The 288,358-nt window shown below is 37.8% G+C and overlaps 7 protein-coding genes, 1 non-coding gene and 1 pseudogene across 13 annotated transcripts; 1 reads left to right on the plus strand and 8 right to left on the minus strand.

The window, feature by feature from the left end:
- Window positions 1-6,444: 6,444 nt before the first annotated feature.
- LOC127442784 (cell adhesion molecule 3-like) lies at window positions 6,445-110,430 on the minus strand. Of its 2 annotated transcripts, XM_051700971.1 has the most exons (12): window positions 110,259-110,430; window positions 107,816-107,978; window positions 36,059-36,208; window positions 32,458-32,610; window positions 31,207-31,344; window positions 30,914-31,084; window positions 25,651-25,741; window positions 19,840-20,012; window positions 19,194-19,571; window positions 17,594-17,614; window positions 13,708-13,833; window positions 6,445-9,481 (listed from the first exon to the last, which is right to left on the minus strand). In XM_051700971.1, the coding sequence occupies exons 2-12, from the start codon at window positions 107,898-107,900 to the stop codon at window positions 9,363-9,365; spliced, it is 1,605 nt and encodes a 534-aa protein (XP_051556931.1). In that variant the 5' UTR covers window positions 107,901-107,978; window positions 110,259-110,430; the 3' UTR covers window positions 6,445-9,362. The 2 variants fall into 2 exon arrangements, with proteins under 2 accessions (XP_051556931.1, XP_051556930.1); XM_051700970.1 differs by lacking the exons at window positions 17,594-17,614; window positions 19,194-19,571.
- A 3,864-nt stretch (window positions 110,431-114,294) lies between these two features.
- Window positions 114,295-114,368, minus strand: trnar-ucu (transfer RNA arginine (anticodon UCU)). Its single transcript has one exon. It is a non-coding gene; the product is annotated as a tRNA-Arg (tRNA).
- Window positions 114,369-115,900: 1,532 nt separating this feature from the next.
- On the minus strand, window positions 115,901-122,505 carry LOC127442742 (succinate dehydrogenase cytochrome b560 subunit, mitochondrial-like). Its single transcript, XM_051700918.1, has 5 exons — window positions 122,348-122,505; window positions 118,574-118,656; window positions 117,669-117,749; window positions 117,391-117,539; window positions 115,901-116,005 (listed from the first exon to the last, which is right to left on the minus strand). The coding sequence occupies exons 1-5, from the start codon at window positions 122,503-122,505 to the stop codon at window positions 115,901-115,903; spliced, it is 576 nt and encodes a 191-aa protein (XP_051556878.1).
- Window positions 122,506-129,225: 6,720 nt separating this feature from the next.
- LOC127442775 (sodium/potassium-transporting ATPase subunit alpha-2-like) lies at window positions 129,226-159,115 on the minus strand. The gene is made up of 24 exons (XM_051700953.1): window positions 159,044-159,115; window positions 157,709-157,804; window positions 156,849-156,908; window positions 155,333-155,536; window positions 154,043-154,156; window positions 153,062-153,196; window positions 152,773-152,890; window positions 152,296-152,564; window positions 149,387-149,585; window positions 148,902-149,011; window positions 148,053-148,187; window positions 147,788-147,867; window positions 147,464-147,573; window positions 147,204-147,379; window positions 146,102-146,238; window positions 145,824-145,974; window positions 145,205-145,373; window positions 142,616-142,770; window positions 142,248-142,371; window positions 141,817-141,962; window positions 131,231-131,361; window positions 131,007-131,108; window positions 130,783-130,874; window positions 129,226-130,552 (listed from the first exon to the last, which is right to left on the minus strand). The coding sequence occupies exons 1-24, from the start codon at window positions 159,053-159,055 to the stop codon at window positions 130,524-130,526; spliced, it is 3,054 nt and encodes a 1,017-aa protein (XP_051556913.1). The 5' UTR covers window positions 159,056-159,115; the 3' UTR covers window positions 129,226-130,523.
- Window positions 159,116-163,516: 4,401 nt separating this feature from the next.
- LOC127442787 (myelin protein P0-like) lies at window positions 163,517-179,094 on the minus strand. 4 transcript variants are annotated; one of them, XM_051700976.1, is made up of 6 exons: window positions 178,941-179,094; window positions 177,899-178,062; window positions 175,965-176,178; window positions 173,846-173,975; window positions 173,450-173,498; window positions 163,517-165,927 (listed from the first exon to the last, which is right to left on the minus strand). In XM_051700976.1, the coding sequence occupies exons 1-6, from the start codon at window positions 178,984-178,986 to the stop codon at window positions 165,910-165,912; spliced, it is 621 nt and encodes a 206-aa protein (XP_051556936.1). In that variant the 5' UTR covers window positions 178,987-179,094; the 3' UTR covers window positions 163,517-165,909. The 4 variants fall into 4 exon arrangements, with proteins under 4 accessions (XP_051556936.1, XP_051556937.1, XP_051556934.1 ...); XM_051700977.1 differs by having other exon boundaries at window positions 163,517-166,039; XM_051700974.1 differs by having other exon boundaries at window positions 163,517-167,730.
- Window positions 179,095-196,001: 16,907 nt separating this feature from the next.
- LOC127442776 (DNA ligase 1-like) lies at window positions 196,002-225,225 on the minus strand. Its single transcript, XM_051700954.1, has 27 exons — window positions 225,087-225,225; window positions 224,447-224,509; window positions 222,875-223,046; window positions 220,615-220,768; window positions 220,050-220,178; window positions 219,640-219,948; window positions 213,336-213,441; window positions 213,113-213,208; window positions 212,911-212,967; window positions 212,668-212,726; window positions 212,042-212,155; window positions 211,783-211,949; window positions 210,579-210,655; window positions 210,226-210,317; window positions 209,896-209,995; window positions 209,061-209,146; window positions 208,852-208,967; window positions 208,565-208,660; window positions 203,970-204,080; window positions 203,664-203,735; window positions 203,359-203,503; window positions 200,777-200,859; window positions 198,800-198,952; window positions 198,530-198,583; window positions 198,296-198,439; window positions 197,939-198,031; window positions 196,002-196,514 (listed from the first exon to the last, which is right to left on the minus strand). The coding sequence occupies exons 1-27, from the start codon at window positions 225,101-225,103 to the stop codon at window positions 196,440-196,442; spliced, it is 2,940 nt and encodes a 979-aa protein (XP_051556914.1). The 5' UTR covers window positions 225,104-225,225; the 3' UTR covers window positions 196,002-196,439.
- Window positions 225,226-229,616: 4,391 nt separating this feature from the next.
- LOC127442788 (prolyl 4-hydroxylase subunit alpha-1-like) lies at window positions 229,617-235,722 on the plus strand (annotated as a pseudogene).
- A 2,592-nt stretch (window positions 235,723-238,314) lies between these two features.
- On the minus strand, window positions 238,315-241,688 carry LOC127442743 (ETS domain-containing transcription factor ERF-like). The gene is made up of 5 exons (XM_051700919.1): window positions 241,631-241,688; window positions 239,251-239,482; window positions 238,966-239,080; window positions 238,778-238,847; window positions 238,315-238,508 (listed from the first exon to the last, which is right to left on the minus strand). Exons 1-5 carry the CDS (start codon window positions 241,686-241,688, stop codon window positions 238,315-238,317), a joined length of 669 nt encoding a protein of 222 aa, XP_051556879.1.
- A 2,326-nt stretch (window positions 241,689-244,014) lies between these two features.
- Window positions 244,015-260,725, minus strand: LOC127442785 (type I phosphatidylinositol 4,5-bisphosphate 4-phosphatase-A). Of its 2 annotated transcripts, XM_051700973.1 has the most exons (8): window positions 260,353-260,725; window positions 259,025-259,218; window positions 254,069-254,175; window positions 253,073-253,178; window positions 252,793-252,845; window positions 252,412-252,502; window positions 247,286-247,450; window positions 244,015-244,378 (listed from the first exon to the last, which is right to left on the minus strand). In XM_051700973.1, the coding sequence occupies exons 1-7, from the start codon at window positions 260,468-260,470 to the stop codon at window positions 247,334-247,336; spliced, it is 786 nt and encodes a 261-aa protein (XP_051556933.1). In that variant the 5' UTR covers window positions 260,471-260,725; the 3' UTR covers window positions 244,015-244,378; window positions 247,286-247,333. The 2 variants fall into 2 exon arrangements, with proteins under 2 accessions (XP_051556933.1, XP_051556932.1); XM_051700972.1 differs by lacking the exons at window positions 244,015-244,378; window positions 247,286-247,450 and adding an exon at window positions 247,554-249,096 and having other exon boundaries at window positions 260,353-260,711.
- Between the last annotated feature and the right edge of the window lie 27,633 nt (window positions 260,726-288,358).

Here is a 288,358-nt window from a genome sequence, read left to right on the forward strand (position 1 = left end):
CAGGGGCAAGTTGTCACCAGGGCTATATTTTAGTAGCCTAACCATAACATTAGTGTGTTGGTTTAAAACACCTGTTCAAAATGCAAATTAAATGACCATTCAAGTGTTCAATTCAAGTTAAGCTCAATTGACAGCATTTGTGGTATAATATTGATTAATTCCCTCCTTTTCTTTAAAAATAAAATAAAATCTGGGTTCCAGTGTGACACTTACAATGAAAGTGAATGGGGCCAATCCTCTCCACAGATGGGCACTGGATCACACCCCCACCTCCACATACCTGCACCACCCGACTCAGGCCGGGGAACCATCCGGCCTGCCACCGACTCACCCTCGGGACTCACTTGGGACATGGGAGTCAAGGAGATTTGCCAATATCCCTTCTTTAAATCCAGTGTCAAATAAAAGTGAGGCCATACCTAACCGATCGAGCAGTTTGTCAATGTGAGGCATTGGGTACGTGTTGAATTTAGACACCGCATTAACTTTTCTATAGTCCACACAAAACCGGACCGTCCCGTCAGACTTCGGTACCAAAACCACCGGGCTGGCCCAGTCACTGTGGGACTCCTTAATCACACCCATATCGAGCATGGCCGTGAGTTCCTCCCGGACCACTTTTTTTTAATGTTCCGGTAACCGATTGAGGTGGGAACGCACCACCATTCCTGGAGTCGTCTTAATGTGGTGTTCTATGAGGTTCGTACGACCCTCTCTGGGATGACACAAAGCTTTAAATGGTCTAGATCCACAGTACTTAAGTGACCTTCTGACACGCTATATTCCATCACGTTCATTACAATCACAAAATTCTGGCTTGTTAATAATTCAAAGAATATCAAAATCCACAAAAGGAGGTAGATCCTTTTCATATTTGGCTCCTAAACTATGGACTAGTCTCCCTAACACTGTTTGGGATGCAGACAAACTCACTCAGTTTAAGTCTAGACTATAGACTCATCTATTTAGCCAGGCATACACCTAAATTATCCTTCAACTCTCAATTAGACTGCTTTAGTTAGGTCTGCCGGAAACAGAAACATCCATCAAGATCAATAACTCTGCATAAAATGTAATGGTATCTACGCTAAAATTATTCGATTTGTTTCCATGTCGGTTACCAGAGCCTGTCAGATCCAGCTCCAGTCCTGCTTGGTGTCAGACTCCACTGCTACGTGCCACTGAGATATGACAACAAATTACAGCCAGTGCTAGCCCAATATCACTTCAATTTTTTGACTTCAGAGGATGAACTGATGCCAACTCCAACTGTACGACATCGGATACTTCATATGCCACTGCCTGAACCTTGGATTTAGGATGGACCCCACCGAACCTCACCGAAATGAGCTGCAGGTTGAACTGCGATGCACCTTATCATTTATCTCTGCCTGCATCACCTTTGTCTATTGATGGACTATACTCTTGAAATGGAATAGATAGACTATCATTTAATTGTCAACAAATGTCTTCATCAGCCAACTAACAAAGGGCAATGCATCTATGTGAACTTCTGCAGTTAATCCAGGATGGACTTCAAAGGCATTAGTCATTAATCTCAAAGTTCATAAAAAAATGTATTTTTAAAACACTGGACTTTAAAGGTGCACTCAGTAATTTTTTGAACATGACATCATAGGCTTACAGTGACACCTAGCGGTGTGGATGCAGCATCATTCAAAGGAACATTTTTCAGTTACCAATGTCATTATAGAAATTCACTATTCAGAGTCAGCCATGATTCATTTAATCCATGAGTGAAAATGTCCAATAACATTATTGTTAATAAGAATAAGCGAGTAGTATTTGGCTGGTCATGTGATCCTAACATGTCAGTGCCCATGAGGGGACCCTCTCCATTTAGATTAAAACAGCTTTTATAAGGTTACTGATATGACTGAAGTCTTTATCTCATGTGAGTGCTCATGATTATATATATATATATATATATATATATATCTATATCTATATATATATATTTAAAAATTACAATACATTTCTTTAAAAGTAAAACTTTTTTAAATGAGGAAAAAATTACTGAGTGCACCTTCAACGCTTACTTAATTTACAAATTTAAAACCATGACTTGCACTGCGCACAAATAACTAATTATTTGGCATTATATTCATGTTGTTTAGCCAGAGGGGAACTGGCCCCCACAGTGAGCCTGGTTTCTCCCAAGGTTATTTTTCTCCATTAACCACCATCTTATGGAGTTTTGTGTTCCTTGCCACAGTCGACTTTGGCTTGCTCACTGGGGTTCTAAATACAATTATTATTTAATTATTTAATTTCTATACACATTTTACAATCATATTTAATCAAACTACACAATGATCACTGTAAGACATTATAGATATTACAGTTTCATTTTTTTTTTTTTTGTTAATGCATGTTTTCCTGTAAAGCTGCTTTGAAACGATGTGTGTTGGGAAAAGCGCTATACAAATAAAAATGACTTGACTTGACCGTTGCCAAAGCCATGGGTACCACCTATCTCCACGGTTTTAGGAGATTCAGTCTTTGTGTACGAACTTCCAAACCATATTTTTAAGGATCTGATTAAATCGCTCGACCAGGCCATCCGTCTGAGGATGGTAAACACAGGTGCGGATCGACTTAATCCCCAGTAGTTTGTAAAGTTTGTGGAGTGTATGTGACATAAATGAGGTGGCTTTATCAGTTAGTATCTCTTTCAGAATCCCAACTCTGGAGATAGTTTTAAAGAGTGCCTTTAAAGAGTGTTGCGCAGGGGCACAGCTTCAGGGTATCGCGTTGCATAATCCACCAAGACTAATACAAAGCGATGCCCCTGCCGACGAGTTCCATGCCAATTCTTTCGAAGGGGACCTTGATCGACAGAAGAGGGCGCAATGCCGCTGGTGGTAGGTAGATTCACCAACTGTCATTCGCGACATGCAACACACCACCTGTGTACATCACCGTGAATGCCCGGCCAATAAAAATGGGCCATGAGACAGTTCAGTGACTTATCTTGCCCTAAATGTCCCGCCATTATAATGAGCTGCCTGGAAGACCATTTCCCAGCGGCTTTTCAGAATTAACAACTGGGTTGTATCTGCTTTTGATTGAGCGTCCTGTGTTATTCGATACAACCTATCTTTAATAATTGAAAAGTATGGATAGGAGAGCGCAACACTGGGCTGAAGCTTTTGACCATCAATTACTCTCACTTGGTCAAAGGCGTGCCTGAGAGACTCATCTCTTGTCTGCTCCAGAGGGAAATCCTCCATGGGGTTTTCCTGGAGGACTGGAGGGGTAGAGCCCTCACTTTCCTCTGGGTTTCCCTGATGTGGAGCTGATGTCAATGGCTCAGGCAATGGCACCCCAGCTAGTGCTGCATAAATCCAACACCAAATTACAGTATTGCAGGACCCATCTGCACACATTCCCCTTAATAACGTCTGAAATGCTGGCCAATTCATACCCAAAATCAGCAGATGGGTGAGGCAGGGACTAACCGCCACCTCTATTCTATGTTTTTGTCCCTGGAATTGAACAGTAACAGGCACTAAAGAGTATTCGTGTATATCCCCATGCACACACCTCACCTTCACTCGGCGTGCTGTACCCAAAGCCTCACCTTGAACCCAGCTTTGGTGAATTGAAGTCTGATTACAACCCAAATCCACCAAGGCTTGGTTCAAGGTGAGGATTTGTGTACAGCACGCCAGGTGAAGGTGAGGTGTGTGCATGGAGATATACACAAATATGCTTTAGTGCCTCTTTATGTACCCCCTTAGATACTCACTGGTATATGGTATGTTCCTGCTCGAGCAGTGGCGGCTTGTGACATGTCAGGAACCCAGACCCACAGCCCCACATCCATCACCAAGCATTGATCCTGAATGTGTCCCAGTTCCCCACAGCACCAGCACACCAGCCCAGACCTTACCTCCACACCTGTGGCCCTGGATTTACCAACCTGGCGGGGAGCCGGCATCAGGAGAATGACCCCCCGTCGCCGGGGGGTAGGGATAGGAACAGTATGGGATGGGCAAGGGGAAGAGAGAGATGGAGAGAGATAAGGATTTACCATCTCCCGGTTATGCCTCCAAGTGGTCCTCTGCCAGCTGGACGGTCTCCTCCAGTGACGCTGGATGGTGGCACTGGACCCACTCCGCCATTTCCCTTCGGCAGACGGTCGACGAACTGCTTCAGCACCACCAGGTTGACAACTCCATCGGCGCCATGGTCCTCAGCCAGCAACCACCTCTGACAGGTGTCACGGAGCTGTTGGGTGCAGGCAAACGGGTGGCCAGACTCACCGAATGTCAGCGCCCAGAAGCGCTGACGGAGCTGTTCTGGGTTACTGCCAACCTGTTGCAGGACGGCTCGTTTCAGGTTCGAGTACTCCAGCAGACTCGCGACAGGTAGCTGTAGTGCTGCAAGCTGAGCCTCCTCCGACAACAGCGGCAACAGACAGACTGACCACTGTGCTCGGCACCAACCCGACACCTACACAATATGCTCGAACAGTTTTCTAAAGGCTTCACGGAAGTCCTGTGGTCCTATTTTCGCCAGCGTGATCTGAGGCACAGCAGACGTGGTCAGGGTCGCTGCTGGAGTACCCCCTGTGGCAGCAAGCTCCGGATCACCTGTCAATCCTCTGCCTGGGCTTGCTTCAGGGCCTGGAACTGTTGTTCAGTTCCGACCGCAGCTCCAGGAGGGCATGATGTTGCATCTGGTGGATGCCAGCGAGGGTTTTGACTATCTCGGTCAGCGGTGAGGACTCCATGACAGCGATGTTCCTCATTTAGTTTCGGCACCACTGTAGCAAATCCCTTAGTTCTATGGAATGAGGAAGCGGGAGACGGTGTACTTCATTCCAAAATACAGTCTTTATTCAACACAAAATCTTTGCTTTTCAGCAGAACCCTGCCGCCGTCTCCTCCCCTTTTATCTCCGTGTTACAGCTCACTGGGACTACAAACAGGTGTTAGCACAGGTGTAAATCCTTAACCACTCAGCTTTCCCGGACCGTACTCTCTACAGACTGGCGCTCGATCACACCCCCGCATCCACAATCACTTACTAACCTTTTCTGTGTAAAGTTATAGCCAATTTTACTACTTCGTTGCCATGATGATGTAATGTAAACAAACTCTAAAACGACTGTAAAAATGATGATTTAAACAATCTTACAGCTCAAATAATACATGAGTTGTATCATGAGAGTTAAAGTAAGTGCTTTTATAAAATTATAAGCTTCACATTTCTGCCTTTAAACCCTCCAAAAATTGGCCCCATTCACTTCCATTATAAGTGCCTCACTGTAACCTTGATTTTTTCTTTTTTTAAAGAACGCTGACAACCACCCCTGGAGTCGCAAGTGCAAATCCAGGGTGTGCTGAGTGACTCCAGCCAGGTCTCCTAAGCAACCAAATTGGCCTGGTTGCTAGGGAGGGTAGAGTCACATGGGGTAACCTCCTCTAGGTCGCAATTAGTGGTTCTCGCTCTCAATGGGGCATGTGGTAAATTGTGCATGGATTGCGGAGAGTAGCATGAGTGGAGACCGCCACCCAGATTGAGGTGAGTAACCACGCCACCACGAGGACCTACTAAGTAGTGGGAATTGGGCATTCCAAATTGGGGAGAAAAAGGGATAAAATGAAAAAAAAAAAAAGAGGGACGAGTCTAAATTATTTTTGTTGTAATCTACATTATGTTACAAATGGCACTGAACAGAGTACCCATTACTAGCTCTTTGAGCCATTGGAATCGTTGTGATGTCATATGGGAACCTGATTTACTGGGTGGACTCAATTTATCATGACACCGGAATTAGCATAATCACAGAAGTGAGCTCGATTTTATTTGCATATACGTAGCGCGGGAATTGAAGATAAGATTTATATCCATTTGGTGGAGACACACTGATGTGGCCAAGTGTAAATGGAATGAGCTTTTTCAATCTGATAGCTGTCCGATCAGTAAAAATGCATAAAGTGGCTAAGTGTAAATAGGCCCTTACATTACTATAAAAGACACACTGTCAACTTAGTAAAAAGTAAATGTTTTGCAAATCAAATTTTAATAATTAATTTTGTTAAAAAGTTTGAAAACCCCTGGCCTAACACATTTTAAATACAGATATGTTGAGGAAGATTTTTTTTATTTTATTATTATCATATTTAAAAGAAAGACATTCTTCTCAGATCATTGTCAATAAACAACAGGTTGCCATTGTAAAAGCTATAGGAATTCTATCTTTGTCCCTGAGCAATATAGCTCAGGCCAGAGCTCTTTTTATTGATTTGAGAGATGTGGCTTTGCAGTACACTTAAAAATGTTTTGACCAAATCAACCTGACTACATTACAGCAATAAAGTTATTTTAAAAGGATCAGATCAGAACTACCAGTGATGATAATAATAGAACTAATAAAAATAATAACAACAAGAAACATAATAACCACAGAAATAAGGTTAACCCAAATGTATATTTATTTTGAAGTTAACAAGGGATTTTTTTTTTTAACAAAAAGCGAATACTGTCTAAACAGACCATCAAACAAATGGAACCAACAATGATGATGACCTCAGAGTTTAGTCCCATTTAGATGACATCATCGGCCATAATACAAACCAACATACATGACAGAATAGCTCCACATGATATGAATACTTATGCAAAAGGAAGACTTGTCATTCAAAAATTAATCTAACATAACTCCATTAAACTAAATAATACTTTTAGTGTTTCCTGCATCTGTTTGGTGGGCCGGCGTGAGGGTCTTCCACACACACAGACACATGGATGCATACATTCGTGTGCCAGTGTCTGTGCTCAGTTAAGTGCATGTTAAAACATTTTCAAGGCAACACTAATTACATGAACTTGTTTAAAAAAAAAAAATTACAATTATCAAACAAAACAAAACAAAACAAAAAAAAAGACATGGAAACTATTATCTGCACCTTTCAGTCTAAGACATCTACTCATACAAAATTAAGAAAAAAAACAAAAAACAGAATGGAACATAAGATTACAAACAACAGTATACACATCTACAGCAGAATAAAAGTAAACAACATAATTTAAAAAAATATTTATCACTAACTGGAAGTTCTACTGCTTGAAAAGGACAGAGAGAGAGAGTGAAAGCTGTGTGGGGCATTAACGCCATCTTGTGGCAGACGATTGTAACTGCTTATCTTAGAAATTCATTGTCTGCGGGCATTAATGAGGTATGTGGAGGGAGTCTAAAGGCAGAGGACGGGTTTTGGTTTTAATTGGTCAGTTGCCTCTTATTGGTGACCTATACACGTTCTAAATGATTGTTGCAATGGCAATCAACCCTGACACCCACGCAAACAAAAACATGTTGACCTAAAACGCATGGCGAACAGAACTTTCATATATTGTGCAGAATCAGATGTAGAATTGTAATGTCTGCTTCACTTGGCCATTTCCATGTCTACTTGATTTCCTAATAAGCAAATATTCCTCTGCTTCTTAGTCACATTTCTAAAGAAACAATCCTCTCCTCTTGTAAATATAGTTTTATTTTTGGTCAGATAGGAGGAAAACGGGATGGGGAAATATCAGATTCAAATGTGAGTTGCTCACATGAGCACCATAGCTCAATATGTTACATGTGCACTAACCACTAGGCCACAGCTCCCTCTCCTTCAAGTAAATAACTTTACAAAAGGAATGAGTGATAGAGAGACCAGAGGCACCTGATTAAGAAACAGCCAGCTGGATCTCCTCCATGCTGTCTAATTTATACATGACAGATTAAATACTTCAAATTTGTCATTAAACATGAATGACTCATTGATTTTTAATACCAGATAAGTTTGCCTCTGTTTAATGCATGATGTAAGCAACTCAAGCCTACTCCAAAACCACAATGGCCTATGGCCATTGATGGTACAAATCTGGAAAAATCTAGATCTTTAGGGGCAGAGAGGAGCAGCAGCGAAGAACAAAAGAGACAGAAAATACAGAAAAGACATGCAAATATGGAGGGCTGATCAGACAGACAGAGAGAGAGAGAGAGAGAGAGAGAGAGAGAGAGATGAAGAGCAGTAGTCTGGTTTGTTTTACCCTGCTTTTCTGAATTATCTGCTACTGAAGAACAAAACCGATTCCTTCCTGAAGGTGGTGTGAGTGAGCTAATCACTGGAACTGATACAAGGAAAATCAGTGCATTCTAATAACAAAGGTGGAACCTCATAATAATAATAATACTAATACTAATAATAATATCTTCCCAGGCTGATGAGCTGATGACACTAGACTGTTGCACCAATAGTAAACACCAGAAATTAACTTGAAGAGAACATAATTCATACAAATATTACTTAAGTTTTCATAACACCATGTTTTTTTTTTCTATAGTCCAGATCATTTTTTTTTATAACTCGGCATTTCCACGCATGTAAGAAAACCAGGCAGGCTCAGAGAGTATATACCGCAATATCAGACAGTGAAGTTAGAGAAACAGAGGAGAGAGAGAGAGAGAGGGAGAGAGAGAGAGAGAGAGAGAGAGAGAGAGAGAGAGGGAAGGTATATTTACAGCACACTGAGTAAAACCGATGCTATATAATCATATATATATTTATAATTTTATATTGGGGTACAATATAAAATGACTGCAGGGCTGCTGTTTTTGCCTGGTTATTCTGTTAGTAGTGTAATACTGTAGTTTGCATGTATTTAGTATTTTAGGTGTGTGTGTGCATGAGTGTGTATAGTGGCAAGTGAGTGTATTATAGCATAACATTGGGGTGATATGTGAGTGTGTGCATGTTTGAGTCTGTCTGTGATATTGCAGGGTAGAATTGCTTGATTCGATTTTGTCTTTGATTTTAGTCGCTTGTTTTTCATGGTGTGTGTTTCAGCGGTTTTGGGTGCAGAAAGTTCATGCATGTATGTCACTGTTTGCATGTGCCACAGTGCTTGTGTGTTTGATCTGGACCGTTTGAAGGGAATCATTGGAGTTGAGCGAGGAGTGGTCACTGTCATATTGCCTTTGTGAATCTTTATTTTATTGTTTTAGGTTTGTCTTGTGTGTTTGCTCATGTGTGATTATGGTAATGCAGGCATGGCGAGTGTGTGTGTGTGTGTGTGTGTGTGTGAGAGAGAGAGAGAGAGAGAGAGAGAGAGAGAGAGAGAGAGCGAGAGAGAGAGAAAAAATTAGCCCACACGTCAGTGCATAACTCTCACTTCCCTGTCTTTCGTGTTGAAGCTTATTTGAGGTTCTTCAGTTCCAACAGGTCAACACTTTGTTTTGTTTTTTTCCTCTCACATATTCCCTCTTTCTTCTGCCATCCCCATCAGGCTGAGTGAACTGAAGCATGTGAAAGGAGAGGGTACAGAGGGATGGATCTCTAGATGAAGTACTCTTTCTTGTCGTCTACCCCGGAGTGGCCACCCTCAGCGTTAATGATGGCTGTGTCTGCATCAGGAGCGTCATCAGAACCTTTCGCCTCATGGGTCAGGTATGTACCTGAGAAAGAGAAAGAGAGTTGGTTGAGTAGTCCATTTATAATGTTAGTCAAGTTTTTGCACCAACAGACCTTATTCAAGGCAGCGCCTTCTTTTATTTATGATGGGAATGACAACGAGGCTTCAATGGGTTGTACAGTTGTTTAAAGTGTTTTTGGATAGTTCCACTGACAAAACATTAAAAAAATTATCTTTCCAAGAAATGTCAGCAGACACAAGAGAGCAGACACGCACTGTGAATGGCTTCACTCAGCCAGGTTTCTGTCACCTTATTTTAATTCTATTTTTATTGTTATTTGTTACTGTTTTATTGTTATTATTTGTCTCGTCATTATCTGTTTTGTGTATTAATGCTTTGGCAATATTGTATGTAAACACAATCATGCCAATAAAGTACTTTAAAATTGAAACTGAAATTGAGAAAAAAAAAAAACTCCAGAACACGAGTTTTGGAAAATTTGATGTGATCTAGGAGCATTTTGATAGCTTTTTTTTTTTATTTATTTTTTTTACAGTGCATGCCAAGAGATAGTAAGTCCATCCCTCACAGCCTTTTCATTCCAGTCAAAAATCAATGATGGCACTACTGTGAATAAGGTCTATAACATTCATAATTTCATTTTCTGGACTTCCATGATTCTATCTCTGACGCTTAAAATTAAGCAGGCCATTACTTGACGTTGTGCCTTTAAGACTGCTATGTTAACACCCTCTTCACATGTGAATTGAGATACAGCGCTTTGCTATATTGCTAATATGAGTGCAGGCTTGCTTCGGGTCCAATTTAGTTTGCACTGCCACATCCTTCAATAGCAGCCTTGTTGTAGAGTCTACATGACACTGTGACATGGTGAAATGTAACACTCAAACTATTAAAATCAGACCGAAATGATCAGGGACCTTGTTAAAAATACACTTCAACCGCTCATTTCTAATCTTTGGAAGGATATGCAGTGTCAGGTGCTGCACACAGCCAGGAACAGCACAATGTCTGGCAATAATTCTTATAGTGTTTAGGAATAATATTATCTATTCTACTACCTCCTCATGACCTTAATGTGACTGGACTGGCCACATTTCTGAACTCCAAATGTGTAAATTTTGGCAGTCTTATGTTAATGAATTTGGGGTTTTGACATCAGAAATCCAATGATTTCAGAACAAACTGTTTTTACAGTTTAGTTTCAATTAGAGATGCGCCGATAAGAACATTTTTGGCTGATACCAATTTTACCAAAAACCTATAGGCTGATACCGTTATTTTCCCACTTACCTTATTTTGTCATCAGAAGCTTTTTTACTGTTCTAAAAATAAATAATTTCCATTGAACATGGATTGGATCTGTTGAACGCATGACAGGCCAACATTTTTAAAAGAGCCTAAATGAAAGATACAAAAAATAACTAAATATGACAACATGCTTATTGAAATGAAAAAAAAAAAAAAAAGGTTATTTTGTGCTTCTGTTTTTGCAGTTCAAAACAACAGAACATTTGACATGTATATGTATATGATTGAACATTATATATTCATACTATGCATATGTTGGGCAATTCCATGGGAATGTCAACCACATTATGGGAAAATAAAACGTTTTTACCAAAGGAACAAACCCCTATTTTAAATTCTGTATTATTTTAATATAATGGATAATGGATAATGCCATCCAGACCGCTAGAGGGTGCCGCTTGCTTACATAGTGCTGACTGGAGTGCTGAATGCAGACTATCCCTGTGTCCGAAACTGGGTACTGTCAGTATGTACTGTATTTGATGAAGGACGAACTTCTTGGCCGGTAAAACAGTATCTTCTTTAGGTATGCATGAGATACGTATGAAAAGATTTCGGACATACTTCATCAGGGTACGTGGGTATTGACCCGTGACATGAATATATGACGTACGAACAACAATCGCGGAAATAATCCACTCTGATTTTTTTAAACAAGCACAATTTAAGCACAAGGATCAACTTTCTTGGTATAAATAGCACTTACAGTTGAGAAGAGCTGTCCGACTCGCGGTCTCCCACCGTTCTTTTAAATTCAGCGTTTTGAATGTGACGTCGCTTCAGCTCATGAGGGATTATGGGATCGTTAAAAGGAATATTCTGAGTTCAATACAAGATAAGCTCAATCAACAGCATTTGTGGTATAATGTTGATTACCAAAAAAAAAAAATTGGACTCGTCCATAATTTTCTTAAAAAAAAAAAGAAAGCAAAAATCAAGGTTACAGTGAAGCACTTACATTGGAAGTGAATGGGCCAATGTTTGGATGGTTTAAAAGGCAGAAACGTGAAGCTTATAATTTTATAAAAGCATTTACATTCATTCTTCTGTTAAAACCCATGTATTATTTGAGCTGTAAAATTTTTTAAATTGTAATTTTTACAGTCATTTTACGGTTTAAGGGTTTGTTTACACTACATCATCATGGGAACAAAGTTGTAAAATTGGCTATAACTTTACACAGAAAAGGTTAGTATGTGATTTTATCACAGTATAATCATGTTAACATGCATATTGTTTATGTCTTGTGACTTGTGAGTTTTTAACATTCAAAAATTGGCCTCCATTCACATTCATTGTAAGCGCCTCACTGTCACTGGCATACTGTTTTTGGCGTACTATATAGTGGGGAAGTATGGATATACGGATGCAGCGTATATTTTCAAAAGCAGCCTTTTACGGTTTAGTAAAAGCACAAGGCCATTTTGTGATTTCAGTCTTAATTCAATCAATCATTGAGCATTCTCAGAAGTCATAGTCTGCTGGTTTCAAGCGTTTTGGGTGGTTTTCCTCATCATATAGCCTATAGGTAAGTGCTTTCACAACTGTCACGTCTTCAATGCCATTTTTCCTTATTAATGTGAGAACGAGAAAGAATAAAAAAATAAATATCACATGTTCGCAGTTAGGAGTGCCAACCCTTCTACATATTGTGGCTATTATTATTTCTGAATTTTGCATTTGAATTCACAGAGTTTTTACAAAGTGTGTTAATAATCAATTATAAATAAACCATAGGTTATTTTATTTCATGCTTATAACCAGTGTGCTGATGGCTTTAATTTGGTCAATAATTGGCCATAAATTGGTGCATCCCTAGATTCAATAATAGTTTGACTGGGGAGGATGTTTTGAGTTCTGAAAGTTACAGTGTGTTTTCACAGTACATCATATAGTAAACTTTTAGTTAAAAAAAAAAATCGATTCATCATGATATGACTTCTTTAAAGCCCTATATATTTTTCATAACTCTAAAACCAGGCTCTTTTTTTCCAGATGAAGAGTTTCTGACAGCTTTTCTTGAGTTCTACGCCATAAGTCATAGACAGATACAGAGGGTGTGCTGCAGCACAACTCTCATAATCCATTTACAGCATGTCCCTGTGTGGGCACAGTAACACAGTCTGACTGAGTTAGTGTTGACTGCTTGTACTCTTCAAAATGGTTATTTTAAAGGGGACATTTATGATGTCAGATATATGTAGAGGTTAAACTCTTTAATAAGTGGATTTCAGAGGGGGGAAATGCTACAAAAGTGTAGAGTATGTACTCTTAACATCCAATTTACTGCCTACACAACATCAATTAAAAAACACTTTGTCATTATTGTTTGATGTGCATGTACATTTGATGTGCATGTGACATGACTGGCCTTTTGGAATCAATGTACAGAGCGTATTGTGAAGTTTATTAAGATGTAATATCAAGGAAGTAGCTTAGAATACACACCTTTCTTTTTTCCCTGTACTACAGAATGAGCAGCTATTTATATTTTCATTTTTTAAATTTTCCCCAGCCCATTTCTCTTTTCCAATTCTTCATGCTTTTTCTAGCTGCACCATTCTAGCTCCTGTGAGACAAGTGGTTCATTTACAAGTATGATATCCCAGTCCACAATGAGATCACGGGTTGAGTGTCTAAAATGTGTTTGTTGAAGAAAAAAACAATCTATAAAAAAGATTAAAAAAATAAATAAAATAAAAATAATTAACAGGCTAATTTTTAAAAAGCTTCAGATGAGGCAGGATGCTGCCAAACTCTCCGACAAGACTCTCAACACAGCCCTAGAAGGTTATACTGAAGTCCTCCAGATGTCCCAGGTGTGTGTATGTGTGTGTGATCTCTTTGTGTCTGAACAGAACTGTGTGTGTGTGTGTGTGAGAAAGAGAGACAGGAATTCCTTTGTTTCTGATTGGGATGGAGTGTACGTGTTATACCTTTGTGTCTGATTAGGTATCTGCCGAGGACGATGAGGAGACAAAGCATGATGAAGACAATGACAGCGACCACTCCACCAATCACAGCATGGTCTACTCCTGAGGAGGTGGACATCGCTGTGGGGTCTGAGAAATGGACAGATAAGACAGTCAAAGCTGTACAGAGAGGACGAACATTATTCAAAATCAGAATAAAAACAGAAAACACACGTCCTAATATTAATGACCAGGCAAAATCAGAGAAGGATTTGAGAGAGACTTCAGTTGAAATTCAGAAGAATAAAAAGATTTGTGTATGTACTATTAGGGTGGGAATCTTTAAGCACCTGACCTAACATTTTGATCCAAATTGTGATTCAGGGAGTCATGATGCAACTGCAAAACAATCTTTGAAACATCTTCATTCAACAATGGTGTAGCACTGCAAATATTTTGCAATAAAATATGCGGTAAAGACCTAGTGATCTGCTTTGTTCTTTCAGAAGTAAGTGGAAGCTTTTATACTATCTTTAAGAACAGGGTGTTGTAGCTCCAGCTCCGATGGAAATGTGCAGTATGATTTTGGATGTTAGTCATGTTACAAAAATGCTTCGATTTAAAGCCTATTTACACCAAAAGAAACACAACAAATCAGCACGAATTGCACCACCCCCCCCCCCATGCAAAAAAACAAAACAACAAAACAACTGTGCTTAACTATTAACACAAAGCGTGACGGAAATTGTTGTCTGGCTGTGGGAAAAATGTGCATACCTAAATTCAAGGGAATCGCATTCACATGCTTTTTTCATAAACAAAACTATTAATAATTAATTTAAAATTCTAATATTTTTTATTGCAGAATTACTTGAAAAAGCATTGTGATGCAACTGTGAATCGATTTTTCCATTCGGCTCTAATGCACAGCACTGATTATCTTAAGAAACAACTTCAAGCCTTTTCTCCCCGGTAAGAGCACACTTGACATTTTCAAGCAAACAAACTGAACTAAGGTATCTCATGAGAGATGATCACCGCTGATTGTTTTTCTTTTCTTTCTCACTCAAATGTTGTACCAAAAATAATGAACAGGTCTTGTTTCCTATAATCTCGCAAAAAAATATTTTTAGAATGTACAAAGAACTGCAAATTACTACACAGTGTCATTTTCAATCTAGTGCGAAGCCCCAAGAGCAGCTGACCTCTGTGTTTGAAAGGAACCACATGAATAATCAACAGCAAGATTTCAGTGAAGAGTCCATCATAATCTTCAGTGACTTTGCCTGGACTCAGAGAGCATGAACGACATTCATCACTCCCACCCACGGCACAAGCTCTGTCTCCCTCTTAAACAATACTCCATCAAAACAAGACAAGTTAACAGTCACCCTGATGCTCACACGCTTCAGGAGAATAAAAAAAAAATGATAGATGAGAGTATAGAGGATGAAGGAGGACAAACAAAGTGAGTGGTGAGTGACACGACAAGAAGCCCTGAGAGCAAGAGAGTTAAAAGTGAAACAGACAGAAAAGGAGAGGAGGACAAAAAAAGAGGAAAGACAAAGAGTCCAAGAAAACACTGAGGAAAAAAAGAGTTGAAGTCTTTGATAGGGGCCATCACTGGAGTTAAATATGTGTGTTTAATATTAATATTCGAAGTAAGACTTTTGAAAAACCGAGATATTAATATCTCAGTGGTGAGTATTGTTAACATTATATTCAGTCAGGAATATTACACATAAAAGTCCTTATATCAGACTTATTTAAGATGAAAAATAATGGTACTGTCTGTGTAGTCCATAAACATTTTGCTTCAGACAGTTTCTAATCAGATTTAAAGGAATACTTCACCTAAAAATGAATATTCTCTCATCATCAACTTACTTTCATGCCATCCCATATGTGTATGACTTTCCTTCTTCTGCAGAACATATAATACAAGTTAATGGTGACCAAAATTTTGAAGCTTCAAAAAAACACACAAAGTAAACTTAAAAGTAATCCATGACTGCGGTGTTTTAATCTATTTCTTCTTAAGCGATCTAATTGATTTTAGTTGAGAACATACCAAAATATTATTATTTTTTTAAACTATAAATCTTGATATTAGCAGTCTTCTTGGCGATCATGATTTCAAGCTCGATTACACTTCCTATCGCTTGATGCATGCACAGGGCGCTAGATGCCACTAGGAAGTGTAATCGAGCTCTGAAATCATAAACGTCAAGGAGACTGCTGACGTCAATATATATAGTAAAAAAAGGACTTATATTTTGGTCTGTTCTCCCCCAAAACCGATTGGATCACTTCAGAAGACACTGATTTAAAACACTGGAGTTATATGGATTACTTTTATGCTGCTTTTATGTGCTTCTTGGAGATTCAAAATTTTGGTCACCTTTCGCTTGCATTGTATGAAACTACAGCTGAGATATTCTTCTAAAAATCTTAGTTTGTGTTCTGCAGCAGAAAGAAAGTCTTACACAACAGGGACAGCATGAGGATGAGTAAATAATAAGAGACTTCAATTTTAGGTGTATTACCCTTTAGGTGTTTACAAACCATAAGAGGAGGCTTCATTGAGGTGTATGACTGTCACTGTTCTATGAGTTCTGTATTAATCATAAAGGCATTGTGGCATGATTGTATTGATGTCTTGTGCTAAAATCTTGATGTTTATAATGCTTTAAGGCAGAGTGTTTATGTCTGGCCAAACATACTGGCAGACTTGACATTAAGTCACCAATTTTTTTACCAAGTACCGCTGTTTATTGGCCGTTTTCATACTAGAGCTTTTGGTGCAGAACGGAGGCATTTGACGTCAAAGTTCATGGCGTTTTGTTGGTGTACAAGCTGCTTTTCCAAATTCAAGTGCACATCAAGCAATCACACTTCCCTTTAAAACAAGGGTCTGGGGTATGGTTCATGGTGACTCCAGTACAGTTCGCAATTGGTTTGAAAGCAATCCGGCCTAACTTGCAGCTGTGACTTATAATTTGCTTAATATATACTGTAATGCATTCCTTGTTGCCACTTTTCACTGCAAAAATTGCTTTTGGTGACAGCTTGCATTTTTTGTGCAATGCGTCCATGGCAGACAGAATGCAACTTTGGAACCTTCTCCCAAGTCATTATGTATCGATATTTATATATATAGCAATACTTTTTCCCATGATATTTTGATGTACTGTATCATGTCATACTGTATGTATCGTAAATCAGAAGGCAGTTAGTAATACCCAGTCCTAGTAGAACTTGGGTTCGTACCAAGCAATTGCTCACACTTGCAGCATTTTTTATAATGACACAAAAAGGCTTCTCTTCCTTTACCAAGGGGGTCTGAAAATAACCAGATTGATGAAGTGGACAGCTCTTTTTGATACAAGACCAATTTCCATGTCCAAACGCCTCATGGCTGATGATGTACAGTAACTTCATTTTCTTTTTCCAAAAGGCTATAGACAGTTGGACCTACCCTGTAGCAAGAAATTGAGTTGTACTTCCAAGACATCGATACAATAATATATCTCATTCCCATGGTTTTTCTAAGCATGATTGTTTTTAAATTGGCTGAAAAATGCAGTTTTCAGTGTCAACCTAATTGAATTCTAAGCTTTCAATGAACCAAAAAATTTGAGCTGATATCAATGTTTTCAGTGTAATACCAAATGCTTTGCCTTCATTAACAATGTTGCTGCTCAATTAACTATCTTCATAATGACAGATCAATTCTGTAGCTGAAACAAACGCCCACATCGTAATAAAGTTAGACCCCTGAGACAATCAGACAAACAGACAGATGGAGGAGAGATAGAAGAGATACATTCAGAGAGGTCCTAAAATGGAAAAACAGAAAGATAGGATGATACAGAAAGAGAGAAAGAAAGAGTAAGTGTGTAGACAATACCTGCAGCATTCTCTCCGGCTTCTTCTCAAGAGAATGAAGGGATGAATGGATGGATGAATGGATAGATGAATGGATGAGGGCCACATTAGTGTGGGAGCATGAGATGTGAAGCAAGAGTGCAAAAAGAGAAGGAACAAAGAGAAATGATGAAAGAGATGAACGTGTGCAAGCATGTATGTTTTTTGGTGCTCGCTCAACAGAACCAAATAAATAAGTATCTCTGAAGAGTATTAAGGAGGATTTTGTTAGTGAAATAATAAAATAATCGAAGCAAATGTTGGCTTGAGGGGAGGCGTGGTGTGAGATTGTGTTTCTGGATAATCAGAGGCTTTGCCGTGAGATGTGCCGGGTTAAATCCTGCATTACAGTCAAAGCTGACAGCAGATGCTGCTCAACATGTTTCTATTATACAGCACTGAAGATCTCAGTATACATCTCTATCTCTCTCATACTGTTCGCACACACAACTTGTTCAGTTATAAACTGACATATTCAAGCTGATCTACAGACTAGGAACAGGCATTTTGGTCATTTTGTCTTCTTGACCTCTCGACAGATAAATCCACTACACAGCTACACTATTTTTAATTGCTGCTCTATGGACATTACTATGCTGCAGTTTAATGCGGCAGCAGGTGTCTTTGGCCATTGCTGTTTTTCAGTGTCTCTCGTAACAAGCTTCTTGTATTTAAGTTAAACACCCCCTATTGAGTGTTGAGTGCTGTTGCTGCATAGTCACAGTATACAATGCAAAAGCAAACTGCTGTTTGACGATTCGGGCCGTACAGTACTGCTGAAAATGAAATTAACAGTAAAGCCCTATTTTAGCTCATTTGTATACCAGTCGTTGTTCCTAGGGTGGTCGCTAAACCAAAATTTCATGAATCTCAATAACAATTTCGATACCACAGCAAAAACAATTTGCTGTTGAATATTTCAAAAGTTTAATTAAGTTTAAAAACTTTAAAAACTTTTATTTTAATATAAATGGCCTAATAAATTCCAACAATGGCATATGGCATTCAAGTATTAATATTATAGTATTCAAGAGAAGCAAACAGTAATAAAATGAAGAACAAAGACACAAGTTATAAACAATAGAACAAATAAAAACAAAAACAAAGATAGAAATGAAATAAGAGTAAAAAAAAAAGAGTAAATATTGTTGACAAATTATACAGATGTGTAATTTGTCAACATTATGAACACTTTTGAACAGCACACTATATAGTAAATGTGAACTCATTTAAGCAAAGTAAAGTCAAACCCATGGGTGGGGTCAATGAGCATCAACAGGTTAACTGACTTTTTTTTCAAGTATCAACTTGGTACCAAAGTTCCAGTACTTTTGACATCCCTAGTTGTTACTGGATTTTGATCAGTGAGAAAAATTTAAAACAAGTTTAAAGTCAAGTCACGCAATTAATTTGTTTTCAAGATCGATCATTGCTGTAATTTCAGAGTACTCATGCCCATCCCTACAAAACACACACACACACACACACAGAAACCTGTAACTTTGATCAGATTCATTACAGTGTAATGCCACAGTTGCATGTTAAAACTGTAATTAAGTTTGTACATATGCACAATGAATTACCTGTAAAGGTGTACACTCCATTCAGCTTGTAGAAAGATGAAGGAGTGACAGGAGGTGATGAGGGGGGTGACAAAGGTGTGCGAGCAGGAACAGAGGAGGGCGGAAGAGAGAGATCAGGGAAGAGAGCATTGGATAGGGAGGTGGTGGGAATTTCAGGAGAAGGAGGGAGAGAGGGAGAGATAGTGGGTGAAGGAGCGAGCGTGGAAGAGATAGATTGAGTAGATACAGTAGGTACAGAAGTGGAAGAGGAGAAAGGAGGAAGAGTTTTACCCTCAGTAGAGGGTGAAACAGAGGGATGAGGAGGAGATGTAGGAGTAAGAGAGGATGAAGGGAGAAAAGGAGGAGAGGTGAGGAGGAGGAGTTCTGGATCTCTCTGGTCTTGGGAGATAAAGGGAGAGAAACGACAACAGAGAATGATAGAGAGGAAGGATGGAGAGATGGATGATGGATGTGAAGAAAAGTGGAAGAGAAAATACAGAGGGTGTCATGCAAAAAGAGAAACAGAAAAAAGGAAAGTAAAATCAGAAAAAAAGGTGAAGTGAAAGTAATGTAAAACAGTAACAGAAATAATGATGATGAAAACAGAAAAACAAACACCTTTTCTATCCATTCTTCCCTCCTCCCTCTCTTGTCTCTTGATAAGTACCTTGCACCAGGAGGGTGTAGGATCCATCCCCCCTGTCGATCCCATTATCAGCCAGGCACCGATAAATGCCATTATCCGACTTGTTGAGGGATTTGAAGCGCAAGAACGCACCGTCCACCTTCACCAGTGGGTGGAGCTCTCCGTCTTTCTTTTCCCACTCGAATGCAGTCGGTCTGTTAGTGAGAGAGAGAGAGAGAGAGAGAGAGAGAGATTACAAAACATATACAGCGTTTTGAAATTTAACATCAAAAGCAAAGCTGAAAAGAGTCCTTTAATTGAGCAGATTGAAGGGTTTTGCTATTTGGCACACCATCAAAAGAACTAAACACATCACAGAGGGATGCACAGAGGGAGAACGTTCTGAACACAGCAGAACTTAATCACTTGTGAAGTGAACTGAACCAAACTCAAGTCAATCAGAGAGGAAGTCAACCATGTGACCACCAATTTAACAAACCACCAGTGATGTGACACTCCTCACCCACAGGTCACATTATTCACAAACAGAAAGGTCAATTTCCAGAAACAGAATCCAGAAACATGCTTTTTTTCTCTTATTTAATTGCTGTCAGGTTGAACGCCCCTCAAAGTTGCAGTGTGTCATTTCTGTGGGTTTCGGAATAAAAAATCTGATCTCCATAGGCAAATTTACTTTTAACGATAGCATATAAACCTTTAAAGACAGACCTAAGGTGCATCCCAAACCACACACTTCTGCACTATTCTAAGCCATTTTGTAGTGTAAGTAGTGCGAGTAGTATGTTTACACAGAAAATGCAACAAAAATAAGTGTACTACGAGTATCCAGATGATGTACTTCTTCAACTGTTGAAACGGAGTGTGGAATGTTGGACACTTCATGCACTCAGCGCTTGTGGCTTGACGTATGTAGCAGAAGGGTCGAGTTACCTGGTTGCGGTGCTGGTCTGACAAACATTTTTATAACGTAAATAATGGAGAATGTGGCAACTAGTGAAAATTCAGTGAAGACAGCACCTTACAAATGTGAGTTGATTTACCATCACCCTACACTGTGTGAATATCTTCATTATTTTAGATGTAAGTATTAAACTGAGTGGCAACACATCACATGCGTTTAAAAAGCCTCTTCCATTAGCTGCTAAACGGCGAATGCTTCCGTGTAGTGAAAAATCCGTTAAGTGTTCCATTTGGGACGATACTACACTTTGAAAATTCATACACTACATGGCTGAGTGCATAGTATATAGTGTGTCATTTCAGACACAGCTCAACAGTGAGCTCAGAGGTTGTTAATCAATGGTATATGCTTCTGCTGAAGCCATCAGTCTGCATTATTTCAACTTTATTTTTAAAAAATCATGTTTAAATGCGCAATTTAAACATGATCCTGAAGGGAAATGATCCACACATCAGAGAATCGCGGACAACAAAGTGCGCCAAACAAGCTCTGCAGCAATCACTTACTCCCATTAAGCACTGTGAATTACACAGTTGAGTCGGCCTCCCTACACTCTCACGCTACTTACTGTATATATTTGCATATACAGTATCTAAATATTTTGCTATATATATTGTTTCTATAAACTACTTAAAATCAATAGTTTTATATTTTCCCATAATTTTTAGTTCAACTACATTATTTGCAATGTTTCAGAAGATTGTAGTTCATGCCCTCATGAAAGACATTAAGTACACAACAACCTTTATTTATTTATTGATTTTTTTATCCCATTTTCTCCCCAGTGTGGAATGCCGAATTCCCAATGCACTCCAAGTCCTCGTGGTGGCATAGTGACCTCAATCCAGGTGGTGGAGGACGAACCTCAGTTGCCTCCACGTCTGAGACCGTCAATCCGCGCATCTTATCACGTGACTAGAGCGCGCTACCGCGGAGACCTAGTGCGTGTGGAGGCTCACGCTATTCTACGAGGCATCCACGCACAACTCACCACGCGCCCTACCGAGAGCGAGAACCACACTATAGCGACCACGAGGAGGTTAACCCAACGTGACTCTACCCACCCTAGCAACCGAGCCAACTGGTTGCTTAGGAAGCCTGACTGGAGTCACTCAGCATGCCCTGGATTCGAACTTGCGACTCCAGGTGTGGTAGTTAGCATCTTTACTTGCTGAGCTACCCAGGCCCCCCCTTTATTTATTTTTTTATTATTTAAAAAAAATTTGTTTATACTTTTTTGCTTAAAATCAAAATTTCCAATGTTGTGGTTCTGGCTGCTCAAACAAACAGATTGCAATTCTGTTTGGTGTTGCTAGAAGAAAATGCACAGAAATTACATTGTTGCTTTAATTTAAATTGCTGGAAGTCACAGTATTGTGGATTTCTAGCAAGCATTCCTAATCGACTGCTGTGTTCAACTGCATCATGTGAGCTCATCTGTCTGCAGTCTTATTGGTAGTCGCTGCATGGTGTCACTGCTGATTTGACTGCCAATCAAAAAATAGCCCTGAGGTCAACGAACGGCTTTCAGAGTTTTACAACAGTGTATTACCATTTATGGATACCACAGAAATGAATGGATACCTGTCGCAAAATTGTCTCTGACTTCTCTTATAAAACAGCATTTTTATTGTGGTAAACTTCACATATATTTCACTCCAAAAGGATTTAGCGTAAAACATGTTGAAGATTAGCAGACAGGCTGTCATTCATTAAGTGATAAGCTGTTTCCTAACAAAAGCAGTTTATTCAGCATACTGAAGCATCTACTCTGTTGACTTCCATTCAAAAGAAAAAAAAGAAGAGAAGAGAAGTACTTTTTGTACCACTGTCTCCTTAAGATGATTCGCTTATGTTTTTCCGCTTTGGATAAAAGCGTCTGCCAAATGAATAAATGTAAATGTAAGAGAAGAAAAAAGCATCCTCCTGTCTCCTTGCCGGTGTCATGATAAATTGAGTCCACCCGGTAAATTGAGTCCCCATATGACATCACAACAATTCCATTGGCTCAAAAAGCTAGTAATGGGAACTCTATTCAGTGCCTGATTAAAAATCGTACAAATTCACTTTATGGTATATGCAGTTTTAACTATGTAATACGACATTTAATGTCTTTTAAATCATATGTTACACATAATAATATATCACTTATAGATTGTGAAATTAAAGATGTTTATTAGATTTTTTTGTGTTTTTTAGTTAGCCTAGATGACATGCTATCACAATAACATGTTTTTTTTTTATAATAATTAATTTTCTTTATTTATCACACATTATACATTTGCACATATACAGTGAAATTCTTCTTTTTCACATATCCCAGCTAGGCTAGGGTCAGAGTGCAGGGTCAACCATGATACGGCGCCCCTGGAGCAGATAGGGTCAAGGGCCTTGCTCAAGGGCCCAACAGTGGCATCTTGGCGGTGCTGGGGCTTGATCCCCCGACCTTCTGATCAGTAACCCAGAGCCTTAACCGCTGAGCCACCACTGCCCCTCCTTTTTGCTCAGGCATTACAAACAGTTACCCCCATGGGGACTCGATTTACCGGGCGGACTCAATTTATCATGACACCGGGATCCCGCACATTAAAACATTTTTTTTGGGCTAATCTTAAAAGGAGGGGCTCTGCCTCTTCAGTTTCTATCATAACCAGCCGCTCCAAGCGATGCACGGCATGCAACAAAACATATTGTCTGTTGTTTAGTTTCTATTGCATCACGCTGGATGGCTCCACCCATGGCATAATCTCAATGCTCCAAAATCCTGCTCCACATAGCTGTTTATTAAACATCAAAAATGTTCTGATTGGCTCTGATTTTGGTTTCACAGAAGACAGAAAAACAGAAATACTGCTAAAAGGAATAGTTCACCCAAAAATGAAAATTAGGCCATCCAAGATGTATCTGAGTTTCTTTCTTCATCAAAACAGAATTTAAGAGTTTTAGATTTCATTTCAGGCCTCCTCCTCTAAACAATGCAAGTGAATGTGCTCCATTTTTTGACGGTCCAAAATGCATATTTAGGGTGCATCAAAATAATCCACACGACTCCAGTCGACAAATAAAGTTCTTCTGAACGCAAACGATTGATTATTTTTAGAAACAAAATATTACTTATATACTTTTTAATTATAAATGTTTGCTTTGGTACGTTTCTGTGACGTGCGCTCATGAGAGGGATGACATAAGCTCATTGGTAAGGTCACGCGTCATGTGGAGGAGTCGTCAGGAAGCGCTTCTTTGTTTACATTTTTTTTATTATTATTTGGAAACTATTTTTTATTTTATTTTATATTGTTTTGAAATTGTTTTGGATTGTCTTGGTCTGTGCTCTGTGCAAGTTTCTACTGTAAACAATGACACACTTCCTGACTCCTCCACGTGACGCGTGACCTTACCAACGAGCTTACGTCATCCCTCTCATGAGCGCATGTCACAGAGATTTACCGAAGCGAACATTTGTAGTTAAAAAGTATATAAATATTGTTTTGTTTCTAAAAATAATCAATCATTTGGGTTCAGAAGAAATGTATTTGTTGACTGGAGTCGTATGGATTATTTTGATGCACCCTAAATATGCATTTTGGACCGTCAAAAAATGGAGTACATTCACTTGCATTGTTTAGAGGAGGAGGCCTGAAATGAAATCCTAATAATCTTAAATTCTGTTTTGATGAAGAAAGAAACTCAGATACATCTTGGATGGCCTGAGGGTGAGTAAATTATAAGCAAATTTTCATTTTTGGGTGAAATATTCCTTTAACTCTTCATGTCATGTCGCCCCTGGTTAGGACATGGTTACACTTATTGAATACATCACAACGAGAATAATCTGATATAGGAGTGAGAAAGTGACTGACAGTTGGGACTGACTGTTTCACATTCATTTATACACAATACAGTATATACAGCAAATCTGTTTGCATTAGGACAAGATAATGAAGAATTATAGTGAGGTATTAGAAAAGGAAAAGGAACAGATAAAGAGTAACAGGGACTGTTAGGGAAAGAGAGATGAGTGACAGACAGGTTTCTAAATGTGGTGAAATAGTCCATTCTGTCGCGCTAATGGATATCAGTGGCCATAATAAGCTATAATGCAATCCTGCACCAGCAGAGGATGATATTCAATTACATTAACTTCACTCTCAGTACCCAGGGTGAAATATTTATGTGATAAAACCAGGCTTAAGTAGCCAAAAATGTAATAAATATATCTAAAATAATAATGTTTTATCCTTCAGCTCCAGAAAGGGAGTGTTTTTGAACTTACTGACATCATAGTAGGCCTGTACTTAAAACAGCTCTATCTAATAATATCTCTGATCTCTCTTTCTCTATCGCTCTCTCTATATCTCATGTAACATATACACAAATATATCTCTGATACTGTCAAACAGAAGTGTGTGTGTGTGTGTGTAAAAGAGAGAAGGGAGATCAATAGGCTGACCATTTTCAGCTTTATACATAAAGCATGAATGTCAAGGATGGAAATAAGATGTAAAAGATAAATAATAATGTGTGTGTGTGTGTGTGTGTGTGTGTGTGTGTGGGCGGGTTTGGGTGGTTTACGAAGTAAAATGTTTAGGTTACAAACTGGTAATTACAAGGGTATTATGCTATAATTGTGGTTTATGAGGACATTTCTAGTGTCCCCATAATTCAAATAGCTTAAAAAAAAAAAAAAATACAAAATGATGTTTTTTCGAAAATGTAAAAATACAGAAAGTTTTTGTGAGGGTTAGGTTTAGGGTTAGGGGATAGAATCTATAGTATGTACAGTATAAAAATCATTATGTGTATGGAGAGTCCTCATAAGGATAGCCGCACCAACGTGTGTGTGTGTGTGTGTGTGTGTGTGTGTGTCTTACTCTGGGTTTCCGTTTCCCACACACTGCAAGTAAAACTTCTCCCCTTCTCTGGGCAGGTCACTCTCAGGCTGAATCCACACACTTGGAGAAACTGCAAAACAAACACGCACGCACGCACACACATTTAGAGTGTTTTTTCTCTACTGTATGTTTACGGTGCTTTTGTCTTCAGGCATCTAAAGTGGCATTTAGGTGTATTTATACAGACTATTTAATGCTGCTCAGAGGTGGCATAAATGCATTTACACAGCAATTACACTTGCATTTGCATTATGAGACTAATGTTTCAAATATAAAATTATGAATATACAAATATGAAGCTAATGAAAATACGAAATCATACTTTTAAAAATGAAAACTAAATTATGAAATATATGCTCTATAATGACAACAAAAACAGTTTATGGCTGCTCTGATGCTGCATTTCAATGACACAGAACCAAAGCACCATCAGAACTGCCTTTGATACTAGGGACTGAAGTGGGTCAGAGCAGGCATAATTTTGACTGGCTTTTATGCAGCAATATGTCTTCACACATAATTTTGAGCAGGCAAAGAGCAGCCTTAACTCAGCTGTGTAAACACGCCTTATTATACACAATAGCATAGTAATTTTATGTCATGGTAACAATATACATCATATCATATCATTCAACAGACATCTTTGCTTCAAAGCTCAACAATATACAGTTGTGCTAAAAAGTTTGCATACCCTGGCAGAAATTGTGAAATTTTGGCATTGATGTTGACAATATGACTGATCATGCAAAAAAACTGTCTTTTATTTAAGGATAGTGATCATATGAAGCCATTTATTATCACATAGTTGTTTGGCTCCTTTTTAAATCATAATGATAACAGAAATCACCCAAATGGCCCTTGAATGTTTGGCCTTGTTACAGACACACAAGGTGACACACACAGGTTTAAATGGCAATTAAAGGTTAATTTCCCACACCTGTGGCTTTTTAAATTGCAATTAGTGTCTGTGTATAAATAGTCAATGAGTTTGTTAGCTCTCACGTGGATGCACTTAGCAGGCTAGATACTGAGCCATGGGGAGCAGAAAAGAACTGTCAAAAGACCTGCGTAATAAGGTAATGGAAATTTATAAAGATGGAAAAGGATATAAAAAGATATCCAAAGCCTTGAAAATGCCCGTCAGTACTGTTCAATCACTTATTAAGAAGTGGAAAATTCAGGGATCTCTTGATACCAAGCCAAGGTCAGGTAGACCAAGAAAGATTTCAGCCACAACTGCCAGAAGAATTGTTCAGGATACAAAGAAAACCCCACAGGTAGCCTCAGGAGAAATACAGGCTGCTCTGGAAAAAGACGGTGTGGTTGTTTCAAGGAGCACAATATGACGATACTTGAACAAAAATGAGCTGCATGGTCGTGTTGCCAGAAAGAAGCCTTTACTGCACCAATGCCACAAAAAAGCTTGGTTACAATATGCCCGACAACACCTTGACATGCCTCACAGCTTCTGGCACACTGTAATTTGAAGTGACGAGATCAAAATAGAACTTTATGGTCACAACCATAAGCGCTATGTTTGGAGAGGGGTCAACAAGGCCTATAGTAAAAAGAATACCATCCCCACTGTGAAGCATGTTGGTGGCTCACTGATGTTTTGGGGGTGTGTGAGCTCCAAAAGGATGGGGAATCTTGTGAAAATTGATGGAAAGATGAATGCAGCATGTTATCAGAAAATACTGGCAGACAATTTGCATTCTTCTGCACGAAAGCTGCGCATGGGACGCTCTTGGACTTTCCAGCATGACAATGACCCTAAGCACAAGGCCAAGTTGACCCTCCAGTGGTTACAGCAGAAAAAGGTGAAGGTTCTGGAGTGGCCATCCCTGACCTTAATATAATCAAGCCACTCTGGGAAGATCTCAAACGTGCGGTTCATGCAAGACAACCAAAGACTTTGCATGACCTGGAGGCATTTTGTCAAGACGAATAGGCAATATACAACCTGCAAGAATTTGGTGCCTCATAGACAACTATTACAAAAGACTGCACACTAGTGCAAAAGATTGATGCTAAAGGGGGCAATACACAGTATTAAGAACTAAGGGTTTGCAGACTTTTGAACAGGGGTCATTTAATTTTTTTCTTTGTTGCCATGTTTTGTTTTATGATTGTGCCATTCTGTTATAACCTACAGTTGAATATGAATCCCATAAGAAATAAAAGAAATGTGTTTTGCCTGCTCACTCATGTTTTTTATAAAAATGGTACATATATTACCAATTCTTCAAGGGTATGCAAACTTTTGAGCACAACTGTATATATATATATATATATATATATATATACACACACACACACACACACACACACACACACACACACATACATATATATATATATATATATATATATATATATATATATATATATATACACACACACACTACCGGTCAAAAGTTTTGAAACACTTACTCATTCTTTATTATAATTTTTTTTCACATAGAATAATAGTAAATTCATCAAAACTATGGAATAACATAAATGGAACTATGGGAATTATGTTGTGACTAAACAAAATCCAAAATAAATCAAAACTGTGTTATATTTTAGCATCTTCAAAGTAGTCACCCTTTGCCTAGAATTTGCAGACATGAACTCTTGACATTTTCTCAACCAACTTCTTGAGGCATCACCCTGGGATTCTTTTTTTCCATCTATGTTGGGCACTTATTGGCTGCTTTTCTTTATTATTTGGTCCAAGTCATCAATTTCAAAAACTTTTTTTTTATTATTAAATTTTAGTTTTATAATTAAATCAATTAATATGGTGGCACAATTATATTTTTGTCTACAAAACTAATTTCAAATATTTAAGCATACGCCTTCAGATCAAAAGATTTTTAAGATCATGAGAAACATTTCAGTCAAGTGTTTCAAAACTTTTGACTGGTAGCGTATATATATAAAATATAAATTAATAACTTTATATTAATAATGTAATAATTGTAATTATTAACTATTAGGTAATCCCTATTTATTTTTTGTAAAGCTGTAAATAGATTTTTTTTTTAAATCAAATTAATCACATGACATGCCAATTAATTAATCAAATTAATTGCTTATATCAATGATTGCTGAAAAAGCCCATAAATAAAGATAATTCAATATATAATAAATATTTATAAATATAATATATAATAAATATAGTTTCAGATCATTTAATGGCATTACATCACTGTGGCAGACAAGTAAATCATTGATTAGACAATCCAAAAAGTGGCTTTAGAAATCAACATATTGTTTGGTTTATTTCCATATCACTGAACCTAAACCTATCGCTGGTATCAGTCCACAGAAATCGGTTTTGCAAATGAGTTCATCAATCTGTCTGCAGTAGACAGAGCTATTCTCACAGGACACATTCTGTACACATGCACCAGACGGAAGCTTTAGTGGTTGTCACGTTTCACTAGTTTCCAGCATCTCTAGCCATATAAACCATGCTTTTAGAATGCTGTGTCAAGTTAAATGAGGTTTTAAACGTTAAAAATTGCATCACGGGACCCCTGCATGCTGGTCCGTCTAGCTGTCTGTTGCCATACCCTTTATTCTGAAACGGGGACTAAATTGTTACAATCTTGCATTTTCTTCTTGGTTCGGTTCGCTTTCAAAAGGCAGCATTTCAAAACGGACCAAAACTATGTCAATAAAAGTCACATGTGTGCAAGATGTCCCCTTATTGGTCACTATGTTTGTTTGCTATTCCAGGAATAAGTTCATCCATTGATATACCGGTTAAAATTATATGACTGTAAAAAATTTGTCAAATATTACAAATTTTGGAGAATTTTCAAGCATCGCCAGTTAGAGATTGTGCTCCAAATACCCTTATCCATCACCCTTATCCATTATTTTTTATCTGTCATTAGTTGCTTTTGCATTATTTCTCCATTTAAACGTGCCTGTTCTCACAGATCTCTCTCTCTCTCTCTCTCTCTCGCACGTACACACACAAATAGCAGAGTAAAGCTGAGTAAAAAAAAATAATTATTTGTCAAAATAAATTGTTATTTGCCATTCTACCAGTGTTCTGCCGCTATCCAAAAGAGAGAAACAACTGTACTAAAATTACCTCAGGAATTATATAGCTCCTATTTTAAACATGCAATTATATGTAATACAGTATAGTTGCCAAAAGGCTATATCCATGTTTTGATGATGAGTTACAGAGAAGTACTGATCATCAGATGTCTTCTCCAAAGATCCCTCAGTTGTTCATGGTTTTTATAGGGATATTGTTTGATTCGTTGGTCCGTTGGGTCAGTTTGCATTCTCACAACAAGCGAACCGCTCAAGAGTTCATTTGCAATTGGTCCGAGACCAACTCGTTCAGGCGGTCTTGGACCAACTGTTTTGGTGCGGATCCGAGTGCGATTGCCGTGTTCATATATGCCTAAACGAACCAAACCAAGGAAAACGAGCCAGGTTCCGAAAAACAAATGCTCCAAACGAGCAAGGTGTGAAAACGGCGACTCTCAAAAAATGTGGAGGTGGCGCCTCAAGCTTGAATTGCTCCGTTGGTAGGAAAATTCCTTATTACAGTGGTGTGATTAATTGAATTAATTTTCTAATGCAATATTTTTAATATAAATGATCTGAATTAATGTGTTCAGTCGACAGCCTTAATTTTTGATAATCCAGAGAATTACAGCAAATACTTCACAAATGAAAGGTATTTCATCTTATTTGATTATTTGGTCCTTTTATTTGGAACTTAATGGACACAAACCAAAAGATGCGATAAATTTATAACAAGTGCACTATAAGTCTGGCAGCTTCAAATTTAATAACACTTTGAGTTAAAAGAAAATTCTAAATATACAGTAACTGGATGATCTGAAGTTCAAATTCATTGTAAAATAGCCAATATATGCACACACGTAATTGTGTGACATTAACTGAATTCTAAAATTAATGTGGCAAGTTGCGATATTGCTTGGCAACCTTATATACTGTACCTATTGTAAACCAAATCTCTTCCATTATAATCAACAAGCTGTCTACCTGTAAACACTCATCTGCGACACAGTTTGGTGAGTAGACTAAAGTTTTTTGCTCTTGATTTTTTAAAATCGCATAATATACCGCAGAATGAAGAGTATAGTAGAATCACTAAAATTGGATACATTTTTACCGTCTCACTGTACATAACATCACACTTTCCAGCTCTACACAACCGCAGGATGAAATATGCCTTTTTTGGCACATGTTTGTGTCTTACACAAGACGCTGAGTGGCTGCTCTGTCTGCTTGTCTCCAATGGCGATGGATGGGTGATCGACCGCACAGGCGATCAGGGCGTTGTTATCATTTCTGGTGACAGAGAGGGTGAGCTCGCTGGTTACTGTGTAGGTCGGTTCATCAGGGTTGGATTCCACTACATCAGGACGGCCTACACACACACACACACACACACACACACACACACACACACACACACTCATTAAACACTGTTACTACTGAAGAATAAGGATTTTTGACCTGCTCTCTGTGTATATGTAGGTACACATTTACCTTGTAGCTCTTCATGATCGCGGTACCAGCGTAGTTTAGCAGGAGGTTTGCTGCCTGAACTCGTACAGGTGAGAGTAACTTTGCTGCCCTCCTGAACAGCATCTTCAAAGCCTGTTATCACTGGCTTACTTGGAACACCTGTGAGAGAGGGAGACAGAGAAAGAGAGAGAAACATAAAGAAAGAGGTAGAAGTCAAATATAAACAACAAACATTTTCAGATGTGATCTGAGGGGAACTGTATAAATAAAAGTAAACAAATAACACATTTGCTCCCTAAGGTCACTATCAACAACAACTAACTACTTAGTAGGCCTACACGGAATTTGCACCCGCAGAGATCCACAAAATGCTTTGCATTCATTCCTTCACATTCACACTGGACTGTCATCCACAAATTCTAACCCCCCCCCCCCAGGTGCTCATTTATATAATAATTCCACTGATTTAATATCACTTTTATTTGCCAACAAAAGTCTAGTCCTCTCAGCTTCATTTAGCACATTTTACCATATATAAATTAATTGCGCAGAATACTGAAAAAGTGCAGATTCCGTGTGGACCTAGTCACATCAAACATGCTTACCAGTAACGCCAGGTGCTTTTTAAAAGAGGGGAAGCACAGATGTCAGAAATCAATTGCAAAAAAAACCAACAAAAAAAACCACTTGAATATTTTTTTTTTTATGTCTGCAATATGGCTCCCAGAACAGAACTATTGATATATTTACAATGTTTACAAATGCCAAAGGCAAAAGACAAAAATTAGAAATGCTAAACCAAATACTGCAACAACAGACTGCTGTTACACTGCCACTTTGACTGAATGACAGCAATGTTTTAAGTTTCAAATGCTGTCAGTCAAGTACATCAGCATTTCAATAATTGGCCCTTCGTTGCAAAAATACATTAATAGACAATAGACCTCCAGTCAAGCACGGCGTCCAGATGGGACACAAAATGACATTTTTAAAGCCTGTCATCCAATGAAAGTTTGATCCATTAAAAACAAATGTACAGGTATCTGCCAAAAAGTCCTGTGTGATATTTTTATCTGTAATATATTGAAATACATTTGTGAAGCAAAGAAGGAAGTGAGTGAATAAAAAAGGGAATATGAAAATGTAGGGAACAGAAAATGTAATTTCTGCATTTAAAATGAAATTTTAGGGGAAGTTGTGAAACCATTGTGGTCTAAAGCATTCACTACTGATACCTACAACCCTGACTGACAATGAAACACACATACATACCAAGTACAGTAACGGTGGCCCGTGCAATCCGTACAGGCATGGTAAAGATGGAACAGGTGTAATCTCCATCATCTGACAGCTGAACATCTGCAATGCTGATTATCAGCTCTGTGGCTGTGGACTTTACCAACTGGATACGGTTATCTTTAAGTGCTGTAAAAGGGACGGCAGATAAGAGGGATGCAAAAAAAAAAAAAGAAATTAAAAAAATACAAGGACCATATTCTGCAATTTAGTAGATTTAATTTTTTTCCCCTGAAAACCAATGATAACAACAGCTTCTTGCACCAAAACCAGTTGTAAAGTCCACACGTAAAATTCCACATTTCCTCAATAGTACTTACTGTAGATTTTTCAAATTCTTATCTCCTCATGCATTTATACATCTAAACCCTACATTTTACAATGATGTACTGCACGATCTTTGTGTTATTCTCAGTAATATTTTCTTAGTATCTTGATCCCCATGTTGTGCTGATACTCTTGCTGCTATTGTTGTTATCAATGTTGTTGTTATTGTATCCATTTTGTACCTATGTTTCTGCTGTTATTGCTTTCATTGTTACAAGCTCACCGAGAAAAATTCCAGACAACTATGTTGGTATGGCAATAAAGTACTGAATCTAAAGTAAGACCTATAAACAGGCTGTTTTTGCTACTTTAAAGGGATAGTTCACCCCAAAAATTAAAATTCTGTCATCATATACTCACCCTTGTGTTGTTCTAAACCCTTATGACTTCCTTTCTAACATGGAACACAAAATGAATGTTAGCCTCAGTCACTATTTACTTTCATTGTATGGAAAAAAGATGCAATGAAAGTGAATAGTGACTAAGACTAATATTCTCCCTAACATCTACTTTTTGTGTCCCACAGAAGTCTTACAGGTCTGGAATGACATGAGGGTGATTAAATGAAAGAAATGTCATTTTTGGGTGACTTATTCCTTTAAGACTTCTATAAGTTAATGACCTCTGTTATGTAATGACCAAAGTTGCTTAATATGTAAACATGGGTGACCATATATTAATGTGCTCATGGTTTTGACATCATAATAGTGAAAATATCTGAAATAACTGTTTTTAGAGATTGGTTTTCATTAATGGTCATTTTGGACTGGGAAGGGAACTTTGTAATAATAAAAGTTAAGAGTATGTCTACATGGTACACCCAATTATTTTATTTCAAAAGAGGAAACCAAATTCTGTGTTCCACGATATTGTCCCTTTAAGTTGGGGCATAGCAACAAATTTAAGCAGGGGGAGCATATAGGATTACCTCTGGCTGTGATGCAAAAATGTTTTTAGCTGGCTGCGTAAAACAATGACTTTGGTAATTCTACTATGGCTAGTTTACCTGCCTATCAGCAATTGAGTTAGGAGTACTGGGTGAAAGTTACATTGCCTAATTAATACTTATAAGCCAAGCTGATCATGTTTATAAGGAGCCCCCTCTCCCCAGTTTTCAGATTGTCCCCTGCCATTTAGATACAATATTAAAACAATTACAGCAAAAGCCTAAAAAAGATAACATGTCTCTTATGCAGATTTACAGTTAATGTGTGTGTGTGTGTGTGTGTGTGTGTGTGTGTGTGAGAGAGAGAGAGAGAGAGAGAGAGAGAGAGAGAGAGGGAGAGAGAGCGAGAGCGTATTTTTGTGTGTGCTGTGTCTTCATGGTTTATCAGTAAATGAAGGGCACTAATTTGTCTTCATCAGCTACTGTTCCTCTGTCCTCCATCCTGCTCTTTCATGCACAAACTCCTCTGTCATTCCTCTCTTTATCTTTCTCTTTGCTAATCCACCCATCCTACTCCACATTAATCTGTTCTTTATCTCACTACACACTTTTGTGCATCTTTGCCTCTTTTCTCTCTCTTTTCTATCTGTGACTGTATTTCTCCTCTCCCTGTTTGTAAAGCACCCTGCTGCCTTCTCGTTCAGCAGACTTTCTCCACCGTTCTCTATTTCTCATCTTCTTGTGTTTTCACCCTTTAATCAGGTCACCCCCCTAATCTATGTCTGTCTTTCTTTTTCCATCACCTTGCTTTCCGTGATCAAAGAGCCACCTGTTTGTTTGTAGGGTGATATTAATGTTTTAGGAAGGTGTTTGTCTTTTTTTTTTTTTTTTTTTTTTTTGTATTTGGAGTTGGGGAGTGAGAGCAGGGGCGGGTTTAGGCATGGGTGACATGGGCAGCCGCCGGGGCGGAATCTTGCTGGGGGTGGCACGGGGCACCCACATTTTTGGAGCTTGACAGCATCACATTCACTTCATTATACAGAAAAGAGCAGCCAGGACATTCAGTAAAACAACTCCTTTTTATGGATAGGTGGATCATATCAAACCAGACTTTGTATCAAAAATATCATTTAGGGCTGGTTATTGATACAGATTTTCCAATTTGATTTGATTCACAAGCTCTCGATTCGATTCCGATTCATATGGGTTTATTTTAGTTATAATGTCCATTTTGCTTACATATTAAATAAATTATCTCCCAACAAATGCTGTTAATTATACAGGCGACCTTCTAACTAGGTACAATATGAAAACATTAATTTTACTTATTACATTTTATTAGTTTTTCATTATTTTTGTCCCATTTTAGCTTTTTAAAAATGAACAAATCAATGTATTTCATCAATAAATATGATATTATATTGCATATATTATATTTTGTTACATGTTTATTGTTTAATTGCATAATTTGTACTACTTAAAGGTATTTACATTGATTTGTTGAACACATGCTAAAAACAGTACTGTCTCTTTAAGGAAACACTGCATTTCTGTAAACAGGGTCTTTAAATTAGAGCACGTTAACAAGAGAGACTCTAGTGGCTTTATCTCATCTGTGTTATGCCTGATAAGATATAAATGTTTGTTTCTACCCACCTCTAAGATCAATCACCAAAGTGGTGAACTGGTGATTTTATTATTTATTTATAAGCTTTGTAGTGGAAAGAAATGAAATATGTTAGCAAATATTTGTGCAGGATAGGAAATATTCTAGGCATTATTTCTGAACATGAGCGGAAATGCTAAAAAGCGCAAGCAGTCACAGACAGCACTCTTCTCTGATCATTTACTCTCAGTGCTCATTCAAACAGAACAGAGCAGATAATGACAAAGAGACACAGAAACATCATCTGGAGTTATTTCACACTAAATATGGCGAAGCTAAATTTGACATTTATTATAAGAGGTTTGAGGTACGTTAATTTAAACTAAAGGTTTTAAAAGATTGATTGTGTTCTGTAATAACTATTAATAAACAAAAAACAAAAACAGAAGTATGATCATTTTTGGGTTATTCCTAGTATTTATTTTAAATATAGTGTTAAATAGTTAAAATGAACAGTTTTATCATCAGATTCCATTTAATAAAGGTATAGGTATCAATATCAGTGAGATTGACCTTGATTGTGCTTGGTATGGGATTGAAATGAAAATAATTGGTATCGCCCATCCCTACTCCTTTTGTGTTCCACAGAAGAAAGAATGTCATACAAGTTTAGAATGCCATGAGGGTGAATAAATGATCACAGACATTTCATTTTTGAGCAAACTGTTACTTTAAAAGTAGTAAAAGTTCAAAGTCACCTCTCTTCTCTCCGAAGTACAGGGTCTGCTGTGCCGTGTTTGACCACTGGAGGGAGGAGTTATCGTTTTCCTTCACGCTGCAGGTCAGAGTAACTGTTCCTCCCACTGCCACTGTCTCATCTTGGGTCACTGGCTGGAAATGCATCTCATCTGGTCAACAAGAAAGAGACAAATGAGAAGATATTAGAGTCATAGAGAAAGAGAAACAGGTTGGCATCAAAAAAGAGAGAGAGCCATATTGTAGGTGTAAATTAGATCCCTCGCCCACATCATCATAGCATAACTTGAGCATAAAACATGTAAAGCACTACAGGCATCAGACAGATGACAAGTCAACTCATTATTTGGAAAAATGTATCTGTGTAACTGCGTGTGTGTTTAAAGGCCAGATGTAATGCCAATGTGAGTCTATCAGTATGATAATTCTGCCCAGGGCAGCCCACGCTCCAATTTGCCCAATAATTACCACTTAGACTATAATCGATGACCTTTTTAATGCTGACCAGAGCTGGATGAACTCTGGGCTAACACCGTCTGAATTCCAGGCTAATGGCGAGACGGAGAGCTAATGTTTACTGAATGCGGGGCCAATGTTGGCTTGATGTTGGTCAAACTCTGGATTCAAAGAGATTAAACATTGGGCAAAAGTTGGCAGCACTTTGGACATATGCTGGCTGAATGCTAGGCAAACATTGCTAATTGCTGGGCTAATGTTGGCTGAATGCTGAGTTAATCTTGGCCCATTGATGATTTCACGTTGCTATACCACTGGCCTAATGATTGTCTAATACTTATGCTTTTGTTGATCCCACTATTGGCTTGATTCAGGCTAAATGCTGACCTAATTCTAGCCTGATGCTTTGCTAGTGCTGGGATTAACCTGCTCAATCTCAGGCCAAAAGCCGGCTTTCCCCAGGCAGATTTGTAGGCCAAACACAGGTGTGCCGGGCAGCCGTGAAGCTGGGCCGAACTCAGCCTTATTAGCCTAAAAGGCTTTAACGAGACACTGTTTTTAAAAAGAGTGAGAGCAGGAGGGATGAGAAGCCAAGTCTCAGCATCACAAAACATCTGGCTATTTGTGTGTGTATGTATCTGTGTTAAAACCTTATCAACAGTAGAATTAGAGTTATCTCTCTAAACCCAACGAACCTATGTCAACAGATAATAGACTAAAATTAGCCTTTAGCTTTGGTGCACGCAATGCTGGCTACTTATTGGTAACCAATTAGTGTGGTGTTAGCAGTTAATAAGTGATTAGTGGGGCAGATCCACGCTCTCTGTGCAGTGGACAACTGCTGCAGGGGGCACTTACTGAGACTCTCAAAATGGCATCTGATCCATTTAACTGGTTATGTCAGGACAATGACTCAACTCCAAATCATTGAGTGGATTGAGTGTACAGTAGAGAGTGTGGGAATGCATCTTTGTGTTAGGGCTGCACAATTCCTTGAAATAAAATGTTATGACGATAAGGGCTGCTGCGATTTGTTTAAATAAATTAATAATCTGCATGCGTTGCACGCTTCAAAGTAAAGCTGCGGCACTGTGTTGATACACGTACTCAGAGTAAGTATGTTTGTAGCGGCATCAGATTGCTTTAGTTCGCAATATTTGGTGGCTTCACACGAAATCATTCTCTGGAAGTGCTCTGAGTTTAGCTCTCTTTGTTTACAGTGTGCACCATGCTCACAAATGAGAACACAAAGCACACAAGATTTATTTTATTTTGATGTTTCATTCAGGTTTGCAGCGTTTCACAGCGTTTCACCATATGTTTAATGAAAAACATATAAAAACTGTTGTCAACTACAGACAGAAATGTAAAGATCTTCCTTTATTTTGCACAATTCTTTGAATGACAAACTGATCAAAATATTTTTGGGCCAAATCATTCAGCCCTAGTTTGTGTGTACATACTTCATACAACAAGATCTCATCAGTCTCATTTGACCAGTTAAACTCAACATGAAATGACATTGACAACCCATTTTATTTTGGTAATAGGACATAATTCTGAGTGAGACAGGATATTTTATAAGAATAAAATTTAGGTTTTGATTTGTCCAAATTTTCCATTGGACATCAAGTGGTGACCCAAAATAGTACCAACATTGTTTATCATACAAAAGAAAAGAAAAATGTTCTAAAAACGTTTTCAACATTTTCAAAAAGGTTTTAATAAAGTCTGGGTCAGGGCTGTGTCGATACAACCATTTATTGATATATTGCAATACTTTTTCTCACAATATCATATACTGTAGGGTTAAAGGGTTAAACTTTCGACTCCTGTGACAAAACAACATGGCACAGATTTCAGCTGAGTTTGTCTTTGGGAGAAACGGCAATAAAACTACTTCTATCAGAAAGACTCAAGATTATTAGAATACAAACGAAAAGATCATTAAAACACAGAAGTATGCGAACAACGAGAGACAGCTGGCTGGCTTTTAAAGTGGAGCTGTATTGTGATTGGATGAGATGCCTGATAGATGAATCCCAAGGAGAACTATGCTCACGCTTAAATATCTGGTAAGAAACCTCATTAAGTCTTTACATTAATACCTGTAAAAATAGTCCATAGTTTAATCCGATATGCCATTTTTAAAATGTCATTGATTTATCACGAAACGGCACGCAGTTAAACACAAACTATAGACTAATTTTCCTTAAAATATCCTATATTCACTGTGCATTATCACATTGGGAATCAATGGATGCATCCAAAAGCTGGAAAATTTTGCTTTCAGAGGCTGTATATGGAGTTAGGATGAAAATAAAGTGCATTTCAAACTGTTCTGAGACCAGTGCAGACAGACAGCCAACTGGAGGTAAAGTCATTTGCTAATTATATGGGAGCAAGGGAGTATCCTTTGGCTTTACTATGCAGCCAAGTGCAGCCAAGTTTTATTTTGACATTGCTAGCAGTGATTGGATGATGCTGGACATTACTTTGAATCAAAATTAATTATGCTAATTTCTGATGTATTGTCTGTATGTCTCAAAAACTTGAATAACCACCACTCCTGGAAACATAATAAACAATTTGCTAATAAAAATAATCTGACTTTCTATAGCTTGGTATTATTTATTTTTCTCCCCTTTTCTCCCCAATTTGGAATACCCAATTCCCAATGCACTCTAAGTCCTCGCAGTGGCGTAGTGACTTGCCTCAACCAGGGTGGCGGAGGACAAATATCAGTTGCCTCCGCGCCTGAGACCGTCAATCCGCGCATCTTATCACGTGGCTTGTTGAGCGCGTTACCGCGGAGACATGGAGCGTGTGGAGGCTTCACGCTATTCTCCGCGGCATCCACACACAACTCACCATGCGCCCCACCGAGAGCGAGAACCACATTATGGTGTAATGGTGTATTAATAGCTTGGTATTATTTAACATTTTGCCACTTAGTCCCACTGTCATATGTTGCCATCAATTTTTAGGAAAACTATTTGGTCTAAAAAATGTTTTTTTTTGCACGAGACGTCACACAGGTCACATAAACAACAACACAGAGACTGTTTCACCTAGATATCATATAGAGACTGTGTCTGTTCTTCGAACTACCAAACACAAACCCCTCACTAAATCATTTAGAATTTTTTTTATTAAGGTCAAACTTGAAAAAAATAACCTATAAAATAACTATCTCTCAACTTCGGATGGTCATGATCCAGGTGGTGAACCTGCGAGCACTGCTCCAGGAGGAGGCAGACCCAGCCCTGTCGTTGCTGTATCCAGTGCGCGCTTTACGCATCTATTTGGATCGCACGCAGAGCTTTAGGATCTCTGAGCAGCTCTTTGTCTGCTTTGGTGCACAGCGGAAAGGAAGCGCTGTCTCCAAGCAGAGGATCGCCCACTGGCTCATTGACGCCATAACTATGGCATATCACGCCCAGGACATGCCGCCCCCGGTAGGGCTACGAGCCTCTCTAACAGACATTTGCATGAGCAGCAGGCTGGGCAACACCCAACACCTTTGCAAGGTTCTACAACCTCCGGGTGGAACCGGTTTCGTCCCAGGTAGTGGCATGCAATACAAGCAGATAAGCCCGGGATAGCCGGCCGTGTGTATCACTTGCACATAGCACCTTCCACCTCCTTTTGAGCTGAATATGTGCGCCATTAATTCCCAGTAGTGTTCACAAGTTTTGTTTCCTGGTTGACTTCCTCTGAGCCCTGTGGCAGTCGAGTTTTCGGAGAGACTCGCTGCCAGCCCAGCACACATGCTAACTAAGAGTCCTGTTCTGGGGTAGGTGCTCTGCATGTGGCGGTTCCCTGTAAGGCTAACCCCATGCGATGTATATCTTCCGCCAATTTGTTTCCCTGTTGGCAAACTGCATCTTCCTTGGGCAGAGCCCCTCTGCCCCAGTCTCCATGTTTGTAGTAACTCCTCCCCAAATGGGTAGGATCTACCTTGAAGACTCTCCACATGGTTGGAAAGACCATGTGACGTATTCTTCCATTTAAATATCCCCCTCTCTCTTTGGGCGAGGTGTGGTCTCTGCGGTGTCCTGGCGACCCAGTCGGATAATCCCCCTTCTTTTTTAGGGGTGGAAAAAGAGAAGGGGAAAAGAGGCCACGACTGGGATGGCCTGTCTCTATCTTTTGGGTAGTCAACTTGTCCCAAAAGGGCCATTCGACACTCATAACCATGTTGGGGGAGGTTATGTGTCGACCTGGTGTGCTGGCTATGAGGCACACAGTAGTCTGCCCACCACACACCACCAGTTCACGTAACACAGTTCAGCCAGTTGCGGCGTTTCGTATAGGGACCCCTAGTGTCACTACATCGACATGTTGAGTGAGTGACAGATAGGGAATGTCATGATTACTTGTGTAACCTCCGTTCCCTGATGGAGGGAACGAGACGTTGTGTCCCTCCTGCCACAACGCTGAACTACCCGCTAAAATGGCTGGACCTTATATCGGCTCCTCATCATAAAACCTGAATGAGTGGTTGCATACCAGCTCCTTTTATACCCGTATATCCGGGGGAGTGGCATGCAAATACCACTCGCCAATTTTCATTGGCCTTTTATCAAAGACCAGAGGTGTCTCGGGCTCCCAAGAGTGACCCCTAGTGTCACTACATAGACACAATGTCTCATTCCCTCCATCAGGGAACGGAGGATACACAAGTAACCATGACGTTATATGAAGTTGATGTTGATACTATAGAAATTCTGCCGCAGAGCAATGACATCTCAGATCATTACCTCATCTCTTGTTTGCTGCGATAAGCTAATGCCACTCAATCTAGACCACGCTATCATTCAGGTAGAGCTATTCTTTCGACCACTAAAGACAGCTTCACTAATAATCTTCCAGAATTGTCTCACATACTCAGTAAGCCAAAAAGTCTAGAAGAACTTGATGTAATAACAGAAAATACAAATATAGAGTTCTCTAGCACTCTTGATAGTGTCGCCCCCAGAAAATGAAAGAAAAAAGCCCCACACCATGGTACAATGATCACACTCATGCTCTCTAGAGAGCAGCTCGGGAAATGGAGCGCAAGTGGAAGAATACAAAATTAGAGGTATTTCACGGTTCATGGAAGGATAGTGTCTGTAGCTACAGGCTGGCACTAAAAGCTGCCAGATCAGCATATTTTAGCAAACTCATAGAAAATAACCACAACAATTCTAGGTGTTTATTCAGTACTGTGGCTAAACTGGTTAGTAATAAAGCCTCGACTGAACCAGATATTCTGTCACAGCACAGTAGTAATGACTTCATGAATTTCTTTACTGATAAAATAGAACTCAGCAGAAATAAAATTGGAATTATTCAATCAACTGTCACAGCACCTCAGAAAACAGTGTCTCATAATTTTCCTCACAAGCAACTTCAATCCTTCGCTGTCATAGTTTAGGAAGAGCTAACAAAACATATAAAAAAAATCAAAAGCCACAGCATGTATATTAGGTCCAATACCAACTAAATTCTTAAAAGAGGTATTCCCTGTAATCTCAGAACCTCTTCTTAATATTATTAACTCCTCGCTATCCTTAGGACATGTCTCAAGAAACTTTAAAATGGCAGTTATCAAACCGCTTATTAAGAAGCTACAGCTTGGTCCTGGGGAACTGGCTAATTATAGATCGATTTCAAATCTCCCATTTATATCGAAGATACTAGAAAAGGTATATGGTATATATTAACAATTTCAGTCAGGATTTAGGCCCCATCACAGTACAGAGACTTGCTCTTATCATCGGATCATGGCTGCATTTCTCTTCTAGTGCTTTTAGATCTTAGTGCTGCCTTCGACACCATAGATCACAACATTCTCTTGAATAGGCTGGAGAATTATGTTGGCATTAGTGGACTTGCATTTTCATGGTTTAGGTTCTATTTAGCAGACTGCTACCACTTTGTATGTGTAAACGAGGAATTGCAAATTAAACAAAAGTTAAGTATGGAATGCCACAGGGATCAGTTTTAGGGCCTCTGCTTTTCTCCTTATATATGCTTCCCCTGAGAGATATTATCAGGAATCATGGAATAAGATTCCACTCTTATGCCGACGATACCCAACTTTTATGTCTTCTAAACCCCAATAATTTCATAATTAGCAGAGTGTATCAATGAAATCAAAGACTGGATGGCCAGAAATTTCCTTCAACTCAATTTTCGAAAAACAGAGGTACTAATTATTGGACCAGAAACCTCTAAAAATAAGCCACCAATATCTAATTTGACTCTCGATGGATGTACTGTTACGCCGTCTTCTACAGCAAAAAACTTGGGTGTTATGTTTGATACCAATCTGTCCTTTGAAAATCACATTTCCAATGTTTGTAGAACAGCATTCTTCCACCTCAGAAATATTGCTAAGTTACGACACATGCTCTCTGTTGCTGATGCCGAAAAACTAATTCATGCGTTCATGACCTCAAGACTAGATTAATGTAATGCATTACTGGGAGGATTTACTGCAAGTTCAATAAATAAACTTAGAGAATACACAAACACAGAACTGATTTAAACACACCCAGATGGTGTCATTCTTCATTACATCTTTCTCTCTCTCTCACTCTCTCTCTCTCTCTCTCTCTCTGCCTTTCTCTAGGTGTTTCTCACTCACACACACATAAATGTGTGAGGGCATAAAACTCACACAGCATATATTTAAAGCAACATAGCTTACACCCTCCTTACACAGAAGAGAGAGAGAAATGGAGGGAAAATTAAAACGGAGAGGATGGCTGCTGAAAAGAGACAAAAGTGGAAGATTACAGATAAAAAGATGAACACAGTGAAAGAGTGACAAAGAAAACAAAAAGGGGGGAATAAACAGAGGGAAATAAAAGAGAGAGAGGGAGAGAGAGAATGAGTGTTTGTATGTGGGAGATAACACAGGCTGAAGCGAAATAAATACTGTCCAAAAACAGACAGTGAAAAATGCCCCCTTCTTCTCTCCATTTTCCTCTTCTTCCTTTCTCATCTCTCTCCATCTGTGCTTCACTTATTCTTTCCTTTTCCTTCTCCTTCCATCTGTCTCTCTCTCTGTCTCTCCATATTTTCCCTCTAGTATTCTGTCACCTCTATGCCCTCTTCTTTCCATCTCTCTGCCTTTGTTACGGTCTCTCTGGTGCTTTCCTCGCATATGTAGATGTCTATTTTTCAGCCTGATTAATGTGTGATTGGCATTAAAGATCCTACTGGTTCTTCCCTGATGCCCAGTTGTGTGTGTGTGTGTGTGTACAGCAGTTGGTGTAGATGTAGTCATTGTTTGATCGGTCAGACTGTGTACATTTATACGATTTTTTGAATATTTGGTTTGATCTTCCAACTGCTGGAACACATTTGCTTAACTGTAGTCTGCAAGTGTGTAGGATGAAATATTGGTTCACAGAGTTTAATGGGTGTTTACAGAGTTACAGAGGTTTATGGTTTGAGTCTCAATCTTAAGCTTAAAATTAAGCTTGACTTTGCTTCTGATTTTAAGGCTTTGTTCACACGGCACATAAATCTGATTTGATTTTCTAATCTGATCATTAGGGCTGTCCGCAACGTAATTTTGTAATTGATGAAATCTAAACCATTTGTTCAGACAGTAAAGTAAATATCTGATATATCTACATCGGTTGCCATAGAAATGAATAAAAGCATCAGCATGATGCCAAGAGAGTATCTTCTACAACAAATTAGAGTAGCAGGCATTGTGGAAAGAGAGAGGACAGAAAATTGAAAATTTTGCCCATGATCATGTTCATTCATGATATCTCGCTAGTCAAGAATGATGTGCTTCATTAACTCATGAAGCGCATCAGACAGCGTAGTACCAAAAGTATTAATGTATATAAACATTCATGCATATGCTGTGTTTGAAACTTTCAATACCATTCAATACATAGGGAAAGACATCTGTGAGCATAATTGAGTGAATTTGTACACAGCTATAGACACTACTGCACTATGTACATGAAGCTATTCAAATGATAATGCGCAATAGTTGCTTTTGGATAGGCAATAATCAATGACAATGGTTTGTTGATAATTTTTGTTCCCCCTTGGGTGGCTTTTGAGGGTTCTTCAGTATGAGCGCAGCCTCTGGAGGGGAAATATCAATATAAATCACTGACACCTTGTGGGGTTTTGCCTAATCTATATCTGTCGTAATTGACAATATTCATACCTATTTTTATCCTTACTTGAATATTTTTAAGCATCTTGAATATGAATGATTATTTTGATTAGATAATGCTAGTAAAGTACATGGAAACACGCCCTGTCAGCACATACATCGCGTTTCATATCTGGTGAATGGTAACAATTAAAAACGCCATCTGATGAAATATATATAAAACCCTTCATCTGGCTATATATCCAAACTTATTTTGGTGAATGCTTATGGCACTGTAATGTAAAAATCTCTGTCACCATTTATGGTCTAATGCACAAATAATATGGAATTTAAAAAAAGAAAGATATATATATATATAAACATTAATGAAATTTTATTTATATAACCTTTATTGAATGTAGAGTTTGTGTTTATTTTTTACTGAAGGTGTTCCCAGAGAAAAGGAAAAAGTAATAAAACCAGATTACCGGAATACCAGACATTTATAGGACAATTCAATGCCCCAACAAATTCCAACAAACAAGAGTTTTTGGGCTTTGATGGATCAGTGTGTTCTGATGGATAGCTACTTATTCACCATCGGGCCGAACTTTTCTCGTTGCAAAACCATGCCAATCTGGGCCAGTTGGCATGTTGAAGGATTCTTTTCCAGTGTGGTGCTTGAATGTACACTGCCTGGCCAAAAAACAAAAAAAACAAATTGCATACACTAATATTTCTTTGGACCGCCTTTAGCTTTGATTACGGCACGCATTCGTTGTGGCATTGTTTCGACAACCTTATGCAATGTCACAACATTTATTTCCATCCAGAGCTGCATTAATTTTTGGCCGAGATCGAACCACTGTGTAAAGTCTTCTCCAGCACATCCCAAAGACTTTCAATGGGGTTAAGGTCAGGACTCTGTGGTGGCCAATTCATGTAAGTAAATGATTCCTCATGCTCCCTGAACCACTCTTTCACAGTGGGCACTATGCATGATGGGTGCATAGCTTCATGTGCTTCCCTTCTTACCCTGATGTGCCCATCACTATGGAATAGGGGAAATCTGAACTCATCAGACCACATGGCTTTTTTCCATTGCTCCACAGTCCAATCTTTAAGCTCCCTAGCAAACTGAAGTCGTTTTTTCCAATTAGCCTCACTAACAAGTGGCTTTCTTATGGCCACACAGCTGTTTAGTCTCAGTCCTGTAAGTTCTCGTTGCATTGTGCATGTGGAAATAGAAGCCTAAGTGATAATTCTTGCAGAGGACTTGTAATAGCATTACATCATTCATTCATTCAATTCCGGCATCTCATCTAATCATTATCACTAGCCTGTGCCTTATAAGGTCCCACAGTGGTCTCACTGCTTGTATGCCGTGTTGCTTTCACTCGTATATGAACAAAACACACAAGCATAGAACATGCTATGCATTTGCTTTCAAGCAACAGTCACTCAACATTTGTATTATACATCATTTGGCTACTCACCCTGATGCTCACGCTCCCGATTTCAGCCAACAAGATACGCAAGTTTTCTGTTTATTCTTCTTTTGATGGAACAATTGCAAACAAATAGCTGGTGGCGTTTGGGGTGTAGGCATTCTGCCGGCATGTTCCTCTATTCACTGTTCATCATATTCATTATCTGCATCAACAATCGCTTTTCAAGCGACAATGTTAATTTTGCAGCGATTTTTCACATTACAAGAGTATTCGATCTTCACGTTAAGTGTAAGAAAGATTGTGTGTCCTAGAGCCATTCGGCCGTGTCACGCAGTTTACATTTGTTTATATCAGCGTTTTATGCCCGAGAATATCCCAGTAATGGGGAATCAGGTGAAAATACTCATAAATCATGCATGTTGATTATGCACAACTACTGTCAGTGTACTTGGCTGATTATCTTCATTAAGTTCAGCTGATGCTTTTCGTTTTCTGCTAGACACTCGTTGCTCCTATCGCACCTTAAATCACAAATTCTTGATTTGATTTTCTTCAGATGCCTACAATCACATCTCCTTTAAAGGGCAGTATCATTGTTGCTGTGTAACTTCTGACACCTAGTGGTAGGCTATGGTGCTAAAAGCTCAGTATGCTTGGGCATTGTCATACAATTTTATGTAGTTGCAGTGATTCATGTTTCCTTTTCTTTTGTTTTCTCGGGCCAAATTGTATTCCGTTTTCACTCACTCACATGTGAAAGAGAAACGCAATCATCTCAAATGCATGCCTTTGCTTTCCGAGCAAAAGCGCTTTGTTGTCCCTCATTTGTTCCTCAACTTAATGTTCATGCAGCTGGTCTCCATCAGCAACATATGCAAGTTTCATTTATTTTCTTTTGGTGGAACAATATTCTTATCCATAGTTGCCGTTAGGGTTTCAGGCTTTTCTTTTATTAATGTTTCACTATTGACCGTCCATTATATTATTCATACTGCATCCAGTAATCGCTTTTCAAGCAGCAATGTCAATGATAACTTTTACAAGTGTAGTCGGTGCTCACCGATCTTCATGTTGTTCCGCAGATATGCTTTGTAAGAATGTTTACTATCGCATTCTCTCTTAAACAGAAGGATCAATCGTTGCTGCTTGCTACTAAAATCTAGCGGTAGGCAACTGCACATCAACATAACTGAATCAGGAATCTTGGCACAGAATGCATAATTGCTGCCAATCAGAATATTTTAAATCAAATGGGAAGTACCAACCATGTATTGCAGTTATCCAGTGTTATCCTTTTAATAAAGGGGTCATTTCAACGTACTAGTGTAGGTATTTGCATTGTTGGTTAAACTGCCCTAATAATGTCTGAATTATATGATTGTCTTTACTAATCTACATTTATGTATTCAGCATATTACAGCTTGCCACAGCTTCGCATGGGTGCACTGTTTGCTGAGACACATTGCAAGCATTGCCATCCATTCTTCAGGTAGTAGTTCGCATAAACACATTGCAAGCATTGCTACCCATTCCATGGGCAGTCTGTTTCACAGACACATTGTGTTTCAAAAATGCATCACAAGGCAATGCCACCCATTTCATGGGCAGTCCGTCTGCACAGACACATCGGAAGCTATGCCATTTCACAAAGCACATTGCAAGCATTGCCATCCATTCTTCAGGTAGTAGTTCGCATAAACGCATTGCAAGCATTGCTACCCATTTCATGGGCAGTCTGTTTCACAGACACATTGCAAACATTTTCACCCATTCCATGGGCAGTCTGTTTCACAGCCATATTATTGTGTTTCAGAAATGCATCACAAGGCAACGCCACCCATTTCATGGGCAGTCTGTGTCACGGACACGTCACGAAGCAATGTCACCCATTCCATGGGAAGTCTGTCTGCACAGACACATCGGAAGCTATGCCACTTCAAAAAGCTAGTCATCTTTCTGCAGGGTATGGCAATATTACATGCCATTTGTAAAGGTTTCATGTTTGCTAGTCATATAAGGTTATATTCATGGTATTACTAATATTTCTGCTTCTTTCAGGTTCCTTTGCCTGAGACCTGGTCATCTAAGTTGAACTATTAGTTTAGTTCTCCTTTTGTGATGATATATTGTAAATTTTAATTAGGTTCTAATTTCCATCATTGCCTTCCGGCAGGTTCTGATAGTTCGAGCGAGAATCCTGACGCTGAACCGTAGGACGGGGCTTACGCCAAAGGAATCTAATCTATGATGTTATCCCATACTATCGAGTTCTCTGAGAGAAATGCTCTTACTTCCACTATTAAACATAGTGTAAGTTCTACTGTAGATTTTTTACGATGTGACTTCACCAAGCATTTTAGTGATCTCTGATCATGATCATTCAAGATTTTTTTCCGATCACATTTCTTCCGCGAAGCTGATGGTTCACCACTATCCTTCCAGGTTTTAATAATGCGTTGGACAGTTCTTAACCTAATTCCAGTGATTTCAGCAATCTCCTTAGTTGTTTTCTTTGCCTGATGCAGGCCAATAATTTGCCCCTTCTGAAACACAGTAACATCTTTTTCATGACCACGGATACGTCTTCCGACATGGTTGTTTAAGAAATGAGAAGCTACACACTGCATCAGTTAGGGTTAAAACAATTGTTGCCAGCTGAAACATATGAATTACTGCAATAATGATCCAATCATAGGCTCTTAAGTATCTGCTTATTTAAATCCAAACTGTGACTTTTTTTTTGGCAAGGCAGTGTACATAACAAACACATCAGTTGGCGATGGCGTGAGAGGTAAACATTGGAGCTAGTAAGCTATGGATGGTGATCGCATATTCCATTGTGGGAATTCAGGTGGATTGTGGGATTGACAGTGGCGTGGAGCAAGCTGTTCCCTAGCATTGTAAGCGGCAATGAGAGGATTTCTTCCACGCCAGTGGAAACGCAGCATGAGCCCAAAGTATACTTCGGTCAGACCGGAACCTCTTACAGCACGCATGACACAAATTTAGTCATCAGCAGAGTTCTCGAGCACTGAAAACGCGCAGCCCCATTTTTCTAACCGCACATCTTCAAAAGCGCAGAATGCGCATGCGCCTGGAATTATTTGCATTAATTAGTGGGTCCACAAGGTGGCAACACTTACATATGAGCCGTTGCTGTCAAGAAGAAGCGCTAGAAGAAGATATAATTGCCACTAAACAACAGGAGATGAATGTGAAAACAACAACAATAGATGTGCAAGTCAAGAGCGTGTATGTGAGGAGGTCTGGAGATATCTGCATTTGTATAGCTCAAGTTTGAAGGAATATAAAGACATCTTTATGTGTCTAAACTCCTGAGGAGAAATAGTCCAGTATCTCATAGCAGTCATAGCACACGTGCCAACTGGGTCCATGTACCTTCGGATAATTTGTTTTCTCATTTTTGAAATAACCAATAATCTGTTCATTCATCACATTTCCATTATCTCTCTTTATCAAATCACAATTTATGTTGTATCTGCTTGTTTTTCAATTTAAAAAGAAATAGCCAAAAACAATAAAACACATTTTTAATTTGTGTATATAAACCAAGATTACAACTTGAATATTTGTTTTGTACATGTGGGTGGGCCTGACACTCCTCTTTCCACTGACTGGTCAGCGCACACCATCATCTGATCTTCCTTAACCCCGTTCATAGAAAATAAGAACCAAGTTCAAGTTTGCAGATTGTTTTAATCATTTTAATGAAGAACATTAATATTTCTTAGAAAAACTTCTGACCACTGCATGTTTATTGCAATCTCATCAAGCAATGGACACCTGGATACAACAACCACTGAACTCACCAACTCGCTTTTGTCACCGTGGGATGGGTGGCAGTGCTTTTTTATTTTTAAAAGGAAAATTATTAATTGGGATGCTGTGCACAGGCCTAACTGTAACTAAATAGACTTTGTTATCTGGTCATTATTACTGTTGTTGTTGTTGTTGTTGTTGTTATTAATGATAATTAAATCAAGCCAATAATTGCAGGGGAAACATAAGGGGAAATATAAATTTTAATTAGATGTGAATAAGCCTCACAGGACATCGTCATGGTTTTGAGGAGTATAAAGGACACAAAAGGACCATAGGATTTTTTTTTTTTTTTTTTGGAGGGAAGGGGCTCAGCCCTTATTTTTCATGTATTATTATTTACTTTATTCTCTCTTTCGATATTTTTTTCATTCGTAGTTACACCTTTTGCTTTCCAGTCTTTCTTCAGCAAGTGTCAAGTTCATTGTCATGGTGCGAGTCACGCGCAGTTCTTCACTTACAGCCTATCCGAGGCCCGCTCGCTATTCCATTGAATTCATGAAATAAAATGCACCAAACATGCCCTGTTCCTGATTTATTTTCGCTGACATGCAGTTGCATTTTGCTTGATTTATTTAAAAAAATATATGTCATTAGACCTACTTGTCTGAACCTGAAAAGGCCCCCTCACACTCAAAGCATGAATCCCTAGTGTAATTAATTTATTGATCATCTGAGTAATTGATCATCTGTATTATTAAACTTTTTTTTTATCAATCAGGTAAATGTAATAGGCCTATACCAAAAGTGTATTAAAAGTGTTGCCCGTTAATCCAACCTGGTCTTAGAGAATCATGTTGCTGGTAGGCTACATCAAACCAAAAATCCAAGGTACTCACATGGGGTAAAGGCATAATATTAAAAAGGCCGGCTACTATAATGGGATAATAATATTAAAAACCATAATCAGGGTGGCCTGGGTAGCTCAGCGAGTATTGACGCTGACTACCACCCCTGGAGTCGCAAGTTCGAATCCAGGGTGTGCTGAGTGACTCCAGCCAGGTCTCTTAAGCAACCAAATTGGCCCAGTTGCTAGGGAGGGTAGAGTCACATGGGGTAACCTCCTCGTGGTCATGATTAATGGTTCTCGCTCTCAATGGGACTCGTGGTAAATCGTGCGTGGATCACGGAGAGTAGCATGAGCCTCCACATGCGGAGTCTCCACTGTGTCATGCACAACGAGCCACATGATAAGATGTGCAGATTGACTGTCTCAGAAGCGGAGGCAACTGAGACTTGTCCTCTGCCACCCGGATTGAGGTGAGTAACCGTGCCACCCTGAGGACCTACTAAGTAGTGGGAATTGGGCATTCCAAATTGGGGAGAAAAACAAAACAAAAACAAAATCAAATTGTGGCTAGAAGAGCCTTACTTATATACAAAAATTATTTTACTTAATTTCCATTCATTTTTAAACACATTCGCTGTCCATAAATAATATTTTATTGCGTAATGGTTGAACGCATATAGTGAAAGTAGGCTAAAGTCTTGTCTGTATGCAGATCACATAGTCCAGATGTTCAAGAGAGACAACTGCATAATAGATAAGGGTGTCATTTTATTTAATTAGTTCATGATTAGTTGTTGTATCCTAAAAATAAAATTACAGCTATTTGTAGCCATTAAAAATGTAAGGTTCATTCTGTTCTGTTTAACACATAGCTGTAACAAAAGGTTCGTTGTTGGGCAGACAATGGAGGAAGCGGGAGCCGGTTTCCACATCCCAGTCAGTCAGTCGGCTTTTACTAAAATAAATAGCAATCGCTTTCCAGCGCAAATTGAAACAAGGTTCAGCTTTTCAGCAATAACACAAAATACTGCTTTTCAGCCAGCATAAAACACTCTGTTAATAGCCAAGCAGTCTCGGTGTGTATGCATCATCCTCTCTTCCTGTGGACTGGCCATCTTTTGTCTCCCTCGACTCTCACTGTGAACATAGAGATGGTAATTAGTCACAATTCATCTCAGGTGGATGTCCTTACTGCTTTCTCTCTCCCCAGATGGGCGCTCGACCAAGCCCTCACCTCCACAATAGCATACTGTATATGGACAAAAATTTACACCCCCACCGATATTTCACTTTTAAAAAGGTACACAGATAGACATGTCTGGCAAAATAAAGACCTTTCTGAATGTTGCCATGGCAACGTGCACACCTGAAACCGCATCACGAGCACCACATAGACTGTAAAAAAGAAAAGAAAAGCTATCCTCAATGTGATAAACTTGCGGTGATTTAGCGCTCGCCATGTCCCGTGTGAAAAGGCTTTTATTCTGAAGAAAAGGAATGAGGAAGAGCAGATGACATTGCAGGTTTAACCAATCAGTGGAAATGAGCGTGTCACATCCATCCACTTGTGCAAATCAAATAATAAGACTGTACACTTATTTTAAGCATTTGAATGAAAAATCGAGAAATCAAGCTGAATTCCTATTTTTCTAGTTCTTATATGAAACGAAAAAAATGAAAAATAAAAGTGTTTTCTCAATTTTGATAATTTCTTTTTAGATGAAAAATGAGTTAACGGTCAGTTTATTGATTATTCCGGTTTGAAGACAAAGATGAGAAAACTAATTATCTGAAGGTACACGGACCCAACTGCCTGTGAATGCCTGCACAGTCACATGAAGTATACTTTGACAGGCTCGTGTTCGACTGTACGCAGAGCTAAATGTTCGCATAAAAAAACAAAGTATACTTTGGGCTTTAGTTATAACTATCAGCAAAATCCAATTTTGCTTGACCTCTAGTCTCTCAATTAATATTAGGTCACATCAACTACATGTATCAATCAGAAAAAAAGGGTTTAAAATAGTTTAAGATTAAATTTAGTATGTAACACTGCAGGACACTGCTTGAAATTTTATGTAAACAACCCACATACTCAAGTACACTCTAGGGCGTTATGCTGTTTGCGGTACATTAGTAGGTCACTTGGAGGTTTTGTCGACATGACCCTCTCCAACCCCCTACTTAATGCCAGCTGTTGCCATATTACTAACCCACCCCAAGCACTCACACAAACACACTTTCTGCCCTATAACTGCCCCCTGGGTGTGTCCACCTTTATCCTTATGTCATCCCCCTCTTTTTTATCCTTCTTTCCCATTTTCCTATTTCTCTCTCACACTTTAAATAAAAGCGTCTTGTAAATGAATAAATGTGAATGTCAGTGTAAATTTTAAATGTACAATCACGACTTTTACGCTTTTAGACGTAAGCAGTTTTTCATTGTTAGAGTATAATGATTTTTGTGATTGTGTTGAGCATACACACACCCACAATATTTTCTTATTTAAGTTGTAGAGTCAAGTTGACATTGAAAGTGTTATCTTAGATACTGTATCTTAGAACATGATACAGGGAGTCAACTGTACATACTGATGCAGTGTTTGTAATGCACCATAAGTGTAATTAATGTAATATTACTCTTCAAATCTCACATGCTCATTTGACCACAAAAAGACTTCAGCACTCAATGTTAGAGGACGTGCAAATGGTCTGTCATGGGTCAGGACAATAACCACTCTACAGAAAACAATGACTTACAAAATATAAAAATATAATAATTGAATGATCAATCTGTTCTATCTGTTTTTCTTTCTCTTTCCCGCTCTTTTTCCACAGTAGTTGTTGGTCAAGGCATCTCTCTCTTTCTGCCTGTCAAACATCGTTAGTTCATCATCTCACCCCCCCAGAGCGAGAGACAGGACAGGGGGCAACAGAGACAGAATGACCCAAAGAAAAACAAAGAGAGGCAGTTTGTAAGAGAAGGGCTATGTGCAAAAACTAATGAGCTGGTTACCAAGACAGCATTTCTGGGCAGGTAGGCAGCTCATTGGGTTCAATCAAAATGTTTGAATGCTCTTATGATGCCAGTTCAAATGCACCTTGGGTGCCCAATAATGTTGTCTAGGTAGGCAGCTAACTAGGTTTAAACAGAACAGTCGAATGATGCCTATAATGCACGGAAATACAGATAACTCACTAGATTCAATTCAAACATTTAAACATGCCTATGATGGCCAAAAATGCTGCCACGGTAAGCAGCTAACTAGGATCTATTCAAACCTTCAAAAGCTCTCAGGGTAACATCATGGTTGGGGAGTAACAGAATACATGTTACATATTTAAAATACAAGATATTAGTAACTGTATTCCACTACAGTTACAATTTAAATCGTAGCTAATCAGAATACAGTTATATTCAAAAAGTATTTTGATTACTGAAGAGATTACATTTTATTGTCATTTGTTTCATTACATTTTTAGTCTGCTTTGTTGGAATACATCCATATAAATGATGTGATCCGAGGAGTGTTTGAACAGTCGTCAAACACTTTCTTATGATGTTTTACTTCATATGAGCAGACAGAGGGTGCTTTCACACTGTGATGAGTGAAAAGGTGGATATGATGATCAGAAGATGATGTCATTGTGTATACTTGTGTGGGGTTTTGAAGTAAGTTTGGAGCAGCAGAAATAGTTAACTTTGTGTAAACTGACATGTGAACACTTAGCTTTATGCTAAGCTAAAATGCTAATTCTAGCCTTTTTACATGAACCTCTTATCAAGCACGATTATATTTTTCTCTATAAAGAAAATCCACATCAGATGATACATTTTTTTCTCTAGTAAGATCATTAAAATTATGCCGAAGAGGTTCTGCAAAAATTGTATTTTTTATGAGAATTTTTGGATTGTTTTCCTGTAAAACTGATAAAGTTACCGTGTTTTATAAGCAACAATGCATAAGATGTTTAGGTTTTTTTTAAATATATATAAGTGTATTTTGTCTTACTGTACTGACTGTTTGTTTTTTACTGTACAGAATTTTTTTTATTGTCAAAACAAGTGAAAAAATCTGCCAGTGCTGAAGAAGTAACCCGCCCCCCCCACCCAAAAGAAATGCAGTAGGAAGATAGATCAATAGGTTCCAATCAAGCGTTTGAATGCACCTATAATGCCTAAAAATATGGACTAGAGAGGTGGCTCTCTAGGTTCTATTCTAACAGGCCTATGATGTTTTGTTTTTATCCCCTTTTCCCCCCAAATTGGAATGCTCAATTACCAATACTTAGCAGGTCCTCGTGGTGGCGCAGTTACTCACCTCAATCCGGGTGGTGGAGGACAAGTCTCAGTTGCCTCTGCTTCTGAGACAGTCAATCCGTGCATCTTATCACATGGCTCTTGTGCATGACACCGTGGAGACTCCGCACGTGGAGGCTCATGCTATTCTCCGCGATCCACGCACAACTTACCACACGCCCCATTGAGAGCGAGAACCACTAATCGTGACCACAATGAGGTTACCCCATGTGACTCTACCCTCCCTATCAACTGGGCCAATTTGGATGCTTAGGAGTCCTGGCTGGAGTCACTCAGCACACCCTGGATTCTAACTTGCGACTCCAGAGGTGGTAGTTAGTGTCAACACTCACTGAGCTACCCAGGCCCCCAGGCCTATGATGTTAAAAAATACTAAGTAGGCAGCTCACTCGGTTTAATTCAAATGTTCAAATGCATCTATGATGCCCGTAAATGCTGTCTAGGTAGGCAGTTGACTCATTTTTGAGACACGGCCAAAGAGAAAGAGTACTTAATATTTTGGCAGGTATCGAGCGGATTCCAGCCAACAAAGCACTTTAAAACATAAGAGGTCAATTACAAGGAGGAGGAGATATGATATATCTTCATCAAGCAAACAGACACACAGTGACCTCAGCCACCGCAACACCACACTAAACAAACTCACTCGACTAATAAACATTGCCTAATCAAACTTTAAAATCAAACTTCAACTCTCACTGGCAAGCACGTAACCCTGAGTCACACCTGACACAGTCGTCTATCTCTCCTGCTCTCTCTTTCTCTCACTATCTATCCATCTATCTCTCTCTCCCTCTCATACACAATCCCACAGATGCCAGGAGCCTCCGAGAGCCTTGTGATGGATAGAAGCAGAGAGAAGAGAGAACAGGGTCCCGAGGGGGAAAGAGAGATATAGAGACAGATAGAGGGGGTGACAGTGAGAGGTGAAAGAAGAAGAAAGGGGGGTGAGAGAGATAAACCATAAATTAAATCATTTTGGAACAAAAGAGGAAGGTTGCTATGAATCAGACATCGGGAGGTTACCAGGGGCAACCGCTGTGACCTGAAGCTTGACCCTCAAGATGAAGCGACCCCAATCTACACACACTCGCTGAACAACCTATTTTCAGTTTTTGCTTCTTTATTTGTTTGTTTGTTTTAAAGAAAAGAAAGAACAGAGAAAAGATATAAGTGCATAAAATAAACATTGCATCAGTGGGAGATTTTGGTGTGTTGTGCTTTTATGATGTGTGTGTGTGAGTGTGTTTGATCCGCATTTTTCAGCTACAACAACTGATGATAATAAAGTTGGAACAACTAACATAAACATACAACTCTCTCCCGTTCTTTCTCTCTTTTGTCAGTTAGAATCGCAGTTATTTTGTCCTCTGAAAACTCAAGTGTGATGAGAATTATTTTGGACGGCAGAACAAAGACAGCCTGTGCACTCTAACAAACACAATGTAAGCAGCGCCTCTCTCATAATTAAAGACATGTCTTTTCTGTAAGTGCCCAAAGACACATATATTGTAGTTAACAAATAAGACAATATAAACTTTTTTATTAAGTCTACATTTATATTTTAAAATCTACATTTATGCATAAGGAAAAGTGGTTAAAATGTACATATATATAAAGGGAAAATGTTATATTTTAGGATCTGCAACTGGTCAACATTTATTTAATTGAACATGTATTTGTAACATGTTTTTGTACATGTAACAAGTTGTTCACCATTTTTAATCACATTTTACCTCCTTTTAGCTCTTTGCAGTTCACTTAAATGGATTACATGATGTCCAAGGCTTGACTAACAATGCATTCAAGCTATACTCGTATCCTTGGAGTTGTTAGCGTCATGTGCTAACAGGTGAGCCACAGGCATGACCCTGCAATTTGACACATTCATTTCTAAAAATTAAAAACTTTACTTGTAGAGCCTCAATTAATATGAGGTCATTATATACCACTTGTATATTAACCATTTAAGCTCAGGGGGATTTTATTGGAATCTGTAAAAACATCAAACTGATCAAATAGCCATGTGTCATGTCGTTGGAAAGCTCTCAAAGAGTAGAATACAACCAGCCTATTTGTTATGGAATCCCAGGAGTGCCATTTACAAAAGAATGAATAAATTATCTATTAATTTGAAAATAAAACTATGAATAAATAAACCGATTTATAAACGGCCAAATAAAAAGGCACATTTAAATGTGTTTATTTAATTCATGTTTAAAAATGTCATTATATTTATCAATAAAATTGTGCATTAATAAATCATATTTATTTCATGTTTAAGATATCATTAAATGTAGCAATAAATTCACAACATTAATGAGTAAATGCAATTTTTAATGCACTTTAAAAGCACCTTTTAAATTGCATTTTAAAAAGGTATTTGGCAATTGCTTTTCCTCATCCATTGGCCAATGGCTTTTCCTCATCCATTGGCCAATGGCTTTTCTTTTTCGTTTTGTTTTTCATTTTTTTCTTTTTCTTTTCCTTTTCTTTCTCCATTTGAGAATCAAGTTAAAAAAAATGCTATTGGACTATTGACTCGTGAGAGCAACCAATGAACTTTTGATTCAGTTATAAGACACACCCCTCTCCCACATGCCACTCGAAGAGGATTTAAGACAGCCTGTCAACGGTACGAGCAGTTTATGTGATATTACCGGATCTGCGAATCCCGCGCATAAGAAACAGATGCGAAGCATATCAGAAGTTAATGGTGGCTTGTTCACAGTTGCTGTGAAATGCTGAATGCAGCCCTACCTGAGTGTGCACAGTGATATGTGTCCAGGATGGGAGCTGGTAATCATGATGCTGTCAACAGAACCAGCCTCCCGACCCACAGCCCAAACTGAAACACGTGCAGCAACCGCCATTTGCCTCACCCTACTTCACCGCTTAAGGTACCGAGCCGATGAAGAATACCACCAGATCCTGTACTATAGCACCTTCATGAAGTTGGCACCCTATATAATTAAATCTTTACCAAACCTATACCATTCAAAAATGAATGTTTGTGCTGGTTCGGTGTTTGAGATATTAGACATAATTTTTTTGGCTGATGTCACTTTCCACCCCATGAGGTCCAAATCGCTTCAAACCGGTGCTGTTCATTTGTGTTGATTTTTGCCATTAAAAGAAACACTGTAACTATTTATCTTCCTTAGAAATAGCAAGAAACTTTTCAGGAGCAATGACATCTCTCCAAATAGCTCCAAACCAGTGTTCATTTGTGCTTGATTTGCCCTGTCAAAAGAAACATCATAACATATTCCTTTCTTTGTATTTAACAAGATAGCTTTTAGGAGCTGTGAAATCATGCAGGCTAAACCCCATGTCTATCACTCTCACCTGTCTCCATCGTTTGTGCTCGCTTCTGGTTTGTGCAGTGTTTGGTATCGTTGAAGCGTTAATTTTTTGGCAAAGATTTAATCTTTCACCCCATCAAACTCAAACACATCTCTCTTTCTCTGTCAGGAAATATCAGATTTGGTCTGATATTAAAACCAGAAATGAAAACTACTCATCTTTCAGCTAAAGTCACCTTTTCTGAAGCTAATTTACCCAAATTGGTAAAATTTCTAAATTGTACTAATTAAAATCACTTTAAATGGCTACTTTAAGCTTAAAAATGTAAAAAACTTGAAACTCAGTTATTCTAGATTTATCTACAGTAATAGCAAAACATAGCAAGATACAATACAAATAAAATATATATTTTTAAAGTTAGTAAATAAAATTAATATTAAGAACATATAAATATAAAATAAATGTAACCTACACAACCAATCCAAAAGGACACTGACTACGTTTTTTTCTCATAAGCTCAGAACCTTTTGATCTAAAAGCTAATGGTCAAACACTTGGGATTATTTCTGTACTCAAAAATCAGGGGTGTAAAGTAACGAATTACAAATACTCACATTACTGTAATTAAGTAGATTTTCCCAGGAATTGTACTTTTTTAAGTAGTTTAAAAATGGTATAATTTTACTTGAGTACATTTTAAGTGCTGTAACTTTACTTTTAATGCGCTATTTTCCCACCGTCTGTGTTCGCTACTTCCCTGTCCTGGTTTTATTTTTATCTATCAACATGATTGGCTAGGGAGAGTGTTGTGACTCCCATCAAATTAGATTACACGTAAAAAACTTGAACGACAGCTGTACATCCGGCACCAACTGTTATGGATGTGGAAGATTCCTCAAACACATTTCAACACTGAACATCATGGCCGCACCTGAAAGGGCTTTTCGCAGTGAAAAAGGCCAACTGCTTGACTGTGTCATATGAGTTTAACTTGCTCAAGCCAGATATCAGCATTAATCCTGCCTCTAATTTTAAGAACCATATCAAGGTAAATTTAATATTTCTGCTTACTAGATTCTGTATCTATAACGTAGATTGTAATTTAACTACCTATCACTGAGATTATTTGGTTGATGTGAGAGATTAAGGCAATGTTATCAATAGGGTTGGGTGATAAAACAATCTTGATGTTTTCCTGAAAAAAAAAAGAAAGAGAGATGTCCTCGATATCGATGATAAACTTTTGAGTAATTTTCTATACTTAGCCTATGTTCTACATCTAGACCAGGGGTGTTCATTACATCGATCACGATAGCAAGACAACCACTGGTTGGTTGAGCTAGATAAAATATAAAAGATTGACTTTTTATTTCCTGACGTCTGTAGCTGCATGCTGTTTGATCAACAGGCGGCTAATGTTTGTGCGCTAATGCGGGTACACGCCTAAATAATCAAATACACTTTATAATTCCACCAATGCCCATCTTGGTGAGGCATTAAAGTAAACGCAGTCGGTTTGGTCTAAAGTGAACGTAAACAGTGGGACAAAAAGTGTATTTGCATTGAAATGTCGGACTTGAAGTGTACATGTAACCGAATTGAGCACTGTCTAGTAGGCTATGTCATAAAAAGGCTAGTAATCAAACAACAATAACAAGGAAACAAGAAAACCACTCACTACTTTTGGCTGAATAACTTGAGAAGCTTTAAAAGTATTCATGTAAGAGAATCAAACAGTGACATTTTTAATAATAATATTATTTTAATAATATTGTTAATTGTTTTAATAATACCGACCCCTGAAGTAGAGAGTGTGTTAATTTGTATAATAAATTACCAGGAAAGTAGAGATGATAAAATATTTTATAATTATGCTTAGCCTTTATCAAGTTTTTTCTAATGCCTGATAGAAACGTATCAACCAGGCAGACCATTCCACCAGTCACAAACTTCAGAAAATTGTGCATCATGCATGAGAATGAGAACAAAACTATTTATGGACTTAAGAACTAAATCAATGCGGGACATTGTATCTCAAAAGGAGGACAATGTGGCCCCCCATGTGCTACTTAAAGAAATAGTTCACTCAAAAATGAAAATTCTCTCATCATTTACTCACCCTCATGCCATCCCAGATGTGTATGATTTTCTTTCTTCAGCAGAACACAAATTAAGAAGAAGATTTTAATTAAGATTTTTAAAAGAATATTTCAGCTCTACAGGTCAATACAATACAAGTGAATGGATGCCAACATTTTGATGCTCCAAAAAGCACATAAATGCAGCACAAAAGTAATCCATATGACTCCAGTGGTTAAATCCATGACTTCAGAAGTTATATGATAAGTGTGGGTGAGAAACAGATCAATATTTAAGTCAATTTTTGCTAGAAAGTCTTCTCCCTGCTCAGTAGATGGCGATATGCATGAAGAATTTGAATCACCAAAAACAAAAGAAGAGGAAAGTGAAAGTTAAAGTGGAGATTGACTGAGCAGGGAGGAGAATTTATAGTAAAAATGTACTTAAATATTGATCTGTTTCTCACACAACCTGTCATATCTCTTCTGAAGACATGGATTTAACCAATGGATTAGGCTACTTTTGCTGACTTATGTGATTTTTGGAGCTTCAAAATTTTGGCACCCATTCACTTGCATTATATGGACCAAAATAGCTGAGATATTTGTCTAAAAATCTTAATTTGTGTTCTGCTGAAGACAGAAAGTCATACACATCCGGGATGGTATAAGGGTGACTAAATGATGAGAGAATTTTCATTTTTGTGTGAATTATTCCTTTAAAGCCCAATGTGGCCCCTGTACCAAACAACTGCTCTACCCCCTCTATTGTGCGGGACATGACGCGCCAAGTGACCCTGCTTTTTTAGTGTTTTTTTTTTTTTGCATTCCTTGCATTGTTTTGAACATGTTTTATGCGCAACAATAACTCTCTCAGTCAGCATTAAGAAAAATTTAGACCCTACACATAAACTGATTTTAATGTAATTGTTTCATACATTATGATATTGAAAATAACTTTTTCATCTTTTAATTTCTGTAATCATGTCACCCTTTTATTTATTTTTTAAAATCCGATTCATGTAGTGTTTACAGTATCATAGATATATGATGTATTTTAAAAGATGTCAGTCACAAACACCTATAAAATACCTATATTTTTTATTCTTTCTGGCAAACAGCCACGAAAAGGAATGTAAATTATGGTATGTGTGCTACATTTTTAAATTGCAGCATCAAGTTTTTATTATAAAGTGGCATAACTTTTGCAACTCAGACCTCAATACTCACTACTCATGATTACTTTTAAATGAGCTACTCTTTTACTCTTACTTGAGTAGTTTTTAGGACAGGTACTTTTACTCAAACTACATTTTTTAAGAAGTAACATTACTTTTAATTGAGTATTATTTTTCAGTACTCTTTCCACCTCTGTCAAAAATAAAATGTGCCTAATTATAGATGTCTATGCAAACCTTTTATTTATTTGTTTATTTATTTATTTAATTGTATTTCTTTATTTTTTTTTAAAGAAAAGTAGCCAACAAGTATCCAGCATATGAAATAATTCAATACTGTTTAAAAAGCATCCCAGGATGCACCTGAAGTTGATTGAAAAAATGAACTGTGTGCAGAGCTGAAACAGACAAAAGGCTACACTGAAGAAGTTCAAATATAAGATGTTTCTGATTTAATTTGTTTTGGTCACTGCATAATTTCCATACTTTTGAGTTACTTCTTAGTTTTGATTACTTTAAAGCATCTCTAAATTCTAAAATGTGCAGTAACAAATAATATAGAATAGGCAAGTATGATCAAACATTTCTAAAGAGTTCTAGTCTTACACTGAGGGGCCGTTCACATTGAGCGTATTTTTGTGTTTTATAATTGATTTAAATGTAAACGTGTGCTAGATAGACGACTTTGATGGCTTGTTCATGTTTTTAGATGCCATGTCAAGTTCCTAAACTGTTAAATGTAAGTTTCGAGTCGAGACACCTATGTTTTGCTCTTTTGTGGCGCTGCGTGTTATTTTAGTGCAACAACAACACATTCCAGTATGTGAACGGCACCTAACATGATTTCAAATATTGTGCTGGAATTTCAAACAAATATTTTGAATATTAGCTAACATATAGGACTATGTAATTACACAAAAGCAAGTTGTGCCAGCTTCTAGCTAAATTAAAACGAATAAAAGCAAATTCAGAGCTGTTTACTTGCGAAGAAAAAAATCAGAATAATTAACCTATATAAACATGAAGTATGGCTTTGTTCTGCAGTCTCACATAAAGCCTATATGCAAACAAATATTTTGACCTCTTATAATTGACCAACTGGTGTGCGAGAAGGCGGGACTTACAAAGAGGGGTTAAAGCAATGCAAATATGCATGCACACGCAATGAAGTATTAGACCAGATGCATATCATAATGCAACTAAAGCCGAATCACGGACATTTTCGCAAATTTAGAAATTACGGCCGGACGCTTTTTTAAGATCCGAAAAAGAGGACATGTCCAGGAAAAAGAGGACATATGGTCACCCTACATAAGTAATACACAACATTAGTTTAAACACTGCCATTTGCTCCAGAAAAGTGTGATCGCTTGCCTTCTCTGTATCATCAGCTGACCGTCATTCCGACAGTCTGCCTTTTCTCGATCATACACAGGCAATTATTTTAATACAAATAAAATATTTAAATATGATACATTGTTTTTAAAATGAATGTGATATAGCTGAAAGGGGATGTGCATTTTAATCAGTATAAGTTCTGGAAAGTCCATTGGCTTTCTCCAGCGACTCAAGCCATTGCTCCCATCCTGGACACATATCACTGTGCACACTCAGGTAGGGCTGCGTTCAGCATTTCACAGCAACTGTGAATGAGCCACCATTAACTTCTGATATGCTTCGCATCTGTTTCTTATGCGTGGGATTCGCAGATCCAATAATATCACGTAAACTGCTTGTACCGTTGACAGGCTGTCTTACATCCTCTTTGAGTGACACGTGGGAGAGGGTGTGTGTCTTATAACTGAATCGAAAGTTCATTGGTTGCTCTCACGAGTCAACAGTCCAGTAGCATTTTTTTAAACTCTTCTCAATTGGAAAAAGAAAAGGAAAAGAAAAAGGAAAAAGAAAAAGAAAAGCAAAACGAAAAAGAAAAGGAAAAAGAAAAGCCATTGGCAAATGGATGAGGAAAAGCAATTGGCAGATTAATTAAGAAAAGCAATTGCCAAATACCTTTTTGAAATGCAATTTAAAAGGTGCTTTTAAAGTGCATTAAAAAGTGCATTTAAAAGACAAATTAATGACATCTTAAACATTAAATAAATATGATTTATTAATGCACAATTTTATTGTTAAATATGACATTTTTAAACATGAATTAAATAAACACATTTAAATGTGTCATTTTATTTGTCCATTTATAAATTGACATATTCAAGTTTTTATTTTCAAATTAACAGATTGATAATTTATTCCTTCATTCTTTTTTAATTGGCACTCCTGGGCTTCAGCTGGTATGAATTGACAAATGGAAATGAAAAGGAAAAGTCAAACAATAAAGAAAAGCAATTGGAAAATGGATGAAGAAAAGCAATAGCCAAATGCTTTTTAAAATGCAATTTAAAAGGTGCATTTAAAAATGACTTATTGATGTGCTGTTTTATTGCTAAATATAAGTACATTTTAAAATATGAATTAAATAAACACATTCAAATGTGTCTATTTGTCCATTTATAAATTGGTTTATTTATTTACATTTAAATGTGTCTATTTATTTGTCCATTTATAAATTGGTTTATTTATTCACATTTTTATTTTCAAATTAATGGATTGATAATTTATTCCTTTATTCTTTTGTAAATGGCACTCCTGGGCTTCCATCATTTGTTTTACTTACAGAAAAATATATAGCGAGTAATAGCTAAGTATATGTCTTCGACAATAATAAATGGAACATCAAATATCACATACTATTACTTCGAGGAGGCGATTTTCTTTCAAACGAGCCCAAACACAATGTAATCAGATGCATAGATCATTAGATAACCCACACAAAGCACAATGTGCACACAGCCCATAATGTGCTCTCTGGCTAAAAACACATTAGCTTTCCTGGATCAGATGGGTTCATCGGAAATTATGTAGTACATTATCCAGCACCATGGAATGCTAAACAAATCGTTTTAGGATTCAGACCACTGCAATCAGAGGTGGAAGACATCCAAATACAGGTAGAGAGGATTGTTCACTCTAATTACATATGGCCGCCAGGAGACTGTGCCAAGTCAAGTCAAGTCATTTTTATTTGTATAGCGCTTTTCACAACACACATCATTTCAAAGCAGCTTTACACAAAAATTATGCTTCAACAGAAATACTCTTCGAGTCATAGTGCGGTTTAAAAAAAAAAGACATGATTGTAAATTGTGCATTAAAATAAATAATAGAAAATAATTATATTTATATTTAGACCCACAGTGAGCAAGCTTAAGGCGACTGTGGCAAATAACACAAATCTCCATAAGATGTTGGTTAAAGGAGAAAAATAACCTTGGGGGAAACCAGGCTCACTGTGGGGGCCAGATCACCTCTGGCTAAACAGTATGAATATAATGCCAATATTAGTTATTTATTTGTAGTACAAGTCAAGATTTAAAATTAGTAAACTAAGTAAGTGATAGGGGCCAATGTTTAAACAAAAAGATGATGTATTAACTGTAAGATTAAAGACTAAAATCTTAGAATTTACATTCTTAATTAACTGCGGAAGTGCAGATGCATTGTCTGTTGTTATTTGACTGAAGATGGCTGCAATTAATTTATTAATTTATCTACGTATTCCATTGTAAGAGTGTAGTACATCCTTTGACCAAGTTGACACAGGCAGAGGTCAGTAAGGTGCACTGCAGTTCGACTATAAGGTAGTGGCAGATTAATTTTAAGTCAATTTAAGTCCATTTTAAGTCAATTTAAGTCCAAGTACATGCACCAGACTCAATGATGGCTCAAATGTCACAGAATGGAACTGAAATAAGATCTCGTTACTCTTGCCTGCATGCTTTGGAGAGAGAGCCTACCTTTAGTCATTGTTGTATTTTTATGTGTAATAAGTTCTTATGTACAGTTATGTTTATTTGTTTTGAGAGGCTTTTGGACACTTGGAGAAATTTTTGGACACTAGATTAATTATTTTTGTAAAGCAGTTTTTCAGAGCTACCTTATTTACACCCTGAGATATATAATGTCTAATCAGAAAGCAGTTTCTTAGGCTGAGAGTCTCAGAATGTATCATAATCTATATCATTACAAAATGTGAAAAGTTTGCTTTAAAATGATACCAAAAAATGTACCCCCCTTGTTTTTTTTTGTTTTGTTGAGTTATAAGCATTTAATTTTGGGCATGCCACTGAAACAGGAAATCATTAAAAAAAAAAAAAACTTTAGAGCTTAAAGGGTTAAAGGAATAGTTCTTACCTTCATGCCATTCCAAACCCATATGACTTTCTTTCTTAAGTGTAATACAAAAGTAGAAATTGTAGTGAATATTTTGGTGCATCTTTTCTATACAATATAAGTTGATAGGGACTTACTTTACAGCTTTAAATGGGCCCAAACGTATCATAACAGTAGTCCATGCAGATCATGTGTCATATTCCAATTCTATGAAGGTATACATTTTTGTTTTGTTTTTGGTGAGAATTTTGAGTAATTTAGGTAAATTTTCAGTGAAAATCTTGACGTCTGTTGAGCATTCATGAGCACTTTGAGAGAAGTTTGTTTGCGTGAGAACTTTTGTTGTTTAGCACTATTGTTAAACACGTGTGCCACTGTAAACAAGCTTCTCTTATGCAACATATGCCTTCAGAAGACTTGGATATGAGGCATGAGTCACATGGACTACTTTTATCATACTTTGGTTCTTTATTTAAGCTTTAAAGTGAGGCACTATCAACTGCCACTGTATTAAAAAAATGGACCAGAATAATCACTAAAATTTCTCCTTGTGTGTTTCGCTAAAGAAAGAAAATCATACAGGTTTCGAACAACATGAGGATGGGTAAATTCTTATTATCAATATCACTTTAATTATATAAGAATTCGAAAAATGTTTACAGTAGTATAGCATGTCACACTGCAAGAAACGGTCAAGTCAACTCCTCAAATCTCTTTCTGGTGAGTGGATAATGACACATATACAGGTTTCATGAAAACCTCACATACACTCCTTTGCAGTATGAAAGCACATATAGGCCTGCACAAAAACAGTGCTTTACTGGACTATAGAATTCCTTGTATGATTCATAAATTATAGAATTTTCATATACACATGATTAAACACATGTACAGAACATAAACCAACATTCTAAGAAGTATGAAATATTCAGTTTGCGGTCTCTGTATTTCTCTCTCATGGAAACACACACACACACACACACACACACAGAGTGCACACTGCATTGCAAAGACCACATTTGACTAGGATCTGCCTATAAATGAAGGGATATATGGCTCTCCTCAGCAACTCTCTCTCTCTCCCTCCTTCCCTTCATCTTTAAACAGTTCTCTGCTGTTTCTCTTCTTCAGTTCTTCACTTTTGTCTTTGCTCTGTTTGGGCAACTGTGCTTCTCTGTGTCTTCTCTCTCTCTCTCTCTCTCTCTCTCTCTCTCTCTCTCTCTCCTCTCTCTTTCCTTAACTGTCATTGAACATCCTTTCTTCTCCATGATATATCTCCAATTTCTCTCCTTCATTCTTGTTCATTCTTTCTCTTTCTCATTCCCTAGAGTCTGACAGCAGGAGACTATTACACTCACAGACGGAATCTCTCTCCTCCAATTTCTCTCTGTCTGTCTCCCATCATCCCCCTCTCCTTCTCTCTCCCTCCTGTGCATTCATTCTCCCATTCGCTCCCACTCATTCGGCTCCATCCCTTCTTTCCCTGTCTTTTCCTGAGTGGATGTAATTGGTATCTATAGACACTCCCTGAGCGAGAGAGAGAGAGAGAGAGAGAGAGAGAGAGAGAGAGAGAGAGAGAGAGAGAGAGAGAGAGCTGACATGCACTGAAGAATAAAAAACAGACAGCACAATACACCAGAGCAAACACGCCACACTACAGCAAAGCAATCAAGAACAACACAATAGATCAGAGTGATCAACAACACAACACTACAGAGCAAACAGACACAACACAAATGACAACACATCAGAGCAAACAAGCAAAAACAGTACCTGGAAGAAAATAAACACAAGAGATCAGAGCAATCAAACACACATAACATAATACCGTACATCAATACAAGTGATCAACTAAAACAACACAACAGAACAATCAAAAACTGTACAAATTACAACACTCCAAAGCAAACAAACACAACACAATACATTGAAGTGAACAAAAACAACATATTAGAGCAAACAAACAAAACAAAACACAATAGATAAAAGTAATCATCAACACAACAAACCAATCGAACACTCTAGATTAAAACATAATTAATCAGAGGTTTTCTTTTCATAGACTTTGGGGAGTTCTAATTTATTGTTCATTTAAGTATCAACCCAATGTCTCAGATGTTTCTCCTAAAATTCCTTAGGAGCAATTATAATAGTTACAAATGAGACAATGGTTTACATACACTAAGAGTGTAGAACTATAAAATGAATGGCGTGTCTATTTGCACTAGGTCTAAATAGTACCTGCCACAAAGCGGGGCTATTTGCACTCCAATAGTCTGATGGAAACAAGGAAATTAAAGTCAAACTGCACTTCACAGAGTCAATGCAATGGTGTAGTGTGAAGACGTTGTGGATGAGTTTTTATCAAGCAGACTTCCCAGGTTCGATTCTCCCCTTTGTCACACTTTTTCCCGTGCTGTCTCCTGTCTTCACTCTTAATATTTCCATTAATACTACATATAATAATAGATAAAAATGAAAATAAATGTTTATTTTTATTTATTTTTTTTTTTTGGACATGGTGGGGGGTTGAGGGAAAGTTTTGATGTGGGTAAAATTAACCATGCTTTTACTGTAGTAATATTGTATTAGCCATGCTTTTTAACCAAAGTTATAATGCAATTAACCATGGTGTTACTACAGTAATATTGTGTTATTATACAGTAGTAACCATGTTTAAATTTGTTTTTTACTATGCTTCTATGACAAAATACCATGGTGGTAATATGGTTACTGTAGTAAAACCATGGTTAATTTTTGTAAGGTTAGGTTTTGGGATGGGGTTAAAAACACACTGCAGTGATGCCACTATACTGTATGCTAGTATTTAATTAGGAGTGCGAATAGCATCTAACATTATTTGCACTCAGTGCAAAGAAGAAGCTTTTTGTTGCTATTTGCACTTAGTGTAAATAGCTTCCCAAGATTAATGTGGATAGCAAAGCTTAAAAAAATGTGATCTTTGAACTTGATGAGAAATATTTGAGTTTATATTGAAATCTCTTGACTTTCGATTGAAGACTTTGATATCTTGGAAAATCGGGATGCAGTTTGTGATATTGATGAGAACACTTCTGAAACTCTAGAGGAGACATATATGAGATTACAAGTGTTATTTTTAGCAGAACAACCTGACAGAAAGGTGACTTAGCACAAATGTCTCCATATAATGTAATTGATATCTAGAAGACATTATTGATATTAATATTTGGGATTTTTCTTTCCAACATAATGCACCGAAGAAGAAAAAAACACAACACGCCTAAGTGAAGAAGCACAACAGCATAAAAATACAACATCACAGCACCACAATACAAGAAAGAACAGTGCAACAAAACAAAATTAGAATCAAGAAACAACTTTTAAGGGCACACAAACTATCCAAACAAACAGAACTTGAGAAACAGGACAGAAAAGCCAGAAGAAAGCTCTAAGAATTAGTCCATCCAAAACCACAGTAAAAGGCAAAGAAATTGATTCATGCAAACCTGGAAGATGCTATTCAATGTCCAAAACAGAACACAGCAATCAAGTGTGGAATACCACAAAACAGGCCAGAGCAATCTGCTGCAGAGCACCACAAATCAGACCTGAGTAAAGTGCTGCAGGACAAAGTGAACAGTCTACTGCAGAGTCAGGCCAATTAATAATTATGTTTTCTGTTGGAGTCTGTCTATATCACAATTGTTTTTGTCATAAAAAAGCTAATAAATTAATGGATACTGTATAGCTACTACAACATATTGGACAGTTTTGTAAGTGTGGGTCCCAGGTAACAAAATTTTTTATATTTGGGTACTGGGCCAAGAACATTTTTTTAATTTAATTTGTTATCCCCTTTTCTCCCAATTTGGAATGCCCAATTCCCACTACTTAGTAGGTCCTCGTGGTGGTGCAGTTACTCACCTCAATCCGGGTGGCGGAGGACAAGTCTCAGTTGCCTCTGCTTCTGAGACAGTCAATCCGTGCATCTTATCACGTCGCTCATTGTGCATGACACCGCAGAGACTCACATCATGTGGAAGCTCATGCTACTCTCCACGATCCACACACAACTTACCACGTGCCCCATTGAGAGCGAGAACCACTAATCACGACCACGAGGAGGTTACCCCATGTGACTCTACCCTCCCTAGCAACCAGGCCAATTTGGTTGCTCAGGAGACCTGGCTGGAGTCACTCAGCACACCCTGGATTCGAACTCGCGACTGCAGAGGTGGTAGTCAGCGTCAATACTCGCTGAGCTACCCAGGCCCCTGGGCCGAGAAAGTTTAAGAACCCCTGCTCTAGTCAAAATGTCTCAGGGTAAGTTTCTTTTTTAAAGTAAATTTCTGTTTAGACAAACACTTTAAAATATCGGCTACAAAAAAGCTAAAGGACATTTCCACCATTATTGCACAGGAAAAAAGATAAAGTACAGTTCAATGAACACACATTGACTTTTTGGGACAACATGCTCCAATAGTGGGGCACAATATATGGTCACTATAAGTTGTCACAATGGCAAACTGATATTAAATAGCATATTATAAGCTTTTTTTTTTTAGCTATATTTCCACAGTAAAACAATTATGAAACACAAAACTCGTGGAAAAGGTGACATACACAAATATCAAATAATTGCTTGTTTAGCCACGTTGATGCCATGCTTCAATGGAAGTCTACGGCACATACTTGAATGCTTAGATTTGAATGAAGCAATGATCAATGTTAATTGGACAAGAGGTTATAAAAACATCATTTTGTGTCCTGCCCTATGCTTTCTTCTGAGTCTATGAAACCATCATGGTGCTATTTGCATTGGGGAAAGTAAAGACTGTTTTTGAATTTAAAGTCTTTCATAACACATTTAGTTTAGCATTTATTATTTATTATTTTGCCTACTGGCATTTTTTAAAACTGCACAGTTAATATTATAAGCTAATAAAGTTCTGAGCTTGGTCAGTTGTTGTGATTAAGTAGTTTGAGAAGCTGCTTTTGGGAGCAACATTAAAAACTATAGTAAAAATTGTAATCAGATCTGTGTAAACTATTTGCTGTTGATAAGCAACAGCTTCCCCTACTAAAAGCTTGCACCAGCCACCTGTGTGTGTTACATATTCTATATAAGATGTAATCATGAAACCATTAGATGTTCTTGATCAGTGTCTACTGCTGGGGCTCAATAAACTTCAAATAAACATCCTACTGAAATATCTGAGAACCACAGTGTGGGTGGAGGAATTTTTGAAACATCTTCCTTAGAGAGTGTTGAGTCCTAAAGTATTAAATTAAACTGCAACTCCAAAGCTGTAAAACTTTTAATTTAACTTACACATTGATCAAGAAACACAGGCATACCAAGTTATTCTATTTCAGGAATTACCATTCCAAAAGATAATATTATTATCGGCAATAAAATAAAAAAAGAAATAACAAGCATGACTAGGTTTACATTAATCCAGCAATTCTGTTTGGCATAATTACAAAAATTAATCCCCAGATCGAGTTAAATATAATAATAAAAAAATAATTCCATGATGAGGTTATGCAGAATATTATAAATTAATCCCCTGATCAGGTTGAGAGTAATGAGACACTTCAGTGAGACACTTGAGTGAGCAAAACGAAAAGGAGCGGAGACAAAATGTGTGTGTCATAGTTACTGAGATGAAAACATGCAGAGCCCTAAAGAGGAGAAATCTTAGAAATCACAATTACAGTTGTGAGAGAGACAGAATGACGTAAAGAAGACAGCCATAAACAGCAAATACTTTACATTTTCTGTGGTCAATTTAAACAGGAATGCAACATTCTCATTTTTTTTATTCATGCAAAGAGGAGAGAAAGAGGCAGGTGAAAAATGGACTGTGCATTAGAGAGAGAGAGATTTTCTCTTAACTGTTACAGAGGGGAAATGGTCAGCTAATGTTCTTTAGTCAGGAAGAAACATCTCTTTGTTCCGTTGACTCATCTTTCCGTCCATCAAAGCGGTTGCCTCTTTTTCAATACAGCTTAGCTGTTAGCATCATTCAATGTGAAGTTCGAAATTAATCCCAGGAAAAGAGTTTAACTTTAAACCCTGGTAAAGCACTTAGTTGGCCATGTTATCTTGAAGATGCTAATGAGTATAAGTGCCTCCCCATGACAGATAATAGGTGTGTTCGACTTCATGCAGCGCTGCACACACTGATCGGCGCTGGTCTTGAAGTAGTCAGGGTTCCCACTCTTTTCAAGGCACAATTTTACAAGACATTTCCAGGACAATTGTTTGCCCAACGGGTGTAATATTTAAGCAAAAACACAAAGGTCATTATGTATATTATGGTTATTGACTGGTTATTTTTTCCTGAATTCATTATACACATTCATTTTAAAGTGCACAGCACATGCAGATTATATATTTATTTAATTAAATTGTAGCCTTTTGGAATTTAAAAATCACACTAAGACATATCTCAATTTTATCTAGATTATTTGTGCATTCAAATATTTTTTTTTGTCTAAAATTTGTCAAATTCTGAGACATTCCGTGTTTTAACATGTAGCTAATGCTATTTTTATGACTGAATTCAATGATTCCAACCTAATTTTCCACATCGTGGAAATCATAGGGCCCTACATGTGGTATAAGCGGACTCGGATTGTTCATTTATTATTGAAAATTAATTTACATTCTGAGGTGTAAAGGCCGCATCACCATGTTACCACCTCAGGTTGTGAACTAATTTTCAAAAATATCAGCAGTCTGACCGTCGACTGTTGTCTAAGGTTTACAACTCAAATGCTTTTGTACTTAACACAACAGCAATATTAGAGTGAAAATTTATTTTTCACTATATTGATACTTAAACTATTTAGTCAGAGATGACAGCAGATTAGCAGAGAATGCATGGTACAGGGCTTCGTTCATGGCGGTCAACCGGTGACGTTGTTTCACATTGTGCAGTTGCCGGCAGAGACAAAACAATATGAATTTGTGTAATTGACACCTATCACGAGTCCCGATCATTACCATGTTTGTGTACATGTAACAAAAACCATGTTATAGCCACACAGTCAAACAGTTTTGTTATAAATATTTCCAAGGAAAAATAATTATTTTCCAGGACATTTAGGTATTTTTCTCATTTTCTATTAATTTTCCATGACTGGAAAACTGTATAGCAAAATTGCAGGTATTCCAGGATGCTTGGGAACCCTGGTAATGCATGTCAGTTAGAAATGTTGTCCTACTTTAGACACTGCCACTGCCACGTCACCGTGACATATGCCATCAAAGTGCCGCAATTCAAGACCAACCGCCTGGCTCAGCTGGCGCAGTTGCTCCAAAGCGGCTGCACAAGCTCTGATGACGACACAATTTCTTTGCAATTGGCCAGACTCACCAATGGCAATGGTGAAGTGTGTTTCATGGGCAGAGTTTGCAACTGCATATTACACATAGGCCTACTACTCTTACTACTTATGCTATGTCAGTCTATGGCAGAAACAGAGTAGTATGGTAGTATGCCATTACCAAGGTGTTTATTCTGACACCTTCTGTTCCTTTAAACTCTCACAAATCTTCATACAGTATGTCCCTCCCCATGTCATGTTTATTCTTAAAAAGCTATTCAAAATGATTAAAAATACTGACTCTTTTATTGGTATTAAAACAATATGGGCTTTTATTGGACTTTCTTCTTGTACACGCAGCAGGCACTGTATTAAGCAGTACATAACCTTTTCAAATGAATAATTTTTCTGGTAATTTTATGTAAAATTCAATCCTCTGTCTATCTGAATTCCACTTCATCTGCAATAAAGAAAGCAAACATTGCGTGATCTTCCGTGACTGATGTAGGTTCAGCTCATGATGGGAAGCTTAAAGGGTCAGGCTTGACAGCTCTCTTTTCAACTCCTCCCCTGACTGCAACCGGCAAACCTCGCAGGTCGCAAAGTCAAGGCGCAGTTCAACTCGAACACACCTAATAGTTATGCTAAGAATGGAATACTAGTGTACTCCTTTAGAGTATACTGTGCAGTATACTATGCAGTATACACAAATTGTTGCATACTATTTTAATCCTTCATAAATGTTCTAACCCATTAACCAGACCAACCAGATCCAAGTTGTATTACAAAATTACAAACTTTGATTTTAAGAAATGTTTAGTATTTGAAAAACAAAGGAACAAGACTGTGTACTTAATGCCTTTAATGATGGAATGATCTACAGTCCCATTGGGGGGATTGACAATGTGACAGTTTTAAATATTTTTTTATTTTTGTAGAATATTTTTTATGTTTTAAAGAATATGTGATATCATTTGAAAGAAAGCATATCAACTGAACTTTTAATAAACATAAAAAAAATGTATAATAGAACTTTGATAATTATAACGAAAATTTGGAAACCATGTATGAATGAAAATATAGCCAGAACCAAAGAATCAAAGCACAAAAAATTAATGACACTTAATATTTGTGTCAAATATGATCTTACCTGAACAATTTCAGAAGCTTGTGTCACCTCTTTGTCTACACTGTTGACTTGGTCACTGATGTTTTTTTCTTATTTTTTTTCTAAAATAGATATGCCACAAACATCAGCATCACATTAATCTAAATTCAATATAATAGCCAAACAAAAAAATATGGAAAAGTCAAAGAAAAATATAATTGTTTAGATGTATACTATGACATTAGATTATTGTTGTCACGCACACGACTCAATGAAAGAAATCCCGAATGTCTGTCCCCTTCAAATTTTTGGCTGGGGGTTTTACATAAGACATTATTGGTCATTCAGTTTTTCAGTGAAAAAGACTAACAATAAAGAGGTCAGAGATTTAAAACTTACTGAAAGTTACCAAAATGTAAAATATTTTCAACTGTTTAACAACATTAACATATAATAGTCAAAGATGACTTCTCTGTTTGCTCACGTCTTGTCTTAGGTAGACTGCAGCTCAGTGTCTGTCACTTCTTGCTGGCTGTAGGGCTCATTAATATTAATCACGTTGCCTGCGTTAATCAAAAACATGGACTGTGAACGCTAGACAATGGGATTACCTCTTTTGAGTTAGTTCCGCCCACTGCTGAAGCAACAAGCTGGCAGAGACTTTCCCTGGGTCTTAAAGACTTTGTTTTAGGTGAACAGTTGCACTTTTTTCCCTTGTACTACAATTAAGCAAAATAAACGTATTAAAATGTCATTATTATTTCTCGAAAAGTTGGGGGGACGAATTTAGTTATTTCTAAAAGTGAGGGGGACACGTCTCCCTCAGTTATAATGGTCCCTACACCCCTGATTATAGAATCAATATATTTAAAGTATTTTGCAAAATACATACAAACAAAAGTAGTTTGAGAGTTTAGGCAGTGCATCATTTGCACTACGTAATGGAAGTTGTCAGTTGCTGCTGTGGTCTTTGCCACGATTCTCTGATTAATGTAAAAAATTAATGGGATTTTTACTTTCCGAACCAGACTGCTGCACTCTATACTTGGCAGTCCGATAAATTGTAAAGAAAAAGCTTTAAAAATTGCAGTTGATATTACTTCCAGGGTTATTCATTACTCTGGAAATGGAAGGTTATGTCAAGCGTTTTGCATTGTGGAACACAGTATTCCTTGCAAATTATTAGCAAATGCATACATTAAAAAAATGTACATGCTGTGCACAGTGTGCATACTATATACTACAGCAATAGTAAGAGTAATATGGCAAAAGTCTTTTCCAAACATAGCAATATCTGAATAAAATTTTTGTTCATTTTCACCATTGGTGCTGCTGTGAGTCATTCACAAGCAAACAATGAGCATTTACCACTTTCAGTTCTCCAATTTAACCCACAAATATGCAAGTTAACTCAGCAGCATGTGAACTGTGTGAAGGCGCATCACATACTGTAGTGTTACATTCCATGGAGCTCTTTCCCTCTGGACCGCAACATTGATCTATGCTATAAAACAAACTATAGAAACCTGTAATTGTCTGCATGTCAAGAAACAATGTGTGTTGTTGTGTGTTGTGCATGCAAAGTACTGACAGGATGTATTTCATTCAAGGCTAGCTAATTAATTCTAACAAGTATAAAAATAGACCTCTCACCTGCTTAAGTGACAGAGAGAGAAGCAGAGAGACAGACTGTATGTGTGTATGTGTGTGTATACGATTTCCACTAATCGTTGGGAAGGTGCCCAAATGTTAAAGGAATGTAATGCGAACCATCCAAGCTTATGTCATGTGACTGGTTTTAAGTGATGCAAGAGACGAGTGTGAGAATGTGTGTGTGTGTGCAATTAAGCTGTTTGATATGATATGACATAGCGAGAAAAAACCCTTCATCACTCTTCTCTATTCCTCTCTTCTCAAACACAGTCATCATCTTTCCACTTTCTCCATTAAGTATCTTTTACATTCCTCTTCTTCTCTTTTGGATCTTTCCATCTGTTTCCATGTACTGCTTCATCCCTTGTTCACTCTACTGCTACCTCTGCTTGCCTTATTACTCTCTCTCTCCTGTCTGTTTATTCTCTGTGTCTGTGGTCCCTCTTTGTGTAGCATTCATTCACTCCTCAGATTAGAAACGCTTATTACTCCTCTTTTGTCTCAGCCCACAGAGATGCTGCTAAATTAGACACACTCATACATACACACAAATGCACATGGAGGTTTAATGACAGGTTTATGTATGCATCCGTTCAAGCCTATATCACACTTCAACCGCACAACAGTTTTATCTTAAAGCTGAAGTGTGTCATTTTTGCGGCAATATTGTCATCAGTCAGAATTTCAAAATACTGAATGTTTTCAAACAGGTTTCCAGAACACTCCCACCATCTGACTTTGGTCAGACAAAAAGATAGTGCCACATAGCCACTGCCCTGCAAAACGCAGTAACTACACATTTTGTCAATCGGGTCTCTTAGACTATAAATTTCCTGAGACATGAGAAAGACTATTTTATAACCCACATACAGTATAATCCACATTGCTGGATAATGACCCAGTTTCCACCTGGTATTAAGATGCATTTCGTGTGATCCGATCACATGTTGTCAGTGTTAAATATAGGTCTAAACAGGGTCAATAACCTTTAGTGATCGGATACAAACCACATACAAATGTGGTCAAAAACGCATGTGACCACATCGCATTTGAGATGTAAACACTAATCCATCCAGTATGCGTCCCGGAAGCAGTGAAGCACCACCCCTCACCTGTCAATCAACCGCTGCGCTAAAACGACAGTTTAAACTTTGCTGGTTATGAGCGGTTTTTAAAGGAAATAACCATCCAATCTGAACATTTTAAAAAGCGGATAAATACACAATCACGAGATCTTCACGGAGCTTCTTTACTGTGTTTGATTTCAACAAAGACGAGAAGCACGAACACCTGAAGCCCCTTTAATACAGGTAATCCACTAAAATAACTGAGAACTCTGCTTGAAATGTTGCGTTTATGCTTAGAGTACATTTCAACTGCATCTGGGAGAAACAGCATGCTGTTTCTTTCACGATTTCTTTGCATTTTCTGACTTTGCTGGTATTATTATCATGCAGTAACACACTGACATAGTGATTGATGTATGTCATCATGAAACAGAGATCCTCCCCTCCAAATCTGAAAATAAGTGGTCACAGGAGACGCATTTAAGTGACCAGGTGTAAACAGCGATGTGTCTCACCTGACCAAATGTGATCGGATCACCCTAGATGCATCTTAATTCCAGGTGTAAACTGGGTAAATAGGGCTGGGAGTTGATACAAATTTCCCAATTAATTCAGATTCACAAGCTCTCCATTCGATTCCAATTTTGGAGTCACACGGTTTCTTTATGGCATCCATGCTATGTGTGATTAGATGATTAAATGTTTCTAATTTTGTTGCTTTTGATCAATAATTGACTGCAAAGACGAGAAATGGTATTAAAATAGACATTATTCAATTACAAATGGATTGTCTGGATCTTGTCTGTGGACACACATTAGATGGATCGAGTCAAACCAAACTTTTACTTTTAACATGCAGTGAAAGGATCTCAGTGCTGAACTTCTTTGCCACTATACAACTCAATCACTAGCGAGTAAAATCTGAAAATGTATCAGCCAGTGGCTAATAACAGACATTTTTGTTGCATAGTGCAAAATTGGGTTGCATATTATGTGCAGTGAATTATTGATCGTAATGGCGTAGGTTTGGTTTGAACATTGGGGGTCCAAATGTGGGTCTGTTTTATTACAACATATTAAACAGTTAAAATTAATACTCAGATAAATACAAAATTATATCAATTGCATAATTTTACATATTTATACACTGTGTATCATATCAGTGTTTCATAAAAACATTAACCCTTTCAGATTTTTTGCTTTCTGCTTTCCTCACCCTGAAAAAAAACAACTGATCATTTCTATGGATGCCTTTAACATCTTCACTGACTCCACATTTGACTCATATAAATACTGATAATTGCAAGGACTTATACCTGTGAATAAAAATCGTCCTCAGCATTATCTATAAAAGCATTTTTTTAAATCCTCATCCAGTAATAATAAACGACTGTGATTGGCACATCCTGACCAGTGCTGAGAAAAGTAACAGGTACCACAGGATTGCACGACCCTAGTTGGGCGATACCAACTCGTACAATGGAGGGGGGACTTTATAATAGCTTGCTTATAATTGTCTCTGTGTTTTTACAAAGAAAAGAATAACATAATTCAGCTTTAAGGCATGAACAAGCCATTGAATGCTGCAACGATATCACTCTCATAAGAAAACTGCGTTGAACAAAACCACACAGCGCATATGTCATCGCTCACTAACCTGGTGAATACAACCGCAAGTGTCGCACCATGGAGCAGCTGAAACTGGCCACACAGCAAAGCTTTCAGAGCGAAATTGCTGAATAAAACAACAGTGAAAAAGGTCTTTCATCCTCAGCCAAACTAATGGGTGACTCCACAATGTGCTGCTTTCATCACAAGCAAGCTGTGTGCGGACATCTGAGAAGTGCTGCTGCACAAACACATACACACGTATACACATGCAAACACATATAAACAAACACACACAGCTCATTCTCTACAACACAACTTTTAACACACAGACACATACACAAAGATATCTGCTCCTCTCTTCCTTTTAAACACACTCTCTCACATACACACACTCCGTCACTCTTCAGGAACACTTCAGAGAACTCTAGATGTTTGATAATTGGATCTGAACAACCCAAAAATGAAGTGAGACTGAGAATGAACCAAACAAGGCTAAAGGTTAACAACATTCATCATTATAAAAGGTACACATACGAGGCTCTCTCTGGCCCCTAGCTGCTATTCAATAGACTCACACCACTGAGCACTCCTCTCCTCTCTTGTAGACAGTTTAATCAAAAACACTGTGCTTCACAAGTACGCTGCCATTCAATTAGACCACAGGAAATGTTGGGAAATATTACTGGTTACAACTGGGAGATCAGTGGAATTTGAAATGACTGTTTCTGGATGTGGTTAATTTGCTCTTGGTGATTGGTGAACTTGTTGGAAAATGATTTTTGTGCAATTAGTTGGTTAAATCTGGGAGATTTGTTGAACAAAAGGAGATCTGAAGTTACAGGGAGATGGGGTTATATGGATGGAGGCAGACATTGGATATGTATTTCATCAGAGTGGAGTGAGAGAGGATGGGTTTAAAAAGACTGACAGGCTATGATGAAGAAAGCTGGCTTAAAGCTGGGTTCAAAGGCGCCAGGTTTACAGAAATTAAGACAGAGAAAGTTGAGTTTACATACACCCTAAGAAACATAAGCCATAAGAATAGTTATTTGCCAAGTACAGTAAGTACATAGATTTTCATTTGGTCCTGGTCTCAACATAAACAAAAAGACAAGAAGAAATATACTATAAGTGACATATGGAGGCTTTAAGACAGTTGGGTTTAAAGAGGTTGGCAGTCTTTTCCATAGTTTGGGTACTTTTTCCTGTGTCCTTGGTCTTAGGTGGAAAGTTTCATCGATTTAGACTCAGGATAGATTGAGAGCACCTGACGCAATCAGTTAAAGACGAAGTGAAGCCAATTTTATCAGAGTGGCAGAAGGACAGATCTTCAGAACCGATCTCAGACCGGCTGCCAATTCGGAGTTCTTCTAGAAAAAGAACTCGCAAGAAAGAAAGTACATTTCTAGTAAAATGCAAGAAGTAAAACTAGTTTATGTTCATTCCAAAATGAATACATATTTATGAAAAACTACATGAGCAAGAGTGCTGTTCTATGGAACATCAGCAAGGCTACGGATCTGCCGCTGAAATTTAAAACAGTAGCACAATTGCGACTGTGATGTTGCTTTTAAAGAACAGACCTACAGTACAGAGCACAAAAGTGCCTGCCCACTTTTTCAGCTGTCTTGGCTGTGGAAGTATTTTTCCCATACATTTTTCCATAGGGATTTTATAAAGTAGGGGAAATTAAGACCCAGTTAAGCCCACTCAAATCTTAGTTTTACATGTTTTCTTATATAAATGTTAACAGCCTTCCAATAATGTGAGTATTAAATCAAAGATTAATCACTCATCTAAACACTCATGTTATGTTTTGTCATAAACTGACAAATTTAATTTACTTTATTTAACTGCAAGCGTGAAAAGTCTGGAGTGGGCTTTTAAGGAACATGTGTACCATTTAAGCCCACATGTGCCCATAATGTTTACCTGCAGTTTGATTATTATTTTTTTTAGATTTAGACCTTAAACATCATAAGTTAATTAAATATTTATAAAATAATTAAAGCTTTAATCAAATCTTTTCATTTTCTCCCTGCAGTGAAAATAAATTCAGTATGTAGAGTTGACAATTAATTGAGTTAACAATTTTTTAATATGAGGTTCAATGGGTTATTTGCTCAGTGGGCTTATAAGGAACAACATTGGTCAATAGAAAATAAACTTCAATAATTTATAGTAGAGTAAAGATAAAGGTTTTCATGAATAAAAACCACTATATTTTACAATGCAGAGCATGTTTGTAACTGGTGTTTAAACAAGTAAAATAATTATTCTGCTTTTAACTTATGAGCCAATAGGCTTAAATGCACTGTTCCTCATAAATCCACATTAAAATAAAGTTATATTTCTGGATTATAATTACAGACAGAGAACAAAAGTTCGAGCTCAAGAAGCTTTTTATTTTTCATTTAATGTGTTTATCAGCAGTTCCCTATCTATTCGACATTGTGTCGATGTAGTGACACTAGGGGTCGCCCTTGGGAGCCCCAAACACCTCTGATCTTTGAGAAAAGGCCAATGGGAATTGGCGAGTGGAATTTGCATGCCACTCCCCCGGACATACGGGTATAAAAGGAGCTGGCTCGCAATCACTCATTCAGATTTTCTCTTCGGAGCCGAGAAGTCCCATTCACTGAGCTGAATCACTCTGCCGAGCCATTCACCTAAAAGAGCTGTTGGATTTACGGCTCAATACAGCGGTTTCTCCCCCTCGTGCATCGGTAGAGTGCAGAGAACGCCCCTGGGCGCTTCAGCAGCTGAAAGAGTATATTCTTCCACTGAAAGAGTATATTTTCCTCTAAAAAGAGTGGCACTTACGGGAGCATCTTTTTAAAGATGCCTTTCCATTTGTGTATAATTCCTGGTTGCGGTCGTTACCTCTCTGCTTCCGATGGCCACGATCGCTGCCTTACGTGTTTGGGCGCTGCCCACGTGGAGACAGCATTTGTGGACGGGTCATGTCCTCACTGCGAGCACATGACTATGGCAACGTTCTCGCCTTGGTCCTCCAACCTACGAGTATGAGGCCACGTCAGTTAGCGCTGAGGGCGATTTGGGGACCTCAATGGGAGCAGCTCCGCCGGGAAACCCCCCACAGACCTCCCATTCCCAAGCACGCTTGTTTGCCCCGGTTGAGTTCTGGGATGAGACTGCCGGCTCGTCTCTGGGCGAGTTCGCGTTCTCATTCGGGGCTCGCGAAGAGGATGAGCTGTCGATCGCAGCATCGGAGAGCGGGCTTGTCCAGTCTGACGCTGAGGACTCGGCTGGGCTCCCACCTTTGGATAGGAGCTGATGGCCATGCTTGCCCAGGCGGCTGCGAGCGTCGGGCTGGAGTGGAATCCTCCACTCTCCCTTGAACCCTCGCGGCTCGATGATTGGTTCCTGGGCCCAGAGCGCCTCTCACGGCTGCGCCCCGGTCCCTTTCTTCCCGGAGGTGCATGACGAGCTAAAGAGGTCGTGGCGGGCATCTTTCACTGCCCGAACCCGATCTTTCAGCTCCACTGCTCTCACTACCCTCGATGGTGGGGCTGCCAGGGGGTACTCGGCGATTCTCCAGGTGGATAAGGCCAGTAGGGCCTGTAGGCTTACGTCGTCTCTCACGGCTAAGGCTTACGGTGCCGCTGGACAGGCCGCCTCCGCCCTGCATGCCATGGCTCTCCTGCAAGTACACCAAGCCAAGGCGCTAAAAGATCTGTACGAGGGTAGTTCTGACCCGGGATTGATACAAGAGCTGCGTTCAGCAACCGACCTTGATCTCTGGGGGACGAAGTTCACGGCGCGGTCTCTCGGGCAGGTGATGTTCACCCTCGTGGTCCAGGAACACCACCTTTGGCTCAACCTGGTCGAGATGAGGGAGGCTGACAAGGTACAATTGCTTGACGTCCTCATCTCCCAGGTTGGCCTATTCGGCGACACTGTCGAAGACTTTGCCCAGCAGTTCTCAGCGGTGAAACAGCAGACGGAGACTATTCAGCACATCCTGCCCCGGCACGGATCAAGACCCCGTACCCCGTCTGCTCGTCGCCAAGGGCGTCCCCCTGCGGCAACAACACCGGCTCTGCCACAGCCTGGCGTGGAGCCACCCGCAGGAAGCAGACGTCTCCCGTCTCACGACCCACCACCAAGAACCCGAGAAAGGCTTTGAAGTGCCCCTGAGACGGGCGACCCAGGGACGTGGAGACCCGCTGCAGTGGAGGTGGTGAACAGACCACTCCATCCCCCGGTGGAGTGCCGGGAGGAGAATCTTTTGTTCCCTTTTTCTTTGATTTCGCCGCATGCCCAAGGGGCTGCAGTACCCAAATTTTCAACAAAAGAGCAGTTTCCTTATTCCCTGGGTCACATATCTGGTGCTCACGGCCATCGTTATCACGACCACCGGCCACCGTTCCTTTATGGCAGGTATGGAGTTTGAGGGGCGGCCCCCGCACCTCTGCGCAGCCAGCTGTGGCACAAACACACCCACTCACATCCCAGGCGACCTCAACACCACTGCAGACACAATGTCACGACAGGTCACACTCAGGGGAGAGTGGAGACTCCACCCCCAGGTGGTCCAGCTGATTTGGAGTCAATTCGGGCAAGCATAGGTAGACCTGTTTGCTTCCTGGGAATCCTCCCACTGCCCGTTATGGTACGCCCTGACCGAGGCTCCCCTTGGTACAGACGCGCTGGCACACAGCTGGCCCCCGGGGCTACGCAAGTATGCGTTCCCCCCAGTGAGCCTACTGGCACAGACCCTGTGCAAGGTCAGGGAGGACGAGGAGCAGGTCGTCCTAGTAGCACCCTACTGGCCCACCCAGACTTGGTTCTCGGACCTCACTCTCCTTGCGACAGCCTCCTCCACCTTGAAGGTATATGTGGCCGCTATAGCAGTGCACCACGACGCACTGAACGTTAAGTCTCTCGGGAAGCATGACCTGATCATCAGGTTCCTTAGAGGCATGAAGAGGCTGAACCCTCATCCCCTCGTGGGATCTCTCCGTGGTCCTGCGGGGAGCCCCCTTTGAGCCCCTGGAGTCAGTTGAGCTAAAGGTACTCTCCTTGAAGACTGCACTCCTGACTGCGCTCACATTCATCAAGAGGGTAGGGGACCTGCAGGCATTCTCTGTCAGTGACACGTGCCTGGAGTTCGGTCCGGAATTCTCTCAAGTGATCCTGAGACCCCGGCCGGGCTATGTGCCCAAGGTTCCCATGACCCCGTTTTGGGATCAGGTGGTGAACCTGCAAGTGCTGCCCCAGGAGGAGGCAGAGCCAACCTTGTCGTTGCTGTGTCTAATGCACGCTTTGCGCATCTATTTGGATCGCACGTGGAGCCTTAGACGCTCTGAGCAGCTCTTTGTCTGCTTTGGAGGACAGCGGAAAGGGAGTGCTGTCTCCAAACAGAGGATCGCCCACTGGGTCATTGACGCCATCGCATTGGCATATCACGACCCTTTGGGGCTACGAGCACACGCTACCAGGAGTGTGGCAGCCTCCTGGGCCTGACCAATGGTGCCTCTTTAGCAGACATCTGTAGAGCAGCGGGCTGGGCAACACCCAATTCATTTGCGAGACTCTACAATCTCCGGGTTGAGCCGGTTTCGTCCCGTGTATTGTCAGGTACGAACAGGTAAAATTACGGGACAGCTGGCCGGGTGTACCACTTGCACAGTGCCTTTCCCCTCCCGGAGGCAAAGACATGCGCTTTTTACCCCCCGTCATGTTCACGAAGTCGTGGACCCTGGATGTCCTTCCTCCTTAGCCCTGTGGCAGGCGAGTTCGTGGAGAAACTCGATGCCAGCCCAGTACGTGTGCTAGTAGGCCCTGTACTGGGGTAGGTGCTCCACATGCGCTGGTTACCTGTTAGTAACCCCATGTGATGTATCTTCCGCAAGACGGTTTCCCTGCTGGCAAACCCGTGTCTTCCTTGGGCAGAGTCCCCTCTGAGAAGAGGCCACGGCTGGGGTAGCCTGTCCCCGAGGTGCTGGGGACCATGCGACGCTCGTAGGAGCATTGGGGTAGGTTACGTGACGACCTGGTGCGCTGGCTACGAGGCACACAGCTGTCTACCCGTCTTGCACCACCAGCCCACATAACACAGTTCAACTAGTTGTGGCATTTTGTATAGGGACCCCTGGTGTCACTACATCAACACAACGTCGAGTGAGTGACAGATAGGGAACGTCCTGGTTACTTCCGTAACCTCCGTTCCCTGATGGAGGGAATGAGACGTTGTGTCCCTCTTGCCACAACACTGAACTACCTGCTGAAATGACCGGGACTTTGTCTCGGATCCTCAGCACAAAACCTGAATGAGTGGTTGCGAGACAGCTCCTTTTATACCCGTATGTCTGGGGGAGTGGCGTGCAAATTCCACTCGCCAATTCCCACTGGACTTTTATCAAAGACCAGAGGTGTTTGGGGCTCCCTAGTGTCACTACATCGACACAACGTCTCATTCCCTCCATCAGGGAACGGAGGTTACGGAAGTAACCAGGATGTTTTTATTAATTTATTTTCTTTTACTGCATCTATCTTTGTGACCATCATTTAGGCAGTGTCCTGCACAAGAGCATCCGGCGTAAAACCTGTGCCAAGTCAAATATGCAGATAACAGATGGTCTACTGTGCCGACCCCTAATGGGAGAAGCCGAAAGAAGAATAACGGTGAAGTTTTGGAGCAACTTCCAAAATGGCTGCTGAGAAGTGGTAGCTTATAATCCAAAATAACTCAAGAACAAAACAGATTTGTATAGGAGGAGAGGGCACAACATCTGCCGTTTATTCATTTTGCAACGTGCAGAAAGGAAGCATATCTTAGACAAGATCCTCACCTATTCTTTGAAAAATGAATTTCACTTTAAGAATGAGCAGAGTGCTCATGTGAAGTGCTCGTTAAAGTGATGAAAAGTGCTGCATTATTAAAACGGAGGCAGCAGAGAATAAGATGATTGTTTTTGAGTGTTTCAGCAAACATTCAGTAGATCCCCTTTGCTAATGAAAGCTTCACTAATCATAGTCATCACAGCAGAACAGCAGGCCACAGGATCATAGAAGGCATAAAAAAATTTACCAGTTCATCTGTTGGTTGCTGACAGACTGTATTATCAATGATTGTGGATCATTTCCCAGAGGAGAATGACCTCTGCTTGAGAGCCGGTGATGCATCTTACTGTCAAAGCAGCTAGTAAGCATTTCCTGAAAACATGAATCATATGATACAAGTGCTGCCTTCAAGTGCACCTGGAAAGCTCCTACTTTCGAGCTGTGTAGTCGTTATTACGCATTCAAGTCGGAAACAAAAAAATATCTAACAAAATATTGGACAAATGAGCAAATATTTTTCATAAAGCACCGCAAATGGTAAGTCAGCTTTACATTTGTTGACTATCAGCTCTATCATATACAACATAGGGCTGCACAATTAGCTTATTGAAAAATAATAAAGTTTACAATTACAACTGCCACAATTAACTAATCAGGAAAAGTGTTAATTTCACAGAATTCGATTTAGGTCTATTCTCATTGAGTCAAAGTTTTCTATATAACAACTTTTTTTTTCAGAGCTTGAGTATTGTAACCGATAACAGAAATGTTTTGCTCATGAATGTAGTATTAAAACATAGGTATTTCAACTGGTATACAGTAAGTCTATCAGTAATGACAACTGGTTCTATGAGCAAGTTTTAAGCAGTCTCATCTCACTTCTGTTCATGGTAGTAAAACAAGTGTTAAATAAACCTACCTCGTCTCATAAAAACATTTTGTGCTAAATTATTTTTACTTGGCTCATTGTTCATGGTGAAATGAACACTAGATGCGCAAAAAAATTGACTTTTATTCCCTTTCACACAAATCACACCTTACTATAGCACATGATATAGCTTGTAAGGCCATACTTGCTTGCATTACATAACCAACTACATTTACAAGCTTGTTCAAGTGCGATCAAATTGCACAGCAGTTCAACTGATAAAGTGTTGCACTTAGGGCTGCACGATTATGATGAAAATCATACTGTAATTGACGATTAGCGCTTGATATTGTAATTCTGATTATTAATTTAGATTAAAACACTATTTGTGGGGCAACTGCATGCCATAAACTTTATGTAGGCTACACATCCAAAACAAGCTGAAAATTGTTCCTGAATTGATTTATTGCATAAAAAATAAGTGTTTTAAAAAAAATTACATTTTGAATAGAAGCGCCTTTGGATAAAAGCACCTGCCAAATGCATAAATGTACAGTAAATATAAATGTTTACACAGAAAGTGTGCGACACAAACTAGACACTAGGTTGTCGTTTCTGATATTCTCATAGACTAATTTAAACAGATTTTCTGATTGTCTATTGCATTCATGCACACAATGGATCAAAACATCTTGACTCTACAGGAATAGATCTAAATTGAATGATGTTATTGACACTTTTCACGATTAGTTAATTGCAGCAGCTGTAACTGTAATCTCGATTCTTTTTTTAATGAATTGTGCAGCCATAGTTGCACTTGCGATGCACAGGACAGGGGTATGAGTCCTGAAGAGCATGCAAGTTGATATAAGAAACGAAAGTGCCATAGAAGAACCCAAAATGACATGGCTCTCAGTTAGGTTTAGGTTTAAGATTTAGAGTAGGTACGAGGTACGCTTTGTTGATTTAAAACTCCATAGAGCATTAACCTTACAAACCTGATTTGTTTTTAATCTCACATTTGTTTTTTATGACACTATTAGTTAGGCTTAGGTTTAAGGTTTAGGCTAGGGAGGTAGGTATGATTTGTTTAGGCATGTCATAAATTACACTGTGTAACAAATGTTTTTTTGTTTTGTTTTTTTTTCACAATTTGTCAGAGCTCTAGATAAGGAGTCGGCAGCCTTCAAGTCCCTTCAAGACTTCTTCCCTAAGCTGTCTGAGGCAAAGGTCAAAGCCGATGTCTTCGTCGGTCCACTGATAAAGAAGGATTCTGGATTCATATGTTGTTTTTTTCTGACTTTATATGAACGAAAAGACACAAATTTGCCCATTTTCTCATTGGAAATAGGTAAATTTCAAAATATCACTGTCCTGGTCACAAAAGCAAAGTTTGTGGGGAATAACAGCCATTTTCTATACTTTTGAGGCATAAGCAATTAGGAAATAACACTTACTACCCAGGAACACAAACTGGGTTACATAGTGTTATCGATATATTGATTATTGATCAGCACTTTATTTTATCTATATATTTTTGAGGCATCGATATTTTAACATTAACCAAAATTTAAATTAGAAGCCTAATTTGCGTGCTTCACTATTCACTGTTTCGTGTCTGGTGTAATAGAATTGGGAGACCTCAAGAGGGTGATATTCAATTAAATTTATTTCAATTCAATTGATTTTATATATCACATTTAAAAACAACTTTGTTGACCAAAGTGCTTCACAATCAAGAATCTAGATATAACATTTACTGAAACAGGTCGCAAGGCACAGGTATCACAAAAAAGGACGGGTATTTTAGAGCTCCTTGCACAGGATGCATACACACAAAAGTTAAGAAGGTTTTTGTACTTCTTCAAGATTGAACATGGTACGTTGCTGAGTTTGCAGGTTAGTGTATGAAACTGGTTTAACTGCACAAACTGAGCTATTAGAAATTTTTATGCAATTGTGTGAAGTCTTGAAGAGGTTTAATTCAAGCTGTCAAACCACAAAAAGATACTTGTAACTGAAATTACATTGATTAGGCTACATTAAAGATACATATACACAACATATCATCCAGTGATGGCTAGAGTAAATAATCTTTGTCCTTTCATAATGATTTGGGTCGAATTAAATGGAAAACTATGCAAGTTACACTCTGTGATGCTGCTGATTTTTGAGCAGCCTCCACCACAAACTCCCGATATATATCAGTATCATCAGGACAATTTTCAGATTATCGATGCGTGAAAAAGGCATCAAACCAAAGTGTAGTTTTGTTCATTTAATCTGAATAGAGCAATAATCTTAAAATCCTCATCTGTTTGGGAGAAAACGTAACTCTCTTTTAGCGCAACTCAGTGGACATTGCACCTTGAAACTGCTGAAGTGTAGGGAGCCACGTAACATCATTTTGCAAAAATGTCACACAGACACATAATTTTCATGAGATCAGGTTCATGGACCATGAACCATTTCAATGGCCATTTCAACATCTCAACTAAAGTTGAGAACTCCAAGTTTCCCACTGGTAAATATGACTTTGCTTCGAATTCATGTACACATACATAACTCGTAATTATGATATTTTCGACTCCACTTGAAGGCCGTAAATGTCAGTGGAACAGACAGGTTTGCGTTTCTTCTCTCTCTCTCTCTCTCTGTTTCTTCCCAGGCCTTCTGCTCCACTCAGAGTTACATTTCGACAGTAAAATGCTGGCAACTGAAAGAGAGGGAGAGAGAGGAAATGTACAACAAATAGCCAGAGGGATGTTTGAAAGAATGAAAGTTAGGGAGAGAAAGAATCAGCAGCATTAGAAAGGGTGCCAGCAACAAATCTGTCCTCTGAGTTAAGTGAGCCACTGGCACTTACACTAAATCTCATCCACATTAATGATTGGCCAGCGTTACCACCCGTCATTTAATCCCTCATCATCATTGGCCACAGCTGGAAGAGCCAAGTTGCTCAGTCAAGCTTCAGCCACATGTTACGCTGAGGTAAGGAACTATACACAACAGCACTTTCAAACCGACCGCATTTCCCAGGACGCTTTGCAGTGGTAAACACAGCCCCAGGCCTCAACCTGAAAGCAGAACGTGTGATCCAACTGCCAAGCAGCTAATTGGAATGCTTTCCTTCGGTGAGCTGATATAGCTCTCATTCCTGTGGACCCATGCACACAGTTCTGCAGAACCTCTGAAGCCCACTACAGCTTCCTTTTAGCTTGCTACACAATTACAACATAGCACAAGGCAGGAGGGAACAAGTCAATGTTTTTATTCATGAAAAATATATTACGGGTGATGTTGGTGGGATAAAAATACCCCTGTGATGTTTATCTGGGAATGTTGTGACATCATCAGCACCATGGATACTTCTATATGGATACATGGATACAGATTTCCTAATTCATCTCGATTCCAATACTGAAGTATTTTGGTTGAGCATATACTAACGAGAGCACGACTTTAACATGTCCATGCTATGTGTGATTAGTATTAAATTTTCATTTTTTTTGTTGTTTTTTATCAACAACAGACTGTATAGAACAGAAAGAGTAGTTAAAAGAGTCAATGACAATTTGATTGCGTGGATATCATCTTTGGACACATTACATGGAACGAGTTAAAACAAACGTTAACCCTCAACACACAGTGAAAGAATCTCGGAGCTGTTTTTTATCTTAGTGGCACTGTATTTACTGCATCTTTAGCTACCTGCTGTCACAACAATTTCTTTTAAATTGCTTTGCTACAAAAGCTAAAATAAATGTAAATGTGTTGCGCTGTCTCTTGATTAGAAGGGATCTCTTTTAAAGGGCTTTTTCAGGTGTTTTGATTGGACAGCTTCTTTTCTCCTGACTCATCTTTAGATGTTTTTAAATTAAATAAATAACTTGGCTCTGCATACATCAGAAGGCAGATAATAATACTTCAGGGAAAATATGAATCCATATAAAGAATGTTCTGAACCTCTGTTACAAGAAATGCGTAATAATGGTTCCCCTTTTAGAACGGCAATCAGAGAACAAAAGTCTAAATGTTATAAAATGTTTGGAATGAAAAAAGTCAATAAAAAAAGATTTTTCCAAAACCAATTTGAGTGTTTTTCCGAACAATGAACTAGCTTCTGAGGATGGGCTATTGCATTTTGCAAAACAAGTACACCACAGGGCAATTCATGGTTTGGCAACAATCTATTCCCAAGAAAGCAGCTCTCATCCTGCAGCCGTGTAACATAGATAGCATCTGTTTTAAAAGCTTTGGATCTCAGCGTCGTGTCGGAGTAAACATATTGCATGCTGATGAATCTAGGGCTTCACAGCATCAGCCTACAGTTATTTAGAGTTAAGATGGAAGATAACAAATTAACAATAGGGAATTAACCACTGACTGTTTCTACAATGCAGAGGTTGAGTCTTGATCTTGTGGTCTTGGTCTCAATATAAACGCAGTCTTGGTCTGGATCTCGTTGCTCAGTGTCTTGGTCTGGGTCTCGGCTTATGGTCTTGGTCAAGACCACAGTGTATAACGAGCGCACTAAATATGATAATTATTTCAACCACTAGTTGCCGTGGCATCTTCTCATTTACTGAGAATGTACTTCTGCCTCTTGTGTCATCATGCTCAATGACATGTACTGTCTCGCTCATCACATGAATTTAAGTGCAAGATCTATGGTCTAACAACACAACACAATCACCAGTGATTTATGGTTATAACTGCCATGTAGAGACCATGAATTTACTCGCAGTAGTTGTGGGACCCAATAAGCTTTTTATGTTGTGGGAGTTGTACAAGAGCAGCTGGTATTCTTATGAGTTGTTTGTGGGAGTAGGGCTGCACAATTACGACTAAAATCATAATTTAAGATTATTTCCCTTGATATTGTAATTGTTATTAATAATACTGATTAATATAAATGTATTGCATGCAGCATAAAAAACAACTGTTATTCAAATTGTGATTAAATTATAAACAGAAAGCAAGCAAAGAACACTCCATTTATAATTACTGAAGCTGTCAATCACTTCAGTTCAGCGTGACCTCACTGACTGAGTTCTGCACTCTCGCCAAAACTCCCATTATAATCAAGGAAGCTGTCTACACTGCACAATACATTTCTTATTTACATCGTTTCTACACCTTGTTCTTTACAATGAGATCATTCGCGAGAGTGCAGCAGCAGAACTCAGTCTGTGAGTGTGTGATTATTGCGATTGTTTTACATCAGCATTTGTATTTCTTTATTTCGATCAGAGATGGTCAGTGTTATTGTCAGTGAAGAACATTCTGTTAGTTGTTTGAATAGTTTAATTTTCCAACAATAGTTTTCAATTAAGTTTCCATCTCTCAGTTTAACTATGATTAGCAAAGATGAATTTGGCATTTAATGAAACATGTGAAGTAGCTATCTGTGTTTTGATAGTTATTGAAGGAATTTTTCATAACCAATACTAAAGGATTTAGATAAGAATCTACTAAGAATACATTAAGATCCTATTGAATAAACTAAAATGTATTTATTGCATTAACAATAAGCATTCCTTAAGGATTTTTTTTGTTTGTTTTATTATTATGATAGCAATAAAGAGCCATGAATGACACTTTTTTTTCATACTTTTATTACAGTAGAAGAATAAACAGCTTTGTGACACCTGGGTGTCACACCTGGTGGGGGAATAAAATGAATAAGTGTGCATGCAGTGAAAATCAGGCCAATGCCAGCCAGACCATTACTGTGGTGGACAGCCTAAGAGCTGCATCTTCCAGACTGTCCACTAACCAATTCAATTAACTTAACTTTAGTTGTATTATTTATATAGCTAGGCATTTGGGTAACAAAGGCATCTTGTAAAACTGGACTGTTTTTTCTATATAACTGTCTGGAAAATGTCAGAGCCTGTAGTGGTAAAATTTGCATTTAAAAAATTTTAAGAAGATTCTTCAAATATAAATTTAGCATCTTAGTTCATTAAAAACTGACAGGATCTTGAACCAACAGGTCTTGGTCTGGGTCTTGGTCTTGGGTATATAGTGCATTCAGAAAGTATTTAGATCCTTTCATTTTTTTCATATTTTGTTATGTTGCAGTCTTATGCTAAAATGCTTTAAAATATTTTTTTCCACATCAATCTACACTCCATACCCCATAATGACAAAGCAAAAACCAGATTTTTGCAAATTTATTAAAAAGAAAAAAACTGAAATATCACATTGACATACATGGATCAGCCACAACATTAAAACCACCTGCCTAATATTGTGTAGGTCCCCCTCGTGCCGCCAAAACAGCGCCAACCTGCATCTCAGAAAAGCATTATGAGATGCTATTGTTCTCACCACAATTGTACAGAGCGGTTATCTGAATTACCATAGACTTTGTCAGTTCAAACCAATCTGGCCATTCTCTGTTGACCTCTCTCATCAACAAGGCATTTCCATCCACAGAACTGCTGCTCACTGGATGTTTTTTGTTTTTGGCAATATTCTGAGTAAATTCTAGAGACTGTTATGCATGAAAATCCCAGGAGATCAGCAGTTACAAAAATACTTAAACCAGCCCGTCTGGCACCAACATCATCCATGCGATAGGGTTGCAGCGGTATGAGATTTTCACAGTACGATAACCGTCTCAGAAAATATCACGGTTTCACAGTATACAGTATTACACAATTATTATTATCAGTTACAATGACCCTTAAAGGAGTTTTTTTTTTTGGTTGAACAAACCCTTTATTATAATTGAAACTTGAAACCATTTTTTTTTTTTATTGAAGTATGTATAAATAAGTCTCCCTTTTGAAAATAAAATAAATAGAATAAATAAGAAAGCTAACGGAATTATAATAATAAACCGAATTATAAACATGATAAAAAAAATAGCATGTAACTATAACATGTTAGTTTACATGTTAGCATAGCATGTTAAATTAACTACTAAATGAAAAATAACATCAGCTCTGTGAGCTTTTAAAGTAATGTCCTATGATTATTAACAATTAACATATACTGCAGGTGCGCACCAGCGCAGCCAGACTGCTCCTGTCTGTACCTTTAACTCAGTGGTTCTCAACTGGTTTTGCTTCAGGACCCAGATTTTACATTGGAAATCAAGTGGCGACCCACCATGGTAAAAACTTAACCTGTATTTAATGTATCCTGGGTTGCATTTCCTTTTATGTTGCATAGTTTTGTTCATGGTTTTCAAGTACAAGGACATGAATCAAGTGACACTATTTTTGTTGTTGACATCATCAACAAAAGCGACAGGAAGTTTTCCTCGCCCCCCTTTTAAAAATTGAAGAGCATATTTACTTATATGAGCCCATTATTATCCCCTTTGTTTCTAATTTCAAACATAATTCGAACAGAACATACATATTACACAGAAGGAAAGGCTCCTCATTACCATGGTTAGGTCAGTGTAGCTAGTCTTAAATAATAGTAATAATAATAACAAATTATAGTATTTATGAAAAAATACTAGCTGAAACACATCTTGAAACTTTAACTACAGCTGCCACTGTTGATATAAAATGAGGTCTAATAGATTCTAACTTTAGATAATTTCATATGAAACTATAACATTGTCAAAATATAACAGTTACTTTTACTCATGTAAAATCATGAAAAAGGTGTAAAAGTGATGAAATGTTGTCCATAGCACAGTGTTGCTCTTTTCCTCCTCAGTGCGGTTTGGCATGTCAGGGCTGCCTACTGTTTGAAAGGTTTGACTTGACTTCCTCTGTAATGCTTTAAACTAGAAAAGTCTCACTAGAAGATTCTGCCAGACAGATTGGTGGAGTGTTGCAGTGATGTTTGTCTTTCTGCAAGTTTCTCCTATCTCTCTGGAGCTCAACCAGAGTGACAACCGGGTTCTTGGTCACCTCTCTTACCAAGGCCCTTCTCCTCAGATTGCTCAGTTTGGCCGGGCAGCCAGCTCTAGGAAGAGTCCTGGTTGTTCCAAATTTTTTCCATTTAAGAATTATGGAGGCCACTATGCTCTTGGGAACCTTCAAAGCAACAGAAATTTATTTGTAGCCTTCCACAGGTCTGTGCCTCAACACAATCCTGTCTCTGAGCTCTGCAGACAGTTCCTTTTACCTCATGGCTTGTTTTTTTACTCTTATATGCATTTTCAACTGTGAGACCTTATATAGACAGGTGTGTGCCTTTCCCAATCATGTCCAATCAATTGAATTTGCCACAGGTGGACTCCAATCAAAGTGTAGCAACATCTCAAAAATGATCCAGAGAAATGGGATGCACCTGAGCTAAATTTAAAGTGTCATAGCAAAGGGTCTGCATAGTTATGTCAATGTGATATTTCAGTTTTTTCTTATTAATAAATTTGCAAAGTTATCAAAAATCTGTTTTTTGCTTTGTCATTATCTGGTATGGAGTGTAGATTGATGTGAAAAAAATTATAATTTAAAGCATTTTAGAATAAGGCTGCAACAACAAAATGTGAAAAACAAATTAAGGGGTGAATGCACTGTAGGTCTTGGTCTGGATCTAGGTCTTGAAGGGTCTAGTCTTGGTCTGGATCTGGGTCTCAAGGGGTCTAGTCTTGGTCTGGGTCTTAGGGGGTCTGGTATTGGTCTGGGTCTTGTAGGGTCTGGTCTTGACTACACCTCTGCTACAATGTAATGAGAGCATCCAAACTCCATTACAGAACATGTGTCTCAAAAAAGGTTAGAACACTCAAACCAAAGAACTTCCGTTCAAAAGCTTCTAATCCAAACGTTAAAATCCAGAAGGATGAACTTCGACCTCATCTTTGTAATGTCTGTGATTTGTCTGAAGAGGCCACAGTGGCTTTCAGGGTCTAAAATTTAATTTTTTTAAGATTCAAATGAAGAAAATGTTCATGTGTTTGTTGCATCAGCTCATGAATATGCGTCTATGAAAATTCCTGAAAAGTGCTCATGGCCTGATTAATAACAGGAGATCTGTATCAGTCCCGGCTTCTAATGCAGGAAACATGAGAAGACAGAGCAGAATGAGTGTTTAATCCAATCAGATCAGCCACTCTTACATCTCTAGATAGTAGATACAACCACTTTGAACTCATAGAAGTCCCAACACTTAGCCTTAATCTAATAGGTCAAGCTTGTACACAAGCTCTACATAAGCCCCTTGACACGGGATGGCTTTCTAGAGTGCACAAAGTGAAGGTTCCCGTACCCAGTAAATAAAAAAAACACAGCCTTACTGCACACTTTAGATTTTTTAGAGTATGCTCTCAATCATATCACTTTCTAATGTACAGATAAGCTCTTGTCCTGCAGAGATTTATGGGAAACTACATTTCCCAAGAGTCAGTGACGGGTTCTAGAGACCGTAGACAGGAAATAATGTCCTTTCTCTGACTTTGCTTGTCTCACTTGGGGGGTTCTGGTGTGCAAACGACACCAAGACAAGGGTGACTTTCACTCCCCCTTTCTCTCTTTTTGTAGGTTTACCTCACATCCAGAGCCACACACAGCCTCAGCACACCTTCTGATCTCATGCCATGTCTATTCAAACTCTGAAGAGCCATTTACTGATTACTGATCTTTATACAAGTCTACATTGAAACAGGACAGTTACACTGGTGAGGAGCCAGGGGAGTAAATTCACATTCATTACGTAGCTCAGAGCAGAGACAGTTTTGAATGCAGCAGCTGAGATTGGAATGGACTAAAGGGAATCTGTGGTTCTGTTCTGAGAATCTTAAAATATGGAATCAGAACTACATTACAGCATTTACATTTTACTCTTAACCAACTTGCCTTTACGTTAAGAAACCCTCCACCTCCAAATATATGAATATATGTTTTTTTCTGCTTATGATCTTTTCATCTTTAACTTTAGCATGTTAGATGATCAGGAGGGGAGAAGAGGAATATGGCATAAAATGCCAATGACCATATAACTGAAAACAAGAAATGACGTTTTAGTATATTTTGTTAAAAAGTATAGTTTGAAATGTTTTTTTTCTCCCCTTTTCTCCCCAATTTGGAATGGCCAATTCCCAATGTGCTCTAAGTCCTCGTGGTGGCGTAGTGACTCACCACAATCTGGGTGGCAGAGGACGAATCTCACTTGCCTCCACGTCTGAAACTGTCAATCAGCGCATCTTATAACATGGCTTGTTGAGCGCGTTACCACGGAGACGTAGCGCATGTGGAGGGCCAGGGGTGGTAGTCAGCGTCAATGCTCGCTGAGCTACCCAGGCCCCCTAGTTTGAAATGTTTAAGCATACTCAAATCAAACAGTTCCTGTCAATATTCTGTACCCCTTTACCGTATACACTCACTAAACACTTTATTAGAAACACCTGTACACCTTCATGCAAATAATCAGCCAATAGTGTGGCAGCAGTGCAGTGCAGTGCATAAAATCATACAGATACGGGTCAGGAGCTTCAGTTAATGTTTACATCAACCATCAGAATGCGGATAAAATGTGATCTCAGTGATTTTGACCATGGCATGATTGTTGGTGCCAGACGGGCTGTTTGAGTTTTTCTGTAACTGCTGATCTCCTGGGATTTTCACACACAACAGTCTCTAGAGTTTACTCAGAATGGTGCCAAAACAAAAAACATCCAGTGAGCGGCAGTTCTGCTGACTGAAATGCTTTGTTGATGAGAGAGGTCAACGGAGAATGGTCAGACTGGTCCGAGCTGTCAGAAAGGCTATGGTAACTCAGATAACCCCTCTATACAATTGTAGTGAGCAGTATAACATCTCAGAATGCACAACATGTCGAACATTGAGGCGGATGGGCTACAACAGCAGAAGACCATGTCGGGCACTTTACTAGGACCATAGTGTTCCTAATAAAGTGCTCAGTGAGTGTATATTAAGACTAGTCTTTATACTAATATTTTATATATTGGCTAGTTGCTCACAGGTAGACCTTTTAATATCAGCATAAAGGTCTGACTATGACTAAGTCTGGTTATTCTGTCTAAGAACTGCCAACTTGGACAGGAAGGGGCCATCTGACCAACATGTCAAGCAACCAACCACAGTGCGCATTTTTTATATAATGGTTAAGAGGTGTGTAAATCGGAAATCAGATATAACCTTAAAAGCAAAGGGGAATATACGGGTGTGCTCAAGGATATACTGTTTATTTGCTAATAAGTGGCTAAAACAAAAGTCTGGAATATCCATGAAAAATTCAATGCCATGGACTTATCCAACTTTGGCAAATCCAGCAAATTGTTCCCCGGAAGCCATCATTGTAATAGCCGGGGGTCCTATTTTAAGAGTGCTAGCGCTAAGCGCAGCGTATGCCATAAATCATAAATATTTCTATATATATTTCATATATAGTGATAAAAAAAAAATCATACCAAATCCAAATCTTTTACCCTCAGGCCCCTTTTTGATTTAAAAATCACTCTGTATCAACAGGTGGAAAAATACCAATACAAATGATATCATAAATACAACTGAAAAATAAACCATGACCTATAGATAGTTTAACACAAATCTAATACAGTTTTGTTTCATAAAACTGCTAACAGTGATTGTCATGGACTTAATTTTCTATATTTAATATAACTATATATTTTATATAAGCTAACTATATTTTCAAAGTTTGGACATGAACTTTATTACCATCTGCTGATGAAATCTCCAAACTGCAAATGTAGAAACTGAGTTTACACTTTGCGCTGAGATAAGACATGCTTTTGTAATAGTAGCCAGCTGGTAGGTAGCTGTGCAGTGTGTAAACTTCACTCACCTTGCCTCAAGAGGTGCATTAGCAACTGACGCTAAAGGCTTTAGCCTCCTCGTTAGCGCACCCGCCTCCCATGCCGGAGATACCGATTCGAATCCCGCCCAGAGCAGGTCAAGTAGGACCGGTTACACTTTTCAAACTTCTTAGCGCAATGACCTATTTCTCAGGAAATGAAGCTTTGCACCACTTAATTTGCATACAATACAATCACAGTTTGCACGCATAAACCAACAGATAGCGCAAATACTCTCATCTACGCCCACTTGCGCTTTGCACTGGCTCAAAAATTGCACTTAGAATTAGCGTTCTCATGAAAATTGGACAAGACGTAGCATACGTAATTGCACAAGGGAGCCTTATTTCCCAGTGGATAAAAACCTATGCACCCTGACTCTCTGAAATTGGCTGGTACAGTCTGGAATGGCATTCGATTCCAAAAAGAAGAAAAAAATGCTTGTTTGTCAATCCATCCCATTTATTGTATTTTGATCCCCTTGACACATTCCGTCTCTATTTAGCGAGTGTACTTGTTCAAAAATATTTAAAGCTCATTATGCTTCGCTCTAGTCAGTTGCAGACACTGGTAGAGGCAGCATATTCGAGAGCGGCACCAGACCACGCGCCCCTGCAAAGACGAGCGTTCCGCTTCTGTACCACGCCATGGTCTGATTTCTGATTCATAGAAATCATGTAATATGGAATCAAATGTCCATCCATTTATTAGATCCACTGATATGCAGTAATGATTTTCTTAGTTTTGTTAAAAAGCTGAATACCCAAAAGGGTTTTGAATCAGGAATCAATCACATCCATAGCGACATCAGATCAAAATATCATAGGCCTACAACTTGAGAACAAATGACCACTCGACCAACACACTGTAAAAGGTTTCACTGTTATTTGTATATTGATGTGTGCTCCATTTTTGTTGATTCAGCATTTATTTTTATTTTGTGTTATTTTTTCTTTTGACATTTTTTTTCTAGCAAATATACAGTAGGATGGGGCGTAGTAGTCATTTTAAAAGTGTGTGGGGGGGGGGCAGCTGTCAGTATGTGGCTCGCACAGATCCAACACTTACAGTGCAGTATTAATATATTACAGTATATATCAATATATTAGTATTATATTAATATATAAGTATTATATACTTATATTTGTAGTATTTTAAAGATTCAAGTATTGCAAATTAATTGCAAAACAAAATTTCTTGCTCATCTTGTGGAGCACTTGCTTCTGTTTCACACATGACAATAAAAGACTGAGCACAAGATGGTCATGAATAAATTATTTAATCAATTACAATAATGACAACTGTGCTTGTGCACAATTTTATTTTTTTACTCTGTGCTTGTGCATTGCGGTATTTACATTTATCCAAGTGGTTCGAGTGTTTTGACTACGTGCATTAAAAATTAGTTCAGATCCATTTATGATTCATTCAGTGACCATTTCTGGTGATGCCAGAAGGTGGCGACTACAGTATGTCGTTCATCCACACTGGAACGCTGTTACCCTCCACTGGAAGCGGAGTAAAAACTCTCTCCATTGCCTCATACTTTGGAAAACGATGATGTTAGGAAACTGTAAACAGAATTCTCAAACAAAAATGGATTAGTGGGATGTGGCCCAAAATGCAGAGTTTTGGCCAAATTTCAAGACAGCATAAAATCCAACAACAGAACTGCGTCAAAGAGATTCTGCTATATTGTTTATAACACAGTATTTCTGTGGCATGATTAAAAAAAAATCCAACACCAAACTGAAGACTATAGCTTATCCTGTATATTGTGCCACAGATGAGTGCCCCCAGTGTAGACAGCTTGGTTGATTTTAATGGGAGCGATTTAGGTTTGACAAGGCAAGTGTCCAATGTAGACACTGAGAAATTGTAGGTTGTTTATGGCTGCCAAGCAACGCTGCAACTTGCCGCATAAATAAAGAATTTAAGACTTTTAAACTTGCCTCATCCAATCACATTTATAATGCATTACTGCAGTAAGTCTTCTGTTTTTAATTCAAGTAAAAAACAGAAGGTAACTTATACCGCCCACCCCTACTTGCATGTATCCTTAACAGAGAAGGCAATTTCAGAATGCATTGTAACAAAAAACAATGTTTCATTTCAGTAAGGGTGCTGTCTTATAAGCCTGCTACCGATGCCAACTACCGATGTAGGCAATAGAAAAAAAGATGGCTTACTAACTTTTGGAACAGAGCTTATATCCTGAACAAAAGAAACAATGCAATGTTGAACATTTTAAAGCAACATGTATCTTAACATTTTGTTTAAATGGATTGTAAATGGCAATGGAATGGTGTTAAGAGGCAAATAGTATGGTCACATTGGCATATGTAGCCATATTTTCAGTACTCTTACATATGGGTTAAAATAGCAGAACAATATCTGTCTGTACAGATGTACACACAGAAGAGCAATAACAGCAGTAGCCAGGAAAGAAAGAACATTCTGTATCTCTCCTTGAAATTGAACAAGTAAATCAAGTGAGACAAAACTGTAAGCTAATTAAAAAAAAAAAAATCTATAAACCAACTAAAGAATCCATGAATATGGGTTCTGGAGTTCAGCAAATCATAGACAAAGGTAGTTGCATGGAGTTTTCCCCATAAAGAGCCTCTCCTGTGTTTTCTTACGGTCTGTGAGAGGATGGGTTACCAGGGGTTAAGATGTGCAAAGTGGGTGGATAATTTGTGGCCTGTCGTCTGACTAATCAGTTTTTTAGTGATCCATTACTCTGCATTATTTATGCTAAGTAGACATTCTCTTCACAATAATTTGTAAAGAACATTCCTCTAAAGATCTCTTAAAGGCATTGGATAACACACACACACACAGTACACAAGACAATACATAAACAAATACCCCTACACCCCTTTAATCCTGACATACTTTCACAAACATGAGCGCATGTCACCATCAATAAGGTTTAAACATTAAGATACTAATATCAAATGAAACACTAGTAGCACCACAAATCAGAATTAAACTGTGTCTCAGCTCAGCGGAGGGTTACAATGTAATGCTTCAACAGACCGACAACAACCACACAACATTACGAACAAACAGTAAGTCTCATTTAACCTTGTAGTGTCACTTTTGTTGAAACTGTGATGCACAGTTATTAAGTCCAATGAAATTAGCCCCAGCGCTGCACAGTTCTCTTTAAAATGACCTTTCAGAATTTATCAAGCCAGTTATGGAGGATATCCAGATGCCTCCACCACATGTTGAGCTGCTTGCAGACATGTCACAGAGGATGTAACACACATATCAGAGGATACGGGTGATTGGTGCAACTCACACACACATCAGAGACCATCAGTGATGAACTGAGCAACACATTCGCTCACACACATGCAGACATCAGAGAAAAATTGTGAGAGCTGAATCACTAACACACACACACAGACACACACAGGGTTGGGAAGTAACAGAATACATATAACAGGATCACGTATTTAAAATACAAAATATTTGATAATAAGAATACAATTACATTCAAAAAGTATTTGGATTAATGAAGAGATTACGTTGCATTTTATTGTCATTTGTTTCATTTAATATTTAGTCTATTCAGTTAGAAAACATTTATCCATATAAATGATGCGATCCAATGAGCGTTTGAACAGCGGTGAAATTTTTTTTTTGATTTGTTACTTTCATATGAGCAGATAGAATGCACTTTAACACTGTTATGAGTGAAAAAACATGAATATGTTGTCATTGAGGAACTTACCCTTTGGGAGCTTAATAGAGAGAATCCACATACAATCAAAAAAAGATTGCGTTGTATACACTTTGAAGTTATTTGATGTTTGGAGCAGCAAAAAAGTAGTAAACCTTGTATGAACTGTCATGTGAACGTTTAGCTTTATGCTAAGCTAAAATGCTATTTCTAGCCCTTACATGCACCTGTCAACAGGCATGATTATATTTTTTCTATCAAGAAAAATAAGTAAGACCCTTGATATTAGGGCAAATATGTACTACAAAAATCTTATTCTTGATGAGAATTTCTGAATGGGTTTCCTGTAAAAATATCTAAAATCCTTGAAACAATACAAATTTATTTAATCTTGTTTTAGAAGCGACATTACATAAGATATTTAGGCTTTTTAGCAGAAAATTTATTTTTAATATAAGTGTATTTTGTATTACTGTACTGACATTTTCTTTCACTTGTTGTTAATTCTGTGCTATTAGATCTGTACTTAAGAAGTAATCCAATGTATTTAGATTACGTTACTGACCTTGAGTAATCTAACGGAATACGTTACAAAAGACATTTTACAGCATGTATTATGTAGTCTGTAGTGGAATACATTTTAAAAGTAAACCTCCCAACCCTGCACACACACACACACACACACACACACACAAGAACACTTCAGAGAAGATGAGGGAAGAACTAGACTCATACACACTGAACTCATACCCATACACACACTACCATGCACACACATTAGAGAATATGAGTGAAAGGCTGAACAACTCTCTCTCTCACACACACACTGACATATAGTATGTACAAATCAGATGAGGGAAGAATTGGACTGCACCAGGGACTAGTCGACTAAAGTGAAATTAAAGGGAATCTGGAGGACTTTAAAATGACACGGATAGGTATCGGCTCCGATACTGACATTTTTAAATGGATCGGGTATCGGTCCGACGAGCCCGATCCAAATCCGATACTGTGTGTTAGTCATGTTCCTTACTGTCAAGCTCAAAAAATGACATAAAAGAACCATAAAAACACAATAAAAGTAGTTCATATGACTCATGCATTTTATTCAAAGCCACCTGAAGACGTGCGATAGCTCTGTGAATCACAAAAGGCTGTGTTTAATAAGTAAATATAAAAATGCACGCGCAGCTCTGGCGCGTCAGTGAATGGCGCTGCTCTGTTTACACACACCCACGGCTATTTTTAGCCTTCACTCAGTGTGCAATATTTGAGCACTACTCACAAACAGCATCTCAGATGTAGATGCTCATTAGTTCGGTTCACTTATAATATGCATTTAGAATGGCACCGGAGGTGCTTTTTTTTTTTTTTACCAGAATTTGAATAAGAAGCGAATTAAACTACTGTGAACTGCCTACAAACAGACACATACAGGACTTCCTGGAGAGTTTAGAATGTCAAAATAAAAGCGTGAGGGTTTAAAAGTTAAAGGTGCACGATTGAGATATATTACTATATATTACTATTATAATATATTATTATTATTATCATTTGTTTACAAATTATAATATTTAAGTTGAATGATTTCCAAAAAATAACTGTGTGAATGAAAAGTGGACTGATATCTTACAACTAAATTGAACAAAAATGAGATCTGAATCTTTTAAAGTCCAGATACAAGTTGAAAAAAAATTGCAAAAAAAAAAAACTGGCTTCTTTTCTACTGAAGACTTGAAGACTGGAATTACTTTTAATTTTGCTGCTACATTATCCAGTATACTAGTTAACAATAGTTTTTCTTAATAAGCTATACATTTATATTAAAATAATGTGTAGTTAGAGGTTTGTGTTTCTTTACATATTAAAGAGTACTCCCAATTAGTTCCACACAATAATGTAAAGATATTCTAAACTGATTATGCAAAAAAACAACACTGGTATCAGATCGGGATCGGTATCGGCCGATAGTGAGATTTCCGATATCGGAATCACATCGGAAGAGAAAAAGTGGTATCGGTGCATCCCTAGTAATAATGCTTATACACAATACAGACAGGACAGAGCAGCATGCATAGACTTTGAAGCAAACAGCTTGATTTATCTATTAACCTAATTAAAACGTCATAGCCCTTTGCAGTTAAATAATCGCACAATGTCATACCGCTATTTTATTTTAATGAATGGCCCCTTATTAACATGACACAGCACCAATAGAAGTTTATTAAAGTAACCTCTAAAAAAAGCAGTGTTTTGTTTCAAATGACTGTATGTAAATATCCACTTTATCCAATGATTGGTTTGTTCTCCGTTTTCTGAAATATCCCGATGCTGTTTTACTGAGTGAGAAACTGCTGCAAATTATTCTGTGAAATAGCAGTCCTAACAAATCAGATTGAATAGCAAATCGATTCAGACCTTTTTGCAACTCAAGACAATTATTTATTCGTGAATCGGGCATCACTAGTTCTGATTCAATGCAGCCGACTAAATTACGGGACGCGTCATAATCGATGATTTTGTCAGTGAACATTTTTTTGTCAGATAAGTCAAAGCTTTCACTGTATATTTTTTTAAAAGGGACTCAACTGGTCTCTGGGGTTAAGTCCGAGTCCACACTTGTTTGAGTTTGAGTCAAGATTGAGTCCAAATACTCACGAGTCCATGACAAGACCAAGACCATGAAAATATGCCCGGTCTCGAGTACTACAACACTGGTATCAACACTGATAATGTTGAGAACATTTCATAGCTACGGTACATAGCTTTCATACAAATGCTACGGTAACCTGCAATATAAGCAAACTGGCCTCAAATACAACCGAAATATTACTGTTATGCTGACCTGAATGCTGTTCGCTCCTTCAAAACACGATTCGGCGACAGTTGGAAAAATGCTTCAAGTTGGAGTCCAGTGATATGACGGAATGCGTTCCCATTATCCTCGGCACGCTAGTTCCCATGGCCACCCAAAACCATCCTTCAAGGGAAACACCTGCAGCTACAGGTAGTCCAGGCTAATCTAAATATGTTTAGACGCTTATGTTAACTTTCAGCTATATTACAGCTCAACATATGCCTTTCTATTGTGGCACACTTCTAATAAGACTGCTCAGACCGTCTGTCATTATTTTCCCCTCAGGTGTCAAACTAATATGCTCGTTTCTGTGGCAACCTATATGACCCCAGTCACAGTCTAGCTGGCTTTCTAATGCCTGATGACAAATTGCTAAATTGGTATTTTTTGTAAATACATACAATTAGCTAAAAACCATAACATTGTAGCAAACATACAGTACTGTGCAGAAGTTTTAGGCCCTTGTGAAAAATGTTGCATAGTGAGGATGTCTTCAAAAATAATTACATAAATAGTTTTCATTTATCACTTAATGTCATACAAAGTCCAGTAAACATAAAAAAGCTAAATCAATATTCAATGTGACCACCTTTGCCTTTAAAACAGCACCAATTCTCCTAGGTACTCCTGGATACAGTTTGTCTTGGTTGTTGGCAGATAGGATGTACTAAGCTTCTTGGAGAATTTGCCACAGTTCTTCTATCTATTTAGGCTGTCTCAATTGCTTCTGTCTCTTTATGTAATCTCAGACTGACACGATGTTCAGTAGGGGGTCTGTGGGGGACATGACATCTGTTGCAGGGCTCCCTGTTCTTCTATTCTAATCTTTTCTATTTGCAAAAGTAATGTTTGGGAGTCTAACATTTATATTTCCTATTAACACACTAAAGCTGAAGATATAAATAACAATCTTACGACAAATGCTTTTGTGAAAAGCTATTTTAGCCGATCTACTTCCACGAGACTGAGCCATTGTATTAGCCATGCCCCCTCGTTCCAAAATCCCACACACCAAAGACACCAAATCAGCTTTATTGAGAACGACAACAAGCAGAAGCAGTTGTCAAAAACAACAGCAGCAAAATAGCGCCCTTGACTGACAACTGTCATGAACAACAATACATACCTTTCCATGAAAAGAAATGAAAAAATTGCTTACAGCACATTTAACCACAAACTCTCATGACCAAGGGCGAATTCCAATTGAAAGTGATCATCCCCAGGGGCGTACTGGCCATCGGGAGAACTGGGACTTTTCCTGAAGGGCCGTAAGCTGAAATGGGCCGCTGTGTTATGCAGAACGAGCCACAAAATGGTGCCGTGATATGCCGAAGGGGGCATCAATATGCAGAAAAGGACAGTGCACCACCCCCGATTTCTCTTCCCAGTCCGCCCCTGATCATACCTATGCCCTACTCACTACGAAAGACAGAGCTCTTGATTTGGGCACTCTGAAGGGAACATGGCATTACAGTTTAAATGTAGCCTTCACTAAAAGTCTTCTGAAAGGGCCCTTTATGAAAAAATTTACATTCTTACTTTTGTTTGGAACGACCTTTCGAGTGGCGTCCCCTTTGCCAAGTGCCCTTCACGGGTGCAAAAATGCCGTTTGGAAAACGCCCCGAATGTCACTGGGGGGACTTTTTGCCTGCACTACTGAAATGTCACTGAAATGTGACTGAGTTCGGATTTGCATACTACTATACTACTCATACTATTTCTGCCATAGACACAAATGGCAGAAGTAGTAAGAGTACAATGGGTAGTATGCCATTCCGAACTGAGCATCTGACAACATATATTCAACTGATCACTCAAATGCCATTGGCTCTTGGTGTCATGTGACCGATCTTGTCATGTGTCCGATTGCAACAATGTAATTTTTGGATGTATTTTCATGGAGAGAATCCTTTAGTTTCACTCTGTTCCTCATGTGTAGCTATCGTATGGTTTCAGAAGACTTTAAATGCAGCATGAGTTGCTTGGTAAGATATTGTAACTGTTCTTGTTTCTGCGTGTTATGCCTTTCATATTGTTGGTAGGTTATTATTTTGTTTTATTAGTGGTTAGGTTTAGGGATGGTGTTGGTTAAGGGGATCTAAAATATTAACATGATTGTACAGTATAATGTTACTAAACGATAACACGTGATGAATCCGATGATTGCCGAGCCTGTGACGGAATCGTCCGAACTAAAGAGAGAATGGCATGGCAATGACATTTTGATGATGCATCCAAAAAGTCGGTACGGTAATGTTTTGGTCATGAGACTGCCCTGGTCCTTAAACAACCACTCCTCTACTGCATACAAACCAAAATATAGGTTTAATTACATATACGAAAAGCATGTACACACTCACATATACATTAAGAATGCAGCGGGCTACTGGATATGCAGAGGCACAAAAAAGTACAATAATGAATAATGCAGTGAGCAGCAAAAACAGCTGACAGAGAGTGTGTGTGTGTGTGGGGGGGGGGGGGGGGTTACCAGGACATTTCTTTAGGTTACAAACTGGTAATTACAAGGGTACTATGCTATAAATGTGATTTATGAGGACATTTCTAGTGTCCCCATAATTAAAATTGCTTAAAGGTTTAGGGTTAGGGGATAGAATCTATTTCATACAGTATAAAAATCATTATGTCTATGGAGAGTCCTCATAAGGATAGCCGCACCAACGTGTGTGTGTGTGTGTGTGTGTGTGTGTGAGAGATGAGAGAGAGAGAGAGAGAGAGAGAGAGAAAGAAAGAAAGAAAGAAATATTGAGAGGAAATAAATATAAATGTCAAAATATAAATGTCAAAGAAGCAATCTTTAAAATGCCCATATTGATTGACCACAATTCTACATTTCAACACAAGCTCATTCCTTACAAAACCAAGACTTTATCATGAAAAAGGACAACGCTCTCTCAGCACCAACATACATCAATAGTTATCTACTGTATATTTTCACTTAAACTGTTGGGAGATTTAAAGATTCTGTTCGGTCTTTAACTCCAGAGAGTAACACTTTAACAGCCATACACCTACACATAGTGTAGCCAGAGTACTGATTCAGCTCAACTCAGTTCGAATTGCCAGCTAGGATTGTGTAATGTGTGCAGCATGTGCTTTAAAAAAAACTGAGAGAGAGAGAGAGAGAGAGAGAGAGAGAGAGAGAGAGAGAGAGAGAGAGAGAGAGGCTGAGTTCCCAAAACAACAGACCACAGCAGAAAATTCCGTTAGAGCTGATGGGGGGGGGGTCTCTTACCCTTCTCATTGTTGCTTCGAACCGAAGTTGCGAGAAGCATCGTCAAGGCCACGAGCGCCCTGAGAGCGGACCGCTGGAATGTCATACTGTGACGCTGTCTGTACGTTAAAACGAATAGTCCTGTCGATGCCCGGAGACGTGAAGAAGCTCACCGAAGCCCTGGCTGGAAGAAAGGACACACACACACACACACACACATTAACAGACTGAGTGCGCAGATTGGCCGCGTTGGTGCTGAGCACACACACTTTAGACTCGTTTACTCACGCGCTGCCCCAGTGATTCCATTGATCGTCTCGTGCCACTCCCTGTGTGTGATGTGACGCGGTGATCGAAAACATTCCCTTCCCTATTCAGTAACCGAGAAAACGATTCCGCATCGACAATTGCAACGTAAAATCGAGCGCTTGCTGACAGATTTCAGATCTGTGGAACTGCGAGGAGGGACGTTTTTCCTGGCCGTGAAAATCTCCCAGTTGCCTTTAAGAGCTCGCTCATTATTCTCCCGCTCTGACCGCTGTGCGCGCGAGAGGAAGATGCACCTGTGCAGTGGCCAAAACACAAACACACTATTCCCATCGCGCGAGAGAGAGAGAGAGAGAGAGAGATGTTTAATGTTCTTGTTCAAATAAAGAGACAGAGAGAGAAGAGGGACAGCGAGGAACCGAAAAAGGATGTAAAACTGTAGTTATGTTTACAGTTTTCCTCTCTAGCCTCCCCTCATCTCCACTGTCGCGATGAGGTGATGATACCTGCTGCAATTCTATGCCACGCGACCCGAAACGGGGCTCTCGCGCCGCCTCTCTCAATCCTCAGCTCTTTTCTCGCACTTCTCTCCTATATATTCCCCTCCCTCCAGCTGAATACCAGTCCCGTTCTCACATACGCGCAAACGGGACACCCCACCGAACCACGGAAAACAGAAGCAGGTGCACACAGTCCGAGCGCGCTGAATGTGTAAGAGCGTCAGGGATGCTGGTGTAGCTCGAGATTGGGAGGGGAGAGGACGCGCGAGGAGCAAAGCAAAACATTAGGGGCCGTTTACACGACAACGTTTTCAACTAAAAACAGAAAACTTTATATGCGTTTTGGCTGTTCGTTTACACGTCAACGGCGTTTTGGGGCCTGAAAACTCAAACTTTTAAAAACGGGTTTCAAAGTGCAAGTTTTTGAAAACGATGCCGTTATCGTCTCCGTGTAAACATACAAAAACGCGAATTTGTGAAAACGATGACGTCATGCGCACGCGTATTACGTATTATATCAATAATATTGGATTGATAGGCATCAATTTGAGATGTATAATTATCAGTATGAATACTGGTGTCTGTGCAAATAACAATAATAAACAATTTATTAATTTGGAGTGTTTTGTATGGAGTGTGAACATTGAACAGTAGGCAGAACCTGCTATTTGAAAATCTTGAAATTAATGTATGGATTCAGATGGGAAAAATGTATTTGTATTTTAAATGTTATTTATTTACTTATATTTGATGTACCTTTACCCTGCAATTCATTCACCCACCGCTTATGTATACAGCCTATAGACAGAGATGTGATGCCATGTACAGTATTCAGTGATATGCTTAGAATATGAAAACATGAGGCAATACACAAGGCCTCTCTCTCCATCAGAAGATATCCATATATCAGAGTTCTGTCTGATATCCAAAACCAATCAACATCAACAGCTTGTTATGTTAACTTACTCTTCTACCAGCCCAAGGGTCAGCAGAGGGAATACAGAAGGCAGAAGACGAAGTGATGGTAAAAATGAGCAGAGTTTATTGAATAATCTTTAGAGTTCAGTCTATAGGCATGCGCGCCAGTACTTCAAAACAACGCGCGAGACATTCAAAAATACAATGGCCGACTACAGGACTGTTTGTGCTGCTCAAGATTTTGAGTTTATTGACGCTTCTCCAGCAAAGTAATTGTAGTAATAAAGCAACCTTATCGTCCGTCCAGACAAAATTGCTCGATGCTTTCTCCATCTTCACTGTTTGTATTCACCGCTCTGTGGAAGAATGTTTATGTGCGCAGGCGCGTAGTGTTTCTTTACAAAGTGACATCGTCAACTACTGGCCTGGCATGCATAATACAGCGTTTTTAGTCGTTTTCGCGGATCCCTGTGAACGGGGATCGTTTTGACAACGTTGTCGTCTGTACGCGAAACTTTTCAAAAACGCAAAGGAAAAACTTTTCCGTTTTTAGCACATCATTGTCGTGTAAACGTACCCTTAGTTTAACACATAGGTTTTCTGACCGGTGCGCCCGTTAGAAGAGGTGCGCGCGGATGCAGGCGCATTCCAGAGCGTGCCCCTATTTACAAACCTGACAGGTGTATCAACCCCACCCCCCAATAACCGCCAGGACGCCAACGACAATAATGCCCCTGCGTGTCTGTGTGCTCATAAGGAGGTTAGATTATAATACGCACCAATATATGCGCTCCTCGTGATGCCCGTTGGCTCCGTAGGTTCTAGAGTGTCGGACCCGTCTATGCCTGCTGGTCCCAGTGGATCTGTCTTGTTTCTCGTTCCGCCCTCCGCTGTCTTCTTGTTTTTCTTGCCTTTTCCTCTCTCCACAGCTACCGTTCACTGCAGCAAAACAGTCTGTCGGAAAGCACTGAGAAAGGGAGAGAGATAGAGAGAGGGAGGGAGGGGGCAGGCGCGCAGGGTGGAGGGGGAGGGGTGGGGATTTTAATACGATTTGGCCGTGCCATTTGGATAATAGGGAAAGAGCATACTGTCTGAAAGAGATTATAATAATAATAATAATAATAATAATAATAATAATAATATATTATTATTATTATTATTATTATTATTATTATTATTTTATTATTTAGTGTAAGACAGAACTGCACACAGAGTTTGTAGCCTCGCCTGCTTATTTAGGCAGGAGGCTCAAGGTGTGGTCTTTTGAATCGAGTCCCCGAGCGCGCCGGGCCCTGGAGACTTCGCCGACTGCTCGGGAGGCCCGTGCGAGAAGAGGGGAGGAGACTCGCGAGAGGATTTAGGGATTAATTCTGCACGCGGATTACTCGCTGTGCGGTGCGAGGGGACGCACGGGGTTAAACATGGACGACTGCACGAGAAGCAGATACCTCGAGCTCGGACTCGCGGTCTCAAGTAGCCAACCGGAGTGTCGGAGCGGGCCAGCTCCGTTTTACCCTCCTCTCGGCCCAAATCACTGTACAGTAACTTTGCCAACCATCAGTGTATCGGGTTTATTTCATTTCACGGCGTAAACAAACCATGAAACAGATTAGACATCGGAATAGTGATGATAGGCCATGTCATCTCGCCCAAAGCACATATTTAATCACTTTATGCGGTAAATAAAAGATACAGTATGTTTGTAGTGTTATCATTCCAGCCTGTTCACGGACGTCAACACTGTCTTCATCACTGATACGGATGAGACAGTGGTTACATCTACTGGTCAAGAGACTGTACTGCGATTATTCCGGTGTTCCCAGAAAGCGTCGGTTACATCATTCCACACCTGAACAGTTACGTCTATCGGATTGTGTTTTTATTTAGACGCCTACTATATCTTTCTGTCTGCGTCAGATGGACCTTTAAAATCTATTGTTTTTAATCAGCGCCGATCCCCATTCCAGAGCGCTCGCGTCATTTTAAAGACACACTGACGTCATTATCCGCAGAGCTGTGACAGTCCACGCGGTCGAGCGTGTTCGCCCGTGACCTGCGCAGTTTTTTTTTTTTTTTTTCAGAAGCGCAGAAACCAACACCCTATAGTTTCTGACTTGCCCAGGAGTGTGATGGAGAGATACGAAGACAGAGAGCGATAAGCTGAAGAGTGCGTCTCAACTATCGGTTTTAATGGCACGCTTGCTGTAAATCTATAGGTCAAATATAATTGCATTAAGTGGCCTCTCTGTCCACGAGCACTCCTAGATACCTAGTGCCTGTAGAGTGGAAAGAAAAGTAATTTACAAACGCATTATAAATCATTACAACATTAATAAAAAAAATGTGACTTTCATGTAATACTTGCCAAATAATGAGCATTTTAACTTGCATGTTATAAAAGCCTAATAAACGCAATTATTCATACTTATATTAATTAAAACATAAAATGCCCTAAATTCATGCTTTATTTTGCAGTGCATCAAAAAATAGATTTGAAAGGAGTGATTATGTCGTTTTACTACAGTCTGCTATGTGTTTATATGAATTAAAGGGGTAGTTCACGCAAAAATGAAAATTCTCATATAATTTACTCACCCTCATGCTATCCGAGATGTATATGACTTTCTATCTTATGCTGAACACAAACGAAGGTTTTTAGAAGAGTATCTCTGCATTGAAGGTCATTGTAATGCAAGTGAATGGCACCAACATAAAGGCAGCATAATAGTAATCCATACGACTCCAGTGGTTAAATCCATGTCTTCAGAAGTGATATGATAGGTGTGGGTGAGAAACAGATCAATTGGATTACTTTTATGCTGCCTTTATTTCCTTTTGGAGCTTCAAAATATTGGTCACCATTCACTTGCATTGCATGGACCTACAGAGCTGAAATATTCTTCTAAAATTCTTCATTTGTGTTCTGCAGAAAAAAAGTCATACACATCTGGGATGGCATGAGGGTGAGTAAATGATGAGAGAATTTTAATTTTTGGGTGAACTATCCCTTTAACTGTAATGTCTTGACTCACCTGTGTTGTCACTTGTCATGTTGATGTCAAAATAATGGTGCTATACTCAGAGTAGTGTCCCAACTTTCTAAAGTCCACTGCAAAAACACTTTTTAGGTCTTCAGGTTCATTCACAGCATATATCATATAATAAAGCCTGATGACCGTTAAAACATACAGAACTGTGTACATAGGTTTCCAATGTTGGCAAATCCTTCATATGTTTACACTTTACATTAAGGTGCATTTTCATAGGTAACTTATGTTTAATTATGTTGAATAACGTTTTTGTACACTAGGATAAATAATTTTTGTAAAGCTGTAACTTTTGAGTGCTTTGTTGAATCAACACAACACAATTGACATGATTGGGAACAAAACAAAAGCAGTTTTTTAGAGCTACCTTATTTACATCCAGAGATATATAATGTCAAATCAGAAAAATAAGAAGAAAAAAAGTACATTTTAATTTAAGATTTTTTTTGTTTGTTTGTTTGTCTGTTTGTTTTTTATTTTCAGCAGTTTTTTTAGGCTGAAACGCTCTCATAATCTACATAATTAAATATATATATACGTTTTCTTTACAATTATAACAAACCTTCCTTGATTTATTATTATTATTATTATTATTTATTTTATTTATTTATTGTTTTGTCAAGTTATAAGCCTTTATTTTGGGTATGCCACTGAAACAGGAAATCATTAAAAACACCCTTTGAATTTAAAGGGTTAAGCATTTATAATGTGAGGTAAAATGGGCAAGTCACCTTTTTTTATGCATGTTGTTATAACTGCTTATGATTTATAATTAATTTGTAAATAACTTTAGTCATTAATGAACCCCTTTATAAACCTTTAACCAAGGGAACATTATTGTAAAGTGTTATGAAAAAAGAGGTAGATGAACATGGCAAGAGATAAAAGCTTTAAAGACAGGCCAAATCACACATGAAAGGTAAAAATTGTAGATATACTTTTCAGGGGATGACTAAATGGATTCATATGTGTGGATGAGTAGATGAAAATGAGCTCAGAGTGGATAAATGAATGAACAAAGAAGTCTCAAGTGAACATTCACAAATTGAACTGGTTGGCCTGAGACTGAGTAATTCATGAATGAATGAAAGATGAAGGAGGGTTTCCTGTAAGAGGATTTCCTGTAGAGTTTGATCAGGCAGCAGAGCGTAGGTGAGATCCCTCTCTATCTCTATCCCATAATGACCGGGAAGAGCCAATCATACACTAGTCTGGAAAATCAATAGGACACTGATGTCTCTCTCCATCTTTCTGGCAGGCTTTCATTCTTTCTCCACCTCCCTCTCTTTCTCTCTTCATCTTTCCCCAGTGCAATTCAGGTTAATTCTCTTCACGTTAGAGGGACTTTATTGGCAAGACCACAGACAAGTACAGTTGAACTGATTTGCGAGGGCAAAAGGAACAAGAATGCATTAAAGAGAAAAATTGCAATATTTAGCGTATTAGAAACGCAAGATAAAAGCTTTAAAAACCAGAAACACTATGTAGGTTTACATTCAGTCACCAAACCATTCTTTTCCCCTGATTCTTTCTTCTTCTTTAAGCTCTGGTTATCTTTATCATCAATTTGAAATAATGTACATTTCTCAAACCAAAAGTCTTAAATATGCATTCACATAAAATGTGGGTTTAATCACAAAGATGTATTTTTTCATTTCACCCTCATCGTTCGACTGGTGGATTAAATTCCGAACGCATTACAAAAGATGTTGTCCATTTATAGCTTCATCAAAAAATCCATCCTCCCCCGATGGTGTCTTTTTAGACTCATCTCTGCCGGGACTCGAACCCGGAGCCTCTGGATTAGAAGTCCAGCGCGCTATTCCATTGCGCCACAGAGACTGAGGCACATGATGTAGCGTAAAGCGAGCTCATATTCTGCATCAGTATCCGCATCCTGCAGCATCAGGACCAGTTCACTATTCGGCTTGTAATTGCGCCATGTTCCGCTAGGGGATGCTCAATACTCTCTTCTCACTACGCAGCAATGGCGCACGGCCACCCCTGCGCGCCCGAGAGAAAAACGGAAAAGGTTTATTTTATCGGTTCTGAAAATATTATACGGGCCTAGCAGAAATCTCAAGGCCTGTTTAATGCCGTTATGTTATTCGGACCCCACCATGACTCAAACATACCAACTATTTACGAGGCTGGATTTTAAGCACCCTCTGTGCAAACACTATCCTGGACCCTCCGTATGAATAGAATTGAACGGTAATATCAATTTATCCAAAATTTGTTCGTTGCATTAACATGTTTAATTTCTGTATCAGTTCTTTAGATGGCTAAATCAGTATTTTGGAAATTCAGCCCATAAAAAAAAAAAGCTTTACTCTAGACCTCTAACATTACTAAGAAACTGAGCACGATTGTTTTTTCTTCAACTCCTATAAACTCCATCTAGTTTCAGATAGAGATAGGTCTTAAATAACCTATATCTCATGATTTATTTTTTAAAGTGGTCGGAAAGGGAAATGATGAGAGAACAGGAGCTCCAGGATTGAGTGTTTCGATAAACATTCAGTGTAGTGATTGAGTGTTGCCTGTAATCTAAACCAATCCATTTTATGGCATTAACATTTAAATGAAAAAGCCCACAGCCATCTCTGACATTATCATTCAGGTGAACAAGATTTGAGGAGAATAATTTACTCTTTGCACCCTGACTAACATTTCATAAGGAGTTGTTTGGGGTTATTTGAAATACTAACTGGATTCTAACCTAATCTTCTGTATTAGTGGCTACTATAAAACATTATCATTACCTTCATACTAAAACATGAGAACACAAATAAATGTTGGGTTTCAGAAAAAGCAGTGTAACTGGATGGAAAAGCTCCAAAAATTCAGAGTAGAGGATAACATTATACTACTACAATCTTTACCTCTTCACATCCAAAATGAGCCAGCCTTGTTGTCAATAAACCACATAAATGCAAAAAGAATCTTTCAATTTCTATTCAGAGTCCAGAGCGTAGCGTTTTTATTAGTTACATAGACTTTTGCTATTGTATATAAGTGATGTTATTCATCACCAGATTGAATTGAAATCAATCACAGCTCAACATTAAGATAACTTCAGTGATATTAAAATGGGCTAACTGCTTTAGGACATGTAAAGAAAATAATATCATGTAAACAAACATACAAGCCCATTATTGTCATGTTCATATGATTACTGTAAGGGTCATTGCAAATGGCATTGTAAGTGGCCTGTCCTTGCTAACATGAAAATAGGGTTTTGATATATTTTTTTATTTATTATATTAATGATTTTTGTACATAAGGACCATTTCAAAGACAGACAAACAAAAGAACAATGCTTTCTCTTCTTTATGTGTGCATCTCACACAGTCTCATTCACATCCATGCGTTTACATGGCAGCAAGAGTGACTGACGTGAGAACAGTCAGAGCAATGACAACATAGCCAGAACGGTAGACTTCGGGTATCTTAGAACCCTTCCCGACACCGCACATCTGAAAGACAAGAGAGAAAGAGACAGATAGAGAAAGATTAACCAAAATCAGATCTACACATTGATGCTTATTTAACTTTAAAAGCTAAAATGAATGTATTTGGTCACATGTGATTGGTTAGACTTTTTTCAGTTGAGTCAATACCATGTTTACATGCACTTAAGAAATTGCTTTATTCCAGTGTTTTTGCAGAAACATCTGAAACGTCATGTAAACTAGAATGCCGTTTTCCTTACGCAGTTTAAGAGATTAAGAGAAAGCAGTTTAAAACACCTAAGTTTTCCCCTGAAAATGCAGCTTATGTGGCCATGTAAACACATAAGTGGCATTCTGATGGGTGTTTGAAGATTGCGCATGTACATTAACAAACTGGATAACAAACGTCATAGAATGGAGCCCAACAACAAGTCAACACGGTGGAAAGAATTCAACATTTCTGGGAATACAGTGGGAAAAGTATATACACTAAACTATATCCATTTATTACATGGGGGCCTGGAATACTCAATTCTGTTTGGTCAATGGCGCCATCTAATGATCTGTTATTGCTCTGTAACAACCGCAGCTCCACGTATCAGACCGCTCATCCAAGGTCTGTGTCTGCAAGCCGGCTCTTTTACTTTACGTAGCACTCTGCGATCTCTACAAGTTAATAAAATAATTTTAACTCAAATCAATGTTTCATGTGCATTTATTTATTTGGCAAGTAGTCTTGTAATAAGATGCATACTAAGCAGTCAGACGTTCATAAATAAAAAATAAACAACCAAACTCCGATGCAAATCGGGGGTGGAATTTCAGCAATTTATTTCTTCTCACATAATTACACAATTTCAATGCAAATCAATGTTTCATGTCCATTTATTTGTTTATTTGGCAAGTAGTCTTGTACCGGTAATAGGCTGAATAATGAGAAGTCAGACGGTCATTTTCACAAAATAAATACCAACAGAACTCGGTTACAAACCGGAGGTAGATTTTAGCGGTTCAGCAATTTCTTTTTTCTCAGATTAATTTTGATCAAACCCAACTATTGCAGCGCAATTCCACTGCAGGTCGCAATAGAAAGTTAAAGAAACAAACAAAGCAACAACTCTCGAATATCTTGAAATAAAGCAAAGCAACATAGAATAAAAATGTGAAGTCATTCTCGGACGCCATGTTTGTTATTTACACAAGCGTTGCGGGGAAATTAACAATGCTGTGGAGAAATACTGTGCTTGCGATTGAGCCGCTTATACAGTGCATGTAAATGGGAATGCCACTTTCTCGCAATAACCCGCTTTCTGGTGTCCATATAAACGTAGTCATTATAAGGACATAAGTGTATGGGAGTGTGAATTTATTCTATTAATAGTTGCGTGCGTGTGTGTTTACCAGATGACATTGAAGGTGTGGTAAGCCACTGGGAAAGACAGAGCAATTTTGCTGAGAGCAAGGAATTGGGGCCCAAAGGACATGGAGTGAATCAGATCAAGGTAATGTGGGTAGCTCTCCGGTAACACCAAAGTGACGAGTGCAAATGCTGAGATACCTGAGACAGAGAGAGACAACAACATCATTTAATATCAATACACAAGCATTGAATCCAAAGAGGTTCTTTAATGGTCAATGAAATGGAGGCATTCTTCTATGGCAATTAATAAAAATGTGTGTTAGTTACCTCCGCTAATTGCCACTCTTGTTCCTCTGTGTGAGGTTGACCTCATCATGGGGACAGACCACCTACAAAACACCATTACTGAAACACTGACTTCTTAAAAAAAAAAAAAAAATCACATGGCAAGATCATGTTATTTTATTACAAAAAAAAGAGAAGTTAATGATGTCGCTGATTGCTGAAATTGTTATGTCATGACATCAAAAGTAATAACTTTAATGAATGAGAAAGGTGTGAACAATCTGAAGAGTAGGTGGACACAATATAAAAACATATCAGCTTTGCTTATGAATATTAACTGCATGAAGCGACATTTGCTCTATAAACCATGTATCCGCAATTAAGCAGCCCAAATCTACATAATGAGTATCTCCCAAAAACAGGGAAGCACAAACTTCTAGAGTTCTAGTTTATTTCCAATTTTAGTTTGTAGCTATAGTTATAATAGCTGTAATTGATGCTAAGTCTTTGCTTATGAGAACTATTTATGTGTATCTGGATTTTGATTATTAATGACATACTGTACTAAAAACAAATACCTCCTGTTTATATTGACTCAAATGTTTATGCATGTTTAAAATTAAAGGACTGTCTTTAAAAAAAAATGATAGAAGAAAATATCTCAGTATCAGTAAAACAACTATCACAATGTTCTCACACGGAACATCTGACCTTTAAGTGTGCAGCTGGAAAATCTGCCACTCCGATATCAGTCTCAGAACTAAGAGTTCTCAGAGATTTCATGTTTAACAAGATATTTGTCAAAACTACACACAGTCATTCATAGCTGTAGAAAAATGCAGACAAATGCATGTTGACAAATGTTCAAACAGAAGACGCTTACTTATACAGGCAAAATCACACAGTCCAAGATCCAGATGTGGTAACACCCACCTGTAGATGCTTCAGTGAAACAGGTTGGTTGAGTCTTGTGTTTTTTGTCCAAAATTTGTCCATTTCCACTTTAGCTGTGGTTCTCATAGAAACGTCACTGAAAAACAAGATAGAGAAGAGCTTTATTAGTTAGAAATGTTCATTCAAAAACCCTCCTAAGGAAAGTATTCTTCAAGGGATAGTTCCCCCATATATATATATTATATATCACCTACAGAGCTGAGATATATATACAGTATATACAGTATATATATATATATATATATACACACACATACACACACACTGGCAGCCAAAAGTTTGGAATAATGTACAGATTTTGCTGTTTAGGAAGGAAATTGGTACTTTAATTCACCAAAGTGGCATTCAATTGATCACAAAGTATAGTCAGGACATTACTGATGTAAAAAACAGCACCATCACTATTTGAAAAAAGTCATTTTTGATCAAACCTACAGGACCCATTTCCAGCAGCCATCACTCCAACACCTTATCCTTGAGTAATCATGCTAAGTTGCTAATTTGGTACTAGAAAATCACTTGCCATTATATCAAACACAGTTGAAAGCTATTTGGTTCGTTAAACTAACCTGAACATTGTCTTTGTGTTTGTTTTTAAGTTGCCACAGTATGCAATAGACTGGCATGTCTTAAGGTCAATATTAGGTCAAAAATGGCAAAAAAGAAACAGCTTTCTCTAGAAACTCATCAGTCAATCATTGTTTTGAGGAATGAAAGCTATACAATGCTTGAAATGGCCAAAAACTGAATATTTCACACAAAGGTGTACACTACAGTCTTCAAAGACAAAGGACAACTGGCTCTAACAAGGACAGAAAGAGATGTGGAAGGCCAGATGTACAACTAAACAAGAGGATAAGTACATCAGAGTCTCTAGTTTGAGAAATAGACGCCTCACATGTCCTCAGCTGACAGCTTCATTGAATTCTACCCACTCAACACCAGTTTCATGTACAACAGTAAAGAGAAGACTCAGGGGTGCAGGCCTTATGGGAAGAATTGCAAAGAAAAAGCCACTTTTGAAACAGAAAAACAAAAAGAAAAGGTTAGAGAAACCCAGACACTGGACAACAGATAATTGGAAAAAAGTGTTACGGATCTTAACTTTGAGCTTTTGTGGGATCAGCTAGACTGTAAGGTGTGTGAGAAGTGCCCGACAAGACAGCCACATCTATGGCAAGAGCTACAGGAAGCGTGGGGTGAAATGTCACTTGAGTATCTGGACAAACTGACAGCTAGAATGCCAAAGATCTGCAAAGCTGTCATTGCTGCATGTGGAAGATTTTTGATGAGAACTCTTTGAAGTAGTTTAAGAAGTTCTGAACATTTTTTTCAAATTGTATGTGGCATTGAGGGAGGGTGGGGGGGGGGGGGGGCTGGCGTGGTCATGTGTCTGTCTGCGGGAGAGGGAAAGTGGTAAGGCTCGTCACCTGGGCTGTAATTACTCTAACACCTGTCTCTCATTATAGTGATGGCGGAGGGAGACCTGACAAGGCTCGCCAGAGCGGCAGAAGAGGGAGAGAGAGAGTGGCAAGGAACTATTGTCTGAAAGACTGCATCTTACAGTTCCCCGAGCCCGATTTGAATTGGCCACTGAGAGACTTTTTAATTTATGTTTTGATCTGTTTGCTGTCTCCTGACACCTCCATTGCCCACAGACTAAGATCCTTTACATTATAATAGTAATTTTTCACGTTATTAATGTCCTGACTATATATTGTCATCAGTTGAATGCCACTTTAGTGAATAAAAGTTCCAATTTCTTTCCATAAGAGCAAAATCTGTACATTATCCCAAACTTTTGGCAGCCAGTGTATTATATATATATATATATATATATATATATATATATATATATATATATATATATATATATATATCAGCTCTGTAGGTCCTCACAATTCAAGTGAATGGTGAACAAAACTTTGAAGCTCCAAAAATCACACATCAACATAAAAGTAATCCATACCACTCCAGTGGTTAAAACCAAGACTTCAGAAGTGATATAATAGGTGTGGGTGAGAAACAGATCAATATTTAATTCCTTTTTTACTACACTGCCTGGCCAAAAAAAATAAAATAAAAGGTCACCATTTGGATTTAAATAAGTAGATACTTAAGAGCCTATGACTGGATCATTATTGCAGTGATTAATATGTTTCAGCTGGCAACAATTTGTTTAACCCTAAATGATGCAGTGTGTAGCTTCTCATTTCTTAAACAACCATGTTGGAAGATGTATCCTATGGTCGTGGAAAATGATGTTACTGTGTTTCAGAAGGGTCAAATTATTGGCCTGCTCAAGCAAAGAAAACAACTAAGGACATTGCTGAAATCTGTGGAATTGGGATAAGAACTGTCCAACGCATTATTAAAACCTGGAAGGATATTGGTGAACCGTCAGCTTCACAGAAGGAATGTGGTCGGAAAAAAATCTTCAATGATTGTGATCAGAGATCACTAAAAAACTTGGTGAAGTCACATCGTAAAGAATCGACAGTAGAACTCATGGCTATGTTTAATAGTAAGAGCATTTCCACAAGCACAATACGACGAGAACTTACAAGATTGGTACTAAACAGCTGTGTGGCCACAAGAAAACCACTTGTTGGTGAGGCTAATCGGAAAAAAACGACTTCAGTTTTCTAGGGAGCATAAAGATTGGATTGTGGAGCAATGGAAAAAGGTCAAGTGGTCTGATGAGTCCAGCTTTACCCTATTCCAAAGCAATGGCCGCGTCAGGATAATAAGGGAAGCACATGAAGCGATGCACCCATCATGCATAGTGCCCACTGTACAAGCTTCTGGAGGCAGTGTTATGATCTGGGGTTGCTTCAATTGGTCAGGTCTAGGCTCAGCAACTTTAAAATGTCAAAAAAGTCAACCTGAATGTACTGAATGACCAGGTTATCCCATCAATTGATTTTTTTCTTCCCTGACAACATGGGTATATTCCAGGACGACAATGCTAAGATTCATCAGGCTCAAATTGTAAAAGAGTGATTCTTGGTGCATGAGGAATAATTTTCACACATGAATTGGCCACCACAGAGTCCTGACCTTAACCCCATTGAAAGTCTTTGGGATGTGCTGGAGAAGACTTTATGGAGTGGTTCGTCTCTCCCGTCATCAATACAAGATCTCAACCAAAAATTAATTCAACTCTGGACAGAAATAAATGTAGTGATATTGCATAAGGTTGTCGAATCAATGTCACGATGAAAGCACGGCGTAATCAAAGCTAAAGGCAGTCCAATTAAATATTAGAGTATGTGATTTTTTTTTTGATTTTTTTTGGGCCAGGCAGTATATAAATGTCCACTATCACATTCTTGTTCTTCTGTTTTTTTGGCAATTCGCATTCTTCTTGCATATCACCACCTACTGGTTGGGGCTATCAAAGGTGGAGATTTAAAGAAAAAAGGTCTTAAATATTGACCTGTTTCTCACCCACAACTGTCATATTGTTTCAGAAGAAATGGATTTGACTGGAGTCTTATGGATTACTTGTATGCTGACTTTATGTGCTATTTGTAGCTTTAAAGTTTTGTTAATCATTCACTTGTATTGTGAGGACCTACAGCTGAAATATTCTTCTAAAATTCTTCATTTGTGTTCAGCAGAAGAAAGTAAGTCATACACATCTGGGATGACATGAGGGTGAGTAAATGATGAGAGAATTTTCATTTTTGGGTGAATGATCCTTTTAATATAAAAGATGAGTACAGAAAATCTTTGGAAAGAGAAAAAGATGTAAAAATACTCACTGTCTGTAGAGCACGCCAAACTGAGACCGTGATGAATGTAGACACTGCTGGGCCACCATCCTTAAGAGAAAACACAGAAATTTAGAAATTAAGTCAATAAGGCAATAAGAAGTGAAAACAAAAACCCACTCACAGTTAAAGCAGTGAAACAGGGACATCTGGGAATTCTGACCATTATAAACAAGAGCACTTTACAAGCAACATTACAGGCCATAGTTGCTGAAAAATCCGTGCTTGGTTATATAAAACAAATGACAGGGCAACATCATGTAACTCTCATTACTCCACAAGTGGAGATCAGTTAAGTTCACACTACTCTCTGTTTGTGCACCCAAAGTACAGTAATGAGAATCCAGCAGAGACAGAGCAGAGACAACACAATATAAGAAGGGACAGGTCAACTTGACACTGTTGACAGTTTCTTCTGGCCTCTGAGAGATTCCACTTTTACAAAAGAAACACTATTAAAGGCATCAGTAACTTGATCTTCTGTGGGTTGCCCACGTACACTCATTTCTACAGTGAAGTGTGTAACATGCTTCAGGCTGGTGACAGAGAAGGTTCTGCCAGCTTCACCTGCACAGCCTTGTATTCCCAATACGACACACACCAGCTGGCTGCCATCACAGGGGCCGACTGCGCCGCTCAGATGCTCCAGTCCAAAAAAACCAGTCCACCTCTTCATCACGGGGGAGGAGAAGAACACATAAAGGGATGCTGGAAAAATATAATTTTGCCTCCTTTTTAAAAGAACTCGATGTACGTTAATGGACAGGACGCTATTTTACATTAAATTAAAATTCAGTCATGTGACTGAATGTGAAGTAGGGCTGAAACGATTAGGCGACGTTATCGACAACGTCAGGGTTGGGAGGGTTACTTCTGAAATGTATTCCACTACAGATTACAGAATACATGCTGTAAAATGTAATTTGTAACGTATTCCATTAGATTACTCAAGGTCAGTAACGTATTCTAAATACTTTGGATTACTTCTTCAGCACTGGTGGATTGTTTTCACTTGTTTTGACTATAAAAACTCTGCCAGTACAGTAAGACAAAATACACATGTTAAAAATACATTCTCTGAAAAACCTAAATATCTTATGCAGTGTTGTTTTAAGGATTTTTAGATATTTTTACAGGAAAACAATACAAAAATTATTATCAAGAACATAATTTTGCCCTAATATTAAATGTCTTACTAGAAAGAAAGAAATTATGATCCAACGCGAATTTTCTTGATAAAAAAATATGATCGGTCATGGTAACGTGCATGTAAAATGGCTAGAAATAGCATTTTAGCTTAGCGTAAAGCTGACAATTTAAACAAGGTTTATTTCTATTTCTTCTGCTCCAAACTTACTTCAAACTTACTTCTCTGTCTGCTCGTATGAATGTAACACATCATAAGAAAGTGTTTCACCGCTGTTCAAATGCACTTTATATCGCATCATTTATATGTATAAATGTTTTCCATCTGAAAGGACAAAATATTAAATGAAACAAATGACAATAAAATACAAAGTAATCTCTTCAGTAATCAAAATACATTTTGAATGTAACTGTATTCTAATTACCAATGATTTAAATTGTAACTGTAGAGGAATACAGTTACTTATATTTTGTATTTTAAATACGTAATCCCGTTACATGTATTGACATTGACAATAAAAAAATTGTCGACAAAAATGTTCGTGGTCGAATAGTCATTTGATCTCATTTAGCGTAACATGAGATCACAATAAATTCTAATGATGACGTACGAGAGCAGCACTGCAGTTCGCGCCTGACTGAGGAGAGGAAGAATTACACATCTCACAGTCCAGATGCACTCCAAACTTTACAAACAGCTTCAGGTGATGTAGATCGAAGTATGAGGGAATTATAATGCAAAAATACAAAATAAGTAAATACAGAAGCACTCTCGTTTCACTGTTTCACTGAAGCAAAACTTGCGTGTCGAGCATCTTTAAAGGAAACACCCTGGCGTTACATCTTTAATGCAGTTATATTTAATGCATCCTTTATTAAAGTTCAAATAATACAGAAGCAGATCATGTAAATAACTCCAAATTCCAAAACTGGCATTTCTCTGTGCAGTCAGTGCCTCTTCTATGAGGGAGAGATCTGCATCTGGCTGATGCGCACTCTGTTGCGGGGACGCACATCCCTCGAGCGCGTACGCTTAATGCAGCTAGATTATAACGTGATGGCTCGCGATTTATTGAATCATAATATATGTGTCACTGTGCATTTGTTATCGTGAAGAAAATGCAGCTTTATTAATAAGAGAGAGATTGATTTTTGTGAGTTAAAGATGGATTGACGTGAACAGAAAGGTGAGAGAGGGTTGTCTTCGCCCCATTATACACTGCAACAAAATACGTTTTTGATTTGTTTTTGTTTTGGCTTGTTATTGACTTATTTTCTAATGTGTTTTTGATTTGTTATGGCTTGTTTTCCAATATAAATATCTAAAACTCCTTTAAAACAATGTACATTTTCTTTAGCAGCTATACTGCAGAAGCAAAAATTGTTATCTGAGAATGTTGAATATAATATTAAAAATACAAATATTTTAAAATATCTAAAAAACCTTTAAAAAAAGATGCATTCACCCGAGAAGCAGCATATAAGATATTTAGACTTGCTTTTAGAGAATAGATCTTGAATATAAGTATATTTTGTCTTTACTGCACCCGCAGATGTATAACCAAGTGAAAAAATACACTTATATATAAAATACACTTATATTTAAGATACATTCTCTTAAAGCAAGTCTAAATATCTTATATGTTGCTTCTCAAGTAAATGTATCTTGTTTTAAGGATTTTTAGACTATTTTAAATGGAAAACAAGACAAAAATACTTGATAACTATAGGGTTTTTTGCAGTGAATTTCTTTACTGAATTACATTTAATAAAAAGTATTTTTCCCCCTTTAATTCAGTGAATGTCATTTAGAGGTATTTTTAAAAGATGATTTTGTCCTCTTTATTAAAAGTAAGCACGTTTTTTACAACCTTTTAAGTCAAGGTACAAGCTGAATAGTTGGTTAAGAGCTAATGATTAATTGTTGCAATGATCGCAGAATAGTCATTCTAATAATCGTTAGATTAATCGATCAAAATAATCATTAGTTGCAGCCCTAATGTGAAGACAGGCTCACTTCTTGTTCCGGTTGCTGCTGGCATGCTGCATGAGTCTGTGTTTGTAGCTTGCTAGCCTGCATAGCATTGCTTATTCTTATACGTTCATCGTTTTATCCTTTGCCATTTTACCGCATGCTTCATTTTTTTCTGCTTTTCTACTGTTTCAACTAAGTGTATTTTACCACATGTACCCGTTTCACTCTTTTTTCCTTTTCTTTTTTCCGCTAGTCTACATCTCGCGTATCGACTGCATGCACTAATTTCTCCTCTGTGTTTTACATGGATTACTGCATCATTCTCAAACATATGCTGATCAGGAACCACATCAATCTCAAACCCTCGCCACTCAAGAACATCAATAACAACAACAACAACAAACAATTGCAGTAAGTCATGGCATCCGCTCATGTTATTTCTTCCTGCATTGCATGCCACATGTTTACTATAGCTTCTTCCGTCAGAAGTGAGGGATTTAAATGGGATAAATGTAAGGAATTATTCAGGCTGACGGAGGAGGTTAATGAGTTAGAGACATGCATCCGAATGCTAGTGGAGGTCAGTGAGAAAGAGAAGCCAGTAGATACTGTTTCGATGCGGATAGAACAGCGAGCAACACACAAACTTTGGATCCGGCTGTAGAGCCCCCGCAGCAGGGTGTTTGGGTGACATCTCGGCAGCGTACTCGCTCAGCAAAGTGACACCACTCTTCCATTCCTGTTAGGATTTCCAGTCGTTTCTCCCCACTCAGTGATGCACCCACTGAGAATCATGTTGAAAGAGCCTTAGTAATAGGTGATTCTATTGTAAGGAACGTGGAAATAGAGACTGCAGTCACTATTGTTAAATGCATTTCGGGGGCTCAGGTGTCTGACATCAGATCAAATTTACAAGTGCTGGCTAATGCTAAAAGTAGATTTTCTAAGATTGTTATTCATGTTGGCACTAACGATGTCCGGCTTCGCCAGTCGGAGATCACTAAAGATAATTTTAAAGATGTGTGTGAACTTGCAAAAACGATGTCAGACACAGTAATATGCTCTGGCTCCCTCCCTGCTCGTCGTGGTGATGAGGTTTATAGTAAATTAGTTTTTGGGGTAGACCTGACCTACTAAAGAGAGATGAACTCCATCCCTCCAGGGAACGTGCCGCTCTCCTCTCTAGTAATTTGGCTCATAGTCTTAATAATGACAGTATTTGACTAACTGGGACCCAGGTCAGGAAGCAGACAAACTGGCTAATCCGAACATTTGCTAGCTGCCTTGAGACGTCACACAGGTCACATAAACTACAACATATAGGGACTGTATCACATAGATATCATAACTGTGCCTGTTCCCTGAACTACGAAACACAAACCCCTCACTAAATCATTTAGAAATGTTTTTATTAAGGTCAAACTTTGTGGGGCAGTGGTGGCTCAGCAGTTAAGGCTCTGGGTTACTGATCAGAAGGTCAGGGGTTCAGGCCCCAGTACTGCCAAGATGCCACTGTTGGGCCCTTGAGCAAGGCCCTTGACCCTATCTGCTCCAGGGGTTCTCTATCATGGCTGACCCTGCACTCTGACCCCAGCTGGGATATGTGAAAAAAAAAAAGAATTTCACTGTATATGTGCAAATGTATAATGTGTGATAATTAAATCAAATTAATTAAAAAACAATTTATTAATTAACTTAAAAAAACATACAAAACAATGTCATCATATAAAGGTAGGGATATTAAACATTAGATCTCTTTCAACCAAAGCACTAATTGTAAATGAAATTATTATGGATCATAGTTTGGATGTGCTCTGTTTGACTGAAACCTGGCTTAAACCAGTTATTCCCCCCAGGTTATTGTTATAAACATGAGCCTCTTCTGAAGGGTCGAGGAGGAGGTGTTGCTACAATTTATAGTGAAGATTTTGGAGTTACTCAGAGGACAGGATATAAGTTTAAGTCTTTTGAACTAATAATGCTTAATGTGACACCGTCAGGTACAGGTCGTCTTTTGCCTTTACTACAGTATACAGATCAGCCGGGCCTTATTCTGATTTCCTTGGTGAATTTGCAAATTTTCTATCAGATCTAGTAGCTGCTGTGGATAGAGCTTTAATTGTTTGTGATTTCAACATTCACACAGAAAATGAAAATTACACATTGGGATTAGCATTTAACGATAATCTTAACTCTCTTGCAGTCAGACAAAATGTGACAGGACCAACTCAATGCCATAATCATACGCTAGATTTAATTCTGTCATATGGAGTTGATGTTGATAGTATAGAAATTCTACAGCAGAGCGATGACATCTAAGATCATTGCCTCGTCTCTTGTTTGCTGTGATCAGCTAATGTTACTCAATCTACATCACGCTATCATTCAGGTAGAACTATTCTTTCGACCACTAAAGACAGCTTCACTAATAATCTTCCAGAATTGTGTGAAATACTCAATAAGCCAAAAAGTCTAGAAGAATTTAATGTAATAACAGAAAATATAAATACAGTCTTCTTTAGCACCCTTGATAGTGTCGCCCCCCTTCGATTAAAGAAAAAAAAAAAGCCCCATACCATGGTACAATGATCACACTCATGCTCTCAAGAGAGCAGCTCAGAAAATGGAGTGCAAGTGGAAGAATACAAAATTAGAGGTATTTTGGGGTGCATGGAACGGATAGTGTCTGTGGCTACAGACAGGCACGCATATTTTAGCAAACTCATAGAAAATAACCACAACAATCCTAGGTGTTTATTCTGTATTGTGGCTAAATTGGATAGGAATAAAGCCTCGACTGAACCAGATATTCAGCTGCCAGAGTGCTGACTAGAACCCAGAAATATTATCATATTAGCCCAATTTTATCGTCATTACTTTGGCTAGCTGTTAAATTTCTTATTAATTTTAAAATTCTGTTAACTACATACAAAGCTTTGAATGGTCAAGCTCCACAGCACTTAAGTGACCTTCTACCACACAATATTCCATCATGTTCATTAAAATCGCAAAATTCTGGCCTGTTAATAGTTCCTAGAATATCAAAATCCACAAAAGGAGGTAGATCCTTTTCCTATTTGGCTCCATAACCATGGAATAGTCTCCCTAACACTGTTTGGGATCCAGACACACTCACCTGCAAATAACTAATATCGGCATTATATTCATGCTGTTAGCCAGAGGGGAACTGGCTCCCACAGTGAGCCTGGTTTCTCCCAAGGTTATGTCTCTCCATTAACCTACATCTTATGGAGTTTTGTGTTCCTTACCACAGTCACATTCGGCTTGTCACTAGGGTACTAAATACAATTATTATTTAACTATTTAATTATTTATTTTTATACAAAATTTACAATTACACAATGATGACTTTATAGATATTACAGTTTCATTTTCTGTTAAAGCATGATTTTCTGTAAAGCTGCTTTGAAACGTGTGTTGTGAAAAGCTATACAAATAAAAATGACTTGATTTGACTTCACACTGTCAACTTGCAGATAGTAAGAATAAAAACAACACCCAGAATAAAGTATCATTAATATTAATATAAAAGTAAATAACTGCACTTATAGATGTTGAAAGCAAAAGTAAATGTATCTAGAGTAAGTATAAATACACAAGTCTATTGCATATACTGAACATTACATACATTTTAATAGAACAGATCAAAGTGCAATAAAAAGTGTTACATAAACAACAAATTTACAACGTCAGAAAACCCTCAAATATCAATGTCAAACTCTTGCTGCTGGTTTAACTGATCATACTGTTACAACGATAACTTTCATCTTAAACGAATTAAAACGCAAAACTGTTACGTTTTAATTAAAGCATGTTCGTACTAACCTAAGAAGGAACGGCACGTTTTGGAGCTTGAGTACTTGGACTTCACACAAGCAGATGTACTTACAGCAATTAATGATGTCAACATTGTATGAGGACATTACGATGAAATAGTTGAAACAAAACGTAGTTTATAACAATATTCTGTTTCAAAAAGGTTTTCAATAAAAGCATAGTCAGGAATACAAGTTAGGAAACAGTTATTTCTTTTTTTTCTAAAGATTTTTATTTTATTTACATGTTCACAGTTTCAGTTGCACAGTGAATTCAGTTACAAAACATGTCAAGTTCAACTAAAGTTAAAAACCTACAGATATTAATGCAACTTTTACTTTCAATTGCATTTTATTCCTGACAAATATTTAAATAGAATTATAGTAGTATAGTTATTGTAATAATTATATTGTATACACTCCAAAAAATTAAGATTTACACATTTTAATTTAATAACACATTTGTTTTTCAAAATAAACTGTGGAATAATTGTGAAGTATTTAATTAAATTTATTGAGAAGTATGAACCTAGTTTGGTAAATGGCAAAGCAACTATATTTGCTTTAGCAGTAATTAAACTAATTTTATAATTGGCAAAGTTAAATATATTTAAATAAGTTTCATTTAATCTATTTGTTTAAATCACAGTATTGCAAACTGAATAATGTTTTGAGTGTTTACCATAGAATTTTAGTAGAACTTCATTTAACTAGCACCAACAGACCCCAAGCCTTTTTCCATAAAGTACATAAAAACAAAGGCAGATAAATATTTGAACCATGGATGTACTATATTTCACACACAAAGTGCAAAACTCTAAAAAAAAAAGCAAATATTTAAATATAATATTCAATGTCTGAAATCCACAGCAAAAAATTAGTACAAGTTTAAAATCCATTCAGTAGAAATTTAATGATCCTGAACAATATTTGTCTGTTAATCAACAAATTATATTGGATTATAATATTCAGGTTACATCATGTAAACAGATTATGCCAAGTGCATGTACACAACAATGTCACTCACGCTCACATATGCACACACACACACACACACACACATAGACATACAGTACACATTCACTTATACATGATAAATGTCACATGATTTTCTGATTCATCATTTGCTCTTTACTTTATTGTTTACACACAAACAAACAGACAGACACACACTGACAGCGATGCATAGAGATTGCACATTCTTGACTTGTTAATAGTAGGTCTCTTTTTCCACCCAGCCTACAAATGAAAGAGAGAGAGAGAGAGAGAGAGAGAGTGAGAGCGAGCGAGTTCATTAAATGAATTAAAAATACAGAATAAAGTCCTATTCACATAGATTAAATTAATGGATTCTTTATTTTATTTGTAATTTTGCTGTATTGTTATTTAACTTTGTACTTATAGTATTATTGGCAATGTGAGTTACTCACATTTACAAGTGAGTAAATGTATGTTATATATTTACTCACCTCCAGGATTCCGGCGCAGGATTAATTTACGGATCTCGTCGTACACAAAGATTAGCAGACTGTACGGGAATGCACAGAACCACCAAGTAACCCTGAAAAAGTCAAATAATAGCAAGAGAGGAAAAAATGAAAAGAGGAGGAGCAGAGAAAATGAGCTCTTCTAGAGAGCAGAAGAGACAAGACTACACACTCTGTGTGTGTTAGTGTGTGTGTGTGTGTCTTACTTGAGTGGGTACATCCTTAGGGCAATGTCCATGCCAGGGCAGTAGGACAGGAAGGCTGCCAGAGCCGTCTCAGTAAAAAGGCCAAAAATTAGAATCCTGTTCCTATAAGATCAAAGGTTAGAAAACAGCCTTTAACAAAAATTTATGCAAATACCACCCTCTTTAATTAAAACACCACCCATGCCTTCACACACACACACACACACACACACACAATGACTGACTTCATGCCCTGCTGGAAGACGGAGTTCCTGCGTGTCTTGCAGATGATGAGATCTGCCCACTGCACTACAACGATGCTGGCGAAGAAGGAGGTGTGGCAAGTGAACTCGATGACTTTACGCTGCTCATAAGTCTGCAACAAACACACCCAATATGAATATATCTGAATAGATGCCTAACACAACCCTCACAGTTTAAAGATGATATTTGTAAACATTCTGCACATACACTCACTGAGCACTTTATTAGGAACACTTGTACACCTACTTATTCATGCGATTATCAAATTAGCCAATCCTGCGGCAGCAGTGCAGTGCATAAAATCACGCAGATACGGGTCAGGACCTTCAGTTAATGTTCACATCAACCATCAGAATGGGGAAAAAATTTGATCTCAGTCATTTCGACCGTGGCATGATTGTTGGTGCCAGACAGGCTGGTTTGAGTATTTCTGTAACTGCTGTTATCCTGGGAATTTCACACATAACAGTCTCTAGAGTTTACTCAGAATGGTACCAAAAAACCCCCCAAAAAAAACACCCAGGGAGTGACGGTTCTGCAGACGGAAATGCCTTGTTAATGAAAAGATCAATAGAGAATGGAACCAGACTGGTTCCAGCTGACAGAAAGGCTACAGTAACTCCTCTGTACAATTGTAGTGAGCAGAACAGCATCTCAGAATGCACAAAACGTCGAACCTTGAGGCAGATGGGCTACAACAGCAGAAGACCACGTCGGGCACTTTACTAGGACCATAGTGTTCCTAATAAAGTATTCAGTGAGTGTATATCATATATAATTATGTGGAGTTTAGGAGGAACACCCCAACACTGACCCCCCTCACCATTCTAAACAGCACTGTGGCAGCAGTGGAATCATTCAGGTTCCTGGGCACTATCATCTCACAGGACCTGAAGTGGGAGACCCACATTGACTCCATTGTGAAAAAGGCTCAGCAGAGGTTGTACTTCCTTTGCCAGTTGAGGAAGTTCAACCTGCCACAGGCGCTGTTGATACAGTTCTACTCAGCAGTCATTGAGTCTGTCCTCTGCACTTCAATAACTGGTTTGGTGCAGCTACGAAACCGGATATCAGAAGACTACAAAAGGACAGTTCAAACTGCTGAGAGGATTATTGGTTGCCCCCTGCCCTCCCTTTAAGAACTGTACACTTCCAGAGTGAGGAAAAAGGCTGGAAAAATCACTCTGGACCACACTCACCCTGCCCACTACCTTTTTGAACTGTTGCCTTCTGGCCGACGCTTCAGAGCTCTGAGCACCAGAACCGTCAGGCACAGGAACAGTTTTTTCCCTCAGGGTATCCATCTCATGAACAGTTAAAACTGCCCCATTGAGCAATAATTAATGTGCAATACACAGTTTAGTCTTTTTATATTTATTTTTACACATTTGTATTTGCACTACATATATATATATATATATATATATATATATATATATATATATATATATATATATATATATATATACTTATTGTGTATTCTATATATACTTTATTTTCTATAAAAAAAAATAATTTTATTTCTATTTTTTTTTTTTTTTATTATAATTTTTTATTATTATTATTATCTCTTTCTTGTTGCTGTATTGTATTGTTGTACACTGGAAGCTCCTGTCACCAAGACAAATTCCTTGTATGTGTAAGCATACCTGGCAATAAAGCTGATTCTGATTCTGATAATATATGATACAGATATGATATATAGCCAATGAGGCTCCCCTCTGGTACCAGTGTTGGCCTTCCAGTGGCTCACATAGAACAATATGACAGTTTAATCATACTGCATTTTATTTGTTGAAAGACAATCACTGATGAAAAAGATTTTTCATTATAGTAGCACCTGTGATTGATAATTTGGGGTTGAATAAAATGGATAACTGAGGATGAGGCAAAGAATGGTAAGTGCAAGTCAGTACAAGTCAATACAAGTCAGGACAAGTGGGAGTCTAGGGGGAACTAGAAAGCGGAACCTGGACATTATTAAAAACCATGTACTGGAACGTGCAGCTAAGATAACTGGAATATATTTCATATTCTTTTCTGTAACTACATTACATCATGTTGATTTCTTGCCAGACTGATAAGATGATTCCAGCTAAAGTATATCCAATCAGAATGAACTAAACAAGAATCAGGAGAGATTACATAAAGCAGTCTATATAAACTGTGTTCTGACTCTTCGCCGCTGTTCCACAGCTGCGTTTGATGGGATCCAGCAGCATACTAATAAACAAGCAAAGCAGAAACTGGAGTCTGGGTTAATTATTATGCTGCAGCATAAGTCTAGATATACAAGTTAGGTATTAGAGTGAAATCGCTAGCGTGTAGTGACAGAAAGACAAGACTCTCGGACTGAATAAGTATTGTCTATAGTCAGGATACTGCCAACTTCTCAGGAGGATGCTGAGTTGTAATGCACTGAGGAAAGTAGCAACGAGCTGGAAACTAGGAGACCAGCAGGGTAGGCTAGTAATTTAGAGACTTATGTCTACCAGGGTCAGTATTTAGAATTTCCATGACAATTTGGTGAGCCAGAGCCAGGAGTTCGAGGGCTTTACTCTCTTCAGCAGCACAGAGTTTCCTTCAGCTGAGAAGATTTGAAGTTATGTCGAAGAACTTTCGTCACACATTCAGAACCAGCGTGAACCTGTGAAGGCTGAGGAGGAAAATCCAGAATGGACAAAAGGACTTAGGACCCAAGGTAGGAACCAGACTCCACTTTCTCTTCTGAAATTGAGAATAGCACATTTGAAATTGTAAAATTTGGAACTGTGAAATTTGAATATTCATAAATAATAACTCCACGACTGGTGTGGCCTTAAATTGCATTCTAATTGAGATTAAACTTAAGAATAATAGAATGAATTTGAATTGTATTTGATAAAAGTTTTTTTCTGACCATGTCAAGGGTCATTGTTGAAGTGGTGCCCCATGCTAAACCAATCATACATCCTCTCAATAGAGGATGATGGCGACAATAAGACAAGAGGACAGGTTTACCTGATAAGCCTCTCAACAATCCAGATCTGATGTTTTGTTGCTCAAGCCTCAGAGCCTCAAGAAGGTTCTGTGTTTTTTGTGTGTTTCTGTGTCTACAGCAAAAGTGGTGTATACACAGAATGATGTGATTATTGAAACTGACTTTCCTTTCCTCTTTCAGAACGAAAGGGGAAGGGAATGCATAGAGAGAATCTTAAATAATATGATAGGCATATAATAAGGCAATCACTTAAATAAAAATTTAGGTGAAGAAAAGATAATAAGGTATGAAAATATATTTAATTTTTCAACTCTAAAGGAAATTGAATCTGAGAATCTTAAATTGGGTTATGTGTTGTTATTATGCCTTTAAAAATAAAAATGCAAATGAATGTAAATTATAATTATAATAAGACTGGCCATAGAGATAAAAGTGATAAGAAATAAAAAGGTTGAGGAGTTTGGGAAGCTGTTGAACAAGCAAAAGAGTAATGTAAACATTCTGATGTTGACAAGTAACAAAGAATACATTATTTTAAAATAAAAATAAGTTAATACTGAATATATAGAGAGATTTTACAATTTTCAGAATTTTTTTGAAAAGAAATAGAATGAAATAACACTCCCGTATTTAGATGCAATGAAAAACTGCTGATGGCAAATTTGAGGGTGCTTTCACACTAGCACATTTGGTGTGCACCCGAGTTGGAATGATGTCAAAGTTCGGTTCATTTGGGTGGTGTGAATGCTGTTTTCCAACTCAGGTGCGGTTCGTGCGGTTCGTCCACTTGAAAAGGTGGTCTGGGGTGCGGTTCATGTGAATTGCGGTGCGGTTCGCTGCTAATATGAATGCAATCGTACCAAATCGCAGAAGTGAACCCTAATTGACGATGTATAATTTGCATCTTTGCGGGCTCCCGATTGCAATTATTATGGTTTAATGAATTTCTCATACCAGTATGTGTCCAAACAAATCACCTTCATAGAGCAGCTCATATTCTTCACTTTTGCAACGCATCCGCTGGCTCGCAGCAGACAATTGCTAATATTCTTCACATCACTGCACATTCAGTGCATCCGTGGCAGACAAACATAATTGTCATTTTGTACATGTAAAGTTTTGGTGGTAAATCCACAGAGATGAACACTTTAATAACACAGCGAAGCTGATGCCCTCTTGAGTTGTTGCCTAGTTACAGTGGTAAACAGCTGCCGCTTGTCCTCACGTTGATGACATAATCGGACCGTGGTTCGGACCCAAAAAATATGATGTGAACAGAGGCAAGCAAGGCAGGGGGAGTGGGGAGGAAACAATCTCTGGTTGGTTACAAGCAATCAAGCCAAGTGTGAAAGCACAAAATGCCAAAGAAATGCTATTTCACACAAGAACAATATCAAGTTTTTATAGTCCCTCAAAACAAAGAACAGAATAAGAGGGATGACTAATTTTGTTGTTGTTGCTTCACAAATAGAGAAGACTTGAGGAGAGCGAAGGGAGCGGTAGCTGACAAAGAGGAGGAAGTGAATCTTCCACTGCCATTAGAAACAGATGGGTGAAATTCTTGCTGGATAAAAGGATGCTAACTCCAAAGCCTGCATAGGTGAGGCACAAATTATGTTCCTCCAACAGGAGAAGGACCGAATGAGATCAAAGAAGAGGAGAATGCCCAGCCAAAAAAGGTTTTACTCCCTTCCACAGAGACATCTGATGTTTTATTGCCCAGCGATTTTTGGAAGAATGTCGATAAAAGGAATTTATGATAACCGACAGCCAAAAAAAACATTCCTCGCAGATCAAGCAGACCTGGCAGACAAGATGATACTCAGATCAGCGGCAGCCAAACTAGAGCAAAGGGCGGCAGCAGCCTACAATTGCCCAATGATTCAGTTTCCTATCAGTGAAGGCCCTATATGGGTAGAAAGACCATGGGATTTGGAAGAGTTACAGAATGTGGCAAGCTGACAAGAAGCAGGCCCTGTCCAGAAAACCCAGCCACTGGGTAAGGGATTTTAAGCGACCAAGGTACCATGAACTCTCCCTTCCCCGCTGCAACTTCTCACCCCTGGTGTCCATCCCAACAATCTCCTGACCTACCCTAAGCTCACAACTGCTAACCCCTCAACCACACAGGACACATGGAATTTATTTTTCAAATGAACTGAAACAAAACACAGTAAGCTGTAATGTCAAACAAGAGACTCAAACATGAATAATAAAAAATAAAAACAAGAGCTGGTTTTTAAGTTATTTACTGGTCTCAAAGCAGCTCTCTGATTTTTCTGCTGCACTAACATTCTCTCAAGCTAAACTATATTTATATGAGGGTAAATACCCAGATGTATTAATAGGTAAAACCACAAGTAAATATAGGAAATTCAAGCTGAATATAGGAAAATGAGTGTGATCGTCAGAAAAGTTTCACGATAATAATTTAGAACTTCTGAAAAGTATGACTAAAAACCTATCCTTTCTTTCAGAGTACGGGAGTGTGCAGGCAGTTCGACAAACCGAGTTGGGGACAGTGTAATAATGCCACGTAAGGATCATATTAAATTGCTAGAATGCATCCCCTGAGAATTGTGGTGGCCCACAATCTGCTGACCGTACAGCCATGTTCTGATTTATTTTCTATAATAATTCACCTGAATATTTGTGTTTTTCTCCAACCCTAACCACACAAGATAACCAATTTTGTTTTGAATTAGATTTTTTAGGTCAAATGTGGATAGGATACCACAGGGATGGACTAAATTCAGAGCCTACTATGTTTTTTTGTGGAACTTTTGAGTCATTTAGGTTTCATACCGCCATGTGGTAGGGCTCTCATCTAATGCGCTAATGAATTGTTCTTGTGTTCACTGAGTCAGACTGCCTGTGAGATAGATGTTAAGCCTTACTTCTCCTGTAAACAGGAAATGGACACGAAGTGTCAAAAGCACATAACCGGCCTTGTTCAACAGTAACAATATGCATAGACATTTATTGGTGCACTCTTCCGTGACACAATAAGACACTGCTTCACACTGACACGCAGACACACACACACACTGCTGCGTGCGTCTCTCTCTCTCCCTCTCTGGTGTCCCCGGCTCCTCCTTATCTCTCTCTCCCACTGATTGGGGCAACTAAGTGCCAGGCGTGCATCCTCATGGCCCAGCCACGCCCTCCTCCTCGTCACATTCCCCCAATGCCCAATTCAGGCCGGGGAACCAACCGGCCTGACCTACCAAAAAAGGTACCAAAAAACAACAACTAGAGCTTTATATGATAATTTTCCTAAGTACAGAGTACTGCAGACCCTAGATAATTGTTTTGGCTGAATAATCTTAGCAATGTTAAACTGGTGTTCTAGAATGAAATTTATGAGATCTCCAATCCTCTTCTTACAGCAGCTCATGAGCTACAGAAAATGACAGATAAATGAAATTGGTCAAGAGAATGGCATACTGCATTTGTGCAATTGAAACTGGCTCTCTCAACTGCACTATGTCTAGGCCTGCTAGATTATTCAAATTGTTCGATCTGTTCGATTCTGAGAAAGAGGGGTTCATGCATGCGGTTCTAACTAAACCCCATGGCAACCAACATCGCCCAAATGTGTACTTTTCTAAACAATTTGACACGGGGAATGCCACAGTGCCTACGTTTGTAGCTCCCGCCATCGAAGCTGTGTTGTCATGTTTAAACTTGGTGGCATTCCACCCATCAAATGTGCATTTTCCCCATGCAGTTCACACTTCTGATGCAAACAAAATGTTCTCCTATCCAAGCTTAAGGTTTTCTTACAGCATCAGGAAAACCAATTGCATTTTAAATTAATAAACTGCTAAAGAATCTGTTATTTCCAAAAGAAAATGAGATCCGTAAGCATGCACTCTTCATGAAGGAGCAGTGATGAAGTTTCAAAGGAAACTCATTTATCAATTCTTTTAAAAAATGAATGGTTTTCAAATGTCGACCAATGCCTGGTTTGACTTTTAAATCCCAGATTTCCGACAATGAGCAACTATCACCGACACTGGTTGGAATTCAAAGCATGCTTGGTCAAAAGGAATGGAGAATGGTGTCTAAAGGGACACCAAGGCAAACAAGCTATATTTTGCCAAACCATTTTGCCCAAACAGCTGTATCCAAATTTTGAAGAAAAAAAGAAAAAGAAAAAAAGGGCCCATGGGGTGGAACATGCCTCAAACAATTGGCTAATAATGACATTAATTGAGACATCCCGGGTGGCTCCAGGATTTACAGCAGTGCAAGTGAGATTTTGTTTTTTTTTAAACTGTCACATATGCGCAACGAATAATATGGGAAGGCGAGGTAAGCAATCTTACTTCATCCACCCCACCTAATTTTTCTTTTCAGGACATCATGATGAACTTCATTGGGCTGACATCATGTTGAGAGCATAAATATTGTCTTGTAATTTTGTTGAGAAGTTTTATAAGTGGGCTGAGTGTTTCCAATGTAGAAAGGCCAATGCTACAATAGTTGCGAAAGCCCTGATCAGAAAAGTAATTCCAAAATGGAGAGTGCTTAAAAAATTGTCTTCTGACAGTGACACTTGCTTTGAAAATAAAGTAATTTCTGAATTGAGAATAAATTGAAAATTCACTTTGCCTACCACCCTCAAAGTGGAGGAGCATTGGAAAAAAGCGAATCAGACTGCAAAAACCAAATTGTGTAAAGTAATGCCCATGAGAGCTCGAGAGGGAGCTTGATGGATGGAATGTCTGCGGGGTCGTCAGATCACCAGCACACCTGGGAGCAGATGTGGGCCAGCTGATGGTTCAAGTTCACCATTGGAATTGTTGTATTCATTTGTGTGTTGCTATTGATAATTGTGTTGCCTTTATTAGATTCAACTATTGTTTTCATTCAGATTAAAAGAAAAGTGCTTGTTCATCATGACCATTCATCTAACACCAAAAAGCATCACCATGAGCTAAATTTGTTTTGAAAGTATTTCTAAATTTTAGGCCTACTGGTAAGAAATAGGAGCCTTCCTAAAATTGTTATGTATGTGCATACATACAGACAGATAGATGATAGAGAGATGGATGGATGGCGTTCCGGTTCAAACTGATAAGTGAATGAAGAAATTATTTATTTTTTTATCTTTTATCCACTGAATAGGCTACAAAAGCTATTCGAGTTATGCACATAAATGTAGTGGGATCTATAGGTCTGTGGTTGCATAACTTGCGTTGTGTTGACTTTAGTGAATGGATAGAAATTACGTAATACATGCAGCCAATGGGAATGCGTCTCTGTCAGTATGCGACTCAGGTAAATTGACTGAGTCTAGGGATGCACCGAACGATACTCAGAACAGAATCCACTACTTTAACAGATCCGATATCAGAAACTATTCAGAAACGATTACATTACATCGATAAAGCTGCGAGATCATACATGAAATTATCCAGGTGTCTTGCTGAAGAGCTCGCGTTTACAGTTGATGAGACACGTATTGAGTTAAAACGTAACCTCGTAACCTCCCACATATGCGCTCAACAGGTTCATAATTAGCATGGGGATCCACAAGCACGTGACAGATTAACAAATGCATACATAACATCAACAAATGCACGCAACAAATCCTCACACGCTCAATTGACAAATCCACAAACCAGAAGAATGTACAAACATACTTCACTCACGAGTCACAATACAATACACAAATAAACAGCAATATGTTTAATTTAGTGCACAAATAAATGCCGTTTGTACACACACGAGTGCTTCGTCATATGCTGGGGGCATGGTTTAGCATGGCTGACACCAGTTACACAGCACTCATTCATTATGTGGGAAAAGGAGAAATATCTAGTAGGTTTGACAATTTTTTTTATTATAATTTTTTTTGTTAGGAAAAATGTGTTTCGAAGTTTTCATTTCGGTGCATCACTACTGAGACTATTTTAAAAGTCCTTACTCATTTTACTATTATAGCTTACTAAGCGTTATATCCACAGTTATGTTAGCCTAAATGTGCATTGTAAATAGAAACTATATATGTCAATATAGAGATATGTAATTAAGCTTATCCCCGTATTATTAAGTCATTAATGCTGATCAAGCCACTATGGATTTTACTGTACCATTTTATTTTATTTTATTATACTGACCGGTCAAGTGTTTGTTCTAATGTTCTCCATGGCCATAAAGAAAATGCATGGTTGCATCATTTTCATCTTCTGTAGTTTGCAATCTCCAGTGCTCCTTGCAATGCACTGATGATTATATTTTAATATGATTTATGCTACTATCAATACAGTTCGAAATGAAACTCCTGTCTCCTCTTTCTTTAGTCAGTGTCTCCCTCTTCCCTACAACTTTATATGTGTATAAAAATGCTCTAAACTGAGAGGTCTAAAACATTCTGCAGTTTTCTTTAACCTTTCTTTAACCTTTAACACATGTATTTAAAAGGTTTGTGTGACTGCAACCCATGTGTAGGTTCCTGCACACTGTATCTCTAATTTGGATGGAATTGCACAGGTATTTCTCTCCAAGCACAAATTCTGTTGAATGAAAAGTGTTTTATGCACATATAATTCATGAATGTTGTTCAGTGACCTTTCACCCCCTCCACCCAATTAGGATCCCCCCAGTGAATCTCGGCCATTTCCACCACTGGATATGAAAGACAGATAGATATGACAGACAGACAGACAGATAGATAGATAGATAGATAGATAGATCAGACAGACAGATACGACGGATGGATGGACAGACAGACAGACAGGCAGGCAGACTGATAGATAGACAGACAGATAGATATGACATACAGACAGACAGACAGATAGATAGATATGACAGACAGACAGGCAGACAGATAGATAGACATATAGATAGATAGATAGATACATAGATATATATATATAGATAGATAGATAGATAGATAGATAGATAGATAGATAGATACGATCAGACAGACAGATACGACGGATGGATGGACAGACAGACAGACAGGCAGGCAGACAGGTTGATAGATAGACAGACAGATAGATATGACATACAGACAGACAGACAGATAGATAGATATGACAGACAGACAGGCAGACAGATAGATATACAGATAGATAGATATATAGATAGATAGATAGATAGAGAGACAGACAGACAGACAGACAGACAGATAGATCGGACAGACAGATACGACTCACAGATAGATACGATGGATGGACAGACGGACGAACAGACAGAAAGACAGATAGATATGACATACAGACAGACAGATAGATAGATATGACAGACAGATAGATATGTCAGACAGACAGATAGATAGATAGATAGATAGATAGATTGATAGATCAGACAGACGGACAGTCAAACAGACAGATAGATCGACAGACAGATAGATCAGACGGACGGACAGACAGATAGATATGACATACAGACAGATAGATAGAGAGATCTGACAGACAGACAGATAAATACGACAGACAGATATATATGACAGACAGACCTCAAAAATGTCATTTACTTGTTATCATAACTCTTTAGATAATTCTGATGCCTCCGTGGACAAATATAATGCTATTTAAGGTATAGAGAAGTGTCTTTGAGAGTGTATGTGAGTACCCATTGCTGTCCATAGGCATCCTCTAGATCGTTTACTGTGCGATCGTCCCAGTCCAGTCGAATCCCCAGCAGTGTTCGGGGCAGAAAACCATTCTCAGCCATGATCACAAAATATGTGAAGAAACCTCCCAGTGCCTGGATCATACCTACACACACACACACACATAAACACCCACACATGAACTGAGATTCACAGGTAAAAAAATACACATTAAAACAGTGCTATTGTGTAATTACTTTTACACTCTTATAGCATAAAAGAGCAATTTTATGTCATAAGTTTCTTATATTTCATTTGTTTGCTTCAATCAAATATGACATATGCAATTCTTTATGCACTACAAAGTTTACAAGCATTTACAGCTAAAAAATGGCACTGAATGAATGTGTGCGTTCATTGATATTTGTGTGCAAGCGCATTTGACACTAACCGATCTGTCCGTAAGCCATGCTGATGAGCCTCTCATTCACCAGTTTGTCAGTTTTGGGGTTTCGGGGCTGGCGCTTCATAATGTCACTCTCTGCTGACTCGTATGCCAGGGAGATCGCAGGAACCTGAGAGAGACAAAGTAACAAGGGACAAATATGGACACATTTACAAAACAGTGTAAACTACTTTTGAACATGACTGAACATGAAAATAATACTTAGAGAGGTACATATGTTAGATATATCTTAACATGTCACAGCATATGTGTGTGTGTGTGAGAGAGAGATATTTTATGTCTGGTGCCTGAGGGTGGTCTCAAAGGAACTGGCAGTGTGACTGAATGAACACACGTTAGTGGGTGTATCTCACCATGTCAGTGCCGAGGTCGATGCAAAGGATGGTGACAGTGCCCAGGGGCAGTGGCACACTGGCAATGATGAAGAGCAGGAAGGGTGTGATCTCTGGGATGTTGCTGGTCAGAGTGTATGCAATCGACTTCTTCAGGTTATCAAAGATCAGACGGCCTAAAACAAAGAGACACATTTTTTAATTTTTTTTATTGCAGTTTTTTTTATTCCATCTTGGACTTACACTGACACCTAGTGGCATGGATGCAGCGTCATTCAAGCATGGTAGTTTTCAGTTATCAGTGTCATTGTAGAAATGTACTATACACAGTCAGCCATGATTAATTTAATCCGTGAGTGAAAGTGTCCGATAACAGGGCAGTTACTGGGATTAAGCAATAATATTCGGCTGGCCATGAGATTCTAACATGGCTTCCCCCATGAGAGGACCCTATCTATGTAGAATAAAACTGCTTTTATAAGGTTACTGATTTGGCTGGTGTCTTCATCATATGTGAGTGCTTGTGATTCTATATATATGTTTCAAAATTGCCATTCATTTCTTTTCTTCTTTTCTTTTTAAATGAGGAAAAAAAATGACTGAGTGCACCTTTAAGCCAGCGATTATTTAGCCTGACAAGGACCACTAAAATGAATGGGAGAAACTGGGACACCCAGTATGGTGGGTGTAGAAAACAAAGTCCCGCCTTACAGGTTATAACCATCCCGACTGCTTTGAGCCGGGGCTGCTACAGGAAATAAAGGGGAGATCACTTCTGCAAGTATCCAGAGGATATGTAGTGTTCAACAGGGGTAAATAAAGTAAAACAATTGAACCAATGGCAACCAAAAATTATTTTCATAAATGTATTCAATAAATGGAAAACATATTTACAGAACTCAACTATTCAATAAAGTAATCAACAGCAAAATATACAAAAACAAAAACAAAGGCATTCAAATAAAATGATAAACAGAATATGACATGGTATGAGCAGGTGATATGAATATACAGCATGTAATGGATCAATGAATGCAACATGGAGTTTGTGAAATCAAATGGAAACAGTCTTATCTGTGGGCATGGTAATGGTGGAATCTAGATGTCATGCTTTGTGTAGGCCTTGTATTCCTTTTTCCAACCGTCTTTAGGCAGTTGCAATGATGCACCAAGGACAAAGGAAAACCCAAGGTGTGGTCAAAGGTAACACAGGACTTAAGGAATGGAACAAAAAATCCTTATTTTGAACAGCAAACCAAAGATTTTTCAAACATGATCTGGTCTCTTACTCTACTACTTCCTGTACTTATACTAAAACCACAGTGCTGACTGAGACTCCTGGTGTTGAGGATGAGCATAACGGGAATAACAGAAAAATTCCCTGTAGCAGGCATATGACTGTTACAATGTAAAAGAGTCAATCAACCTTTAGATAAAGACGTCACCATTCAATTAAATTACTTGTGTCTCTGCAGAACAAAAATGGGCGTTTCCCAATCAGTGGGTGTTTTCAAACTGGGATGGGCATATTTTAAAGCACTTGAGGCACGATTTGCCTTCTACACTGAGATTCCCTATTTTCATTAAATAATTTTCAGTGATATCTGTCAGGTAGCAGGCACATTTAATTCCAAGAAAACCACACAGCACCATCACTGCAAAAAAAACAAAAAAAAAAAACAAAAAACAAAAAAACATATATATATATATATATATATATATATATATATATATATATATATATATATATATATATATATATATATATTTTTTTTTTGTCTTGTTTTCCAGTAAAAAAAAAAAAAAAAAATCTAAACATTCTTAAAACTGTGTGTTTATTTACTTGAAAACCAAACTGGCATAAGATTTTAAGTCTTGTTTTGAGAGAAATCTATTCAGATTTAGTGAGATTTATGCTTAAAACAAGAAAAAAAAAACTGTTTGCCAATGGGGTAAGAAAAAAATAGGTTACACTTTATATTAGGTGGCATGAACTACTATGTACTAACATTAAATGCATACAAGACTATGTATTTACTGTGTATCTACATGTTGTTCTGCAAAATATCCACATTTGCTGCTACTGAGGTTGTGGTACGGGTAGGTTTAGGAGAAGGATAAGGGTTGGGTTAGGGGTAAAGTTATCAGTGTAACTACAAATGTAAGTAAATGCAGGTAATTTAAATGTAATTACAATGCAAAAGCATGTATGTACATAATAAGTACATTGTATCAAATGGTTAAGTACATAGTAGTTAAGGCCACCTAATATAAAGTGGGTCTGAAAAATAAATTAAATTCAAAGGGAAAACAAGTTTATTTTGCTTACCCCACTGGCAATTTTTTTCTTTTCTTGTTTTAAGTCCACAGTTCACTAAATGTTGTCAGATTTATCTTAAAATAAGACTTAATATCTTATCCCATTTTGCTTTACAAGTAAATAAATCATGTTTTAAGAATGTTTAGATAATTTTACAGGAAAACAAGACAAAAGTACTTGTCTTGATTTCTTTTGACCTATTTCTTTTATTCCTTTTATTTTGTATTTTTTCACTGTTGTTGGTAGTTGATGTCATTTCTTTTCTATCCCTTTTTTGATCTCTCTCTCACCTTCCTCCACTCCAGTAACAATTGAAGCAAAGTTGTCATCCAGCAAGATCATGTCAGCAGCTTGCTTGGAGACGTCTGACCCCGAGATTCCCATGGCAACACCAATGTCAGCCTTCTTCAGAGCAGGAGAGTCATTCACCCCATCACCTGTCACTGCCACGATTGCACCCTGTGACCACAGAATTGGAGTGAAAGAATCAAAGACCAGTCACCACATCAGAATCAAAGTAAAAGCCAATCAGAATTGGGGAGAAAGAGTTTTCAGTCAAACAGAATAAAAGACCAGTCAGCAAATCAGAATTTGAGTCAAAGTTCTGTCAGCCAGTAAGAATAAAAATGAGTTATGTTAATGTTTTATCCTATCTTTGATCAGCTCAGTTGTAGCCTGTCACACACAGTTTAAGAATGTTTAATATAAATGTGAAATCTGAAAAGTGTGTGTAAGTGTTTAACAGAACAGAGACACAGACCAAAGAATAATTTTTGTTTTGAGTTCTTCAACTGATACAGCATTTCCAGATAGATAGATAGATAGATAGATAGATCTGATGTTTGAAGCTAGTAAAATAATACTTTTAATAAGTGATGTTTTAACGTTTCCCCACACACACACACACACCTGTCTCTGACAGCCCTCCACGATGATGAGTTTTTGTTGAGGTGAAGTGCGAGCAAACACAATCTCTGTGTGGTTCCTCAGAATATCATCCAGATACTCAGCACTCATATCCTTCAGGTCTGAACCATGAATTACACAGGCCTTAGCATCTCTAAAACACACACACATACACAGAACAGTGCCCAGTTTCATTATCTGTGAAGAAGCAATAAAAGCTGACAAAAACCCATTCAAGTAGACCCACACTCTAAAGCAAACACACAAAGACACACACAGACCGTGGGTTGACTTGGCTTAGTGGTATATTAAGTCTTTCAGCAATGTCCTCCACCGTCTCATTGCCCTCGGAGATGATGCCGACGCCTTTAGCAATGGCCTTGGCAGTTATGGGATGGTCACCTGTTACCATGATAACCTGTGAAAATGGATTTCAGTCACCAATGAATGGGTGTTACAGTTATGAATACAACTTTAAGGACTACTGAAAACAAAATGCTGCACTTTAATAAATGATTGAATGAATGAAGAGGATGATGGATGGATGGATGGATGGATGAATATAATGGATGCATAGATGATGGATAAACAATGAATGAATGAAGAGGGTGATGGATGAATGAATGGATGAATGGATGAATGGATGATGGATAAACTGAATGAATGAATGAACGAATGAAAAGGGTGATGGATGAATGAATGGATGCATCGATGATGGATAAACATAATGAATGAGTGAATGAGAGGGTGATTGATGAATGAATGGATGGACTGAATGAGTGAATCAATGAAGAGGATGATGGATGGATGGATGAATGGACACACTGAATGAATGAGTAAATGAAGAAGATGATGGATGAATGGATGAGTATGATGGTTGGATGGATAAACATACTGAAAGAATAAATAAATTAATTAATAAATGAAAAGGATTATGGATGGACATATAGTATGATGGATGAATGGATGAATGAATGAAGATGATGGATGGATGCATGGAAAGATGGATAAAATGAATGAATGAATGAATGAATGGATGAAGAGGATGATGGCTGGATGGATAGATGGATGGACACACTGAATAAATGAGTGAATGAAGAGGATGGATGGATGAATGGATGGACGAGTATGATGGATGGATCGATGGATGAATAGATAAACACTGAAAGAATAAATACATTAATGAATGAAGATGATGACGGATAAGTATGATGGATGGATGGATGAATGAATGTAGATGATGAATGGAAGGATGGATGAGTAAGATGGATGGATGGGTGGATGGATAAAGACACTGAAAGAATGAATGAATCAAGAATAAATGAAAGAATGAAAGAAATGAATGAAGAGGTTGATGGATGAATGGAACATATAAACTGATACCTTAATCCCAGCAGAACGGCACTTGCCAACAGCATCTGGCACTGCAGCTCGGGGAGGATCAATCATGGAAATTAAACCCAGAAAACAAAGCTGATTGATGGGGAAATTCACATCGTCACAGTCAAACTCAAACCCCACTGGGAACTGAGAAGGAGAGAGGTACAGGTGACAGAACCCTGAAGGAGAGAGGCCAGAAAATTATATAAAAAGAAAGAAACAAAGAAAGAAAGAAAAAAGTAAGAAAGAAAAAAGGAACATACCCAGAACTCTTTCTCCAAGCCCACCCAGCTCCATGTAAGCTCCCTGAAATGCATCCTTCCAGTCCTCGTCCAGTGGTTGCTCCTCACCGTTGATCATTATGGAACTGCACCTGCATCATCAATTACCAATAATCAGATCTATTGATCAGCAATAAAAATTTTGATTTATTGTCACTAATAAAAGTTACTGATCATCAATAAGAATTATGATGTATAACCAATATTCACAGCTATTGATCAGCAATAAGATTGTCCTATATATTCTCTGTATTGAGGTTGTAAGTATACTTTAGATTCTCTGAATTAAGGTCTGACATTGATCACCTGTCCAAGATCCTCTCTGGTGCTCCCTTCATCACAAGCAGGTGTCCACTAAGACTGTCCTCCACCTCATGAATAGACAGCTGAGAGAGAGCGGGAGAGAGAGAGAGATATAGAGAGAGAGAGGGAGAGTGAGAGAGAAAGAGAGAGAAATTTTTTTTGTTTTGTTTAATAAATATCAGTACATATATTAACTACATTATTTCATATTAATTAAATATCTTTGCTGAATTCAAAGGGAACTGTGTGGCTTTTTATGTAAATATACCTGGTATTTGTTGGTTGAGTTGAATGGGATTTCCACTACTTTAGGGTTGTTCTGTCTGAGTGTCTGAACGCACCCGGACGAGAGCTCAACACACTTCAACAGAGCAGATTCTGATGCATCACCTGATGTATCCCTCTACAAACAAACAGATACACGTACACACACATAGTCAAAGAGACTTAAGTAAACTATGTACAGAAATAAGTAGAGGAAAAAGAGGTAAAACAGTGTCCTTTAGTGGAGCCCAAATTACAAATCCCTCAAGCCAATTTACTGATACTCTACAGACATAGTTTAGGGTTTTTCCAAAATCTCCAAAAGCAAAACCTAAATTATCAATTGTAACTCCTAAAGCTTTCAAGCTATATCCATCAAACTTGGCACAGAACTTCAGACTTGTTGGCACAGGGTGCATTGTGTTTTCTAACAGATCAGAATAACGGTTTTCGCACAAGGATGTAACCGCATATTCAGAATTGGGTTGGGGGGGGAGTACCCAGTGTAATAATCTAATCATCAACCATGTAAAACCCCATTTCAGTCCCTGTCCCCCTCAATGTCTATTATAGTTGCTGCCCTGTTTTCGCACAGTGGATGATCAAAAATAGGAAAAATCATATGTCTATTTGTCTTTCTGTAAGGTCTGTAAAAACTTTTAAACCTCAAGCTTTAAAAACTTTTTTAAACTTCTAGGCCAGGCATTGTCAAGCCAATATTAAAGTTTGTTTTGTATCTAGTTAACCTTAATATCTTTACAATACAAGAACTGCACACAAATGTACTCAAGATGTTAGGTTTAGTTAAGAGTTAGGGGTTAGGGTGTGTGTGTGTGTGTGTGGTGTATATTACCTTGCTGAAAGGTATGCCCTCTTGTCCAGGTTTGAAGACAGCACGGTTACAGAGTCCAGCCACTCGAGACAGAGAGAACCAGGTAGGAGAGCTTTTATCAAACCCACAGCCTGGACATATACAGTTAAATAGAAAACATTGGGCCTGGTTAGAACATAGTGTTAACCATTACGTTATTTCCACACCAGGGTCAGAAAAATATTCCTGTAATAGATTCCTATGTTTTTTAAATGTAATATCGGAAACATTTCTTAATAAAAAAGTAAATTTTTAACACTATTCCACACTGAATTGTATCCGATAAATCATCTCTCAAACTGTTTTGTTACCTAATTGGTGCTGCTCTGGCAAACCCATTCTCTGAACTTATTGGTTCTGATCATTTTTCCAGACAGTACAGTCATAAGAACTCTTTCTCTTACTTGACTGATGACCTAATCTTGTGCTGTCATTAGATAGATTTGTAGACCTCAAAGCATTCTAACCTGATTGATCCTCGGTGGTGTCAGCCTCATGGATCTGGTTGTCAAACCACATGTGAGCAACTGTCATCCTGTTCTGAGTCAGGGTTCCAGTTTTATCAGAGCAGATGGTAGATGTGGAACCCAGAGTCTCCACAGCCTCAAGATTCTTCACCAGACAGTTCTTACGAGCCATACGTTTTGCAGTTAGAGTCAAACACACCTGAATGAGAGAATGGATTGGATGGAATAAAAAAGATGATACGGTTTTATTGTCTTAAAGGGATAGTTCATCCAAAAATGAAAACAATCTCTCATCATTTACTCACCTTCATGCCATCCCAGCTGTGTATGTCTTTCTTTCTTCTACAGAACACAAACAAAGATTTTTAGAAGAATATTTCAGCTCTGTAGGTCCATACAATGTAAGTGAATGGTGACCAGACCTTTCAAGCTCCAAAAATCACATAAAGGCAGCATAAAAGTAATCCATATGACTCCAGTGGTTAAATCTATGTCTTCAGAAGCGATATAATAGGTGTGAGTGAGAAACAGATCAATATTTAAGTCCTTTTTACTATAGATCATTTTCACTTTCTTTCACATTCTGAAAGTGAAAGTGGAGATTTATAGTAAAAAAGGATTGAAATTTTGATCTGTTTCTCACCCAAATTGATTGGATTACTTCAGAAGACATATATTAAACCACTGGAGCTGTATGGAATACCTTTATGCTGCCTTTATGTGCTTTTTGGAGCTTCAAATGTCTGAAACCATTAACTTGCACTGAAAGGCCCTACAGAGCTATAGAGATATTCTTCTTTAAATCCAGGTTTGGGGAGTAATGGAATACAAGTAATGGGATTACTTATTTAAAATACAAAATATTAGTAACTGTATTCCACTACAGTTACAATTGAAATAGTCAGTAATCAGAATTAGTAATCATTTGTTTTTTTGTTTTGTTTTTTTGTCTGCTTAGTTGAAAACATCCATATAAATGATGAAATCCGAGGAGTGTTTGAACAGCTGTGAAACATTTTTTATGATGTGTTACTTCATATGAGCAGACAGAGGGCACTTTCACACTGTGATGAGTGAAAAGGTGGATATGATGTTGTACTATCATAAGATGATGTTGTTGTGTATACTTGTGTGGGGTTCTGAAGTAAGTTTGGAGCAGCAGAAATAGTTAACTTTGTGTAAACTGACATGTGAACACTTAGCTTTATGCTAAGCTAAAATGCTAATTCTAGCCTTTTTACATGCACCTCTTACCAAGCATGATTATTTTTTCCTGTCAAGAAAATGAATATTAGATGATTAAAAAATTAAGGCAAAGATGTCCTACAAAAATCTTTTTTGTATTGTTTTTCTGTAAAACTTTCAACACTGCATAAGATGTTTTTATTTCCAGATAATTAATTAATTTATATATATATATATATATATATATATATATATATATATATATATATATGTATAATTATTATTTTTATTTTTTTTTCTCCCAATTTGGAATGCCCAATTCCCAATGTGCTTTTAAGTCCTCGTGGTCACGTAGTGATCCCCCTCAGTACGGGTGGCGGAGGACGAATCCCAGTTGCTTCCGCGTCTGAGACCGTCAACCCTCGCATCTTATCACGTGGCTTGTTGAGCGTGTTGCCACGGAGACATAGCGCTCAACTCACCACGTGTCCCACCGAGAACTAACCACATTATAGCGACCACGAGGAGTTTACCCCATGTTACTCTACCCTCCCTAGCAACCGGACCAATTTGGTTGCTTAGGAGATCTGGCTGGAGTCACTCAGCACGCACTGGGATTCGAACTAGCGAGCTAGCGAACTCCAGGGATGGTAGCCAGCGTATTTTACCACTGTATGTATAATTTTTATCCCCTTTTCTCCCAATTTTGAATGCTCAATTCCCACTACTTAGTAGGTCCTTGTGGTGGCACGGTTACTCACCTCAACCTGGATGGCGGTGGACAAGTCTCAGTTGCCTCCATTTCTGAGACCATCAGTCCACGCATCTTATCACGTGGCTCGCTGTGCATGACACCGCAGAGACTCCCAGCATGTGGAGGCTCATGCTACTCTCCGCAATCCACGCACAACTTACCATGCACCCCATTGAGAGCGAGAACCCCTAATTGTGACCACAAGGAAGTTACCCCTAGTGATTCTACCCTCCCTAGCAACCGGGCCAATTTGGTTGCTTAGGAGACCTGGCTGGAGCCACTCAGCAAGCCCTGGATTCGAACTCGCGACACCAGGGGTGGTAGTCAGCGTCAACACCAGATAATTTATTTTTAATATAAGTGTATTTTGTCTTAGTGTACTGGCAGATTTTTTTTTCACTTGTTATTAACTTGTTTATAGTCAAAACAAGTGAAAAACTCTGCCAGTGCTGAAGAAGTAATCCAAAGTATTTAGATTACGTTACTGACCTTGAGTAATCTATCGGAATATGTTACAAATTACAGTTAGCAACATGTTGTGACGAGGAGGAGGGCGTGGCTGGGTCGTGATGGAGCACGGCCAGTGCTGAATCAGCTGATCAGTGGGAAAATGAGATAAAGGGCAGCCAGAGATGCCGGTTCGAGAGAGAGAGAGAGATGCACGCGGCCGTGCTGCATGTTTGTTTATGTTGGTTTTAAGTTGAGTTTGACATTAAAACTTTATGTTTACTGTCCCGCCTCCTCCTTGCCCATCCTTATACTGTTACACATGTATTTTGTGATCTGTAGTTGAATACATTTTAAAAGCAACCCTCCAAAACTCATTAAAATCTTTGCTTGTGTTCAGCAGAAGAAAGAAAGTCATACACATCTGGGATGGCACAAAAGTGAGTAAATGATGAGAGAATTTTCATTTTTGGGTGAAATATTACTTTAAGGGAGATAATCATATGCTTGTGTGTTCTCTCACAGTGACAGTAGCAAGCAGGCCCTCGGGAACATTGGCAACAATGATGCCGATGAGAAAGACGACAGCCTCCAGCCAGGTGTAGCCAAGAATGAGCGACAGGATGAAGAAGGACACGCCCAGGAAGATGGCCACACCCGTAATGATATGAATGAAGTGCTCGATCTCCATGTTGATGGGTGTCTGACCCACTTCCAGACCCGACGCCAGAGTCGCAATGCGACCCATCACTGTACGATCGCCTGTGGCGATCACAATACCATGGGCTGTGCCTACACACACACACAAATAAACAAATTAATGTGTGAAAATTATTTTAGAGTAAGAGAGCTCAAAGAGTGAACAAAACAAAACACAAATAACAAAACACAACAAAGCAAAAAAAAACAAAAAACAAAACACAAAACAAAAAAACTAAATAACAAGAATACATTTATGAATGAATGAATGAACGAACGAATGAATGAAGAAGACACTGACCCTCGACACAGTTGGTGGAGAAGAAGCTGATGTTTCTGGTCTCCAGGGGATTTTCATGTGTGAACTCTGGAGAACGGGTCTGAGGTTCTGACTCTCCGGTGAGAGAGGAGTTATCCACCTGTGAGAAAGACAGACAGAGAGGAGGTTGAGAGGAAAGGAGCAGATGCTTTCTTTTTGAATGAGTATCTCAGTTCTGTTATACAGACTCGCTGCTGTTACCAAGCTATCTACCATTATCACATTGTCGATCTATGTATATTTCGCTCACTCTCTTTCCCTCTCTCTCTACCTTGCAGCTGCTTGAGGAGATGATCCGAAGGTCTGCTGGGATTCTGTCTCCACCCTTGATCTCCACCAGATCTCCCTGAACCACCTCCACTGCATTTATCTGAATCTTTTCACCCTCACGAATCACCAAAGCTTGCTGAGCAAGAAAGAAGAAAAGAAAGAAAGAAATACTTCTAAAATCAAGGAATTTAAACATACTGAAACTTGATGACAATTTAAAAATGAGTTGTGAGTTATTTATATTTGTAGTTATTATTTTGGGAGAGGTCCTCATTGCAGCTAGCAGAGTATCTGCACAAGAAACAGTTTGTAATGTATAGCCTGCACTATTAATGACATGCATGTATATCTGTGTGAGTATATTTATTTGTAGACTACATAGTTTTATTTCATGTTTTTATTTATTTTATAGACCATTACTACGTAATTGAATGCTTGCTTAAATATAGAGCAAGGCTTGAATGCAGAAAGAGTGCAGGTGTTGGCATAAGCTTTCTTTTATAAGTTAAGAGGGATTTACATGAATTTATATAAATCATACAGTGGATTTTTAAAAATTACTTTATTTATTTATTTATTTATTTTTTACAATCGGTTACATGCTTTTCTCAATACCTAGTACATATTTTCAAAACTCTGCATGTATTTTGTGATTCGTTTAATGTAATATGCACTGCAGTGTATCTTGAACATCCTGTACATTTTTGTAAATGTTGGTTTCTGAAAAGATAACTCTGTTAAGTGTTCGCAAAAAGGGAGCAGATTTCGGAGTATTGAGAAAAGCATGTAACCAATTGTTTAAAAAAAAAAAAAAAAAAAAGATTAACATGGATTTATATAAATTATATATAACTTCTCAATTATTTGTTTGTTACTGGAATATTCATGAAGGTTTTATACCATCTTATCTTTATTTTAAAAGGTAATGCTCCTAATGTTCTCCATTTAGGTTTATGAATCACATTGATAATACCATACTGACCTGAGGCACCATGTTTTTGAAAGACTCCATGATCCTGGAGCTTTTGGCTTCTTGATAATAGGAGAAGCAGCCAGTTATAATGACCACTGCAGAAAGCACCACACCCAGATACAACTGCAGTAAAACAGAGAGAGAGAGAGAGAGAGAGAGAGAGAGACAGACAGACAGACAGACAGATAGATAGATATGGGAAAGTTTTGATTAAGCAGGTGAGTTTAACTGCTACATTTTAATTAAGCAGGTTCAGACCCTTTAACTCGTATATACTGTCATAGGCCGTAAACTAAATAATGTAAATAAATAGAGAAATTCTGATGTTAAAAACTTAAAGAGCAAACACAGATAAATAAAACTTAACTACACACTTTCATTTATCACTGACCCTAAACTGTCCAGCGAGCAGCTGGGAGTCCAGTCCATAAACTTGGGTTCATTCATCATACTGGATATGGGGCACCAAAAGGTAAATGCATCGAACTCATTCGCCAAAAATGCGAACTGCAGATTTCAATTGTGCTCTGGTGAAGTGAGACCAATTTAACTGATCATTTTTGTTGTTGATTTTGTTTTTTAATCAGCTTAGCTATATGGATTTTTAGAAAACTTATAAGGCCACATGCCAATAGATTTGTAAACTGATATTTAGAGTGAACCTAACAGATGCACAGGTGTTTACTTCACATACGGACAAACATATGGGTAGTTTTACAGCTTGTTGTGATATTTAAATGTTGTTTATCAAGTGTGACTAATTGGTGTCATCAGGATCTCCCAGGCTTGGCTCGACTCAATGAACAAATGGCATTTTTAAATATGAATTCTCACATAATATTACTCTCACATTTAACTAAAAAATTTTTTAAATGCATAAAAGCCACTCTATCTAATCTATGACACCTCAGGCATAGTCACACTGACAACTATTCTCTAATGCTCATACTTTTGCTGTGAGATTTGTTTACTTGTTAATTCATTGTTTACCTAAAACAAATATCAAAATAAATAATAATAATAAATGAACAAAATATATAATGTTTCTGTAAAACATTTTTCCTTAAAGTACCCCACCCCAAACTAGCATTATTGGTTGAGTAAATGTTGGGCTGGTCGGATGCTCAAAAAAAAAAAAAGAGCAGGGAGGGTTGGTGGGGGGCTGGATCAGCCTATGAATGACTTAAAGTACTCTCTAGCAAGGACAGAAGAAAGTATTTTAACTTACTAATACTTTTAATCTTAATTGCTAGTTTAAACCCCTCTCATTCTTATTGGTTGAGTTGTAAACAGACTCACGTTGTCATTGACAGGTTCTTCCACAGTGGCCGCCTGAATACTGTATGCAAAAAAGCAAAGTATGGCACCAATCCACAGCAGGATGGAGAATCCTCCAAACAGCTGTTTACAGAACTTCACCCACTCTGGCGTGGTGGGCGGCGGGGTCAGTGCATTTGGACCATCACGGGCCAGAATTTCTATCACTCTCTTATGGGTCAAACCCTGATGGTGGAAAGAGATAAAGTTACCAAAGATTCCCTGCAGCAACTCTGAAGACCAATAGAAGTAGTGTTTTTAAGGTCACTAAAAATCTTATTCTCAACTAAATTATTATTTGCATATTCTTACATGCTAATTAATCAAAAATGGCTCATAAATCTACAGAAACTAAAGAATGTTGTTGATCAACAGCTAAAAAATGGGGTGGAGTTTGCCTTAAAGCCTCCTGTAGTTGCAAGTGAGCAAGATGGTGTTAGATTCAAGCCTATCAAATGGAAAATAGCCTGAAATTGTTCATGACAAATGTATTTATTTAAATAAAGCTTAAAGGGATAGTTCACACAAACATAAAAATTATCTCATCATTTTCTCACCCTCATGCGATGACAGATGTGTATGACTTTCTTTCTTCTGCAGAACACAAACAAAGATTTTTAGAAGAATATCTCAGCTCTGTTGGTCCATATAATGAAAATGAATGGTGACCAGCACTATGAAGGTCTAAAAAGCACATAAAGGCAGCATAAAAGTAATCCATACGACTCCAGAGGTTCAACCTTATCTTTAGGAGCGATATGATAAGTGTGGGTGAGAAACGGATAAATATTTAAGTCCTTTTTTTTACCATAAGCATTTTTTGTGCATATCGCCACCTACTGGGCAGGGAGGAGAATTTATAGTAAAAAAAAAGGACTTAAAAATTGATCTGTTTCTCACCCACACCTATCATATCACTTCTGAAGACATGGATTTTACCACTGGAGTCGTATGGATTACATTTATGCTGCCTTTATGTGCTCTTTGGACCTTCAAAGGTCTGGTCACCATTCACTTGCACTGAATGGTCTTCCAGAGCTGAGATATTCTTCTAAAAATCTTAATCTGTATTTATCAGAAGAAAGAAAGTCATACACATCTGGGATAACATGAGGGTGAGTAAATGATGAGAACATTTTCATTTTTGGATAAACTATCCCTTTAATAGATTAAATTATGTCAGTATATATTTCAAAATCATGTCTTCTTACTCATACTTTTCTTAAAAATGGCACACACTGAAGCTCTGTTGTAGCTGAAAATGTTTAGCCATGCTAATTTTCTATGATGTCTGAAAGTGTTCAGAAAATGGCATTAATGTAATTAATGTTTTAAGGATGCTCAGTTTAAGAGATGTTTTAGTCCTTTGAAATGCAGATTATTGGTTGTGTTATAAGCAGAAGGCTGTGAGCTTGAATGTGCTGGTGGGTAAAATGTCATCACAATAAAAAAAAAATTGTTTTAGTAAATGTCGAGGGTCAAAGTTAAGGTGACTCACTCTGGTAAGGTCAACTCCATAACGAGCGCTGATCTCGTCAAGAGACAGCTTATGATCATTCTGTAGAAACACACAGGTACACAAATCAAACATAAGGCAATAATGTGTGTTTTTCAATTAGTTTAATCATCAAAATAGATTACATTCTTAAAGGGATAGTTCACCCAAAAATGAAAATTTTCTCATCATTTACTCACCCTCATGCCAATCCAGATTTGAATGAATTTTTAAAAGAATATTTCAGCTCTATTAGTCCTTACAATGCAAGTGAATGGTGACCAGACCTTTCAAGCTCCAAAAATCACATAAAGGCCACATAAACGCAATCCATATGACTCTGGTGGTTTAATCCATATCTTTAGAAGTGATATGATAGGTGTAGGTGAGAAATAGATACATTTTTAAGTCCTTTTTTTTGCCATAAATCTCCACTTTAACTTTCAAAATGTATAAGAATGTGAAAGTGGAGATTTATAGTAAAAAGGATTAAATATTTTTCTGTTTCTCACCAACACCTAATATCACTTCTGAAGATATGGATTTAAACACTGGAGTCATGTAGATTACTTTTATGCTGCCTTTATGTGCTTTTTGGACCTTCAAAGTTTTGGTCACTATTCACTTGCATTGTATGGACCTACAGAGATATTCTTCTAAAAATCTTGTGTTCAGCAGAAGAAAGAAAGTCATACACATCTGGGTTGGCATGAGGGTGAGTAAATAATGAGAGAATTTTTGGGTGAACTATCCCTTTAAGGACATGATTTCTAATGAACATCTCTCACACTCTTTTATATGATTGTTCACACTTACTGACATTAGACACATGTTCCCTACAGACACAAAAATTAACTTCTTACCAGTGACACCTCTTTCTTCAGCTCATCTAAATCTTTCTCTTTCATCTTTCTCCTTCCTCCTGTTTGAGCAGCCTCAGGGCTGCCTTCATGTCCGTACTGATACAGAGATTTAGAGAGGGGACAGATGGAGAGAGAAATTAAGAGGATCTTTTACAGTTTCTGAAGAAATTGTAAGTGGAGGCTGCGAATTTTGCACAGGCACCACTTACAATTTCTTCCATGATATTTGACAGTGTAATCAGTGAGTGTGCTTCAGCATGTAAGGAGTGGTCGGATCATCTAACACAGTCTACTATGTGCATGCTTTGGCAAGAAATGTGTGCTGTGTGCTGACACACTAGATACTGAGGAACAGGGTGTTATGGACATCACCTGACCCTGTCACTCTCGATCAGCTGTGAATAAATGTGTGTGTGTGAGAAACACATGTACAGACAGAACAGCATGTGGACCAGAGAGAAGATCATACATTACCCTTTCTATCAGGTCTATTTTCTAATAAATTCCTTTCTATTATAACAAGTTAAACTTCGGCCAGCCTAATCTATAATTTATAATCACAATTATAACCCTAAGCAGGAGTAGAGACACAGTACATTATCAGGATATCAGTCAAATAACATAATCATATACATTTTTGACAACATAGACTAAAACTAAGCTCATTTCACAACATTACAAAATGTTATAAAATCAGAAGCTCCTACCAGGGTGAATCTCACCAAAATTATCAAGAATTTTTTTGGGTCATATTTCACCCCCAAACCATAAGAATATAATCTAAAATTATTTTATGTAAGAAAGTGGATCATATTTAGGACAGTTAAGAAATTTTTCATTATAATTTTTTTTTTTTTTTTTTGTGTGCACATTTTCTGCTGAAATTCTCATTATTGTAATGCAAAAAATCTAATTCTCAATACTGCAATGCAGGGAAAATGTAAATATAATTTAAACTGGAAAGTATACATCCTGGTAGAATGCAGGTTTTAAAAAAAAAAAAAAATTATCCGAATGGTTCTAAAAACAGGCTTTATGTTTTTTTTTTAAGAAAAATATGCAATATATATACAGTATTGATATGTTTAATACTAAATAAATATGAAATTTCTTTAAAGAGATTTACCCTCCAACACTTTTTCTAAGATGAATCTTTCTCACACAAACACAAACTCCTATACAATCAGAATGTATTCATAAGAAATGTCTGTGATACTAACCCAATACAATATTTAAGTGTGCATGACACTAATAACAATGTGTGACCATGAAAGTTGAACAGAGAACAATTGATAGAAAGAATAACTGATGAAGCACACAGGAAGAAACACTCACCCCTTTCCCCATGTTCACTGATAATGAATAACCGATGTACAGATCTCACCCACTCTTTCCTCACACGTGTGGAATACACTGGTGGCTTTTTTTGGAGGTAACATACCCTCTTCTCCACCTGGTAAAAACACACACACTCACACACACTCTCTCCACACACACACACACACACACACACACACACACACACACACACACACACACACACACACACACAAACAGCCTCTTCTCTCTCCCCCATTTGTGCCTCAGGGTAACCCGAAGCTTACTTCCCACCCTCTGCCCTTACACACACACACACTCTTCATGCCATGGCAAAGGAAATCTGTGTATCTGCACCTGCTACCAATTGCCCCTCTCTCTTTCTCTCAAACACACTTATTATAATAAGTTATTTTTTGCCCATTTTTAGGGCAGGAGAATTAGTAGCTGAATTCTCCATCATCATGATCTGTACATGCTGATCTGGCTTCAGGGTTTGTTTGACATCTAAATCAAGTCTTGAGACCAGGAACTACAGTACAACTGCCGTCAACGTCTCCGCTAGATGCATTAAAGGGATAGTCCACCCAAAAATGAAAATTCTATCATCATTTACTCACCCTCATGCCATCCCATGTGCATGACTTTCTCTCTTCTGCTGATCACAAATGAAGATTTTTAGAAGAATATCTCAGCTCTTTAGGTCCTTTCAATGCAAGTGAATGGTGACCAGTACTTTCAGCTCCAAAAATCACATAAAGGCAGCATAAAAATAATCCATATGACTCCAGTGGTTAAATCAATGTCTTTAGAAGCAATATGATAGGTGTGGGTGAGAAACAGATTAAAAACTCCTTTTTTACCATAAATCGCCACTATCACTTTCACATTCTGAAAGAATAAACCAAGTAAAAGTTTCAGAAAGTGAAAGTGGAGATTTATAGTAAAAAAAGATTTAAATATTGATCTTTTTCACACCTAAATCGATTGCATAGCTTCAAGGAATAGTTCACCCAAAAATGAATATTCTCTCATTATTCACTTACCCTGATTCTATCCCAGATGTGTATGACTGTCTGTCTTCAGCAGGACACAAATGAAGATGTTTAAAAGAAGATAGAGCTCTGTCAGGTCCTTATAATGGAAGTACATGGTTCCAGCACTTCGATGGTCCAAAAGTCATATTTAGGCAGCATAAAAGTAATCCACGCAACTCCAGTCGATCAATGAATATCTTCTGAAGCGAATCGATGCGTTTATGTAAGAAACAAGTTGATAATTAAAATGTTTTTAACTTTAAATCAGCGCTTCCAACCAGGGCTCTGATGTGGTTTGAAATGGCTGAACTCTCACGTGACGTGCATTGTTCTGTTGTAAATAAGTGCCACTTCAGATAAGTGAACTCGCCAACGCGCATACGTCACGCTTTGCATAACGTTTTAATTATCTATTTATTTTTTACACAAATGTATCAGTTTGCTTCAGAAGACATTCATCGATTGACTGGAGTCGTGTGGATTACTTTTATAATGCCTAAATATGACTTTTGGACTGTCAAAGTGCTGGCACCCGTGTGCTTCCATTGTAAGGACCTGACAGAGCTCCTTCTTCTAAAAATCTTCATTTGTGTTCTGCTGAAAAGACAGTCATACACATCTGGGATGGCATCAAGTGAATAATTTAAATTTTTGGGTGAACTATTCCTTTCAGAAGACATATTAAACCAGTTGAGTCATATGGGTTGCTTTTATGCTGCCTTTATGTGATTTTTGGAGCTTAAAAGGTCTGGTCACCATTCACTTAAATTGTATGGACCTACAGAGCTGAAATATTCTTCTAAAAATCTTAATTTGTGTTCAGCAGAAGAAAGTCATACACATCTGGGAAAGCATGAGCTAATGATGAGAGAATTTACAATTTTGGGTGAACTATCCCTTTAAGAACTGAACCTTAAAGAGAGCAGATGTACTCATGACCCCTGCTGTGCCTGGGAGCGATACTCCACTGACATAAAAATCAGAAATAGATCATGTGTACTTCACGTTGTACATAATTCATTAATACTGTAGAGTTTGGACATATTTCACTTTGTTGTGTAAAACTTAGCAGGCAAACAGTGTACTCTACATATGCTGTTGAGTGACTTATTCAATAATCAGTATTAAGGATACTACATACTGAACTTAGTTACGTTATTTGATAGATTTGATTTAAATGTCAAAAATTAAAACATTTAAATCATTCATTAATATAATGTGAATATCAGCCAATTTGCATGTTCTCTTTCATCAACATTACATTTTGACAGGTTATATAGATTTAGCTTTTTCTTCTATTTATTTTGTTTTTTAATGAAACAACATGCTTTAACTATACATAGCTTTAGCTTTTTGTTCTTTATGCATTTTCTGAGCAAATGCAGATCTTATCTTTGTCCATCAATTTCTGTTCAACCTAATTATGCTGTCACATTTCCCTATTAAAAAGAATGATTTGATTGAACATTCTAACATTTAACGCTGAAACATTTTGAATGAATGCCACAAAGCATGTTTTGAAAAAGTATTACATGCAATATTAAATAACATTCTACTCAGTTACAGTATCTATTCAAATCTATTCAATACAACATTTTAAAATCAAATTAGTTGATCTTACTTAAAACATTTTAAGGCAATTAGTTTGCATTTAATAAGTAAACTTATTTGGCTCAAGTAAAGTGAACTATTTAAGAACAAATAAGTTGTAACAAGTAGACTTAACTCATATATGTGATTAAAGATTCATTATTTTTATTTAATTATTTAAATAATATGCATTATACAGTATAAGTTATACAGTGTAAGAAATTATTACTGGGCTCTATTACCGTAGGTTTGTTTTTGATTATAATTATCACACATTTGCAGTGAAATTCTCTTTTTTCACATATCCCAGCCAAGCTGGGGTCTGAATGCAGGGTCAGCCATGTTACAGCACCCCTGGAGCAGATAGGGTCAAGAGTCTTGCTCAAGGACCCAACAGTGGCATCTTGGCAGTGCTGGGGCTGGAACCCCTGACCTTCTGATCAATAACCCAGAGCCTTAACCGCTGAGCCACCACTGCCCTGAATAGCTTGAATTTAACAGGCTCCAAGTTCACCATAGTAACACTAATCACTGTAATGGTAGTGACTTCAACCCTAACCCACCAGCTACAACAAAACAACAACTATAGGCAAGAGCTAAAACTATATTAACCCTACTATTGCATTCAGAATCTGCATACACATTTGAAATTTAAGCTTATAAATCAATTATAATCATAGCCCTATATGGTAAGTCATTAATAAGTTCTTACCTGTTCATACATGTAAAAAGACTGATTTTTTTGGCATGTTAACTGACAAATATAAATGTTATTAATTAATATTTTTAGAAAAAATAAAATGTAGAAATTCTATGACATTTAAAATATACATTAACTACATCAAAACCTGCGTGATGCATGTGAAGACATCTTTTTATCAACATTTCTTTAAAAATGTATCTATAAATAACATAATATACAATTTATATTAACATCTTTAGTGAGAAGTATTAGTTATTTGAATGAATTTCCTATTACTCATAAATTGGTGGTCAAAAGTCATGAAACCAACGTATTCTTTTTCAACTAAACTTCATCAAAACAACTGTACAATTCTAGTATACAACATTAATACTTCTTTACTATGTTTTTAAGCAAAATCTATTCTATTTACTTGCATGAACTGCCGAATGTTGATGTGTGAATATACTGTAAGCTGGTTCGGCATCAGATGGCTGCAGAGTAAAATGCGGACAATTTCCTCTTTCAAAACTTATTTAGACTAATTTGTGCATGAACATTTGCTCTCACCACAACCCCTTTAGACAAAAGTACCTTTGATTTAGTTTATTTGATATGTTTGTTACATCTGTCATGTCTGTTTTGTACAGGAATGTGTGTGTCTGTGTGTGACAACTCTATGTGTATGTGTGTGTGCATGATTGTAAACAAGATGCAGTCCAAGTGAGAGACAAAAAAGTGTGTGAGAGAGAGAGTATGGGAAACAGGCCAAATGGAAGTGAAGTGTTTATAAGAAAAAAATAATGTAAAAAAAAAAAAAAAAAAGAAAATTGTATTTTGATATTCTTGACAAAGTCACAAGGTCTGGTTCCCACACTAAAAACTGTGGTATTTAAAAATGATTATCTACCTCTCCTGGGTCAAAATTGACCCAAATGCAATAGGAGGGTTAATTTCAGGGTTTAGTGTAACAGTAACTTGATCAAATTTTCTAAGGTTAGTAAAAACAAATTAAGCTTAAGTCAACTTTATTTTTTAGATAACAATTAGTATTTACAGTGAATCATTGCAGTTTCTTACATAGTAAATGTCTCCTCTAAAGAAATACTTTGAAATAGATTTGCTTCACTGCTTTCCACTACTGTTCATTCCACGTTAATCCATTGCACACACACAAACACACACAAGGTATCTGATTTTTATTGACGCTTTTCTAAAATTTGAACTTGAGATATACTTTCTTTTTACAACACATTTTACAGAAAACCACAGTTAGATTGGTTAAAGTCAACATAAAAGTAAAAATACAAATAATTAGAAGTTGTAAATGGATTTTGAAGAGAGAATGGTTACCCAGACCTGCACCAATACAGGTGCATAATACATACAACATGGGAATTCCCCGATATTTAAACACAGTTTAATGGCAGGTACCATGTGGCTGTTCGACATTTACTTTGAGATGCATAAAAAGCATCTGTGTAGGCTAACAATCATATCATTTTCCTCAAGCCCTTGCAATTCTACAGTTTTTCTTAGCATTCCAGATGAGAGCCTGTCTCTGGCTCAGTGCTGACATGCACAGACATGAAGACTTGGAAAGAAAGCCATATCCTGTGAAATTGAGAAGTTTATTGGATTTTGGCTTGGCTTTTCACATGAATATGAATTCAGTCCAAGTCTTTCTCCCAGTTTTTCCACTTTCTTCACAAAAAACAAAACAGAAAACTTTCCGATATCTTTCTGTCCTTAATGCATAACCTCCTGTGGTCTTAACATGCAAACAGAACCACCACATGAATTCTGCCATGTCAGTCAAAAGAAAGTGCAGAAATAATATTAAACATCATTAAATTATATTACATTTCTGCATTCAACACACAAACAGTACCAGGGTGCTACCGCACAGCATTACTAAATGTACTTACAATGACATAACGAATATTGCTATAATCCTGTTTTGTTCTCCTAACATGTTGAAGGATTACAGACATGTCATTGGACTAAAACCTTACATATGCAAAAGCGTGAATAACACGCACCTTTCGTAGTCAGCAGAGAGCTAGCTAGATTATCTTTTTTTTTTTTTCGCCACAATTGCGACGTAATAGCCAAATGCGAATTTTCTCCTGTGGGTGGCAGGGGGCAGGAAAGAGCATTGGTGTTTTCTTACCAGCATAAACAGGGCATGCAAAGAAGGCTATGTTCGAAATGGGATACTATCCTACTGCTTACTGTGCAGTATATACTGTATACTGCCTACTATTTTTTTTAAATAGCGATTTATGCATCAAATAATAGCATGCTACGTTGTTGTCGCAAGAACCCATTACGTTGCATGTTTAATTTAGGGAGTGGCATCCAGCAAAAACACGATTATTTTGCATTTTTAATTCAAGTTTGTGTAATTATATCTTCTACAATATAACTTTGGGCGCCACGATCAAATAATGAGTCAAGAAAAAGATGCTCTGTTGTATACTGCACATTTTGCCAAATATGTTGTAGGTCATCCATGTATTCCATGCTTTCGCTTAGTATGCACAGTATACATGCTACATACTGCAGAAATAGTACAAGCAGTATGGTAGTATGCTAATCCGATCATAGCCGAGGTGGTGGTGTTATCTGTGTGACAGTTAGAGAAGAGGAGGATAAGAGAGTGAAAAGATAACTCGAGATGGAGTGATGAGCCTTTCTGAACGATATGTGTGGAAAGCGTCAAGAAAAAGTGCCACTATAAATGAAAGACTTTTAAAGGGATCATAGTTCACTCAAATATAAAAATTCTGTCTTTATTTACACACTGAAATAAAAGGAAGAATGTTAGGGACTAAAAGTCTTATTCACTTCCATTGCATCTTTTATTCCACACAATGAAAGTGAAAGGTGACTGAGGCTGTCAGTCCTTAACATTCAGCCTAATGTATACTTTTCTGTTCCATGGAAGAAAGTTAAGAAAACATTTGAAACAAAATGAGAGTCAGTTAATTAAGACTTTTCATTTTCATTTATGGGTAAACTATCCCTTTAAAGAGACAGAGGGGGAAGAGAGGAAGAGAGAGAGAGAGAGTGTGTTCTCCGGTTACAAGTGAGTGTTAAAATAATCAGCTGTTTGTCAGACAACAGCTTATGCAGACAGATGTGAGAATTTGGCTTAGAGTTTTCAGTAACTCTCACGCTGTGTGTTTGTGCGTGTCTCTGCCAACAGTATCGACGTCATTCAGTGGATTTCAGTCACTGCAGTCAGACTAAACACACACACACACACACACACACACACACATACACACACACTTAGACTCTTTAAGTCAGCGTGGAACTGCTTTAAACTGTGTCAAAATAAACTTCTGCAGCTCCGAATTCTTCAAAAGGCTCTTAAAATTGCATGATGGGATACACAATGGGACTGTTTGTGTGTGTGTGTGTGAGAATCGATGGAGATGTGATGAAAAATGGACATGCATACATAATATTTTTAACATAATATTTGAAGTGTTTGTGTGATTCCATGGCTAAAAATACAAATCATATATTTAGCATCAAATAAATGAGCATGCTGGGGGTCAGGGGAGCTACTTTAAGGGGCCGGCCTACAGTGGCAGAGGAAGTGATGTAATAGCACCATTATATCAGATGATGACAGAATTGAATTATAGGTGAAACATTAAAAAAATAAAAAATTTTTTTAAAGTGTCAGAACAACTATAAAGAAGAGAGATTAGAGGATTGAAAGAACAAAGACATGCAGTAAAACAGAGAAAAATACAAGAGATAGAGAGACAGAGGGAGGGAAGAGAATGAGAAAAAAAGACAGTTAATATAAAGTTTCCAAAGCAACTATAGAAATAGTACAGAGTGTGAAAAATGTGTGCCTAAAATTGTGTTCTTGTATTAGATTGCATGTGTTTGCAGTCACAGCTGTGTGAAAGCGAGAGATATGGCAGAACAGTCCGTCACTTAACAAGAGAAAGCTTTCCCATTCTGCCACTATTACAGCTCTCACAAATATGAGTGTAAGAGAGAGAGAGATGTGTGTGTGTGTGTGTGTGTGTGTGTGTGTGTAATGGAAGGGTCTCAACTTTGGGTTTTGTTGTGAATATGTGATGTGGTTGAAGTGTTATTTTCTAACCGGGCATGATGCTACAACTTTAGAGCAGCAAGAAATGTTTCTGTCCTCACTATGGGTGGAAATGCATTGTGAAGTGACAACTTCACAGCCGGTCAGAATAGATACATAATATACAATGTACCGATGAGATTTTACAAACATAGTCTTATGACAACTTGTAATCATTCATACGAGACTGCGAAATCGTAACATATCATACAACATGACTTGTACGAAATGGTTAGACTTTTATTCCCATAGAGTCCAGTCAATCAACAAACTGAATTTAAAATCGAGACAAAACAGGTATGACATTTTAGCTTGCCTCCTATATCCAAGTCACTGAGAACATTTGGTTACTCATTCCATTTTTATTTATGCAATACAAATGACCGATGTATGTCAATAACCTGTAATATGCTACCCTTATTAAGTTCTGAACTCCAATGTTTTCTTTCTTCCGTGGTACCCAAAATGTATTTTTCTATTAAAATCATCGTCAGGTTTAGAGTATGGGTAAGGGGTTACACTTTATGCTTAGGTTTAGGTAAGTCATCGTAATAACATCGTTCGTTGGTTCATTTATTTTTCTCTATGGGAATTTTTGAACGAGCCAACTCTCATGATTTCTTATGATTTTGCCATCTTGTACTAACTATTATGACTCGTCATCGTGACGACAGCCCTGATTCTAAGGCCCGCAGTCCTTTCCGAAAATTTGCGTTTAATGTGTTCCTATGTCTCAACTGGTAGAACATGGCACTAGCGACACCAAGGTCTTGGGTTTGATTCCAGGGGGACACACATAGTGATAATATGTATACCTTGAACACACTGTAAGTTGTTTGACAAATGAGTAAATGTAAATGTGAATGGACTCATGCCGAGATTAAAATGAAAAAGACTTCTCCTGTCCTCCTGCTTTGAGGATTCATATGTCACTCCTCTCCTACAAAACTCTCCACCACCCCTCTTTTCATGCCCTTCTCTCTTATTTGAGAGTGATTTTGCGCACTAGTTGAGAGAAAAATGGGACGAGGCTCGTTTTAGTTTGTGTTTCCTCCCTCTCCTGTTTAGTGAGTTCTAGCTCAATGGTCATTAGCACCTTGCCCTGACTGCACATCCCCGCTGCCTCCTCCGGGGCTTGGGCCTGGGTGGAGGCAGCCCCACCCTGGAGCTCTAGCTCTCTGCTTCTCAACCCCTATTTCTTCTCCCTGCGAGACTCTTGTTTCTTCTTCTCCGATACCACCACCTTCTGCTTGGCCGGATCTGTCAGAACCGAAGCCTGGAAAGAGAGAGGGAGCGTGGAGAGGGGAGGAGTGAGTCACTACGGGAGGAAAGATAGAGAGAGAGAAATAAAGATATAGAGGGAGAGAAAAAAGAGAGAAAAGGAAAAGAAAGAAAAAGGAAGGGTTTGTAGTTAGACTGGGATGGTCAGATGAGTGTAACAGATATGGAGAGTCAGAATAAGGGAGGTAGTTTCATTATAGAAAAGAAAAAGTTGGAAAAAAAAGATTGAAGTTGTAAACGAGTGGTTAGAAGGTAACCAGGGGAACTCTCCGTTTCTGGAAGGGAGGACAAAACAGGAAGTGGCCAGTTAGGGAGTGACAGCGTGACATCACAGCACCTGAATAAAAGAACTGACATACAGCTGAACTTCACCCTTGGGTCGCTGAAACATGTTTGATTATCTTTTAGCTTTCTTCAGTGAGGATCAGCTTCCTTGTTCTGTCAGGTGAAAGGTGCTTTACATGTAACTGAAAAACAGGTGGAGTGTGTAATTTTTTGTATGAAATATGGCCTAGTTTTCTCTTTATATCAAAATGGGATAGGAGAAAATAAGTAAGCCTTTCGTAGGTTGATTTCCCCAAAGAGTGGGGGAAACAGTGCTTTGTTTATACTATGGCTGAGGTATACTTTTTTCCGTGCATCGTTCTGTCTCGCACACGGTCGAGCTCTCAGCCGTTCAAAGTAGGGCTGGGTAAAAATATTGATTTTCCAATTAATCGCAATCTTCATTTGAACGATCACGATTTTGATTCTTAAAATTCTAAGATAGATCTTTTACTCTATGCGCAACTCTCTACAAGTGAGTAAATCACTTGCATATGTGTTCAAATTGTGACTAAAAATGTTTATGATTAGCCACTGGCTGAATAATTTCAGATTTTACTCGCAAGTTATTGAGTAGTATAGTGGCGAAGAAGTTCAGCACTGAGATCCTTTCACGTAATATATATATATATATATATATATATATACACTGGTGGCCAAAAGTTTGGAATAATGTACAGATTTTGCTCTTATGGAAAGAAATTGGTACTTTTATTCACCAACGTGGCATTCAACTGATCACAATTTATAGTCATATATATATATATATATATATATATTAGTTCTGTCAGTCGATTAAAATCTTTAATCCTAATTTATCGCATAATCTTTTGTAGATCGCACATTTTGAAAGTGATGAAATTTGAAATTATACTGTATATACTTCCTTTCCTGTCAAAATACATTTATTTCCATCTTAGGAGAGAAAACAAAACAATATGTAACAATATAATGATTTATTAACATTTTCTAAACAATGCCTTCCAATGTATAAAGATGGAACTGCCCTAAAATAGCACCAAATTAAGTAACATTAAATGTTTCCCAAAGTCTAAGAGGGAGTTTGACTAATTGAAAGAACTAATTTCCCTATTGGTTGCATATTCATTGCAATGGGCATTAAATCCCTTAAACTCTCATCCTCCACAGTACTAATCTGCTGGTAGACTGTGGCTATCCACTTTCCTACAGCAATCCTGAAGCCTCATGATTTGCGTTAGGGTGTCAACGCCAGCGTCGAGCACCGCTTTGAACTGCACATGAAAAGTGCTTGCAGATAAAAATGTCAAATTCTGCATTTTGGTGGTAGTAAAGACTTGCCGTGCTTCTGTAATTATTAAAATGTGCCTTACAGAGCCTGAAAAATACTTGATTATATCACAAGTCCCATCTGGGCTTGTTTTGTACATAAAATAGCGTTAAGAGGTCCTTTCTCCATCTTTTTATCACTGACACGGAAGCACTGTTGCGTGTGTGTGTTGTAAAGTACGCGTCAATGTAATGACTCCAGGTGGACACATTACAAAGGTTCCTCCATTCCACCCAGTGTTTATGCTGTATTAACAGTAAATGCGTTAATCGCAATTAAGAAAAATTAATACATTAAACTTTAATTAATCGCACGTTAACCCATTAATTCTGACAGCTCAAATATATCTATACGCAATTTTAAGACATCAAATTTATTGATGGAATACATGAAATTTGTACATTGTTAAAAAGCTAAAATGTGACCATGATGAAAACTAATTAGCAAATACAAATTTTCAAATTTATATTCTCATAATGTACCTAGTTAGATGGTCCCTTGCATAATCAACAACATTAACTGAGAGATATTTCTTTTATATGTAAGCAAAATGCACATTATATTTGAAATATACTGTACCCAAATGAATCAGAATGTAATAGGAATCGGAATCGAATCAAAACGAATAGAGAGCTTGTGAAACGGCCTTGAATTGAATCGGGAAATCTGTTTCAATACCCAGCCCTATTTTAAAGTATACTCTTTTGACAGCGAGCCACTATGGAATGCAGTCGACGCATACGCACTAAACTACTTTGTGACAGTCAACGGCAGGCGCATGCACTGACGTCACATACAGACACGTCTAGAAAAACTGTGCTGTATACGGTCTCCGTGTGATAATGAAATTTGCATTTAGCGGTCAACATGTCATCTGGCTCAACCAATGGCATGAGTTTGGGAAACCTGTCCGAAAACCTGTCTGTATATTTGCAATTCTGTTTGGTGCCACTAGTGGCGTAGAAATTACACACTTCATCTTTTTAGTTCTATAGTGACGTCTGTGATCAAATCTAGAAATACATTGCAAAAAATAATTTTTGCTGCTTTTGTCATAGAAATGTTGTTTAAACTTTATATAGTGTAAAACAGTGTAATTGTTGCAGAAAGTTTCTGCAGTGTGATTTTATACCATGTGCTTTTACCATTTATCAACCTGCATTCAGTTCACTGAATATAGAGTAACCACTGAACTGGAGGGTGGACCGGGTTTACACTGACAGAACCAAGAAATAGAGAAATGAAAGAGAGAGAATGAAGTTGACAGGAGATACACAAAAAGGAGTACAAACAGAGGTACTGTATGTAAATAGAAACAGATTACAGAAACAAAGAATGAACAAACTCTTTAAAGACAGAAATAACGCAAACAAAACAGGATTGGAATTCTGGTAATTTGATCCTATAAGAGATGAGATGTGTGAGGAAGAAAGTGGTTTGACTGTACTTGATAGTGTTTGTCATGAACTAATACAATGATTAAAGCTGATCCCTGATTAAATGTGAAAGCATCGTACTGTTCACCTGCAGAGAGAAGAGAGGATGGCAGCAAAAGGATAGAGAAAGACAGCTAGAGAAGAAAAATAAATGATTGTACAAAAGTGGGATAATGGCATGGAAAAGCACGCACAGAAGAAAAAAGCATTGAGAGAGAGAAAGGGAAAGTAAGTCAGTATATGAATGCGTGGCATGTTAGCACAGAAAGAGATGTATGAGCTCCATTTGAGTGCTCATGGTTTTGAAGACACGGTGTGGCTACACAGGTGCAACTGAATACATAAATGGCCCTGTCCCAACAAATGGCACCATCGATGTGCACTTGCTGTCATTTGACTTTCGCTTGCGTTTGTCCATGAAGAACCACAAGAGTGCCCCCTATGTCGCCCTTTTGAGAAGCCTACACTGGTGCATATTTCACAATTTTTATTTTTATTTTTATTTATTAAGTGGCACCAAAGTATGGATTCCAAGTGGACTGCAAAGACTGAGGGTGCTCTTTGGGATAGAGAGCATCCAGAGTCTTAACATAGATAAAACTTAGACACTTGCAGATACGTACTGAATTTCAAACATATTGTCACTGCTAATTAAAGCAGCCCAAAAATGATAATTATTTCATCATTAGCCTCATGCCATCCCGGATGTTTATGTCTTTCTTTATTCTGCTGGACACAAACGAAGATTTTTAGAAGAATATCTCAGCTCTGTAGGTCCATAAAATGCAAGTGAAGGGTGGCCAGAACTTTAAAAGTATAAATAGCACATATAGGCAGCATAAAAGTAATACATACAACTCCAGTGGTTAAATCCATATCTTCAGAAGCAATTTGATAGGTGTGGGTGAGAAACATATCAATATTAAAGTCCTTTTTTACTATAAATTCTCCTCCCTGCCCAGTAGGTGGCGATATGAATGTAGAATGTGAATCACCAAAAACAAAATTAAATCCCTTTAATTACAGTTACATGGTTAATAGGGCAAATGTCACATCACGCAATTAATATTTATGAGCACAGATCAATATTTAAGTCTTTTTTACTATAAATTCTCCTCCCTGCCCAGTAGGTGGTGGTATGCACAAAGAATGTGAATCAACAAAAACAAAAGAAGAAGAATGTGAATGTGAAAGTGAAAGATTTATGGTAAAAAAAAAAAAAAAAACTAAAATATTGATCTTTTTCTCACCCACACCTTTCATTTACAGCAGCTTCTGAAGATATGGGTTTAACCACTGGTGTCATGTGAATTACTTTTATGCTGCCTATATATAATTTTTGGAACTCCAAAGTTCTGGCCACCATTCACTTGCATTGTATGGACCTACAGAGCTTAGATTATTTTCTATAATTTTTTTTTGTGTTCAGCAGAAGAAAGAAAGTCATACACATCTGGGATGGCATGAGGCTGAGTAAATGATGAGAGAATTTTCATTTTTGGGTGAACTATCCCTTTAAGCTTTAGAAACAGTGTGTGACTGGCATGCAAACAGGAGCCAAAACGCTGAGGTAGAAGTAGAGCTTTACCCTTACCTACAGTCTGCTTTGCCAAAAAAAGTCATGTTTCGCAAACACTACCAGGTCTTCAGGCTTTTTTATTCCACAAACATATCACTGTGTCCCCATTATTGTTTTGTTGTGTAATGCCTGTGAGCACTTTAAAATACTTACCAAAATAGCAGCCATTGGTTTTGGTTATGTTTTAAGGGACTCTAATGTTTGCAGTCAAATTTTGGAGGTAAACTCATCTCATAACTCATAAATTTGTCTAAACTTTTTTCTAAAGTGACTTCTACATCTAACTTGCCCTAACGTCTGTTTTGTTAAAACTGCTGTAAGTAATGTTAGCTGTCTTGCTAACTCCAGACATACTCAGCCACTGAATTTTGCTGTGTTCTGTACAAAGTCTGATGTGGTATATTCCTTCTCGATATCTCCAACTTTTAACCAAAAAGGCATTGCCTGACACTCAGAAGTGGATGTAAAAAAAAAAAAAAAAAATGGCTACCCTTTGCTTTATAGGTGATGGATTGTCAACTAACTGCACAGGATAAACGATGCTATGCAGTGCAAGCATTTGTTTTGAAGGTGTACGATTATCAACAAGCTGATCATTTATCGTGTTTTACAGGCCTGTCTCTGACATTTTTTTTAAACTTTGGCTCATTGATGCTTTTTATTTGCATAAACGTGAATGATTATCATTAACTGTGTACATCTCCCTTAACGTGCCGACATGTTTGCATGTTATCATACACCCGCATTTTGGTGAAATTAGAGAGAGCTCTAGATTTCTGTTTGAGATTTCGTGTTCTTTTCCAAGTAAAAAATTTCACATTTTCAGAATATAATGTATTGCAATTAGGATTTCTCAGGACAATGATATCTTCCAGGTAGTAGGGACTTTTTTGTTGGTTATTAAAAAAAAATAGCTTACAGCAGCTTCTAATCACAGAAAAAGGAGGAAGGAGAGCAGTGGAGGACAGGAGATCTTAAACACAGCAAAGTGAGAGAGACTTGCAAGCATGTAGTGTGCTTGTGTGTGTGCATCTGTTTGTTTGGGAGAGAGTAGGTGAGCACTTGCCTGTTTTTGCGGTGAGCCTTCTTTTCCTTTGCCTTTCCTGCCATGTTTGCTAAGAAAAAAAAAAAGAAAAAAAATGCATGAACAATGTGGCCCTCTGGTGGCTCTCAGCCCACAGTTTGTTTACTGACCACCTGAGGCATATCGCACACAACAAATGGCAAGTGCTGGCTGAAATCACCAGTTACAATCTGATTAGTGGGTATTACACAACTTCCAGGAGTAAAGGCACACAGGTTTTTGATCAGTCTGTCTGCTTACAAAGTTGCTTTTCAAGTTCTGGTGAGGATTTGGGCTGTGTCTTGGTTAGAGTGTGTGTGTGTGTGTATAGGAGTGTGTGTGTCAAAGCCGGGCAGAGGGTCGGGTCGGGCTTGAGGGAGTAGGTGCTCCCAGACTGACCTCATGCTCAAGCTGAACACTCGTCTGGCCACCAGGAAACGCATCAGATAGTAAATTGCCACAATGAGGATCAGCAGTCCCAACACTACGCCAATAATCGCTCCTGTTATCACACCAGCTTGAACAGGAACTGAGAGAGAAAGAGAACATGTGGAAGTGTTGAGATCTCCAGATTAAAAAAACAGTTTATTCAAAATGAAAATGTTGTCATTTCCTCACCATTGTGTCATTAGAAACTGCACACAAAATGGCAAATTGCTGAAGAATCTTGCTATACAACAATATTTTATAGTGACTATGACTGTCCAAAAAAAAAGTCCATACGACTCGTGAGCTATATTCCAAATCTTCTGAAGCCATACAATGGTTTTGTGTCATAAACAGACTGAGGGCTCTATTTTTGTAAGCGCAGGAAGTGCAGCGCTATGCGCTACGACCGTGTGCTACGTCTTGTCCAATTTTCGTGAGAGCGCTAATTAGAATAGCAATTTTCATGAGAGCGCTAATCAGAAGAGCAATTTTCGTGCCAGCACATGGCGCAAGTGGGTGTGGGTGGGAGTGTTTTGTGTTAAACTATCTGTAGGTCATGGTTTATTTTTCAAGTATTATTATGTTTATATTTACAATTGCATTTATGATCTAATTTGTATTGGTATTTTTCCACCTGTTGTCAGAGTGATTTTTAAGTCACTGCAAAAGAGGCCAGTGGAGTTGGAAAGAGTAAAATGTTTAGATTTGGTATGATTTTTTTGACCAGTTTGTTATTTTGATTATATTTTTGTTTCGTTTGAAGTGTAATTTGAATTTAGAAATATTTTTGGTTTAATTTTTTTGTGTTTCAATAAATGAATTAAATTTATCAAAATCAAAACCGACCGATAGAAGTGAAGTGCGCGCCGATACAATCACTATTAATACTAGCCATGATTTGTGTCAGTAGATGAAAATGGTTAATAATACATATATTCTCTAATCCAAATCCTGACGAGAAACACATTTTCCATTGGTAGCATGTCCCATTTAACAAGGACGCAGTTAATGCACAAAATAATGTAAGTCCATTTATATCTATTCTTCTAATTCATTGCATACAGTCCATTTGCACTACCAACTTCTGATGAATGTCCTTTCTTTGTTTATATTGCTGGTGCTTGAGGAAATGTATATACAATAGGACGCAGATGGTCCAGAGAAGAACCTCTGATTGGCCAAACCCACTTGCGCCTAGACTTAATGCATGCTTGCACGAAAATACCAAAACTTCATGGCCATGCCCACTGACTTTGTGCTTATGACTTATGGCATAGTGCTGCGCTTAGCACTAGCACTCTTAAAATAGGGCCCTTAAATTTAGTCATTATTCACAGATATTCTTGTTTTCTCCTGAAGCTCACAACAACAGCATTTAGGTATGGAACATAATTTTAATTTTTGGGTGAATTATCACTTTAAAGACCTGCTCTTGCACAGTCTTACTGAACTGTATTGGGTGCATTGTGTTCTTCTTTTAAAGTAACTGTATTATATGGTGTGAGTTTATACAGCTATATTACTGAAAAAAGTTCCAGAGCACATCAATCAATGTCCACCTAGAAATGTTCTCCTTTTTTCTTCAGAACAAGCCAGTATAACCCACAAATACCACATTGAGAAGTTAAAGCTACTGTTTTAACAGAAAAAGGAAACATTAATATAAATGTACTACAAAACCACCTGTACAAAAAAGCATTTACTTGATGAATAAGGCACCATGTGAGGCTATTTTTCACCAAAATTGTGTTCTCAGAAAAAAGTTATGACCACACAAGAAAACCAATATGGTCCCTGCTTTGCCGTTATTTTGTACTTCCATTAGTGGCAAACTTTCATCTTCCAGCATATGATCTCCCGGATTTCGTATGCCACCTTGGAATAAGATGGGCCTAAAGGCAAAAAGCAGGTCTTGATAGTTATGCAGCGAACTGTAGTGCGAGGAGAAAGCAAAAAAAGTCAACAGCTCTCTTTCTACTGTGCTTTCTCTGCAAAGTAGCTGTTGTGGGAGTTAAACATCTCCCACAGAACAGTTCTCATTTTATATTGTTTTTTTCTTAAAGACAAAATGCTCATAATGATCTATTACCCTTCTCAAACACCAGCAGACGAACACTGGAGGGGCGACCCACTATGTCGGGTGGGTTCTTGGCATCACAGGTGAAGGTTCCATTGTCAATGAAGTCCAGGTTCCGGATCAGAATCGAACCGTCACGGCGAGCAGGGTTGCCCACAAACTCCAGGCGGTCCTTGAAGGGGCCTTTATTATCCACATAAGGGACTCCACCTGTGTAGTGGAAAATCTAAACATCCGCAGAAAGCATATGATAATGTAATTGTCACATACCTAATCATAGTAATTAATTATAATGCACTGATTATAATAAAGGAGGCAGACAGATCAGTCTCCACAAGCAATAAATTGGTAAATTGTTCTCAGTCATGCAGCTGAAAAGCCACACTGTTCCATTGTGATCACGTTGTACCAAAAATGTGTAACAACATTTTGAGCTCTGTATCTTTTCAGTCTTAGCAGCTCACTGTATTGTTATTTCCCTGAATTCCCAGTATGATCAACCATCCACAAACCAACACATCCATAGTCTCTACGGGCTGGCAAAATTACAAACTTGCACAGCAAATAGCTACCGGCTTTCCAATTCGGTAAGCAGAAGTACACCCACAAGGCACTTATATTTCTATTTCACATAGCCTTGGTTCGTTAATTTGAGAGGATGTTAATTATCGCCACAAGCCATATAGACACATGGGTATTATTCCCAAGGGGTCGGCATGTTTTTGTACAGATATCAGAGTTGCGCACACCTTTTTATAGGTTTGGTGAAATGCAATCAAACTGTGTAATTTATTTTATTTTTGAGTTGGCAGTTCTAATATAAACACTGTGAGGCTGCATGCTGTAATTACTAATTAAATAATTCTGAAAAACATAGTTTTTCCTCAAACAAGCATTGCGTTTTTGAATATTTTGGGATATTTTGGAATGTAGAACTAATGCATCCAATCCTATAATTTTATGTGACGTCAATTTGATGATCAAAATGTGGACTTTACGTATGTAATTAAATGCTTAATTTATGAAAAAAAAAAAATAAAATACATCCATTGTAATATACTGGAAACAATATTTCCTTGTTTGCAATTAAGTTGTGTGTCCATATTTTGGGTCGGCTAATTTGTGAATGAAACGCTCTTTTGAGATCTTTTCAAAGAATCAAGTCAGACAAGCAAAACCATCTGAATCAGTTCAACACCTGTATATGTAACAATTTTGTACTGCAGCAAAATACATTTTTCAAACCAAAAGTGTATCAAAACACTAACAAAAACATTTGTGTCTCTGTTTGTGTGTGTGTGCTCACTTAGCTATACTTTGGGGGCAAATTTGTACCCTGAAGTGAGCTAAATCGGACAAAACGTCCCTTTGGGGATATTTTGGGACGTCCTCATTTGGAAAAATGATCCATTTAAATTAATTAAATTTAAAATTCTAATAATGCAAAAAAGTTTTCTTTTAGGGTTAGGTTTAGGGTAGTTTATAGAAATTATAGTTAACAATATATAAAAACAATGAAAAGTCTATGGTTTGTCCCCTAAAGATAGCTGAACAAACATGTGTGTGTGTGTGTGTGTGTGTGTGTAAATGTGTACATGTTTATACTACACTGTGGTGACCAAATGTCCCCACAAAGATTGTAAAATCTGAGATCGCCTACCTTGTGGGTCCCAGCCAGTGGTCCCCATGAGGGAAATGGCTTATTAAACAATGTTTTTTTGTGTGTTTTTTTTTTTAATGTAAAAATGCAAAAAGGTTTCTGTGAGGGTTAGGTTTAGGGGTAGGGTTTGGGGATAGAAATTACCATTAGATCTGTATAAAATCCATAAAATGTATGGAAGTCTATGGAGAGTCCCCACAATTATATAAAAAGAAGTTTAAGGTGTGTGTGTGTGTGTGTGTGTGTGTGTGTGTGTGTGTGTGTGTGTGTGTGTGTTTCAACGCACTGCAATGCTGTCTCTAGCCCCATCTGCACGGTAGTTCCATGAGAAGGTCACGTCTGGAGAAGTCCAATGCCAGGAGAAGAAAGAGCAGGAAAGTCTGACATCTGTGCCCACCAGAGCATGTCTCTCCCAGCTCGTGTACACAACTATAGCTGCGGTCTGAGAGACTGAAACACACAAACAAACAGGATGATGAGTATTACTGTGACACACACTTGAAATTTTAAAAAGGAATAAAACTGTATTGGTAGAGACTTTTGAACGTGAAGATAAGTAACAAAATATTAGCACGTGAAAAAAAAAAAACTCAAGTCTGCAGAATTGCACAACATGCCTTTATACTGTAATTTTTAATACAATTATAGGTGTGGAGTGTTTGCAGTGTGCAAACAAGTGTCTAATAAAGGTTTCATCAAATCAACAGTGAAAAGTGGTATAATAGTGATATAACAGTAAATAGAACAAAATGTGTTTCCACATGACTTAATAAGTGCCTAATTAAAATCTGAATTTATTATAATAGTAAAAGTAGCAATTGGAGTATTTTGAGAACACATTAGAAACGAAGTTCAAATGCAGGGAATCCCACGTTATAAAAATGAACCTTGACACAGATCAGAAAAGAAACTCGATGCATGAATTGTTATTTCTAAAAAGTTTATTCTAATTAACTTTTGGAAAAGATAAATAAATAAATAAATAAATAAAGATATATAGGCCTAAACAAAACACATTATGAATGAACTCTGACAGTGAGTTAGGTTAGTTGAGACACTTTCATAATCTATCTAACACCTCAAACCTGGCCAGTCTTTAACAGGTAAGCATCAGGTGCACACGTTACAGGTGCATCTGAAAGTACAATAATTCTGTAAAATTATATACAAGTTAAAAAGCAGGTAAGTATTTTGGCTACATCTCAGTTTCAAAACTTATATATATATATATATATATATATTATTTAATCTAAAGTGCCATTTTAGTGCAATGGCTGTTGTAACAAAATGGATGAAAAGTTCAAAGGAGAGTTTTGAAATGTATTTACCTATGCCCGTGAGCACCACGGTCGTCAGTGCCAGTACAGACAGCATGATCTCTCTCTGATCTCCCCGCTGGTCAGTATGTGAGGGGCACCGAGAGAGCGAGTGACAGAGAAAAGTGAAGAAATGGAGGGATGACGGGGATGAGACCAGAGGACATCAAGATGACAGTATTACATCCATGACTTTATACCCAACCACGCCCCAAACTTAAGCCCCACCCCCACCACATCTTTATATAGTGCCCGCCCAGCGACTTTTTCGCCTGAGGTGGCTAGTGGGTGTTCCTACTGCTGTTGTTTTAACGTCATTGGTGAACTGCACGTCTGCCCATTTCTCTTGAAAATCCGAGCACAAATTAGGCATTTTGCCAGTGACACTAAAATATCAATTTTCATGTATGTGGTTACAGACAAATCATATAGAACAGTGAAATAGCACACAGAAACTTTTCCTCTGTCTTGTCTGCACTCGACTCCATTATCTCAGAGGTGACGGATGACGTGAGCTCCCCTGACACCCTCTTCACAGGATCTGTGGTCAGATCTTCAAGAGAAATGGCCAGACGTGCAATCCAACAATCATTTATTATATAATTCTTAATTAGTATTTATGTCTTGTTTTCCAGTAAAATATATTTAGGACAAACATCTTTTAAAAGAAAGAGAGCGCGTTTACATGCACGATTTTACACCGATTATGCTTAATAATCTGACAATGTGTGTCAGGTAAACACTTAAAGGAATATTCTGGGTTCAATACAAAGTTGAGCTCAGTCGACAGCTTTTGTGGCATAATGTTGATTACCACAAAAAATTATTTCATCTCATCCGTCCTTTTCTTAAAAAAAAAAAAATCAAAAACGGAGGTTACAGTGAGGCACTTACAATGGAAGTGAATGGGGCCAATTTTTTGGAAGAGTTAAAAAGCAGAAATGTGAAGCTTATAATTTTATAAAAGCATTTACTTTAATTCTTCTGTTAAAACCCATGTATTTTTTTAACTGTAAAGTTGTTTAAATTATCATTTTTACAGTCATTTGAGGATTTTAGGGTTTGTTGACATTACATCGCATTGGCAACAAAGTTGTAAAATTGGCTATAACTTTACACAGAAAAGGTTAGTTAGTGATTTTATCACACTAAAATCATGTTAACACAAATATTGTTTATGCCTTGTGGCTATTCTTTTGAAACAATGAGAATTTTAACATCTAAAAATTGGCCCCATTCACTTCCATTGTAAGTGCCTCACTGGAACCCATATTTTTCCTTTTTATAAAGAAAAGCAGGGGCAAGTCAAAAAGAATATTCAATACAAGTTAAGTTTAATCACTAGCATTTGTGGCATAATTTTGATTAAAATAAAAAATAATTTTGACTCGTTTCTCCTTTTCTTGAAAAATAGGCAAAAATCTGGGTTACAGTGAGGCACTTACAATGGAAGTGAATGGGGCCAATGAGTAAACATTAAAATACTCACTGTTTCAAAAGTGGAGCCACAAGACATAAACAATATGTGTGTTAACATGATTTTAGTGAAATAAAATAGCTTGTTTACCTTTTCTGTGTAAAGTCACAGCCAATTTTACAACTTCATTGCCGTGACGACATAACGCCATAAACACTACAACCCTAAAGCTACCATGAAAATAATGATTTAACCAACTTCACAGCTCAAATAATACACTAGTTTCAACAGAAGAATTAATGTGTGCTTTTATAAGATAATAAGCTTCACATTTCTGCCTTTAAACCCTCAAGAAAATTGCCACATTCACTTCCATTGTAAGTGCATCACTGTTACCTTCATTTTTATTTATTTTTTAAGAAAGGGAGGGATAAATCTAAATTAATTTTTGTGGTAATCAACATAATGCCACAAATGATGTCAATTGAGCTTAACTTGCATTGAAATAGGATATTGTTTTTTGCCCATAACCCTGATTTCATGTTGCATATAAACATCTTTACCGGTTTCTTACCGATGTGCGCAAGTGTTGTGTGCATGTCTGTTTGCGTTTTGCCGTCAAAAGCAAATAATAATCCAGTGATTTCAAGTCTCATCTAAACGTGGTTTTCAGGTTTTTTTTAACTAGCTGGTTTTTTATATTTATCAGTGTATTGCTATGCATGCAAATGCGCTCATTAGATTTGTTTACAGAGAACATATCTTGAATTAAGTTTATTTTCTTACCCCATTAGCATATAATGTTTTCTTCTTATTTTAAACATAAACACCAGCAAATTTAGCTAGATTAATGTTTAAAACATGCTAAAACTATTTGTCAATGGGATAAGAAAAATAAACTCTCTGCAATTTTGCTCAAGTAAATTTATCTTGTTTTAAGGATGATGAGATAATTTTACAAAACAAGACAAAAATACAGATTGAGAGAATTATTCTTTGCAGAGTATTTGGAGAGTGTATGTGTATCTGTGGTTTAGTACTCTGATAGGCCTAGATAAAAAGATCTTTTCTCCTCATCCTGTCACGGTTGAGTGCTGCTCGTCTGTAATCCTTTCTCTCTTATGCTGATGATGCAGCCCTATAAACAAAAACATACCCAGAGATGCTGCGGGTCTGAAATCACAATGAGCCACAGGTCTTTTCCATCTCACCTATCTTGACCCCTTTGCCATCCACCTGTCACTCACATTCATCATAACAGGAAAGATAATGCAGTAAAAGGTGGAGTGTGTAATTTCTGCGACACTAGTGCCACCAAACCAAATTGCATAAATAATTGTTTTCAAACAGCTTTTCTGAAAACTCCCCCTGTCTTCAGTAAGTCAGAAAAAATATACTTCCACCCCAAACTCACAGCATTGGTTGAGCCAATGTTGCTGTGTCAGGCTGGTTGGGATGCCCAAACAAACAGAGAAATGTTTTGAAATCGCCACAGAATTACAGTGTTTACACTTTTCAGGGGAATTAACCTACAAATGTTTTAGTTATAGTTGTTTGTGCATATTAAGCTGGGATGCGAGAAATTTTTTAATATCGAAAAATGTCACACTTAACCAAAACCCCATGAAATCACTTGACAAGCAGTTTCCTTTCCTATGTTAATGTATCTTGAAACAGGAGATTTGTCCAGATTGAAGGTCCCCCCTTTTTTAATGGCCAATCGTCTTTAGTTACGAAACAGCAATGAACCATGATTTGCTACTTCTTAGTTGGTAGCAGATGGAATTATAGGGCAGGGACATCCTCTTTATATTAGCATCAGTTTTCCATACAATGAAGTGTTGTCGTCAAAAAAGTGAATGGTGACTAAGGCTAACATTCTGGCTAAAATATATAAAGTCAGATGAGTTTGGAGCAACATGAAAGTGAGTAAATGATGACAGAATTTACATTTTAATTGAACTATCCCTTTATCAAGAAAAAGGTGTCATTAACGCATGATGTTGACAATATCATTTGAAAAAGACAGAGGGACGAGAGAAAAACAGTGGAACTTTGACATCTCCTGACCCTATTTCTCTTCTCACTGCATGTTTAAGAGATGAGACAAAGACATGTCTTTCTCCATCCCTCTCTTTTTCCATCTCTCCAGATTTCTCTTCTCTGACGTCTTCCAGACACAACAATACAGAGAGAGAGAGAGAGAGAGAGAGAGACATGGGGTGAGCAGGCATGTCTAATTTAGAGGTTCTTTCTTTCTTTTCCTCCATCGCTTTGTCTATAGACAAAAGTTTGCATTCTTTCCTCCTCCAGTCTCACACCCACCCCATTCCAGTAAAACAGACAGAGCATTTTCAAGAGGGAGATATAAATACTGTACATGAGTTGAAATGAGGACACTTGCATGGACTTGAGCAAGGATGAATGGAAGTAGCCAGGAAAATCATTAGATATAATAAGAGTGATAAATAGACAAGTTTGAAGGAGAATATGGCATCTGTTGATTGTGAAAAACATGCAGATCACCCTGCTAAAATGTGTTTTGGACAATGGATGTTGGTGTGTTGGTCCCAGGACCACTATAGGCTGCTTGACCATAGATTTCTGGCCTGCCCAACTAGCAAGACCACATTAGTTGACCAGCTATACTACTGATTCAAGATCCTGCAGATTCACTTGGTTAATCAGCATTGATTTGCTACTGAACACTATAGCTTTGCTAGTTCACCACCTAGCCCAGCCTGGGATTTATGCTTGTCCAAGCTGTTCTATCTTTGATCAGGGCCAGAGTATCCATGTATTGTATTTTAAAGTAATAATTATAATAAATAAATCAATCAATTTTTGCATCTACACATTGTGTATTTACCATTGCAGTGGTCCAGATTGATCATCCTGAGTAAGGCTACAGATGAGAATTATACTGCTGTTCACTGAGGTCAAGATCTGGTGCCTTAGATTGATTCAGTGGTCACAGCTGCACTTACGTATCTAATGTTATTTCAAGTGCAGTTACAAACTCTCTGCAACTACAAGGCCCCATTTCTTATTTCACAATTATAAAAAGTAGGCTATCACTGTAAAAAATTATTTTGCCTTTTAGTTATCATAATTTAAAATGTAGAGTTAGAATAATACCCTGGATTGATCATGTTGAGATAACTCAATTATCCAAGTTTTTGTTGGCTAAACTTGTGATAAGTTGTTAAACTTAGAAAAACTATTCAGAACTATGCACATCACGCTCACGTATTTGGATTCCTAGCATGCACTGCGGCATAAATAAATTACGCAAATTACATTGTTACTCTCTTAATTTTCATATTTTTACTGTTTGCATCTTTTATTTATGCTGTTGGTTGTTGTGTTTGCTGTCACTTTCAGTTATTATTAATGCAGCAATAATTCAAAGCGCATCTTTTTACTCACTGTGTTTGATTATTGTCACCATCATTGGGATTTGCATGTAAAGTGTTGAGGCCCATGGATGTCTCCTTGACAAATTTAAATTTGATGAATATGATAGAGGGATCAGGCATAGGTCTCTCTGATCATCTACTGGCCATTTACTTACAGTGATAGTTAATTTTACCTCTACAGGTTAATTAAACTTATTTATCTTGATAATCATTGGACTTAAGACTTTAAGTGTTAATAACTCAATCTTTTGAGTACAAAATTTAGACTATGGGAAATACCCATAATGCTTTGTGCTTAAATTATTTAATTATGTTTCCTTGGTTAGAGGGAAGTTATGGGGCATTTATATAGTTGTAATTAAGAATTTATAGAGGTTTTAGCTCTTTTGTAGTATTATTTATGTTGTTTTGTTGCAAATTGTTTTTTCGTGTGATGTCACCATAAGGGTTATCCGTGTCCCATTTGGTCAAGTTAGACCCTGTTGACTCATTCTCTTTGTGCATTTGCAGTTAAAGTGCAGGTATATTTGCATTTATTTGGAGAATTAAGTTTATATAATGACTGACCTAGAATCAGTTATGATCTTTATTTGAGCTGTGCTATTGTTCGATCAAAAATTGAATCAGTTCAATTAAAATTGTTAACAACAATATTTAAATAGCAAATCTGAGTTAAGTCTACTTGCAGCTAGTTAACTTAACCTATATATTTAAGTTCATTCTAAATGAACACCAAGTTAATTTAACTTAATTACTTAAGTTTTGGAGATGCCATTACTCAGTTCAAATGAGGGAATAAGTTTACTCAATCACATGAGTAGAGTCAACTTATTTGGGTTTTCAGTGTATAATAATAATGATAATAGACGTAATTTAATTTCTATATTCAATTTGAATAGAAATAGAATCAAAGAAGTTGATTGAACTAAGAAAGTCAAAATTACTTAAAAAGATTAAGCTCATTTAACAAGTTATATTGATGTAAGTCAGCTTTTATGTTCTGTTTAAACAACTTTCCCTCTTAAGTTGACACAGCTTAACATTTTAAGGCAGCATGAACACTTATTATTTTAAGTTGAAACAACAAGATTTTTTTCACAGTGATGGTGTTATCATCTTTTAAGATATGGGCCTATGGTAATAATATGTGTTTTAGGACACTACCAAGATGGTATGGCCACAGATTCTGACTCTGATTGATATCTTTTCATTCTTTTTTCTTCTCCCTTTAACATGTGCTGCTAAGCAAGCTAACTAACAGACTAGCTACAGCAAAGAAAATAAAACATTTGCTTTCCAAATACATTGAAATTCCAGCAAATAACATAACTTTTCAGCACTTATTAATCTTGGTTAATATTATTTTAAACATACTAATACATTTTTAAAATTGAAATTTGAATATGTTAACATTAGTTAATGCATTATGAACTATCAGGAACTAACAATGTTGCGAACCATGGTATTTTTATAATATAACATTAACAAATATTACTAAATGCTGTAAAAATATATCGTCCAGTTAGCTACTGTACAGTATAACTAATAACTAAGAAAAGCCAGCTAACAAAAAAACAGCAGCTCTAAAATGACATGCCCACTGGTTTCCAAGGTTACAGTTTCTTACTCTCCTTCTTTGTTCAGTTTAGATCTTCAGGGACAGGAAACCGTATGACATATTTCTGTAAATGTGCCAGTTTAGCCATTTTGGCCAATTTGTAGCCCCTAGGCAGGGACAACTAAGAACTGGAAAGATGAGCATACGTGAGACAAGGCAATACAAACAAAGTTACATACACACTGACAGCAACATATTTGGCATGTTTGTTGCATACGGATGGTAATTACAGAGCATGTCCGCATTGCTGACATTGGCTTTGACAGCAGGACCAATCAAAATGCACCATCAGCTGAATCCCAAATGAGAGCTACTGGAATGCACAGCCTTGATTGACAGCTGTAGAATGAATGAAGGGGGAGAAAGACAGGCTGGAGAGAAACCTGTAAAGAGAGAAAATTGAGAAGAGATAAGAGACGAATGTATACAGTATGTGTGTGACGCATAGAGTAAGCAGTAGCAGTGCATACATGAGAGTAAACCGGTGAAGTGGAATTTAAATTATTTGATATCTACTTCGCTGAAAGTACCTTTGCAAATAACTGCAAAAGATGAGAAAATGCCACAAAATGATTTGACTAGAGTCCAGAGAGCTTTGAGGAGAGAGTCTTTATTTTCAACCTACCTTTATTGAAGATTATCACGGTTTCATTACATGGCTCCCTGGAATACTTGATTCTGATTGGTCAGTTGTAGGTTTCTCTGGTAATTGCAGCATTCTCTGGTCAAGTATTTTTATATAATGACCACTATAACTGTATTATTAGCTAATCAATTAATATTGTAAAATTTACAATACTGTCAATTTTGACTTAAAGACTGTAAATGAACAACTTTAAATTATTACAATTGTACTGTAACAATACAAACTGGTGTATATATATATATATATATATATAGAGAGAGAGAGAGAGAGAGAGAGAGAGAGAGAGAGAGAGAGAGAGTAAAATTACACATGTTCTTACTGCTGGGTTACAATAAAATTACAGCAGAAATAATGTACGACCCCAATTCCGAAAAAGTTGGGACAGTATGAAAAATGCTAATAAAAACAAAAAGGAGTGATTCGAAAATTATATTCACCCTTTGCTATATTGAAAGCACTACAACTACACATTATATGATGTTTGTCCTTGTGAATTTCATTGTTTTTTGAAAATGTACAGTAATTTCAAACCAGATGATTGCAACACACTCCAAAAACCTTGGGACAGTTGAGTGTTTACCAATGTGAAACATCACCATTTCTTCTAATAACACTTATTAAGCATTTGGGCACTGAAGACACAAGTTTGTTAAGTTTAGAAAGTGGAATTTTCCCCCATTCATCCATTATGTAGGTCTTTAGCTGCACAATTGTATGGGGTCTTCGTTGCCGTATGGTGTGCTTCATAATGCGCCATACATTCTCAGTTGGAGACAGGTCAGGACTGCAGGCAGGCCAGTCTAGCACCCACATTCTCTGCTTACACAGCCATGCACTTGAAATCTGGGCAGTATGTGGTTTGACGTGGTCCTGCTGAAAAATGCAGAAACGTCCCTGGAAAAGACGGTGCTGGATGGCAGTATATGTTGTTCCAAAATTTGTACATATCTGTCTGCATTCATGGTGTTCTCACAGATGTGCGAGTTACCCATGCCATGGGCACTGACACACCCCTGGCCCATACAGACACTGGCCCTTTTCCTCTTTGGCCTGGATAACACGATGGCTTTGTTTTTCAAATATTTTATGAAATGTGGACTCTTCGGACCAACTAACACAGTTCCACTGGTCTACTTTCCATCTAAGATGAGACTGAGCCCAGAGAATTTGGCAGCGCTTCTGGACAGTGTTGATGTAGGGCTTCTGCTTTGCATAGTAAAGTCTTAACTTGCATCTGTGGATGCAGCGGCAAGTGGTGTTGACTGACAAAGGTTTCGGAGATCACGCGCATTCAGAAATGGTTTTCGTCTTGCCCTTTACGCACCGAGATTTGACCAGATTCCTTGAATCTTTTAAATATATTGTGCACTGTAGAGGGTGAAATGTGTATGTGTATCTGTGGTTTAATATTCCGATAGGCCAACATAAAAATATATTTTCTCCTCATCCTGTTACGGTTGAGTGCTGTTCGTCTGTAATCCTTTCTCTCTTATGCTGATGATTCAGCTCTATAAACAAAAACTTTGGTACAAGAAATTATTATGTATTTTAAAATCATGAAATATACAATATTGGAAATGATACCGGCTAACAGCCAAATGCATGCTCTTAAAATGATTGACTGTATAATTGTTTTATATAGCTGATAATCACAGTCACACAATAAGTGTTGATTAGGTGTTTGACTGGTTTAAAGACTTTAAACCTACTATTTTGTTTTCAAAGAAATGGTTCTTTTGATGTAAATTCTTTAATAAACTTTCAAGACTGGACAACATCTCCTAGGATTCATAGCAGAACACAATAACAGACTGTAATGTACAGAATACAGGAGATTATTGTAAACTGTTACTGTAAAAATTTGTTACAGTGTACATAGCTGAGCTAGTTTCAAGTCTCTTGTCTCGTCGTATCACTCTGAGGTTTCTTTCTTCTTAAATAATAAAATAATTTCAATTAAAACACGCTGAAAAGAAGACAAGCATAGTTGGTGACCACATATGGTGCATTCTGGATGCAAGTGTGCTGGTTTCCCCACTAGGCTTTTAAACTATTTTAACCAGCAAGAATTCTTTGGTCAACCAGCTTCAGAATCTTAAAAGGCCATTCTGGTTGACCAGCTTCATTTAAAGGTGTCATGACATGCCTTTTTTTTAAATTATTTTAATATGTTCCTTGAGGTTCACTTATAAAACTGTATTAGTAAAGTTGTTTTGGCTTCGCTATATGCAACGCATAATTAAATTAAATTTAAGTTCAGAAGACTCTGTGTTGTCAGTAAAGAGTTAAACATTTGACGTATGGAGTCATGTGACAAAACAACATGGCGCCGATCACAGCGGAGTTTGTCTTTGGGAGAAATGCAGATATACAAAACTATATCTGGTTAAAAAAAATAAAATAAAAAAACCTTATTAAGTTTTTACATTGAAATCTGTTTGAGTTAAAAGATTAGAGTCTTAAATTTGAATGATTTATCACGAAATGCCACGCTGCAAAAAGAATGTAAACTAATGTGTACAATAGCACAAGGTTTTCATTAGAAATCCTATAATTACTGTGAATTTTCTCATTGAGAAATTGTTTTGCTTTCAGAGGCCTGAATAAGGTGCATTTTGAACTGTTCTGACACCAGTGCAGACAGACAACACACTGGAGGTTAAGTCATTCACTAAACAGAGAGCAAGGTAGCATCCTATTGATTCTTGTGAAGCCAAGTGCATTCAATCCAAACTTCCTATCAAAAGTTCAGTTTCAGGCTGCAGATGTTGTGTGAACATGGTTGGCAGACATGGAGCAATGGTAATCAGTACTTAGATTCAGAATTTATAATGTATCATTTTATTTTAACATGCTTGGCAGTGATTGGAGAATGCTATCCATTACTTGTATTAGAATTAATTATGCTAATTTCTGATTGGTAAAATGCTTCATCACTTGTTTGTTTGACAGTGCAAAGAGAGAACATTGTGATTGTGCTGCCAAAGTAGAAAAAAACACTGTAACATAAAGGTTAAATCAAGTCAAATAATTTTGATTTGTACAGTTTTCTTATTTGTACTTTTCCCAATACAGGTTGTTCCAAAGAAGCTTTACAGCTGTAATCAGCTGTAATGTCTGTAAGTCTCAAAAAACACAAATAACCAACACTCCTTGAAACATAAAAAATTTAATGAAAAAAAAATATTCTATAAATTTCTATAGCTTGGTATTATTTAGAATTTCACGAATTAGTCCCGCTGTCAACGTTTTTTTTTTTTTGTGCATATTTATTAAGTGCTACTAGTTACAAACTAGTTTGCTACCGACACTCATGCACCCCCCCCAAACTAGTTACTAGTTACTAGTTATGTCATTCAAAATGGGAAATGGATAATGCACACAGCAGTCATGCTCAGGTCTCTGGAGGATAGATTTGTAAAAAATGCACATTTTCCACCTCATTAGCCGTGTTTCGACTATCGGGCCAAATGAGGGCGTGCTCGTGTGTGCCAGGGCCAGCTGTGTTCCCACTGTCACTTGCGGGGCTTCATCGTGCCTCCTTGGGGGCTTTCTTGTGGCCAAATCGATTAATACACCCAATTGTCAAAGCAGTGCCCAAAGAAATTACTTTCCATGGTTCGGTGAACTTTCATTGATGGTGTGCTGGGACATCATCCCGCTGTTAGTGGAGAGACTACTCAAGACACCATGGCAGTTCCATGTTAACGCTAACTTATCTTGCTGTTTACATTTGATATAAATTCGATATTCTAGATAACATGAAACCTCAGCTTGAGCTTCCTTCTTGCTTGTAAAATGGGCGGGGTGTGTGATGTTGGCACCGCTGCGGAGTTATTGGCCCGATGGTTGGAATGCAGATCAATTTTGGTCTTGCGGCTCGAGGTCCGAGGATATTGACCCTGGCTGGCCAGTTGATAGCCATAGCTCGCACTGGCTCGATAGTGGTCCTGCTTCTCCTTTAAGATTTGAAAGTAAACGCCCACTCTTCTGATTGGCTTTCTGCTCTTTACTGACCTGCTCTCTCCCCTTGCCATCTCACTGCTCATCACTGCTGTGCGGGGCTACGGAAGTGATAAACAGTAGTTGATGTGTTGTTGTGGAGGTGTTCAGAAGCAAATGTCTTCCACAGTGTGACATCACAAAGTCGAGGAAGTATAGAACAAGTCATTTTGGCAGCCTGGTTTGAACAAATGCCCTTTTTGCAGCGAGGAGAAAGATTAGAGTTCTGAAATTAACAGTATGTTTTTATACACTGATCAGCCACAACATTACACTACTGACAGGTGAAGTGAATAACATTTATTATTACAATGGCACCTGTCAAGTGGTGGGATATATTAGGCAGCAAGTGAACAGTCAGTTCTTGAATTTCATGTGTTGGAAGCAGAAAAAATGGGCAAGCATAAGTATTGAGCAACTCTGAAAAGGGCAAAATTGTGATGGCTAGATGATTGGGTCAGAGCATTTCCAAACCGGCAGGACTTGTGGGGTGTTCCTGGTATGCAGTGGTTAGTACCTAGTATAAGTGGTCCAAGAAAGGACAACCGGTGAACCGGCGACAGAGTCATGGACGCCCAAGGCTCATTGATGCGAGTGGGGATCAAAGGCTAGCCCGTCTTGTCTGATCCCACAGAAGAGCTACTATGGCAGAAATTGCTGAAAAACATAATGCTGGCCATGATAGACAGGTGTCAGAACACACAGTGCATCGCAGCTTGCTGCGTAGCCGCAGACAGATCAGAGTGTTGACTTGGCCTCCAAATTCCCCAGATCTCAATCTGATTGAGCATTTATTGGATGTGCTGGACCAACAAGTCCGATCCATGGAGGCCCCACCTCGCAACTTACAGGACTTAAGGATCTGCTGCTAACTTCTTGGTGCCAGATACCACAGGACACCTTCAGAGGTCTTGTGGAGTCCATGCCTCGACGGGTCAGAGCTGTTTTGGCGGCACAAGGGGGGCCTACACGATATTAGGCAGGTGGTTTTAATGTTGTGGCTGATCAGTGTAGTACAATGACCTCTAATACTGTATGTCAAAAGATAAAGGAACATTTTATTCCTCATGTCATGACCCCTTTAAAGGAATGTTTTGGGTTCAGTTTAAGTTAAGCTCAATCAACAGCATTTATGGCATAATCATTTTCATTACTTTCACAAAAAATACTTCTGACTCACCCCTTGTTTATTTAAAAATAAGCAAAAATTGTGGTTACAGTAAGGCACTTACAAAGGAAGGGATTGGGGTCAGTCCGTAAACATTAAAATACAAATCTTTTCACAAGTATAACCACAAATCGTAAACATTAAACGTGTTAACATGATATTAATGTGATAAAATCGCTTACTAACCAATACCAGGATTACAGGATTTCAATGTCACGACAACATGAATGGGTGTAACTTTACACAATCAAGATTAGTAAGTGAACACTTAAATCATGTTAACATATAATATTTACGTCTTGTGGCTATAATTTTGAAACAGAGTTTATTTTAATGTTTCTTGACTGGCCCCACTCACTTTAACTGGAATTGTCTCACTGTAACTGCAATTTATTGATTTATTGTTTAAAAAGAGGGATGTCAAAATCAATTTTGGTGGTAATCAATATTATGCCACAGATGCTTTCGAATGAGCTTAACTTCTCTCAAATAAATAAGACATAAACCAGCCTGTCCCAGCATGTAAATTCATGCTGGTCTTTTCAGCTGGGAAATCAATATTTCATGTTCAAGTTTTATGAAAAGGTGGTCACACCAAATATTGCTTTAGCTTTTTTTTTTATTTTATTTTTTTTATGTTTACTGAACTTTGTATGACCTTAACTGATAAATGAAAATTATTTATGTCATTATTTGGTGAATTGAAATACATCCTCACTATGCCATATTTGTCACAAGTGCCTAAAACGTTTTCACAGTACTGTATATTAGTGATGAACAGTGTTTTACAGGTATTCATGGACACATACTGTACTAAAATTTAGGAGAGCATTCGGTTAGGCTGCTAATGGAATCACACACACCAGCAGAAGCTAAACAGAGCATGGTATAATAGAGACTATGTCACACACCCATTGTCCTAAAGAAGCTTGAAACAAATGCTGAGCATTTTAGGCAACCAACACTTAATCAAAGTGCTCCACTCAGACCAGAACAGATAGAGATCATAAACAACTGTGTATAAACAAACACTGCTGTGAAAGTAGAAAAGTATTACATTATATCTGATGACATTAGGCCTGTTTGTCACCAAATACGCATACACACCACAGCAAAGGACCCCTTAAAATGGTCTGATATCATCAAACTCAAGGCATGGACTGCCACAACACACACACACTCGCCTAATAGTAACAGAGCTGACATTCAACCGGGTCACGTCGGGACAAAGGAGCGATCTGTCTTTTCTTCCTCCTTCCATTCAACCCTCGGCTCTTGTTCTCACATGGCAGGGATGTCACAGGGAGCACCAAAATAAGGGATGCAGGGAGAGAGAGAGAGAGATGAAGAGATGCAGAGGATGGGCACAAAATCAGAATAAAAGGCATTGTTTGGTAACAAAAGATGAGTTATTGTGTTGCACAACCATGTGCTAGTGTAGGAGTGAAGAATTGGATGGAGAAAGAAATTTTGGGAGCCGTTTCATTTTCTCTCTTTCTCCTGTCAACGGGGGAGGACAAACACGAGTTTTGTTTGACTCACTGCACTCATTCTGTGACCTAAACACTCTCGGGGAGTGTTTTAGGCTGTTTGCTGATAAGTTAGTATAACACACACTGTGGTCCTCTGGGTGTGCAGTGTATTATTGGCTTAGAGAAAACAGTTTCTGGCAGAGAGACCTTTAAATGTTCTCCCACATATTTTGACTCTTACTCATAGGCCAAAGGAATACAAGCGTTAGGAAAGCAGGAGAACAGACACACAGCATCCACATGTCCTTAGAGTTTGCTACCGACACTCATGCACCCCCCCCAGTTCTTCCTCGTGCTCCCTCAAGAAAGTTCTGATGCCCCCCACAACGATGGCAAAATGACCGGCTATCGACTTAAATATGGGTTCCAGTGAGGCACGTACAATGGAAATGAATGGGGCCAATCCATAAACATTCAAATACTCACTGTTGCAAAAGTAGCCTATAGCCAGAAGACGTAAACAATATGTGTGTTAACAGGATTTTAATGTGATAAAATCGCTTACTAACCTTTTCTTTGTAAAGTTATAGCCAATTTTACAACTGCGTTGCCATGACGATGTAATGTCAACAAACCCTAAAATGACTGGAAAAATTACAATTTAAAGAAATTTACAGTTTAAATAATACATGACTTTTAACAGAAGAATTAATAAAAGTGCTTTTATAAAATTATAAGCTTCACATTTCTGCATTTATACCTTCCAAAACTTGGCCCCATTCACTTCCATTGTATGTGCCTTACTGCAACCTCCATTCTTTTTATTTTTTTTTTTAAAGAAAAGGAGGGATGACTATAAATTATTTGTTATGGCAATCAACATTATGCCACAAATGCTGATGATTGAGCTTAACTTGTATTGAAGCTGGAATATTCCTCTAAAGGAATAGTTCACCCATTTGTTCAACCTTCTGTTTTTCCAAACCCGTATGACTTTGTTTCTTGTGTCAAACACAAAAGGAGATGCCAGAATGAAAGACAGACAGCGTCTCACTAGCCGATTTTTCCACTGATATTCAGGTCTTAACTTCATTAACATAATCAAGGGCCAGGCCGAGGGTGATAGAGCACACATTAGGGTCTCTCAGCAGGAGGTGTTTAACACTTGACCGTCGGGACCATAGATATACATATGTAGATGCCTCATTCAGCTGGTTCGGTTACATCAGCTGCGGCGCCATCTTGGAACGGTCAACATGCAGTTGTAGTAGCTGCATAAACTACTTTTGTGTGGAATCAGTGTAATGAATTGACTGACTGGGTGCTAATTTTCAGTATGTTTGCCATGATATTCATTTGTAATGGTCTTTATTTGCAGTTTGCTATGAAAAAAAAAACTGTCAGGAATTTTTATATCATCTAAAATATTGCCCACACACTGAACTTAATTGCTTCAAAGGATCTAGTAGATGTCATCTCTAAGGGTCCTGCCCGCAGGGTACACAATAGTTCAACTGCAAAATGTGCAGCAATATGGAACAAAGCCCATAACTCTACTGTTACTGCTGATGCAGTGGAGTCCACTGCATGAAACTTGACATAAAACTTGACACAATTGTTCCTGGTGTGACTCGGTGAAACTTTGCTGTTTTAAAATATTCTGCTCTTTTAGAATACGCTTGCTGTTCAAAAGATAATATCTTGCACCTCAGTTTTGGAATAGCTGATGGACTATCAGTAAGCAGTAAGGGTTAAAAGTGTTTCAGTGTTTTTAGGTAAAGCTTTGACCTAGGCAAAATCGTTCCTGTTGATTTTATAGTCATTAATTTTCATTCATTTTATGATTGATTTATGTTGATTTTATGATCATTAATGTTCAAAATACCGCTATTGTTTTATGCACTTAAAATTAACCTGATGTCTCAGTGTTTTGAATTATAAACTTTGGCACTGTCATTGCTGTTAGATTTAATGTTTATTTCATTAATATAATGTTTAATGCACTTTTGTTTTTAATAAATGTCACAAGGAGCTCTTTCTATGAGGCAGTGACCAATGAGTGCAGTTCATGTATAAAAGTGTTTTTTTCCCGGAGGACGGTAGCGTTTAGACAAGAAGCTTGCTCTTTGGAGTCAACAAGTATGTTTGTATGACAGACCATTAAAAGAAAAAAAAATTCTGCTACCCAGATCTTTACACAGCATGACAATAAATGCAAAAACTTTTACATATAGTACTTGGGTCGTATATAATTTTTTATAATGAAAACATAAGCTTTATATTGTATACAGCTTTAGATTATAAAAGAAAGTCATACAGGTTTGGAAAAACTAAGGATGACTAATTGATGACAGAATTTGAATTATTTTTGGGCGAACTATTCTTTTAAGATGGGTGGTTCGGAAAGTCAATGGTTCAAACCCTGCAAGAAATGAAATGGAAGGTCAGATTGCACATTCTGGAACGCAGTATGCAGCATATTTGGGCAAATTTAGTAGGCCATACAGGTATTCCACACATAGTACTAGTACTTAATTCTGAAGATAGCCTATGTGTATCAGGAGGACCAGATAGATTCAGTTCTCATATTTGATCGAATACAAATTTGTGTGGTTATAAAAGGGGCCCTGCTTAATGAATCGCAAAAGAGGTCATTTAATTGCACGCTTCAATGCTCTTAAAATCAACTTACATCTGCAATCCAAACTAACCAACTAACTGTTGAATTACTAATCCTGTATTAATTTCACATTACTTAAATTTGTATTAATTCAGTTTAATTCCTTTCTCAAAGACTTTTCACAGATGGGTGAAGCCTCCCGCTGTTACAAACACTCACTATTACAAAACTGTCAAACCAACACTAAAATTCTCTTTAGTTTGAACTCTGACAGAAGCGCAGTATCAAAATCTGCCAGGCTCATTTCAGACACAGAGAGAGAGAGAGAGAGAGAGAGAGAGAGAGAGAGAGAGAGGAAAAGAAAAGGAATTATTTGAAGGAAATGCTGTTGAGGACAAAAGAGAATGATGGAGAAGGAGCTGGATAATTTAATTTTCCATTTTCAGTCACTGACAATAGACCGTTCGCCAATTCATCGCAAACCATCCACCCTAAACACATACTCCTATATGAATATGCACTCACACTTTATCATCGCTGCCTGGACACATTTAAGACTCAAACTGCAATCAGGGTTCCCACTACTTTTGAAGTATTTTCCATCCATTTGTGATTACAGGATAAGGATTTTTTTTATTCATTTACACATACTGTAATAAATATTTTAGAGCTGAGCAAAACAAGAAAAAATATTAACTTCTGTAATTTTTAAGATATTACTGATTTCTATGATTTTCCCAGGCTTGGAATTGCCATTTTAAAATGACTGGATATTTGCAGGACTGTGGGAACCCTGATCCATACACAATGTTATGTTTCTGTGAGCTGGTAAATGTATTTACCATGAACACAACAATGCATACAAAAGGACAAACACACAAAGACATACAAGAGACAAAACATTCACAAACACTTGCACACCATAGGCAGGCAGACAGTTTGTGAAAAGCAAGTGTTTATTTCAGCTCCATCATGTCATTGCTATTTACATTTTAATTTCAATTTTTCATCAAGTCTTAGAATATCACAGCATTAAAATTCAGCATGTTAATATGCAACTAAATATTGAAGAAAAAATAAATTCATGGGAACTCCCACGTCTATGAGAATTAGACAAGCGGACAAAAGGAGCCAATCAGTGTGCAGGAATCAATAGTAGTCCTCCAGATCCGGTTTGTCACCCTGATTTTGAATCTGTTGCTGTTTCTTGTAGAGATCAGCAATCTGAAAGAGAAAGAAAGAGACTGAAGCAGGCGCCAAATCAGTTTTGAACTTTACATTCAAATGAAAGTGAAGCCTGACAAATAAAAGACGCAGAGAACAGAATAGTTCATAATTGTGAAGTACACACTGCTGCTAAATATGGTTGTCACTCCTCTATTAAGTGCTTAAATAAATATTCCGGGTTGAATACAAGTTAAGCTCAATCGAAAGCATTTGTGGCAAAATATTGATTACCACAAAAATTTATTTTGACTCGTAATAATCAACATGATGCCACAAATGCTATTGATTGAGCTTAACTTGTACTGAACCTGAAATATACCTTTATTCTTATTCTATATACACCGAGTATATTAATTTACTGGAGTGACAACCGCATTCTACAAACAAATTACCTCCTGAAAAATTCAGGCATTATAAAACTGATAGTTACGACTAAATTCTGATTGGATGAGCCATATTTAAAGCCGGCAAAGCACACTCTGTATTAAAGGGGCAAGTTCTTTTCAACCGCAAATGGCCAGCAGTTAGGAGAATTATCTATATTACTTGACTGACAGATTATTATTAATAATAAATTGTACTGCTTAATAAACGTTGGTGTCTTTCGTCCATTTTATAAAAGCATTAGGCCACTCATACATGACGACAGAGCGTTCTATTTAAAGCAGCAGCTTCAAGAGCATTAACAAAACTGTTGATTTTTTAAATATACCAAGTTTCCAATTTTTTTTCCTAAGTTAAACTGTTGGCATTTGTATTTCTTGTCTACAGCCAGGAGAAGACAAAACATTTCTGCGGTTATTGTGTTGATCACCACAATTTCAGGAATGACTTCTGTATTGTGTAAAAACAAGCAAGGATAAGTTAGAGGATTCAATTCTATATTAAAATGTGGTTTTCACTCCCAAAACTTTGCAGTACGTTGCCATCGTCTCTGTGAATGTGTGTGCTCTTCCAACCATTGGGTGACAGGAATAAAAGAAAACCGTAATAAATGAACTGTGAAAATGAGGGGGCTAAAGGAGTGTGCAAAGACAGTGTGGCACGTAAAGAGATGGATTTCCTTTAACGGATCCACTCCACTTGCTCCACTAAATTACAATGTCACGACTCTCCGAACTACACCAATGTCATTAGGTTTGACTTTCAAGAGTAAAACTACATTAAAATTTCACTTTTCCTACCACACATGCCATGAAACTACAGGACACACAAATGGTGTCACTTCCTGTATTATCCATACATTATGTATTTATGACATTTTCAAAATAATGTTTGTCCCACTTGGGGTAATTACTGTCGACTCCTACACTGGTGAGTTATTTCTTATGAGCCTGTCCTAGCTGTGCTTAGAGTCGTTTCCTCTGCAACATTTTTCCACTTGTGTGAGTTACTGTGTCTTTCTGTATTTTGTTTGTTACCTGTGAACCTGTGGTGGCATCCTCTGGTTTTTTGTCATCTCTGATCCTAAGGAATCGTGGAAAACGGAGTGAAATCCCTTTCTCTGGATCCACCTGATGGCCAGGGAGAGAATTGCACCATAAGCACCCACACTGAACTATTGCACAATGAACCAAGAACTGATTAACTAAAGATTGCAATGCTACCAACTTAAAAATTGTCAATAATGTTACAGTTGTTCAGCTGTTTTTAAGATAGGGTAGTAACAAGCTAGTTTTCCAATAACAACATGACATGTCTGGCTCAAAACAGTGAAATCAGCAGTCAACAAAATCGCTGATTCAGCCTCATGTTGGAAATGTGTGTGGTGTACTGACCAATCCCATCGCTGCCTTGTAGACCGGTGACAATGAAAGGTCAGCACATTTCACCTCCCACACTTGTACTGCATCCAGCCAGACGTCTGGCTCAGCTGATTGGTCCACACGGTAATATGGGCGTGGTTTAGGTAAAATGTGCTCCTGAGGTGGATTACATTAAAAAAGATAAATACACACCCTTATACTTCCAAATGCACTGACACAAAACAAATTGTACAAACACTGCTGTACCTTCAAGAAGTTGTAATGTTGCTCCAGGTCTTCATCTTTAAAGCCTGTTCCAATCTGACCCCCCACACCAAAAAAAAAAAAAATTAAAAAAAAATTTGATTTTTTTCCTCGTGTTGCACGCATAAACGCACGTGCACATGCATGCACACACAAACCAGCAATTTATGTATTTTGAAATGTGTAAGGCATGTGTGTGCATTCCCTGTTTTTTTTTTTTTACACACACACACACACACACACACACACACACACACACACACACACACACACCTTGCAGACAGACTGGAACTCTTCGTTCTCCTCATCATAACAGGCCAGTAAAAATCCTCCATAGCTGCCTGCTCTCTTTCCCTTCCCCAGATAAGCACCAATCACACACATATCCACTGTGTCACCGACACCCTCCAGATAGTCCTTCTTCAGCTGCACAGACACATACAGAAAAACAGACCATTAGACACAATATAACTGACTAGGGAATGACAGCCTTGACAGTAGAATAAATATGAAAACAATTACCATAATACACTGCTAAAACTCATATTCTTTTCTGTATCTTTGGCTTGTTATTCAGAGTAAAAATATATTCATATCCTTAAAACAGGATAAATTCACCTGAGGAATATTTTTTCCCCCCATTTGGTTCACATAAAAATAAATAAAAACTATTTATTATAAACTAGTTATTTTTAACTAATATACTTTTAAGTATGTTAACTGGGATATTACATTCTGTAAAATATAAAATAAGATCCAACATTTAATTCTAAGCAAAGGCCATAAAAATATTTCCAATATTTTAGAGTTTTAAGCTATTCTTAAGCTCTTTTTTTTTTTTCCCTTGCTTAAACATCAGGCCAAGCGACCTGTCATGACTTCCTGTGAGTTATGGAGATGTTAGAGTCAGATGCTGTGGACACCGAGCAATAGAACAGCTTAATGGAGTGGAAATGACACTTTAATGACTGACACTTTCCTGCTATCTATCTATCTAAAGTCAAACATTTTCTTTCCAGCAAAGACCTGGAAATTGTGATCCACTCATTAATTTCATCAAGGTTAGACTATTGTAACTCATTGTACATTGGCCTCCCTCAAACTGCGTTATCCCGCCAACAGCTGGTTCAAAATGCAGCAGCTAGACTTTTGACAGGGTCAAGAAAGAGGGATCACATTACCCCTGTATTAGCGTCTCTACACTGGTTTCCCGTTAAATTCGGGGTGGATTCTAAAATTCTGCTTCATGTTTAAAAGGCACTATCTGGTCTCGCGCCCAAATACATCAGTGATCTTCTCGTCCCTTTGTATCTATTTATTATTTTTCTTTTTTTTGTATGTATATCATTCTGTCATTGTATATTTATTTGATTGATTTGTAAAGCACTTTGGGTCATTTTCTGTTGTCTTTAAATGTGCTCTATAGATAAAGGTTGACTTGACTGCTGAATTTGAATACTTGTCCATTATTTTCACCAGGTCAGGACAAGTGTTTCTTTCTGAGGCAGGAGCAGCTTTAGTTCCTGCAATCTGATTTTATAAAACAGATTGCTAAAATTCTACCAATAACTACCACAACGCTTTCTATTGCTTAACACAGTTATAGACAAAATACATTGATCGCTTGAATAATAATTAGGGATGCACCGATGGGCTGCTGATATTTCTTGGTCAATTGTTGACCAAATTAAAACCATCTGCATATCGGTTATAAGCATGAAAACACAGATATGAAAAACGTTAATTAGTAACACACTCAATTTAAATGCACAGTCTAGAAATAATAATAGCCACCATATCTAGAAGGATTGGCACTCATAAGAACATGCTCTCATTCTCACGTTAATGCAGAAAAAACAGCATGAATGGACATGACAGTTGTAAAGCGGCACTTACCAACAGGCTACATGAAGTGCAACAAACTTAAATTTTGCCATTTTTTAGTGTTTTTTCACGGTGGCTCTCTTTAAAATGTTGGACTGTCGTGTGTTCAACAGACCCAATGTCCAATGGAAATTATTTATTGTTAGAGGAGTAAAAAGCTTTTGCACCTTCCAAAGTAAAACAGTGATCTGATGACAAAATAAGGTGAGTTGCAAAATATCGGTATCAGCATTCAATTCTTTGTTAAAATCAGAATTGTATCAGCCCCAAATTTTCATATTGGTGCATCCCTAATAATAATAATAATAATTATTAAATAAATACACAGCAAAAAAAAACCACAGTCCAGGTTTGTGTGTGCCATACCTTGAGCCAGTTGTGGGAGCGTTTGGCAATCTCGTATGTTGCATGTTTTTCCAGAGTTTTCACCATTAAGCCCTCACAAGAATCTGTCAAAGACAAAATTGCACGTTTAAAACTCCTTAAACATAAATAATTAATAATATAATATTTTAATAATTATTATTACTAAATGACAATTAAAGATAAGATAGTGATGACACATCACAGTGAGATGCCCAACCTAAAGGCTACGTTCAAATAAATCCAGATACATCTGAAAATGTCATTTTCGTTTTTGAAACGCTTTGCGTCCACACTGCCATTTTTAAACATTTTCCAAAAGTTGCTCTTCCACACTGAAAAGTCTGAAAATGCTTAAATCCCCTTACAACGCATGCAAAAAATAAGCGTAAGAAGCGTGGTCCTGTGTCATTGCCATGTACGATCTGAAACACAATTGTCCTTGCGTTCCGCCGCCACACATCAATTCCGAGTAAACTTCCCGTCACCTTTGAAGGAATGCAGTTTGAAGGTTGTACAATAGGGCTGGGTATTGATATAGATTTCCCAGCTCAATTCAGATTCACAAGCTCTCAATCTGATTCCGTTTCGATATCGATTCATATGGGTATATTTTAGTTATAATGTACCTTTTGCTTACAATTCTCTTCCAGCTTGATTATACAGGAGACCTTCTAACCTGGTACATTAAGAAAATATTAATTTTACCAATTAAATCTTATTAGTTTTTTGGGCACATTTTGGCTTTTACAAATTGAGCAAATCCATGTATTCAATCATTAAATATGATATTATATTTTATATAGGGCTGCAACAACTAATCGATAAAAATCAATTATGTATCAAGTGCGTTGTGCCGTTTTATGTGGTTGAATTGTTTCTTTCCAGCACAACTTACATTTTACTGCTATTTTCTGTTTTATGTTATGAATTCAAAATCAGCCGCGTATTTCGCAAAACTGTTTGTTTTTACCACATGCGAGTCTCCGTTAAACTTAACTGAGCAAGCGAGCACGTGCATCCGCCTCAATCAAACCAATCACAATGGAGAAAGGGAGCGCAATCACTTTGATTAATCTCGTGCAACATCATACCGTGCTTTCAGTTTCAATGTAATCAATTGTGCAGCTTTCATTGGTCACGCTGATTTCTCAGAGGTCAAAGTGTGTGGTTAAAAGTGTTTTAGATTGTTCCTCATCATGTGAGCGCATGTAATACAATGAGACTTTTCAGCGTGAGAGTCAATCTGCACTGCCTTTCCAGATGATTATACTGTATTAAAGCGTTTATAATGCTGAATGTAAATGTATAATAATGTCAAGGGTCCTTAAGTAATGAAAGGAACAGTTTTGCATATGTACAGAAAGTAATAATAATAATAAATTTAAACTTAACTTTTTGTGATTTGGGCATTATTCAAAGTTTTGTGAGAGTAAAGAATCATGAATTCAGTAATGTAAATCAAACCAAATCCTTATGCCCTTTATCATTTCTGTTAAAAAAAATAATAATCATATTTTAATAAAATACAGGAAATAACATTTCTTTTTTTATCCGATTAATCGAAGAAATAATTGAAGATTAATCGATTATCAAAATAATCGTTAGTTGCAGCCCTAATTTCATATATTAATTGTTACATGTCTATTGCTTAGTTGCATCATTTGTACTATTTTCAAGTATTTACATAAAACAGCATATCTGTAAACGAGCACATATTAATAAGAGAGTACTCAAATGGCTTTATCTCATCTGTGCCATGCATGATTAGAATTAAATGTTTATTTTTTGTTGGTTTTTAACTACTAACTGACTGTAGAGAACAGAAAGGGTGTTAAAGGAGACATTAATAACAAATGGTTTGCGTGGATCTCGTCTTTGGACACAGTACACAGAACAACTTTTACTCTCAACATGCAGTGAAAGGATCCCGCTGCTGAATACTCCAGCAATATACTACAAAATTACTGGTGAAAGAAATATGGTAGGTAAAAATTTTACCAGCCAGTTGTCAAATATATACATTTAGTTGCATAGTGCTACATTTGGTTGCAAACGTAAGTGATTTCCTCTCATTGTAGTGGAGGGTTGTGCATAAAGTAAAAGATCGATCTTGGGATTTAAGAATCGATATATCAAGATCATTCAAATGAAGATCGCGATGGATCAGAAAATCAATATTTTTACCCACCCCTATTGTACAAAGTAACATTTATCTTTAACAACAGCATCAAAGTGGATAGCAGGCACAACAGCACTGCTACAACATGGGCTGCCTTCTTGATTGTTATTGGTTGAATGGATCACATGACAACAAATGTCATTGTTTTTAATATTTTGTTTTCCCTGTCCACTTCACACTACAAAGCAAAGACTGCATTTTCAAATGTATCCACTTTGGAGCGTTTTTTTTAAAAGCTCAGTTTTCGCTGCACAAAAACGTCATCTCGGTGTAGACGAAAGGCCAAAATGTAGCAAAATTAATGAGTTTTCAAACAAAAACGTATTAGTGTGGACTTGGCCTAAGGAATTCAGTTCTCTAAAAATGTCTGTCAGTTGTTAACATTTCACAAACACGCACACACCTCGTACAGACTGCTCCAGGAACTCAGCGATGGTTTCTGTGTTATCAGAGTCTAGAGATCGAGCAAAGACAAACTCTCCTTCTCTCTCCTCAAAACTCTCTCGTAACAGAGCCCTGCGTTTGCAAAGAGGCTCTCGCACCAGAGACTACGAAAGAGATAGATAATTCAAGTTATATATAAAATCTACAATATATCTTTATAAGATACATACACAAAATATAGCATAAAAAAAGTGACATTTATGAGGCACAAATTTCTAAAATGTGATTAGCTAACAGCTATCATCATCATTATCATTGTCTTACCTCTCCGTTCAAGTAGAGCAGGTCAAAGGCGTACACACACACCTGAACCTTGATCTCAGAGGCGTCCACATCCTGAAACACATACATTCCTCTTGTCAGTTACACCTCTTTACATTACATTTACCAGGTACTTATCCATTCAAGCTATACATTTTTTGCTTTATAAGTACATGCGTTCCCTGGGAATCAAACTCATTACCTTGGGATTCACTGTCAAACACCCTTGATAACCCATTTAATTTTTTCAAACTTCTATCTTTCATTTTTGCTGTTTGTTTGTTCTCTTGCTCCACTCGTTCTTCTCACCTTCCTCTTCCGTGTGGTGAGTACTTGAAATGGCTGAATCTGTTTCTTTTCTCTGTCCCAGGCCACTGCCTCTGAATCCAGAACACAGGACCGTACACTGGCTTTCTTCACCTGAGAGAGAGATAGAGTTGAGGACATTTATTCAATCTACCATCAACAACTGAACAAGCCACATCATCGATGCTGAACAAAGCCCAGCCCCCAGAGAAACCCTTCACAGCGATCACTTGTTTATAAGGTCACCGTAGCTTTAAGAACTACCCCTTCCCATAACATAATCACACCAGACCCTCAGGCTGTGTGACATTTACACTTCCATTGCTATTCCTGTGATAAAGTGTATACAGTGTGTGTGGGAGCTGCAGAGCATATGAGGTTTTATTTTTAGATACATGTTTTTAATCTCATTCCCCACATAACGTCATGGCTTTGATTCTCATTTAATAACACATGATTTTGCATTGTATATCAGACGGCAGAGAAAAGGGAAGGAAGAGAGAGATATTGAGGATATGGACACACTGATAAGCAAAACAACAGAAATGTGTGAGAGCTTTCATTGATTTATCTGTGTGGACTTGTATCATTCATCAAATTCTTTCATTGCTTTAGGGCTGGAATCCATTATTGCTTTTCTTGTGAGGGGAACAGAGCCGGGTGACAGAGGACAAATATGGCCTTTGAGAAAGATAGAGAAAGAGACAGATGCACAGAGACTCTCAAATGGAAAAATAAAGAGAGAGAGAGAGTCTCTGAGAAAGTGAAAGTGAGTGATAGAGAAAGATAGGAGTCTAACACTGTGTACTAATCAGGTGTCGCGTTTAAACGTCAAGCAATAAATCTCTTGCATGCTAATTTTATAAAGTCTTTGTCCCAACAACTGCGATAAGCAATGTGCAACAAGACATTATCGAGTGCTTGGTTTCTATATTTGTCACGTCGTGCTGGGTAGCTCCGCCCACCATAAAATCTCATTGGACCGAAAACCTGCTCCATGAACCTGTCTATTAAACATGTTCTAATTGGCTGTTGCGATTTTGCCTCTGTGTTGCTATAGTGAAATCTCATTAGACCGAAAGCTGTATATTAAACAAAATGTTCTGTTATTTAGTGATTTTACGCCATGCCAGCTTCCATCACTATTTTCATGACGAGAAACAAGTTCAAATATATTAAATGGTAGAGTGATTAAAAACCCATATAAGGCTTTTAACATTTATTTTCGATAAGAACTCTAAAACTGATTCAGGGTTGACTTTGTTAAAAATCTCTTCAAAAGTACAGGGTTTCAAATGTTCTGATTAGCTGTGATTTTGTTGCTTCAAGCAGCTTTAATTAGATAAAAATTGAAATTTAGTTCTCTGTATTTTAAAAAATGTATTTATTAAAAAGCCTATTAAAACAATTAAGCACATAATGATTTGGTTCAATTTACAATACTGAATTCGATAATCTCACGATACTTTAGACAAAGTCTAAATAAAGAAAAGTTTGAATGTTTTTTTTTTATTTTTTTTATTACTTTTAAGACATAATATCCAAAAAAGTGAATTTCCTTTACTTGCAAAACTTAACAAAAAGTACTGTTCATTAAAGTGCGAAATTATCCATCAGCTCTGTAGTGGGACAACACATCAGCCCAGCAAGGGCAATGGTGACACCAGAATAGAAATATCAATTCAGCTGAAAATACAGAATTATGTTTGATACATTTGCTTGCACACTACCAATAATTACATATATTTTAAATATTTTGAAATTAATATTGTAAGTTTTAAATAAATAATATTGTCACTGTTTACATATTTCTAAAATATTATTTTCAAAAATACATTTTTAAATGGCAGTATATACTAATCCAGAAAAATTGTGTTTGACATAATATAAATTTACTGGTGAAATCAGACATTACATTTGGCATTATCTGGTCCATAAAATATTCCCCCATAGCATTATTATACATTATATTCAGGAATATATATACACACTAGTTTAATATAGTACAATCTTGCTGAGTGACTCCAGCCAGGTCTCCTAAGCAATCAAATTGGCCCGGTTGCTAGGGAGGGTAGAGTCACATAGGGTAACCTCCTCGTGGTAGCTATAATGTGGTTCGCTCTCAGTGGGTGCGTGGAGAGTTGTGCGTGCATGTCGCGGAGGATAGCGTGAAGCCTCCACACGTGCTATGTCTCCGCGGTAATGCGTTCAACAAGCCATGTGATAAGATGCGCGGGTTGACGGTCTCAAACGTGGAGGCAACTGAGATTCGTCCTCCGACCCCCGGATTGAGATCACTACGCCACCACGAGGACTTCGAGCGCATTGGGAATTGGGCATTCCAAATTGAGGAGAAAAAGGGGAGGAAAAAATAAAAGAAATAATAATAATATAGTACAATCATCTGACAACATGACCTTAAGGGGAAACCACCTAAAACGCTATAAAACCTACAGACGTTGACCTCTAAGACATCGATTTGATATCCATGAAGGCTGCAAAATGTATAACATTGAAACTGAAATCACGATATGACTATTAAACTGCAAAGCACAGGTTAATCAGAATGACTGCGCTCCCTTTCTCTGTTGATTGACGCGGATGTGTATGCACATACACATGTATGTAGCTCAGTGAAGTTTAACGGAGATTCGCTTGTGGTAAATATAAACAGTTTTGCACAATGGAAATATGCACCTGATTTTGAATTCATAACAATTATACATTATAAAACAGAGAATCAGTAAAATATAAGTTATGAGCTGGAGAGAAACAAATCTTAAGTGCATGAAACAACACAAGCACCCTGTCAACATACCTGACGCAGCAACCGGTCTACATTGAACTGTATGCTTATGCTCTTTTTTTGAAGTGCTTATAAAGTGCTCCCGTGCACTGGACAATTTAGTTTGTATTTTTTCTGCTTCAACTCGTCGTCACCATTTTCAAACCAGTTATCATGCAAGCACATTTTGCACAACTGTAAAGTGACGTCACTGATGGAGTTTCTCCGTTCACTCTGCACATATCCAACTAATTGATTCTGAAATTAGTTGTCGATTATTTTCATAATCAATTATTAGCCCTTGTTGCCTCACACCCAGTTAGGACAAGGTGTAGCCTGAGAATGAGTCTAAAGGCCCGTTTACACTAAATCCGTGACAATTTTGCGAGACAAACCTCTGATGAAATGTCTATTCACACAGAGCCCGTATAAAACTATTTCATCCCTGTAAAGCAGGCGGTGCTGTTGTCATGCCAGACTCCTGTCTGAACCCTTCATCTGTTAGAGATTAATATAATGAACGCTGTTAAAGCATTTGTTTACCTAATTCGGCATAACTGTTTCATTATGTTCTTTCCATATTGTTGATGCATTTTGAGGAGTATGTAATCTGTGTTTGAGTGAGATGAGTAGAGCGCTATTGCATAAATATATGTCCCATTTATATTTGCACAAATATTTATCTACGAGGATCTTCCAAACGGACTCCACTGCTATTTGTAATGCCATGAGAATATACCAGGCACAGTAAAAATACATATTAAATAATGCACACACAAGACAAAACACCATTCAAAAACAGAACGGGTTTATGTTTGCAGTACCAAGGGTTCATGAACTGCAACTATTTATTTTTAAGTATACAATTTTCGAGTGTGTATCAGCTGCACGTCCAATACAGGTGTTTGCCAGTTGATTAGCGCCACCAACACACTGAATTGAGCAGCTGAATCTCATTGGTCAGTCATTCATCGCAAAAAAAAAAAAAAAAAAAAAAAAGGAACACTCTCCGTAAAAAAAAACCTTCGGATTGTCAGACTCTGGATGAATAGCGGCATCAGAGTCCAATGTTACCGTACAAAAGCTTGTTCGGAACGAACATTCGTAATGAAAAAATGGGTTTGGTGTTAACAGGCCTTATGGCTGTTTTCACACTTGGTTCAATTGCTTGATCTGAATCCAAGTTCAATTCCACTCCACCTCCCCTCACTGATCTCTTTTCCCCTTGTATTTCTGGGTCCCAAATGCGGTACATTTGCGTCATCAATGGGAGTACCATTGTTGAGTACTAGTAGCAGCTGTTTACCACTTTATCTCGGTAATGGCTCAAGATGCCAGCTTGACTGATGCATTCATGTTTTGGTCTCTTTGGATAAACCATTAAAGCTTTACATGCACTGAATGACACTTGTGTTTGTGTCACGGATGCACTGCAAGCGATGCGAAAAATGCAATCTGTTCACAGAGGATAATTTATTCGGAGACAAGCAAATGAGAAATGAATTATACTATAATAAGTGTGACAGGGAGCATGCAAAGATAAATTATACACCATCAGTAGCAATTTAGGATGGACTGCTCTCATACCAATTGTTTAATTCACATGTTCACATGCGATTCGAGTTTGGAAAACTGCTTTCACACAAACCAAAACAAACTGAGCTCTGACATCAAATGGAATCTGCTTTTTGTTTCAATCTCAGACCCTGTTTATACCCAATATTAAGATGCGTATCTTAATACCAGGTGTAAAAGGGGTCTTAAATCCACTGCTGCCCTACTGATAAAGTTTGAGTATGTCCTAACATGTCACCTGTGGGATCCGTGAGATGATATCGGGGTATTTGCTTGTGTTGTCCTCTTGGTTTCGGCTAAAAACGCGCACTTCACCATTCTCAAGAATATGGATCTTTCAAACACACACACACACACACACACACACAGAGACAAATTTTTTTTTTTAATTTTAATAAAAAAAGTGTTAAAAAAAAATCAGAAATTCAGTGTTTGCAGAAAGATATCACTATGGATACAGAAACTACAGTTTCCAAAACTTATGACTGTGGCGCCACCTGGTGGAATGAGATTAAAATAACACACCTGGGCTCGCTCTCCATCGTATTTGTACTCGCAGGTGAAAGACGCCTCATCAAATCGTTTCATTACCTCGCCAACCCCTTTGGTGGGGTGAGCCAACATTGGCCTCAGGGGCACACCTGCAACACAAAACACCATTTAGTCTGATTCTAAACAGAAACTTTCAGCCTATTGGCTGTGGAAGAACAGAGTGAGCTGTGAGTAATCATTACCTGGGGTGAGCTTGCAATGTTTGGGCAGCTCATCTATGCCCTCTTTTAGGATGACAGGAATGATGGCATCATAATTTGGCATCTCACTGGAAAAATATTAATGAAACCGATAGAGACATTATTTGTGTACTGAAGTAATTTTTGTAGTAACAACTGGTTCAGTTTAGTAACAACATATTTCTTGTAGGTGTAAGGAACAAATTATGCAAATTCTCTTTCAACAAACACTTTTTATGCAGGGGACACCTGTAGTTACAATTGAAATACTGTTTGTAGTATAAGAAGAATACATTATCTCTCACAGCACCTGTGGGTGTTTGAGAATGAGACTGTGCTATGTGTGTGTTTATCAACTAGACTTTTATACTAGCTAATAAAACAGAGCAAAAAATAAATAAATAAATACAAACTCATATACTGAATACTCTCAGCCTCTTGACAATATTCCGTATTTCTCTACAGTATATATTAGTCTTGCTCTGAAGTAACACATTTTCACTGATGATTTTCACTAAATGAAAAAGGAAGAATTTTGTTCATATTGTTTTATATGTAACAATACAAGAATACATGGTAATCCTATTTAATATTTAAAACCAATATTTGCTAAAACATTTTAAAGCATAAGATGTTAGGCAGACTGTTAGCTTAAGCCACTATTCCCTTTCGTTGTATGGAAAAAGATGCAATGAAAGTGAATGGAGACTGAGGCTGTCATTCTGCTTAACTCATTTTGTGCTCTAGAGAAGAAAGTCATATGGGTTTGGAACAACATTAGTTGTTCACATTTTAATGCTCTCATATTCAGGAGTATATTGTATATGTTTGTATTCACCAGTATGTTTGTTTGAGGATCAGTCCTTTCTCCTCCAGCCAAACTCTACGGTTTTCTGCACTCATTCCTTTCCCAGCATCCAGCACAGCCGGCGGAAACTCTGATCAAACATAAGAAAAACATATTTGTAAAATTACAGCAGTGCTAAACTAACAAACACTAAATTGACATTCATATTTAGAAATGTTATAAATGTTTTATTCATTAAGGCAAAGAGTAATCTAATTGTAATTGCCAAATGCCTAAAGGTTCTATCAATGTTCTGATTATGTTATAAGTTAATGCCTGTTTCATTAGCGTTAATGATCATTAAATGTAAATGTTTTAAACCTTGGCCTGGGGGTGTCAGACACACAGCCTGATTGAGAGCAGATAGAACGCTCTGCTCAGCTAATCCGATCCTCAGCTTCCCCGCCAGTGACCTGTCAGTCAAATAACCAGCAAATCAAATCAACACATTTTATTTGCCACATTAATATTCATGTAAATCGGTCACAATATAACAGTATCCCAAGCAAGGCCTGCACAGAGATGCAAATTATTCCAATTTAATAAAAAGCATCAGTCTTTCATAAATTACATTATTCATTCAACATTTTTCAGATTTCACACAGCGTTTCTGCACAGGCTATGAACAGAATGTTGAATGCAATAGTTCATAGGTCAAAATTAAGAAGTCTTACCGCACGATGTATCGGGCCTCGGAAAAACGGCATGCTACAAATAGGCCTTTAATTATGTCAATCTTTTTATTCATTGCCTGACAGAGAAAGACAGAGAGAGAGGGAGACTGAGATTATTTTTTATCGAAAATATAAGATAAATAGATAACTGTCATAGGATATAAATGGGTTGTTGACATGTCCTGCGGTGTGACATTCTATACTGCATCTTAAACAGCATTTTTCTAATTCTTAAATTAAGAATTATGCACGCAGCTTTTTAAAATGAACTAATGAAGGCAAAATGGTCATTTAAATATGGTTTGATAGAAATTATGACCAGTTACAGGATCTAAAATATACACTTTTACTTAAACATTCACATAAATTGTACTAAATATCTTGATGGTGATTAAATAATTGGCATGTTATGAATCAACTACCCATATATGTGAACTCTATTAAAGGAATAGGTCACACAAAAGTGATAATTCTCTTATAATTTACTCACCCTCGTGCCGTCTCAAACTCGCATGACTTACTTTCTTCTGCGGAACACAAAGACATTTTGATGGAGATATGATGTGAATATATCCATGCAATGCAAGTCAATGGGGTCCAACAATTTCAAGCTCCAAAAAGGACATCAAATAAGCATAAAGGTAATCCATACAACTCGAGTGGTTTAATCCATGTCATCTGAAGTGATACGATCAGTTTTGGGTGAGAAACATACAAAAGAATGTAACTCTTTTTTCTCTATAAATCTTGACATCTGCAGTGTCCCTGGCAACCATAATTTGAAGCTTGATTACACTTCCTCAAGCTTGACACATGCGCATCCGTCAAGCGCAAGGAAGTGTAATCGAGCTTCAAATCATGATCATGCCTAGGAGACAGCAATGTCAATATTTATAGCGAAGGGGTTACATTTTTGTCCGTTTCTCACCCAAAACTGATAGTATAGCTTCAAAAGACATGGATTAAACCACTCGAGTTGTATGGATTACCTTTATACTGCCTTTATGAAGCTTGAAAGTGTTGGACCCCATTGACTTGCACTGTACAGATACTGTATATTCACATCGTATCTCCATAAAAATATCTTTGTGTTCTGCAGAAGAAAGTCATACGAGTCATAAGGCATGAGGGTGAGTAAATTATAAGAGAATTATAATTTTTGCGTGATCTATTCCTTTAAGACGTTATTTTTTTATGTACTCACAGAGTTTCCACTCATGTTAGCAATCTCCTTCAGTTTGTTGAACACGCCCCCTGCTGTCAGATTGACCGGCGCAAACATCATTCTCTGGTTGCTGCGAGAACTTTCTGCGACCAATCCAAGGTCGCCTTTCTCCTGAGCCTCCGCCTTGATTTTGTCGAGCTGTCGTCCTGGCAACAGTTCAGGGGTGAGACAGAGACAGTGCAAGAATGTTAAATCACAACAAGGAGCACAAAAATATGTGTACATGTGTTCCACACACCTGTTGCTTGAGCAACAGCTTTCATCAGGATGGTCTCTCCGATGCCCAGCTCCAGACCCTGATACGCAGGGCCAAGCTGGTTCAGGCACAGGTATACACAGCACAACAGGTCATCTAAACAAACAACAGACGGACAACAGATTAAATACTCAGCTGGAAAACATTCATACTTCAGAGGAGGAGGGAGAGAATGAATGACACACAGAAATGACACACAGGTCAACCTCAACACACAATCAACTTTGCCACACCTGTCAATGGTGGGTGAATTAAGAAAACATACTAATTTCTAACCAGCCATGAAATTGTACATTACATTATTTTTATTAAAAAAAGATCAATTTCAAAATAAATTTCTTCACGTGATGACGGAATAAAATTGTTATATTTTATTGTGTTTTATTATATGGTTGGGGGAAATTGCTGCGACATGGAGTTCTGAAGAAAAAAAAGATTTAGGCACCCGAAATAAACTTCCGACGGTAACATTTGTATTGAGCAAAAAGTTGAAGAGAAGCACAGGTCACAACAGATGTTTTCTTTACAAGGTGGTATTTATACCTCTGCATACCAAATCATTGGTGGTATTAAAGTGGAACAACACACACACACACACACACATTTACCTGGAGAGAGCAGAATAACAGAGCGCAGAAAGTTGGAGAGCGTTTCGATGTTTTTCAGTCTGGATAAAAAAAAAAGAAAAGGACCAAGACTAAAATTTATTTGCTAGCCACACAAAATTGAAGAACTGTTGACCTCAGTTTTTGTTTCAGATCCATTTTTAATAAAACCTCTAAAACTGATTTTGGATTAGTAGACAACAGCAAAAACACAAGACAAATATAGAATAATGTTGGGCTTCATACCTGCCTGAATCTTCTTCGATCTTCTCAAAGGTGCGAGCGACAGCCAAATATGGCACTCTAAAAAACAAAAATATCAAACAATGAACTTGTACAAAGAAAGCGTCAATCTGAACTTCACTGTTTTACTGGATTAATCATTTCCATTGAATGTTCTTGTTCTTCTAACTACAGAATTGAAGATCTAATAAAAAGCAGGCTTTACTTCTGGCCCTTCTTCCAGCAGGCATTGTCAATGGGATGGTAATTCGCTCTCGAGGGATCGTACTGGCTCTGGACTGCAGACTCCACCCCCTTTTCGCTGTACAGAAGGAAAAAACGCATGATGTCACACACGAAAAACACACACCTTCCAAAATTATCTCTTTAAGTAAAATATTCTAAGTCAGTTTAACCTAATTTGAAATGAAACATTTGAAATCTTTAACCTTTTCTTGTCTTTCTGTTCAGTGATGCCAGCAGTCTCTCCAGCTTTCTTTTTCTCTCCTTCATTTCTCTCCTCTTTTTCCAGTTTTACTGCTGCTTTTCTAGGGGCTACAAGAGATTAAGGAAAAAGAATGGTTCAGTCCCATAAATGACCTAACCTCAAGTTGATTAAAACCAGTATGACCTATTTTCTTCATTAGAGCTAAGAAGGTGATTTTCTTTTAGAATATCCTGGTTGCTCTTTTCCTGCGCTGATTGGCGAGGACCTCCTGGGTCGGCAGATGAAAATAATGTGGGACAAGCACTATTCCACTTCGCAGAGTAGTAGAAAGAGCAACATCAAGAAGCGTCTGGCCGAGCGAAAGGTGGAAGGTCAGCTGGAGAGAAAGTGGGTGCATCAGACAGAGAAAAAGGAGGGGTTTCCGTTGGAACGTCCGGTGGCGCGTAAGAGGCTGACAAAGGTGGAGTGCCCGGTGGAGCATCAGCCTGAGAGAAAGGTGGAGAGAAAGGCAGAGCATCCGGTGGCGCATCAGTGGCAGAGAAAGGTGGAGTGTCCGGTGGAGTATCAGCCTGAGAGAAAGGCAGCGTGCCTGGTGGCGTGTCAGTGGCAAAGTAATGTGGAGTGTCCAGTTGCGCGTCAGCCAGAGAGAAAGGGAGGGCATCTGCCGGCCTGGCAGTGGGAGAGTAAGATCAAAATGAACAACCTAGCAACTGACTTGAGTATCACGCTGTCCAGAAGTGTGGAGAAGAAAGACAAACGTGAGCACCAGGACAGCTCTGCCCCATTATGTCATCATTGAAGAGACTTGGCAGGAGAGCACTGAAATGGCAGTACCTCACATTGCTACCAAATTACTTACCAGCATTGGAATGACACTGCCTGACTTGCAGCACAGAGAAGTGCCCTCTTCTCACATGAAGAATCAGATGCTGGACATCACTTTGAACAGAAGTGATGCCATTGCATCAGATCCTGAGCAGATGGCACCAGATACAAGTGAATGGTCCTCCCTTCAAATCGAAAATCAGACCCTTTACCCTTTTTTTGTTTTTTATTAAAATGTTAAATAATAAGTGGGTGTAATATACATATACTTATGAGGTATACCAGTTGTGGATGGATAAGGATTCATAGTTTACTGATGGACCTGTATAAAGTTTAATCATTTTTATCTTTAAAGCTTTTATTGTTTTGCGATGCTTTATAATGCATTTTGGTTATTAATACTGTGAGATGGTTTAGGTCTTATTATTGTTCAACTATGTATTGTTCCTTATTTATGACTGGATAGAAACGACAAGTCATTGTGTACGTGTACGCACCATGAGTCCAAGACAAATTTCCCTTCAGGGTCAATAAAGTGCATTTCATTTAATTTATTCCATTAGGTCCCGAGCAGGTGGCATAAGACAAAAGTGAGCGGTCATCCATGTGGGGAGGCAGGCTCAGAAGTTCTTTGAGATCCGTAATGACCAGCCCCATAACCTGGTCCATCATCGCCTATGGGGCTGATCTTTGGGCCCTAAAGTGGATGAAGCTGTGAAGGTTTCAGCTACAGAAGGGCAAAGAAAATAATACATATAGTGCAACAAAAAATTTTTTTGGTGCCAGACAAAAACAAGTTTCATCCTTGATGTCTGGGTTCTTAAGTCCCAGATGCAGCAGGGCAAAAACAAAAATTGAGTATAAAAAAAAAAAAAAGATTGTGTGCAATTTTTTTTTTTTTCTGTATTCATGTATCCCAGAGGCAGCAGTGCAAAAATAAAAAAGGCAAATTACAAAAAAAAAAAATAGTAGCTTTGTGTATTACAAAATTCACTTCGTAATATATTTGAAAACATAAAATGGGCCGTCAGTTGACAAGGCTTTCAGTATACAGAACTAACTGAAACAAGAGGGTCAACACTTCAGATTAGAAGGCACAGTGATTGTCCAATAGGGCTGAAATGATTAGTCGACATTATCGACAACGTCAACAAAACTAAAATTGTCGACAATTGTTGTTGTCAAGTAGTCATTTGATGTCATTTAACGTAACACGAAATCACATTAAACTATAACGATGACGCGCGAGAGCAGCACTGCAGTTCGCGCCTGAATGAGGAGAGGAAGAATTACACATCTCACAGTCCAGATACACTCTAAACTTTCCAAACAGTTTCAGGTGATGTAGATCAAAGTATGAGGGATTATAATGCAAAAATACAAAATAAGTAAATACAGAAGCACTCTCGTTGTGGAATAAGTGGAGCTGGAGCTGCCGCTCCGCTGAAGCAAAACTTGCGTGTCGAGTGTCTTTAAAGGAAACACCCCGGCATCTTTAATGCAGTTATATTTAATGCATCCTTTATTAAAGTTCAAATAATACGGAAGCAGATCATGTAAATAACTACAAACTCCAAAACTGGCATTTCTATGTGCAGTCAGTGCCTCTTCTACGAGTTGCGCGAATGTCCTGATCTAAGGGGGAGAGATTAAAACTGCATCTGGCTGATGCGCACTGTTGCGGGGACGCTCATCCCTCGAGCGCGTACGCTTAATGCAGCTAGATTATAACGTGATGGCTCGTGATTTATTTAATCATAATATATGTGTCACTGTGCATTTCTTATTGTGAAGAAAATTGGCAATACGCAGCTTTATTAATAAGAGAGAGATTGTTTTTTTGTGAGTTAAAGATGGATTGACGTGAAAAGAAAGGTGAGAGAGGGTTGTCTTCGCCCCATTATACACTGCAACAAAATACGTTTTTGATTTGGCTTGTTATTTACTTATTTTCTAATGTGTTTTTGATTTGTTATGGCTTGTTTTCCAATATAAATATCTAAAACTCCTTTAAAACAACGTACATTTCTTTAGCAGCTATACTGCAGAAGCAAAAATTGTTATCTGAGAATGCTAAATATAATGTTAAAAATACAAATTTTAAAATATCTAAAAAACCTTTTAAAAAAAGATGCATTCACCCGAGAAGCAGCATATAAGATATTTAGACTTGCTTTTAGAGAATAGATCTTGAATATAAGTATATTTTGTCTTTACTGCACCCACAGAAGCATAACGAAGTGGAAAAAAAAAAAAAAAATACTCATATACAAAATACACATATTTGACACATTCTCTTAAAGCAAGTCTAAATATCTTATATGTTACTTCAAGTAAATGTGTCTTGTTTTAAGGATTTTTAGACAATTTTAAATGGAAACAAGACAAAAACACTTGATAAAAATAGGATTTGTTTTGCAGTGAATTGTTTACTGAATTAAACTTAATAATAAGTATTTTTTTTTTCCTTCAATTCAGTGAATGTCATTTAGAGGTATTTTTAAAAGATGATTTTGTCCTCTTTATTGTTAGTAAGCACGTTTAATACAACCTTTTAAGTCGGGGCACAAGCTGAATAATTGGTTAAGAGCTAATGATTAATCATTGCAATAATCACCGAATAATTGTTAGATTAATCGATTATCAAAATAATCGTTAGTTGGACCCCTATTGTCCAATGCCAATTGTCTCAATTTGGGATGTCAATAATACTGGTAAGACTTAACAAAAAGATCCTATTTGTTAACATTACTAAATATCATGACCTAATGAACAATATGTGAACTTTTCTACAACCAGAAGGTGTTCCTGCAGTTTTCTGCAAAATAAAATTGCTAGATTGTATTATAAAAGCTTAATATAATAATTTTGTGTCCGGACCCAGCAAAAGGTCAATACGGACCGAACAGCACCAAACTTAACGATATCGAAGTCAATAAATTAATTTCAGACAGCTTTCAAACATGATCGACTGAGTACTGTTTACCAAGTGCAGCGCAGCCCCTCTCTGTCTCTAGCAGTGGTGAAGAAACACCAGCCCATCCAATCGCTTGCATTTATGCAAATTAGTCTTGTGATGACTTCTGCGTCCTATCAAATAGTGTGCATTAGGCTGTAGCAGAAAAATACAGTGAGCAGCAATATAGATACTGGCATCTTTCGCAAAAACACACTGCAGAAAACAAGAATGAAGCAAAGTGAACTTCATGTTTCTGAAATGAATCGGACCGTTCAGCAAAACCAGGTTTGTGACAGGACAACGTGCTTCCAGAGCGCCTTTAAACAATTTAATTTTTTCCATCTAAAATTGCTTTTATTATGATTAGCATGTTTAAAGTCTTTCACAAACAGATTATTTTTGTGAAAATTAATCAAAGATGTCATCATCTCTGGCATAGACGGCAAGGAAAAACAACCAGAATTTTTTTGGGGGGGATTTTTTCCCCCTTTTCACCCAATTTGGAATGCCCAATTCCCAGTGTGCTTTTAAGTCCTCGTGGTCGCGTAGTGATTCGCCTCAATCCGGGTGGCGGAGGATGAATCCCAGTTGCCTCTGTGTCTGAGACCATCAACCCACGCATCTTATCATGTGGCTTGTTGAGCGCGTTGCCACGGAGACATAGCGCGTGTGGAGGCTTCACGCCACCTACCGCGGCATCTGCGCTCAACTCACCACACACCCCACCGAGAACGAACCACATTATAGCGACCACAAGGAGGTTACCCCATGTAACTACCCTCCCTAGCAACCGGTCCAATTTGGTTGCTTAGGAGACCTGGCTGGAGTCACTCAGCACGCCCTGGGATTCGAACTAGCGAACTCCAGCGGTGGTAGCCAGCGTATTTTACCACTGTGCTACCCAGGCCCCCAACAACCAGATATTTGATATTACTAGTAATGTAGTGGAGTTCTCATGAAAATGTTTCCATTATTTGATATTTATATTCCATTTATTGGCTTACTTAACTTCAGCTAACAGTATTGTAAGCTTTACTACTGCGATGTACATTTTATGTTGTTGGTAGTGTAGAATATTTTTATCAAGTTGAGTATAAATTAATCAAGTATAATCAATGTAAATATAGCCATTTTATTCTACAATTATTTCTGAAGGTTAAGCATGAATTTTAGTGTGTGTGTGTGTGTGTGTGTATGAACCAGCCTGTATAGGAATGGAATGTGCTCACATAGGGTAAAACTGCTCTCATGACTGCTGAGTAAAAAATATGGTGAAGTTCCTCCACAGGTGGCTCCTGTCCACTTCTTAAAATAAACGGACTGGAGTCAAAGAATAGGACGATGTATAATGGTGACATGTATGGAATGTATTGGCCATGCCTTGGTAGATCATATATAAGTGGGAAGGAACCCATTTACTGGAGTTCCCCTGCAGACTGACTCGGCTTTGCTATCTCTGATAATAAAGTCTATCTTCTGGCATCAAAACCCCAAGACTTTGAAATTGATTCTGCACAAAGACGGCAGAAGCCACAACAGCAGATTTTCACTTTAAGGAAAATATAAAAATGGTCCATTCAGACTTTTACATTTTTCCACATTTTCTCTCAGGGGGTACCCCTGAACCCCCATAATGTATCTTTCTTTAGTCAAAAGGCCTGCTATGTCCCTTAGGTATCTAAAAATATTCAAACACAAATACTGGACTACAGTCATTCAGCATCAAAATAAACAGTTGATTTTATCTTTTAATATTCATATCAAAGTGCACTCGGTTGATGAACTAATTGAAATATTTAAATTTTTGGTAGAATATTCCCCAAACCCCACAACTTTGGCTTTGTCTCTGGTGCCCCAATGTCATCAACCTTGCCTAATTTTGAAGAGACTGTTTTGACTTTATGATTTTTTTCTTTTACAAAGTACTATTGCTGCCAACTTGTACATTTATGATAACTATTTCATAAAATTGATTAAGCATCCCTTATGTCATTTCATAGCTACAGTATACTAACTAGTGACACCACGCAAGTTATTGTCCGGGCCTTTGCTGGGAAGGAAATGTAGAGACCGGACCTCTTGGAACTTTAATTGAATACCCCTAGTCTTCTATTTTTTTTTTTTTTTTTATCATATTGCACTTCAAATCATAAATCGCAATATGAGTTTTTGTACAAATTGTGCAGCCCTAATACGCTAGCTTCTATACTTCTCCAGCCACTGGCTGTGAGAAGTTACTTACTCATTTGTAAGTCGCTTTGGATAAAAGTGTCTGCTAAAAGACTAAATGTAAATGTAATATGACTCATGCACTATATTTCAGTGTAATGAATGTAGTTCCAATAAAAAACTTTTTTTTGTTTTTGCCATTTTTGAGCACTTTCAAAATGGACAAGAGCAGCCAGGATACTCTTAAAAAAAATTCGCCTTATGTTTTCCACAGAAGAAATTTGGGGTCAAATTATTCCTTTAAATAAAAGACAGAGGAAAAGAAAGAGAAAATGAATGAAAAAATAACTACCAAAGAAACTGCTGATGGGTTTTTTCTTGGCTGATCCCTCCTCGTCTGAGTCTCTCACTTTTTTCACCTTTCTTTCAGGACTGCTGTCTTCCTTTTCTTTCTTGTCATCTATTTTCTCTTTCTTCTCACTCTCTCCATTTATCTTTTTCTCTGGACCGTCATTGTTGTTACCACTGTCTTCTTCCGTCTCTTTGTTTATATGCACATCCACAACTACACTAGTTTTCGCTTTGTCCTCTTTCTGTTCTTCCACTGCAGTCTTTCCATCTTCACTCTTCTCTTCCACCTCCATCTTCTCTTTCTCATTCTCTATATTGAAGAGAGAAAATAAATGTAAGGGTAAATACAGGATCATAGATCATTTAGTGTGTGAGAGGATTCATACGTGTACTGAGAACTGCTCATCTCACCTGTCTGGTCAGGTGTGTCCTCCGCTCGAGCTCTCTTACTCTCCTGCACATTTACCTCCTTCTCCTCCTCTTTTGTTCCCTCTCCATCACTCCTGCTTTCCAGCTTCCTCTTAGGGAACTGCTTCCGTGCTAGAGAACGGGAAAAAGACTTTGCCAATTCTCACAAAAAAAGACAGGTCTGCTGGAAAAACTGCTTATCATATCAGCTTATGATTGTCAACCTAGTTTTTAAAATGTTGCAGCTGGTCTTTAGCTGGTCCAAAGTGGCTAACCAGATATAAAAAGCTTCACCAAGATGGTCAACCTGGCCAACCTTGAACCTACCAGCACTAACTGATAAACTATCCATTCAAGACCAGCTTGGACCATCTAATGGTGACCATAAATGACCATCTTATAAACCAGAAGCTGGATTAATCAAATTCTCTTAATCTGAGAAAACATTAGAATACAAAGAAAATAACCTGATCATAAAAATACATTTATAAACAACAGATAAATGAAAGAAAATGAACAAAAAGGGTTAGTAGCTAAAGAACTGTCATAGGAATAGACTAATGCAGACCTGTGTTACGTTTCGGAATTCCAGACGGTGATGTTGACGTCGGGGTTGCAGGAGTCCCTGGAGTGTTTGAGGAAGCAGGGGTTACCATGGCAACCGGCGTGCCAGAAGTGACGGGTGTCGTTGGGGATTGTTTTTTTTTTGGAGATGGTGCAGCCTTCATCAAAACACCAGTGTGTGTGTGATTGTGACAAATGCATAGAGAGAGAGAGAGAGAGAGAGAGAGAGAGAGAGAATCGTAAAAAACAAATGCAGACACACACGCACTTCCCATCCTTTCCAAGGCACAATTATCAAGGACATTTTATATGCCCAACGGGTGTAATATTTAAGCAAAAACACACAAGAGGTCATGATGTATATTGTAGTTATTGGATGGCTGTTTTTTCTGAATTCCATATTCAACAGTTTCATTACATTTTATTTTCAAAATGGTGTTATATAAATATAATTATTTTAATACATTTTTCAACATAACATTATTTTTATCAAGTGAAGTGCTTTTATTTAAAATCCTCACAGCACGATCCGAAACAACACTGGAGTTATTTTTGCCAAATGTGCTGCACAACAGAACATCAGATGAGATATTCCTTTGATGTTATTATTATAATTACAGCAAACATTACTATACAGTAGTAATATATTGTTAGTGCTGTCAGTTGATTAAAATATTGAATCATGATTAATCACAATTTTTCAGAGTTAAACTCGCATAATCGTAGATTTTGAAAGTGTTGAAATTTGACTATATATATATATACTTCTTTTCTTGTCAAAATGCATTTATTTCCATCTTAGGAAAAAAACAAAACAATATGTAACAATAAAACTTTATTAATATTTCCCAGTCAAAGCCTTCTGCAGTATAAATATATTAATCAGGCGACACGCTATGTAGATATCCACTTTGCTGCAGCAATCGTGAAGCAGCATCGGAAACTATTTAGTACTTTGGCCGCATTCACATGATTCACGTCAGAGCGTCAATGCAAAACTCAGTGCCAGCAAAACTTTCTCATGGGTTTGCTTTGTTCAAAAATTTTGCATTATGAGGTCTTTTCTCCATCACTTGATTGTTGACACTGAATCGCTGTTGTGCGTACGTCGCAAAGGTTCGTCCCTATTCCAACCAGTGTTCAAAGCTCACACAGAGCTGAAAAAAATTTCCAAATCTAATGTGAAAATTGGTAATGCAATAATCACATTAAAGAAAAATGAACGCAATAAACATTTTAAATGAATCTCATACATTAATTTTGACAGTGCTAATTGTTGCCTTATTTTTTTTTCCACATTTCACACATTCAGTTCAATCAAGCTTTTATTTTGACGCTTCTGTGTGTTTTTGACAGTAGTTTCTAACCTCCAGATAAGCAGTTTGCTGAATGGCCTAGTGTGATTATTAAAAGACAAAAAGCTGAGATTTAATTAAATAAATATATAGTTTGTACTGTATGTTCAGAGCGCTCTGCTCTCTGTCATCTACTACACACACAGGACACGCTAGATGCTTATGATTTCAGTGCATGAGCGGCCAGCTTCATATGCACTGAAGCACGCAGCACCTGCAGATAGGGTTGCCACCCATCCCAATAAATACAGGATCAACCCATACGTAAAGATGAAATTTGTCCCATATTTAAGCTGGTCTGATGGCGTTGCGGCAAAATTGTTCTAGGTAGTCCATTTAACCTTTATATGTGATGGAATCTGAATGCGCTGGTCCACATATTGTGCTAAAACATAAAAAAAAAATTAAAAAAAAAAAAACTGTGGATGGTGTGGTAAGGGACCACCGTCTGAAAACGTCAGACAGCAATCACCCCCCAACTTCAAGAACTCTACAGATAGTGTACAGTATTTTACAAACATCAAAAGTGCCAACCCTACATGCAGATTATATTTATTTACTTCTCAGCCTTTTGCAGTTTAATAATCACATTAGGACATGTGCTGATTTTAATTTGATTAATTGTGCATTCAAACATAAAAACTTCTCAAATATGTAAAATTCTGTGACATTCCTTGTTTTATAGCTAAAGCCATTTTTCAGACTGGATTCAGTGATTCAGTCTACGTAGTCAACAAACAGTTTTATTAAACTAATATATTTTCCAGGACATTTAGGTATTTTTCTAATTTTCCATGACTGGAAAACTGCACTGCAAAATTCCAGGTTTTCCAGGATGCATGGGAACACGGATACATTTTCATGGTTTATAGCCAGGTCTCATCATGAAGAAAATAACAGTAACCTTACCTTCTCTGGTTGTACTGTTTGAACTTCACTCTGTTTAGGCACCTGCTCTTTTACCACTGGCTGGTCTTCATCATCGCTGTCTATGATTGGTCGGATGCGTTTATTAACTTTCTTTACTGGAGAATCACATTCCTGAACGCCATTCTGAATTTTAAGGGGATTTTTAACAGGTCTGATGAGGAGGACAAAAAATAAATAAATAATTGAATTAATTTAGCTATATATATATATATATATATATATATATACACCATGCATTCAGAAAGTATTCAGACCCCTTCATTTTTTTCACATTTTGTTGTGTTGCAGTTTTGTGCTAAAATGCTTTAAATTATTTTATTTTTTCACATCAATCTACACTCCATACCCCATAATGACAAAGCAAAAACCAGATTTTTGATAACTTTGCAAATTTATTAAAAAGGAAATTGACATAAGTATTCAGACCCTTTGCTATGACACTTGAAATTTAGCTCGACCGTGGCATGATTGTTGGTTCCAGACGGGCTGGTTTGAGTATTTCTGTAATTGCTAATCTCCTGGGATTTTCACACACAACAGTCTCGAGTGTAAAGGGAATGGTGCGAAAAACAAAAAACATCCTGCGAGCGGCAGTTCTGTGGGCGAAAACGGCTTGTTAATGACAGAGGTCAGAATAGCCAGACTGGTCCAAGCTGACAGGAAGGTGACAGTAACCCAAATAAACACAGGTTACAACAGTTCTATCCAGAAAAGCATTTCTGAACAGGCGGATGGGCTACAGCAGCAGAAGACCCCTCCGGGTACCACTACTGTCAGCTTAGAACAGGAAACTGAGGCTGCAGTGGGCACAGGCTCACCAAAACTGGACAGTAGACGATTGGAAAAACATCGCCTGGTCTGACAAATCTGGATTTCTGCAGAGGTACACAAATGGTAGGCCAACTACAGCCTCAATTTTATGTTCTTGGCTGACAGAAGTGGAACCCAACATGGTCTTCTGCTGTTGTAACCCATCCAATTCAAGGTTCGGCATGTTGTGCATTCTGAGATGCTACTCTGCTCACTACAATTGTACAGAGGGGTTATCTGAGTTACCGTAGACTTTCTGTCAGTTCGAACCAGTCTGGCCATTCTCCGTTGACCTCTCTCATCAGCAAGGCGTTTCCGTCCGCAGAACTGCTGCTCACTGGCTGTTTTGTGCCCAACTCTCTATGCACTCTAGAGACTCAAACCAGCCCGTCCGGCACCAACAATCAAGCCATGGTCCAAATCACTGAGATCACATTTTTCCCCATTCTGATGGTTGATGTGAACATTAACTGAAGCTTCTGACCATATCTGCATGATTTTATGCATTATATTGCAGCCACATGACTGGCTGATTAAACAGTTGCATGAATAAGTAGATGTACAGGTGTACCAATAAAGTGGCCGGTGAGAGTGTATGACGTGTTATATGGTGTGTGGGTAAAAAAGAAGGCATACAGAATGGATGGTCTAAAATGATCAAATTGCTGGGGTTCCATTGAAGAAAATGACTAACCTTATTCCACACGTTTAATTTGGAAAACATAACTAAAGATCACTTACTCAGACTTTACTTTGACCTGTCCATCACTCTTCTCCTTGCCTTTCATTGGCTGAAAGAAGGACCTGTGGGCGGGAAATAATAGCTCAGGTTAAAAGGGGACATTTGTAGGGCTGTTCGATTTCAGAGATTTTTAGAATCGACTTTAAGTCCAGGTTTTCGGCATCGATTCCAACAGTCGATGCTTGACTAAGCTTTGGAGTCAACTTTTGATTTCCAACTCCTCGGAATCGAAGAATCGATTCTTTTTGGGATCAGTTTGCAGCCCTAGAAATAAGTCCACTCAAATTAACAATGCAAAATAAATTCTGCCAGAGCTTTTAATAAATAAAGTTTCAAATAAAAACGTTAAAACCACAGTTAGTGTAAGTAAAACAAGGCATTGTTTCAATAAAGACTACATTTTGTTGCATTCTTTCCTTCGTATCTGGGCCAAAAGATGTTAATAGTACTAAAATGAAAGCATTCCTCTGTCTACACTCCTGCAAACTTACCAAGCCAAAGAACACTTAAAATACAATGCTCTGATTCTCTTAAACAGTAATGAGCAGCATATCAACCACTTCAGTGCAAACAATTTATTTTAATTTTTCTGTTGTCATCAACAAGGATGGAGAGTTGAGGAAAGCAGTGCACACTCACGCTATACTTCGCTGCATGTTGGGCTCCTGAATAAGTCCAGAACAATGTTATTAAAATGTTTTGGAGTACTTTTGTTTTTCTGAAGCTACAATGTTTTCTTCCGCGCGCTTTACTCTGTCTGATTCGGCGCCAAACTGACGTCACGCCTGCGGAAGCGGAAACGGAAACAACGGAGTTGGTTTGACAATACAAGCCACTTAGCGCCGCCTGTTGGAGTGGATGTACAGGATGAACTACCTAAGGCAAAGTTAAATGATTAAATGTTTAGTTTCAGTCCGCTTTTTGTCATGTTAAGACATATCATTGTTTAAATTCCTTTTGAAGAACAATGGCCTGTGAAAAATGAGTCTTACAATAAAATCACTCCTTTACAAACAGCTGTGTGACTTCAAAGTTCTTCACAGAATTATGTTCACCAATGAGTTCCCACTAAATGTGTAACTATTTGTAGACTGATAAAGAGTTAAAGATTCTGACAGATTATAGAGAAATAGTAAGGTCTTTTGGGAATCATCCTTAATAAGCAAATTGCAAGAAACTGTCTTTGATGAATGATTTGAGATGTTTACCACCATCCTTGCAGCCAACAGGACAGTGGGAGCGAAAGGCCAAATGTCATCTCACACTGTGGCCCCCTTTTTTGTTTTTTCAGTCGATCTTTCTGCAACCAATATTTATATTTACATGGTTTTGCCCATATGAGTAGTGGTTGGGAAGGTTTGTATGTTGATACTGGTTTGGGTATGTGAGCAGTCAGACAGGTTATTGAGAGTTCTGACTGCTTGTGGGAAGAAACCATCCTTTATGATCCTTGGCATTTGTCCAAAGTGAAGATGCCATATGACATGTGAGTGGCATCATTTCTTAGGCAGTGGTCTTCCTTTAAATGTCTTTGATAAGAATTTTGGTCTCATGATATTCTGCCCAGTTCACACTCCATGTAACTCCTAGTGTTGTTATTGTTAATGGAAACAAAGTATTTTTGTTATATGAATGAAGACTTCAAATTTAATGTCCTTTTCCCTGTTGTGAAGTCACAGGGCACCAGTTACATTTGCCAAGAAATAACAAATTTATTAAATCTTTAGTTATCAGACATAGGAGAGAAAGAAAATGTCAATTATAATGATGTTTTGCGATGATCTTCGTTCGCTCTGTTTTTCTCTGAAGAGCAGTCTTTCTCTAAAGAAGTACATTTGGAGGATGTATGTAAGCATACCCTAGCAGTTTAAAATAACTTCCCCTCCCCTTATGTTAAACACATTGTCAACACATGCAAACGTCTTCTCATATAAGGAAAGTTTACACATACAACTATATAAAGCTTCACATGGCAGTAAGATCATACAAGACATACATGATGTAAAAGCACATATGCAACCTTGAGTCTTACACCAGGCTTTAGACATGCCTTGACTTACACAACATAAAGACAAGTTTAATGTAATACAAATGATCAATACTGCTACAAAATGATTATGAATACTGATGACAATTAACAGTGATTAATAAAACTGAGTAATAATACTGCAGCATTAAAATGGAGTCTTCAATGATTTTTTTAAACTAATATGGTTTGAAAAACTGAACTAAAATACATTTTCATAACTACAAAATTAAGTTAAAATTACAGTTGTAAAAGCCTAGCCATTAAAAGTAACCTTGTTAAATTTACAGCTCAAATCCCAATAGGTAATTTTAAATGTGGCAATTGCACAAACTGTCAATAAAAAAAAAAAAAAAAAAAGACTTACGGTAAGGTAATCCTATAAACATCAATAGTTATATAACATGTAAGTCAACAAATGTGATCTATATTATTCAATGTCCATGTGAATGATTGTATGTCGGAGTAACATCTCGCTCCCAAAAGGAGCAGATGACAGAACATTAAAGTGCAATAAAAAGGATATAAACAGTCCCACTGCAAGAATTTATTGAATTCAGTCATCCATCATCAACATTTTTATTCTTGGGTATTGAGCATATAAAACCCAAGTAGAAGTGGTGGTAAGACGTTTGGTAGAATAACTGCCTCTTTTTCTGTTAATGCTTTGTAAATGAATACACAGCTATTCATGCTCTTGATGATTTAATGTAATATATTGATAGTCTTGACAAAGATTTAGTCATCATTAAGCACTGATTTTACATAGCTATTTGGGTTTGTAAAATGGGAATAACAGGCATGTACTGTATGTTGTATGAGGCCTCACTCCCAAGGAGCTGAGATGAACCCAGATGCAGGAGTTTATTGCACAGGACACAGAGGAAACAGGTAAATAGCATGAGGGGAGTATTCAGGCAGGTACAGAATCATTAGAACACAGTCTTAGGTCAAAACAGAAAACAAATTTCAAAACAGGGCTTGAGTCGTAACTTCCATAAATTCAGGAGCAGGTCAGTATTTCTAGGCATAAGGTAAATTCAGAGTTCTCAAGGTCACTTATCTTGCACATCCAGAGCAGATAGTTGACAAACAGGTAAGCCACATGCTGATAAGTAACTCTCTACTGCAGCACCACAAAAGGTGAGTCCAAGGAACCTTCAACAAGGCTAGACACTAACTGAGTGTGAGTGTGAGGTTTAAGTGCAAGTCCAAACAAGGTGATGATGAGCTGCAGGTGTGCGTGATTAAAACTCAGGCGAGTGAGAGTGGGTGAATGATGGTGAGGGAGAGGGAGCAGAGTGTGGCCTGAGAGAGGGAGTCCAATGGATATGTGACAACAATAATGCCCTACTGACTAATTTTAACCAATTTCAGTGGTAATACAATCACTCCTCATTCCAAGGAGTGTTTTCTGAGGTGCTGTGACAGTTGATTGCATAGTTCCAATTTTATTTCTGATTATTTCAATTTTATCAGTAAAGAAATTCATGACGTCATTACTATTGTGCTGTGATGGAATATCTGGTTCAATCAAGGCTTTAGTCCTAAGCAATTTAGCCACAGTACTGAATAAACACCTAGGACTGTTGTGGTTATTTTCTATGAGTTTGCTAAAATATGCTGACCTGGCAGCTTTAAGTGCCTGTCTGTAGCTACAGACACTATCCTTCCATGAACCGTAAAATACCTCTAATTTAGTATTCTTCCACTTGCGCTCCATTTCCCGAGCTGCTCTCCAGAGAGCATGAGTGTGATCATTGTACCATGGTGTGGGGCTTTTTTCTTTCATTTTCTGGGGGCGACACTATCAAGAGTGCTAGAGAACTCTATATTTGTATTTTCTGTTATTACATCAAGTTCTTCTAGACTTTTTGGCTTACTGAGTATGTGAGACAATTCTGGAAGATTATTAGTGAAGTTATCTTTAGTGGTCGAAAGAATAGTTCTACCTGAACAATAGTGTGGTGTAGATTGAGTAACATTAACTGATCGCAACAAACAAGAGACGAGGTAATGATCTTAGATGTCATCGCTCTGCTGTAGAATTTCTATACTATCAACATCAACTCCATATGACAGAATTAAATCTTGCGTATGATTATGATTATAGCATATGATTGTCATATATTTGCTTAATATGACACCGTCAGATATAAATAAAAATTCTCCGTCATCTTTTGCCCTTGCTATAATATATACACTACCGGTTAAATGTTTTGAAACACTTGACTGAAATGTTTCTCATGATCTTAAAAATCTTTTGATCTGAAGGCGTATGCTTAAATGTTTGAAATTAGTTTTGTAGACAAAAATATAATTGTGCCACCATATTAATTTATTTCATTATAAAACTAATATTTAATTTAAAATAAAAAAGTTTTTGAAATTGATGACTTGGACCAAATAATAAAGAAAAGCAGTCAATAAGTGCCCAACATTATTGAACTCCTTCAGTACTGTTTAAAAAGCATCCCAGGGTGATACCTCAAGAAGTTGGTTGAGAAAATGTCAAGAGTACATTTCTGCAAATTCTAGGCAAAGGGTGACTACTTTGAAGATGCTAAAATATAACACAGTTTTGATTTATTTTGGATTTTTAGTCACAACATAATTCCCATAGTTCCATTTATGTTATTCCATAGTTTTGATGACTTTACTATTATTCTAAAATGTGAAAAAAAATAAAAAATAAAAAAAATAAACAAAATTATAATAAAGAATGAGTAAGTGTTTCAAAACTTTTGACCGGTAGTGTAGATCACCCAGGTCTTATTCTGGTTTCCTTGGTAAATTTGCACATTTTCTATCTGATCTAGTAATTAATGTAGATAGAGCTTTAATTGTTGGTGACTTCAACATTCACATAGATAATGAAAATGACACATTGGGATTAGCATTCATCGATATTCTCAGCTCTCTTGGAGTCAGAAAAAATGTGACAGGACCAAATCAACTCATCAACTGTATGTCAAGTTCTACTTTAGTTTTTTGTGCAGAATGGAAATCACCGTCAAATATGGGTGGAGACAGATGATTTCATGTGTATATAAGAATATGCAGAAATGGTCTGAGCTCCACTAGTTTACTTTGAATTTTACATATACACAACGTTTTCTGTTTTTTAACGTTTTGAAGATCTGATAATGGGTATAAAGGAACTGCCATTATATGTGGTATGTTTTTCTTTCATCTGTACTACAGGGCATGCATTCTTCTCATCAACAGGTAATGTTTCTTCCATAAAAAAAGAAACATAAAATGGGAAATGTTAAGCTTATTTGAAGTATAGTAGAGGTAAAAAGTGGGGGAGAGAGGTGAAAAATAGGAATGGGACATGACCTAGTCTGGATTCAAACTCAGCCAACAGCTGCACAGTTCTGACAAATTCATTTACACTGTTGTCATGACAATTATATTATTTCTGTTTTTGTTCGAGATACTCTTTAGACCAAAGTAAGTCACAGTGAATATAAACATTATGTACCATATGTTTTGCTATAGTTCCACTCCAACACTGAACCAATACATGACACTTAAGTCTGCATTCATGCCAACACACTTACACGCTGCACATTGCTATGCAATCAAATCATTGTGCCTGAATAAACAAATATATGCTCATTTAAATTTTTGTTCTTAGTTACTGATTTCTTTAAACTCTCTCTTTGGTACATTACCTATTATATAAACCTTTTTCATTTATCATCTTACAGTTTCTTATGCATATTGAAAAAAATAGATTCTTGACTGTTAAGTCCTGGTGTAATTTTTTATAGATCAAATTGTACAGCTTGTGGAGATGGAGAAAGACCTTTTGGATGCTTTCAGTCTGTACATTGATGCTGAAGAAGAGAATTTAAAGACATTGAAAGGGTCAGTTATTCAATTTCATCTTTAGAACATCACAACCCCAGATAAAAGTGTTCTTTTATGAAGCATTATATTTATTTATTTGGAAATTTAAAAAATCCTTGCTTTCCATGTTAATAATCTAGCTAAGAAACCAGTTGTAGAGGTTTGACCATCTTATATGTTGTTTCAGATAAAGGATTATGTCCTTTATTACATGTTTTAAACACAACAACTTTATGTGAACCTCTATCTTCAATACAGGGTTCTTCTGATTTTTCAGCTAGTTTCTATCTTTGATTCTGTGGATCCCGAGAAAACCATGAGTGACCCTGTGGCTGCTTATAAACTCCTTAGACGACTTAGAACTGAATGGAGGACTATTGTGAAGTACTCTCAAAGAAGTCTTTATCAGGGTGAGATCTTTTTTATGAATAAAATGTAAACATTTGCATCAAGTAAAAAAACATTGTTTTTAATTCAAATGTAGAGAGGAAATATGGTAGCAAAAAAATCTTTTAAAAGTTTTCTATGATTACCATAACATTTATTTGATAGAAAGCTTTACATGATTCTGCTCTCATGGGCACTGTGCTTTGGTGACATTTAAGAGACAAATTCTTTCAAACTGCTTCATATTTTTTGGGTTAAAAATTTTGCAGTTAAATAGTGATGTTTATCATGATGTTTTATATCTGATTTAGCTAGGGGGGTTAAATTCATGGGTTACAGTTTAGTTTGTTACTTCCCCCATAATAGTAATTGTGTTTGTCCTATCAGACATCACTACTCTGTTCTGTACTGTTGTCCTACGATGTCAAGACCTCAAGGATTTTTTACTGAAGCCAGCCACTGCTAAACAATTTGACCTTTAGATCAAACACCAGTAAACCAGATTCTGTTTTATTTGAAAACAGAAACATTTAAGGAACTGTTGGACTTAGCATTTCTACAAATCCCACATCAGAACGACTTGGATGGTGCAGCTTCTGGGCTGATCAGGCTGCAAGAGATCTACAAACTCTACCCACACAACATCACAAAAGGTGAACTGTTTGCAATTTTGCACCTTTCCAAATTTACTTGGAGAAAGAGATTTTGTTATCATTACTATTGTTTTTATTTTAATTATTATACTGGTGTTTGCTTTGGCAAATACTGTTTCTCTAAGTTTGGGTAAGGGAGTTTTTTTAAAATCCCTAAACCTAATATTATTCCTCCGAAAAAAAAACGTCAGCGCATACTGTATCTCATTTCACAGTGTTTGTGCTATGGACACCTTGAGGTATGATACCTCAAATTATGCTGCTTATTGGGGAGAGGGCTCATATCTCCGAATCAGAATATCATAGAGCGTGGGCTCTTTTGGCATGCAGACATTCAGTAACACCATAGCAATTTCTTAGCCATACCCTAGCAACCATAAATGTCCCAGAAATTGACTCTTTTCACTTAGAGCAGTATACAATGGCAAACTCTAACATCCTGGCAGAGTTTTACACCGGCAAACAATGCTCACATTTTCTTCAGAAAATGTATATGATTTAATTTCTTTTAAAAATCAGCTGCAATGTGATTGCTGCTTTGGTTTCACAGGAATGTCTTTAAGCGTGGATGAAGCTTTCGATATAGGGCTGATCGCTTTTAAGGAGGAAAAATTCCAGCACGGCTTTCTCTGGTTTATGTACAGTCTGAACAGGTTAAGCGAGACTGAATTCACATCTGTTTCTAAGGAAGAGTTGCTACATTTCCTTGGCTCTTCAGCCTATTATTTTGGCAGTGTACCTGTGGCGATCTACTTCACCCAGCAGCTTCTAAATCTGGGTAAGCATAAGCTGATGTCCTAAAGTTTAAAATACTTTCTCATACCTTCTATAGCATATTAAGCTTTCTCCATAGCCTAATGTGCTACACTATAAACGTATATAAACTATAACTAAGAAATTCATAGGTTAATTTCCCCAAAAAGTGTAAAAAAAAAAAATAAAAAAAAAAGAAAAGAAAGAAAAGTGGATTCGTGGAACTATTAACATTGTTCTGTTTGCTGGAGCATCCCAACCTTTCTGATATAGCAGCATTAGCTCAACCAGTGGTGTGAGTGTGAGGCGGGACTATATGTTTATCTGACCACTGGTAGATGGGGGAGGGGATGGGAGTGTGGAACCTGTATGAAAACAGTCATTATTTTCTCAGTTCCATTTAGTTGTGGCGCAGAAATCACACTAAACATTTAAGGTTGCTAAAAAATCTTACCAGATGGTCAGAGTACTAATGCAGGTCATAAACTTCAGATCCAACTAATGAGGGGGCCAGAAACAGCTGACCACTTACAGACTCCTTCGCTTCCAATGAACTTCAAACCCTGATATATTCACACTGAAACAAGAGTCAAGTAACTCCTATGAGGCACTGTGCAGAGGAGAGGTTGACCAGAGGGCAAGTCCAGTGTCTCAAATTTAAATCATTATTTCACATGAAAATACAGCAAAATTGCAAACTACAAAAAGCTCCTATTAGAAAAAAAAATGTACTTATTGGAAGTAAAAAATGTTTTGACTTTTTAAAAATCAGACCTACAAGAAGCAGCAGGTGCTGTCCTGCAGGTACAGCACAGGTGGAGGGAACCCCAGGCTGATTTATGCACCAGTGAAAGAGGAAGAGGAGTGGGACAAGCCTCGAATAATCAGATATCATGATATATTATCAGACAAAGAGATAGAGATCCTGAAGAATTTCTCCAGATTGCATGTAAAAGTTTAACACTGTGCATACACAATTTGTTTTTGTTGTTCATGTTGTCAGTATATTTGTTTACATTTTATTGTGCCATTTACCTTTGAGATATAAATATTTCATATTTGATGGTCTTTATTAATTTTTCATCTAGCTTTCTAGGTCTCAAGTTGGACAGAGGCAAGGCATCATTTCAAATATCCGTGTGTCTCAAAGGTAATATTGTCATTATTAATGCAAGAATTAATAGTACTTTTCATTATTCTAAAGCTGATAGATTTGATTGCATACTCTTATTATGAGACAAAAAATCATCTGTTTGTTTTCAGTGTTGGTTTAACAGAAGAACACTCTGTGGTTGCTCGTGTAAATCAGAGAATTGCTGACATTACAGGACTCAGCATCGAAACAGCCGAACGACTACTGGTACGCTCACAGTAAAGTATGTTTGAAGTCACAGTTAGAGATTAGAGATGAGCTGAAGGTAATGCGGTATCTAAACAGCAATTGCTTGCAAAACATTCCTCAAACATCCTGGTTAGGAATATTATTACTTAATACTACAAGTATTAAACTTCAGCTATTAATTCAGCCAGCCTTAGGTGTGATATTGGTTTGTGGGTTTTGTAAACTTTATACTTTTAAGAAATTGCCAATTTGACTTATATTGATAGAATGTTCAGCAAATTTCAAAATGTTACCACTAGTGATGATACTGAATTGCAAACTTACCCTGTAAACTTTACCACTATTCTTTTACTGACTTGCAAACACTGACATTTCCTTCAGGAGATGCAAATCTACAGTAATATTAACACAACCTGTTATTGAATTATATATATGTAGCCTATAATATTCAATTTATATTTACCTTATTTATTGAACTTAAACTCTTTAATCAATTAAACATTTATTTATCCCCATGAACTGTTGGGTGTTAACATTGCAATTTTATATTAAATACCTGCAGACTATGAGTAACGTAATCATTTTCCAGGTTCAGAATTATGGAATTGGGGGCGGATATGAACCGCATTATGACGCATTGGTAAGATCACTATGTTGAAATGTTGTTCCAATGACAGCTTAAGCAAATATTGACAATCAATTTACTGCAAGCTAACTTCTGTAAGATATTTCATCACACAGGATAAAGAGAATGAAAGGATCGCCACATTCTTAATTTATGTAAGTCAACTCAAATGCCACTGAAAAAATTTGTTGCACACTTTTTACATTAATTAGTATTAATAGCATAATTTATTGAAACTTCCAATACCTATTCATATTTACTGTGGTTCACAATCCTGATGGACCTCAATAAGTGAAATTAAGCTATTGCTGTAGATGGGTGATGTGGAGATAGGGGGCGCCACTGTGTTCCCTGAGATTGGAATTACAATTCAGCCTGAAAAGGTAAACCTCTACTTAAAATTTTTTGTTTATTCATTTGTCACATTTGCATTTATTCATTTTACCCAAAGTGTCTTACAGATATGGAATGCTAGCAATTTATCCCAAGGAGACAGTAACATAAGAAGTGTTGGAAATGACAAAGTTCCAAAATTGGCTAGAGAAGGATGTGCTAATACAGATATGTAGATGTGACAAAGCAACAGTGAAAAAGAAGAAACAATTTAGCTTAGTTTAGTAATTTCTTAAAAAAAAAAAAAAAAAAAAAAAAAAAAAATTAGAGTTTAGTCGGGAGTATAATAACAGCATGAATGTTTGTGCATCAGGTGTTCTTAGAAAGAGTTGTATGCTTAGACACACTATGGTCACACAAATAAAACTGATCACAGTCCATGTCCTTTGTCATGCAGGTTCAGCTGTATTTTGGTACAGCCTTCTACAGAATGGCAGTCTGGATTTAAAAACACTGCATGGAGAATGCCCTGTCTTAGTGGGTAATAAATGGGGTAGGTAATTGAATCAATTTAATTGATCAATCTAGAATAAATAGAGTTTATTAAGAATTCAAATCTACCTTCACTGATATATTTACTTTACTGTTTTATTGTGTTCAGTGACACATATAAATGTTGAGGTGTCTAAATTCCATTTTATCTTAATAAGAAATTGAGCTTTATAATGTATAATATGTTCATGGACTGTAACATCATCAAGATTTTAGCTAAATTAATGAACTCATTAAGACTGCATAATAAATAAATACATTTGCAAAATGCTAAATAATTAAACTAGCAAAATGCTGTTTAAAGATATTTTAGATGGAGTATAGCATGTCACACTGCAGGACATGTCAACGTCTCATAATTATTTAATGTACCCATGTTGCTACCTTTATCAAAATACGAATTCTTTTTCATATTATTTTTCAGTTATTTATAAGTCAAGGGATTTCTTTCCTCTTCTTTGTCCCCCTTCACTGACCTCTTTAATAAAAATGGCCAAAAATCTAACAAATAAATAATAATAAAAAAATAAGGACAATTATTGGTTTAACTATGCAATGTGAAACCCTTTTTGGCACTTTATCAGACTACATTGTTCAGCTGCACTGAAGATTGAAAGTTGAATGTAAATGGTAAATTTATTATTATTATTATTTTTTTTTTTTTACTTTTTTCAGTGGCTAACAAATGGATCTGTGAATTTGGACAGGAGTTCAAGAGACCCTGTTCTATGTCAGAGTGGGACTAATAAGAACAAGACATTACAGAACCTGTAGCCATATAGAAATAATATGACTTATATCTGTACTGTAGAAACATCATATTAAAGGTGCTATAAGCGATTTTAGCCATTCTAGAATTTTGACATGCTGAGCCGTTGTATTAGCCACTCCCCTTCTTTCCAAAACCCTGCATTCCAAAGGCACCAAATGAGCTTTATTGACACCGACACAAGCAGAAACGGTTGTCAAAAACAACAGCAGCAAAATAGTGACCTCATCTGACAACTGTTATGAGCAGCATGTCATAAAAATGGCGTTATGTGTTAATATTTCACTGCAACAGCCCTCTGGGTTCCAGAAGTATTTTCCCCATTCATTTCTTCCACAGACTTTTAATAAAAACCTTCATAAAAGAGTAGTGAGCCATGAACCAAACCAACCAGTTTTGAGGTTAATCGCAACATCACAAACTTTGTTTTGAGTCAAAAATAATTTTTAAAATCAGACATTAAGACAAAGGTACAAGGCTGTGTACTTACTGTCGTTCATGAGGGCACAAACTACAATCCCATGAAGCGTTGCGAATGATGTTGGTGAATAAAAAACTATGTGAATATATAAAACTATTGACTTTAAGTTGTTGATTATAAGTATAACAACAATATATTTGTTCTTTATTGCATAATATTCCGATATGTACAAATATATAAGTAGTTTAAAGGTGAATGGTGACCGACCTGATTATGTCATTCACAGTGCGTCATGGGAGTGCATGGTCATCCGAGGCACGTTTCAAGGGTTTCGTTGGCTGTGGTTCACTGATTAGTGAATCTTTCTCTGCTGTACCATGGGTAATGTAGTTGTTTACCATGAATTCCGCAATCAAACACGATTTTTAAACAATGAAGTTGAGATAACTCAGATGGATGGCTACAAAGAAGCATCTACCATCTATGAACAACCTCGTAGCTCACGATAGGTCTGTCTTTGAAGTTTTATAACTCATCGTTGAAAATCAATTAGTCTATGGGATTAATGAATGGGATTTTTAATTCCAGCACCACACTTTTGTGCTCTATTCTATGAGAATGCTCAAAATGACTGACAGGAAGAAAGCGTCATTGTCGGCGGCCTGCTGACACCTTTTTTGTTTGCTGTTTACAGAGTCTAGAGCTGTCACAGAGACCGGTGAGGAATATCAGGACATTTATTTCATTAATATCTTTCAGGGAGTAGTAAACATTTTTGCATAACTTTCCATCAAAAAATCGCGTACAGCACCTTTAACTTATGCAGCACACAAACAATTTGTAACTTTACAGGATTTCACAGGAACTTAAAGTCAGCATGAAATGAAGACTCACCAGTCTGTTTTCTAAATGCAGGTTATTGATCTTATCGTGAACGATTCATCCATGCATATGTTTTATTTTTTTATTTTTTTACTTTTTGACCTCGTAACCTTTAATCAAAATGTCATAACATGACCTTCCGGTGAAACTACAGACTTCTTTCTGGTGACGTATGCAGGACTTCTCCAATCATTTAGTCTGCTTAAACCCTACCCCTTTCTTGTAAATACCACAACCTTGTGTAGAGTTGAACGAAGCGTCAATCGCATGTTGGTGAAGATGGCAAGGTGTATTTTTGTCTGTTTTCCTTCAAAACTATCGTTCCTTAACCCAAACTTCCTTGGTTACGGGTCAGCTGGCTTGAATTTACATTTTGAATGAGGAGGAATAACAGCGAATTTGCAATTGTGTTTGAAACATTCCTTGCCTGTATTGCTGAGGTGGTCACTAATCAATACAACGGATGCTCCAGGAGTTTACTTATATTTTTGAATGCAGTTATCTTGGGTTGACCAGCACGAGTACGTTTTTTTGTTTTTTTATTTATATTTAGTGTATTGTGATTCAAAACATTAAAATATGGTTATCTTACTACAACCTCTTCGTAAGCAAAGAGCGTGATGTACAGTACTTGTGCGTTTATGTTGCCAGTTTGATCATTAATGTATTGAGATTGCTGCTCAATTTCACCAATAACTGGCTCTGAACCAAGCAGCACGGTGGTAGGGGTGTGTGTCTCCACTGCAAACTCGCATTCAGATCTGCCTCCGTTCCACTATGCAACGCCCATATTTTCACAATCCAATCAACAACCAATGGATAAACTCCCGCCCTACATCTTTTTTTTTGTTCGATAAGCACTCGGAAATACGTCACAATACGGAAGTCGGTTGCAACTTCTGTTTCATGCCGACTTTAAAATGTATACAGGTGGATATGTATTAATTTTGTACACAGTCAAACCTGAAATGAACTGCTTTTACTAATTTATTATCTTTTTTGTTAGTAATCTAAAGGAACAGACTTTTTTTTCAAAATGTGAAATACTAAATTAAATCTTTATTTAACAATGTGTTATCAGACAGACACTATAGTTTTTTAAGACTCAGTTAAATGTTTTGCAGATAAATTATTTTTCAAATGTAGTCATACACAATTCTTGTTTCTTTATGTTAAACAGTGTCAAATATATACTGTGCTCAATGAAAAACAAAAGTAATACCCATACTATTAATAAATGATTAATAAGTATTCTGATAAGTGGGTTCAGGACATACATTTTTTGTCTTCTTTGTCACGGTTTTGGTCTTGTCCTTCACCTTCAACCCTCTCTCGTGATCCGGTGACTGTGTTGAGAGACCTCTCTGAGCTACTTTTAACTGGACAGTTGTTAAAATTTGAGGCGAATTGTAGGGCGGAGTTGACTGGTGACAGGCAGGAGAGCTCTGATAGGTTATTCCCTGTGGGAGGTGGGCAAGAAAAGAGGGGAAACTGCCTTTGGATTGGATATGCCTTAGGAAAAGTGAGGGGTTTGGGGAAGCAGTGGGGTAGCAGAAGGGGATGAGAAATTGACTGCATAGCTGTGAAAAGACAATGCACAAAGAAAAGCAAAATATTAATGTTAAAAGCTGGTAACAATTTAAAGTTAAACAAAAGTTATATTTCAGTGTTATTTACTCAAAATAGTGACAATCCATTTTTTGTAATGTTCAGAAGTCAAGACACTTACCCCTGTCAAAAGAAGGGTTGTAGGATGACAGCTGTGAAGAAAAGAGGGAGAAAGGGAGAGAGGCTGTAGGCTAGAAAGAGAGAGAGAGAGAGAGAGAGAGAGAGAGAGAGAGAGATTATTATATGCATAACTCTAGTTCGCAGTTTAATTCAATAATTAATTAAGTACTTTAAAACACTCTCACTCACCTGTGGACAGGTTGGAAGACTTGGATAATTCACTAAGATTAGTTTGCTGAAGTTGAACTTGTAGGTGAAACGTTTCCCTTTGATCTTGTGCAAGATTCGCTTATTATAGTAATACCTGAGAATAAAACATCAAACGAGGGATCAGTCACTTTACACAACCTGAGAAAAATTAGTCCGGTACTTTGCATTTTTGTGGGTGTGTTTCTGTGTTATATATTTTGTGTGTATGTCTGCATGCACGTGTGTGTATACAGTATATATGGATTGATGTGTGTGTTCGTATACCTTAAAGCTCTGCTGAGTTTGTCGTAATTCATGTGTGGTTTGCCCTTCCTCTCGCCCCACAGTTTAGCTAATCTCTCGGGGTCTCTGATCACAAACTCTCCCCATTCACTGCCCCATGTGATAGCTCCGCCCTCACCACGCCCCAGCAGCTCTAACAGGAAATGCCATAACTGCACCTGCCGTGAGCCTGGAGACCAAGCTGGTTTATATGCCCAATCAGGGAACAACACTGCTAAGGGAAGGAAAACACTGAAAGTTATTTGGCCATTCACAAATCTGCATTGCTTAAAAGACTGAAAAACTGAAATTTAGGAGTAAGTAAAACAATACAGAAAACAAGAGTATGATTGGTGGATGTATAACACAGGGGTTAGGATTCAGGGTGAAAAACCAAAAGTTCCAGTCCACTAAAGGGTGATGTTTGGATAAACATCTGCTAAGTAAAAAATAACCAATGCAGGGCAGTTTTTGAACATATTTATAAAAACAGACTTACATCAGCATTATTGGGTGTTAGGTTTGGGAAGGAAGCAGAGAGTGGGTCAGAACCTGGACCTGATTACTGATATAACACAAGGATTAAATAATTCTCTTGTTGATTTAAAATAAAGCCTACATTTTCAGTTTTCACATATATTTTTAGATAATTTCAAGTATGGGGTAAAAGCAAAGGTTCTAGCTTCTTATGTACTGCAAATTGTAGATGAAAATAGGTCAAATTATTTACCAAATAAATCATGTCATTTTTCCCAAGCAATATTTCTTGATGGAAGAAACTTTCAACAAAATGTCAGCAGATGCTGATCTCATGGTATGGAATAAAGTTTCAAGTTCTCTCAAACTGAATGAAGTGAATGTAGAATTTTAGAAGGTTTTCTATATTAATGATGTATTGACATTTTCAAATACAGCAGCTGAAGTGAAGTGCCCCTCAACACACACACTTTTTCTATCATGGTGAGGACTTTCCATTGACTTGCTCAGTTTATACACTGAACTAATTATATTTTCTATCCCTTAAAAACCTCTTAAACTCTCCGTGGGAAGGCGCTATATGGCAAGCCGTTTTAACATTTAAAGTCCTTCAAAATGTTGTAAAACGCATATGTGCTATCATTTGAAAGCTTAGAATCTGTACTTTTCAGAGAACCCCATCACTTTTGCATTTATGTACATAAACTAACAAAATAAGGCCTGAAAACATTTGTGTCACAAATTGGCCCCACCTAGAGGTTAAGTTGTAGAAATTTTAAAAATGCACATAAAAGTCCTTCACATAGCACTTAAATAGACAATATATGCAAGTCATATATCAAATAAAAGCTCTCATTCTCAGGAAGGTGACTGTACAGTTTATTTATTTATGTATTTTTTTGCCATAATACCACAGTTTGAATTCTTTTAAAAAATATCGGTAAGGCATAAAATGCAAACATCTATTTTCTTTGCTGACCACTGATCTGTAAGCCCCAAATAGCCTCAAACTTTATATCAAATCTTACTTTGGGTTGTTAGCTTTAAATTTAGTTAAATAACTTACTTGTTTACTTGTTAGCTTCTTTGGGTATATAATGCAATGTTGTGTAAAAAAAAAAAAAAAAAAAAAAAATGACAACAACACATGAAATCCGGTAGAAAAAGTATAAGAAACAAATCATCAGCAAAATAGGTTATCATCTATAGAAGATGACATGTTACACATCATTGTAAAGCTGGGATTCTCTGCTTTCCAATGACACCTAGATTGGGCTAGACAACACAGAAGCCAATATATTCAACAAAACAATGTGGAAGCTCTCAGCACTTCAAAAAAATACTTGTTGTCTATGGGTGAATGCTAAAATTAGATAGAGCACCACCTACATTTCAGATAAGTATAATGTGGTGGAAGGTGCTAGAGGAAAAATTCTTCCTGCCATCCAGTGGAAAAAAAATAAGACTTTTGATTGAAAATTGAGAACACAGAACTGAAATGGCATACTTTTAAACTTTAGACATTAAAAAAGATGTATTAAAATTTTTTATGATGTATCATAAAATTGTAAACATATACAATGTTATTTATAAATTATTTCAATAATTTCTTAAAATGTAGGGGTTATCTGTAAAATGAGACAATTTTTTATTAAATTAGTTCACTGTATGTGTGAACAGGGTGCTTTTAAATTTGAGTGTGGAACATTTCAGGCGGCAGCCCAAAAACCCTGCAGAGATTAAATTTAGTATGTTTATTGAGCCATTTTAAGCATATTAAGCTGTTGGCTGTATGATCCTCTCTTATTTCAGGTTTTACTGTCATTGTGGGGATATTGGTCCCCAAAATGAAGACAGAGCCCTGACCCCCACACATGCATACAGATATATAAAAACACACACTTACTTCTGCTCCAGTAAGTTGATGAAAAAGGACCCAGAGAGGAATTACAATTACACTCCATCTGTAAGATATTACAAATCAATCATTGTCATCTCAATTCTCTCAGCTATATTAAATCAATGTACAAAATAAGAACCATTTAGACAGGTTAGAATTATTTTGCAGAGTAGATCGAGTGGATCCAATACAGAGTTTACAGACACTGCAGAACAATTCATGGGTGAATCGATCATGGTGGAATATTACAAAGAATGATTTTGTTTTTTTCATTGACTTTCTATAATTTTCTTCCACGTTTTGTAAATTTTGAGTCTTTAGAAACACAGGAACTCATTGCACCCCCTGTACCTCATAAATTCTTTGGAGTTGTGCCCACACCTCTTTAGTATTCCTCAATGTATCTCTTATAGTGTGTCAATTTATCTCTTATAGTGTGACACAAAAAATGCCAAAATTGTGATTATTTTATTTTATTTATTTAGTATTTATTTATTTTTTTTAAGTACCAAAGGTGTATAGGGTATGTAAGAGTGTCTGTTTTGTCCTTTTTTTTTTTGTTTTTTTTTTTGCACTTCCATAAATTATATATTTTTTATAATTGTTTCATATCTCTTTAAGTTTACTATCACAGGATATCTATTTCTTAGTGTATTGCAAGAGAAATGAGAACTACTGTATATTCATACAAATAAATACTATATCACGTTAACTTTCTGTGCAACAATGAACCGTCAACAATGGTAAATTATCAGTATTTTATATGCATATACACATACATAATATACATGTTATTTCTTACTCAAGGTGGCGCTGATGTTTCAGTGATTGACTTGATTTACATTTGACATTGCTATTTGATAAAGAAACAACATCGAAGTAAACTTATAGCAAGTACAGAACATGAAAAGTATGATGTGACTGTTGTCATTTGGGTGTACTATATCTTTTTAGATTCAACGTGCCTGAGAAAATACACATAAGCTACACATAAGTTACACATACATTACACATGTGTAGATTATGTGTTATGTGTAGCTCAATATGTGTTTGACAGCCAGTTGCATCTCATGAAATTTCAGTGTGAAAATACTAAATCCTGTTCTTGATTTGTCCTGATTTGAAGTATTATCTCTTTCATTTCTGAAAAATAAAATATCAAAATATATAAAACTATATTTTATTTTATTGTTTTCTAATTGTCTTGAAAATATTGTGAAAATTTTACACTATTTGGGCATTTTGTAGACCCATTTTTATAGATATTAGTGCCGGGTCTCAAAAGACCCGAATATGTAAGAGTGTTTGGGAAAATTACCATGCATTTAAGGGTTAAAGCAGCTGTGAATTTTTAGAATTTTCTTTCACATTATAGTAATTATTGTGTATATATATATATATACAGAGAGAGAGAGAGAGAGAGAAAGAGACTATTATGTCTTTGTTCCATCGTCAAAAATAAAATTAAATGCCTCTGCTTGTCTAAATATTAACAGCAACCAACATCAAAACTTTGATAAAATTTGCTGTTATGTCCTCATCTATTCAGATACAAATTTAAAAATCTGGCCTAATTATTTAAATAAAATTCTGTGTGACATTCTTTTGAGAATGCAATTGATTATGAATTTATCTTTGTAAGGAACTTTATAGTGTTGTGTTTCTATAATTTTAACAGTTAGCCTACAATCATATTAAATACACAATCATATTTTACACAAAGCATTTCTTCCACATACATAAAAACACAATCATATTTTCTATGAGTGCCTGATTTTTTGAAGGAAAGTTGTAACAGTACCTGTTCAGTGGAGATGCTCTTTTCTAAAAGAATGTTCCAAAGAAAGACACCTGTAACCCCTCCCTCAGTATTTATATTACCTTTATCCCTCTCTTTCATTTAAAGCAATTTCTTTAATCCCGGATTCACTCCCTCCCTCTCTCTTTCTCTCTATCTACAGGTCCAAACTGATATACTTGATATCCAAGTTTTCCTTTTTGACGTTTTGTATTGGATGTGGATTTGTCAGTTTCAACACGGGGGGAGAGAGAGAGAGTGAGTGAGAGAGAGAAAGAGAGAGAGAGAGAGAGAGAGAGAGATCTTAGAATGAGATAATTTGTTACATTTTAGATGGAAAAACACATACAAATAATTGACAATACGCATTATAACCAATATAAAATACACATTTGTAAAACAAACAAGCAATATATTTTTTATTCATATAAACATATTTTAATTGTTTCATTGTTATATTGCTCATTTAAACATTCACATATAAATGAAATATGCATACATTTATGTACTTTCTTTAAGCTATACATTACATAAATAGGCTTCAAAAAAGATATTATCTTTATTTAAACTATTCTTCTCACATCAAGATAAACACACATTATAATTATTCGTAATGAATATAATTAATCACACCTTATAATGAATCATAATGAACACACATCATAATATTGTTCTTGGCATTGAATTCATCTTCACTAAAGGTGAAATAAACAATGAGAGTTACAGTAACTGATTATTTCAGAGTGATTTTATCTCCATCTGTCTGTCTGCATACACACACACACACACACACACACACACACTGCATTGTGACAGGTGACACCGGAGGCTTTTAATTCCTGTGTACACGCAAATTCTGCTCCAGACAGACATCAATAATTCATGCTGTTAATTGAGTTGAATGTTATGCTTTTAGTCGTGGGACTGTCACTCTCCTCTTTCTCTCTGTGAGAACTCTGTGGGAGAAAGTGAGAACTCTGACATTATCACCAGTTAACATATGATACAGTTAGTAACACAGTTCTATAATATCACAAAAAAACATTTTACTCTGAAATTTCATTGTCCACCTTTCTAAATTTATAGCTGAATTTGTCTCATACCTTAATTCTGTGTGTGTGCGCGCATGTGTATAAGTTAACACATATTATAGTTTCTAAATCTAAGAAAGAAAATTTCACCAAAAATGTTTTATATAGTATAAAGCAAATACTGTTTTTATTATTATTATTATTATTATTATTCTAAAAATGCAAACATTTTCTTTTATAGGGTAGGGTTTAGTCTATATTATAATTATCTTTATATAAAAACAATAGAATACTATTGTATGTCCACATTTATAAAGCAAAGTAAAGATTTGTGTTTAAACATTTTGTGTGTGCGGGTGTGTGTGTGTGTGTGTGTGTGGATTAGGTTGTCTTAAAGAATTGTTTGTTTTAAAGTGGATAGTGCAAAAGCTCCTTACACCCCTTCCTCATCAATTTATCTTATCCCTTTGTTCTCATCTCCCTTCCCTCCTCATCCTTTCTTCCCAGATCTCTCTCCCTCTATTCATCTTACATCTGTTTATTCCTGTTCACGCTGAGAGCAGAGAGGAGCAGATTTTCAGCTTTGAGAGTGTGAGTGTATGTGTTTAACAGGCGTGACATAGAGAAGACTGTGTGTGTGTGTGTGTGTGTAAGGTCACAGGGCTCATCTTTAAGGATGAATCCTGTTATACATTAGGAGGATAAAAGGCTCTGGTGTTTTTGTGCAAGCTCAGTAATCTCAGGCCGCAATGATTCCAATGGGAACTCACTCTCTCCCCTGAGACACCATGACAGAGAGAGAGAGAGAGAGAGAGAGAGAGAGAGAGAGTTTTGCCTTGCCTTTGTATCTTTCTCACTTAACTGTCCATTATTATTGCTTGCATGTTAAGTTTTATTTATCATCTTTATTCTGCTTATTTACTTGTAATTAACTTTAATTTTTCAGTCTATAATATATTCCTTTTAATAATTAATTAATTATAATTATTTTCTTATTATTCTGCACTGATATTTTATAATTTTTATTTTAATTCATTTGTTAATATAACTTGTTTACTGCATTCACATTGGTATTTTCCTTTATATTAATCATGCACTATTTCTCACACAGTTAACCTGCAAATGATTTGGCAATAAGAATACACTTTTTTGTCATGTTAATAATGCACAAAATTGAAATTGAGAGAGATGGCTCTTTTTATTTATGTATTTATTTTTTTGTAAAATTTTATTTTTCCTTTATGTGTAACTTCATTTTTATTATTTACCATTATCCTTTTTACATTATAGCCTATTTCAAGTATACATTATATATTTCGTCTTTTTTCCCCTTATATTATGTACATTGTTTTGCACAGTCTTTGTTGTATTAGTATGCATCTCAGCTGTAAACACTTTGGCAACACAAATGTACAAATATTTGTCATGCCAATAAAGCACCTTAAAACTGATACAGAGAGAGAGAGAGAGAGAGAGAGAGAGAGAGAGAGAGAGAGAGATCTGGGTTGCAACCATGTTTCTTATCACTTAACTTAAATGCACTCTTATTACTGGTATGTAGTCTTATTTTTCATCTTTATTTGTCTTATTTACTCTTTTAATTGATGTCACATCCCTTATATAACATATTACAATAAGGTTTTAATCATTAACATTGGTTAATGTATTACGTATCATTAACAATGAACAGTGTTGTTCAACATCATTTAAAAATATTGGTTGATGTTAATTTATGAAAATACAATTGTTTATTGTAAGTTCATAATGCATTAGGTAACTAGGTTAATAGTTTAAAAAAATTATTAGTATACACTCACTGAGCACTTTATTAGGAACACTATGGTCCTAATAAAGTGCCCGAAGTGGTCTTCTGCTGTTGTAGCCCATCCGCTTCAAGGTTTGACATGTTGTGCATTCTGAGATGCTATTCTGCTCACTACAATTGTACAGAGGGATTATCTGAGTTACCGTAGACTTTCTGTCAGTTCGAACCAGTCTGGCCATTCTCCGTTGACCTCTCTCATCAACAAGGAGTTTCCGTCTGCAGAACTGCTGCTCACTGGATGTTTTTTATTTTTGGAAACATTCAGAGTAAACTTTAAAATCCCAGGTCAGCATTGACAGAAATACTCTAACCAGCCCATCTGGCACCAACAATCAAGCCACGGCCGAAATCACTGAGATCACATTTTTTCCCCCTATTCTGATGGTTGAACATTAACTGAAGCTCCTGACCCGTATGTGCTTGATTTTATGCATTGCACTGCTGTCACACGATTGGCTGGTTAGATAATTGCATGAATATGTAGGTAGACAGGTGTTTCTAATAAAGTGCTCAGTGAGTGTATGTTGACATTAACCAAGATTAATAAATGCTGCAAAAGTTTTCATCATTGTTAGTACATGTAACTAATGTTAACAAATATTTAATTGGTTGAATTTTATTTTTCTAGATTTTTTCTTAATCATTACTTGTTTACTCTATATGGACTGTTCTGTTATTTATACTTTATAGGCCCAGGTGTTGACTGGCTTTCTGGACTAATAGGCCTTATACATATTTAGCACCATTTTTCATCGTACACAATTACGCTGCAAATACTTTTGCTAATCAAGTATGTATTTTTTTCATGGCTATAAAATTACACAACTGAAATTTCCATAATAAAATATTGGAATATAGAGAGAAGAGTACAAATGAAAACCTTGCTTTGCGTGAATTTGTGCACAAGTGTGTATATTAAGAATAACAATCAGGTTGCCTCTTCCACAGAGGTCTTATTCTGTGGCCTTTAGCATCACAGCTTTTTTTGTTGTCTAAATCCAACTCACCTCTAATAGACTGAAACCTCTCTCTCTCGCTACATCTCTGCTCTTTGATTAATGCTGACAAATCTCTCTCTCTCTGGCTGGCTCAGGGGAGTTGTGGTTTCTAAAAGGTTTCTGTATGTTTCCCATGCCTCTATCTGTCTTTGTCGAGGAAAATAATATATCCACCTGAAACAAGAGACAAATGGCCAGAGACTTTGAGGAAGAGTGCCAAAACAACTGCAGAGCCCAACGAAAGCGAGTGGGAACGTAGACATACAGTCATAAGAATGAGACACAGGAAACAGTTCTGCTTTCACTTTTTCAGTTTTATAGCTTCATCATTATAATCAACATTTTTATCATGTGTAATCATAATCTCACGTGTAAACAAATTCAGAGGAGACCTCCATCATTGGCCATCTGCTCTTTATAAATAACATCCAGACCCCTTGTTTAGTATTCCAGACATCCAGATCCAGTTTTTCTTATGGACAAAATAAAGATTCAGAAGTCCTGTTTTAAAGTTGGGAATTTATATTGAATATTTTTTTTTAGAAAAATGCACCTTTAACACAAGTGATCAGCAAATGTATAATTATTTGTTCACATTCAAAACATTATCCCAATCTGTATGGACATGTAGGCATGTCACAGAATCGCACCAGAGAGAAAAAGGGTCCTGAAGTCTAGAATCCAAAACTATCAGCTGTTTAATCTCATTTAATCAGAGTTCAAACATAAACTCACAGATCACGAAATATGACAATTAACTGCACATGAACATGAGTGGGAGGGTAAATAACCCATAAAACATCCCTGACCTTCAACAGAGCAGATATTTGACCTTCTATGCTCACTGAAGGTTTGTATATGTTGGTGTTCATTTGTTATCTTGACATTTTCCTGGTCATTACATTATCAGTAGTGATTTTTCAGTAGTGATTGTCAAATTAAATAAAAACACAAAAAGACAGAGGAATCACAGCGTGTTAGAGCTACAGTGTAACTGTTCAGTCATTCATGAAACAAACAACAAATATTTACAAACAAAATTCACAATTATATATATAAAATAATTCTGTTTTCAACATCCACAACTAAAGATAAACATGGAAAGTGTTGAGCTCACTTACACTTTTAAGTGTACGTGATGAGAAATGTCTGGTCCTCTTGTTTTGGGGCAAATGTGTGTTTTGTTCCGAGATACAGGCATCATTGTGTAGAATGTGACAGTACTTCAGTGTGTATTTTTAAAAATGACGCCCTCTAGTGGACCTCAACATGTACTGTCTGGCTTTGTAAGGCTTTTGAGCTTATTAGGACATACAAGATTGTGTTTGTGTGCATTCTGTTTACAGTAAGTGTGGGTGTGATCAGATAAAACTAGGGGGGCTTTTGGAATAAGCTTCATAATGTAACTGCATGTTTGCATGAAACTATGAGTAACATGTCAGTTCATATTCAAGGATGAGAACACATCCAGAGAAAACTTCAGAATAAAAATAACTTTAAAATGCTAATCTTCTTTGCAGTAGTAGCATTCTTCACTTGTTTCTCAACCCCAGATTTAACTTCATTACTGCCTTCACAATCAACCTTGACCATGATTTTCTCCCTCTCTCTTTTCCTGTGGCCTATATTGTTTTCCACCAACCCTAATCTCTCTTTCATCACACCCCTCGTGCTCTCTATGTGAGGTTGTGGAGAGGTTGGCTGACCCTCATGCAGCTCCAGTAAAGCGCCCTGGCCAGTGTCAACACCACCAGCAACAACACTGCTGCCCATGATGCATAAATAGCCCCATACACATGCGCATGGGACCATGTCCCTGCCTAAAAACACACAGACAGATACAGAGAGACAGAGCAAGACAAAACACATTTCTGTTAATGACAAGTTATGTTGTTGCAATGATATTCTGACAGGTCACTATTGTGCTTGGGTTATGGGGATTTTATAACACAATAATAAGTGAACAGAAATGGCAAACAAAATTAGTTATGTATAATAATACAATCTATCATAATCCATAAATGTGTGGCACATTTTATCCTTGGATATAAATTGATAATGCACATATATCTTTAAAAACAAAGAGACGGCTCACAATAAGTGACGTGTTAATTATATACTGTATTCCAAGAAAATATCAAATTATATTTTAGTTGATTTGGCACGCACTCTGCTTTGGGTGGTGAATGAGTACATTTCACAAAGTCTGTCAAGAACACATTTGGGTTATATTTTTAGCCCAAAATCAAAAGACATTTTTTGCATTGACAATGCTATTTAAATAATATATAAACGTCCCTTTTTCAGGACACTGTATTTTAAAGATAATTTTATAAAAATCCAAATAACTTTACAGATCTTTATTGTAAAGGGTTTAAACAATGTTTTCCATACTTGTTCAATGAACCATAAACAATTAATGAACATGCACCTGTGGAATGGTCGTTAAGACCCTAACAGCTTACAGACAGTAGGCAATTAAGGTCACAGTTATAAAAACTTAGGACACTAAAGAGACCTTTCTACTGACTCTGTAAAACACCAAAAGAAAGATGCCCAGGGTCCCTGCTCATCTGCGTGAACGTGCCTTAGGCATGCTGCACGGAGGCATGAGGACTGCAGATGTGGCCAGGGCAATAAATTGCAATGTCTGTACTGTAAGATGCCTAAGACAGCACTACAGGGAGACAGGAAGTACAGCTGATTGTCCTCACAGTGGCAGACCAAGTGTAACAACACCTGCAGAGGATCAGTACGTCCGAATATCACACCTGCGTGACAGGTACAGGATGGTGGCAACAACAACTGCCCGAGTTACACCAGGAACGCACAATCCCTCCATCAGTGCTCAGACTGTCCGCAACAGGCTGAGAGAGGCTGGACTGAGGGCTTGTAGGCCTGTTGTAAGGCAGGTCGTTTCCAGACATCACCGGCAACAACATCGCCTATGGGCACAAACCCACCTTCGCTGGACCAGACAGGACTGGCAAAAAGTGCTCTTCACTGACGAGTCATGGTTTTGTCTCACCAGGGGTGATGGTCGGACTTGCGTTTATCATCGAAGGAATGAGCGTTACACCGAGGCCTGTACTCTGGAGCGGGATTGATTTAGAGGTGGAGGGTCCGTCATGGTCTGGGGCGGTGTGTCACAGCATCATTGGACTGAGCTTGTTGTCATTGCAGGCAATCTCAACGATGTGCATTACAGGGAAGACATCCTCCTCCCTCATGTGGTACCCTTGCAGCAGGCTCAACCTGACATGATCCTCCAGCATGACAATGCCACCAGCCATACTGCTCGTTCTGTGCGTGATTTCCTGCAAGACAGGAATGTCAGTGTTCTGCCATGGCCAGAGAAGAGCCTGGATCTCAATCCCATTGAGCACGTCTGGGACCTGTTGGATCCGAGAGTGAGGGCTAGGGCCATTATCCCCAGAAATGTCCGGGAATTTGCAAGTGCCTTGGTGGAAGAGTGGGTTAACATCTCACAGCAAGAACTGGGAAATCTGGTGCAGTTCATGAGGAGGAGATGCACTGCAGCACTTAATGCAGCTGGTGGCCACACCAGATATTGACTGTTACTTTTGACATTGACACTCCCTTTGTTCAGGGAAACATTATTCCATTTCTCTTAGTCACATGTCTGTGAAACTTGTTCAGTTTATGTCTTTGTTGTTGAATCTTTTTAAGATCACACAAATATTTACACATGTTAAGTTTGCTGAAAATAAAAGCAGTTGAAAGTGAGAGGATGTTTCTTTTTTTTTTTTGCTGAGTCTATTAGAGGTCGAATGTTAGTGGATTTTGCAGATACCGATAACTAAGGTGGTGAAAAAGGCAGATAACCGATTCATTGGCCGAAAGTTTTAAAAATGTATATAGTGTTAAAAAAAAACTTTGTTATCCTTTTCTTACTATGACCAAGAGTCCAAAATGAATAAAATCCCAGATGCAGTTTATTGTGCCAAATCCCAATAAAACAACAACAACAAAAATAATAAAATAAAACTAATTGAGCATAATGCAGGACTATGCACAAGCATGAAATACACTTGCTTATTTCAGAACTCTTATTTTGAAATGACGGAGACTTGGCTCTGTTGCAATACTCTATTTTTAACTATTTACCAAATTAAGCTTCTTATAGTTTATATTTTCACCAGATTAAGGACTTTGTAAATATATCTATTTCAGCAAATTAGGTTTTTCATTATTAATCATAAAATAAAAAGTTGAAGACACGTTCAAAACAGTCGCATTTTTCAGTCGCATTTTTCTTTTCATGCACTCGCTTTCATTTAGAACACTTGATTAACTAATCAAAATAACCAAATTTGCACTGAAGTGAGGATAAAAATATGGATGAATATTGTCAGTCAGTGATTGTTTTTATTTCACCTCTAGAGGCCACAGAGAAATAAAAAATAAACCTATTGGCAACTATCGGCATTGATTTTTGCCAATAACCGATAGTTCCAAAAAGCAACTATCGGCACCGATTAATTGGTAAAACCGATATATCGGTCTTCCTCTAATATATAATTACTTTTCAATTTCTGAAATGATTTTAAATATATTCTAATGAAAAAATATCAAATTAAATATACATACAAACTCAAAAGTAAAACTTCCAGACACATTACGAAATGGCAGGGTGTCAATGCAAAAATCCATAATGGTCCTCATATAAGCTTTATTTTCTCCATTTTTCTTTTGATTTTTAGGGTGAAGTATGACCCAGACATGTTCTTGACAAGCTTTATGAGAATCACCCGAATACACTTTGACTCTGTTTACACCGGGTATTAAGATGCATTTTGGGTGAGTCGATCACATGTGCTCAGGTGAGACACATCGCTGTTTACACTTAGTTGCTTGCAGTCAATGTGTCTCCTGTGACCACGTGTTTTCGGATTTCGAGGGAAGGGTCTCTAATTTCATGATGACATCAATCACTCTGTCAGAGTGCTACTATATGATAATAAACCACAAAAAAGTCATAAAAGCATAGAATGTGCGAATAAAACTGCCATACTGCTTTTTCCAGATGCAGTTGAAATTCAGTCTAAGCAGCACAAATGCAACATTTTGAGCAGAATTATCTGATGTTTTTAGTGGTTTAAGTGCACACTCACAATCAGTCCAGCCGCTGAGATGCTAAACAGCAAGCACAGCAGGTAACACCACAGACTTCGTCTCCTTGGGTACCTCTGACCAATCGAAGATCTGGTGAAGAAAAATAAGGGGAAGAGACCAATCAGAGGATCGTTAATGGTATTACAAATGCAACACTACTTTAGAGACAATAATAAATATTCATATTATTTATTAGTAATAAGGCTAATAGGCTAAAGTCTAACAAAGACTAAATACATTCAAATCAAACTTATATGAAGGTGCGAAGCATGAGAAATACATTAATTGTTGATTTATTAATTACTGAATAAAGTGAAGTATGATTTACGGATTAATTTAATAAAAAATTTTTCCAGAAATGTTGGATATGAAATACTCACACTTTTCTGCAGTGGGGGCATCGAGCCAGTGTCCTGTCAGTAAACTCTGTCCACTGAAATAAAAAAAACCTTTAAGCAGCTAATTTAAGGCAGTGACATAAATAAAACAAAAGTACATAGCAATCTGATATTTCACTTTAAGTCTACATTGAACCTGAGCTGAGCGTTTCTGTGATGATGTAACTACAGGGGGTAATGATACTTTGTGTGTCAATAAGATGTTGTTTTTGTGTGTCTCTTTATCAGGACAGTATTGAGGTTATGTGTGAGTTGTGTGTACCAGGAAGGTGTTGCTACAGTGTCCGCAGGAAACTCTAGCTCCAGCAGGTTGTGGTTCCGGACTGGCTGGGCCCGGGTGAACTGGCCCCAAGTTAATGATCCTCTTACTGGTCCATAAGAACACACAGAGACACACAATTCATTCTTCACACACACAATCCTTGCAGCGCACCTCCTTAAAGGGATACTTCACCCAAAAATGATCATTCTCTCATCATTTACTCACCCTTATGCCATCCCAGTGAATGACTTTCTTCTGCAGGACATAAACGAGGATTTTAGAAGAATATCTCAGCTCTGTAGGTCCATACAATGTAAGGTCCATACAATGAATGGTGGCCAGAAAGCTGGAAGTCCAAAAAGCAAATAAAGGCAGCATAAAAGTAATCCATAAGACTCCAGTGGTTAAATCCATGTCTTCAGAAGTGATATGATAGGTGTGAGTGAGAAACAGATCAATATTTAAGTCCTTTTTTACTATCAATCTCCACTTTTACTTTCATATTCTTCTTTTGTTATTTGATGATTCACATTCTTCGTGCATATTGGCACCAACTGGGCAGGGAGGAGAATTTATAGTAAAGAAGGACTAAAATATTGATCCGTTTCTCTCCCACATTAATCATATCACTTCTAAAGATACAGATTTAATTACTGGAGTCGTATGGATTACTTTTATGCTGCCTTTATATGCTTTTGGGAACTCCAAAGTTCTGGCCACCATTCACTTGCATTATATGGACCTACAGAGCTGAGATATTCTTCTAAAAACCTTCATTTGTGTTCAGCAGAAGAAAGATAGTCATATATATCTGGGATGGCATGAGGGTGAGTAATGATGAGAAAATTTTAAATTTTGGGTGAACTATCCCTTTAACTAAAAAAATTCACTAAACCTAAAACATAATGCGGTTTACGAGTGTCAAAAAAAAAAAAAAAATCCGCAATTTTTGGTCTCTTTCTCTCTGTCCTCCCTTACTATTTTTGTCTCTCTCACCAGTATGGTCGTGGGCAGGCGATCCTTTGAGATGTGACCTTGCAAATGAGGAGACAGTTACAGGGACACCGCACATACTTCTTTCCTGCCGGTGCATTCTTTATGGGCTGACGAGAGTGAAGGTTAAAGATAGAGAGAAACAGAAAGAAATCCAGACAGAGAGAAAGAGAGAGAAACAGAGAGATAATTAATAACTGCAGCAATAAAACGATCAACAAACACATTTTAAGCCAAAACTTAGTAGTGCTGGGTTCGAGTCCACCTTAGTCGAGTCCGAGTCAAGTCTGAGTCTTTAAACAATCGAGTACGAGTCCAAAAGGGGCCGAGTCGGACTCAAGACCGAGTCCATAACAGGCCGAGTCGAGTCCGAATAAATCTGTTCGTGAATCTGAATTAAAATTGTAACCGTAAACTCAACATCAATATTTTAAGCTTATTTTAAACTTCACAACTAAGAAAAACAGTTTGTCAATATAAAATGTAACAAAAACACCTCTGTTGCATTTCATATATATATTTTATGATTAGTATCCCACTGAACAGACTTCAAAGTGGTTTCAGAATGAAAGCATATGCTTTAGGTGTATGAAGACAAAACTGCCCTTCAACACAATTCTTACTGCGTTCTGTTAACATTTCAATTATTTGTTGCTTTTTCCCTTCCACTCAAACATAGACTAGAGAAAATGAAAGCTGCATTAGTCATTACAACCAACATTATTATGTTTCGAATTTAAATTTAGTTTTTATTTCTACTTCTTTTCAATTTGTGAATTTAATTTAGTTTTATTTAAATTGATCGCTATCTATGAAATAATAGTCTGTACAGAGATTTCTTTCTGAGTCTTTTTTCTCTATCTGCCGACTGATTTGGGAAAATACAGTACATACAAATGAGTCAACACAGTAGTAATTTGCACTCGCTGAGAAGTTACGTCTCACGATTTGACTGCAAATGCAACATCCAAAAACATTGGAAAAGCCCACTGATAGTATTAGGGCCATGTCGTCACGGACATGATTTTCTAGTTAATTTGCGGGAAACTGCGCAATGTAGGGCAGTTCTGTGTGCTGCTCGTGTATCTAAATCCCTGATGCGTCCATGTGCGTCTCGCAGCAGCTGCCGCAGAAGACTAAAAAAATTATAATAATTGATTTTTGCTTGAGCGGCAGCCGCGTTGGTCTGCAATCAGTCTGAAATCTTTAAATACCAACCAAAGAAAACTTCACTGAGATCTTCTTTAACTGCAGAAATATGGAGAATAATAATTTTGTCATCAATTTAACAGAATTGTCCTTCAAAAGTGGCTAAAAAAAAAAGACGTACATAAGTTACTCGGTGGTTTATAATAAAAATAAACATTTAAAATAAAAACTTCATAACCAACTAAATTAATCTGGAAACATGAAGTTTAGCTTCAGACACAAACTCATCAAATAATACATTTATTTTATGGTCTATAATTAAATTAAAAACAAAACATTTCACTGCCCAAAATATCCTATTATTTTATTGTGCATTGTTGAATGTTGTGAATGGTGGACAAATGCTGTAAAAGAATGTATTTTAAGCAGCTCATCAATGCTTTGAAAATTGTCAATCAATAATAAGTAGGTGCTGTTTATCAGTTTAGAGTTGCTGTCTGCTTTAGCAATGACGTTTTTTCCCCCCGACTATTTAAAAAGTTACACAGTTAATTCATCAAGCTATTATGGACCAGTTCAAGCTGACAACACTGCGTGGACCATAGGAGACTACAGAAGCCTACATGTGTAGATACATTACACCTAAAAAGACTTAATATCCAATATTAATACTATTTTTATTTCGATATGCTGTTTTTAGTAAACTGCGAGAGACATGATATGGGTGACTTGACTCAATGAAGTTCTTGATTTTAAGTTTTTAACCATGATGAAACCGCAATGCAAGCACCGTCTTGGCTGCACAAACAGCACACGTATCATGTGAAACTGCCTTGTTAATTTCTATTACATTTGATACATACCCGTCTTTATGTTTTTGTCATGCCAGCCACCTCGGTAGTCGATGTTATACAATAGTCTCTGTAGTAACATTCAAGCGTATTTGTTGATGGATAAGTGTGCCTGTGCATGTGCGTATGTGCGTGTGTGTTTGCTTAAACACAGTGAAACAAATCTGGCTAGGTCTATGACTTCAGGGGCTAATATAGCTGCATGCAGACAGAGATGTGTTCATTTATTTCTGTTTTGTTATTTATTATTTTTTTTTTTTTTTTTCATTGCAACACAAATGTCATGGACTCGGCTGGAGTTGAAAAAAAATCCTGAGTCCCAAAGGCTCAAGTACGAGTAAAAATGAATCTGAGTCCGTGACAAGTCCAAGTCCATTAAAATTGGACTTGTGACTCGGACTCCAGTCAGTCCAAACTCAAGTCCAAACTCGAGTACCCCAACTCTATAGTTATAATAATATAATAGTGTTTAAAATCTCGTAATTGTGTGAATTAATATGCTAATATTTATACAGTTGAAGTCAGACGTTTTCCATACACCTTAGCCAAATACATTTACACTCAGTTTTTCACAATTCCTGACATTTAAATCGAAGAAAAAAAAATTCCCTGTCTTAGGTCAGTTAGGATCACTACTTTATTTTAAGAATGTGAAATGTCAGAATAATAGTAGAGAGAATTATTTATTTCAGCTTTTATTGCTTTCATCACATTCCCAGTGGGTCAGAACTATACACTTTGTTAGTATTTGGTAGCATTGCCTTTAAATTGTTTAACTTGGGTCAAATGTTTTGGGTAGCCTTCCACAAGCTTCTCACAATAAGTTGCTGGAATTTTGGCCCATTCCTCCAGACAGAACTGGTGTAACAGAGTCAGATTTGAAGGTCTCCTTGCTCGCACACTTCACACGCTCACAACTTTGGAGGTATGCTTGGGGTCATTGTCCATTTGGAAGACCCATTTGCAACCGAGCTTTAACTTCCTGGCTGATGTCTCGAGATGTTGCTTCAATATATCCACATAATTTTCCTTCCTCATGATGTCATCTATTTTGTGAAGTGCACCAGTCCCTCCTGCAGCAAAGCACCCCCACAACATGATGCTACCACCCCCATTCTTCACGGTTGGGATGGTGTTCTTCGGCTTGCAAGCCTCACCCTTTTTCCTCCAAACATAACGATGGTCATTATGGCCAAACTGTTCAATTTTTGTTTCATCAGACCAGAAGATCTTTGTCCCCATGTGCACTTGCAAACTGTAGTCTGGCTTTTTTATGGTGATTTTGGAGCAGTGGCTTCTTCCTTGCTGAGCAGCCTTTCAGGTTATGTTGATATAGGACTCGTTATACTGTGGATATAGATACCTGTCTACCTGTTTCCTCCAGCATCTTCACAAGGTCCTTTGCTGTAGTTCTGGGATTTATTTGCACTTTTCGCACCAAACTACATTCATCACTAGGAGACAGAATGCGTCTCCTTCCTGAGCAGTATGATGGCTGCGTGGTCCCATGGTGTTTATACTTGCATAATATTGTTTGTACAGATGAATGTGGTACCTTCAGACATTTGGAAATTGCTCCCAAGGATGAACCAGACTTGTGGAGGTCCACATTTTTTTTTCTGAGGTCTTGACTGATTTCTTTTTATTTTCCCATGATGTCAAGCAAAGATGCACTGAGTTTGAAGGAAGGCCTTAAAATACAATACAATACAATTCAGCACACTAACTGGATAATTGTCTAAAGGCTTGACATCATTTTCTGGAATTTTCCAAGCTGCTTAAAGGCACAGTTAACTTAGTGTATGTAAACCTCTGACCCACTGGAATTGTGATATAGTCAATTAAAAGTGAAACAATCTGTCTGTAAACAATTGTTGGAAAAATTACTCGTGTCATGCACAAAGTAGATGTCCTAAACGACTTGCCAACACTATAGTTTGCTAATATGAAATCTGTGGAGTGGTTAAAAAAGGACTTCAACCTAAGTGTATGTAAACTTTTGACTTCAATTGTATGCTAAAACTCACAAATGTTTTGTTAAAGTCATCTTGGACTTTACAGCAGAGTGGATGCAGCATCACGCTAAAGCAATAGTTTTCAGTTTAGATGCCATTATAGAAGTGCGCTATTTGCAGTCAGCCATAATTTATTAAAAATTGTCCAATAAAAGGGGGGTTATCTAGATTTATAACATGGCTCTCCGGACTACTCAATTATGATTGGTCAGTGGCGCCATCTAGCGGTCTGATATGTCTGAGTAACAACCGCACATCTGGGATTAAGTCATATCAGACCGGCTAACCAGGTATTTCGAGTCATCTTTCCAACTTCTCTTATTACTCTGCAATCTCTACAAGTAAACTAATAAAATAATTTCAATGCAAATCAATATTTCATGTCTATTTACTTATTTTATTTGTTTTGCAAGTAGTCTTGTAATTAGCTGGATAATGAGGAGTCAGATGGTAATTTTCACAAAATAAACACCAACAGAACTCCAATGCAAACCAGAGGTGGAATTCAGCTGTTCAGCCATTTCCTTCTCACATAATACCATAATTTTAATGCAAATCAATATTTCATGTCCATTTATTTATTTATTTGTTTATTTTCGTGTAATAAGCGGGATAAAGTCAGACAGTTGTTATCGCAAAATAAACCCCTTCAGGGTGATACAAGACCCTTCCACTTTGCTTCGGGGTCCTGATCACAACCGACTGCCTGTATATTATCCCTTAAAAAGCTCCATGTAAAATAAAATGCTTTTATTAGGCTACTGATATGACTGGAGTTGTCATCTTTTGTTAAGTGAACATGAGTTTAAACATTTTTCAAAAGTTCTATTTATTTATTTTTACGTGTAAAACTTTTTTTTAATATGAAAAAATGACTAAGTGCACCTTTAATGAGATTATTAATTATTCCAGAGTTTGTGTGTATGAGTTCCATCCCAACTTACTGTAGCTTCGTTGCAGACTCCACACTTGACCACATGTTGGTGGATTTTGCCCTCGACGCTGATGAGCGATTGGCAAACCCTGCAGCTGATGACCGGGGCACTGCCACTTTCAGGAGATGTCAGGGGAGAATAGGGTGGAGGATTCTCACCCAGCAACACAGGGGGCTGAGACGAACTCGGAAACGGAGGAAAACCTGAAAAGAGAGAAAGATTGTCAATGTTATCAGTAATGTTTAGTCTGCATATTTCATCCAATGTTTGAGGAGTTTTGACCACATATCTGCCATTGTTGATTAACAGCCTCACTAAAGTTTCAATATTGTTTATGTAGCTGAACTGGTAGAGCAAGGCACTAGAAATGCCAAGCTCTTGGGTTCAATTCCCGGGGAACACACATACTAATAAAAAGTATACCTGTAAATAGCTTGGATAAAAGCATCTACTAAATGGACAAAGGTAAATGTCACTCCAGTTCAGCACAGATATGGAAATACTGGCTTGTAAAAAGGAGTAAACACAGACTATAATTTATGTAATAAAAGTTTATACCACAGTGAAACAGGTTTCTGTTTCCCAGGGCATTCATTTAACCTTCAGAATTAGGATTAACAAGAAAATCAGATTTGGTCTCGAGATCAGCTGAAAGGAGCTAAAGAGACTGTTGGAATGCACGTGATTACTAAAGAATGTTTTATGTGTGCATTTATGCATGTGTGTTGATAAAGTCTTTGGATATAACTCCAGACAAAAGCCGCCCAAAAATAATACACTGCTATTTGAGCTGTTTAAAAATCGTTAACAACACGCCTTTTAGTAATTTTCGATTAACCCCGCCCACACTGTACGATGATTGGTTGTATTCTCCTCATCCAATCCTTTAAAGCTTTCTGATTGGTCCAAGGGCGTGCCAATCATATCTGTTTGGGTGTAGCTGGGGTTAGCAGTTATGGCAGATTACTGCAAGTGTGTGTAGAGACACCGATTTGCCGGTAAACGCTGACAATACAAGCTTTTGTACGCAAATGAATAGATTTAGAAAATATTAGGCTCCTATTTAGTATCATGAAAAGCCAAGAACACAAAACAGTAAACAGAATTGAAGAGCCAGCAACTACATTAGTTCGCTACAGTAATGAGGCTTGTCAGCTTTTCTGATGAATGACAGAAAATACAATTATTAACATTAAATTGGAAAAATTAAAAAATGAAAGCACAAATAACCGCACAAACCTGTAGTGAATCTGAAATAAATGCACAGTCGTGCGTGTATGTGTGTGCGCGGGCCAGTGGCCGTGACAGCGCAAAAACGCGCCGCGCAGTATACTCACTCTGCGGTTTGTTCGGTACACCGTGCGGGGCCGCTCCTGGAGACACCCCACCGTTACCGCTGCCGAGAGCTCCATCACCGAGATCCGAAAGCAACGGGGACCGCTCGCCGTCCGCCATACCGAGAGCTAGGCGTAGGGAGGGGGAGCGGCGAGGGAGGAACGGAGAGCGCGTATTGTTGTGCTACCGGAGAGTGTGCGAATGTGTTGTGGAGCTTGGATGGTTGCGTCACACGGGTACGTCCGCTGCTGTGGCAACGCGTGTGCGCATCCGTGCGCTCGGGGGGTGTATTGCATTATACTCCCGAGCAATACCAAGGTAAAGTTAGTTTGACGTTCGACATTCGTTAGATATTCGGTTTCTCTTACCCGCGCTCTCTTCAGTCGACAATCTTACAAAGATGTCATTAGCACACTTGGTTTAAAGGGAGTACAATTATACTATATGGGCATACAAATTGGATTCAGAACAGTCAACGTTTGGTGTGGCGGCAAAATTATGCCTGAAATGCTCCGATGCGCTTTTTCTGCCTAGCAGATGTAAGGGACCGTCTGAAAACTCCACCCACTACGCTAAAACATAGGAGATGTACACTTATTCATTCAGTTACAACAATCAAGTTATACATGAAGAAGAAGAAAACAAAAGACAAAAAACAAAACAGTAAAAATACATTTTCACATTCAGAATGTTATAATAACTTCCCAGAGGATATTTGGATTTATACAGGTGAGATTATAACAGTATCATCAATTATATAAGTACAGTAATCAGTTATTTTAGACAAATATTCACTAAAATTCACCAAAATGATATTTTCTCATTCTAAAAACTGTAGTAACTTCCTAGAAGATAGATGGACTTACTACAGGTGTGATTTTTACAGTATCGTCAATTATATAAGTACAGTATTCAATTATTTTAGAAAAAAAATAACCAAAATTCACCAAAATTATATTTTCTCATTCTGAATGTTGTAGTAACTTCCCAGAGGATAGACAGACTTACTACAGGTGAGATTATTACAGTATCATCAATTATATAAGTACAGCAATCAATTATTTTAGAAAGAAAATCACAAAATTCACCAAAATTATATTTTCTCATTTTAAATGTTGTAGTAATCTTTCAGAGGATATATGGACTTACAACAGGTGAGATTGTTACAGTATGTTCTATTATATGAATACAGAAATAAATTATTTTAGAAACAATTCTATACATTTCTGTTAATACCGTATCTGCTTCCTGTTATATAGGCTTAACAGGAGAGATGGCATAATAAAGTCTGATTGCTGACGGCAAGAGAGATCTCCACTATTGCTTCCTAGAGCACGGTGCTCATAAAATTGCTGTTGTGGAGAGGATGCTTTAACATCTGACTTCAGTAAATGTATATCAAGTCTAGTATAGCTGTCCTTTCTGATAATTTCCTTTACATATTTTTGGTCATCTGCTCTGATGTACTGTTGCGTCATGTGCCTCAATGATGGTCAGACTCAGGCGTTCCTTCAAAGTCCACCACCAGCTTTTTTTATGTTTGTGATATTCAGCTGCAGTTGTTTTCTACAATACAAGACAAAGTCATCCACCAGCTTTTTGTAATCGGAGTCTTCTCCATTTTCAATGCAAAATCCAGTTGAAGTTTCGACTGCAAACTTAATGCAAGGAAACTGTGTTTGTATGAGTATTTCTCCAACTGGATGTTTCATCAGATATTTCATTTTATATGAAGTGAGATAACACCTGATATAAAAGTAATTGTAATGTTGAGACAGGCTGAAGACAGGAACAGATGATGACGAGTGAACACAAGTGCAGTATTTATTAACAACGTGAAATCCAAAATGAAACAAACATAAGCAACTTGACAACATTACACCAAAACAATACTCGACAAAAGACAATGGCAAATATGAGGGCTTAAATACATGAACATGGGTAACCAAATGACAGAGACAACCAATGACGAGACTAAACGAATGAACATGATAACAAGGCAATGAAACAAGAACAATGATAAAACAGAACTGATAACAAGACTCATAAACATAGACCAATGAAGAGACAGGACTAATAAACATGGTGGAACAAGAGAGTCACATGACAGTCACATTACAAGGAACCAATAAGAACAAAACACATGAAACATGGCGGGAACAGGAAATCACATGACAAGAAAGAGGAAACAGGAACAAGGAACTAAATTTTTAAAATAAAAGACATGAACACAAAACATGAACAAAATCACATTAAAACATGACATATCCCCCCACAAGGGGCGGCTCCCGATCCCCAAACATAAACTAGCAGAAATCAATAGGGAGCTTGGGGGTTGAGGTCCTTGAGGCATGGCCTGGTGAGACAGGGCGTGGAGCAGGAGACCAGGGCAGAGCCGGTGGTGGGATTGGTGGCGGCTCCAGGAAGGGAGTGGGGTCCGGCGGTTTGGGGGGTGACCACAGGGCAGGGACAGGAGGCCTGGGAGGCAGCCACAGGACAAGGACAGGGTCAGGAGGCCTGGGAGGTGGCCACGGGGCAGAGGGGACAGAGTTATGGGCTGCGGCCGTTGGACAGTTCCGGAGGGAGCGGCTCAGAGGGCAGAGCCATGGAAGGCTCGGGCACTGGCCATGACAGGGGAACATTCTTAGTGGCTGTGAGCACAGACAGTGAAGAGGGAACGACCTCCATGGTCATGGGCACTGGCATTGACTAGGGAACAGCCTTTGTGGCTGTGAGTACAGGAAGGGACAGGGGAACGATCTCTGTGGTCGTGCAAACTGGCAGTGACAGAGGAACGACCTCCGTGGCCGTGAACACTGGCAGTGACAGGGGAACGACCTCTGTGGTCATGAGCACAGGCAGTGATGGGAACGGTCTCCATGGCCATGAACACAGGTGGTGACTGGGGAGTAGGAGTCCTCCTTCTCCTCTTCCACTTCCGGACGGCCGCGAGCACAGCTGTGGGAGAATTGGAAGGTGGAGCCGTGGGAGGCTCGATGAAGGAAGGCGGAGCTGTGGGAGACTCAGGGCACGGAGCCGTGGTGGGCTCAGGGGATGGAGATGTGCCAATATGGCAAGGCAGGGCCTCTTGACTAGGCATAGCAGGCGTGGTAACATGGCACAACGTGGCAGATGTGGCAACATGGCATGACGAGGTAGGAATGGCAGGTGTGGCAACATGGCATGATGAGGCAGACGTGGTGGCTGAGGCTTGAAAGCTGGCTCCGGGATGGACGAGGCTTGCAACGCTGGCTCCGGGTCGGATGAGGCTTGCAACGCTGGCTCTGGGATGGACGAGGCTTGCAACGCTGGCTCTTGAAATGTGGTGGCCATGACGGGGGACTCAGGCATGGTGGCCATGACGGGGGACTCTGGCTTGGCGGCAACTGTAGGAGTGCATAGTTCTCTTCCATCATCTCGTGTTCGAGATCCACCTATGGGAAGGGCATCCCTACCTGACCTCTGCAGAAGCATCCAATTGCACCAAGTCTGGCTAGACAGATAGAAGTGCGTGACCTATGCCCAGTAAGGACCCGCCCCCTTACCTAAGAGCATATAAGGACCTGCACGTGCTGCTGTTCCTCAATTGACATTCGCTTCTCGAGACCTCTGTTTCTCTCAGCTCGGTTGGAATTGGACTTTCACAATTTTGTCTACAGGAGGACATATCGTTCAGATCAGCCTCCGCCAGACACGACTATCTTGCTTAAACCAGGTTAGCTGTTTCTGTATGCTGCAAGCCACCCACACTCGCTCAAACTACCAGTCAGGCTGCCCACCCTCATCGCCGCCAGAGACCCTCATCCTTTCTGTGTCGTTTGCATGGGTCTCAAACACACAGAGGAGGCTCTAGAATTCCCGGAAAACTGTAGCCATTGCCTGGCACTGCCCAAAAAACTCCTGCGCCGGAGGCTCAAGGTTGCTGCTACCCAGTGCGCCGATCACGAACTTTCCGACTCTGACGGGGGAAACAATGACAACGACGCACTCCTGGGTGCCTCCCGGGGTACAGTCTCTCTCAGCTGGGCCGATCAAAGCATCCCGGCGTTCCCTGAGGACATTTTCTCAGGGGATCCCTCGTTCACCAATGAGGTGGCTGGTTCTGGTGATGAGGATGATGCGGGCCTTCTTGAGGGTTCGGGGGATGAGGTGGCCATCCCGTCTTCCAAAACTCCCCAGGCTAATGCCCCCACGGCCTTACCTCAGTCCGTCCTCATCGAGATTTGTGAGCGAGCGGCCACTCGCCTCAGTATCGAATGGCCAGCCCTACAACGTGCCACTGACCAAGAGAGGGACGTGTACAACTGGAGACCCCCTTGCGTCTCCTCCCTCCTCTTTGCATACCAGGCTGAACTCTTGGTCGACATGGGGCAGCAACTAGAGAAAAGGACCCCCACGCCCTCTCTGTGGAAGGAGATTGTCACAGTTAATGACCCTGTCCTCCGTAATGCCCGTCAGGCCATCCAAGCCTGCGGGCATTCCATGGCTGTCAGTGGCCGGAGAACGTACACTCTGGCTTAATCTGTTGGGCCTCCCTGACAGTGAGAAGCGGCGCATCACGGGTGCCCCGGTAGAGCTTGGCCAGGCTCTCTTTGGCCCTGCCGTCGCCTTGATGCAACAACGTTGCGACGACAAGAAAAAGGAGGACAAAGCACTTAAATTATGCCTTCCTAGGAAAGCGGCACCACGCCAGGCGCACCCCGCACGGCCACCCAACCCTCCTGCCATGGGGCATCCTTTCCAGCACCCTGGTAAGGCAAAGCCACGCAACAAACCACCTCCTCAGCAGAGTAACCCACCCTCTGTTAAGCCCTGGGGGAGAATGTCTTTCGCCACGGCTGCGGCCAAGAAACCCCCCAACTCTACCCCCTCCAACTCTAAACGTAAACAGCTGGCCTGATGCACGGCCTCAGGGGGCTTTGAGTCCATGTTCTCGGGCCGCCAGCCCCCTGGACTCCTATCCTGCCCTCCTAGTTCACTCATTCAAAAAAAGGAGGTTTTCTCTCAGTGGGGTCAGCCCCCCCTCACCAGTGGGTGCCCACCCTGTGTGTTCAGTGCAGAACAATGTGTGTTCCCCCATCCAGCTCATGTAGGGGAGCCTCCCCGTGCTGGTGGTGTTTACAGTGGTGTTTACACCGCCCTATTACATTTCTCTCACCCATTCAACAAAGGCCTCGGCCCCAGTGTTTCCCAACACACACAAAAAAACACAAAAAATCAAACAAATGAAATGAATTCATTACAGAGAGAGAATATCTCTCTGCAACCCCACATGTCGCCCCTAAGTTGTACACTAGATGGCACCATTGCATCACAAATTAGCAAATCGGGCATAAACGCAGCTATGAGCGCTTCCCTGGTTCATGTGGGGTCACTTGCGAGTCACACAACAGCTTGGTAGGCTGTGTCGGCTCCCGAGTGGGTGATTTGAACCATAATGAACGGGAACAGACTCCAGTTTGCCAGTTTCCTCGGGAAGGGGGTGATTCATGTAGTAACCCTAGATCAATGCAATCAGGGGTTTTACTCCCGTTATTTCCTAGTTCCAAAGAAAGATGGCTCTCTCCGTCCTATTCTGGATCTCAGAGTGTTGAACAAACATTTGAGGAAATACAATTTCAGAATGTTAACACATGGCACACTCGCTCGCTCTATTCATCAGAATGACTGGTTCACATCAGTTGACCTGAAAGATGCTTTTTTCCACAACAACATTTACCCACCGCACAGGAAATGTCTTCGTTTCGCCTATCAGGGCATATATTATGAATTCACAGTCCTTCCTTTCGGCCTCTCGCTGAGTCCGAGGGTGTTCTGTCTATGTGCGGAGGCAGGCTTAGCGCCGCTGAGAATAACGGGTCTAAAGACCCTAATATAAATAAACGATTGGTTAATCATAGCCAGTTCCAAGGAGAAAGTGGTGCAAGACACTCGGCGTGTGCTCGTGCACATCACATCGCTCGGGTTCAGTGTGAATGTGAACAAGAGCTATTTTACACCTGCTCAGAATGTTATATTCCTGGGTCTGGAGCTGAACTCAATCTCCATGCATGCGTGCCTCTCACAAGAGTGCATTCTCTCTCTAATGAATTGTCTATCACAATTCAAGAAGGGGGCAAAAGTGCAATTTCGCACGTCTCAGATTACAATGTCTTATGGCATCAGCTATTCAGGTTTTGCCTTTGGGCCTTCTGCGAATGAGGACATTCATGAAGTAGGTTTTATCCTTCCACTTCAGCCAGTTACGCGATCTCTGTCGCTCTGTTACAGTGACGCGCTTGTGCACAGCAGCCTTGCGCCACTGGAGGAGCGCAGATTTTTACACACGTTATGTTGCGAAAACTGGTAACGACAGACAGGGTGGGGAGCCACTCAGGAGGGCAGGACGGTGAATGGTTCGTGGCTGAGCGAACTTCCTTCAGCCCACATAAATTATTTGGAGCTCATGACTGTATGAAAAGCTCTGAATCATTTTCTGCCCTGCTTGCAGGGGCATCATGTGCTTGTTCACTGTGAAAATACCACAGCAGTGGCACATATCAATCGCCAGGGCGGAATGCACTCGCCCAAGCTTAATGCTCTAGCTCACAGGCTTTTAGTGTGGAGCAGGCGGCACTTCCTGTCGTTACACGTGACCCATGTTCCAGGCATTTTGAACAGGGGCACGGACCTTCTGTCGAGGGGGAACCCACTCTATGGAGACTGGCGCCTCCACCCTCAGATAGTGGGCATGTTGTGGGAGAGATTCGGACAGGCGACCGTAGATCTCTTTGTCTCACGTGAAAACTCCAATTGTCCTATGTTCTTCTCGCTAAAGGATGAGGACACGCCCCTCGGCATGGACGCACCAGCCCACCCGTGGCCCAAAGTGCTGCTCTACGCATTCCCTCCCCTGTGCCTGTTAATACCCACCCTGGCCAGGGTGAGAGAGCAGGGCCTGTCCCTTATTTTGATAGCACCCAGGTGGCCCAAAGCACCATGGCTGGCAGAGATAATTCCTCTTCTGCATGCCCAGCCATAGCCCCTCCCTCTACTCACAGACCTGTTGTCTCAAGCGAATGGGGAGATACATCACCCCCACCCTGACAGGGTGGCTCTTTGGGCTTGGCACGTGAGAGGACAAACTTAAGCTCGATGGGGCTCCCCCCACATGTGGTTGCCACTATAAAGAATGCTAGGGCCTCCTCCACAAGGTCCTTATATGACTGTAAGTGGCAAGTGTTTGAAGGGTGGTGTGATGGACACGGTTCCACATCATATCAGTGTTCAGTCTCTGATATTTTGTGTTTTTTACAAGACATTATGGATAAGGGCAGGTCTTTTTCCACCATTAAGGTCTACCTGGTGGCTATTTCTGCTTGTCATTTTGGGTTTGACGGCTCAACGGCAGTGCAGCTCCCCCTCATTTGTAGATGTATGAAGGGCACCCACCGTTCTCTCCCAGTTACTAGGAGAACTGTTCCTGAGTGGGACCTTTCTATGGTGCTGGAGGCTTTATCTCAGCAGCCTTTTGAGCCACTGGGAAGCATTTCCCAAAAATTGCTGTCTTTCAAGACAACTTTGCTCCTGGCCTTAGCATCAGCTAAACGTGTCAGTGACTTGCATGCACTCTCTGTTCATTCCTCGTGCAATAAATTCTCTCTTAGTGGAGATAAGCTTTTCCTTAGGCCCAACCCAGCCTTTGTGCCTAAATGCTTCCCAGCATTCTCATGTAATGGAGCTTTCCGCTTTTCACCCTCCTCCTTTTTCCTCTGCGGAGGATCAGAGGCTGAATGCTCTGTGTCCTGTCCGTGCTCTGCAGGCGTACTTGGATAGGACCAGTGCTTTTAGGAAGAGTGATCAGCTCTTCATGTTTCAGAGAACCGGGATTACGCTAGTAACCTATTGTTCCTCGTCAGCCACTCCTACAGTGAAAGATGAACCGCTCAATTGCAGGGTAAAATCAATGTATTGAGCCAGATTGAAAGTTAACCGACTGCCAGGCATCATGGAGTAGACAGGCTCATTCAAGCCTGCCTGAAAAAAGTCCTTGAGGGTGATCTTATGAAAATCCACCTTGCTGGCCAGAGCGCAGAAGTCTTCCACATATTCCTTTATGGAACAGTTTTCCTGGCGTAAACGCAGTAGCTGAACTGCTGGGTTAATTTTGTGGTCTAGTATTCTGTAACTTTGAGACAGGCTGAAGACAGGAACGATGAAGAGTGAACCCAAGTGCAGTATTTTATTAACAATGTCAAATCCAAAACGAAACAAACATAGATTACTTGACTTGACTTGACTTGACAACGTTACACCAAATCAATACTTGACAAAAGACAATGGCAAACATGAGGGCTTAAATACATGAACATGGGTAACCACATGACAGAGACAACCAATGACGAGACTAAACTAATGAACATGATAACAAGGCAATGAAACAAGTACAAATGATAAAACAGAACTGATAACAAGACTCATAAACATAGACCAATGAAGAGACAGGACTAATAAACATGGTGGAAAATGTTTAAAACACATTAAAACATGAAAATAATATTACTGTGATAATTCCCAGTAACAAATAAGTAGGACATCTGTGGTACTTATTTTTTCAAAAACTCTTTTATAATGATCCCCAGGTTGTTATGTTAATGCTGTCATAAATTGTTTTCTAAACTTAGGTATATTCACTACATTTCCATTAACAAAATTTATAACAAATTCATAACAAATTTTCCACCAAAAAGGTTTATTTCTATTATTCTATATTTTTATTCCTTCTGTAAGACTATTTTAATTTAATCTGGGATCTCCTTTAAAGAATGTTTTTCATTTTATTTCAGTAAATAACTGAATAAGTTGTTGCTAATTAATTGGCTTTGAGTGACATTGGAGATTTTAAGGGATACAATGGTTTTAATCGATGGTTGTTTCAGTAAGGACCATTTGCATCAAGTGTATAAATTTTACTTTCATTTGAAGTAATAATTTCATTGTATGCTTTTCTAGGCTCTCACTGCCCAGCCATTCATGGGTAGAGCAGGAGAACAGAACTGAATTTATAGTGAAAGTCCAATCAGAGGGCAAATTCATTAAATCAGGGCAAGAAAAACGTAAAGTAGCATTGGTCGCAACAGGCAGGGAGGCAGAAAACCAGATGAAAAAAGCCTTAATTTAGAGACACACAAGGAACATACAAAACTCCCTGAACAAGTAGCAGGAACAGACAGAAAGCAGATGATCTAACACATGATGATCTAGCAAAAAGCTAAATAACAGGCAGAGTATAAATTCATAGGGGAAAATAAGACACTAGCACAATAATTATGTGGGTGGAGGTGGAAAAGCACAACTATTAATTTTTTTCTAAACTAATTCATTATTGTACTCATATTGTTATAAATACTATAATAATCTCACCTGTATGAAGTCCGTCTATCATCTGAGAAGTTACTACAACCTTTAGAGTGAGAAAATATAATTTTGGTGAATTTTAGTGAATATTTTTCTAAAATAATTGAATACTGTAATCATATAATTGATCATACTGTAATAATCTCACTTGTAGTAAATCCATCTATAATCTGGGAAGTTATTAGAACATTTTGAATGTGAAAATGTATTTTACTGTTTTTTTTTTTTTTTTTTTTTTGCATGTATAACTTGCAGTCAATTGAATGAATGAGTGTACATCTCCTATGTTTTAGCATAGTGGGTGGAGTTTTCAGATGGTCCCTTACATCTGCTAGGCAGTCAAAGCTCATCAGCGCATTTCAGGCATACTTTTGCAGCCACATCAAACGTTGACTGTTCTGAATCCAATTTGTATGCCCATATAGTATAGTTGTACTCCCTTTAAACCAAGTGTGCTAATGACATCTTTGTAAGATTGTCGACTGAAGAGAGTGCGGGTAAGAGAAACCGAATATCTAACGAATGTCGAACGTCAAACTAACTTTACCGCGGTCCGAGCAATCAAGAATAACAGTGCTGTTCATACTGTCATTTTACTGGCATTTAAAAGAAACCAAAAGATTCGTATGGAGGCCCATCTCAGCCACATTGGGGAAAAAAATTATAATAACTATAACATACTAAATCGTTAAGTATGTTGGCATTAGTGGACTAGCATTAGCATAGTTTAGGTCCTGTTTAGCAGACCGCTACCACTTTGGATGTGTAAACGAGTATGGAGTGCCACAGGGGTCAGTTTTAGGGTCTGTGCTTTTCTCCTTATATATGCTTCCCCTGAGAAATATTATCAGGAATCGTGAAATAAGTTTCCACTGTTATACCGCTGAAGATCCCCAGCTTTATATTTCTTAGAAACCCAACAAAATTTAACAATTCCCCAAATTAGCAGAGTGTATCAGTGAAATCAAAGATTGGATGGCCAGAAATGTCCTTCTACTCAATTCTGACAAAACAGAGGTACTAATTATTGGACCAAAAACCTTTAAAAATAAGCCACTAAAATATAATTTGACTTTCAATGGATGTACTGTTACATCGTCTTTGACAGCAAAGAACTTAGGTGTTATATTTTATACCAATCTGTCCTTTGAAAATCTAATTTCCAATGTTAGTAGAACAGCATTCTTCCACCTCAGAAATATTGCTAAGTTACGACACATGCTCTCTGTTGCTGATGCCAAAAAACTAATTCAGGCGTTCATGACCTCAAGACTAGATTATTGTAATGCATTACTGGGAGGATCTCCTGCAAGTTTGATAAATAAACTCCAACTGGTCCAAAATGCAGCAGCCAGATTGCTGACTAGAACCAAAAAATATGACCATATTAGTCCAATTTTATCATCTTTACATTGGCTACCTGTTAAATTTTGTATAAATGTTTAAATTCTGTTAACTACATACAAAGCTTTGAATGGTCTAGCTCCACAGTACTTAAGTGACCTTCTACCACACAATATTCCATCACATTCATTACGATCACAAAATTCTGGCCTGTTAATAGTTCCTAGAATATCAAAATCCACAAAAGGAGTTTGATCCTTTTCCTATTTGGCTCCTAAACTATGGAATAGTCTCCCTAACAATGTTCGGGACAAAGACACACTCACTCAGTTTAAGTCTAGACTAAAGACCCATCTATTTAGCCAGGCATACACCTAATTTATACATCAACTCATAATTAGGCTGCTTTATTTAGGTCTGCCAGAACCAGAAACATTTATCATGATCTATAACTCTGCATAAAATTGAATGGCATCTACGCTAATATTATTCTATTTGTATCCCTGTCTCAACCTTGGGATTCATATCCCATTACAATTACATATTAAATACAATTATCAAACTACACAATGATGACTCTTAAGACTTTATAGATATTACAGTTTCATTTTGTGTTAATGGATGATTTTCTGTAAAGCTGCTTTGAAACTATGTGTGTGGTGGAAAGCGCTATACAAATAAAAATGACGACTAAGTCATATATTTTTTAGATAAAAATTCATAATTATTAGATTCAGAGTGAACATTGAGGTAAAAAGTCAAAATTATGATCTAAAAAGTCATAACTATGAGATTAAGTCATAATTATATTCAAAATCATATTTTTGACAAAAATCATAATTATGATCTAAAAGTCAAAATTGAGATAAAAAAAATCTAAGTTCTGAGACTGTCATAAGTATGAGATCAAAAGTCACAATTATCAGAGAGTCATAATTATGAGATACAAAGTCGACATTATTACATTAGTATTACATAATTGACTTTGTTTCATGATTGAATGTCATCATTTGGATTTTAATCTTTTAATTTTGACTATTTATCCCATAATTCTGAATTGCTGTTTTTGAATTTTGACTTTTTGATATAACAATTATGACTTTGTATCTCATAAATATAACTTACAGAACACAATTTTTATATTAATATAAAATATATTCACAATCATATCAAGAACGATTAAATACACGAGAGGGGTTTCTTATCAAAGATGCATGCTTGCATGCAGAAATAAGGCACTTTTTTCATTCTTTTGCTGTTGTCCTTGAAAAAGACAACAATTTCTATTAAATATATTGGAAATCAAGAATACATTTTTTTTTTTCCCCCACTAGACAAAAAAAAAAAACAACAGTTTTCAAGCATTTGTGTTCTAAGGTAAAACAATGAAGAATCAAGAATGATTTAATCAGGGACCATTTTCAGGTTTCAAACTGTCTCTAAAAGGAGGATTTTATCACTGTAGTATACACAGTTTTAGAACACTTCAACACTTTTTTTAATTTAAATTTTTTATCTTAAGTCTTTTTACCAGCTTAGCCAATTTCAAGGCACTTTGTCATTCTTACCCAGTTTGTGTTAAAATATGCAATTGGAAACATCTCAATCAATTAACTATTTTCTTATGCTAAACTCCACAACATTTTTTTTTTTTTTAAATAAAATAGTAAATAACAGGACATGATACAGGGATTTCTTACATAGGCACCTTCCTTTTTTCAGATGTAGAAACATCTCAATACAAACGTAACATCTGGAAGGAAGTCACGAGGGCTGGATCTATGTGCGGCAAAACAGTATTTAATAAAATAAAGTACAGAATAATGGGGTAAACACAGGAACAAAAGAAACATCCACAATAGGAAAACACAGGAACAGAGAAAACATACACGATGGGTACTGGTCATACACAGGAGGTCAAAACACATAACAACTGACAAGGACTGAACAGAAATCAGGGCATTATATACACAAAGACTAATGAGTTAATGAAACACAGGTGAGGACAATCAAGGACAGCTGGCAGTGATGAGGGCAGGGAATTATGGGAAATGTAGTCTGGGAGGAACAGATGACGGGAAAAACACAAGGCAAACAACAGTGAATCATGACAACAACTTTCTTTCCAGGTTCTGAACTAATACAATTGATGATTAATAAGGTAGTTTAATCAAAGGCAATTTTCAGGGATATGTTTAAAAAACTGTCTATCAAATGTAAGACTGCAGCTTCATTCCAAGAAATTGCTAATACTTTCGGGATTTCTATTCTTTCATTTTCTTTTACAGGACTAAGATTATGCATGGTTCATTCTCTCTTGTGGTCTCTCTCTCAGGTCAGGTTGATGCAGTCCATTGGTCTGTTCATGGGCAGTGTGATCTCAAGTTCTTCCCTTTCAGTGATGAATCTGGCATTTACTTCCTGTTTGTGAACTGGATGAGGCAGGTGAAGGCCTAACTTACTGCCAACACAAACAGGGGACATGCAAAATAATTTACAAATAACCTACAGTATGTAAACTCCCCAGTGAATATGAGATAAACAGATGTTATGTTTAAGATATGCATGGATGATTTAGACTCACTTATTTGGTGTTCTGAGATCAAGAAATGTCTCTCTCACATTCAGCACCATATCAGAAGCGTATACCTGGTAGTTTAACTCTCACCTGGACAAGAAAGAGAGAGATTGTGAGATTAAATTGAGATGATGGTGTTATAGTTTTTGAAAAGAAGCAACAGCTCAAAGTCAAACCCCAGCTAGTTTTATTGACAGTGGGGCCTGGGTAGCTCAGTGGTAAAGACGCTGGCTACCACCCCTGGAGTTCGCTAGTCTCCTAAGCAACCAAATTGGACCGGTTGCCAGGGAGGGTAGAGTCACGTGGGGTAACCTCCTCGTGGTCGCTATAATGTGGTTCGTTCTTGGTGGGGCACGTGGTGAGATGGGCGTGGATGCCGCGGTGGATGGCATGAAGCCTCCACACGCGCTATGTCTCCGTGGCAACATGCTCAGCGTCTCAGACGCGGAGGCAGCTGGGATTCGTCCTCCGCCACCCGGACTGAGGCGAATCACTACGCAACCACAAGGACTCAAAAGCACATAGGGAATTGGGCATTCCAAATTGGGTGAAAAAGGGTAAAAATCAACAACAACAACAAAAAAACATTTTATTGACAGTTTACATATGCATGCTGACGATTACTCCAGAAACTACGTTTGACTCAGTTTGTAAAAACAAGTAAAATTACACTGGCAATGGATATCTGTGGGGCGAGGCATTCCACTGGGGTTAAAAGCAGAAATGTGCACCTCATACATGAAATCATTGGCTGTGTCCGAAACCAAAGGTAGTTGTCTTGTTGCCTCACTGCCCTATCAGTCAATGACTCAACAGACAGTGTTTGTGTATGAAGTTACCTATAGAAACTCGCTTTGAAAAGGCTACTGAGGCAGCATAACATCACATCATTGCTAGGATACCAGCAACTGATTATCGCCATCTGGTGTCCACTAAAGGTAATGCGTCTGCTTCATTGTAGTTCAGTTGGACTGAATGGTGTAATAATCTAGAACCAAATCAAGAGAGTTTTGGCGATAATCAAGCATATATTTAATAACTACAATACTATTTTCTCGCTAGAAATAAAATCAAAAGTTGGAAAAAGTGAATAAAAACATACATTTATACACAAATTGGCTATCAACTGCCTCTTAAGCCGTAATTTTTCTCTTCAGCTCAACAGCTGTGGATCTGTGTGCACATGATTGTGGAATTTCATTGGCAGCGAAGGATACATCTATGCTGCCTACAAAAATCGATAAGATGAAGATATCTCAGTCAGTAGACAGGATGTGACATGAACATTGGATTCGGACGTGCCTTGGTCCCTTTCTACCTCCATATACAGCCTCTGGAGGCAGCATTTTCCTGGATTTGAATGCAGCCATTGTCTTCTGTTGAATTCAGTGTGGAAGCCATGATGGCTTGGTAAATGCTTCATGCTGCAACACCCCCAATGTTCAAGCCAAATCTATGCCCTTCACTATGCTTACAAAATATCTGAATTGTAACTCTTCAGACAGGGCCAATAGGGATTAATCCCTTCTGCTGAACACAAATGAAGATTTTTAGAAGAATATCTCAGCTCTGTAGATCCTCACAATGCAAGTGAATGGTGGCCAGAAATCTGAAGGTCCAAAAAGCAGATAAAAGCAACATAAAAGTAATCCAGAAGACTCCAGTGGTTAAATCCATATCTTCAAAAGCTATATGATAAGTGTGGATGAGAAACAGATCAATAATTATGTCCTTTTTTTTTTCTTCAGATTTTCTCCCATTTTCTCCCCAATTTGGCATGCCCAATTCCAAATGTGCTCTAAGTCCTCGAGGTGGCATAGTGGCTCACCTCAATCTGGGTGGTAGAGGACAAGTCTCAGTTGCCTCCATGTCTGAGACAGTCAATCCACGCATCTTATCACGTGGCTTGTTGAGAGCGTTACCGCGTAAACAAACAAACACACAGTGAGACACTCGCTTTTATTGGTCCTTAGCACATTAAGTGATTCTGACATGCATATACTGTGTACAGTGTTATCCTACTCTGGCTGGGGTCTTGGATCTGTGAGGTCATCAAAATGCACCCCCTCAGTCTTCACATAGGCAATGCTACCTAGAGGAAACAGAGAAATAAGGGTGTGACAGAAAAGAGTTCATTGTCCATAACATAATTTATCTTCTTAAATTCTCAAAAGTAAACTCAATAACACACAGCTGAATGATAACAGCATAACATATCATATTTATTACCATATAAATGTCACAGCTTACTTGAAGTGACATATAATAAAAACAAAAATAACATGAATGTTATAAATCCTTAAAGAAGTTTTTGCATTGATGAAAGATTACTTTTGCATTGAAGTTCCCGGCCAGTTTTAAAGTGGACACTACGGATGACCACAAAATATCTACATGCTCACACAAAGGATGTCTTTTATAAAGTTGACGGATTGAGGAAGTCATGGTATTTACTTTTATGCGGCCTCCGAGTGAATTGACTTGACCATCCGGGGAACCGGGATGTCGGTTTTGTTTCTTTTTGTGTTGGCTCCGCCTAGCGGCTGGAACTTGTGCTGTTTACGGGACACTGGAATGATTACGTCATCCGCTGAACTCATAACAGCTGGCTCACTGAACATTTGTTCGTCTGTCTGTGAAACTGAACGGTTTTATATCAGCTGAAATTTGTTTTGTGGAGGATCACACCTTTAAAACAATTCTGTGAATTAATCTACATGTTCTGTGTTCATTCTTCCTTTTGACTGGGGGTTATTTTACAAAGTATTTTCTGTTATGTAATTTTGCTTCACAAATTTGTGAGGCAAAATTGAGCAATCCAATTGTAAAGTTGTCATGGGGGCTCATTGGACCATTTGAGTTTAGAAGGATTGTCGCTGGTTGGCGCCTTCGTGCGTGGGGTTAATGCACCCGTTTTTCTTTTTTCTGTTTGTTTTGTTCGGGGGGAAGTTCGGGGTTTGATTGTTTCACTAATGGGGAATGTGGAATTTTGTTTTTGACACACAGTTTTTACTTTTTTTATTATATCAATATGTCAGTTGTTAATATGAGTGTACTATCTCTCTCCACATGGAATGTAAATGGGTTGGGGCACCCCATAAAAAGAAGGAAGGTTATTACGTTTCTTAAATGTAAGAAATATGATATAGTGTTTCTTCAAGAAACGCATCTTTCCCCGCAGGAAGCTGAAAAATTTGGGGAGATATGGGGTGGACATTTTTACTTTAGTGTTGGTTCAAGTAAGAGTAGGGGAGTCATTATATTGGTAAATAAACATCTACAATTAAAATTTCTCAAACAGATTAAAGATAAATTAGGAAGTGTCATTATTGTTTTAGCTGAAATTCAAGGGCAAAGGTTGATTTTGGCTAATTTTATGCGCCTAACGCTGATGATCAGGGCTTTTTTATAGATCTTGAAGGGATGTTGCAAACCACTGGCACCCCTCATGATATAATATTGGGAGGAGACTTTAATCTTTTGATGGACTCCTTGATCATAGTGAAGCAAAAGTGTGTAAGTCCCCTAGAGCAACCTTGACACTTCACAGGATGTGTAAAAATCTTGGTCTTACAGATATTTGGAGACTTTTGAACCCACCTGGTAGGGACTATACATTTTTTTCATCAGTCCATAAAATTTATTCTAAAATAGATTTTTTTTTTTGATATCCAAGTCCCTCATTTCATCTGTTGTTGATTGCTCAATTGGAAACATCTTAGTCTCAGATCACGCCCTGGTGAGTTTAGAGGTGGTGCCACATACGGAGAAAAAAAAATAATATAGTTGGCACCTTAATGAGTCCCTTTTGCAAAATCCTGATTTCCAACAAATGATAAAGGCTGAAATCAGTGTTTATATGGAGACCAATTGGTCCTCAGTATCCTCTGTGGGCGTGGCTTGGGAGGCACTTAAGGCGGTTCTTTGGGGTCGGATCATACAGTATGCCTCATTCATCAAAAAATCCAAAGCACGAGAACTCGTGGAGTTGGAAGGAAATATTAAAAATGCCGAAGCAGAGCTGAAGCGCAGTTTGTCATCCGATGGCCTCAGAGAATTGACTCATTCTCATTGAAATACAGATATAACACTATTTTGTCACGGAAAGTGGAGTTTTAGTTATTCAGGGCAAGACAGTCATACTTTGAGTTGGGGGACAAAGCAGGAAAACCTTTGGCTAGATATATAAAGCAGAGAGAGTCTTTTTCTACCATTCCCCCAGTGAAATCTGCTGGTGGTGAAATATTTACCTCGGCCATTGATATTAATAATGCTTTTAAAGAATTATACTTTGATCTCTATAGTTCCACGTCTTCGTCTACTGATGAAGATATTAGAAACTTTGTGGAACCATTAGATCTCCCTAAACTGACGACTGAGCAAAAAAATTCTCTTGATTCTTAGATAAACTTGGAGGAGCTTGGCGAGGTTATTAAGGCCTTACCTACAGGCAAGTCTCCGGGGCCTGACGGCTTTGCTGCTGAGTTTTTCAAATCTTATGCTACAGAACTGGCTCCACTTTTGTTAGAAGTTTATGCTGAATCATTAAAGAATGGAAAGCTTCCGCCAACCATGACACAAGCCTGGATCAGTCTGATTCTTAAAAAGGACAAAGATCCAAGCAAGTGTAAAAGTTACCGTCCAATTTCCCTGATCCAGTTAGATGTAAAAATTTTGTCAAAAATTCTGGCTAATCGATTAAGTAAAGTTATGACATCACTTACACATATAGATCAGGTGGGGTTTATTCGAGGCCGTAGCTCTTCTGATAACATTAGGCATCTCATCAATATCATGTGGTCAGTAGCGAATGAACAATCTCCGGTCGCTGCCATCTCACTTGACGCCGAAAAGGCGTTTGATATGGTAGAATGGGATTATCTTTTTAAGGTTTTGGAAATATACGGGTTCGGGAGTACGTTTATTGGATGGATTAAGTTACTTTATAGACACCCAGTAGCGGCAGTACAAACAAATGGACTAATTTCAGATTATTTTACTTTGGATAGGGGCACCCGGCAGGGTTGCCCTCTTTCCCCATTATTGTTCTGTCTTGCCCTGGAGCCATTAGCAACCACGATAAGAAAGGAGGATGATTTTCCAGGGGTGGTGGTGGGAGGTATGGTGCATAAACTCTTGCTTTATGTTCTTTTTCTCTGACCCCAGTAGATCTATGCCTTGCCTCCACAGAATTATTAACTCCTTTTCTAAGTTTTCAGGATATAGAGTCAATTGATCTATATCCGAAGCTTTGGCTCTGACAGCGTACTGCCCAGAAACGGCTTTCCAGCAGGGTGCTTTCCAGTGGCCCAAACAGGGCATTAAGGAGTTGGGTATTTTATTTCCAGCAAATTTGTGTGATTTAGTTAGAGTTAATTTTGACCCCTTAATAAAACAGTTTTCGAACGATGTGGGCAGGTGGGCTTCATTACATTTATATATGATTGAGAAGGTTAATGTTATTAAAATGAATTGTATTCCAAAATTCAATTACTTACTGCAGTCTCTCCCTGTAGATGTCCCCCTCTCTTATTTCAAGCTATTTGATAGCATAGCAAAGTCTTTCATTTGGAATGGTAAGCATCCCAAAGGTGGGCTAGGCCTACCCAAGATTTTATTTTATTATTATGCATTCGGTCTCAGACATTTGGCTCATTGGTCTCTTCCACCTGAGAGAGCCCCTCCCTGGTTCTGTATAGAACAGGAAGTTCTTGCCCCTAGTTCGCCACTGCAGAGCCTTTCTATCAAATTAATCGGAGAAGCTAAGTTACATCCCGTTATCTCGTACTTGAACTCGGTATGACCTAAAGTGTCTAGACTGTTTAATTCTGACATTTTTTTAAATGCTGCCTTGAGCATATGGCTGAACCCCAAACTATGCATCAACAAGTCATCTTTATGCTGGTCAGAGTGGATTGGGAGGGGGGTTACTACACTCTGTGACCTGTATGAGAATGGAGTGTTGAGATCCTTTCAAAATTTGGTTCAACTTTTTGGGACTCCTAGATCTCAGTTCTATAAGTATTTACAGCTGCGCCACCTGCTCTGTACTGTTTTTGGGAGTGGTTTACACCCTCCTAAAGCGGCAGACACTCTGGGAGAGGTGATTACTGCTTTTGGAAAAGGTCATGAGGCATCTGTGTATTACTCCCTACTAATTCAGAGTCTGGGAGACGGAACTTTAACTTCTCTTAAGAGGTTATGGGAGAAAGATCTAAATTTGGTATTGGAGGAGGGAGAGTGGGCTGGGATTCTATAAAATGTCAAATCTGCATCCAGAGACACAAGGGTTCCCTCATGCAATTTAAGATTTTACATAGAGTATATTGGACCCCCTCTAGATTGCATAGGCTTGGTCTTAAAAACACAAATTAGAAGATGGAGACACAACCCATGTCTTTTGGGGATGTGTTAAGATGCAGGAATTTGAATGAGGATTCAGAGTTTTATGTGCAAGGTTTTGGCCTCTCAATTTTTATTTTGCCCCAGACTCTGTATCTTGGGAGATGGGGCAGTCATTAATTTGGAGAATAAGCACATGAAAAACTGGGTCCTATCTAGTGTTATGATCGCCAGACAGATCATTTTGAGGAATTGGAAGTCAGCTGGAGTGCCCCCTTTTCAGGAGTGGTGTTCAGAGATGGCCAGAGTGGCAGCTCTTGAGGAGGGGGTATCCAGTAGACTGGGGAGTCTGAACATGTTTGCGAAGAAGTGGGGCAGATATCTGTCTTTTTTGGAGGGCTCTCAGGGAGGGACAGTGGAGAGAGAGGTGTAGTGGTTTTATGTGTGTGATTGTTTTATTTTATTTTATTTTTATTTATTTTATTAATTAATTAATTTATTTTTGTTGTGTGTCTATGGTTGTGTGACCACTGGGGTGTTGTTGGGGGTCGGGTGGGGGATTGGGGGGGGGGTGGTTGTATATTGATTCTGTATATGTGTGTTCTGTTGTGTATATATTTAATGGTTGAATTAATAAAAAAAAATGTTAATCGGAAAACAAAAATGAATGTTATAAATCAATTTAAAGTTATTAATAATAATTGATATATGTACATGTAGTTAATTATACATATTTAATCTAATAAATCATAGTTTATTATATTAGTAATTAAAACAGTAAATATATGTTTTTAATCACATAATTATCTTATTAATATTATACGTATATTTAATATTATACCCTCTTTGTTATTTTCCCCCACAGGTGCAGCAGGAGCGCCGATGTGTCCTGGGCCCATTCTCGCCATAGGCTTCACTTTCTACGAAACTACACAGAATATTCAGGTACTTACAGTACATACTTAACTCAAAAGTTAGAGAGTCGACACTTTGAAAAGCACGCAAATCGCCGAACTTGTTTTGGGAGCACAAACCTGGAGATCTTTCTCCACAACCTCACTCTTGTGGGGAGAGCAGAGCGGACAGCTCGGACACAAGACCCTCCATCTCTGCTATTCGGTTAAATGTAGACAACAAGAAAGTTTGTGCAAGTTTCGTAAGGCGTTAGCTACGGAAACCGTTGCCACGCTGCTCTTCCGGAAGCCTCGTTGACCGTTGTCATAGAAGCTGTGTCTCGTTTGGAAAACTGCATCCTCTGGAGACCGCATTTGTCGGCCGCATAAGTCATCGAGACTGTCTCGTTTCATAAAAGTGAATAGGACACTTCAAATGCAACCTTCGAATGTGACCTTCTTTCACGGGAATTCTGAGTATTTTTTTTTATTGTATTTTTTTTTTTTTTTACATTTTATTCAGTTCAATTACAGACAAGTGCAAAAAGTACAAGACAAATATAAGGCATTGTGGTATAGTTCAGAGTATGTGAAACAGAGAATAACAACAACAACTAAAACATAAAATGAACATATATGTAAAAAAAAAAAAAATACTGGGATAAAAAGTGCTATATAATGTTAGGGCAGTTACATGAATTTGAAAAGCTTTAACATTTTTATTGTTTTTATAAGCATTTTGTTTTGTGATCTCATGTTTGAAAGGGTTTCAAAGTGTATTGTGATATCAGTATTTCAAAAGGTAATATGTGAGGGTTTCTTTGGAGTTATTTTTGTCTTATGAATATAAAACTTTGCCAAAATAATTAAAAGATTAATAATGTAATTTTGTTTTTGTTTGAAAACAAAGTAAAATGTCATAAGGCTCTAAATTAAGAGTTTTGTTTAATTTTTTTTGTGTCTATTTTAAAGTCAGTTAAAATAAATGTTCAATATCTTCAAATGATGTGTTACAGAAAGTACATTTATCACGATCAGTATGAACATATCCACTAATGACTGCATTTAAAGGATAACATCTATGAATAATTTTGTAAATTATTTATTTTACTTTATTAGAAATAACATATTTATATGGTAATGTCCAAATGCTTTGCCAAGATATACAGTGATGTTTGAGCCATTTTGATTTACATGGAGGACTGGATCCAACATTAAAGGAATTTCTTATAAAATTGTTATTAAAACGTTTATCAAAAAAGGAGAGACCATTTACAAAAAGTTGAGGATTTTGTAAGGTTGTATTATTAATATCTACATTTAAGAATTTGTTTAAGATTATTATGCCATTGGGGATAGCCCTAATTACTTTGTTAAATAATTTTTCATTTACAAAAAAAAAACTATATTTTGAAATAAAATTAGGGTATGTGTATAATTGTTTGCAATTAATATGTTGTGCCGAACCCAATTCTTCATGTACAATGACTTCTTATTATGAATTATATTACCATTATTCCATATAAAACACCTGCTGGGAGAAAAATTATGTTTGTACAAAAGTGACCAGAACAGTAATGCTTGTTTGTGATAACTGGCCAAAGCAATAGGAAGTTTACCAGTTATATAAGGACACTGAAATAAAAAATGTAATCCCCCAAGTTTTTCAAATAAATAATATGGGATGATATTGAATATACTTGTTTGATTTTTTTAAAAGTTTTTAAGCCAATTCATTTTTAAAATTTGGTTGAAAATAGTAAAATTAAGAACATTTAACCCACCATCAGATAATTTATTAACAAGGACACTTTTCTTAATTTTATGAGGTTTGCTTCTCCAGATGAAATGAAAGAGTATTTTATCCATTTGTGAGCCTATATCCTTTGGGGCACTAAGTGAAGATGCCTTATGCCTTACTCAGTAGAATTCTCCCTTGAATAGAAAGATCTCTTGTTAACCATGAGTTATATTTCTTTTGCATTTTTTTCAATTACATGCCTAAAATTAGAGTTGACCATTACAACAGTGTTTTTAGAGATTTTAATTCCCAAATAGTTTACCATACTTTTAACAGGAATATTACACACAGTGGATAGGTTGTTGTTTCTAAGTTGTAGGATCTCACATTTAGACAAATTTAAATTCAATCCAGAGAATTTTGAGAAGCTATTAATGATATTCAAAGCCAAAGGTACATTTACATACATTTACATTTGTTCATTTGGCAGACGCTTTTATCCAAAGTGACTTAAAAAAGAGGGAAACAAAAGCGAATCATCTTAAGGAGACAGTGGTATGAAAAGTGCCATACTACAAAGTTTCACTAGCATCAGAATAGTATTCAAAACAGATTAAAGTGCAACAAGATTTTTTTTATAAAATTTTTTTTAATTAATGACTGGTTAAGTGCTCATGGAAATGATGTGTTTTTAGTTGTTTTTTGAAGACAGAGAGTGAGTCAGCTTCACGGATGGAGTTGGGAAGGTCATTCCACCATTGTGGTATGATGAAGCTGAAAGTCCGGGAAAGTGTTTTGGTGCCTCTTTGTGTTGGTACAACAAGGCGATGTTCCTTAGCTGACCGCAGACTTCTAGTGGGCGCGTAGCTCTGCATGAATGATTTTAGGTATGCTGGAGCAGACCCAGTGACTGTTCTGTATGCCAGCATCAGAGCCTTGAATTTGATACATGCAGCAACTGGCAGCCAGTGGAGAGAGACAAGGAGTGGTGTAACATGTGCTCTCTTTGGTTCATTAAAGAGCAGACATGCTGGTGCATTCTGGATCATTTGCAGGGGTCTAATTGCACATACAGGGAGGCCTGCAATGAGAGCGTTACAGTAGTCCAGTCTAGTTATGACAAGTGACTGGACAAGCAGTTGTGTGGCATGTTCAGAGAGGAAGGGTCTTATCTTGTGGTCTTTGAGATGTGGTCTGTGAAATTTAAATCTGTTGTCGATGGTTACCCCTAGATTTCTGACCGAAGGTACCTCAGTACTATCACCAAGAAAAATTGTTGTGTCATCAGCAAGTTGCGATATTTTAATTTGTCTTTCATGAATTTCAATACCTTTAAAGGGGTGTTTGTTTATTATATTACTTAACACTTGAGCTACAACCAAAAAAAGGAATGCAGAAATTGGACAGCCTTGTCGGATGCCTCGATTTATTTCAAATCTGGGAGATGTTCCGTAGTTTTTACGTAGTTTTACGTAGTTGGGGCCGTAGAAGCGATCGTCTGTCCTTTTCCTCTTTGGTCAGATCCTCCATGAAGTGAAGCTTGTGTTGTTTCAGGAATTTGTTGTTTTTGCCATTCTTCCAGATGGCATCACGCACAGATCGTAAAGCGAATAGAATAATGATGGCACGAATCCTGCCCGATTGCGGTTTGCCAAGCCTGTGAGCAATGTCAATGACTTCAAATCCTTTCTTGCAAGACTCAGGGGCAACGATGTTGCAAATTTCAACAACTTTCGCCTTCACATCTTCGTTTGGTTGCTTAGAGAGGCCATAGAGACGTAGGCACCAGCATCTTTTGGAACGTTCAGCATCGGCGACTCGTTCTTCCAGATTGACAAGTGATTTTTGCTGCTGCGCAAATTTCTCACCCAGCTTGGTTTTGTCATTCTTAAGATCCTGAATCTCAGCATAAATGTGATTTAAGGATGTTTTGAGGTCCTCATTTGTGTTGGAATTGGTGATAATCATCTGCTCGAGTGAGTCTGCCCTTTGATTAATTTTCAGGGTGAGGGCAGTGATGATGTTTTCCTGTAACTCAGATAGGGAAGGCTCACCTCTGTTTTTCTTCGGCATGGGGCTGCTCAGTGGAGTGTCAGGAGCGGGAGGAAGAATTATTGGTAGGTCTCCTGAAGATGAATCAGTGGAGGTGAGTTTGTGAGATCAGCTGAGTAGTTGTGGTCTGAGATCGCTTTCTTTCGTTTGTCTTTGGCGCTCATCTTTAATTGGCTTGTTATGAGCCAGGCGGTTATAGCTATCCGGATCACCAACTTATCTTTAATGCTTTTTGCAAAATAAAATGAAAGTTTTGCTATGACAGTATTTTACAGAGTGATTTCAAGTTTGCTTTTTTAAAAGATTTAACACAAGTTGTTTCAAAGAGGATAGAAGCAAAACTCAACAGAGAGTTTCAACATACGTCTGTTTTGGTCGCCATCTTGTCTCGACCCCTCGGGAATTCGGAGGATGCAAGAGGTGTATCCTTCGTGGACACTCACAATCTACAATTCTATGCTTCAACTGAAATGTTTAAAAAAATAACGCCAGTTTGCCCGTAAATATGATGTTCAAACGCAAGTAATGTTAATTCCCAAGTTGAAGTACCTCAATAGAGGGGTGCAGAGTATATAATATGTATAATTATATTAATATATAATTAAAATAAAGTATTAGACTAAAAGTACACCTGTAAAATCTATTTTCTTTTCTCTTTACATCATTATAACTCTCCTAAAATGTACCTCATACATTCCCAGAGGGAATTTGTTACCTTCTCACTCGAAGCACTCGCGCTTGTTAAAGAGTGGCGTACTGTCATAGCAACCATGTTACGTTCTGTTTCCATTTGTCCTACGAAGGCCGTCTTGTTTAAACGAGACTTGTTTAAAGGAGGACGCTCGGTATACTGCAGCCTTCAAAGGACGCGTCCTACCTAGCATGCAGCCTTCTAAACGAGACAAAGCTAGGGACTTCACGCAGAACGTTAGCAACCGTTGCTACGTCGTGAAATTTTTGTATATAAAAAGGTTGATATGTGTTATCAGTTATCAGTAACATATCTTATCTGAAGATGATTGGTGTTTTAAAAAAACATCTTATCAAATTAAAATAACATTATTTTTAAAGGCCTATTTCAAAAATAACGTCATATATTTGATGACTTTTAAATGACTAATATTAATATTACTGTAAAAATATTTTCTACTTTTAAAAATAAATGTAATAATTGTATTCTAAATTATTTAGTCAAGGACTATATCATAACTTGCATGTCATATATTGTTTAATATTTGTAAACAGTTGAGAAATGTAACAATTTAATTTAAATTAGTTCATAAAGGCCTAATTTATATATTCAATGTAAAATATTTGATGACTTTTTAGCGACTAATATTAATAATATTTTTTTTTAAAATTTAAATTTGCAATTTTAAACTTTGAGTCTTGTTGTTGCCACAGTATTTTTATTTTGTGCTGATTTAAACAAATATAAACATTCAGAATTTCTTAAAATATTTAATTTTAATATTTTATATATATATATATATATATATATATATATATATATATGTATATATATATTAGACACCGATCTGCACTGTTTTGGTGGCACGAGGGGACCTACACAAAATTAGGCAGGTGGTTTTAATGCTGTGGCTGATCGGTGTATACATATATATATACATACATACAGTTATGTGCAAAAGTTCTAGGCACTTGTGAAAAATGTTGCAAGTGAGGATGTGTATGTGAATATATATATATATATATATATATATATATATATATATATATATATATATATATATATTCATTTGCATCTGCTACCTTTCTTTATTAGAAAAAAATCACAAACAAGTAAACCTTCAAAAATAGTTTGCTATGTACATTCATGCTGATCAGGGTGTGCCCAGGTTTGTAGGTAGAACACAAGGTGTTTTTTTTTTTTTTTAAAGATCTAAATTATCTAATGGAAACTACTCATTTTAACATATTAGCTTTAAAAATAGTTATTAATTATTTTTTAAAATAATAAATTACATGATGTGCAGATTAAAGGATTAGTTCACCCAAAAATGAAAATGTAGTCATTGTTTACTCACCCCTGTGTTGTTATAACCCCATATGACTTCTTTTCTTTTTCTTAACACAAAGGGATAAATCTGCTGTTCAGCTTGTAATCCAAAAACCCGGAAGAGAATTTGCCATGGGTTCCCTCTGGATTTTCCTATGGGTTTTTATAATGGGGTCTTTGAGCTTATGAGTAAAATAAAGCCTGTGGAAAACATTACTTGACGAAATGTGGACGTTTTGTTCTATAACATAAATTACACACAGTCATACCTCAAATGTGAATTTTGAAGCCAGCATCTGTTTTTGTCATTACCAATTTTTATTGATTCCAAAATTAAAATGAACACAAACAACACATGAAAACACAGAATCAACTTTTATCAATATATGCCCCCCATCACCCAACATACATCCCAGTGGTCAGACATTAAATAACAACAGACACACATATAAACAAGCAGTTCAAATTAAATACTGTATGACATAAAAATAAATTAACCAACCAAAAAAAGAAAAAAGATTCCACATATTAATTAATTACAGAAACTCCAACCTAATTGTCCCTCTCCACTGCTCCTCCCCGTCAACCCTCCAGGAAGGCCAAATAAATGCCCCACTTCCTGTCATAATCACTCAAACTGCCCAGCCGTCTATGAGATAACTCCTCATAAGCCACCACTCTGCCCAACTCGGTGCACCACTCATGAGGGTGCACCCGGCAACTTCCATCCACCTAGTATCACCTGCCTGCCTATCATCACGCAGGTAAGGACCCAGTTATTTATATATTTATTTATTATATTAATACCCGCCCCATCACCCAAAATACAAAGTCTGGGGCAGAATAAAATCAGAGTACCCAAGACCTCACAGACAAAACTCTGAACCCCTGACCAAAACTCCTGAATCTCAACACAGGACCAAAATACATGGGCTATGTCCCCATCCTCCAACTGGCATCGCCATCAAGTAGGTGTGTCTTTAAGGCCAAGCCTATACAATCTAGAGGGAGTCAAAAAAAAAAAAAAACGATGCAGAATCTTAAATTGAATGAGGCGCACCCTTGCATCCAACATAGATTTGACATTTCTAAAAGTCCTACCCCATTTTCCATCTTCTAGTACTAAATTCAAGTCTCTCTCCCATAACTTCTTAAGAGATGTTAAAACCCCATTCCCTAGACTCTAAATTAGCCAGGAATAGTATGCTGAAGCTTCATGACCTTTTCTAAAAGCAGCAAGCACCATCTCAAGAGTGTCTGCCGCTTTAGGGGGCTGTGTATTACACCTAAAGGTGGTACAGAGTAGATGGCACAGCTGTAAGTACCTGAAGAATTGAGATCTGGGAATCCCAAACCACTGTATAATATTTTCAAAGGATCTCAACGCTCCATCTTCATACAGGTCACCCAGCATAGTAACACCCTTCCCAATCCATTCTGTTCAGCAGAAAGGGGACTTGTTAATGCACAGTTTAGGGTTTAACCAAATACTTGCGGCAACGTTCAGATAAATGTCAGAATTGAACACACAAGAAACCTTTGTCCACACTAAATGCATGTGCGAGATAACAGGATGTGTCTTTACTTCTCTGGGCAGCTTGGTAGAAAGACTTTGCAATGGCAAGATAGGGGCAAGGACCTG

This window comes from Myxocyprinus asiaticus, chromosome 6 (assembly GCF_019703515.2).
Source record: "Myxocyprinus asiaticus isolate MX2 ecotype Aquarium Trade chromosome 6, UBuf_Myxa_2, whole genome shotgun sequence".
Lineage (NCBI taxonomy): Eukaryota > Metazoa > Chordata > Actinopteri > Cypriniformes > Catostomidae > Myxocyprinus > Myxocyprinus asiaticus.

Bases quoted from the DNA above. Each gene is read 5' to 3' on its own strand.
- LOC127442784 (XM_051700971.1), bottom strand. From the start codon at position 107,900: ATGACATTCCAGCGGTCCGCTCTCAGGGCGCTCGTGGCCTTGACGATG. The intron at 36,209-107,815 runs GTAAGAGACCCC...CTTGTTGACCAG, and splicing joins TCGAAGCAACAATGAGAAGG to ATGAGATGCATTTCCAGCCA. The intron at 31,345-32,457 runs GTATGTATGTGT...CCTCTCTCACAG, and splicing joins GGCCACCGTTACTGTACTTG to GTGTTCCAAGTAAGCCAGTG.
- LOC127442742 (XM_051700918.1), bottom strand. From the start codon at position 122,505: ATGTCCCTGTTTCACTGCTTTAACTGTGAGTGGGTTTTTGTTTTCACT. The intron at 118,657-122,347 runs GTGAGTATTTTT...CTTGTTTTTCAG, and splicing joins TTTGGCGTGCTCTACAGACA to TGACGTTTCTATGAGAACCA. The intron at 117,750-118,573 runs TGAAGCATCTAC...AAGTCAGTGTTT, and splicing joins ACTCAACCAACCTGTTTCAC to CAGTAATGGTGTTTTGTAGG.
- LOC127442775 (XM_051700953.1), bottom strand. The intron at 141,963-142,247 runs GTTAGTGTCAAA...GTGTGTGTGTAG, and splicing joins CATGGCTTACGGACAGATCG to GTATGATCCAGGCACTGGGA. The intron at 130,875-131,006 runs GTAAGACACACA...TGACTTTTTCAG, and splicing joins CTAAGGATGTACCCACTCAA to GGTTACTTGGTGGTTCTGTG.
- LOC127442787 (XM_051700974.1), bottom strand. From the start codon at position 178,986: ATGCTGTCTGTACTGGCACTGACGACCGTGGTGCTCACGGGCATAG. The intron at 176,179-177,898 runs GTGCGTTGAAAC...GCGGATGTTTAG, and splicing joins GGGCTAGAGACAGCATTGCA to ATTTTCCACTACACAGGTGG. The intron at 173,499-173,845 runs GTCAGTCTGGGA...TTTTTTTCTTAG, and splicing joins GTGTTCAGCTTGAGCATGAG to CAAACATGGCAGGAAAGGCA.
- LOC127442776 (XM_051700954.1), bottom strand. The intron at 212,156-212,667 runs GTAAATGTGTGT...TTGTTTGTTTAG, and splicing joins TGTTATTCTGCTCTCTCCAG to ATGACCTGTTGTGCTGTGTA. The intron at 209,147-209,895 runs GTGAATACAAAC...ATATTTTTCCAG, and splicing joins ATCCTCAAACAAACATACTG to TGAGATGCCAAATTATGATG.
- LOC127442743 (XM_051700919.1), bottom strand. From the start codon at position 241,688: ATGGAGTGTAATTGTAATTCCTCTCTGGGTCCTTTTTCATCAACTTAC. The intron at 239,483-241,630 runs GTAAGTGTGTGT...TCCTTCCCTTAG, and splicing joins ATCAACTTACTGGAGCAGAA to CAGTGTTGTTCCCTGATTGG. The intron at 238,509-238,777 runs GTAAGTGTCTTG...CACCTCCCACAG, and splicing joins CAACCCTTCTTTTGACAGGG to GGAATAACCTATCAGAGCTC.
- LOC127442785 (XM_051700972.1), bottom strand. From the start codon at position 260,470: ATGGCGGACGGCGAGCGGTCCCCGTTGCTTTCGGATCTCGGTGATGGA. The intron at 259,219-260,352 runs GTGAGTATACTG...CTCTCTTTTCAG, and splicing joins TGTACCGAACAAACCGCAGA to GTTTTCCTCCGTTTCCGAGT. The intron at 253,179-254,068 runs GTGAGAGAGACA...CTTATGGACCAG, and splicing joins GCCTGCCCACGACCATACTG to TAAGAGGATCATTAACTTGG.